Source organism: Rhinolophus sinicus, linkage group LG15 (genome assembly GCF_036562045.2).
Source record: "Rhinolophus sinicus isolate RSC01 linkage group LG15, ASM3656204v1, whole genome shotgun sequence".
Taxonomy (NCBI): domain Eukaryota; kingdom Metazoa; phylum Chordata; class Mammalia; order Chiroptera; family Rhinolophidae; genus Rhinolophus; species Rhinolophus sinicus.
Genome location: NC_133764.1, coordinates 29,566,765 through 29,807,875, shown reverse-complemented (window position 1 = coordinate 29,807,875; position 241,111 = coordinate 29,566,765). Strand labels below are relative to the sequence as shown.

Genomic DNA, 241,111 nt, shown 5'->3' with positions numbered 1-241,111 from the left:
AATGTACCCATTCACCCACCACCCTGCAGTTGGCCCCTCACTGCTGCCCTTCTCCCCCATACGTGGGTTGCCATTGCCCATGAACCCCAAATGCACTGTCAAGAATCACCTCTGAGTTCACTCTCCACCCTGATACCTTCAGTGACCCCTGTTGGCTCAGGTGAGTGGATTCCACTCTCAAAAATGCATGTAGATAAAAATCTGAATTTACAATGAGAGACTTTTAGAAGATGGTTACTCATTACCGCAGGACCACAGCACAGAATCTCTTTAAAAAGAATGTTTCTGGGAGCATTTTAATACAAGAGCTGGTGGACAACTCTGAGAGGCACAGGAGGCATTCTCTGACAGGTGTGGAACATGCCGCCCACAGGAGCCAGCCACGAAGGCGATGGAAATGGGGAATCAGGATGGGGAAGGGAGCTCATGGCACAAACTGAGGCAAACCTGCAAAACGTCATATTATGCTGGGAACAAGAGACATTTCACAATATTGTCCCATAATTCTATTTGGACAGCTCCTTCTAACCAGGTAGCTTTTTTTCTTTTTCTTTTTTTTCTGTTCTCCTCTTTCTATGTTTTTATTCTGGGGGAGAACCGGGACTGGTTGCTACAGCAACCAATTTATTTCTGCAAGTGCATTTTAACTTTCATCAGACATTTCGCTTTAACTGGGAGTTTTTCCTTCTGGGGTGGGTGGGGGTCTGACCTTGGCCAGTGCGCTCTACTAAGCCCACCCTTCCCCTTCTGCTGTCTAAGGGTTAACGCACATATTTACTCTGTAGGGGGAAAAGCAAACTTTAAAAACAAGGCTTTTGGAGGAAAGAGGAAAAATAAAATAAAATAAAATAATTACATTTCCAAGGCTGCTGTCATGAGATAAACTTGTGGATCCCAGGAGAAGTGTGCAGGGTCTTCTTTACTCCTTCCTCCCCCATATGGCTCAGGGAAGTTATTCATGATCTTTCCATTCAACACATATTTATTGATCATTTCTATATTCCAGGCCCTATGTGAGGTGCTGGAGAGTTAGAATTGAATAAAACAGATGGCCACTGTCCTGCTGGGGTTTGCAGAGAGTGGAAAAGACAGTCATTAAACTTGTCAACCCTCAAATCACTTTGTAAATGTGAAGCTAACAGCTGAGAAGAAAGGTACATACGGAAGAAGAAAGAGGCACTCTATCCAGAATGGGTGGTCTGGAAAGGACCTCTCTGAGAAGGTGACATTTCAGTTGAGCGAGACCAAGAGATTGAGATTGAGACCAAGTGTTGAGACCCATGAGTAGAAGGAAGAACTTTCTAGATAGACAGCTAGCCATTTGTGTGACAGCCCTGAGCTGGACAAGAGCTTGGAGTCTGAGGAAGGAAAGGTGGCCAGCATGGCCAGCTTCTCAGGGCTGAGGGAACCTGAGCTGACACAGAGCTGCAGGCAGGGGCCAGATCCCACAGGCAGGCCACGTTCAGGGGCTCCTAGTTGATCCTCAGTACTTAGAAAGCTAAGACCTGGTTTCCAGGGGAGTGAAACATTAACATTTGTACAGATTCCTCAGCTACCTGCGGAGGGGAGAATGAGGGAGATAAATTAGAGGGGGTTTTGCTCATCCAGAGCAGAGAGGATGGTGACCCGGCCAGTGGGAAGCAGCAAGACACAGCGGAGGAAGTGCACAGGTTCGTGTGTGCTGTGGAGGTGACACTGGCAGAACTCACGGGTGGGTTAGCTGTAGGGGTGGGGGTGTAAGGCGACAGGCAGGCTTGTGGCCTGAGCAATGGGCCAATGGTGATGCCATATGAAGGTGATGGAGCAGGTTTGGAAGGAGAAAATAGGTTTCGTGGTACCTGCACTCACCTCAGAATCCTCATCACTCAATCCCCTGAGTCAGTCTGTCTCCATTGGAGAGGAAGCTCCATGAGGGCAGGTCACCCCTACTCTGGCCACTGCTGTGTTCTGAGCGGTGAATCTAGTGCCTTGTACTTGCTGGCCCTCCAATGCCCATTGTATTTGTTTCCTAGGGCTGCTGCTACAAATTACCATGGACTGGGTGGCTTAAAACAACACACATTTATTTTTTCACATTCTGGAGCCTAGAAGTCTAAAATCAAGGTGTCAATGGGATTGGTTCCTTCTGGAAGCTCTGAGGGAGAATCTTTTCCATGCCTCTTCCCTTGCTTCTCGTGGCTGCTGGAAATCCTTGTCATTCCTAGACTTGTCGCTGCATCACTCCCTTCTCTGCCTCTGCCTTCACATGGCCTGCCCCTCTGTGGGTCTCCCCCCATCTCTTGTAAGGACACTTGTCATTGGACCGAAGGCCTATGCTAATTCTGGATGATCTCATCTCAGGATCCTTATCGTGATTACATCTGCAAGGACCTTTTTTCCAAATGAGATCCCCTTCACAGGTTTCAAGGGTTAGGACACGGACATATCTTTTGAAGGGCCACCATTCAACCCACTATGTCTGTCAACTGAGGAAATGAATGAGTGTATCATACTTACTCTTCATCATCACTTGTCAAAGAGAATGTGACCAGCCCAGGACCAGACACCGGTAACAGCCTGATTGAATATTGTTGGTTGACTGCAGAACCACGTGTAACTCAAACACTCTGGCAGAAGGCAAACGCTTTGCTTTTCAACCAGCCTTCTTGTCAGATTGTTTGTATTCACCATTAGTCTCTCTAAGTTGGGTATCTGGAAATGTGTCCAGAACACAGCATTTCAGGTGGCACTGACTCACAGTCCATATACCGGAGAGAACCTGAATTCTAGTTAAAGGCAGGCTTCACATTCCAGAGGTAAACATCAATCCAGCTTATGGTTGAAGCCACTCTTGTGCCTCTTCCTGCCAAGATGGAGACCGAGGCGTGAGCACCATGTCTGAGCAGGGGCTGCAGAGCCCAGCCTCCAGGCCCTCTCAGTCTCTATCTCCTTCTGGAAGCAGTTAATATTTCCAACATCTGAGCAGGAGGCAGGTTGTGATGGTTAATTCTATGTGCCAATTTAACTGGGCTAAGAGATGCTCAGAAGCTGGTAAAAGATTTTTTTCTGGGCGTGGCTATGCAGGTATTTCTGGAAGAGATTAACATTTGAGTAAAGAAGATGGTCCTCATCAATGTGGGTGGGCATCATCCAATCCGTTGAGGCTGGACTAGAAGGAAAAAGTGGAGGAAGGGCGAATTCTTTCTCTTCTTGAGATGGGATGTCCAAACTTCTCCAGCTCTCAGACGGCAGAGCTCCTGGTTCTCGCGCCTATAGAATCAGACTGAATTATGTAATACCGCCGGCTTTCCTGTCTCCATCTTGCAGATGGCATATCGTGGGACTTCTCAGCCTCCGTAATTTTGTGAGCCAATTCCCATAACATATTCACGTACCTCTATCTATTGGTTCTGTTTCTCTGGGGAATGCTGACCAATACACAGGCCAACAAGAAATGCTGCTCCAAATGTCTTGTTCAAGATCCCTGGGACCTCCCATCCTGTGCTTGGGGCAGACATCTCATTACACACACCATAATTCACACACGGCCTTCTTTCCACACTCCAACCGGCGCTGAAGGCCCCCTTCTATTGTGATGGCACCAACTATGGAAACTAAAGGGTGTCAGCTGCTAAAGAGTATGGGGGAGTTGTCCGTGTGCCCCCCTCTCCCAGCAGAGAGGTCCCAGAACAGAGGGCACCTTCTGCAGGGTACACGGGGCCTTCCAAGGTCTCAGAACAAGTCTGTTTTTTTAGGTTAACCACAGGCACCCACACTTACATTTAGGAACCCAACTTCTCCCTGCCCAAGACAAGTCCTCCGAAGGTTTTGTCTTCTGGAGACCCTGCCCCAGCCTAGTTCCTGCCCTCGCAGACCATCCTCCCTTCCATCTGCTGTGATCCAAGACAGGCAAGAACCAGGCCCCTCAGTCAGGCAAGTGACCTCACACGAGGGCCGGCTGGAAGACACGTGCTGACCCCAAAGTCCAGACACTCATGGAGCAGGGAGCAGCAGCTTCTCTTTCCAGGGTGCACAGCGGTAGTACTGCCGGAACTAGGACTGTCAGGAGTGCGGCCAGGACGCCATCCTTAGGTGGTGAGTTTCTTTGAAAATCAGACCTGAGAAGGGCCCCTTTCATGGGGGAGGCCCAGCACCGCTGACGGTATTGGCCAGCCTTCAAACACCCTATTTCCCCAAAGCTGAGTCCCTCTGGGAGACCGGTGCCCCACCCCCTGGGTCTCCCCGCCCTGGATGTGCCACTCTTTTCTTGTTACGTGGGCACCACACTAACTTGTTCGCTCCTCAGCCTCTAGGGCCTCTTTACTCTTCTCCCAGGGGCTCCCCTAAAAGCCACATTAGCCTGTGCTCCACTCGTAATAAAGTCCCAAGGCAGCTTAGTTTAAAGGCACAATTATGCATTATGGATGAAGGGCAGCCTGACGCCTGCTCTGGCTTCCATCAGCGGTCCAGCCAGGTCTATCCTCCCCCCGAGCCACAGGACAAGCCAAGGCAAGGAGCCTCTCAGTGCCAGCAGCCCTGGAAGGAAGCACCAGCCCTGGCGGCTCTGCTGGGATCACACTACAAATTGACGAATGTTAATGACTTGTATCCCCCATCTGCTAGCAGCAATCACTAAGGTGCCCCCAAAGGCTGCAAGTTTGGGGCTAGTTCTTTTCTTTCTTTTCCCTTTTGCCTTTTCTCAAACATTTATGAAGAGATTTTCCATTTATCCTGACACATCTTCTCCACTGTGGGTGTCAGCTGGGAGGGCTTAGACAACAAACCCCAGAAGGTATTTTCCCCAAAGCAGCATCTGGCTCCATTGGCAAGTGCAGCGGGTGGCTTGCTGGGAACTGGCCGAGGCAGATGGAGGAGGAGTCGCCGGCAGGCAGCCACACGGCCCCCTGGCCAGCTGGCCAGCTGGGTGATGGGCTCTGGGATGCCCCAGGGGGGCGGGGCATTCCAAGAGAGCAGGGTGCAACCACCATGTGACATCCCACAGCATCAAGGCTCTCCCATGAGCCAGGGCACAGCACCCACGTGAGGGTCCCCCACCTGCCTCTCATCCTTCAGGCCCTCTGGTCTGATGCCAAAGCTCTCTGGCTCGCCCAGGTAGTCCACCTGGGTAATGACAGTTCCCCAGGGCAGATTCCAGTTACCAGTGGGGCAGGGTGCTGACTCGGTCCTTGCATCCCCAAGCTGTCCCCTTCTAGGAGGCCTGCTGGAGGCAGAGCCAGAGCCCTCTCTGTTCTCCCTGATGGGCCTTTCCCACCCTCTGAATGAGAAGGTAGACAAATGGCAGGACAGCATGACCCGTGCTGGGGGCAAGGGTCGTTGGCTGGGTCGCAGGGCTACAGGTGACAAGAGAGCCTCAAGAACCTCCCAGATCACGCTAGCTTAGCAGCTGCTTTCCCTGCTCGCCCTGGGGACACAAACCAGCCCAGCTGATGCCAGGAGGCCCCAGCCCACCGTCCCTGTTAGTTAACACAAAGACTGAGCCAGGCTGTATGGGCTGTCTATGAATTCAGTTGAAAACCACTTTCCAAGAAAACTTGGGTCCAAAGGCATCATGGCCTTGTGCCCTGGTTATTTCCCAGACTGTAAATTAGAAATCATTTGGGAACTTCAAAAAATATCAATGCCTAGGCCCCGATCCAGAGTGGTCAGAATATCTGAGAGAGAGGCATATGTTTCTTAAATCCCCCTAGGCTATTTTCAAGGGTATCCAGGGTTGAAAACTATTGAGCTATGGGAAGAATGTACTCTCTGGAGACAGTCCTAGACTGGAATTCTAGCTCTTTTGTTCACTGTCTGTGACCTTGAAAAAGTTACTTGCCTTCTCTAAGCCTCAGTTTCATCATCTATAAAATGGGGATAACAACATCTTTCTTGTTGTCAAGTGCCCGGCCATGGGACTGTTCAATAAATCAGAGCTGCTCCTACTCACATTGTACCATGAACCCATCTTCTGGGACAAGAGCTTCTTGAAGCTGAGCCCACAAAGGAGCCCAACAGGCAGCGGGGCGGGGAGCTGGGGTCAGTTCTGTGACCTGCAGAGCTGCCTCAGGGCCTCTCCTCTGGGCACAGAGTCTGAGAGTGGGCAATTCAGTCACCCGGCAGGTGCCACATCCCAGGTGACAACACTCTGCAGATGCAGCATCAGTCAAAGTGTATTTTCCCTTGAATTTTGAAAGATCTAAAGCATTTAAAATATCTCCTCTAAGAAGTCAATTCATTTTCCATCCCCTGTTTATCTGGAAATGGTCTGTTATCAGATGCAGCCGAGTGCAGAGCCAGATGTGAGTGTCTGAGAATTCGCTCTGCCTGGTGCTGCCGAGGGCTGGGGGGTGGGGGTGGGGGGCAGGGAGATGGAGAAGGCCCTGAGGGGAACAGCAGCCGTGCCAGGGAGCAGACACGCCTGAGAAGATCCCAGTGATTTTGCAGACCACTTGAAGAGGACCCCAAAATTCTAGTTCACCATTCATCCGTGCAATAAATATCATTTCTTATTCATATCACGTGCTGCTTGCAGAGACATCTGCTGATGTCAGACCACCTTGCCTGGGTCAGCCGGGGCCACACACCTCACACAACATCTTCAGCTTTCATAACATTTCTATGAGGGTGGGCTCTACCACGCCATGCCACAGCTGAGGAGGGTTGAGTAGCTCGCTTTAGCTGTGTCCTCTACACCACCGGCTGTCATAAGCCCCGTTCTCCAGCCACGAGAAGATTTCAAAGAGAGTTTTGGCAATGGACAGCAATGCTTTTAATTAAGTATTTATCACCCAGAAGATCCACATTTACAGGTTCCCATGGGGATAAAAATGAACCAACAGAGAGGGTCCCACTGAGGAATATCCAATATTTCTGGTTTGGATAAGTTCTGGTGATGGTCTCTATTACAAAGGAAGCTTGCATCTGGTGGAGGCAGGGATTGTCAATAGATGAGCCTACTGAGTAATGAAGTTAATTGTTAGGGAGTATTAATGAGCAAGATAATTAAAGCTACCATTTATTTGTACATACTTCAATCAAAATTGGAAGCGTGGGTTCTGGCGTCTGACTGTTGAGGTTCAAAAGCCTGGTGCTTCTGAAGTGCTGAATAAACATCAGCTATTAGCATTATTGTGTCCATGCCCCGCCTGGACTTCTTTAATCTGCACAACAGCCCCATGAGGCAGGTGTTTGGTTCCCCATTTTACCAAGAGAGGTGCAGCCACTAGTCCAAGGCCACACAGCTGCAAATGGCAAAGCAGGACTAGAAACCTGAGTCAACCTGAACCCAACGACCTCCCCTTTCCTGTTTGTAAGAAAAGGCCTTGGACAGAAAAGCAGCAAAGACCCAGCAGCTCTTTCAATAGCAAAGTGAACGGGAATAGCTAACCGAGGAGGCAGATGCAAATATTCGATTAATATCCATGATTCAGAAACACATCTGCAGTATAAAGCAAATGCTCCAACCCAGCAGCAAACACGGCTCCAAGAGGCCCACGAGTAGCGGCCGCCTCCATCCTCCAGCAGGCAACGGAGAGCCCCGGGAGGCAGGAGATGAAAAGGAAGGTACAGTTCAGAAGTCAGAAGTAGCCAGATGTACCCTGAACCAAACCTTTCATTCCACAGCCTGGCACTTTGCAGCAAAGTTCTGCATGAAACGCTGCCTTTTCTTCCAGCTCCTGCACAAGGCTGTTATATTTTAGGAATTAAAAGCTCCGCTTTGGTAAAAGCACACACGATACAGGTTCCTTGTGGAATGCGCTGTCATTGACCATCTTCCCCACCCCCATTTTCAAATGTTCCTGCCGATTCCTTCTTGGCGTGTTCTTCTCAACCCTTTGAGAGTCAGCTGGGTTTTAGAGGCTGGCTGTGGACCAAGAAACCTCTGGACCTGTTTGTCCTGTTGAGTGTTTTGAAAAGAATGTTCTCAGAATAACCGGCTAACTATCAAGCGTGCTGGGCCGGAAGCTTTGGCCAAGCCAGGCCGTTAATATCAATACGCTCATCGTCAGGGCTGGTGCCAGAGCAAATTCTAGTGGGGGAGATGGCCCAGCATGGCACCGAGCACAGCCCCTAAAGGGATCAGTTTTGGAAACACACAGGTCTTGAATAAGCCCACACGGACTTCACTCCAGGACAGTTTTGTTCACTGTTTAACACTGATAGCAGGGCGCTGCACTCTCCTTCCAACAGTAAATGGAAAATGCCCAAGAGAGGGTAGCAGCCGGAGGCCAGAGCTGTCTCAAAGAAGCCACCTGGGCTCAGGGGCTGCCCTTCTCCTCCTCTCTGGCCAGTCCTGGGGGTAGGAGTCAGGAGGGACAGGTGGGTGTCTTCCTAAGGCTGACTGATGGCTTCCAGCACCTACCATCAGCCCAGCTCACCCTACCTGCCCAGGAAACAGGAGTCTGCTCCATCCCACCTGGGTTGCAGATGCAGCCCTTTCCTAACCTCTCCACCCCCACATGACTTTGATAGTCGTTTGAACCTGATTTCATCTGGAAAGAGGAGAGGGGGAGGAAGCAAATGTGGCTAGACTGGGAAGACCCCAAGCCACTGTACCCTCTGGGGAGTGGGGTGCCGTGTAGTCGCTGACAGAGCCTGGCTGTGTTCCAGGCAGAGCTGCGTTCCAAGCCCAACTCAGTCACTTACTCTGTTGGGCTGCACGTTCATCTTCCACAGAATGGGAGGGAGTAAAGGCCTCCACCTTTGCTGGTTGGTGCCATGATTAAGTGACATGCACACAGAATGACTGGCACTCAAACGGGTAAATGCTGTTCCCCTTCCCTCTGCACTTCCAGGGGAGGGCCTGGTGTGGGGATGGTGAGTATGCCACTGCTTTATTGTGGCAGGGCTGACAAAGAACACCGTATATCCAGCTCCAATCACCTCGAATGGGATGTAAGTGATAAGGAAATGAAATAGAATAAACTTGAACACATAAAGCCAAGAAGCGTTTTGATTTTCATGCTTCCTCAAAGGAGCGTACTGAAAAAATTGAAAAAAGTCATTCTTGCAGTGCATAATCCGATGGGGGGGTGGGGGGGAGGAAGGCTGTCAGTACCAAGTCTGGAGGCATTCTTCTTGGATTCTGAGCAGCTGGGATGGGTTGCAGATAAGGTTTCCACACTGAGCCAAGCCCCGGAACCTCCTAACACTCATCCTCAACCCTGTGCTGCAGAAACTCAGAATCACTCTTTATGTCTAGTCACCCGAGATCTCTCCCAAGCTCCCCAAATCCCCCCACTAAGCCGTCTGAAATCAGCCGAACCATCTGCTTTGGGCATGAAAATGATATATTACCAAAAGTTGCCACCCAAAGGTCATTCTTTCTGGAGGACAAAGGGGGGGAAACAAAGCTTTTAATAAAGGCTTTCAGAGCCGCCACAGAAAGCGACTATGTTCCCTAGCTGGCGAACGGCCTCTCCCTTCCATCTCCCTATGACTGCAAATGCAGCTTCCTGGCTGCTGTGACATGCACATTACACAGCACCAGCAGCCTAATACCGGATTCCTCTCCCACTGCCGCCGCCCAACCGCTTACCCTGGAGTTGGGATCATCTGAGGGTTCTGAGCTCATTAAAGCTCTGTCTTCACAGCCAACGTAAAGTGAAGAATCGTGGTAATTATCTAAATGATCCCAGGAGGGGGAGAGAAACCACTTTGTGTTGAAAAGACAGCTTTGGAGCACAGGTCCAAATATCTCCACCTTCTCAACTGTCCAGAGAGGTAATATGTATGATGATGTCCCCTCCCCCAACAGTAAAACTTATTGCCGAGTGGCTCCCTGGGGGGAAGATGCCAAGTGTCTCTCTGGCTCCAGAACAAGGCCAATCCAGAGCCTCCCCCAGAACAAGCAAAGGACACACCCCTCACTCAGACCTGGAAATGTCACCTGGGAGAAACTCCTGGGACCTCAGGCAGCAGTTAAATACTGCCATTTAGAGTTCTCTAATCTGGCTGAGCAGAAACTTCCAGATTTAAATTGTGCTTGCCCAGGCATTATGAATAGTCCCAGACAGTCTTGAGTTTGTTCCAACTCCCTTTGCCGGCGGGCCAGTCCTTATTGGGCTCCACAGTATACACCTTCACAAGCTCAGGACTAAGCATGGCTGCCAGTCGGGTGTCTACAGGAAGAAAGGCAAATTGCCAAGGCCCCATTGGAGTCCCCGTCCCCCAAATTAACGGGCAATAATAACAACACTGTCAAGTGTACTTGACAAGGACCAATAGGCAGTTTAGTGTTCTTGAAAAACCCTGGCTGTGAAGTCACCGGGATCTGAGCTGGGATCTTCTAGGTGTGAGGACTTGAGCAAGTTACTCACCTTCTCTGTGCTTGGAGTTTCCAGGTGTTGTAAGGGGGTAAGAGTGAGACTGAACAGAAGATGTAACATCCATCCCCGAGACGTGTGTGACTCACTGTCTCCATACAAGGTACAAAAGGGAGCATGTACCACTTCTTTCTCAATGGTTGCTAAGTGTACGCAGTGTGCAGGGCTACCTTATTGAACCCTCAAAACAACTCTGCAAGGGAGACTGGAGCGGTGTCTTCCTCCTAGGTAGTTCTGGCTTGTCCCAAATCACCCTGCTAGTTAGTTGTGGAGCCAGCAGGACACGGCAACTGTCTTGGCTCCTAGTCCAGTGCTCTCTCCTCTGAGAATGGAGGGTGGGAGCTGGTCTCACAGGACTCTGATGAACGAAGATTTCTGTTCTATCTCCACGGGATTAATGTGAGGACCCATTGCTTGGAGGAGGGCCCCGCCACACAGGTGCCATCTCCGAGTGACCACCAAGGTCACTTAGGATGTCAGTTTCACACCACATTTCATGGCACCCTAGATCCACAGAGGTGCTTTGGGGGTTGCAAGGATTGGTGTGGATGGGTGGGTACAGGTACTCTGGGTCCCCCATGCAACCAGAGTAATACCAGCTCTTACCTACAAGGCTAACTGGTGGGACACATGGTCTGTTTACGGTGGGCTTCTGTTTAAGATTTAATATGAAGCAAAGATTTGTTCCTTGAAGGAGGAGGGGGAGGAGGAGAAAGAGGAAGAGAAGCAGGGGGACGGGGAGATGAAAAGTAAAAGAAAGAAAGAAACAAAGCAAAGCTTGAGATCCACTTTTCTGGGCGCTTCTGAGAACAGAACCCAGAATTTATCCTTGTGGATATTAGGGATAGAGGTCGGCAGCCCTGTTCTGAGAGATCCAGCCTGATTTCTCACACCTACTGCATGCCTTCAGGCACACATTAGACACCTGCTGTGTGCAAAACGCTGGATCAGGTGGTGGGTGGAAGTTAACATAGAGGTGATGACTCTTGTCCTTTGAGCCTTTGAGGAAGCAGAACAGACACCTCAAAGGCAGGAAAAGGGGACCAACAAATGCTAATTAATGCAGCCAGTCTGGTCCTTGGGCTATATTGCCGGAATTTTCTCCCTTTTATTTATACGCTCTATTTCTCCCAACCAGACTGTAATTTTCTAGGGGGGCAAGGAACACCTCTCACTCAGCAAATATTTCTTAAGCATTTGTCATATATGTCAGGTACGGGAAAGATTCACAATCTCGTGGGTGAGAGAGTAATTCCAGCATGGGGTCACCGATTTTTTCTGGGTAGTGGGGGCCAGGGAAGGTGACACAGAGATGAAATTTAAGCTACATCTTGCAAGAATAGCAGCTCTCCATATTCCTTTCACTTGCCTGGGGGGTCCAGTGCCACACCCCACAGGAAACCAATCAGCAATGCCAACATGAGGTTAGGAGGGAGGAAGAACCGGCAGCTACACATCCAAGTGTTGGTCTCTGAGGGCCTCCTGGAGGGAACTTTGGAGCTGGCTTTCCATGGAGGAGGAGCCTGGGTTGGCTCTGAGGGGAAGGGAGTGTATCCAGGTTGAGATCATGCCAGCAGCAAAGGCAATTAAGTGAAGCCAGCAGAGCTTGAGTCTGAAGCTGGCCTTGAAGGGGAGGAGGTGAGGGAAAGCCAGTTAAGCTCGAGTAGAGTGAAAGGCAAAAAGAAATAAAGGTATTGGAGAGGGAGATGGGAGAAACAGCTAGGATGCTGGTACCGTCCGTTTGAATCTAGTACAAGCAGGGTGTTCCTGGCCTCACAGTAATATGCCATCAAAAATGTAATAATGGGGGTGGGCCCCCCCTTTCAACCACAGCCTCACCGCCTACCTATAAAACAGGATCCTAGGTCCTTCTCAAAAGACCTCTGGCTGACACCTCTCTTCTGCTTCCACCCCAAAGTCTGAGTTCTCCCAGGCCCTGCCTGCAGGTCCGGAGGCGCTGCCGGAGACAGGAGCCACCTAGGTGCGAGAGGAGAGTGACCCTGGCCTGTTTGGCCTGCGATGTCTCCCAGCGGTGACTCACATCTGGGGCTTCTGGAAATCTGACCTGAACTCTCCCACACTCGCTCCTATACGTTCGTCGCCAGGTAAAGGCACGGATATGTACCTGGGGGAAAGAAGGGACACCCCCCACAAACACACCACACATTAAAGAGTCCCCTGGGCCGTCTAAGGGGAGGCTGGGTGTCCTGGGTTGGGTAAGAGAGGTGGCTGGAAACGCGGTTTCTCTTCGGTCCTCCTGGGGCACCCGTGCCGCGGCTTCTTTCTCTCTAATAATGTGAATGAACCCTGGGAGAGGGAGAGAGAGAGCGCGAGCGCAAGGAGGGAGAGTAACGCGAGCGGGGGGGGGGAGAGGGGAAGAACGGGGAGCGCAAACCCGGGTGGGGGCCGCGGCGCGAGGGGCGGGGCCGAGAGGAGCCGGGTGCGGGCCGGGAGCGCGGCGGCGGCGGGCGGAGGCGCGGAGGGCGCGGGGCGGAGGCGCGGAGGCGCGGGCCGAGCGGGGAGGGCGGGCCGAGAGGGAGGAGCCCCCTGTCGCCGCCGCCAACCTGCCGGGCGGCCCGCGCAGCCCTCACTCGCCGCCGCGCCTCGGAGTTTGAGCCCCGGCGCGGCCAGAGCGCAGGCACGCCCGGGGCGCCGGGTTGGAGCGCGCAGCGCGGCGCCGCCCCCCGGCCCTCGGCCCCCCAGCCCGGGCGCCCCCGGAGCAGCGCGTGGAGGGAGGAGGGCGGGCGGGCGCGGCGGGCCGGGCCGGCGGGCGGCGGACTATGAGGCGCCCACCATGGTGCGATGCGACCGCGGGCTGCAGATGCTGCTGACCACGGCCGGAGCCTTCGCCGCCTTCTCGCTTATGGCCATCGCCATCGGAACCGACTACTGGCTCTACTCCAGCGCGCACATCTGCAACGGCACCAACCTGACCATGGACGACGGGCCCCCGCCCCGCCGCGCCCGCGGCGACCTCACCCACTCGGGGCTGTGGCGGGTATGCTGCATCGAAGGTACGGCTGGCCCCGGTAACCCCGCTACACACACACACACACACACACACACACACACACACACACACTGCCCCGGGCGCCGGCCGGGCAGGGGGTGGGCGCGGCACTGACTCCGCGCGAGACACAAAGGAGCCGGAGCGAACGGGCGGGTCCCCTCGCGGCCAGCTGTGTGTATCAGTTCGGGGTCCCTTCCGGCTGAGGACCCCCCAACACACCGATCCCACAAACTCTCCACTAGCACACGCACACCCCCTCGCACACAGACACAATGAAACACCCCGAAACTCACGCGCGCGCGCCCTGCCGGACACCGAACCGATCCCGAGGGGCCGCGCTGGCGCCCCCGGGGGAGGTGGAAGCTGACGAGGGGGCGGGAGGAGGCTGGGGTTGGGGGGAGCGATCGGGAGAGGAGGGGAGGGAGGAGGGGGAGGGGTTGCTTGGCAACCGGTGTCAGTGCGATTGCTATGGGAACTGGCCATCCTGGGGCGGGGCCGGCCGGGGGCGGGGAGCGCCGGGACCGCTCAGCGCTAGCTCCAGGCCCAGACCGAGGGGTGGGGGTGGGGGTGGGAGCTGGGCTCCTAGCGGGTCTGGGGGTGTCGGGTCGCCTGAGCCTGACGCCGCCGAGACCCTGCTCCATCCCCTACTCTTCCACGGGGCTACTTGTCTGCTCCTCTCCGCTCGGTGTGGAGAGGAGGGAAGCGACACCCAGTCGCCCTCCGACTGGGGCAGCGAGCCCTCCGTGGTGGCCCCTGGGCAAGGAGGCTGCGGGAGACTCCGCAGAGAACTAGAGTGTGCAGGGGCTACCGGCGGACCGGGAACAGCCTGGAAGGGGCGTGGCCGCCGGGTCGGGTCAGGAGGGGCGGGGCGCCGCGACCCCCAGGTGCGCTAAGAGGCCGGGTAGTAAGTAGGTGTTGTACGGTTGGGATGCCTTCAGGTGCCGGAATTGGGTGCCCCGAGACTGGGGGGACCGCTCCCTCGGGGGTAGGGTCCCAGACACCCTCAGTGGCGAAATGCGCCCGACTTCAGCGCCTCCCGGGTGCCTTCCCGCCCGGCTGCCGGACTTGAACTAACAGGTGGTTGTGGAGGGGCCGTCTGGTCCCAGCCAGGTTGTGAATGTGTCTGCCGCTGGGTCTTCGCTTTCAAATTGGAGACAGGTTGGGGGGAGTTGGCAGAGAGTTCCTTTCAAAAATCCTTGGACACAGTTTCTTTGTTTTTCTGTAACCTTTTCCCGTGTGTTAACTCCGCCCATCAGTTGTTGGGGAAGTTCTCCCACACACCTAGCCTTCCTTACCGTAGTTACAACCCCTGCACACAGTTCAGCGTGGTTGGATCTTGGTGGAGGTTGGCAGGGAGCTCTTAAAAAGATGGCTCTTTTCTGGCCGCATTTGGAGTAATCTAAAACGAGGCTTTGTAAAACTGGGTGGGCTTGGTGAGCTCCAACTTGCCCCCTTTCTCTCCCCTAGACCATGCCTGTTCTCATCTGGAATCCTGCCCACCTCTGCCCCCCACATCCTCTCCCAAACTAGGTTGCTTTGCCCGTTGCAGTTTGAAGCTTAATGCCAGGGCTAAGTGGAGTCTTCTAGGAGCAGTAATGTGCAATCAATAGTTTGGGAAACACAGCCGCACAAAGGCTTGGTGGGCCCACGATCACACCCTCCTCGTTTCTTTTGAAAAACATCATTTTTGTCGTACAATTGCTCAGATCATGAACACCTACTCCTTTCATCTGGAGAATGTACCCACGTCACTACCTGCTATGGCACCTGAGTTAGACACAGAGCAGGCTGCAGTGCCCCCTCACAGGCTCCATTGGGCACTGTCCATGTGGCACAGTAAGTCATATCACTGTCAACACCCAAATGTGCATGTAGACTCCAGACCTTCCAGTTTCCCAGGAAATTGGAACTAAGTCCTCCATGCCCGCAAGCCTGGCCTCTACAGAGTGGCTCTGATGCCTCCTTTATTAATTGCTCACCCTAATTAGGATTGACGTGCTCATCAAGAGAGCCCCAAGCTGATCGGGGCCGCTGGCTCTGCTGGCAGAAGGAGGGTGGAGAATTGCCATCTGGGGGACTTCACCAATGCCTCCGTCAGCCTCCAGAACTCAGGGGTTTGAGGGCCAATCCAGACCACCTCCCAGCACTGGCACATCCTTGGATCAACCAAGGGCTGGGAGAGCTGGTTCAGGATTCCTTGTCATGGCTTGAATCGTCATGACCATCCCTCAACCTGGGTGGAAACTGCCAGCTTATCTCATAAAAGCACATCACGGAGCCTGACAGCCATCTGACACCTATGATGCCACCACCTGCCAGCCAGTGTCCGGGCTGAGACTCGGACAACATATTAACCTCAGGCCACTACCTGAAGGCATGGAGAGGCCCTTTCACCTCAGTGTTGGCGTTTGTGTGTGAAATGCGTTATTTCCACCTGTTCTCTAGCAAAGTGCCCCAATGCATTAGAAAGAGAAAGAGAGAGAGAGAGAGAGAGAGAGAGAGAGAGAGAGAGGAAGAAAGAGAGAAGGAGATCAAACCTCAGAGCGGAAACTGAAGAAATACTGCAGGAGGCAGCTAACAAAGCACCAGTTGTGATGGCGGGTTTGCTGGCAACTCACAAACACCGGATTCAGTTTCCTGGTTGTTTCCCATAAATGATGTTGCCAGGCCAGGAGAGCCCAGCCCTCTGCGTATGTAAAGCATCCATGCAGTCTGGCAGGGCTGCATGCAGAGGGATAGCTGGAGGCTGCCCCGAGCCCCACCAGGGCTGACATCACCCCAGTCTCTTTTTGTGCCCCTCCAAAGCCGGGTCTTCCCCTTCTGCCCCTCTGTTGGACCAGTGTCAAAATACTCAAGTGCCCAGAGCCTTGTTCATGTTACCGCATGGCATGCTCACAATGCCCTGAGAGGGCGCTGCTTCACCCCCATCTTTAGGCAGGAAACAGGTTCAGAGACGGGTAAAGCACTTGCCCAGCAGCACCCAGGTAGGAGGCTGCAGGGCCAGATTTGAGCCTTTGTCTCACTACAGAGCTCTTCCCACCGTATCATCCTGCTCTTTCTCAAACAGCTTCTGGGTTGCCATTAAAAATAGAACCAAGTACTTGACTGCTGTGGAGCCCAGCTCTGAGGCTGGGCTGGCGGCAGCCTGGAGGCATTTAGGCATTTAGAAGCAAGAACTACAACTGATACTCAAATTGCATAACACGTGCTCCTTCTCTTCTCTTCTCTTCTCTTCCTTTCTCTCCTCTTCTCTCTATTTCTGTCTTTGTCTCTGTCTGTGTTTCTCTCGCTCTCAATCTGTCTTTCTGTGTCTTTCTCTCCTTCCACCATGTTCTGGATTAGCCTGCCCACACCACAATTAGCCATCTGCTCCCTCCCTCCCTGAGACCCCCACTCATTCTTTTCTTTGATGACACTCAGCCCAAGGCAAGGGACATAGGAAAGGAGTAATAAATCTTTGTAGATGTTTCAATCAAAGGTATCGCCAACCAACATTTGTTCAATCTCGAATGCATTTTGGAACTAGACAAGGTGTACAATGTAAGCAAGCATTGTGGAGCATGTATTGTATGCTAGGGCCAGAAGACCTTGTGACACCTCGGGAGGGGAAGAGGTGACTCTGGGCCCAGATGACAGAGCTCATGCCAGCGTGTCAAAACCCCCATGCACACTCACTGTTAGTGCCGGAGCATTCACTGGGGCTGCTGGAGGCCAGGGTCCACAAGGGACCCAGTCATGGTGCTGTCATCAGGAGAGCTCTGGCCCCAGAATAAACGGTCCTGGCAAAGTTCAGCGTCAGTAGCACCCTGCCCCTTGCATGCCCTCATGTCAGCCATAGATGAAGCTGCCCCCAGCATACTTGCAGCTCTGTCAGAACCTTAAATTTGATACCAGGGGTGGTCCCTGTGCCTGCTTTATGCCAGCTCTGTCCTGGGCGCTGGCAGTGGAAGGTGCAGAGAGATTCTGGACCCTGAGAGGGAGAGGGTCCTTTGCCCCAATCATGCCCACCTCCCTCACCTGGGCAACGTATTTCCCACCAGTGTACCAAGACTATTCACACCATGGCACACAGAGAAAAACAAACTATTATTTTTGCCCCCTGGGGTGAGGGGCAGGAGAGAACAGTCATTAATGACTTGCCAAGGCTCCAGCCCCCAGGCCCTGCCTGGTTGCTCAGGGGGGGGGGGGGGGCTCACTCTTCTAGCACCTGGAACCCTTTCATGGCAGATCAGCTGGGAAGCTCTGCCTTAAGCCACACTCCTGACATCAGACCATTAGGGAGCTTTTGATCCAAATAACATCCTTTCCGCACCAGCTCCAGGCCAGGCACCGGGCTGAGAACCTTTCCTGTCTGTGTTTGCTTTCATTTTCTCCTGCAATAACCCACATGCAGCCTGTCCAATCAGGCCCCGGTGGGTGACAGCAGCCAGAGCAAGCCTCCTTCCCACAGCGCTAGCAAGTCACCGCACCCGCAGGCCTTCCTTTGCCCTCTAGTGTTAATAACAATAACAGCCATCACTTATTGAAGACCTTCATGCAGGACTTACATTATTTCGCGTAATTGCCAGCAACACTTCAAGGTAAATATTAATTATCTGCCTTTTATAAGTGTAGAAAATGAGGCTTCGTGTGGCCATCGCTCCTCAGTGTCAGGATGCCTTCTGCTGTCCGGATTTTGGCGGAGAATGCATCGATGAGCCACGCTTGCCACCAGTCAGGGGCTGTCCTGTATTTGGACCACACAGATTTGGGAAGGGGCAGGAAAGAGTGTTGTCTTCGTTATCTCGGGCAGCATTTACAAAATGCAATAGACTCGGTGGCTTAAACAACAGACATTTATTTCTCACAATTCCAAGATTAAGGTACCGGCCAGTTTGGTTCCTGGTGAGAGCCTGCTTCCGGGCTTACAAACTGCCACCTTCCCTCTGTGTGCTCACATGGCAGAGAGCTAGCTCTCTGGTCTCTTGTTGTAAGGGCAGTAATCCCACCATGAAGAACCCACCCTCAGGACCTCATCTAAACTTTGTCATGTCCCAAAAGCCCCAGCTCCAAACACTGTTGGGGTTAGAGCTTCAACATATGGGTTTGGGGGGGACACAAACATTCATTCTGTGGCAGGGGTGGTCTCCTTTCCTGTTCCTGCTTCATAGCTGGTGCTCAGTCTGCAATCATTGAGGAAGGGGCCCTGGCAGTCCTTTCTTGTGTCTAACTTCCCTTAATGCCCTGCTCTGTCTCTTCACCCGCCTCTGTTCTTCACTCCTTTCACTCTTCTCGTAAGCAAAAATCAGGTCCTTTTAACTGGAACCCCCTGACTTAGTGGGAAGAAGCTGGAGATCCTGGTGGACCCCAGCCTGAGATCTGATTTAATGGCCCCACCACAGAGCTAGCTTTGGAGGCGCTTTCTATCTGAGGCTTCAGCAAGGCTCAGTAGGAAGCCAGCAGCTCTTTAAAAGACACCTCCTGTGTCAGTCCCTTCAGAAGGCCTACATTCTGGGAGTTTCCAGGACATAGTCATGGAAGCGTACAGTACTAGGGGCCTCTGGCCATCAGATCCGAGGTCTCAGAGGTGAGGGAGGCAAGAACAGCACAGCCAAACGAGCTATGGAAGAGCGCCTGGTGGTCCTCTGTTTGCTCATCTGAGTGGGGTCTGGCTGATCTGGAACATTCTTCTCACCTCTGACTTTCTGCCACACGAGCCCCCGAGAGCCATAACTTCTAGTTGAACCAGGTTCATCGTGGCCTTAATTGGGCTCCTAGGAGGAGGGGTGTGTTTCTCCAGCTGGACGAGCCTTTGAGATTACTTAGTTCAGCGGCTCTCAACCTTTTTTCTGCTAAGACACACACATAAGGGATATAAGTCACCTGCCTGCCGGACACACTTCTGTTCATTCCTTCATGCATACATGCATACATGCATGCTCACTGAGTACCTGCTCTGTGTCAGACCTGTGAGGCTCTGAGTCACAGTGGTGGACAGGACAGACATGGTCCCTGCTCCCCTGGCGCCGACATCTAATGGGGTAGCTGACACTTCCAGAAACTAATGAGTGTTACGATGAAAACAGAGCAGGGGGCTAAGCTGGGAGAGGCTAGGGAAGGATGCTGTCTGTCAAGGGGACAGGAAAGAGCTATCAGAGAAGGACTGGAGGAAGACCTTCCAGGAGGAGGAAAAGGAAAGCCAAGACCCCAAGGAGGAAAGAACCTGGTGAGGATGGAGGAGAGTGGGCACGGACGAGGAGCTCAGTGGGGTGCGTGGGGCTCCATCACTGTGGAGGGTGGGGGTCCTGGAGAGGCTTTAAGGTCAGAGTCAGGAACCTGCTTTATTTTATGTGGCGTCCTGTAAGCACCTTTTTGGGAGCTTTTGGGCAGAGGAGTAAAGTGATCTGATTTATGTTTTTAAAAGATCTGTGACTGTATGTAGAGAATGGAGATTCGGGAAAGCAGGGGAGGCCACCAGGAAACCAGTTTGGGCATTACAGCAAGTGACCAGACTGGGACCTGGGACCAAAGGGCAGCAGCAGAGATAGAAGGAATGAAGGGCAGGATGGGAGGAGGGAGTGACGACTCACGGATAACAGCCTGGATTTGGGGCTATGGCAGCTGGCAAGTTAGTTTCCAATCCTGTTCCTTCATGTCCACGTTGGGAACATGAAGGAACAGGATTGGAAAAGGAAATCAAGTGTGTACCTCTGGGGGTCCCCAGTTTTTGACACTACTACCCAACACCCCCACAGCCAAGCAGTGCCAGAAAGTACTATACGTGTAGAGCATAACTCAGGAGAATCGTAACCCCCAACAGTCCCAAGTGTGTGGGTTCATTGTCAACTGCCCCTCACAACAGGTATCTCAACCTCGGTACTATTTTGGGTCAGATCATTCTGTGTTTGGGGCTTTCCTGTGTGTTGTAGGGTGTTTGGCAGTATCTCTGGAGTGTACTCACTGGAAGCCAGTAGCATCCTCTCTCCTGCCCACCAAGTTGTAACAACCAAAAATATCTCCAGACGCTGTTAAATGTCCCCTGGGGTGGGGGGGAGCAAAATTGTCCCCCATGGAGAACCACTCTAAAGGAAGCATCATTTAGGTGGAGAAAAGGGCAGACCCGGTTCCTGGTAGCTGGTAGGAACACCACTCATTTGTCTTTCCTTCTAGAAAAGGCATGAGTCGCAAGTAAGGGGAGCATCTCTGTTCATGGGATGACCTGGCATCTGCTTTCGGTGACTGGAGGCGTAGATCGGGCCAGTTCCATTCCATCCTTAAGAGTAATGAATTGCAGGTGACCCAGCTCACCCTGCCTGGGACATCCTAGCATGTGTCCACCCTGGGGATGAGAACAGCTGATGTAACCCGATCCTCACACTCTGTAAGCAAAGGACACTAAAAGCAGGAGAGGCAGAATGATTTCCCCCAGGTCACATGGCTTGTTAGTAACCGAGCTGGAGCAGACAGAAGTGGGTGGGGGGCTGCCTGATTAGGGCTCTGTCAGCAACCCTTTCCCTGGAGCCAGCAGCACCTGGGTGAAGGTTGGGAAGAAGCAGCCACCACAGCCTGGGGTAAGCAGCAAGAAATGCGGAGAGACAGGGAACGTGTTCCCTGTGGGCCTTTCTTTGCCACAGTTCGTCAGCTCCATCGTAGTTAACCTGTGAACACACACTCACAGAGGCAGCCCTGTCCTGCAACAGGAACGTCCTCCTGTGAGTGTGTGCACGGGCCGGCTCTGCTGGAAACAGCTGCAAAAAGAGAACAGACTGGTTCTACCCTCCCGGGGATCGGCCAGGCAGGGCCTGCCTCGATCGACCCCAGGAGCCTTCCACCTTTCTTGCTGTTCACCCCCATAACATTCTGGGAAGTGCTGCGAGAGACCATCTTTTCTGAACTGCAAGTCAGGACTTGGCACCAGACCGAGCACATCGTTTTCTAAAATACCAATTTCTTCATATGAAAACTTTTCAAAGCTGCGAAAATTATATCATGTGATTTTACTCTGTTCAGTTCTTTTTCCTCCAACTGAAAAATAGAGAATGGAGGGAAGGGACCAGATAAATAACAAAATAGGTGAGGGACTGGGATGGAAGTTAAAATAAAATTAGGCAAATAAGATGATGGTTGAGTCTGGTTCGTGCACAAAAAGCCCGCTACAAAGGCTGGCTGAGTTGCCAGAGGTGGGTTTCCACAGATTTGTCTCTGAGCTTTCTGGGGCCTGAGACAGAGAGAAGAATATGACCAGATATAAGAGTCATAGTGCACATATAATAAAAGGAAATGAACACTCAAGAGAAGCCTAGCTCTTTCTAGTACAGAGGCCTGGAAGAAATGTGTTCCATGTCTCCTTATAGAAGGGACAGCCTATCACAGTAAAATTGACTGTTGAAAAGGCATCAAGGGGACCAGCCCGGTGGCTCAGGTGGTTGGAGCTCCATGCTCCTAACTCCGAAGGCTGCTGGTTCGATTCCCACATGGGCCAGTGGGCTCTCCACCACAAGGTTGCCAGTTCAACTCCCGCAAGGGATGGTGGGCTGTGCCCCCTGCAACTAAGACTGAAAGGACAACAACTTGACTTGGAAAAAAGTCCTGGCAGTACATACTGTTCCCCAATAAAGTCCTGTTCCCCTTCCCCAATAAAAAAAATAAAAATAAAAAAGGAAATGAGCTTATAAAAAAAAAAGAAAAGGCATCAAGGAGTAGAGGAAAGAAGCCAGGTTTCGGGGAGAGAAATCCCAGTTTTTCCAGGTAGCTGTGTAGCTTTGGGCAGGTTACTTAACCTCTCTGAGTTGTTCACGTGCCTGGAAAATGGGATAATGAGGCAGTGAATGTGAAAGTATCCAGCACACGGCTAGAGTAGGTGTTCCCCAAATGGAGCATTTGTTCAGAGAACGCTGGGGGAAATCGGGCCTGCCCCTGGCCTCTGTATTCCACCAGGCTCCTGGGTGTGGCCAAGGGACCAACCTCCAACACATGGGCGCCGTGAGGGAGGCCCAAAGGTTATCCATCACTGGGCGGCCATCCAGGCAGGAGCTAGATATCCTTGCCCCTTTGCATTTCCAGGGCTCCCTGATATCTCTGCTGCATCCAGATGACCCTCCAAGGGAAGCTCCAGGGTATTTGCAAAGCGGACAGTTCCTCCCCTCACAGACTGCAGGTTCTCTGCTGGCTCAAGGACTGTAGGCTGTGACTTCACACTTAGCTTTGCTTGGCCTTGGCATCAGGCCTTCTCCCCCTCCCCTCCCACTGCCCTGGAGCCAGGATGGGGGCAGGGAGCCACCCTGTTGGGATGCTGGAGCCAGAGATGTGCCTGGGTCTAAAGAGTTCTCTATTGTTTTTGCTCCCCCAAAGCACCACCCCCACTTCTACTCCCCCCCCCAAACTTCTATCCATCCTTCAAGCCACCTTCTTTACAAAGCCAACCCCAGCTTGCTCCTTCTTTGGGCTCCTCAAGCATTTATGTCCCCCCGGCCACAAGGGGCTCCACAGTACCTAGGCTTATAAGGGCTTTGGGTTTTAACTGGGGCTGCTCTTGCCCCTTCTCTACGTATCCTCCCCTCCCCCACCTCCAAGGAGAGCAGACCTCCAAGGCCCCTATTGTCACAGCGTCCAACCCTTCTGTGTTTCCTACCATGCCAAGCCCAGAGAGCCAGGGGTGCTTAGCAAATGCTGTTTATTGGTCCCTCCTCCTCCCCACCACTGCCCCGTCTCTGAGTGTGGAAAGGCCTAGGAAAGTTTCTTGACTCAAGCCCAGCTCCAGAACCTGAGAGAAAAAAGCAAGATCTGGGTTTGAGTACAGACTCTGCCAATTGTCAGCTGTGTGTCTTCAGACAAATCACCTAACCTCTCTGAGCTCCACTTACCCTCATTGTAAAATAGAGTCATCACCGAATCAACCCCTGGGATTGTTGTAAAGGTTATATAGGAGAAAACAATGCAAAATACCCTCAGAGTGCCTGGTACCTCGTAGATAGTCCAGGTATGATTGCCTTCTCCCCATTTCCATGTTTCCTGAAACTTGGAAGTTTTCCCAGAAGAATTAAGTGGCCCAACCTTTGCAGCTGAGCTTAAAGAAGCTCCAGGTCAGCTCGTTGACCTCCAGAGTGTGGAAATGGAGAAGCTGAGCTTCCCCAAGGATGTTCGGGCCAGTAGAGAACATGGCACTGTTTCCTCACCTCTCAGAGGCAGAACCGCACTGAATGGCTTCTGTGAACCATCAAATCAGAACGTGAGGGCTGTCAATTAGGAGTTGAAATAGAGTCTAGCACCCATGGCAGCCACCCATGCTGCCTGTCCCCTCATCCCATTCCCCGGCAGGCACTGAGGTTATAGCTGTGACGTCCAGTGTCCCAAGATGTGGGCTGTGATAAAGGCGGACGGGGCAGGGATATGGAGACGTCAGGTTGGGAGTCAGGAGGCCTGTGGACTGGTCCTAATTCTGCCACTAACCATCTGGACACTCTTCTGCTTGTCCCTTAACCTCCTTAGTTGGCTTGGCTGTCAAATTGGCAAAGGAGCAACCTGTCCTTCCCCCCATGCTTCTTTCATCCCTCCCTCCTTCCTCCATTCTCCCTCCATCCTTCCTTCCCTCCATTCTCCCTCTGTCCTCCATCTATCCCTATGTCCTCCCCCTCCCCGGACCCCGTTCTGTGAAAATCCAAAGAAACGATACTTGGGAAAGTGCTGTGAAAAGCACAGTGGCCGTGCTCCCACAGAGGCGCTACAGAGGGGACAGGATTTCAGGCTCATTTTCTTGGAAACACTGTTGGCTTGGCCTCTTTTCACCCTGACACCTCAGCAAGGACCCACACACTGGCGGGAGCCTCAGACGTCAGATGTGCTTGTTCCTGGCTAGTGTGTTCTCAGCTCTAGAGAATCAGCCCTGTTCCCGCTCCACCCGCTCGGTCATTAGTCGCTCATCCAGCAAACACCAAAGCCTACTTTGTGCCCCACACAATGAGGGCCACCGCCGAGGTAAGATAAAAACCCCTTTCCTGCAACCCCCCCCCTCAATTCCTTACAACCCTCCCCAGTTCCACCCGCTCCATCTCCAGAACTCACCACAGCTTTCCCTCCACTGCTCTCAACCTCACTCCCAGCCTCTGTCGCCTCCCCCCTGGATGTCCCAAGTATTGTCCTGATCCATCTTCCTGCTCTCTCTGCTGCCTCCCACCCCCCATGCTGGCCCTTCCATCATAGCTAGAAGCCTCTTATAAAAATATAAATCAGATCACGTCATTCCCCAGTTCGACACCCTCCAACGGGACCACATCCCACTTGTGATAAAGGCAAACTCATTCCCGGATCTATGAAGCCCCACAGATCTAGCCCCACACGCCTCTGACATCTCCCACCAGGAGCTTCACTGTCCATGAGAGCGTCAGGGAAGGTGATGTGCAAACCAAGTTCAAGTGATGGTGAATAGGACAGGTGCTGTGGGGGATGGGGGTCAAAGAGAGCAGCATTTGAATCCTGCTCTACCCTGTATTAGCCCTAGAAAACTCCAGACCCCAGTAATAGGTCATGGTCAAGGGATATAAAATGACTGGTGTCACCCAGGCCATATTCATGGGCCTGAGACTTGTGCAATTGGACTTGGTACAACAATTTACGCTCTGCTGTCACGTCTTGAAGTTCTTCATCACATGGGAACAAGAGGACCTGCATTTTCATTTTGCACTGCACCCCACAAATTATGTAGCCACTCCTGGGTGTCCTGTTCTACCCTGAGAAAAGACGTTGATTAGAGGATGAGTGGGACAGGGGAAGCTGGTTCTGCAGGGAAGCTGATACCCAGGGGTCCTGAGGTTGCACAGAAGTTGGCAGCTGGGGTGGGGTGGGGGGCAGAGGTGGGTGCTGGAACGAGACCTCACCCCTCTCTTGTTTTTTCCAAAGCCCACCACAAACACTGCACAGAGCCAAGGGCTGCCTGGAGAGCAGTGTTACTTAAAACTCCGTCATTGTTTAGCATTTATGGGGCGCCTGCTGAGTGCCTGCCTTCATGCTGGTGGGCACTGTGGGTACAGAAAGCCTTTGGGGAACTTCCTTTCTGGGTCCAGGGAACCCGCAGGAGAAAGACGGACAGCATAATACAGCTCAGGGTGTGGAGAGCATGAGAACACACCTGGGTGTCAGGGCCTCCTGCTGGGGACTAACAATGCCTGTCTCAGGGTCTTCGGGAGGATCAAATGGAAAATACACGCAGGGCCTCGCCCCAGACTTGAAATACACAGTGGCTATTTTGAGTGGCGTCTTGGAGCGGAAGTAGGACGTGGTGGTGGAGATGGTGCCAGAGGGCCCAGGTCCTGGAGTGAGCAGGGGTTTGAATCCAGGCTGTGCCGCCTACTAGCTGTGGGACCTTCAGCCAGTCATTTCACCTCCATTGAGCCTCAGTTGCTTTCTCTGCAAAATGGGGACGTTAGCAATACGTACTGTGCAGATTTGCTGGCAGGAGCCGAGATGAGATATGTCAGTGCTTAGCTTGGGGGTGGAATCAGGTGTTCAGTGCTTGGCGGTTATTCTCATTTGCTGACCCACAGGATGTGGGGCAATGGGAAGGGGTCCCACAGTGAGGATGAGTCGCAGAGGGAGGGGGTCCTTGGCCATCACCCAGCCCCCAGACCAAACCACAAGCAAGGAAAAGATGATGGATCCCCAAAGACTCCCTGAGGACATTTCAGGACACCCAGGCTCCCTTCCAGGGGCTGAACAGTCCGGCCAAGGCCGTGTCACCAGCTCATCTTTGCCACGCAGTGGGGGGAGGATGCCTCACTTTTGCTTCCGGCCATCGCTCCGAAAAGCCCGATAACAAGCACGCATTGACACCCGGGTTCCCCAGGGCGAGCTTGCTGTTCCCCGCTCCCATCTGAGCCCTCGCCCGAGACGTTTTCTCGCTTCAGCAGTTTGGCATGTCATACAAAGGGGCTCTGATCTTTCTTGATGTCCAGCTCCTCTTGCATGAAAATCGCTTTTGTTGTCTTTCTGCCCACGGATTCCTGCATGTGAGTCAAGGCCAGATGCCTGGTGGGTGGAGAGTCCCCCATTTGCCTAACCTTTTGGAGGGTCTCCCTTCTCCCACTATGGCGGCCATTTATAGTCCGTGGCCTTGAGGTTCAGTCTCTTGGGAAGTTGCCCTCTGGCCCCTTGCCTTCCCTCCACCTTCACTCTGGTCAAACTACTCTTCCCACTCAGTGACTGATTTTTTTATGTGTCCCAAGGGTCCTTGTTTGGGTCGCTGTCATTCCCACTACCCCCATCATCACCACACCCACCTGACAACCCCGTGAGCCCCTTCTGTGATCATCCTCTGAAACCCAATCGCTTGTTCTTTCCCATCCCCCATCCCTTCTTCCCTTTTCCTTATCTGTATTATATGTCTAATTGTTTCTATCCCTTCCGTTTCCAGTCTGCCATATTTTAAATCATAAGCCCTCTCCTACTTCCTGTTCAAAGCAGTCTTTTGAAAGTTCTTGAAGCATTGACTGGATAAAAATGTATTGTTTCAACTCTGTGATTCTCAGGAGGATTATTAAACATGGGAAGCATTCTATTAAGCAGTAAATGGAGTGTGTGAGAAAACCCACAGATGTGGAACTTCCGAAGAGCATCCGGTACAATACAGATAGGAACATGGCTATGGCTGCTCTGTGAGGCCAGAAAAAAAATATTGGAAAGAAATCCCAAAATGTGAAAATGTGATCATGGGAACTATGAGTTATTGATTTTCTCTCCCTCTATCTTTTTCAAATTTAAACCTGATGTTTAGATGTAAAAAGCACCGGGCAGGGCCTGTCTCCAGTCCTCAGATAGATAAATGGAGGTAGATGTTCATTCAGCATGGATGGTGTTTCTTCTCTTTATTCTTAAATGCATCCAGGAACACGCTTCCCGGCGTCACACCCAGTCACCTTTTGTCACTGTTTTATTACTGTCCACCCCTGACTTATAACCAAATTGATTCCTGGATGAAAGCCTTGCCAGCCGTGCACAGTTGAATCTTTATTTCCTGTAAGCACAGTTTACACTCTGGGTTTCCATTCCTAGAAATCCATTTCGTACAATAAAAGTGCCCAAACTGACCACAAAAGGAAGTGAAAAGAAAATAAAACCCAAATCTATGGTCTTACCAACTTTTATCACATATGTAAAACTAAGCACTTAACATAAAAGCTGTGTCATGAAAGGTTCCTCTGGGGGAATTTTTCTGCCGGAGCCAGACTGCCCAATATGAGCCCAATGAGGTTTGAGCAGAAGATGCTTTATTTTTCCTGGAAAATCTCTCTGTGGCAAGTTTAAGCATGCTTCGTTGCACCCCAAAATCCTCAAACACTTTAAAGTAAAGAGTTCTTCTGTCTCAAAATTTTTGCCTTGCCAATTCCATCTGTGTAAATTCTTTAGAAAAAAATCTTTGCATGGTGATACTGGAGGAAAAGCCATTTCCATCGTGACTTGTACCGCCACTGTGACAATCCCTTGCTCTTTGTGTCAATGAGTCAGTTGACCCTTGAATTTCAGGCGATGCCAAGGTCTCAGCTTCCAGGTCCTTAGTTGCCAGGTGATTTTCGCTGTTAGCAGCCCTCCTAGTTAAAAAAAAAAAAAAAGTGAGTTATTTATATTTTTGGATATTAAGCCCTTATCAGATATATCATCTGCAAATATCTTTTGATCACTTCGTAAGGTTATATAAATGTGTAAGCACTATGTTGTACACCTGAAACTAATATATTAATGCTGTATGTCAACTCTAATTAAAAAATAAATTTAAAAAGAACTAAAAGTGCAGGTGATGTACAGAGAAGCAGACAGTGAGGTCCCAAGTCCCTCAGTCCTGTGGCTAAGATGTCCAGTACTTGAATTAGAAAGCCGTTCCTTGATATTCGTCAAAATTGCTATGTCTCTGATGGTAACGTCTGTTCCTCCTTGTTCAGTCTTTCTTGGGGTTGAAAACAAAGCACTCATCTACTGCCCTTGAAAGCCCTTCGTTTTCTTGGAAGTGGTATTTGCGTCTTCTGTCAGCCTCCCCATCTCTGGAGGATCAGGGAGGAAATTTACCTGGTGGTTTTGTCTTTTGTTTTTAAACCGGGTTGCTTTCTCTAGACCGTTTCTGGTTTTCCATCAACAAGCCTGGTGGCATATCTGCTGGTACAAAGCACTCTGGGAGGTGCTGGGGTCCAGAGACCCACAGGAGACCTTCCCACTTATAAGAAGTGGGTCGTGGAGCTGCCCACGAGCAGGAAGGTGGCCAGGCCAGCCCTGCACAGCCCTTGTTCCCCTCCACCTTTACCTGCTTATCCACCCCACACCCTCCCACTCACTTCGTGTAGGATCCAAGTCATGAATATTAAACAAAAATGAGAGACTATCTAGTAAGCACTCGCTGTGTACCAAGCCCTAAGTATAGTATCTCAAGAACTTTCCATGTGTTATCCCATCTTATCCTCATAACAGCTATGATTTAATACTATTTAATTAATTATTTAATGAACTATTACTTAATCCGGTGTGTTATCTATAGAGAGAGTGAGCTAACACTTACCTGGCCTTTACTGCATGCGAAGAACTGTCCCAAGCATATTATAGACATTGGTTAAGTTCATACTTAGCCACCTTGTGAGGTAGGTACTGTCACTACTTCTGTTGTGTCGATGGGGAAACTGAGGTACAGAGAGGTTAAGTAACTTGCCCAAGGCCCCAGAGCTAACAAGTGGTGATGTCAGAATTCAAACCCAGGCAGTTAAGCTTCAGATTCCATCCTCTGCAACACTGAGCTATACCACTGAGCTGTGACAGCAGTAACTGTTACTTCTGAAAATCTCTTATGTGCAGGCACTTTTCATAGTTCGTTTCACCCTTACAACACAGCCCGGGTACCGTTCCCCTTGTAGGAGGTGAGGCGATGAGGCAAGCTTACCGCTCTGGAACACGAGCCAGCATTTGCACCCAGGTCTCTGGCTCCAAAGCCCATGCCCAGCTCTTTCTCCAGCCCTATGCTAAAAACTGTCCTCTGCGTGCTGCATGTCGGGAAAGAGAAGCAGCCTCAGTCTCCCCCAGGAGAATGTGGGGTGGCTTAGTGTCCTGTAGCTATTTCAAGTGACCCCCAGGAACCCAAGGGACCCAGTGCAGGCTGCTGATGCTGGTTGGGGGAGGGAGGTTAGATGTGAAGAGAGAACAAGACCCACCCCACAGGTGCAGCCCAATGGTTGCCAGACATTGGCAGTGGGCCAGGCTGGCACGGCAGTCTTCTCGGAGGAGGTGGGCACAGCGTCGTGACCAGAACAGCGCACGATGTGGGGCTCCAGGTCTGACTCATGCAGCCTGGAGAGAAAAGATTCCACTGTCAGACCGAGGGCGGCTCTTAAGATGGGGTGCTCTCAGCAGAAAAGGTGAAAATCATTCTGCTCAAGACAGCTCCTTTAAGGAGATATTAACGGTGCACGTCAAACCCCCGGAAGCCCCTGGAACCCATGTTTTGCAGGGGATGCCACCTGCCAGCACGCTTTCACACCCAGATTCCGATTGTTGGCACTCACGTGTTGACTCCTGGCTCACAAAAAGCAGATAGAATAACCGAGTCTGATCATACTGTATGCCTCCATTTATAGCAAGTTCAAACACAGGCAACACTAACGCAGGGCGATGGAAGTCAGTGACGTGGCTCTTTTTGTGGAGTACAGACCAGGAGGGGGCAAGAGGGAGCCTCCAGGGCTGTGACCATGTTCTGTATCTTGATCTGGGAGGTAGTTACACGGATGTAGACATGTGTTCATCGAGTTGCACTCTTAGGATTACTATCTGTATACTACCCTCCATAAAAATTTAAAACAGACAAACACATGTCTGGAGTAACAAAGACCCCTCAGGTGGCCTGCCACCTGCCCTCGTCTGACCCCACTGATCCCCACCTGCTGGCTGGTGTTTTCTTTATTTCTAGTCAACCCAGCAAATACTCATGGGAATGGATGCACCCAGCTAAGCTCTGAGGACTCAAGGATTCATTCGTTCATTCTGCAATTATTTTTGTGCCCAACCTCTGGGGAACGCTGCTTGACCTGCTAGAGGAAAAAGAGGTTCCTGTATCAGGGAGTTCCATGATTTGGCGTTGTTCAGAATGACAAGACCTCCCATTTGTGCATGTCTCATGATCTGTCATCTCTCATGGAACCCTCCTTCACAACCCCACAGCAGACCATTTTTTTCTCGGCTGGGCAACTGTGATTTTGAGAGCCTGCTTGGTACCCTGCCCTGGGAGACTCAGGCCACCAGCCCTCATCCTGCCCCATCTGCCCCCAGTAACCCACTGTTGTTTTAGTCTCTGTTCAAATCTAGCAAATACTGATTGAGAATTTGAAAAACCAGATCCCCGACGGAGTCCTGGGTACCCAAAGACTGATTCGTTCCTTCCCGAACATGTATTAAGTACCCGCTACTTACCAAGCAGCATTCCCAGTGGTGAGGGAAGTTTTCTTCACTGCAGTGAATAAAACAACAATTTGCGTAAGGATTATGTTGTCACAGGGAAGACAGACAATAAGCGAGGAAAACCCGAGTGTCAAGGTGAGGGTTGTGATGGTAAAGTAGCCGGGAGGGGCCTCCCTGTGGTCATGGGAGTCTTTCTAGATAACAGGTCATCTGAGCCAGTTTTGAAAGATAAACATGAGTTTGGTAGGAAAATAAGAAGGAGGAGAGGGATCTGGGCAGAATTACCAGCATGGGCAAAGGTACACAGCCTGCACCCAGGCGTTCCGCGGTCATCGAGTACTACCATGTCCCAGGTCCTTGGGGAGCCAAGGGACACAGAGTGTGTTCCGGATTGTGGAAGAAATTCAGAGGACGGAATGGAGGGAGTAAAGCTAGAGGCAGGGGCACCAATAAAGGAAAACACTGGGAGAGTCCAGACTAGGGTTGATGAGCCCTGAATTAGGATGATGGAACGGAGGGGAGAGGGTGGTTGTGAGATCCATCTTGGAGACAGACTGCATGTGGGGATGAGGGAGGAGAACCCAACATGGACGGGGTGACGGGGTAGATGGTGTGTTAACAAACAAGATAGGACACCTGGGAGGAGCAGAGGACTTTATGAACGGGACTGAGAAGTCCAGCTCCATGGTGAAAGCACAGGACGTGTATAGGGAACGGCAGGGCCCTTTATAGCAACTGATCTGCTGGGACCAGACCGAACAAGGCTGTCGTGTCTTAACTAATTTGTTCACTGTTTATCCCCATTTCATAGATGAGCAAACTGAGGCACAGTGAGTTACAGCAACTCTTCCAAGTGGCAGAGCTAGCACTGGGATTTGAACCCAAGCAGTCTGGCTCAGGATGCCATACTCCTAACCACCACACTGTGAGGCAACCCTAGAGAGGCCCCCACCTGCTGGATGCAGGGGAGAGCTGGGAACTTCTCTGGGGCAGTGGGAGGAGCCATCCAGGCTGGTACCTATTTCTCAGCTGGCATGGGGGAACTCTGTACCCTAGGACCCCACAGGTGTGACCAGGACGGACAAAACAGAGTTCACTGAGCCTCCTCAGCTGTGTTTCCTGGAAGGCCTGTGCATGCCAGCTGGCCTCCCCGCATTAGTCATGTCTCCAACCTGCAGTGCTCGCTGGGAGAGAACATAGCTGCCACTTACTGTCGAGAGACACTTAGCTGTCATCAGTGTAGAACTAAGCCCTGGAGGACCCAGAACACAGTGATGAGACTTGCTAAACATGAATGAGCCTAGAAAACAATATGCTAAGTGAAAGGAGCCAGACACAAAAGCGAGGGCTGCCATAACAAAGTACCGCACACTGGGTGGCTTGAACAGCAGAAAGTTATTGCCTCATGATGCTGGAGCCCAGAAGTCCAAGAACAAGGTGACAGCAGGGTTGGTTCCCTCGGAGGGCTGTGAGGGAGAATCGGCTCTGTGCCTCTCCCCAGCTTCTGGTGGTGTGCTGGTAGTGTTCACCGTTCCTCAGCCCGTAGGTCTCTGCCTTCATCTTCACATGGCATTCTCCCTGCAAGCGTGTGTCTGTGTCCAAATTTTCCCTTTGTATAAAGACATCAGTCATATTGGATTAGGGCCCACCCTAATGGCCTTCTTAACTATATCTGCAATGACCCTATGTCCAAATAAGGTCACATTCTGAGGTACTGGAGGTTAGGGCTTCAACATACGAATCTAGGGGGGAAAAAGACACACTTCAAACCGTAACAACCACATTTTGTATTATTCTGTTACAAAATATCCAACGTATTCATAGAAACAGAAAGCAGATTAGTGATTGCTAGGGGCTGGGGGGGGGCGGATCAGGGGATAGGAGTAACTCTGAATGGGTGTGGAGTGTCCATTGGGGTGATGAAAATGGTCTAGAACTAGGAAACGGGCTTGGAAATATTAGGTCAGACAACTAAGTGGTCAAGATGAGACATCCCAAAGTTTGTGTTCTTCCCCTTACAACTGAGTTCAAATAGACGTTTCTCCTTGGACAAGTTATTTAAATTCTCCAAGCCTCAGTTTTCTCATCCATAAAATGGAGTCAATATATCAACCCCATTCGCTACGCATGTGAGAATTCACGGAGATAATGTATGTAAGAGTCACTGGCACCTTCTAAGTGCTTAATACATGGTCATTATCATTATCAGTCAGGGTCCATCCAGGACAACAGAAGCTACTCTGTCTTCATAAAGGGAGTTGATGTCCCAGGTGATGAGAAGCCATACGGGGGAACCATGAGGCACCCAGATGTGAGTAACTACAGGAAGCCCTGCCACTCCTACAGTGGAGAGAAAACAAGAAGAGGTGGTTTTACCAGAGTCCAGAGGCCAGGCCATCCAGCAGGTGCTTGGATCATGGAGGAAGCTGGGACCACGGGGGGGGGGGTTCCAGAAGGAACTGGACTCCCAGAAGAGATGCAGCAGCTGCCACAAACACTATCCAAGGAAGAGGGGAAGAAATACCCGGACTTCTCCCTTCCTCCCGCCCTCTGATGTTCCATCAGAGCCTCCTATTGGCCAAACTTACCCAGAAACCAAGGACAAGGGAGCCTGGGAAATGTAGTCCCCTGGGATACAGAGGCATTCTCTGCTGCCTGTGGGTTGGTGAGCAGTGTCTACTGTTGGTTTGTGTGTGCTGGTTCACATATGATACTGGTGTGCTGAGATTGGAGACTCTCTTGGTGTGTGCATGCCACAGGTCTGCAGCAAGGAGGGAAGCAGAGTCGCAGTACATGCATGCCTGTGCCTCATGGCCACACATCCCCTTGTGTGCACAAAGCATGTGCAACTGCATACAGTGGGGCCACAAAGCCACCCACCTGATAGGACACGTCCTGACCATTTGAGTCCCCATGTGCCAGCACCTGGAATCATGCGAGGCCGTCACATGGCACCTGGAGCTGTGTCTGCCTGCAGCCCATCCCACCGTGTTGCCGTGGAGGGAGGAGCAGGATGGGCACACACATTCAGGCTAAGCTCTCTCTCCTCCATGGAGCCCTGGGACTCTGCCAGTCTCGTCATTTGACATCTTCCTCCTGTAAATGCCCCCCAGTAAGTACAAGGACAGAGGAGCCAGGGAGAAAGGAGGAGCCTGGAATCTGCTGCACCAGCTTTTCTTGGAATGGAGGAAGCAGCTTCTCTGTTTTCCTTAGAAATCCAGCTCCATCATTAGGCATTTGGCCGCATCTGCCTACTGATTTCACATGTCAGCCTGGCAGGACCTGCCTCCTGGCGCCTGCCCCCTCCTGGCACCTGTCTCCCATCGCCTCCATAGTTCATTTGTCCCTTGCATCTCAGCACTCAGAAAGCATCCAGCAGGGCCGGCCCGGTGGCTCAGGCAGTTAGAGCTCCATGCTCCTCACTCCGAAGGCTGCCGGTTCGATTCCCACATGGGCCAGTGGGCTCTCAACCACAAGGTTGCTGGTTCAACTCCTCAAGTCCCTTGAGTCCGGCAAGGGATGGTGGGCTCTGCTCCCTGCAACTAAAATTGAACACAACACCTTGAGTTCAGCTGCCACTGAGCTCTCGGATGGCTCAGTTGGTTGGAGCCCTTCCACAACTAAGACTGAAAGGACAACAACTTGACTTGGAAAAAAGTCCTGGAAGTACACACTGTTCCCCAATAAAGTCCTGTACCCCTTAAAAAGAAAAAAAAGAAAGAAAGAAAGAAAGCACCGAGCAGCTCATGGTCCACTGCTGTTCAGAGGATCCTGAGGAATACAGAACATCGGGCGAGGGGCGGGGGGGAAAGGGGAGAGGTTTCACCTCTCTCAGGCCTGAACATTCCAGAAATTCCTTGGTGGAGGCCAAATATAGGGTCCTTTTGGATGTAATCAAGTTAAGATGAAGTCATACCCCAACCGGATGGGTCTCGATCCAATAAACTGGGTCCTTAGAAGAACACATACCACGCGCGCGCACACACATGGGAGAAGGCCATGTGAAGACGGAGGCAGAGACCGGAGTGAGGCAACTAAGGAGCACCAAGGATTGCTGTCGACACGAGAAGCTGAGAGAAAGGCATGGAACAGGTTCTTCCCTAGATCTTTCAGAGAGAGCAGGGCCCAGCCAACACCAGCCAACACTTTGATTTTGGACTTCCAGCCTCCAGAACAGTGGAAGAATACATTTCTATTATTTTAAGCCGTCCTGGTTTGCAGCATTGTTACAGCAGCCCTAAGAAACTAGTACAAGGAAATGAATTCAACCTTACACATACCTACCGAATTAACCAGCCTCCTGAAATTGTGCCCATGTCATCTCTAAGAGTGGGTAACCTCAAATAAAAGAAATGTGGTTTTTGTCAGCAGCTGTGTGTCCTCTCGTTTAACCTTCCTATCAACCCTTGGATGTAGGCACTGTCATTATCCCCATTTCTACTTGAGGAAACTGAGTCTCAGAGAGGTGAAATCATTTCCCCACGACAGCGTGACTATTTTTATTTCTGATTTGGTCACTGGCTCATTTCAAAGCTGAACTCAGCTACTGAAGGCAAAATGGACTTGTTTGGATGAGAAATGTTGGTGTTCTATGCTTCTTAAGAAATTACCACACGCTTAGTGGCTTAAAACAACGCAGACTTATTATCTCACTGTTTCTGTGGCGTAGGAGCCTGGGCCAGCTCAGCCGGATCCTCTGCCCAGGTCTCCCAAGGTTGTGATCAAGGTGTCAGTGGGGCTGCATGCCTTCTGGAGCTTAGTGTTCTCTTCCAAGCTCAGTTGGTGGCTAAGTTCGTTTCCTTGTGGCTGTATGACAGGCCGCGTTCTCTTGCTAGCCATCAGCCAGGGGCCTCTCGGATCCTAGGGGTGCCCACAGTTCCTTGCCACACGGCCCCGCTGGCAGTTCACAACCTGACAATATACTTTCTTCCAGGCCAGCAGGAGCATCTCTCTGACTTCTCCCCCTCCCACCTGCCAGTGGAGTCTTACATAACTAACCTAATCATCATATTCACAGGTGCTGCCCACACTCCAGGGGAGCATACCCGGGGGTGGAGATTTGGGGAACCACCAAGTTCAGGTGAACTTGGTTTTGAGACTGAGATGAACTTACCTTGGAGTCCTGGCTCTCCGTGACTTGGGGTGTGGCCTTGGAGAATTTTCTTCTCTACCCTTTAAATCTGAGTCTTCTTATTTATGAAAGAGAGACAGTGATACCAGACTCAGGGCTGTTATGAGGATTAGATCAATTAAACCCTCAAGCACTGGCAGCTGCTAGGAGCTCAGTACCTTGCAGCTCCTTCCCTTCCTTTTGCATGTGTATCTCCTTCACAAAGGAAAGCACGGGATGGGTGGAAGGCACCTGGCCCTGAAGCCAGAAGGCCTGGCCAGGTTTCCTCCTGATCTCGGGGCAGGGCCTGCCTGCCCCGTACCCTTCTCCCAAATGCAGCTTTGCCTTGTGAAAGGTGACGATGAAACAAGATCCCCAAACAAACACTTTGGAAAGGACTTTCTCCCTGTAAAGTGTGAGGCATGGTTCTCCTCTTCCCAGGGTCCAGATCCCGTAGAAGGAGAGGCACCCTCCCCTCCTGGTCCTGAGCTACGTCATGGGGCCATGCAGGTCAGTAGCAGATATCTTTCCTCCTGTGTGATCACTCGTTGGTCCATTGGGCACCTTTAATGGGTTCTCTGTCGTAACCCTCAGGAGAGTCTCATGCAGACCAGGTTTTTCCCACCCAGACACGGCATGAACCGTCCTATGCAGCCTCCAATTATTAATCCTGTATAAGACCTGGCAACTCTCACCCACACATTAATGATACTTGGGCAAGTGAACAACCAGGAGGGCATCTTGCCAATCGATGGCCTTGTTTGTTTAGGGCGTCATCTGGCCCTGATGTTGAAGCAAACTCAAATCAGAGGTGTGAAGGCACGGGTCTGCAGACGGAGCCTTCTTTGCCACTTCGACGGAGAGTTCCAAGTTGAAATTCCACTCTCTGCTGTGCACTTCAGCCTTACCTACAACCACCCTGCTGGAATGCCATGGGACTTTCCCAGGGGAAGCTGCCTGCCGCCCAACCCTGTTCATCCTTCAAGACTCACCTCAGAGGAAGCATTCCCCATGAAGCCTTGACCTCATTCATTTATTCATTCATTCATTCACTCAGCTGAGCACTGATTCTCCCAGGCACAGGGCATATGTCAAATAATAAAGTCCTCCCAACTGCACAAAAGGAACCCAGCCCTGTCCTGAGTGGCTGGGGAGGGGGTCACACAGGAACTGCCTGTGTGAGCCCCTCTGAGGTATCCCAAAGCGATCCAAGCCTGATATAGAGACCCCCAGTCTGGTGGGGGTTTCCCGAGAAGGTAACAAAGTGGGAGAGGGCTGTGGTGTTTGAAATGCTTTCTCCAGACAAGATCAGCCCTGGGGCCCAGGAGCCTGTCCTGGGTTAGCCCAAAAGTGGACTTACTGTGATACGTGAGAAGCCAGAGCTCCCTTGCATAGGCCCTTCCTAGGCCCAGAGTCGAATTGTGTGCTTGTAGCTGTATATTCTTTTCCTTTAAAAGGGTCTAATTGCACAAACTTTAGGGCCCAGTGAAATCTGGACCTGTCCCTGGTTGGGCCATAGATGTAAGCATCACCCAAACAGGACTACTCAGGAAGATGGGGTCCCCGTCTGTGGGGGCACCAAGAGGCCCTTTATGAAAGAAGGTTTGGAGGCCCAGAATGTCAGTGCACACCTCTGGGGGTAGCCCACTTTCCTCCAGCAGGTCTCTCTAAATCAAGCTATAAGGGGACAGGGACAATGGACTCCTGGCACTGAAACAGGACTGGTCTCTAAGGATGGAATTGGGATCCTTCCTGCCTGAAGCCAGCCTGCTGGTCCTGTGCCCCTGGCCAGGTAGGGGCCCCCGAGCAAGGACTGTGAGTGTGTTTCATTTCTTTTCTCTATTCTCCAGCTCCCCAGACAATTAGAAAGCACACTGATCAGACTGACCTTTCAGATGCCAGCCAGCAGCCCTGATCCCTGCCAGCAAACACAGAGCCCTCCAACCTGGCTGCCTGAGTTTCTGGAGGGAAATCCCAGAGGGGACGCCCACCCCTGCATCCAGCATTTGCATGTGTCGGCACCCAGCCCTGCCCACCGCCCAGGCGCGGACTGGCTGCAAGGCATTTCATACCCACACATATGGAGCTCCGCAGGCCACCACCCGGCCGCACAACCTGAGGCTGCCTGGTTCATTCGTGTGGGCCCAAGGCCCACGGTGGAGACTCGACATTTGCTGAGAGGTTTTCCATCATTTATTAATGAGCGTTGGCAGCAGTCCCGTGAATCAGGGCTCGGCTGGAAACGTGGGTTCTGAGAGGCTGGGCAGGCAAGGCCACTGGCTTCCAGGGGCTTGTCATCTGCTGGAAGATGCTCTGTGCTGCTTCTGTCTGCGGGTCACTCCCCACAGTGTTTGTCTACTCAAAGCCAAGCTCATGCATTCGGGGGCAAAAGGCAGCTTCCAACCCCCACGGGGGCTGGGCTGGGCCTCTGACAAGAGCACACAACCGTCCATCCGCCTTCTTCCCCATCACCACCCCAGCTGGAGTCGCCATGTACCAGCTCACCCACATGCCTATCCACACACACACAGGTTGGCACACCCTGTCATTCAAGGACAAAAGCATTTCGATACTGGGCTAAAGTCACGACGTCCTCTCCTGTAAGGGCAGATACGCGTGAAGGCACATTAGGCGCTATTCCAAGGCCCTCTCCTGCTCTACCTATTCTCACCCTCGGAGGCGGATCCTGTGGTTATCCTGGTGTTTGGAGCCAGAAAACGAGGCACAGAGGAGTTGAGCAACTTGTCAAGTGCCAACAGCCCATAACAGACTCAGCCAACTACCAAACTGGCCCCTGAGTGGCCGTGTTTGAATTCAAACCCTGGCTCTGTCTACTTGCTGCTCTTTAATTCACTTCCTGAAGCCTCAGCTTCCTCCTCCATAAAATGGGGACATTGGTACCCAGCTTTTGGGTTATCAGAGGATTTGGCAATAAAGATGTTGGCAGCGTGGCATGGAGCCCCACACAAAGTCAGCTCTCAGTTCCCCTTCTTTACTTCTTGGAGGCTGACGGTGGGCAGAGGGTGAGTGAGCGATATTTCCAGGATGAGAGGGGGGGAGGGATGGGGATTTATGGCGTTGATACGAGGAAGGCTGGAACAATTAGCCCCCAATGGCCTTGTGAATGTAAGTGGAGAGAGCTGCCTTGCAAAGTACAATGGACTCTGTCTAACATCTTTATTTCTCTTTAACAAATTTCCCGCAGGGCCCATTTCAAATCAAGTTAATGCTGGGATCTAAAGGTATAAAGCCCATAACTCAGAGGCATTAGATGTAAAATATTCAGGCCTCCATGGGTGTGATGCTGGCTCCCGGCCACGGCTCACGCCGCTGGCCTGGGTCAGGGCACCTGGACAAGATTCATTTTCCGGCTGTTACTTGAACGGCTAGAAATGGGCATCCTGGGCTTCTGTCCGCAGACAGGGAGAGGTTCTGCCAAAGAACAAGGCTGTGCTATTCCTGTGTCTGGGACCAGATCTCAACTGGGAGGAAAAATGGCTTACTGAATAATGAAAGCTTTGCCGTGCGTGACTCGGCGGTGGCTTCTCATGGGGCCTGAGGAAGTGCAGGCTTTTCTGCCCCAGCTCAGAAAGGGGATATGTTGGAGGGCGGGCTGGAGAGCTTCGGCCTTGCAGGACCCATGCCTGTTTGCAGCATCTTCTCGTGTGGGCCAGCATTTCTTCCGAAACAGCAAGACAGTGGGACTGTATGACAGAGTATGTGGAATTGAAAATGGGATCTAGACAGACCCCTGGGTTTTTCCTTTTTCCCCTGATACTGTCACTTCAGCCTATTTACACAGTGGTGATTCTCACTTGGGTTTTAGAGTTAGTCGAAATGGAACTTGTCTGACAGAGGTCACACTGGATCCCCAACTATGGTTCTCAGAGTGCAGCCCATGCATTCAATTCTAGAACAGTCGTATTCATATTACAATTGGCCCAGGTTTCCTGGAGTGATTTATTGACTTAGGAGGGTTGATGACAAGCGCATGTGTCATCGGCATCTCTGTGAACAGAGAGGCATTGCGTGTCCTGCCGGTGTCTTTCAGCTTTGTTACTGGACGTTCTGGTTGCATTTCTGGGGTATTTCACCCACGGGGGGGAGAGAGCAATGGGAGTGCAGGGTGGATGTCCTTTTCACCTTTCCCCTGTGGACATGGAAACGGTGCCAGGACAGAGCAGTGTCCTCCACACCCCCAGTGTCACAAAAGCCCCTTTTGAAGAAAGAAGTTCAGTGCAATTCAACCAGCATGAATTGAGCAGAGACTGGGATAGGAGCTTGAGACTCAAAAATAAGTAAGTCTCAGAACCGGCCCTCTGGCTCAGAGGGAGACACAATTTAAATGGAATGCAGGGAGTTGCAACGATAGGGGTGTGCACTGAGCATTATGTGCACTCAAAAGGAAAGGGGGAGGCAGGTCCAGAAGCTTCTGGGAAGGGGCAGTGCCTGCCCTGATGACTTTTGGGGGTTGACAAAGTGAAAGCGGGGAGGAACACTCCAGACCAGAAGAAGAGCCAGAACCAGACATGGTTCAGAAGAGAATGGCATGAACAGGGAACCCTGCACAGCTGACTGTTGTTGGAGGACAGCCAGCCAGCCATGAGACTCGGGTCAACACGCACCAGCCCATGATGACTGGCATGCTGAACTTGGTCTCGCAAGAGGTGACCGTCGCTGACGGTGCTGTGGTCAGAGTCCCATGTCACAAGATCACCCAGGCAGGTGATTTTGACGGAGGCAGTGACAAGGCATCTTGAGGAGATAAAGTTGCAAGATTGGCTGATGGATGAAATCTAGGCAGGGTACAGAAGGGGGAAGAGACAAAACGCCTTCCTGTGAGGGTCACCCTGAGAGGTTTGGGGCAATAAGACAAAGAGAGGAGGTGGAGGGTCACCAACGGCAGGATGATCATTTGATGTGAGCCACACCAAGGGTGGTCCCTGCTGGACATCCAGGCGGAGGTGTCCACCGGGCAGCTGGATGTGGGGCCTGAAGTTGTAGAAGCTGTGGACTGGGGAGCAGAGCCTGCAGAGTGGTGAACACCACGAGTGCGGAGGTCACCAGGGGGAGTGTGAAGACAGGAAGTAAGGGCAGAGGAGAAACTCGGGACACTCTGAGACGAGATTGAGAAGGACAGTCAGAGAAGTTAGGAGAGCACAGGAGAGAAAGGCCACAGAAGCCAGAAAAGTAACCTTTGAGAAGAATTGCAAAGGTCCAGGATGTTGAGCTGTTTCCCTTGAAATGTCACGGTGTAGGGCCCCTCAGAACAGTTCTTGATAGTCACTAGGGGAAGCATCCATCTATGCTGAGAATTTGAGGCCTTCGGAGCCTGGGGGTCCCCCCGAGTGCGGTACCCAGGCTTTATTTAACGTGTGCATTCCTGAGCCTAAGATTGCGAACTGCTGGTCCAGAACCTGGCCTCAAGTTCCCATCCTTCAGGACCCCCCCATGCATCCACTCCCCTGAGTGTCCCCCAAACTCCCATGCAGGCAGCTCCTTTCCAGCAGCAGTGCATGGCTGAGCTCACCCAGGCCCAGCCCTGGGGCCTCGGCATGCTCCTGGGCTGACCCATGCAGGCCCACTCCCCGCCTCATGCTCTGTTTCCAGGTCCATTTCATCTGAGGGTGAGTCACACATTTTTCTCCCTCACCCTACCCAGCTCTGCCTTCCCAACTGAGCACACATTTCCAAGGAGACACACCCATCAGCTCGGTCCACTTGGGTGCCCAGTGTGGTACAGAAGCTGGTGAGAGGGAGGCCCTCCTAAAATAGTCCAGGGAGTGCACAGAACATTCCATCATATGGGTTGGGCCTCCGTCAGCCCTGGCATGGCCAGATGGTGCCTGTATGTGTTATACACAGTGTGTGATGGTGGTCGAGCCAAGTGTCTTAAAGTGCTTGGGCTCTGGAGAATGACTGCCTGGGTTCTAATCCCAGCTCTGCACTTATAATCTGGGCAGCCCTGTGCAAGTCACTTAACCTCTCAGAGCCTCCATTTTTTCATCTATAAAATGGGGTTGATGGGGCAGCTGGATAGCTCAGTTGGTTAGAGCGCGTGCTCTTAACAACAAGGTTGCCAGTTCGATTCCTGCATGGGATGGTGGGCTGCGCTCCCTGCAACTAGATTGAAAACAGCCCTGGACTTGGAGCTGAGCTGCGCCCTCCACAACTAGATTGAAGGATGACGACTTGACTTGGAGCTGATGGGTCCTGGAAAAACACACTGTTTCCCAATATTCCCCAATTAAAAAATGTCATAAAATAAAATTAAAAAATAATAAAATGGAGTTGATGACAACAGCAGCATCCACGTGAGAGGGTTGTAGTGAAGACTAAATGAGTCGACACTTAAAGCATTTAAAACCGTGAGGCCCTCAAGAAGTGTCAGCTGTTGGTACTAGTCGCTATTGCAGTAATAGTGGTGGTTAGCATGGGAGTATCTGCTTGACCCCACAGGGGCTCCCCTCTGCAGACTTGGGTCCTGTGTCCCTTGCACATCTCTGGAGACTGGCAATAAGCCAGGGCAACTACAAACTATTAGGACAGAAGAGATTTCAAGTTCGGGCTGTCCAACTGGGCTGCCTCCTGAGAACACTTGATTCTGATGAATGAGGGAGAAGGCCCACTCCCCCACCCCCCAGCCGGGCTGGGAAAGACGATGGGTGACAGATGAAGAAGCCCCCGGAGAGGAGATGAAATTAGTCATGTCCAAAGCTGAGTGCTTCCTAATCAGGTGATAAATGTGGCTCCCCACCACCTGCTTCCATCCAGCCTTACCCGGGATCCCCAGCCAGCAGAATCCTGCAGCATTCCAGGCCTCTTCTCTCTTTCTCTGTGTCTTTCGCCAGTATTTCTCTTGCTTAATGGTGAGGAATATGGCTTCCCATTAACTTTTATCCTCCCCATAAATGGCCCGCTTGACTCACAGTGACAACTGTTCTGCTCTGTTCCCGGGGGTTCCTCCGTCGTCATCGTCTTGCTCACAGGCAGCCTCTCACCGCTGTGTCCCACTCCACCAATACCCCATTCACGGGCCGTGCTGTGCCTGTGGAGGGAGGGAAGCTGGCTTTTACATTTTATTTACCTTTTTTTTTTTTTTTGAGTGAGCTGGGCCTTGGAAGTAAAGGGCCTGGAGACAGGAGACGGGCCTCAGGGCACATGCCTGAGCGTAGGGGACCTGAGAGTAGGGCCAGCTTCCTCTGTGTCATGAGAGCAGGGCTGATTATAATAACAGCTTACATGTTTTAAGCACTTACAATGTGCCAGGCACAGTGACATTTAAAGACTGCATTGACTTGTTGGATCCCCCAAACAGCCTTCTGAAGGTTTTCCCATTTATGAGCCCCATTTCACAGATGGGGAAAAATGAAGCACAGAGAGGTTAATTAGGACCCCAAGTCACACAGCTAGTAGGTGATGACAGAGCCAGGACTCAGATCCAAGCAGAATGATTCAGAACCTGCCACCTCTTTGGCATCCGGCCCCGGGATGATCAAGAGATATCATCTCGACTAGAAGTTCCTGCAGGAAGAAGCATCTAGACTGTGATCAGGGGAGAAAAGTACTGTGACTGGTTAGCAATGTCTTCCGTGGACTTGGGAAGGGAGGATTCAGCTCTCTATAGGATACTTATGCATCAGGAACCTCTATTGACAGCCTGGGCTGGATCGTTCTTTATTACGGGGCTGTCCTGTACATCGTAGGTTGTTTAATAGCATCCCTGGACTCCACCCACTACTTGTCAATAGCACTGACAACCTGCTTCGCCCCCCCCCCCCAAGTTCTGATGATGAAAACTGTCTCCAGACTTTGTCTCCTGGGAGGTAAATTTGCCCCTGGTTGAGAACCCTTGCACTGGAGCAGGTCATGGGGGAATGGACAAAAGAGCACTGAATACGGAGTCAAAAGACCAGGGTTCTATGCTTGGCTCTGTCACCAACCAACCTGTCACCATGGAAATGGCCCTTCTCCTCCCCAGGCAGCTGGTTCTTAATGTGTAAAGTAAAGAGAATGAAGTAGATGGCCCCAAGAGTCGCTTCTGGAAGTCTGTGATCCCACACTAAGATTCTCCTTCCCTCACCCAGACCCTTCAATTAAAATTCTCAGGTCATTGGAGCATAACTTCCCGGAGATCTGCAGGGGCAAACCATCGGGAAAGCCTGGAATCTGCAGAGCGCTGTTTCGCCCCCTTGGCGCTTCCTATTTGCTCCTCATTAAAAGAAAGAAACAAAGGGAAAAAAAAAACCCGAATCTCGGTACTGAGATTTCATCCAAGCAGTAGTTACCAAGCAGCTACAAGTAGAAAAAGCACAGAGACAATAACTGAACACCCATTTCCCTGCGTTAGGAGAGAAAACGAGCTATTGGTTGGGGAAATCTCCCCAGCTCCGTTCAATTATGAATCTCGGCAGGAAGCCTGGAAAATCCTGGCTGCACTGGAGTGAAGGGTTGGAGGAGGCGTAAGGCTGGCGCTGTGGGTTCTTGAAGAACTTGCTGAATGAGATGAGGGATGGCGGGTGGTGAGAGAGTGAGGCCAGGGTCCCACCTACCACCAAGGTCCAGGGTGGGTGGACAGGAGCTGGGCCATGAGGATGGGGTCCTCTGGGGCCCAAGAGCCATCTCTGAGGTCTTCACAGCAGGCGTTTCTTGAAATGGCAGGACTTATGTGGGAGGAGACTTGGTTCAAGGGCTTGGTGCATTGGCCACCAGCAGAAAATAAGGCTTTTTCTTATTGGAATGGAGGAGAAGTCATCATTTACAGGGAACCGTCTCCATGCTGAACACACATGGTCTCATTTCCTTATTCCTCATGGGAACTGTGTGAGATCCATTGATAGCTCCATTTTGTCCATTAGGAAACAAGAGATGCTGTACGATTAACTGACCAGCCCAGTGATTGTTTTCCCAGGTGACTGAGACCGCAAGAGGCTGAAATTTGTAGGTCACACCGTTTCCATGTGGCAGCACGGGAACTGGCGTTCAGCATCCCTGTCCCCCGATACAACGTCCCTCCTCTCCCCTGGAATGTGTGCCTGAGGAAGGAAGTAGGGCCCGAGCTTCAAAACTGAGAACTGGGTTGGAATCTCTTTCCCTTGATGGAGGTTCAGCTGGTTGGGGGTTAGGGTTCTCCTGGTTGTAGGCATAGAAACCAACTTCTGGCTTGATCCCAAAAGAGGACTTGATTGGATGTAGAGGGTCCCAAAGGGTTAAGGGAATTGAACAGCCAAACCGGAAGAAAGGGAGAACCAGGAGTTTTGTAGCCGGCATCACGAGCCACTGAGACGACCCCATTTGTGAACTTCCCAGCATCCCTTAGCCCCTGGATCTCCTCTGTTTCTGATCCAAAATCCAAACTCCTGAGTGAGCATCTGATTGGTCCCGCTCGGGCCAGATGTGTGCTAGGATCCCTGGCCAGGGACAGGGCCATGGTCTGTGTGAAGGACCCATACCCTTTCCCACGGGTACACCCCAGAAGTACATCAGAACCTCAGAATGGGCTTAGCACCAGGCACATGGCTCATCCCTTGTTCCCCATTTTCTGCCCCTTGGGGTCACTGCCCAGCTATCCAAGACAAGGTCCTTAGAGTCCAGGACCTAAAGAGATGCCTCCATTTACCAGACTCATGAATCTCCAGGTTTCAGGTTTATAGAGACAGTGTTGGGGGCAAAAACAGAGTTTTCCCTGAGAATCCCACTGCCTGGGGAAGGGTCTTGAACCAGGACCGGTTCTCGACAGACCCCAGTTCCCTATCAGATATTGAACCAGAGCCCAGCCCCACTGAAACAGGTGCCATCTTCCTTCTGCTGATGACAAGGGTGGCTTCCCCCCGAATCCTCCACTGGCCTCACTCCAGACTGTCCCATTTAGGGGAAACACCCTACTGGACCTAGTAGCTCCCCTAGACTGCAGAGATAGGAGGTGTCTTGGAGATAGATCCCCCTGCATGCTGCCTGATTAGACTAGAGCTGAGGGAGGAGACAATTTCCCTGGTTAGGTCAGAAACATTGCAAGTTGAGCCCCAACGCTCCTCAAGATGGCTCTCTCCTTGTGACTTACAGGGAGCTAGAGGTGAGGCAGGCTGAGCCTAAGGTTCCTGCCAGCCTCCCCACCCCGCGGCCCTGGCAGCGGCGGGAACTGAGCCTGCCATGGCCCTTCGGACAGCTGCAGGAAGCTGCCGACTCTGAGCCAAAGTTTAAATGTGTCCCTCCTCACAAGGAGCTCCAATGTGAAGGGAACAATGAAGGGAGAGCTTGTTAATCCTGGAGCAGTGCCGCCTGCAATCTCCCACGCAGCTGGGCTCCTCCAGGACTAAAATAAGATGCTCAAGGGCCCCCAGGGTGGGGCCTCAACCCTAACAGGTCAAATGACACCCAGCCAGGCTGGGAATAGATTCCCAGACGTGTAGAGCCGAGAGGGACGAGAGCTCCCTGCATTAGTCTAAGGGGACTTTAACAGTTTAAGGAAAGCTCACAGTGGCACTTGCACCTCGGAGCCAATGGCATTAAATCCAGTCCCCTTGCAGGGCAATCCAGGCCACCTCAGTGACGGCAGCCCCACCTGCTCTTTTTCAGCTTCAGTCCCCACCCCTCCCACTCCTCGTGCCTGCCGTCCTCCAGAAGCTCACTCCCTAACAGGAAAAGGCCTTTGGCCTTTTCCTCTGCCTGGGCTGCCATAAGTCAAATACAGTGGTACCTCTGTTTCCGAACATCTCCATTGACGAACATTTTGGTTTATGAACGCCGTAAACCCGGAAGTAAACGCTTCGGTTTTTGAACACGACTCAGAAGTCGAACATGTCACTCAGCTTCCACTGAGGGCAAGATCCAGAGGCCTAGCTGTCGGCTGTTTTCGAACGTTTCAGGACTCGTGGTTTACGTTTGAAAACCGAGGTACCACTGTACTACTTACTCCTCAGCTCTTTGTGAGCCCCAGCTCCTTCCAGGAGTTGTCCCAGATGATCCAGCCAGCACGTATCCCTAATTCTTTGAAACTCCATGAAGCTGCCACGTCCCTTGTAGCACATGCCACTGGCTGTCCTGTTCTAAGGTGATATGTGCACCCACCTCCCCAACTACGCTCTAAGTTCTCGCCAGCAGGACCTATGTCTTTGGATTCCCACAGGGCCTGGCATGCACAAACGAACGCTGAATTAAAAGGAAGAATGGGCAAAGGGCTGGAGGGATGACCCATGTCTATATCAAAACCCAAACCAACTCCACAGGGATGACGAGGCACCTCAATGACTCTACGCTATCGAAAGAAGAAAAGAGCACGTGTGGGACTTGTCTGGCACTGGTGTAAGTGTCATCATTGCCCGGAGACACTGCTCAGGCTCTGAGTCCCAAGCATTTGGCCATGGGGAGGACACGGAGAGCTCCTCCCCAAACCCCAGTCAGAAAACAGCTCAGTCTGAGGTATCTCTACGAAATAAGGAGTTAAAAACTGTATTCTCACCCTCACAACATTATCAGGACTTATCCTTCTCCAATGCTTTGACCAGCATGGATCCCCATGGGCCTCACTTCAGCTCTGAAAGGTCAGAACAGTATTTCCCCCATTTTCCAGGTAATGAGAAGCTCTCCTGACCTCTGCCCTGTAGCCTAGGCCAGGTTCCTCAGTGACGTGTGCCCTGCAGCTCTGGCCCCTCCTCAGACTTCTTTCCTCAGTCATAATTGAGTGGCTCTGTAACCAGAAAGCTCCAGAATGGCAGAGACCACATCTGTCTTGTTCTTTATTATTATTACTATTATTATGACTATTATTATGACTATTATTATTACTGTAACAGAAACGCACCAAAATGTATAATCTTAAACATAATAGAAGTGGATTTATTGCTTACATAACAGCCCAAAGTAGGTAGTCCCCTGAGTGGTGGCTTTCCTCCACAGTGGGATTCAGGGACCCAGGCCCTTTCCATCTTGTGGCTCCCCCATTCCCTGAGGCGGGTGGGGAGGCAGTGCAGTTGGAGGGGGCACACCCACTTTGAGAAGTATCCAAGAAGGGCGCACATCACTTCTGCTCCCACACCATTCGACAACTCGGCCACATGGCCACATTCTAACTACGAAGGAAGCTGAGAAATACAGTGCAGCCACGTGCCCAGCAAGAAGGGGACGTGAGTTTTTATTGAGCAGATACTCTGCTGCATCAGAGTCCCCAGCATTTAGCATATAGCAGGTGCTCAGTAAATGTAGACTGGGTGAAGGAACTGAAGGTCATAGTGGCTTAACAGGGTCTTACAGAGAGTCACTAACAATCCAGAAGCTAGGGCTCCCCCAGGAAAGCCCAGCTCAGCCCACGCTGCCTCTCCAAGCCTGGAGTTTCTTTACCCAACAGCCTGCCTTGAAGCAGCTGGAGAGGGGCCAGCTGTAGGAGGACACCAGAGGGTGCCAATTGGGAAAATCACAGCTATTAGGAGGATTCTTTGGAGACAGGCATGAAAGTGGAAGAATTCTGGGGGGAGGGGATTATGGAGAGCGGGGGTAGGGCAGGGCAAGGAGCTCAATGGGTGGGAGAAGCATGGAGCCCGGGTTTGTTGATGGTGGCTTGGCACACTGACCTGGGCACTTGACTGAGCATCTGCTCCTAACCCTGTGTTTGGCTGAATTGTGTCCCTTCCAATTCTTATTTTGAAGTCTTAATCCCCATGCCTCAGGCTGGGACCTCATTTGGAATACCGGTCTTTACAGAGTTAATCAAGCTAAAATGAGGTCGTTAGGGTGAACCCTAATCCAGGATGACTGGTGTCCTTATGAAAGGGGGAAATTCGGAGGTGGACACACACAGGGAGAACGCCAAGTGAAGATGAAGGCAGAGATTGAGATGATGCTTCTGTAAACCAAGGAATACCAGCGGTGGCCAGCAAACCACCAGAAGCTGGGGAGAGGCCTGGGACAGATTCTCCCTCAGAGCCCTCGGAAGGAACTAGTTCTGTCACACCTTGATCTTGGACTTCTGGCCTCCGGACTGTGAGACAAGGAATTTCTGTTACTTAAGCCAGCCAGCTCGTGGTACTTTGTTACAGCAGTTCTAGCAGCGAATGCACTCTGCCTTTCTGCACTGAAATGGTCTTGGCCAAGTCACTTCCATCCTGGCCTCCGGTCCCTCATCTACAGACACGTCTAAGGACAAGAATTGGGGTCTCCCCAAAGCAAGCACACTGCTTTCTTCTTTTCACACCTCCTGACTGCCCTCACCCCATGCAGCTCCCTTCAGGAGTGGCCGCTGCCCGCCCAGGGACTTCCAGCCCCAACTCACCGCCCTGGAGACTGTACAGTGAAGTCCCATCTCAGCCTACTAGGCGAGACGCCCAGGCCAGCCCAGCCTCTTCTGCCTCTATGCCCACGCCAGGCCATCTGAGGTTCCAGAGCACAAGGCTGGCCTCTCCGCGCGCCTCGGCCCCCACGTGTCCTGTGCTTCCACAGCCAGTCATAGCACCCCCTCCATACACAGCGGCACCTCTCAAAACTCCTGACCTTCCGCCACAGCCAGCTCTGTTCTCATGTCCAGTCCCCCAACCCCACCCCAGCTATTCACTGTCCTGACAAGTGTGGGGCCCTGAGTTGCCCTCCATCTATTTGAGCATCTCCACCTCCAGTGAAAGGTTGTCCTGCCTCAAACATCAGCCAATGAATGCCCTTAGCCCAAGAGTCTGAGAAAACTAGTTTTCCCACCAAGGAAGAGTGTTGGGCACCCACACTTCCCCATCATGCTCCAGCCAATCAGAACTCGTTGGAGCTCTAGAGCACACTGTGTCCTTCCGCCTCCAGAGTGGGGGAGGTCAGGGCATATAGTCTGAAGCCGGGCAGCCTGGGTTCGAATCCTGCCTAGAGCACCTGGTAGCAAATGTTAGTAATCCTATCTAGTTCATAGGGTTAGTATGAAGATGAAGTGAGTTAATAAGTGCCAAGTGCTTTGAAATAGTGCCTGGCATGTAATAGATGCTCAGTAAATCCTTGCTGTTATTCTCTTTGTGCGGATAACACTCTTTCCCCCACATCCTCACCCATCAGCCTGGCCAAAACCCTGCCACCCCTCACTTCTCCACCTCCTCCACGAAGTCCTGGGTCCTCTCTGGAAACATACAGCCCTCCTACTAGGCTGTTCCTGCCCTTCCCAGCGTTAGGGTTAGGGTAGGAGTGGGTTAGGGTAGACCAGGCTCACACATAAACAATTCTGGGAAAACACTGGAAGAGAAGCCATCCTAGCAGGTGATTAACACCAGGATGGGGAGCTCTTCCCACATGCCCCACTCTGGGACAAGGACTTGGGCCATTTGGCCCTTGGACCCCGGCAGTGGCCAGCATCTGATGACTCAATTCACAGTAGGAGACGGCCACTTCAAATTATTATAAAGTTCAAGTTGATAGTTATTTAGAAAAATAAATGTTGTTTGATTATTTTCCAACACATAAAATGATTCAGATGAAGCTGGTGGAATGTTTGGCCCCCATGTGGTTCTCACGCTCACCTCCTCCTCCGGTCTGGGCAGCCTCCCTCAGCAGCTCGGCCTCGTCTGGCCCTTCCCACTCCTTGCATTGACCCTGAAGGGCGGGGATGACAGAGATGTTCTGAAGGCACGTGTCTAAGCAACCTCTGCAGGGGCATCTGTCCCCACGTGTGGGCCCCACACCTGAGCCCCTGACTTTAGCTTTGAGCTCAGCCACAAGTTAAAGACAGGAGTTCATGATCTAAAACGCCTCAGACCCGTTCCTCTGCCGGCCAGCCCGTATTCCCACCTGAAATGATACTGCGAGTCATTCGGTTTATCTTCTTGTGTTGTCAGGTCCCGCCAGAACGGGAGCTTAGTACGATGCCTTACTCAGATCTGTAGCTCCAGCGCCTGGAACATACTTGGCACAGCAGTGTGTGCTCAGTACGGATACTGTTGAGGAATTGATGGTGCAGAAAAGCCCCACTCAGCACCGTCTTCTACAGGGCCCTTTTCCCGTGTATTCATGTTCTTCCTGTCCTTGAGCTGAAAGGGGCCTTGCCACGCCAGGCCTCCTTCCCCCTGCCTCCAGCAGCCCCGCCCATCCAGAGCTGCCTTTTCCAAGGCCTGGAGACGCTTTTGCCTCCCGCTTCGCTGCCAGGAAACTGTTCACTTGACCCCAGTGCTCTGGGTTGCTGTCTGGTTTCACTTCCTGGTCTATCTCGGAGGGGAAGAAGACCAGTGGCCTACACTGCATTAGAACCCCTTCCTGCATTCAGAAAGGATTCTTGGTGTGGGGACAGCAGTTTCCAGGCTCTCGGCCTCACGTGGGAAGGTGCTGGCTCGGGTAGTAGATGGCCATCAGCTGTAATCAGGTGGCCATCCCCTGTGGCTGGGAGGCCATCAGCTGTTACCGGTTAGCCATTAGCCAGTGCTGTGGCTATGCTAGGCGGGGTTGGTTTGTTGGCAGAGAAGTGGATGGCAGGTTGCAGATTGTGTGGCTCCTGCTTCCTGTGTCTCCAACCCAGCCGCCAACGAGAATATAGTGGTATGACTCCCCATCTATGGCTCCGTGGGTGTTCCTTTTTGGCCTCACCGTGTCCTGTGTTCTTGTGTGGGGAGCAGGAGCTGAGACCCCGCATGACACTTGGCATGGCAGCGTCAGTGTGGGGCTGGAAGAGCACTTGATGAGACATCAAGAAGCTGGATTCCAGGGGCCGCCTCTCTGCCACAGGCACACCAGGCGTCCCCTGAGCCTCTTCTTTAAAATGGGGCAATGAAGGCTTTACGGTGGAAGGGAGAAGGCCTACTCATGCAGAGCTGGGCCTCTGCAGTGGGGCTTGTGAAAGCAGGTCTTCTGCCATGTCTAAGTCTGTCTCCTCCATCTGTAAAGGAGCATTACGACGAAGATGAAATGGACGGATGCATCGAACATGCTCAGTAGCTTTCGTCTTAGCCTGAGCCAGGGCTTGCTCAGAGGTGCTGTATCTTGGGTGTCCATCCTAGGGAGAGGGCCTGGGGGAGGGCTGGGGAGAGTGAAACCAAGACAGAGGGAGAGCCAGTGCAGGGGCTTCCTTGAGGTGACTATCCCTGGCTCCATCCTGCTGGGACCCGCCTCCCCCGGAAGCAGGTAGAATGGACCTACGGGTGGAAAACAGAACATTTATCCACCAGTTCCCATTCTCTTGCCCAGAGGTTACCCTGAGGGCAGTGGGGGTGGGGTCCTAATCCCTGGAGCTTCCAGTTCCCCAATGTGCACATACAATGCAGTTCCCCTGGGCAACCTGCCTGGTGCTGTGGCAAAGAGCAAGAAACAATTGGTGCCACTGAATTGGGGCATTAGCAGGTGACACGTGCACGGAGCTGGTTGCTGCATCAACAAATGGCTGGAGTCACAGGTGGCAGAGAAGTAGGAGGTGGGGCAAAGGGTGTCCTAACACTCCCAACGGCTGTCCGTTGCTGCTGCTAGTAAGTAGTATGGGGAACGTCAGGTGAACTGGTGCTTATGAAAATGCTTCGCAAGCAGTAAGGGTTACATGGACGATCACCATTATCATTAAGTCGCCTTCTCACATTCTTTCCTCCAGGGTCCCCTTAATTACGACAGACCTCTGAGGTGGCCCATTATGGAGGCTTGTGTCAGATGTTAGCACCCATGAAAGAACTCATAGGGTGACCAGCTCATCCCGGTTTGTCTAGGGCTGTCCTGGTTTTAGCGTTTAAGTCCTATGTCCCCGTAGGCCGAGTCCTGGGGGTTGGTCATCCTAGCTGTACATAACGGCATGACCCCAGGGCATGACCTTCACCCACAAGAGGCTAAAATGCCGCCCACACATCTTCCAGCACCACAATTCACACCCTCTCACCTGCTTCCATGTCCAAGTGGATCTATGGTCATTTCAGGTGCACCACCCCATTTTCACTTAGAATCAAAGATTCTGTTTCTTGTCTTTTAATAAGCCTTATTGGTTCACTTTCAGACATCATAGAACACTCAGAAAATACAGGGAAGAAATGTAAAGAATAAAATTTTAATTCTCTCATAACCCTAGCACCCAGAAATAAAACACTGTACACATTTTAGGCTATTTCTTTCCAGATGTTTCCTATGCCTATAGGAATACCTTTAACAAAAGTGGTTCATGGTGTGTGTCGATGAATGGCTATGTTAACACATGCACACGCTCCTATACCTTTTATCTACAGAATAGTCCTAGAATCTTAGGACACAAGGGGCTCCCTCTGACCCAATTCCCAAGTTGTATAGATGCGAGAGTTGGGAACTAAGCTAGAGAAGGGTCTTCTAACCATCAGCCCTACGTCCTATACCCAGAGTAGGAACTGAAGACGTTTGACATTCATTTAGTAGGGGAAATTCTCAAATAACTGTGGGCTCTAGGAGCAGGGAGCAATCGCTTTCACTCTCCATGTGCCAGAGATGCCTTGTGCTCTTCTCCTCCACAGCCCCTGCCTCTTCAGACTGGGGATGAGAGAGAGGTTGATGGGAATAGGGTCAGTCTTCCAGCCTGTTAATAAGGTCTGTCCAGGGAAGGCGCCTGGCCCCAACTCTTGGCAGCTTGTAAGCCACCTCTGTCCTTACCTGCAAATCCTGGGCAGCTGGAAAAGTACCTGTGCATCTATCCTATTAGACACATCTCTCTTTTATGATTTGAAGGGTTGACACATGGTCGAAGGAATGTTTTATTCCCGGGGATAATAAATACCACCAGTGGATGAAGTTTTGTGGAGGCAGGTGTCCTCTCAGGAACTTAAAGCTGTTTGAAAATGGAATGCTTTGGGAGGTGGTGAGGTCCCCATTGCTGGCAGTCCCCAAATAGGTACTGGCTGGAAGATTCGGGCCCCTGGTGGGGGGAACCTGCACCAGACGACTGACAAAGTTGCTTTGGAAGACTACGCCTGAGAGATTGCGTGAGTTCCCTTGTACAACAGTCAGCAAGAATGTACTTTTGCAGATGCCCAGTAAACATGGCTTCTCAGACATCGTCCATGAGCTGACAGGGGAGCAGGAAGGCCTAGCATGCTTGTGACTGGGGGCCCTTCCACCTTGCTGCAAGGCTGGGCCCCACGATGAGGCAGGTTGCATTTCCTCTCACACAGCAACACTCCTGTGTTAGCTTCCTAGGGCCGCCGTAACAAATGATCACAAACCGGGTGGTTTAGAACAACAGCAGTTGATTGTCTCCCAGGGCTGGAAGCCAGAAGTCTAAAATCAAGGTGGCCGCAGGGCCACGCTCTCTCTGAGACGCTGGGTGGAATCCTTCCCTGCCTCTTCCTAGCTCTTGGCAGCTGCCAGCTCTCCTGGGCAGCCCTCGGCTGGTAGACACATCATTCCACTCTCTGCCCCTGTCTTCACATGGCCTTTTCCGTGTGTGTCTGTCCACATTTCCTTCTTCTTATAAGGACTCAGTCATTGGACCCTAGGTCAATGTGTCTTCATCTTAACTTGATTACATCTTTGAGACCCTATTTCCAAATAAAGTCACATTCTCAGGTACCAGGGGTTAGGACTCCAACATATCCCTTAGGGTGGACACAATTCAACCTCTAGCAGCATCCATTCTTTCAGTCTGTGCAGAAGAGCTCGGTGCAGAAGGAGAAAGGGGGAGAAGACAGGAAAAGAAAGGAGTCAGTGAGTGGCAGAGTGACTGCCGAGTGCATGCATTCAGTGTGCTTTAGAGCATAATTCCATGGGGTCGCATCCATGTGTATACAGACAGTCCCAAGAAGGGGGGGATGTTTATGTCTATGGAACAGTTGAATTGGTAAAGTGTAACTATGGATGGCTAAGCAGCCGCTAAAAGGAAGGTGTTACATAGTGATTTCTATTTACAATTTCTGTCAAATATAAAATAACACCCTCAGTGTGGAGTGGAGGTTCGCAAAATGGAGTGGAGGAGCATTTGGAATAAACGTGTCTATATGCAAGCTAGTAATGTTTCGAAACCTGAGTTTTACTTTCAGACTGAACATATAAATATATGGTTTCCTCATTTCTGCCAAAGCATATTTTTCTTTTAACATTATCAGCGTTGGGGCAGGTTTTATCCCCCTCGTCCCTACGCTGTTTATTTCCTTCTAGGATTTCCAGCAACATTTGGATAAGTATCAACTTAATGTATTTTTATTAAAAATAAACAGGTTTTTGTTGTTGTTTTTTTAAGTTAGAGCTACAGGTATTGACCTGGAGAGATGTTTGTACATAGTGGTAAATGAAAAAAGCAGGTAACAGAATAAAGAGTATTGTATAATTCCGTTTTAAAAATAGGGATATAGCCATCCTCAAAACCAGAGTGTCAGTCCCTTATAAAAGAAAACATGCAAGTACCATAGGACCCAACAGTTACACTCCTGGGCTTTTATCCCAGAAAATGAAAAATCAGGTTCACTCAAAAACCTGTACATGAATGTTTATAACAGCGTTATTAGAAATAGCTAGAACACACAGGTGTGATATGTGGTGTTCGTGCCGGGTCAAACATGAACAATTTAGTTTACCCATCCTCGTCAGTGGAATGGCGATAACCACAGGCCTTAACTGCTAAGGATCTAGGAGACTCTTACAAGATAATACCTAGTAGGTGCTTAGGTGGTTTTTAGCCCACGATGATGGCTCGGGCAGTGGGGGGAGGGGGAGGTTCACTGGTATTGGACCCAGAAATCACCCACCCTCTGCTCTGCAGGTCCTTACTCTACTGTGGGTAGATAAGTTGGTGGAGAACCACGAGTGTTTGTGATCAAGAGGAAAGAAATCCTGATCCCAGCCTGCAAGAGCAGGGACGCTGCCCCGGGTACGAGGAGTTTGGATGGCAGGGCAGGGCCTGACACCCTGTGTGCCTGGACCCCCCAACTGTGTCCAGTTCTGTGCTGGGCATTCCCAGACTGCAGGCGAGCAGAGGCTGTGAGAGTTGGATGGAAGATTCTGGAAGGGAGGACTGGCCTCTTTACCTGCAGTTACTAAACTGCCCAAGGTGTCGTGCCACCCACCCTGTGAAGGCTACTTCTCAGCGTGGGGAAGGGAAACCAGGCAGGAGATGCCTCGGCCTTTCTGGAAGTTTCTTTTGCTCCATGTTCTCTTCCTTCCATCACGCTGAGTGAGGGGATTGGAATCGGGCTGTCAGGATTGTACGTATTCGGTGTGTCCTTTAGAAGGGATTCGCCATAACTGTGAGAGAGAGAGGGAGAGACACAGACAGACACCGTGGGAGCAGATTTCATCCTGCCTTCCCTGACCCACGGCTGCCCTGATGCTGCCTCCAGCCCCTCTTCAGACCCAGCCCCCCCCCCCACACACACACACACACACACTCAGGTCCTTCAAAGTTCCAGCCTCACTGAACTTCCTGCCACTCCCCAAATCCACCAAGCTCTGACCCTAACCCTGTCTTTCATGGTCTCCTCCTCTGCCTAGAAGACCCCCTTCACCCGGTTCCCGGTGGCAAATTCTTCGTCATTTTTTTAAGACATGGCTCTGCAGTCCCCTTGGGTAGGGGCACTGCACATCCTGCATGCCCAGGGCAGTTCTGCCTGAGGCCCCTTGTCCCTGAATAGTTACTGATGGTGTGTCCTTTCACTCTTGCAGGTGAAAAATCAGACGGGACCATAAATGCCATAGTTACCTTTGGGGCACTTTCTCACTGTCCAGTCATTCCGTGTGTGTGTGTGCCCGTCCCCCACCAGACTGGGGATGCCTGAGCCTTTCTCTTCTCTCCGTGCCCTGGACCTGCACAGAGCCTGGCACACATGCAGTAACCAGCTCTGGAATGAATGGACGGGTGAACCCATGGAACAGTTACAATGTTCTTTTCCTCTTGTTCCCTCCAGGGATCTATAAAGGGCACTGCTTCCGGATCAATCATTTCCCCGAGGACAACGATTACGACCACGACAGCTCAGAGTATCTCCTGCGTGAGTGTCAAGCGTCTCTCACTTCCTTTGGCTGTGGAGGGGAAGCAGGTGGCGGGTGGGCAGCTGGCAGAAAGACTGGCTGGAGGGGGGACCTTTCTCTGCATGCCCATGTCACTCCCTTTCGGATTCAGAATTGTTAGTTCCGAGGATGGAGTTCCGTTCAATGCTGCCGTGACGTGCTGGGCATCGCAGTGTAGTTACTTGGCTGAGAGGCACATGCTTGGGGAGAATGAGGCCTGGGGAGTGCCGATAGAGGTGTGGGTGTCCCACGCCCCAGGGGTGCTGGGCGGGCTGAGCTTTGGAGGAGCTCTTGCTGCAGGTGGGCCTGGGGCCAGGAGGTTAAAGACATGGGCTTGTCCAGGCTGAGCATCCCCGGGGGACTGTGAACCCCCAAGCACACTGCCCTGCTCGCACAGGACCTGCCCACCACTCCCCACACACCCCCAGTATTCTACTCTCAAAAAACCAGATTACATCGCACCGTAAGACAGCCTGCTAGGGTGCCAGGCAGCTTGTGGGAGAAGGCGAGGAAGGTGGCAGGAGCAGCCTCTGCTATGTGGGCCCCAAGTGTTTTCAGCACCAACTGGTGGAGCCACCAGGTCTGCCCCTGCCCTGCCTGCAGCCTGTGGCTGGGCTGGCCCCAAACAGAGCCCGGAAATCTCAGCACCTTCTGAACCCAAAGGACAAACCCAGCCCCACGCCCTCAGTGCAGCTCTCATCCCTGCGCTTGTGTATACCTGCCTGGGATGAAGGAGCCTGGAAACGGAAAAAGCAGCACCACCTCGAAGTTATCTTCCCTTTCACGCGGCGCCACTCTTAGCAGCAGCCCCAGGGGCTCTGGCCTGGCTTCATTTATGGAGAATCAATACCAGTGTCCTGCGAGGGAGCGCATGCAATTCACTCTGCACCTGCTTATGGATCATTTTTTTTCCTAAGAGAAAGGATTTTGGTTCTGAGTCATCTTGTGAAACAGAACAGCGTGTGGTTCCCGTGGAGCCCTTGGCAGTGTCAGGCTGCTCTGGTGAAGCGCAGAACCTGAAATAATTTGGTCAGATCTGCCTCCCCTCCCTCCTCTCTCACCTGCTCCTCTTCCTCCTGCCTGAACTCTCTGCTTTCTGGCAGCCAACACTGAACCGAGCAAATGATAGTCCATTGACCGCCGCAAATAGTTGTGCAGGTTGCACACTGCACAACTTGGGGGATGCCCCTCGCATAGACGATGGTTAAATGACACCTTCAAGTTGTACAGTGTGTGACCTGCACAGCCATCGAGAGTGGCCCCTGGGGCTGAGCCCAGCTGGGATGACTCAACTGGAACTCCACGCTGACTCAGAACCTGCCCTTCTCTGCCACACCCAGGGCAATCAGGTGGTTCTGAGGGTTCTGTGGGCAGATTTGCCCCACTGACCAGCCTGGGACTATGAGGAAGGAGGCGCTGGAGAAACAAACCATGACCTCTGCATTTCCCACTTGAACTTGCCTGAAGTTATGGACATTGGTGCTGGTTCTTCCTCTTCACTCGTCTTCCCCTGTCCTCCTCGTGTCCCCAGAGCTCTAGGATCTCTCTCTGGACTGGCCTCATGACATATCAGCCCAGAGGTCAGAGGATGTGGCTTCCTGAGATCCCGGCAGGAAGCAGATGGCGTGCTCGGACGGGGTGAATGAAGGACGTTAGTGCAGGACTATTGACAAAAGTGAAGGTTAAGGGAAACTTGCAAGGAACGGTGAGCACACAGGGGTGAGCTACAGAAGGAGCCCATACACCCCTGGGCTCCTGGGCCTGGCCAGCTGAGGGAGGCAGCCATGGGAACCTGGAGGAGGGCAGCCATAAGGACAGAGCTGGCTGGAAGGACCTGTGGCCTTTACGAAGAAATGCAGCCACCTGAGGTACAGTCCACAGACAGCAAGCCAGGGGAAGAACTGCCTCACCTGCACTCACCTCCTAAAACCAGAGTCAGGGGAGCCCAATCGCTCATCCATCAATGGAATCAGCCTCCTGGGTCCAGAGCAGGATGGAAAGAGGTGGAACGAGGGGGTGGGGGGCAGACCAAGCACGTGCCGCTCACTTGCCATCCAGCCTCAGACTGCTGCTTTCCGCAGATCCCACCAGTGCTGCACTAGGGAGGGTGTGATGGCTCGGAGGACCCAGCAATGATTTTCCCAAATAAAAGGATGGTGACAACACAACAGCGATTAAAGCTTATTTGAGTAAGAAATGTTCTCCTCAAATGTACACTATGGGGAAACCAGCAGGATCATTAACAAGCCGGGAAACTCCCCAGGAAGAGAAGAGGTGACAGCTTCAAGGCCTGTGATCTCTGGCCACTGGTGGAATTGGGGTGGAGGGCAGAGACGACTCTCTCTGACAAGGAGGGGTTTTTTCCCTTGTTTTCCACTCAGGGACTGCAGAAATGGGGAGAACTCACCCTAAAACTGAGCTCCAGAGTACAGGTTCTGTGAGCTTGGGGCGAAAGGGAGTAGGCGACATTCTGAGACAGGTCAAGGTCTCGGTCACCGCAGCCATCCAGCCTGTGTTTCCCAGGATGCCCGGGTTCCCAGTATTCAGTCCTCTGGTCTATGTCCAGACTGTGGATCCCCAAAATATGTAGAAGCACAGGAGAGAGAGAGCTCTGGGGACTGATGTTTGCAGGGGACAAGGGTTCATGGGAATTATTCACTCATTTAACAGAAAGTTATTGTGGGCCTACTATGTTCCAGGCACTGTTTTAGGCATGTGGGATACAGCAGTGAACAAAACAGAGCTCTGCCCTGCTGGTGCTGACATTCTAGTGGAGACTGGTGCGTTGGAGGTCATAGAGGGTTCCCAGTGGACTGCCTGTGGGAGAGCTGGTTAGAGTAGCAGCTCAGCTGTCTGGGTGTGGGACACCAGCCCCAGCAGGTCCAAGACTGTGCTCTTCATATCCTGTCTGTGACAACTCAAGAACAAAGTCCACCCTCAAGCCGTGCAATATGAAGGCTCTCAGAGAAACTGGGCTTGCACTGAGTGAGGTCACTTTCACAGGGCTCCCTGATGGCCTCCGGGCTCTGGCGACACCACTGCTGATTTGCAAATCCACAAGCGGGTGTGGGGTTTGAGGGATCACCACCCCACACCCTGCCTGCTGTTTCTCTTCCACTGGCCCCACCGGCCACAGCAGCTCCTGAGCATCTTACCCTGGGCCTGGCGTACCTTTTCCAGTTTTCGAATTTCCAGTTAGCTGGATGCTTTCTGTGTTAAGCTGCAGAGTACTGGAGTCAGGGCTGCTGAGTGTGCTTGAGGGTGAGTTAGAAGGAGGTGTGCCAGGGCTTGTTCTGGCCACAGGACACGGGCTGGACATCGGCCCCACTCGTCCCTCAGATCCGTGCAAACCCAACCTGCTCCTCTGTGCACAGCGACCCCGGCTGACATCTGCACCTCCAGAGCTCCAGAGTGAGCCCATATGACAAAGAACAGGTACTCACATGACTAAACTGGGCAGAATGGATGGCTCTGAGCCAGGCCTGACCTCAGCGAACTTAGAGGCACCGGGCACCATTCTCTCTGCCCCTCTGAACCACCCGCAGAATGAGGGCATCCAGGGGACCCAGAACCTGGCTTTTCTGGCCTGCACAACTCAGAGGCATGTTTCAGAAGCCCACAGGAAACCTCCCCCCAGAGCCTGTGGCTTCAAGAAGCCAAAGGGAGGAGGAGGAGGTCGTGCGGAGAAGGGCTTCATTTAATGCCCCAAACAAACCCGTCTCTGTGAAGCACGGCACACACTGGTGGGCTTAGAGAACAGGAGACAAATGCTGTCTTCAGAGGCTGAAAGACCACAAACCGACTCAGCTGGCTCAGGAGGTTGGCGCCTGCCAGCGCTCCCCAACTCACTGTCCCCTGCCGGGGCCACCAAGGATCCACCTAGTGAGATTTCTGCTGGGCTGAGAGACCTGCAGGCACATGAGGAATCACTGTCCCCTGCCGGGGCCACCAAGGATCCACCTAGTGAGATTTCTGCTGGGCTGAGAGACCTGCAGGCACATGAGGAAGGCTGAGATCAGAGCTCCTCTTCACATCTCCCTGCCCTTCCTCCCAGCCAGATGCTAAGGAAAGGTGACCCACATCTGCAAGCCCCTACTGAGTGCTTTAGGAACCTGATTCCATCAAATTCTCACGACAACCCTCGTGGGCAGTGTAGTCTTTTCCTAGGCCACCATAATAAATTACCACAAACTGGTGGCTTAACACAACAGGAATTTATTTACCCTCTCACAGTGTGGAAGCTAGAAATCTTCAGTCAGGTGTTGGCAGGGTGTGCTCCCTGCAAGGCCTCCAGGGGAGACTCCTTCCTGCCTCTTCTAGCTTCTGTTGTCTCCTTGATGTGCGGCTGCATCCCTCCTTTTTCTGCCTCCATCTTCTCCCCTATGTGTCTTTTCTTCCACCTGTGTCTTCTCCTCTTCTTATAAGGGCGCTTGTCATTGGATTTAGGGTGAACCCTAATCTAGGACGCATTAGCTTGAGATGCTTAGCATCATCACATCTGCAAAGACCATTTTTCCAAATAAACTCACATGCGTAGGTACGAGCAGTTAGGACTTGGACATGTCTTTTGGGGCCCACAATTCAACCCCCTACAGGTAGGTGTTACTATTCTCCTCAGCTTATAAACGAGGGGACTGAGTGGTCAGAAGTGAGCTGTCCTGGTCACCCTGCAAGTCAGTGGCAGAACAAGGGTGCAAATCTAGCTCCATTGGTCACCGTGGTCCATGCATGCCCCACTCTGTCTAGCCACCTCCTCCTCTGTGACCTCAGGAGGTCCTGAGCTTCCATGTCCTCGTCTGTCAGCTGGGGGTGATGATGATGGTGACGATGATGGTGGAGATAACGGCTGTCACTTAGGGAAGTGTGTGCTATGGCCAAGCCCTGTGCTAGGCCCTTTACGTACAAAACCAACCATAGGACATAGGTACGGTTATGAACTGCATTCCACAAATGGGGAAACTCAGTTTCAGAGAGGTAACGTGACTTGACTAAGGCTACACAGCCAGTATGTCACAGAGCAGGGCCTGCACCCAGACCCACCCCGTGCCAAAGCCTGTGTCCTCAGCCACCCATTGGAGCTACCTCTCACAGACGCCACTTCCCAGCAGTCCAGAAGCTTTGTGGAAATGGTGCCTATGAACAGGCTCAGTGGGCTGTGAGCTGTCACCCGGATGAGAGGTGGTCCACTGTTTTCATGGCTGTTATTGTGGCCTCCCTGATGCCACTGAGGGGCCCTCGTCCCTTCTGCCTGGCAGAAGTGTGACCCACACCCAGGGAGAGCCTAAGCGAGACGTGGGCAGATGTGATCCCAGCCCACTTGGCATCCGGCAGGGGAGAACCAGCAGGCTTGGACCACCTCGCCCCAGCTGCCAACCCACCACCGTCTCCATGGCCTGAGGGGAATATGCAAAGTCAGGGGGCAACACCTTGAGTGTTGGGGCTCTTGGCCAATGCCATGGCCATGCCCAGGAGGGCAGTCAGTCTCACCATCCTGTCTGCTCTGTCTCCTGCCCGGCCCAGGCATCGTCCGCGCCTCTAGCGTCTTCCCCATCCTCAGCACCATCCTGCTTCTGCTCGGCGGGCTCTGCATCGGTGCCGGGAGGTTCTACAGCCGCAAGAACAACATCGTCCTCAGTGCTGGCATCCTCTTTGTGGCTGCAGGTGAGCCGCCTGCTCTGGCCCCTGCTGCACAGAGCGCACATCCTGTGGGGAGGCAGACCATACAATCCGTGCGTAATTAACTTCCAAAATCCAGGAGTGAGCGGGCTAGCGCAGGGCGTGGGAGCAACTGCTTACCAGGTATGAGGTCTCCTTCTGCGGGGACAAAAATGTTCCGGGAGTGGATAGAGGTGGTTGCACCACGTTGTGAATGTCCTAAATGCCGCTGAATTGTGCACTTTAAATGGTTAATTTTATGTTATGTGACTTCACCTCAATAAAAAAACAGTTAAGTCCAGGTGTGCAAAGTGCCACAAAGGGGTAGCACTGTTGCCTCACAAGCCTGGAACAGGGACGCCTGGCTGAGTCGGGGTTCAGGGAGGTACCCAGAGGGACGCATGGATGCCAAGACCTGAAGGAGCTGAACAGGGACAGACAGGGTTAGGGGTACAGGGCAGGCGAGGGTGCAGAAGGAGCAGAGAAGCCCAGTGTGCCTGGGGCAGGGTGCGTGAGAGGGCTCGGGAGAGAGCAGGGCAGACCCTCCTGCCCATCCTGACAACCCGACTCTCCTGGCTGAGACAGACAGCAACACCTCAGAGCCACCCCCGCTGTGACCTAGTGAAAACCCACAGAGCTATGGTGACAAACATACCCCATTTAACGGGTCCAAAATGGCTTACCACTGTCACTCCTCTGAGCCTCAATGGAGACAATGCAAAGCATGCCATGCCATTGCAAACGTGGAAGAAATCCAGGCCAGAAGTGGTCTCACAGCTGGTCAGTCACTGGCCGGTGCATGCAGTTCAGCGAGAACCCAGTTTTCTGGCCCTGAGTCTCCGGGAGCCTGTGGAGAGGGTGCCTGCCGGGGCAGAGCTTGGCTGGTGGCATCTTCAAGGCTCTGGCCATGCCTGTGGAGTTCAGATAAAGGTGTAACAGGGTCCCTGTCAGGAGAAACAGGAGCTGCCTGACTTCTATGGCCTCGTTCCAGCAAATAAATGTGAAAAATGTTACGAAGCTCAGCGATTCTTTCCTAAGTTGTTATCATAGCTCCTTGCATTGTCCTAACAGTGCTTTTGCTTTCAAAGTGTCTTTCTTCTTACACTAGACTGGGAAGGTGGAGCAGTGTTGGGGGTTGGCCTGAGCTCCAGCCCAGCCCTGTCCCCTCGCTGCTCCAGGTCTGCACGTCCTAAAATGGTCAGGTAATAGCTAGATGTTGGTAATGAGAATTCCAGCACTGGTGGTGGTCATGCCCCCTTTGCTGAGGACAGGGAGGGCCTTGAGTGGCCCTCAACCCACGTAGGTGCCCAGAGGTCATCCTCATCCCCTCTCGTCTTCTCCTCATGGTTTCTCTTAGAAGATGACTTCAGTTTACACTGAGGGTCAAAGCAAGTACAGGACCAGCTCAAAATCCTGTGGCCACGTTGGCAGAGCCCTGGGGGCTCCAGCTCCAGTTCCTGTGCTCTTTCCTCTACACCACTTATGCTTTTGTTTCCTTCAGGGCAATAAACATGTATGTGTATTTGGGATGTGTGTGTCTGTGTGTGTGTGTGTGTGTGTCTGAGGGGGTCATATATATGTATAAGGAGTGGTGTGTATGTGTGTATTGGGAGGGAGAACATGTGTTTAGGATCAAACCTACAACTGGTTTGCTCTGGGCAGGATCTCTGATCCGCTTAGCAGGAAATATTCCAACTTATCCACACTGGGATCGGTGTAGTAGGAACAATGGGCAAAGGACATGGCAGTGCATTGACAATACAACAAAACAGGGCCTAGAGCCCACTCACTGTGTTCCACGTGTTGTTGTAAACACTGCTCACATAACCCTCACACCACCCTGTGAAGTGTGCACCACGGGGATTCTCATTTTGCACAGGAGGATACTGAGGCATAGGGAGGGGAGTCATTTGCCCAACATTTCACAGTTGGTAGAACCAGGATTCAAACCCAGTCAGCTTGGCTCTGCTCAACCTCACTTATAATAAGAGAGAACCAAATAAACACAACCACGGGTGACTATGTGTCACCTCCCAGGCTGGCAAAGATCCAGAAATTGGATCCTGAATTATGAGCTGTTGAGATATGTTGTGCCCCCATGGAGGGTGCCTGGGCAGTGCCTGTTCATAGAGGAAACCAGGTAGGGTGTTAGAAAGGGGCTCTCTGTACTATTTCGCAGCTTTTCAATAAATCTGGAAGTATCCCAAACTAGAAGCTTATTTTTAAGTTTTTAAATGCACATACCGGGTAAAGCAGCAGTTTCCCTTCAAGGAATTCCCACAGGGGTACTCGTGCACGTGTGGAATGGTGTGGACACAAGGATATCCAAGGCTGCAAGCCACCTGATTGTTCCCAGCAGAGGCCTGGTTAGATGTCCGTGTGGTGGTTGCCACATGCATTAGAAAGACAGAGACAGCTCTTCAGGTCTTGGTATGGACCACCTCTCAAATGGACTGTTGAGTGAAAAGGCCAGGCGCCAAAGAGTATTGTGCAAAGAAAGAAACAGATGTGTGTGTGTGTGTGTGTGTGTGTGAGAGAGAGAGAGAGAGAGAGAGAGAGAGAGGATATAAGAAAGATATACAAGAGAGGATAACAACAGCCGCCTTCAGGAGGGAAATTGGGTAGCTAAGAGCCTGTGTTTTGTATACCTCATCTGAACTTTGTACTTTGCTACCCATTCAAAATTAATTACTTAGAAGACAAGTTAGCGACCAGACGATAGCAATACCCATCAAAACGGGGGAGTGGCCACCAGCCTGCCCTCCACCCGCCTGTCCCCTGTCCTGCCGTGGATCTAACCGCTGCCTCTCCCCCTCTTGCCCCCTCCTGCTTCCCTTTCAGGCCTCAGTAACATCATAGGCATCATCGTCTACATCTCCAGTAACACAGGCGACCCAAGCGACAAGCGCGATGAAGATAAGAAAAACCACTACAACTACGGCTGGTCTTTTTACTTCGGAGCCCTGTCCTTCATTGTGGCCGAGACCGTGGGCGTCCTGGCCGTGAACATTTACATTGAGAAAAATAAAGAGTTGAGATTTAAGACCAAACGAGAGTTCCTTAAGGCTCCCTCCTCGTCCCCCTACGCCAGGATGCCCAGCTACAGGTACCGGCGGCGGCGCTCGCGGTCCAGCTCGAGGTCCACCGAGGCCTCGCCCTCCAGGGACGTGTCACCGGTGGGCCTGAAGATCGCCGGGGCCATCCCCATGGGCGAGCTGTCCATGTACACTCTGTCCCGGGAGCCCCTCAAGGTGACCACCGCCGCCAGTTACAGCCCCGACCAGGAGGCCAGCTTCCTGCAGGTACATGACTTCTTCCAGCAGGACCTGAAGGAAGGCTTGCACGTCAGCATGCTGAACCGGCGGACGACCCCCGTGTGAGCGCCCCTTTCTAGCCCCGACCTCTCCCCCAGAACGGCTGTTTGGATCCCACACGAGGGCACTGAACCCTTAAGACGGACCCACCATGGACTGAAGCCAAACCCAACCCTCCCAGGTCTCCAGATGTGTCATGGGCTGGCTCAGAGCGACGTGCCAGGAGACTAGAACCAGAAGCGGAAGGCTGACTTGAGCCCCCCCAAAGGCTGTGCTGATGCCCCGGGTTCCAAAATCTCCCAGGAGGCCAAGCGCTCTCCTTAGGCTGTCCAGCCTTCACCAACCTGAGTATATAAAACCGAGCCATTATTTCCTGTTGGAAACAAATCTTGCCAGAAGAATGGGTTTCCAGGGCCTCCCCGCCCTGCCTGGGAAATGGCCACCAAGGTATTTGCCAGGCAAATGGAGGCCTTAGGATACTGGTCAGCCGCTTTTCAACCTGGGGTTGCCGTGTCTGGGAGCTGCAAACGTGAGAGCCGAAGCTTGCCCCTTCCTCCCTTCTGTCTGTCTGTCTGTCTCCCTCTCTGGCAGTGGCCTGTTGTCAAAATAACAGTAATCCTGAGGAGAAAGCCCTGCAGCCACCTGGTGCTGTGGCCTTTGTGCTGCCCTGGGGCTGGCTCCCCTGGCCCTGAGGAGGAATCCGCAGAGGGGGAGGCCTTCACTGGCCTGAGCATGAGGTAAAGGCTGGAGTTTATTGCTGGGTTTCCTAGCTGCTTCTGGAAGTTTCTGCCTCACACAGAAAGAGCAGAACACACTAACTGTACTTGAGAGTCCGGAAGATTCCATGGGTCAGAGTTCAGGTGGTCATGTGGCCTCTTGCTGTGTCCCGCCTGACTGGCCTGACTAGCAACTCTGTCTCTCCTGGGGGAGGTGGAGGGCAGATACCCTGTCCCGTGGGTGTTTAGCAACAGAAGCCTGAACTTCTGGGCAAGAAAGGGAGACCCAAGGGTCAACAGTGACCAAAAATATCAGAACAAACATCCATTTCCTAGGTGGTTATTAATCATGATTTATTGCAAATAAATGCCAGGAGCGCAAGTTACATTCATTTCCTCATTTTCAAAAGTAGCAGAACACCTCCCCCAACTCCTATTGTCGTAATTTATTCTGCCACCACCTGAAAGGGCTCAGTGAGGAAGTTTGGATGAAGGGCCAGACTACGCTTTTCCTCCTCCTCATGAAAGGGACGTCTCCGCGCTTTGGAACTGAGGACGCAGGTTCCCTGTTTGACAGTTTTTTTCCAAACATTTTTCCACTTCCCGAAGCCAGGAGAGAACATGGAAGCATGTCTGGGTTCAGAAGAAAAACTTTCTGGAACATGGAGCTTACCCTCTTTTATATAAAACACGTGCTTTCTAAAGACACATCCTTTCTTACTTTTTGAGACTTGGTCATACAACCTTGAGCAGTTGTCTGTGATCCCGGTAGCTGTGTACTTAGAAATGACAAGCAAATTCTTACCTCAGCCACCTGCTCACCTAGCGGACTCGGCCCCTAGGAGTTCACATCCTGATCATGGTCATTGCCTTCCTCCTTTTGCCCCCAGAGAGGAAATCTCCCCTGTCCCATCTCTATTGGACGCCCTTGTGTGCTGGTGAGCTGAGGCGTGGCGTCCCTGGCCCCTCTGTGCTTGCTCAGAACCCTTCCCTCCCATTGAGGTTGGCTTTGTGTGGTGGTTTGTCCAAGCATGTACAACAGTGAATGATGGAGAGCCAGGGCTCATGGCCTGCCCCTGCTGTGGACCAACCCTGTCCCCATGCCCTAATCCCAGGCCACCCGCACCCCCTCTACGCCATGACACCATCTTTCCAGGCTAGAAAGAAGGGGGTGAAATCGGGGGACCCATCACCCAGCAAGGCCCAGAGACTCTTCTGTCATTTCCAGCAAGGCAGCTTTGCTGTTTCTTCCACATAACTTTCTATCATCTCTGGAAGTTTCTGTCATCTCATGGAGAAAGCTGTGTTCCAATGAATCCTACCTCTTGCCCAGTCCCAGGCAGAGAATGCAGAGCCCACACTAGTTCCTAGAAAAAGTAGAAAGAAGCGACAGAGCAGGGAGAACAACCTCAGACCCCCTGGTCTTCACAGCCTTTCTCCACACCGCCGCCCCAGGCTCTGGGAGGGACCCTCGTCTGTGGTCTGTCCCCTCCTCATGGTATCTCAGCCAGGGCATGCTTGGAGAAGGGAACGGAGCTGGCCCCCTGCCAACTATCAGTCTGAGACCTTGCGCCCACAGAGGAGAGGTGGTGGCCTGTGCCCGCCTCCTCACCACCCTCCCATCCCACCATCCTCTCCAACCAGCCCCTGTGTGTTTCGCCAATTAAGCACCTGTGAATCCTGTACCTACGACTGGTTTTGGATTAGTTCTGTCTTTTTTTTTAATTAAATAAAAACATTTTTAAAATGTTCTCTTCTTGATGTGGGGGGCGGAAGGAGGGGGGTTGAGCGCCCCTCAAATCTTCAGGCACTTAAGGTAAACAGTGTCCCTGAGTCTCGGGACTGGGATTGGGAAGGAAGGTAGATTCTGTGTGGGTCAAGGCCGGTTTCTCTGGTTTTCACCTGGGTCCCCGGCCACCTCCCCAGTACCAGCAGCTGAGTTTAGACTTCTGAGTGGTGTTGTCGAGGGGCCTTTTCACAAAAGGGTCAGAAGACGGACAGGCCACCCTGGGTGTGGTGTAGGCATCAGGGCAGCTGAACAAGCCAAGCTGCAGGGTACAGCCTGCAGGGTGGAGGCCAGACAGACAGAGCCACAGCCTCAGAGGCCCTAAGCTGCTTGGTGGGGTTCCCAAGAAGTCCACTAACCAGCTCCTTTCCCCTCCAAGTTCTGAAATGATTCAGAAATAGAGGAGCCCAAGTTCCAGATACGAGCTATATTACTGAAAAAGCTGATGGGAGAATGTGGCCCTGACAGAGCCAAATGAGACAGAGCCACCCAATCCCAGGGAGACAGGTGGCCACCAGGAGGAGTAAGGTAAGGAACAGAGGGGGACCAGACTGACCCCTCTGGTCAGGGTAATAGGAACACCCAACACAAGCGCTGGAGGCCACAATGTCACCCGCCAGGTTCAGCCTTGCAGGCGAACCAACCCTGCTGGGTGCCAACCCTGCTGTACTGAAGGCATGAGGAGGATAGTCAGTGTCCCCTAGTTCTGAGCCTCTGGCCGCCCCTCCGCAAGCTCAGTAGCAGCTCGTTGTCTTCAATCTAGTTGTGGGGGGCGCAGTTCACTGGCCCATGTGGGAATCAAACTGGCAGCCCTGTTGTTCAGAGCTCGCGCTCTAACCAACTGGGCCATCTGGCCGCCTCGAGGCACCAAACTCTTGATCCTTACGAAGGCCTTTCCAACCCTGATCGGGACATTTGCCAATGTCTGGAGACATTTTTGCTTGTTCCAACTTGCAAGGCAGGTGCTACTGGCATCTAGCGGGTAAAGAACGAGGAGGCTGCTGAAGACCCTGGAATGCACAGGACCGCAGCCCCCTCCCCCGCCACCCACAAGAATGATCTGGTCCAAGACGTCAGGCTGAGAAACCGTGCACCAGCCTGATTTTATAGTGAGGGGGACTAAGGCACAGAAGGGTGAGGTCACTTGTGCAAAATCACACAGAGGTTTTTTGGTATTCGTATCTAGGTTGTGGATATATTAAGAAAACTCATCTGTTTATTCCCAGGGTTTCCTTTCCCTGCAACAAATTCCAATTTCTGCTGCTTTCTTCTTCACTTTTGAGTCAACAGTTTTGGAAACAGAAGTTGGGCGTTGAAGGACATGGGGAAATGGCCACCTGTCCCGGGTTGGGGGTGGGGGTGCCTTTGTTCCCTGGGCTTAGGAGCAAAATTCAACCAAACAGGCAGCCGAAGAACAAGCAAGCACAGGAACCTGGCCCAGCCTGACACGGCCCCAGCTCTCTGCGGCGTCTTCCTGCGCCCACACCCCAGCAGCTGCAGTGAGGTGGGCAGAAAGATGGGGATCGAATCCTCCGGTCACCGGCAGGCAGCCCTGGGCGAGTCACCCAGCCTCTCTCCGAGCCCCAGCCCTTCCTCGGTGGAACAAGGAAGGTAAGACTTCTCTCCCAGGGTTAGTGGAGGAACTGAACTTTAACTTAAACAAGGAACATTCATAAATACCCCAGCTCAGAGACTGGCATTAGAGTGAGCTTTCCGGAGTGCCTGTTGACTAACAACACTTACGCAGTTTCCCAAAATGGATTGTTCTAGAACAACCCCTGGAGGGGTGCTCTGAGAGCCAGTCCCTAGTGTGTTGAGCCCACAGCACTCTGGTTTGGGACAACCTGTCATCCAGCTGATCCAGGTACCGTGCAGGACTCTCCCTCCCCCAATGCATTTCTGCCCTCAGGGGTCCCCAGCTGTGGAATTCTGGTGCTCAAGGCAGCCACATGGCTGCTGCTCTCTTCGCAGGTCCCGCAACCCCTAAATCCCACTGGGGCATTCCTGATTCCACACAGGTGACGCGGGCTGCAAGAGCCCAGTCCTGACCACCCTCAGGCACCCTGGGAACCGGGCTGCACAAACAGAAGTCTTGTTCTGGGTCCCTAGAGTGGAGCTAGCAAAGGGGAGAGGCCTGGGGTGGGGGTAAGAAGAGGGGAGAGAGAGGGAAGAGGATGGGAGGTGGGAGGGGAGGCCCCCCTGTAGATAACCAGCCACGTGACTTCAGCAACCTGCACTGGTTCCTAATATAGCATCCCCGACTGTCCAGCCCTAGAGATGAGGGCGGGGGAGGGACTGGCCAGGGACCTTAGAATCCAGAGGGGCAGATGGGGCAGATATACCTGATACAGATGTTTTTAAACTTGCAGCTTCCAGCAAAACTACCAGGGCAACCTCGGGAACAGAAGTCTGATATCAAAGACGGTTAGGGACCCACCTCCATCCTGACCTTCGTCCCTTGGTATGTTTCCTTAGAGATACAGTAACCCCGGTGGGATCTCCAGAATTCACAAATTAAGTTATAAATAGCCAGATCACTCTTAAAACAATATACTTATGTGTTTTTTTAAAAAACATTATACTTATTTTGTTAATTCTAAAAACTGTTACATCTTACCTAAAAATACATGAAAAATACAGCACAGTTAAAGAAGAAAGCAATGTAAGCCATCATTCTGCTACCCACGCCGTAAGCACGATTAACGTTTCAGGGTACCCAAATGTGTGTGTGGATACGGCTTAATCCCCTGTCTCTGTCCCCTGTTTTTCATCGTGAGAATCTTTCCGCCTTTCAATATTCCTCAAAAACATAATCTTTAAAGGCTGCATAAAACAGAGATATCACTATTTATCTAACTGGTGTCCTATTGCTGGATGTGGCTTATTTGTTCCCTATAAAACAGAGATATCACTATTTATCTCACTGGTGTCCTACTGCCGGATGTGGCTTATTTGCTCCCTAGATCATAAATGGCATCTGAATGAGAACAAAGTCCTGTGATACTCAGGATGCGTTTGGTTAAGATCTGACAACTGCTCACTGTGATCTTCTGGTCCAGCTTTATCCTAGAGGCTGATGGAAAGATCCCCCTCCAAACACTGTCAGGATCTTATCTATGTTCACACCTGGGTGTCTGGGCTCTGGGGATAACAGTCGCCCCTCCCTCACTCCCTGCCAGGTGGCTAGGGCTGCTTCATTGCACCAGGCCTTACACTTAGCCATCCTCAGCCACACAAAACAGAATTCCTTCCAGTCACTGACTGTATCTGTTAGTAGGGCTGTGTAACAAATTACACCAAACCTTAGTGGCAATAAACGAGCATTAAATATGGTCACAGATTCTTACCTCTACCTGATAGAAAGACAGGCTCACGACGGCTTATCTCTGCTCCAGAGAGGAGCCTCGGCTGGAAGGCTCAATAGCTAGGAGCTGGCATCCTCTGAAGGCGCCTTTGCTCACGTGTCTGGCAGGAGATGCTGGTTATTGGCGAAGTTCTCAGCCTGACTGAGTACACGTGGCTTCTCTGGGTGGCCTGAAGTTCCTCACAGCATGGTGGCTGGGTCCAAGGGCAAGTGTCCCAGAGCAAGAGAGAAAGGTGGCAGTCTCGGAAGTCACATAGTGTCACTTCCACTGTACTTGATGTATTAGAACAGTCAAAAACCTGCTCGCGTTCAAGGGGAGAGGAAATAGGTTCCACCTGTTTGATGGGGAGTGATGAGGTTCTGGAAGAAGATGTGGGAGCAGAAATAGTGCTGTCGCCACTTTGGGAAGATATCATCTGTCCCCCTGGTGTCTCCAGGACCCTCACCTGGCTCTAGGCTTCTTCTCCACCCTCCAACCCTTCCATCCTCCATCTCCCTCTGGAACTCCACACATCTTAAAATCTCCTTACTGAGGTCTCCCTCCACGTGCTGGGATCAATGAAACTATCCTCTCTTCCAAGGACACTCCTTTCCCCAGTATCCTGGTGAAGACTGTCCATATTTCTGCTGGGTACCCTGCCCAGGTTCCCAATATAATGCTCCTGGCTGCCCAGTCCCACACTCAGTCCCAAGAGGTGTGGGGCTGGAAAGGGAGAAAGGGGATCTGAGGGACCTTAGGATCCAGAGGAAGACTGGGGCAGATACACCTGATACAGATATTTTTAAACTTGCAGCTTCCTACAAAACTGCTGGTGCAACCTCAGGAACAGAAGTCTGCAATCAGAGAGGGTCATGAACTCATGTCCTTGGATTTATAATTGCAGGACAGGGGAGGGTGGGGGTGCAGATACCGCAAAACCATCACTCCTCCACCCTCCTGGGGAAAAGCCTTCTCTGAGGGCCTGGGTAGACCATCAGAGAAGACCCTTTCTCATCACTGTCATTTCCCCAACCCCGTCCTGCCCACACCTTTATGTTCATCAGAAACTTCGCATCTAGCTCAAAGCTCTCTTCTGCTCCCCAAGTCCTACCACCATCAAACTGAGCCACATCAACGTCTGTGGGGCCAGCCATTCCAACTCCCTGGCCTCACAGCTCTGCCTTCTCACCTCCCTTGACCTTCACCTCCAACCTGGATCTTGTCATCACCCCTGACTGTCCCCCCTGTAATCTTCAGGGCTATGTCCTCCTCTCTGACCACAACTTCCAATGCTCCCATTTCCTTCACCACTACAGATGTTCTCCAACCTCATCAAACCCTTCAGGGCCTTGACCTCTCAATTTCCTCCTAATATATTGACACCTCCTCGTTGCCGGGCATCCTAACCAGCCCAGACATGGCAAGTCATCATTTAAACTCACCCTCGCCGATGCCCTCAGTTCCCTTGGGCGCTTTTCTTTCTATCTTTTCCCTCCTGAAAGGGCCTCAGCCCTCTTTCAATCTCACCTTCCATCTTCTCCATCCCTGCACGTGAGCTAAGCACTGATGCCAGAGAAAACCAAGCAAGTTAAAAATCAATGCTCGTGGTAGACAGAATAACAGCCCCTAAAATGTCCAAGTCCTAATCCCTGGAACCTGTGACTGTGTCACTTGACATGGCTAACGGGACTTCGCAGGTGTGATTAAATTAAGGATGTTGAGATGGGGAGGTTTTCATGGATTATCACCTTAACCACAAGGGTCTGTAGAAGGGAAAGAAGAGGGAGGCAGGAGAGTCAGAGATGAAGATGCGATGACGGAAGCAGAGGTCAGAGTGATGCGATTAACTGCTTTGAAAATGGAAGGCTCGTGGGTCCCCTGGACTGAGGCACCAGAGAGAATTGGAGGCAGCAAGGCTGATGCAACAGAGAGTCCCAGATGAACAGTGACGGGAGGCAGATGGAGTGGAGTAAAGAGGTTGGGACCAGTTGGGTGGTGCCTTGCTTTTTCGTATAGTATCTTAAGATCAAACACTCAAGGCCATTTCTTAGCCCAATTAAGCCTGAGCTCAAATTAGATCAGCATATTGCCAAAGAGGGTTTATTGGGCCCCCTCCCAGGCATAACCTGGTCCTAGCTCTGAATGAGGCCCACCTCTGGGAGGTGTTTTCTTTCCCTAGTTATGTCTCGTCCTTCTTGGGAAAAGATTAGTCACTTGGGACAAATGGAAACAGGTTCACCTGAGTGAGGAAAATACAGACAATTACCAAATTTCTTAGTGTGGCACATCTACTTTGAAGACTGCAGATAATGTCCTAGCTCAGGAGGCTGCCTGTGGTAGGCAGGCAGAACTTGATTGCAGAGGTGATGACGGTGCCCTCCTGGGGTGTCCCTCTGCACCTGGAGGTAAATTAGCCATTAATTCAAGCTGTCCCGGGGCTCCCTGTGGCCTTAAGCTACATAGAAATGTCCTTTGGATCATCCAGTGGAGTAAATTATCTAAGCTTCTATCCCCTTCTTCTTTCCATCCATGTGTCCATCATCCATCCGTCAGTCATTCAACAAACATTTATGGAGATCCCATCCTGGGCTCAGATCTAGGGGGCTTCTCTAAGGGGACCCAAAATGAGCACATAATACGGTCTCACCGTCTCTACGTTCCCATCAGAGAAAGCTGACCCATCTGCAGTCTATGGATAATGATGACAGCCGTCCTGTATTAGTCAGCTCAGGGTACCATAACAAAATACCACAGGCTGGGTGACCTTCACAACAGAAATGTATTTCTCACAGCTCTTCCTTCAGTCCTAGATCAGGGTGCCAGCGTGGGCGGGTTCTGGTGGGAGTCCTATTCTTGGCTTTCAGCTTCTCCCTGAGTCCTCACATGGGAGAGAAAAAGAGAGAGAGAGCAAGCCCCCTGGTGGCTCTTCTTAGAAGGACACTAACCCCATCACCAGGGCCCCACCCTCATGACCTCATCTAACCCTAATCACCCACCAAAGGCCCCGTCTCCAGATACCCTTACATTGGGGTTTGGGTTTCAACATATGAATGGGGGGAGCGGATAATTCAGTCCATAGCACCTACCACAGGCTAAACTGATAAATCCATTATCTCTAATCCTACAGCAGCTCCCCAGCCAGCTGCCATTGCCCTCATTTTATAGATGAGGAAAGGGCAGCTTAGAGAGGTTAATGGCTTGCTGGAAGCCATACAGCTAGAGATTGGCAGAGCGGGGACCTGACCCGGGGGCTGCCGGCTCCATCACTGGCAGGCTGACTCCCACTCCCTAAGAAGCCGTCTTTCCTGATGACCTGGAAAAGGCAGGACCTGTGTGGAGGACGTTGACATCCCCCAACCCTGGCTCCCCGCAAATGCTGGAGCCCCCTTCCTGGCCCAGCAAGGCCCTGGGAAGTGCCAAGTGAGAAGTCTGGCAGTGGGTTCCATGAGCAGAAATGGTCTGTTTGAAGGAGCTTTTAGTAAATGGGAGAGAGAAAGGAGACCTGCCTGCAGTCCCTGGCACTGCCAATGCCGTGGGAGATGTCCACACCAACTACTTCTGAAGGAAGAGGCATCAATCTTCAATGCTTTCCTGGCTGGGTTGGAAGACTCAGGACCCTGCATGTGGCACAAACCTGCCCTCCACTGAGGGAAGGTGCAGCCTGGCTGTCTGACGAACCTGCAATACGGGTGCAGCTGACACTGCGTGTACCCCGGGTGTCGGGCCCCCACCCGGAGGCCAGGATTTCAAAGCTCAAAGCCCTGCCCAGCTCATGGGTTTGTGGCCATGCATTAACCTCAGATACACCCCAAAAGAGGCAGCTGGTGAACTGAGGAAGAAGAGGCAGAACCCAGGAGGGGTGTAGGGGCCTGGAGCCCGGCCTGGGGGTCATGTGGGCAGACAGGCCCTCGGATGGTGGTCCCAAACTTTCACGTCCTCTGCTGCATCTGCTCACCCATTAGCCTCATAAGAGTCACCCATAAATCAATCTACTTCTGTTCTTTTTTACTTAAATGTATTTATTTTGTAAATGGAAACATAACTGGGAAATCTTTATTACCTGCAATTAATAGAGGTAAAACTAAAACAGTAAAACAAAAACAGAACTACAGTCAGGTACTGCTGGATTCCGTGTCCTCTCCACTCTTTGATTTGCAAGTGTCAGCAAGGTGGTAAAGACTTACTAACCCCGAACGGGGCTTTTCTTCTGGACCAAATAGGAGAGACGGGAGAAGGGAACCGGAAATAATGTTCTCAGGCTGGGCAGTGTCCAGCCATGCCAGGCCCAGGAACCACCTGAAATCTCCCTGCCATTTAGGAGATGGCATGGGCCTTGAGCTAAAGCTCTTGCCTGAGTAATGGGCTCCAGAGGCCCTGGCGGGGGCGGGGGGGATCCCCAAGATGTCCCTAGGCAGGATCCTGGGTCCCCCAGGCCTCCAGGACAAGGACCCACTCACCCTGCCCAATGTGATAACAGAAAGCTGTGCCACCTGTATCTCCCAGGGTGCCCTGCCCTCACCCAGCAGCGCCCTTTCTCCTTCAGCCCAGAGCAGGCAGATTCCTACACTGAGTATCCCTATTGCTTACCCCTCATTCCCTCCCACCTCAGGTGTCCTGAGCTGCCACTCATTGTAGGTCTCCAGTCACCATCCAGATCCTTCTCTCCTCGCCCCTCCCTGGGGTATTTCTGGCTCCATGAGAGGAAGAAAGCCCTGAAACCCGAGAAGAAGTCATCCTCGGTGACGGTGGCGTGCCTGTCCATGTGCATTAATAGAAGCCTCCCTCAGGCCCCTGTCACGTCTGGGCAGCTGCTCAGCCCCGTCCAGTGTCCCTCTGCCCCAAGGCCAGCCCACTCTGGCTCGGCCAGGCACACTAAACTTAGCTTCCACCTCCTGCACCATAACTGCTGCCACCACCCCAGCCTGGCTGCCACCTGCCCAAGGAGACGCTGCCGCCGGACTCTGTCCAGAGTACACGCTCCTCTGCGACCACCATGTCCCAGATCAAAGCCCTGAAGATCCGTGCCACCCTCTTCTGCATCCTGGTGGGCATCGTGCTGGCCACGGTGGCCGTAGTGACCGACCATTGGGCTGTGCTCAGCCCCCAGGTGGAGCACCACAACACCACCTGCGAGGCAGCCCACTTCGGCCTCTGGCGGATTTGCACCAAGACTATTGTCATGAGCGACAGCAAGGACAAGAGCTGCGGACCCATCACCCTGCCTGGGGGTAATGTACCCAGTCTCTGGCCCCTGTCCCTGCTTCCTGCCCTTTCCCATCCCCCTGGAAAAGTGGCCCGTGGGAAAGAGGGTAGGTTTTCCGGCCTCAGAACAGCCCTCTGCATCCGGGGAAGAGGACCTGAATTGCATGAGGTTGTGCTGGCCGCCAGAGTCGGGCTGTAAAATGAGGGCATTTGTCTCTCACTATTTCTGTCTTGCTGAGGCGTGGGGCTTTTTACCCAGAGCAGAGGGCTGCTCAGGTGGGACAAGAGGCTCAGGAAAGGAACCGTGGACCTGCCAGACTAGGGGCTTCTGGCCCCAGCAGCAGTCATTTTTCTGGGTGTGCCCAGCTCCACTCTCTCCGTGCAAGGACAGACTGGTGGCCCTATGTCCCCAGGGAAGGGACCTGTGGGGCTGGCTTGTTCCTTCCCCAGCCTCCAGCGTATAGACAGGATCAGCTGCAGAATTTACAGGGCCTGGTGCAAAATGAAAACGTAGGGCTTCTTGTAATTATTTTTAAGAATTTCAAGATGGTGACAGCAGAGCATGAAATCAAGTCTAGGTCCCTTCTGGGTGCAGGGCCTTGAGTGACTGACTGCACAGGTCACACGTTTGTGAAGCAGGTACCTGGCTATAGATGAGCCACCTGCCTTTTAGTCAGAACTGTCGGTCCTTCCCTGCATCCTCTCTTGGCTCAGACCCCTTCAGAGTTGGAACGCATTTTCTTCCTCTGTAATATAAGCGCATTCCTCGATGTCCTGCCATGTGACCAAACGCCACACAGAAGGTGAATTCCTTCTCAAGAATACCTGGGTTAGGTATTCTGTAAATTAGGTCTCTTCTGCAAATGTGGAACCCTCTGCACTCATAGCAAATAGAGCACATGCTGAGGGAAGAACGCTGCTTGGAGAATCAGAGTCCGGGGCTCTAGTCATACATTGACCATGACCCCCGCCCCAAATGACTATGGTGGGGTGGGGTGGGGTGACAGCCCGTCACAGCCTCTGCTTCCTCCTATGTTGCTTGGGTTCAGCAACATGAAATCCCTTCCAGTGCTTACAAATGCCACTCCAAGGTGGCAGTGCATTTGGGTGAGTGTGGTGTCCCACCTAGTTTTCAGAATATTTCCTTCTGTCATTCGACTGGGTGTTCCTTGAAACCTGCCCTTCTAAGAAATCAGTGCCAAGTCTGCACAAATCTTGCACTGTACGTGTGGGACAAAGGAACCCAAACCCTGTTCCTCCTTCTTCCCTCCTTCGTCTTCCTTCACCTCCTGCTGGCTCCAGGGAACTCCTGCCTTGCTTATTCCCACTGGATACTCGGAAGACTTGTAAATACCCAGCTGTCTTGGAAACATCGTGTCCCAGGGCTGAGGGCTTTAAATGGCATGAACATGCACTGGAAGGGTATCACATAGCTCAGATGCCCACGCCCCTCGGCCACTGCTGAGCACACCCGTAAACAGATGCATTATCCAGCCAACTCAACTGGGCAGGGCAGGGCAGGGCAGGGTGAGGCAGATTCTCCAGGGACCATGCATGGAAATGCACTGATATGGTCCTGTCCACCTGTCCTTGGAAGCACCTGCCTTTTAAAGTCTGGTGAGTGTACAGAGCAGATGAGCAGGGAGGTGAGCTAAGTCTATACAAGGAAGAGACAGATTGGTGGGAGGTGACTGAATCTGCCACAGGGGACCAACAGGCATGGCTTGGCCTTGCACCTGAGCTGAGTCTATCTCTATGCCTTCTCACTCTGATCCAGAGTGAATCATACGTCCCCTACTCGTGAGCACTGCCTTACTCCAAACAAGCTTCTGACATGCATCCCTGCCTTCTTCCCTTTCCCTTTTCTCTACAAGTGGACATCTTCTTTCTTCCCCGGCCACCCTCCCTGTGCTCTATGGGTTCACTGTTTCTGGATAGATGAAAAGAGATCACATGTTCTCTGATTTATTATTAACAACAACGATAATAATAACTGCAAACACAAACAGAGCAGTTATCTGGAAAACATTGTTTTCAGTGCTCTATAGATATGAATTACGAGAATATCAGAGAGAAAAAAATGACAAAGTAAGAACCTCCAAAAGTCCTCTCCTCCATTAGAACAATGAGAACACTGGCAAAAATGATCAGCATAAACTTTTTCAGAACTCTGGAAATTAACCAGTCTTGCAGCAATCCAGCAGTGCTTATTCAAGAGAAACGGGTAAACCTCAGTAAGAACAGTGAGCTTTGTGGTGTTTTAACTTGCTCTATTCTTATTTCCACCCCCACCGCCAACTCGGTCATAGCGTTGAAAACCCCCAGCCTGCAATCACAGTGAAAACCAGCAGCCTGGTAGGCAGCCACCAGAGGGGACTGGGTGATGTATTAGTTCCAGGCATTTTAGGAAACCTCTGTGAGCTGAGCGCTAAACTAACTGAGCAGAGATTGTAGTGGCCACACGTGATAAAGAATATAGAATTTACAAAATTAATTCAGAAAAGTCACTAAACAAACAACAGGAACAAATGGAAACAGGAACAAACCCTGGGGAAGGGTGGGAATCTGATTTCTAGAGTTTCTACACTCTGTTGTTTAAATTGTCCAGTTTTAAATTTAAATCTTAAAAAATTATAAAACATTCAAAGAACTGAAAAGGGATGGCCCATACATGGGGGGAACAAGCAGCCAATAGATCCTTAAGAAAGTCCAGATATTGGACTCACTAAACAGAGATTTTAAATCACCTGTTTTAGATACATTCAAAGGACTAAAAGAAACCATGTCTAAAGAACTAAAGTAAAAATAAGAATGATGCCTCATGAAATAGAGACTCTTTAGAAAGACAGAAATTACTTTTAAGTGACCTAATAGAAATTCTGGACTTGAGAAGTACACAATAACTGAAATGAAAATGTTCACTAAAGGGGTTCAATAAAAGACCTGAGCAGGCAGAAGAAAGAATCCATGAACTTGAAGGTAAGTCAATTAAGATGAGCGAGTCTGAGGAACAGACAGAAAACAAAGAGTGAAGAAAAGAGAACAGAGCCTGAGATACCTGCCGGGCAAAATGTACAACATGTGCGTAACGGCAGTCCTTTCCAGGGAAGGAGAGGAGAGAAAGAGGGGAGCAGGAAAGATAGATGAAAAATAATGGCCAAAATTTCCCCAAATTTGATGGAAAACATTAATCTACAAACCCGTGAAGCTTAAGAACTCCCAGTAGAATAAAATGAAACCTAGACACATCATACTCAAACTGTCGAGGCAGAGAATCTTGTAAGAGCAAGAAGTGACTCATCACATACAAGGGATTCTTAGTCAGAGTGATAGCTGCTCCTTCCCAGAAACCATGGAGGCCAGAAGGCAGTGGGATCGCATATATATATTCACTCATCTAATCCTCACCAAATTCCAGATGAGGTCCATACTATTATCATGATCCATCTTACAGAGAAAGAAAAGGAGGCACAGAAAAGTTGAGTAATGTGACCAAGCTCACACAGTTACGATGGCAGAGCAGCCAGGATTCAAACCCCTAAAATTCACCTTCTTAATCACACCATTGTACTACTTTACGGCCACCCAGTGAGGAGGCGCTCATTCTCCATGTGGCTCTCCTTCTACAGGTGGGGAAATTGAGGCTGAGTGGCCTTCCTAAGGCTAACCAATTAACAAGCAGAACCAAGTCTCAGGTCCAGAGCCTCTTTTCTCTCCAGTCCCCTCCCATACCCTTTACTGTACATACAAACACAGCTTCTAAAAGCTGCTGGCCCAGGAAAACACATAAGAGGCCAGCTTTTGACATGACATGGCCCAGTAGCAATAGAGGCGACTTTTCAAGGTCACATTCCACCAGCGAATGCTGGAGGCTCTGAGGACACAAATTGTCTGATTTGGTTTTTCACTGACCCAGAGTCTTAAAAGGACTATCATGTATACGATCAACATCTGAGGTCAATTCCAGTGCCTCCAGAGTGGAAATAGGGCTTCCCCAGCTGTCAGAAGAAGCTGTCTGTCTGAAAGCCCAAATGAATCTCCAGAGGGGTCAACACCTGCCCTTGGGCTGAGTAGAATGTTGCTTCTTTCAGGCTCTGCCTCTTTAGGGCAAGGCGGCAGCCTGTCCCAGTGCCCCATTTCCCTAGTGGCCTATCTTCTCTTCTGGTATTTAGTGCAGGGACTAGGGCCATATGAAAGAACATGATGCTACTGACCCCAAGAATTTCAGGGGCTCCCTTTCCCATCCACACAAGCCCATGCTGGAGACCCAGGCCATAACTAGAGTTCTCTCCCATTGAACAGCAATGCTGGGAAGCTTAGGGTCAAGTCTTGGGGATTTCTCCAACTCATTTATAAAAGTCTTCAATCACAGGGGTGGAGGGAGACAGAGCACAGAGAAACCACTGTTGGGAGCAAGGACTTTTACAAAAATGGTGAAGACAACCCTGGCATTGATGCAAGTAAGGAGTGAGTGAAATGTTTCTTCCAACTCCTAAAGCACTAGTTCCCTTGGTTTTATGCAAATCAACCAGGTATTTTTTAATATATTAAAGTCTGCATCAACCAGCACGTGGTGCATTCTCAGTAATAATCCAGAGGCATCCCCTAATTGTACAAGCTGTATCAACTATCAGAGAAAGAGCTGTATTCATTCAAGTTCAGCTTGGAGTCAAATGTGCCTTCTGTTGTAGTTCTTTGAAAACGGTAGTTAGATGTGGTTCTGCATCACTCCCTTCACCAGGATACTTGGTTAGCCAGAATATTCCGACCCCAGTTAAGCCCAATAGCTGAGTTCACCATATTTTTAAAGGAATAATCCACTTCAAGTTTTTAGACCACTGAGTCTTATGACAGCTCATGGCAGATATTTCTGAAATACAGTCAAATAGAAATACACATGTTAAAATCACCATGAGCCATTTGCAGAGACGAAGGGGGTTGGTCTTAGGGCTGGTGGGGGGAGTTCCTAATTATGGTCCCAGACCATCACCCTGTCATTGGTCTCTCTGCTGACTTAGTCCACAGCATTTGCTTCTTCGGCTCAGTCAAGGGGCTGGAGCCCATCGAGGCAGAGCTGCAAGTCTTGAGCTTCGTGCAAGTGTGATGGAGGACAGGCAGGGGCCGTGGAGGACATTGGAGAGGCATAGGCAAGAAGGCATATGCTCAGGATCCGCATAGGGTCTGCACTGAAGTGTCACTGCCCCTCTCCTCCAAACCGCCTACCTGTGACTAAGTGGCCCACACATGGCCCATTCCAGAGGTCCTTCCTTTTCAAGTTGCCCTTGATGCTCAATTTACCCAGACAGCACCCAAAGGGGCAGAGGCAGGTCTGCCGATCTCAACAGGACCCTGGGCAATTCTTGAATAACAGTGGCAGATGCCTGGCTTGATTAGTCCTGAATGGGCATCTTGTGGGTGCTGGACATATCCAGGCTGAGGTCTGGGGCTGACATGCCCCCACCCCGGCCAGGGCCCTCAAGGACCACAGAGGAGTCCATGGGTTCCAATGGGCAGCCACGGCTCCCTGAGTGGATGTTCCTCCTGGGTTCAGGGCAGAAGCACCAGCCTTCCTCCTGTGCTAAGTCCCAGAGAGGAGACCGGGTTGACCTGTCCGTCCTTAAGCCCTGAGTTCAGCCACATCAGAGAGAAGCTGAGACTTCCAGATGTCCTGAGTGGGAACCCCACCCACTGCATGCTCCCATCCCCCACATGTGAGAGCATTTGAGAGGGGAGGGGAGGGAGGGAAACATCGTACCTGGGCCACTGAGGGGAAAATCACCTCCCAGAACCCTCAGTCTGCCTTCCCAGACAGGCAGCCTCCCCCTGTGGTCTGAGCTAAGACAGTTTTGATGCAAGAACCTGGTGTCAGCAGTAGTTTGTCCAGAATGGAGTCTGGTGTTTATCTGGTAGGGTTGACAACCCAAACACGACCTGTGCAAGAGTACTGTGTTTCCCCTCAAATAGGACTGGGTCTTATATCAATTCTTGCTCCAAAAGACGCATTAGGGCATATTTTCAGGGGATGTTTTAGTTTTTCATGTACAACAATCTACATTTATTCAAATACAGCCATGCCATCTTCTTCTGGTACATAGTCATAATGTACTAAATGCGTCCGTCTGACTGACGATCTTAACTAGGGCTTATTTTTGGGGTAGGTCTTATTTTCGGGGAAACACAATAGCCTCAGCAACCCAGAACCGCCAAATAGCTCTGCCTCGGCCAGGCTCTTGACAGACCTTTATCTCAGGGCCCTCCACTCAAAGGCCTTTCACTTGCGGATTGCAAGTAGTCAGAGAGGCAGCTGACCGTGAAATACACTTGAATTCAGTCAATTCTTTTCAGAGGGTTTTCAATGACAACCAAAATTGGTCCTTAAAGAATGAAACAGAAATGTTCCTTTGTCCAGAGGGAGACACATGGTGACTTATGACATAGCATGAGCCATTTTTGAAGCAGTGACTCAAGAGAATCTATAGCTAATAATCTAACAAATGTAAGAGGGTTGCATTATGCTTTAAAATAGCACCAGAAGCTGTGAGAGAGAAAAGAGAAGCATCAATTCTGACATCACCACTGGTAGTCAGACACCCCAGGTAACTCAGTTCAAAAGGAAAGTGATTTAAATATAGAAACTCAAAGAGAAGGCAATTTACCTCTCTGAGCATTTACTGTTGCTAAGCCAGGCCTAGTCTCCAGGGGTCATTTCCTTCCTCAACCGTGGGGGCGGCAGTAACCCTGACCCTGGGGGAGGAGGGAAGAGTGGGAGGCCTCAGGCGTCAGTGGCAGTAATGATTTAGGACAGAGAGAAGGAAGTCTGCATCCCAAAGAGGGTTATGGCTTTAGCAGCACCTCCCGGGTGTTTTCAAAAGAAACGAGGCATCAATCTCCTTGTAAAAATGGATATATAGCCTGAAGATAAAGAAATGAATGCAAAAACCAGATGCCATCTAACCTAGGAGCACAGATGTTTTCTATTTGAAGGTCATGGATCCACAGGAAAAAGAAATCGGTGAAGGGCCTCCCACAAATAAAAAGCAACCTCATTTAGGGTTTGCTGATTTTTTGAAGAAATAAAATAATATAAAATAACCCATTCATCTACTTGCTAAATCAAAAGTATAGAATATGAACTGTATTCAATAAGCAAAAAGGCTATCCTTTGATTTTTACAGTATCCCTGCGTTATAAGAGAGATGAAAGGAGAAATATGGAAGCGAAATTATGCCTGAAATTATATTTAAAATTGGCATGAATTTCTTTGTTCTGGGACCTTCCTCTAGCCCTCATCAAATCCAGATTTTTGGTCCGCTGTGCACAGATCTTCTATGGCTTTTCTGACACTTATCAGGGGCCAAGCAGTTCTCCAGGGGAGGTCTTGTCTGGGCTGCCACGTTGGCCACAGGTGTCAAGAGTCTGATGAAATAATGCGATGGTCCCATTTGGCCCTCGAATGGATGGTCTACCCTTCACCCAAGTCCATCCAGATGGCCCACTCAGAGAAGCACTTCGTGGGGCATTGTCAGGAGCCTGGTGCCGGGCTTGCCAACTGGGCTGAGCATCAGAATCTCCTGGAAAGCGTTTGAAATACACTGCTTGGTTCCCAGGTCACACTCAGTGAATCAGGGTGGGCCTGAATGCTGATAAGAAACACAGCTCTAGGTTTTGGTGTGATCCAGCCTTTCTCAACCTCAGCACGACTGCTATTGGGGGACTGGAAAATTCCGTGTCCTAGGGAGCTGTGCACAGTGAGATGTTGAGCAGAGTCCTGGCCTTTACCCACTAGATGCCAACATCAGCCCTGCCCAGTTGTGACACCAAATTGTCTCCAGACATTGCCCGATGTTCCCTGGGGGGCAGAATCAGCCCTGGTGGGAACTACTGTTTGGCCCTTTGTCGCCCATGTATACTACTCTCCCTGAAAAATGGCTTGTGCCCTGGGCCTCAGTTTCCCCATCTGCCCCATGGGGTTAGCACCCACAGTGCTATCTGCTCCCTCAACTCATCAGCCTCAGCTCCCTGAAGATTTCCCAGCCTCTTATGCAACCCCCTTAACTTACTGACATTTTGGTGTCAGGGTCGGGGAACCATCTTTGTCTGGGCCCAGAATCAGGGTTTGGGGAGAAGAGGACCAGTCACCAAGTCCCTTCACGTGCCCCTCCCCCGCCCACCTCCCCCAGCGGGATCACACCCACCCTTTCTTGGTCCAGCCTCTGCCTCTGGCTACAGACCCTTTCTCTCAACTGTCTCTCTCCTTTACAGAGAAAAACTGTTCCTACTTCAGGCATTTTAACCCAGGCGAGAGCTCGGAGATCTTTGAAGTTACCACTCAGAAAGGTGAGCCCGTGGTGGGAAGCAGGGAGGGTGGGGAGAAGTGACTGTGGTCACACGCTGCTGAGCCAGAAAATCAGTTGGCAAAAAGCCCTGACTTCCCCGTTCTTGATGAAAAGAGCCTTGTCACCCTCTGCGCTCCAGAGACAGCACTGTTCCATCTCCAGGCGTGCTGAGCTTCCATTCATCAGGGCTGGCGAGACGCTGTAAAGAGCTGGTGCCTGGTAGGCTCCTGAATCGCAGACGGAATGCGTTTTCCAACAGCACCTAAGGGAAGCTGTTGTGACAGGAGCTGGGAAAATGGAACAAGTACTCCACATCCCAGTGACGGTTTTCAGGCTGGAGGCTCAGTCTGTGGGGAACTGTCGGTTTCCCTCCCTCGCTGATAAATCACTCCCTGAGAATCAGGAGAGCAGGGATATGGGGAGATCCATAAGGGTTCGGGGAGCATGAGAGCCCTGGGGCCTTTTGGGAACCATGGAGCTCAGATGCACCCCAGTTGCATGAGTATAGACCCATATGAGCACGTGTGCAGACAGCTGCACACACACACAGGCACACACACTCACACTGAGAGATCCTGACACTCCACTGCTACACTAACATCCTCACTGGTGAATCTTACACCTGCAGCATGCGTGTGTATGTTTGCACACGTGCCCACACACAAACACACCCCCAACACACACACACACAAAATCACTAGCGGTGCTCCAAAACAAGCCACACTTCCTTATGCTGTCTGACCCGGGACAGACCCTCAGCCCGAGTGCCCCTCTGCCTTGTCTCTCAGAGAAAGTTTCCTGCTCCAGAAAGTTCTCCAGCCATAAGCTTCCTGCTTCCTCCCAGGCCTCTGCCACTGGGGAGAAGGAACTTGCAGTTCAGGGCAGCCTGGGAGTTGGAATTAGGACTTGTCAACATCCTGGCCACACCCCTGACTGGCTATGCGACTTTGAGTGAGTGATTTAATCTCTCAGACCCTCAGTCTGCTCACCTGTGCAATGGGAATCGCGGTCCGTGGTATCGTCACTCACCTGGTTGACAGCACAACCAGCCGTGACCCGAGGCCCTGGGATGAGGCTGTGTTTGCCCTCTGTGTGCTGCAGAGTACAGCATCTCGGCCGCGGCCATCGCCATCTTCAGCCTTGCCTTTCTCATCATGGGAACCATCTGCGTCCTCCTGTCCTTCCGGAAGAAGCGGGATTACCTGCTGAGGCCGGCCTCCATGTTCTACGCCTTCGCAGGTAGAAGGGGGGCACCTGCCCATGTGGGGGGGACGATGTCACAGGGAGGGGGATGCTGCTACCCCATCCTCACGCCAACCTCAGGCTGTGGGTCTGGAGAAATTCCCAGGTTCCACCCAGGAGCAAACTTGCTCAGGGTTTTAGCAACTCTCGGTGGGTCAGGAAGGGGCACAGATCTTGGCAGTTGGTCCATTTCTCACCAAGACTTAATCCTCAAGGTCCTGAGAGCAATGCCGTTACTCACAAAATTTGTAATTAATTTTAAAAATACTAACAAAAGAAGGAAAGAAACGCAGTTCACCTGAGGACGAGCAAATTGTGCAGTGGGCAGGCAGAGGGGTCACTTTTGCAGGTTCCCATTTAGACCCGCAGCCTCGAGTCAGTGTCCACCCAAGGCTGGGTCTCCACCTTTCCCTGAGCAGAAGCCCCAGTAGACGCACACTTGGATGCAGCCCTGAGCGTCCGTCCCGGCTCTGCCCGCAGGTCTCTGCATCTTCGTCTCGGTGGAGGTTATGCGGCAGTCGGTGAAGCGCATGATTGACAGCGAGGACACCGTCTGGATCGAGTACTATTACTCCTGGTCCTTTGCCTGCGCATGCGCTGCTTTCGTCCTCCTCTTCCTGGGCGGCCTAGCCCTCCTGATCTTCTCTCTGCCTCGAATGCCCCAGAATCCCTGGGAGTCCTGCATGGACGCCGAGCCCGAGCACTAGTCCTCCTGAGGCCCCAGCGACTCTCAGGGCTTACCCCTCAGGAAGCCGAACCCAGCCCAGAACATTCTAGATAGGAGGCAGGCACCTGACATCGCTTCTGTTCCCACCTGCCCCACAACAGCTGCAGCTGCTTCCCCTCTCTGAGCTCTTCTCTGGGCTTTGACAGGCTCCTCTGCAAATGGAGCAAGTGGACATGATCCAGACCTGCCCATGGTGGGAAGGAGGCAGGGCCAGCTCCGCTGGAGCTCCGAGTTGTCCCCACTGGGCCAGTTGTCTTTGATAAGCTGGCTCCTGTTGTCCTCTCTTACCTTATAGGGATGCCCTGTGCTGGTTACCAGCTCTGGGTGTCCTCCTGTGTAAATAGCCAGCCCTTCTCTCCTCCTGGGTGACAAGTTGCACCCTGTCCCGTGAGCTGAGTGTTCCATCTTTGGCTCCTAGGAGGCCTGAGAAGCATTTTTAACTGGGTATTTTCTGACTGTGATTTGAAATAAAAGCTCTTCGAAAACTTGCCTTTTCCTTGTGCGAGCATAGAAATGACTTGGATTCCTGACCACAGCTCAGGGGCCCCACGACCCTGAAGGAGAAAGGAAAGTGTGAACCCTGGGTATGCTGAGGACTTCTGTGCAGATGACGGGGAGGGGGGCAGAGGGGGCCTATTTACCAGTGAGACGTAGAGGTTCTGAATTCCAACTTGTATCTCTGGGCCCTGAGATTTTCTCTGGGGGAAACCAGAGAATGTCTGACTAGGCAAGGGTGTTAAAAATAGGAGGGGTTATTTCCAGAGGCGGGCACGCTGGCATCTGAGTGCTAACGCAGCACTCAAGCAGCACAGCCACAAGTGTCTGATTTCTGATGCTGAGTTTTTGTTGCCAAGAACATCAGGAAGCAGAGCTTAGCAGTTAGACACATAGGGCCGCATGGAGTGCCATAATTTACAGTCTTCTGCCTTCCAAAACCCCATCGTACTCACCCAGCCCTCAGAGACGGCAAGTCAAACCTCGTTGGCAGAGGACTCATATACTCTTTTGCCTGGAACGTGCACCAGAAGTCATGCGCAGAGCTTATCCTTTTAGAGCGGGCATGGGGTGGTTGCAAACTACGGCTTGGGGGCCAAACCTGGCTCACCACCTGTTGTTGTACGGCTCACAGGCTAAGGATGCTTTTTACAATTTTAAATGTGTTTTTTTTTTAAATCAAAAGAAGAAGATTTCATGATGTGAAAATTTTATGAAATTCAAATTTCAGTGTCCATGAGTCACGTTTTATTGGAACCGTCAAAGATAAACAAAGCCACTGGTTAAAGTGGGAAGGACAGATTTTAATCTGTCCTGTAACATGCTGCTGCAATAGGGAGAGTCCGGTATGAACTGGACTCAACTGTGATTTGTACAGAGGTGAATGGGCATTTTAAAGGGAGAATGAGGGAGTGGGGAGGGAGGTAAGGGAGAGGTCAGTAGAGAAATGGAAGATTACAAAAAGCTGGAAGGGGGAGTTGGTCCATGTAAAACCCATCTGGGTTTGCTAACTGGCTCTGATCAACGTTAGGCCTCTACCCTCTCACAGAGGCTGGGAGATGGGCCATATCTTCAGGAGGCAGCCGTATCAGCACACTCTTTTGGCAGCCTCGAGTTTTCTCAGGCAATCATTTTAAGGGGGTTATGGTCATCTTGGGGATGCAGGCTTGAGCTGCAGAGACTGTTAGTGTTTGCTCAAGTCTTGATAGGCCGAGGTTGAATTGAGGAGAGGGCTCAAAGGAGCCAGGCTAGAGTCTGGTCAAGGAGAGACTCTGTCAGAACACAGCCACGCCCCTTCTCTGGCTAACTTCTTGCTAAGACAGCAGCATTAGGTAGTTGCAACAGGGACTGTCTGGCCTGCAAAGTCAGAAATATTTACTACCTGGCCCTTTATGGAAAACGTTTGCCAACCCCTGTTGTGGAATAACTGTGCACTCATCAGCCAGCTTGTTAACCCTTCGCTGTCCCCATCTGTAAAGCGAGGGGAAAGGGACTTGCTCATTCTGCTTAGAACAAATTAAAAGAAAGGTGCGTGAGTCTGGGGGCATCTGGGTGGTGGCCATGGGTGGGGATGGGGGTGCTTGTCAAGATTCTTCTCTGCTATCTCCGGGGTCTGGGCTGGGCTGGGAGGGGTGGCTGAGGAGCCTGGGGACAGACAGAGAGCACCGCCCAGCCTGCCTTTCAGCATCGGGCTCTGTTCCGCATTGTCACATCGTCTTTTTCTCCACAACAGAGGCAAAAGGAGGTGCAATGCCGTGTGGCCGTCTGGCAGCTACCCTCCAACCCTTTGGTCTGCCTAGCAGTTTCAGGCACATCTTTGTCTCTATCGAAAGATGAGGGACAGTGCCAATGTTTGGCACATGGTTCTGAAATCCAAAAGGGTCAAAAAGAGCAGGTGATATAAAATGTGATGAGGTCAAAGCCTGGGCACTGCGGCGGGGGGAGAGGGGGAGCAGGCAGCAGGTGAGACCTGGGAGAGGCTGCACAGCTCGATGAGGTCCCACAGCCAAAGGCAGGACACCATCCCAGCCATGCAAAGGGGAGCCTGGGAACAAACTTGCTCCAGGTAAGAGAATAGGAAAATGGAAGTCTGGGCCAGCCAGGTAGTTGTGGCCATGGTTTACAGCTAAGAAGAAAGACGAATGACCTCATTCCACAAACTCCATTTTGAGATCAGTAGTGTTGTTGTGTTGTTTTATTCCTATTATTACTTTTAGCAGAATTAGACTGGTACACGTTTTATATTTCTGCATGGATGCCTGTATTTTTATCACTGAAAAACGTTTCTGAATGGACTAATCATCCACTGAACAGAACACATTTGGCTTTCTAGAGTTTCAAATCTTTCGATAGAGACAAAGATGTGCCTGAAACTGCCAGGCAGACAAAAGGGTTGGAGGGTAGCTGCCAGACAGCCACATGGCATCGCACCTCCTTTTGCCTCTGTTGTGGAGAAAAAGACGATGTGACAATGTGAAACAGAGCCCGATGCTGGAAAAATGAACACGTCAAGCAAACTAATGAGAGAAAACATCTGTTTTTCCCCAGCCCAGGGACTGATCCTCGCCAGGAATGGGCAGTGGGTCAGTCTTGCTCGGGCTGGGTCTGGCTCGGGACTCAGGCATGGATTGGCTCTCACTGCAGACAGAGTTCAGCCAGGCCGTGTCTGAAAGCCTGCGGGGGGTGAGGTGGGGGGGCCAGCAAACTATAGTGCAATTTGCTCTGAAGCAGGAGTTAGCATCAGAAACCCACAGCTTCTAACTCCTCACCAAGTGGTGTGAATTCAACAATCATCAAACCCTGAGGTCCCATAACACTGACTTTTCCAGCTTTTTAAAACTCATCAGCTTCTATGAGGTAAGGAAGATACTGTTTCCCTGAAAATAAGACCTAGCCGGACCATCAGCTCTAATGCATCTTTTGGAGCAAAAACTAATATAAGACCCAGTCTTATTTTAATATAATATAAGACCAGGTCTATAATATAATATAATATAATATAATATAATATAATATAATATAATATAATATAATACCTGGTCTTATATAATATAACATAAGACCAGGTATTATATTAATTTTTGCTCCAAAAGACGCATTAGAGCTGATGGTCCGGTGTGGGGACAGAGTCCCAGAGAGCAGTTTCCAGGCTCTCGGCCTCACGTAAAAAGGTGCTGGCTTGGGTAGTAGATGGCCATCAGCTGTGACCAGTTGGCCATCAGCTGTTACCGGTTAGCCATTAGCCACTGATATAACTGCCGTGGCTGCCCTAGCAGGCGTGGATTGCAGTTAGCACGTGAGGTTGGTTGGCAGAGAAACAGGTGGCAGATTGTGGATCGTGTGGCCCCTGCTTCCTGTGTCTCCAACCCAGCCGTCAGCGAGACTATAGTGGTATGACTCCCCATCTATGGCTCCGTGAGTGTTCCTTTTTGGCCTCACCATGTCCTGCATTCTTGTGTGGAGAGCAGGACTCAAGTCCCTGCATGACATCCGGCTAGGTCTTATTTTCAGGGAAACATGGTAGCAGAGCCAGGACTAGCAACTCAGTCGTCAAGATTAATACTTAAGTGTGGTATTTTTAAAAAATTGTGGTAAAATATACATGGCATAAAATTTACCATCTTAACCACTTCCAAGTGGACAGCTCAATAACATTAGGTACACTCACATGACTGTGCAACCAATCTCCATAATTCTTTTCATCTTCCCAAACAGAAACTCTGTACCCAGTAAACAACTTCCCGTCCCCTCTACCCACCGCCCCTGGCAGCCACCATCCTATTTTCTGTCTCTATGAATTTGACTATTCTAGGGGCCTCATATAACTGGAATCATACTCATACAGTATTTGTCCTTTGGGGCCTGGCTTATTTCATTTAGCATAATGTTCTCAAGGTTCATCCATGTTGTAGCATGTGTCAGAAGTTCCTTCCTCTGAAAGGCTGAATAACATTTGCTATATGTATAGACCACATTTTGGTTATCCATTCCCCCATCTATGGACACCAAGGTTGCTTCCGCCTTTTGGCCATTGTGAATGATAGTGCTGTAAACACACATGCACAAGTATGTCTTCAGGACCATGCCTTCAATTCTTTTGGATATATACTGTGTGATATTTTTTAAAATCAAAATTGTTGCAAAATATCCATGGTAAACATAATATCAAAATTTAAATAGAGACAAGCTCTGTATCACCGATTTTTCCTTTTGCATCATGCTCCTATGGCCCTGCATGGCAGCAGGAGGGAGCCACGATGATCCCCATTGTACAGAAGAGAAAACTGAAGACTGCAGAAGGGCTAGCTTCCTGGGCCCTGATTAACTGGTGCCCGAGCAGGAATGAGAAGCAAGGTTGCAGGTTTCCCACCTGTCTCACCAGGGCTCTTTACTTGGCCTATACCCAGGTAACTGCGGGGACCAAGAGACATGTCACCCTGTCTTTGGCTAACACATAGTAGGGACTGCCCAAGTTTGGTTCTTATCCATCCCTCCTTGAGACTGAAAGTGTCAAGGCTCCCTGTGTACCTCTGTTTTCCCTGGCTGCCCCAGTAAAGAGGGGTTTTAACCACACCCTACTACAATATTTTCCCTGCCAGTGTGACTTGTCCCGTTTTGATCAAATATTTTATTTACAAATTTATTTTTAATTCACACCCTGTCCCCTTTCAGAAAAAATCTGAAGTGGAGACAAAGTATTAATAAATAGTTTTGTTTTGTTTTGAGGAGAGAAGTGTTCTTTATTCTAGATGCCAGCAGCTAGGGAAGATGGCAGATTAACGTCTAAAAAGCCACCAATAAATACGTTTTAATAGCCCAGCTATTAAGCCAATGACTGGTGTTCAGGTGGGGACACAGCTGCTCAGGGCCTCACTCAAGTGCAGCCACTGAGGCAACAGTTAAAGTTAATTCGCATGCAAGACATCGGATCCTGGGCGGTGAAGAAAGTTAAGGTCGCTGCCATTATAGAGAGCGATACTTTCTCTTCTTTTAACTTTGCTCCCGACAAGAATTTTGACCTGAATGTAAAAGTCCCAGCCTCTTGGAAATTTTGTTGATATGGGATTAGACTTGCCTCTGTCTTCACCCACAAAGCAGTCATGGTCACCCCAAGGAGAAATGGAGGATGGGGGATTTGTCTGTAACCACAACCTGAGAGTTCGGGGCTCTGAGCTTGAAGAGTTCAAAAACACATTTCCAAGTCCAACGGCCAGCCCCGTTCCTGCCCCAACCCCGCCAGGCTGGTAGAATTTGTGCTGCATTTCAAACAGGATCTTAGAGCAACCAAGCACGTGCTTCAAAGCACTAGTGAGGTTAATGAAAACAGGGACACCATTTTACCTGGAAACGTCCACGAGGCAGGGAAGTGACAATGTATAATCTGTCTAATGGGGAGGAAAATGAGAAAGGGGAACCGGCACAGCCAAGGCCGGCCCAGCCTCAGAGGCAGCCTGCAATGCCGTGACAAATGAGAAAGCAGGCGAGGCGAGAGGGCTGCCAGCAGTTATTAAGAAGAGCTGATGGGTGTGACTGAAGCTGAGGGGCTCACACGCCAGCTCCAAAAATCCAGGTATCGAACTCTTCGTCTAGAGACGAAGTCTAGAACATCAAAGAACCACAGTTGTGTAGGTTTCACAGAAGTGAAATTTACTTCTGAGGGAGGACACATCAAACCTGGTTGAAGGAAGCCTTTTCCCCTCCTAACCTTCCTCAAATAGTTAGACCATGTCTCAAGACCAAAAAGGGCAACCTGTGAACTGTGTTGAGACCCGGCTCCATCTTTAGCTGGAGAAGGCCCCTCTGGCCTCTGTGCACAGAATAGACTTCAGTTTATTCCAACTGGAATGGAAACCAACATGCACTAATACATGTAACATGCATCGTTTGGGTACCTAAGAGGCCTCCGAAGAGATCGAACATCTAAGGAGACCTTAAAACAAAGTTTTCCAGCCCTTTTCTCTGCATACATTTCAACTTCCTGTCTGTATTTCATGGATTGGGATTTTTGTTCTGTATTGGTCTGTGTAAAATTCAGGCCTGTGCATGTTTGCTTAGGTAAAGTGGTCCAAGCAAATATACTACTGTTTATGTTTAGGAATCACAATGTTTGTTCATATTGCCCAACCGAAACAAAATAAAGAAAATAAATTAGTTGGGGCAGCCAGTTAGCTCAGTTGGTTAGAGCATGGTGCTGATAATATCAAGATTGCCGGTTTGATCCCCGCATGTGCCACAGTGAGCTGTGCCCTCCTTAAAAAAAAAATAATAATAATAATAAATAAATACATACATACATACATACATAGTGTTAGATTTAGATAGCAGACACTATCTGCCTTTCATAAATTCCATCTTCAAACGCGTGTGTGTTTCAGAATTATTGTAATTGCTCTAATCAAATGATTTTACAAGAAGCTGTTATAAATGTATTTACTAAATAAGTTATAAAAATATGCATCACATATTTAGGCCTCACAGATTTAGATTCTAAATCTGTTGTTAGGGATAAAAAGGATTCTGTTGCTTAAAATCGTTGAAAACCATTGACAAGCATCTGATCATTAAATGGTCTTTAAGATTCCCTCTAGCTACAGTCAGTGAAGCGGATCTTGCAATCAAAACTTATAAGGGTTCAAGAAAGAAAGATCTCCTTACAATAAATTTATATTGCTTACCTTACAGGTAGCCAGAGAAGTTTTTTGAGGAAGGAAATGGAAGGCTAAAGATAAACAAATAGAGGTGCAGATGAGAGGTGCCTGAAGAGGCGGAGATTATGGGTCCAGAGAGCAGTTAGAAAAGGTTAGTTAGGGTAGTGAGTGTCCCTCCTTCCAGACCTACAACCTTCCCTTCACCTCTTGTCAACTGACAAGTGTCTTGAAATAATTCTCCATATCTGTCACCACTGATTTATTTTGTATTCACTTAAGGCATGCAGTCTGTCTTCTACCCACCCAGCCATCGAAACCACATTGCTCACACAAGGGATATGCTTTTCGTAAGCAAACACATGCTTATTGAGTATATTCCATTCCTACTGATGCTGTAATAAATCATACAAACTTATGGTAGTAGCTAAAAATAACACAGATGTATTCGCTTACAGTCCTGGGGGCCAGACGTCTGAAATAAGTCTCATGAAGCTAAAAATCAAGGTGTCAGCAGGGATGGTTCCTTCTGGAGGTTTCAGGTGAGAATGCATTCCCTTGCCTTTTCCACCTTCTGGAAACTGCCCACTTTCCTTGGTGTGTGGCAGCCTCACTCCAATGTCTGCTTCCATCCTCACGTCTCCTACTTCTCTGTGGTCCTTCTGCCTCCCTCTTATAAGGACGTCTGTGATTACACTGGGCCCATCCAGACAGTCCAGGATGATCTCCCCATCTCCAGATCCTTAATTTAATCACATCTGCGAGTCCCTTCCTCCACATAAGGTAACAGGCCCCAGGGATTAGGGTGTAGACATGCATTCACAGGTTCTGCAGATTCAGATGTGGACGACTCGGGCGAGCATCATTCTGTCTGCCCCACTGAGTATCAACACTGCATGACAGGCATTGAGCCAAGCTAGGACATAGCAAGGAATAAGGAATGGGCCCATCCTTAGGAACTTAGAGTTCAAGGGCGGTTGATTTAAAAATGAAGTCTAAGCGCTATCAGATCAGGGCGGATTCCTACATAGGAAACACACAGGGGCATGTGTTTTTAAATGAAGCAAGAGAAGAGCTTCGAAGAGCTTATCTGTGATCTGGTTCCCTGGCCCAGGTGTCTGCAGCCCAAGTGGCTTGTCCCCCTGCCTGGCCTGAGTCGCATTAATGAGACCGAGCCAGCTGTAGTCCCTACAGCAGAGCACACGGTTGCCTGTCTCCCAGATGAGATGATTTTCTGAGCCAAAGCACATCAGCTGACAGCCTTTAAGAAAAGACAGATTTCCGGAAGTGCTTTTCCAGAAGCTTCAAAACCACCCTCAATTACACTAGATCAAAAATTTTATTTTGAAACAGTTTATCTTCCACCCTGTTAGCAGAACCAGCCCACTCGGAATTATTTCAGTCCTACAAGGCGTAGAGGGTCACCTTGAGGAGGAGATTTGATTCATCAGATAAAGCCTATTCATTTACTCACCTTCTATTCCCTTACACATCTTCCATTAATTTCCTGTTAGTCACTTTTGTCCCAGGGTATGCAACTTACTTTAAGCCTAGTCGTGAAACTGAGGCTTGAACCCACAAAACTCTCTCTTAGATGAGTCCCTGCCTAGAGTACCCACTTCTGTTGAGTTTTGTAAAACTGCGTCCATGTCTGCATTCCTCACAGATGAAAGACCTAAGCAGCAGGCAGCTTTGAAGAGCAGGCACAATGACAAGCCACCCACTCTTGTGACTTCGGGCCCTTCCCTTTCAGCTCCCTGTGTCTTTAGTACACAAAGGAAACAAACCCTGAAGACTAATTAGAACATTTCCGAGTTTCCTTTGCAAGATCTCCTACATGTTCAAGCGTTCTGCTCACCCTGAGAGGGCTTGTCGTCAGATTGCGCTGCTATCCAATTATTGAGCCAACAACATCAAGCCACATTCTCCTCTGGTTTCCTTTGCTGGGTTGCCCAGAGCGCAAGCCTAGCGGCCAGCCAGCCACGCCCGCCTTCTGAGTCCTTTGCTGGCTCATCCCATCCTCTAACCAGGGCCACTTTCTTCTCAGGGATTATCAGGACAGTTTCCCCAAAACAATGGTTCAAATCAGTTTGCAGAGCCTCAGTTATAATGAGCTAGGAGTGGGATAATACCCTAGATTTTGCAAGCTGCAGTTTCTATTCAATTTAATTACCTCCCTCTGCGGATTTAAAATCAACCAGTTTCAAACAAAGGGAGATTTCATCACTTTCCCAGAATGCTGTATGGTAGGCATATGCCTACGGACCAGGATATGCTAAAGTAGGCAACATCCATCAAAACTGACATATCCATGGTGACGCTGTCAAACTGAGAGTTCTAACAGCGATACCTGGTAAGACACAAACTACTCATGAATGCTAATGCTTTGTCACTGCTCAGAGCGCCATGCGGAGTGGGTGGGGACGTCATTGCACAGGACAGCTCACTCCTTCACCCCAGCCCATCACTCCTGCCGATCTGGCCTCCCTGCACTGGCAAAGGATGTCAGTGGGGAGGAGAGGGTGTCTTTAAGTTCTTCTCTCAGTCGCACCCTGGGATCCAGTTCACCAAGTGTTCAAGGGCACGCTATGTAAAAGGCAGAGGGCCCAGTGCTGTAGGTTTAGAGGTCCCAGGATGACCCCTGCCTCCTAGAAGCTCACAAGTTCCTAACGACAATACAAAAACGGTGATAGCAGAGGTATACGGCTTAATCACAGGCAGAGGAAAAGGGAGTAGAGGAGGTGGAATTTAGAGTCTTGAATAATAAGTAGAGCTCCCCAAAGTAGACTGGGGGTTGCAGGTATGAGTGCTGAAGCGCGCGCTCCAAAGTGGAGGCAAGGAACAGAAGGAATGGCGAGTGGGCTTAGTCTGCCGTGTGCAGTGCTCAGGAACGAGACTTGGGGGCGCCTCCAAAGTCTAGCTAAGGGGTGTCCAAACTTTTTTCATAGTTTTTCACCAAGGGCCATATGCGGTAAAATACACAAATAGCCGGGCCACTCACTCGAGGTGAAGTACGTATTGTCTCACCTGGTTTATTTAACTAAACTAAATATATTTTTGGAATTTGCTGCGGGCCAATTAAAAATGGATTGCGGGCCGCCGTTGGCCCACGGACCGCAGTTTGGACACTCCTGATACGAGATGTAGGATGTGATGGGTACTCCCTGAAGGCTTCTCACCAAAGAGTGGCACGATCTGTGTCAGACAGGTAGCTGCAGAGCTGGAACTGAGGTGATTCAGATCACCACGGGGGCTTCACATCGGAAGCCACAGATTTCCATCCATTAGGTGTGTTAGGACAACACTATGTAAGTGAAGCAGCAGAGTCAATTTCAGACCAAGGGCTCTTCGGCCGCTTAGGACCAAACATGGGGGTACCTGGATGTTCTAGTTCAACCAGGCGAAATGCAAACCGTCCTCCATCCCAGCACTCCCTCCACTGAGCCGACTTCCCATCTTCAGGCTTGACCTGCACTCCATCCAGAACGTTCTCACCGTGCCATTCCAATGAAATGACACGTTCCCATTTGCTCCCTCATGAATCTCATCCGCAGCACGATGCTTCCAAGAGCACCGATACGGCACAGGAACGAACACCTGAGAGTCTTAGTCGCATTTGCCCGCTGACGGTGGTGCCTTGGCTTACTTCATCCAGAGCAGATGGCTGCTCAAGGAGCCCTCCACATCCATTGGATTTACATGTGAAGTGTTTTCTCTTTCCAAATTCCAGAGATGATTTATGTCGTATCCTATCAATTCAACTCAAAGAAAGCAAGAGGCCTAGCTTAAAAACTGACTCACTGCAATGAGTAAGAATTCTAAATTGTCCTTAGGAAAGCCTGACTGTCCTATCTACTTATATTTACAGACTTTGAACACTTGAATATTCAAGTTAGATTTATGGGGCCACGCTAATAGGATGTTAAAAATAAAATAGCCAGGGCACACAAAAGCATTTTGTGACCTGTTAGTGCTTCTTAAAAGTGCATTATGGTGGAAGCAAAGAATTATTTCCCCAGCAAAAACAAGATCCTGACACAGGGCAATTGTCTCCACAGCCAGCATTTCGGGGTGTGGTGAGGTGTGTGTGGGGGGGAGTTGAATTCATGCTTGTCACATACCACTATCAAGTGGATTGTTATATCCACATAATATATTGATGTAAACTACGTTTACAAGTTCTGAAATAGATGCTGGGCTGCATAAGCCCAGCAGTAACAAGTGACGTGTTAAGAGCAATTCATGACAATTTTTAAAAAATTCTTAAGATCTGTGTTGAATGACAGTTTGAGAAGGGCTGTTTCTCACGGACTACAGATGATTTTACACTTTCAGGTAACACTTTAAGCCTTTAAGCTTTGCAACTGCAGATGTTTGGAGATTTAAGTAAAGTCGCAAATTTCTGGAAATTTGCGTCACGATTTTTGAGTCACGATTTTACAAATTATCATTGAGTTCTGCTACGAGAGCTAGTTTTACCGATTAGGATTATGAATAAAATCAAAGTGCTGTGCTTAACTTCTGTGAGGCTTTTGACCTTAAAAAGAAGCAGAGAATTAGGGTTCACACGTAATAAACAGATCTCCAAATTATTAAAAAGGCATTTTATTATAAATACATTTTAGTTGTAGCAGTAAAATACATTTTGTGTTACCATGAATCTTTTAAAACAAAAGAACTTCACTGAGACAATGATCACAATGTAGGAACTGTAGACCCCCAAATTGAAAAAAACTTGTTCTAAGAAACCAAAGTGGCTAAAGCAATTCCAGAACTAAGTTAAAAAAGAAAATGATTTAAAAAAAAAAAAAATCCTAGAGAGTGGCTTTGGGTTATTTTACTCTTTAGGTACTAGAACCTCTCACCTGAGGTATCATTAACTTCAACGAAAAAAATTTTTGTTATAATTTTGCCATAAATTATGATGATTAGATTGGCTGCATGGCTGGTACTTCTAAGAGATGGAAACTGACCATCTCAGGTTTACGTAGCCTCCCTTTGGAAGACTTGCCAAAATAAGACCGAGTATGAATTCACTAAGTAATGGATCATATGAAGTTAGCTGAACAAGTTTAGATAAGAACTGTTTTTGAAGCATTAAAAAAAAAAAAAGCTGTTACTAATAACAGGACCCTTTAATAAAATCCAAAATAAAACCCACTACCTTTATAATTTAGAGGAGAGGTATTTCAATCACCATATTTACCTAGGATACAACTACTACATATAACCAGTACCTTCATGGGTTTCCAAGAATCAGGTCAGATGACTGGCACAGAAAGCGGATACAGTACAATGTCATATACATGGATTTATAGGAAGCAGACATGGTCTGGATACATGAAAATCCAGGACCCTTCTTCTGTATGGGAGGGGGGCTGACATTCTCAGGTGTGACTGACACGCTAGGACTTCACCCTGGACAAAGGAGCCCTCTGATCTACTGAAAGATAGAGAGAGGTCTTGGCATACAAGGCAGAGTGCAAAGCAAATGTAACTAAACCCAAGCTCCCTATGAGCTGGAACTGGGTAGAGTAACCTGTGCGAAACCTAGGCAATCCCCACTGAAGCTCCTCAAGCCTTTCCAGCGGGAAGTCCTGTGTTAAGAATTCCAAAGCTGTGCATTCTACGGAGCTTATCATGGGTGAGGACTTCACATCTAAGTTATTCTACAGTTACCTTAGAAGTATTTTGTCTCTTTCTAGTATCTCAGTAAATTCAAAGCCAAACTGAAAACCAGAGGCAGAGCCCAAAACCCCTCAAGCTACAGTCCAGGGGGGATACAAATGACAAGGACAGTAACACACAAATTTCAAAATGTCCAAAGACCTGTCAGGCTTATTATAAGACAGTTTCCTTCTCAAAAATAACTTGCTCGTATGTGCGCACCTATGGTTTAGGAATAACTCATGCTGTGTAGCCAGTAGCTTCCCCTAGACTGTTTTGCAAACATATATAGATTTTTTTTTAAGGTAGCAAAGTAATCAGAGACAATTATCAATTTTCTGCCATACACAACACTTCAGCCTCCCCTACCACCTGCTGATATGGCAGAGAATCCAAAATAATTCTGTTAACCTGAGAAACACATAATTTGAAAAGAAATCCTTTGCCCTCACTTCCCCTATCCCAAAAAAGAACCCATAAAAACTACAAATATATTATTTGGGGACGATCCATTGTTTTCAATGCTCCATGTCACTGCCATCTTAGGGCAGCGCCTTCTCTACTTACTGCCTCGATCAATGCAAAGTGCATCCTCGTGACATTCTGAGGGTGCCCGTCCTTCCACAATTCTCGTCTCCATGTGTACAGATTATCAAGATGGTCTCTAAGCACACCAAACACATGCACAGCTTCCAGACCAAAGCCCAGGCTGCAGTGTACACAAATCCAAACTCACCCCAGAAATGAAAGCGCTCCTGCATCCTCATGTGGAGGGTACCACAGACCTTAAAGGGGGCGGGCACTGGGAGGGAGGCGGCAGCCAATCAGCAGGGCTTGTCACTCCACAGAGCTTTCTCCATGAATGCTGCACGCATGGCATCAGAATTATAAAAATGTCTCAAGAGCATGGGTTTTTATACCGAGTAAATAAATGCTTGGTTGAAAAGAACTTCAGTCTCTCTAGACCAGTGGTTCTCGAAATGTGGTCGCGGGACCAGCGGCATCAGCATCACCTGGGGACATGTTGGAAACGCAAATGACCGGGCTCCAGCCCGGCATCAGAAACTCTGGGGGTGGAGTCCAGCAGTCTGTGTTCCAGTAAGACTTCCAGGTACCTCTGATGCTCGCCTAACCTGGAGACCACTGCTCTATCCTGCTCAAAGTTCTAAAATCTGAAAACCAGGACAGACCTGTGAATAGACACGACTGTGTGACTTTTACTGTGTTGAAACCTATGTAATTTGCCACCCCTTCCCCTTAACTTTCTCAAACATAAGAAAAAAAGTATTAATGAAAAAATTTATTTCTAAAAATCAAACATTTTTAAAAGTAATACTGATTTCCCCTCCTACACATAGTTCTAAGGCAGGCAGTCACACATGCTAGAATGCAAAATAAAATACAGGAGACCTCATAGAGGAGGTGCAGAAACAGCTAAAAAGACTCCCCAACAACATAATGAAAGTTCCATAATATTGTTTAATGAACTCATAGAATTATATAAAACTTACTATGCTTTATGCTTAATATTTGTATCAAAATAAAATCTCTCTGTTGAACAAATTGCAAATAAAGTCTGGTCTAATACTCTGATTACTGAAACTATAATATATGAATGTCTCTAGGTTTTCTTAACACTCCAGTTTTAGAAGCTTTAGACTACTTTTTAAACTGGGTTTAGGATTTAACCACAGTCCACATTACTAAATCTAGATTCTTCTATTAGGTACCTCCCTTCAAAAACACATTTAGAAACTCCTGTGACTGTTTCCTTAAAGTTTATTCCAAAGTAGATGTTTTCAATCATTTCAAAAATTTTAAACGTTACATTAAAAATTTGCTTTTAAACTGTTTAATCTGTTCGTCTAAATAACAATGCCATTTGCTGAATGTTTTATAAGAATGTTAAACGTTAGTCAAAGTCACTTCTTGTAACAATGGTCTTAAAGTTGCTAATTAAACATGTATGAAAGTAGTTAAGTGGGAATTTAGCAGCTTTACAGAAAAAAATCTCAGCAAGTAAATATCCAACCTCAAGTAGACAGAAAATGTGAGAAGCCTGCCATAAAGAGCTGTTTAAAGACTAACAGGCCACTTACTCTTTCACGTGATGGACATCACGAAAGTGGTCTTTTGAACAAGAAATGTTCGAACTGTAACATTCCCCATTATTTCTAACTGCTAGGTAGTTTGCGGATCAGATAACAAAAAGGGGAGAGAAAAATCAGATCCATTAAAACATTTACGAGCAATTTAGGAAGACGCATAGGATGGTGGTAGAAATTAAGGGTTTTCATATGCTAAAGGAATGGTTAGCAAGAAATAATGTTTAGTAAATCATAAAAGACAAATTACTACCTTTCTGGAGCGGGAAGAAAAACCAATAGTAGCCTAACATTTTAAGGCGGCAATTTGCATCTTTCAATACATTTAAAGTTTCAATCTTGTATTTTTTTATAGACTTTTTCTGGGATTCCCTTTTTAAAAACAACTCCAATATGAAACAATGCTATCTAAGTATAACAGGTGTCTCTTTTTTAAGGACTTTTCCAGTAAATCTTATTTTCTCAATAATAGTTGAAATCTAAAATTCATCTTGAAATTATTTTTCACAACCTGGCTCTTAGGCAAGGTGGCTCTCTCTAGACAAGGTACCTAGAGATACATTCTTATATGTTTATAGCTTTGCTCTTGAGATGTACATTCATGGAAAATACTAAATGTGTAAAATCAACTACACTAGAGCAAGATAATACTATATATTAATTACTTCAAAGTTAGAAAATTCAGTGAGCTTTCTCAGCAATTTCAATGCTTCCATAAACAAGGAAACTGTTTTTACAAATAGGTCTTGGAGATTGCTGTGTTTAATTAGCTAATGCTTATTCAGTGGGAATTCTGCTTATTTTACTTATTCTGCAATTCTGTGAACCGAAAAGACCAATTGATGTATATACCAAACCTGAACTTATTCTAGAATCTCTGATGAAAAAAAACCCACAAAGCAGTTTGTTATTTCATATATACAAAATGACCTAGATAGAAAGCATGTCTGAGGAAAGGAAAATTAAGGTCATGTTAGTTTAAATGGTCAATAATTAACTACTGATTAATCAAAAACAAAGTTCTGCTATAACAAGTTGGCAAGGCATATGCCAAAATGGCAACTAAAACCCCTTTGAAAAACACACCAGAAATTATCCATGTTACACTGAATGAGGCTGTTCAAATCTTAACAAAAATTCATTTTTCGATCAGGAAAAATACGTTAGCACGAATACTCTACCTTGCAAATTCTATCATCCAAAGGAATTTCTTTAAGGTCAAAAAAGAAAATCACTAAAAGAAATTAAAAAGTGAAATGACTAAAAAACCATTCTGGCAAAAAAAAAAGGAAACCAGAGTGACACAAAGAACAAAGAAGTAGAAAGACATCATGTGAATGATTAACCTCACTTAGAATAAATCTGTTCTAGAAGAAAAGGAAATTGGTAAGACTTGGTATCATACAATAGCTAACACCAAGGTTTCTTTAAAAAAAAAAAAAAAAGGAAAAAAGTTCCATCTGAATTCTAAGGTTGAACCTAGTGTAGAAGTTGTTTTATAAGTCTTATTTGTGGGTACTCGCTAATACTACCCAAATAATACCGAAACAGCATGAACTGTACTCAGAAGCCATGCCTCATTTCAATGGAAACTTACAATGATTTCTGCAGTAAGACTTGCTCAAAACTGGTTAAGATATTATGCATAAATGACAGATTTAAAGCACGGTTGGAAAGATGGCATTAAGTATTGCTGAGAAAGAGTAAGCTTGCTAGCGGTGGAAATACGCAATCAAAGCAGAATCTAAAAGAGTATCAGATGGAAACATTCGAATCCCTGACTGGCTGTAGAAGCAATAAGGAAATGAACACTCAGACACTTACAGCAGAGCAGGAGACTAATACGTAGCTATTACTTTTAGTTTGTTTAGAAATAACTGCTTAGAACAGGGATATCACAACAGCTTCCTTATCCAAAGCTTCCATCACTTATGTATCTATATAAGGTGGTGGGGTGTGCACAGGACCTCTTTAAGTATAAATATAAATAATTTAAAAACTGATACTTTTTAAAGATTCAAGTATGGAAAACAGAAAATTAGGCAATTACTTCATGACAAGGGGTTAACCCTGACATGACAGTTCTATCTTCATATTATCAACATGCTTTTGAACACATATCTGGCTTGTGTTATACAGTCCTGTATATTTGTGGGGGGTGGGGGAGACTCATCATTGACAAGAAAATTATTTTTCATAGACATCCTCACATTGGGGAGATCTAGTTTTCATTTGGGCTATGTCTTGAGTTTTGTCAGAGAGTCGGAAATACACAGCTATATGGCAAAATTCTTCTTTTCTTTGTGACTAAAGTGTGTTGCGTAAAATCTGACATAGCTAACTGTGGAGAGCTGACATCATACAGAGAAAACGTGATGCGGTAACTTGCTGGCTCCGTTTTCCAACTGTGATTTATACTAACCATTAGCACGTCTGTAGTCTGCAGGTTACACCTGCCACCTGCCACAGAGACCCGCAGCCTGACACGTGAAGCCACATACAAATGAACTGTGCTCTGAGCAGAGACAGAACTCAAACGAGGCACCCTTCATTTGTCCTGCAGCTTGATAACCTTTAACTAAAGGCACTCTCTTCTACGTTATCTGAGGATTACAGGGGTTGTGGCTGGCCAATGGCAACTAAACTCCAGTCATAGAAGAGATGTAAGTAGTTTTTCTTTACCCCTGCCACTTTTCCACCCCGTTTTAAAAGCCTACTGCAAACAGGCTGTACGCGTGTGAAGAGGATGGCCTTTTCAAAAGTCATCCTCCAAAACACTGTTCTTGAATGGGTCATCAGGACCCATTGGTTCACTCGCCATGTTTCCCAACCTCATCTTATTTAAAAAAAAAAAAAAAAAAAAAAAAGGTATATTGTAGTTTCAAGATATTTCTGAAGTATAAAAGCAGTACGACTAGATCAGGAAAACAATAAGGACATGCATCTCTTCAAAAGTGTTACAAGACCACAAGTTTTAAGAGGGTAAACGTTTTCCTTTGGATGTTACCAAAGTTCATTCAAAACAATTTTTAGACCGTAGAATATTTAAGATAGCTATTTAAAGTTTATATTTTTGTACAAGTTCAGTGGGGTTATTTTCGAAGAATCAAAAGACATGAAAAACAAGGGTAGTTTTTTGCCCCAGATTTTGATGAATTTTGATACATCTTTGACAAACATTGTATTTCTTCTTTAATGGTGTTCCTCAAACAAAACAGTTAGCAAAACATTTGAATTGCCATGTATAATGTCACATTGTAATGTAAACATCAAATAAGGTACCCAAATTTTTACTGGAGGGGGGAAAAAAAAAACCTTAAAGCGGCACAATTCTTGATACCACTGGAGTGGGGAGAGCCAGATTACAAACATTTACACATGCATAGTGAGGGAAAAAAGGATTTTACTAAATTCACGCATTTTTAAAATAGTTATTAAGTCTACTAAGCACCAACAATCCTAAAAATTTTTCAGCTTCATGATTTGTTTAAAAAAAAACCACACTATCAAATTAACATTAAAAACAAGCTTGAAGTGTAGCTTGTCCAAAAATAACTAAGTATGCCAATGTTTTTTCACTATATAAAAAACAGTGGCATACAAAATACACCTGCAAAGAATGCCTTTAACTCTATCCTACAGTGGATGGAGATTACAACAGCACATCACACAGTCTAAAACTATAAAAGTTTTAGAATGCAGCATCTTGTCACAAAAAAAAAAAAAAAAGCTGATAAAACTTAAAGTATTTAGAAGATGCTGCCCCTTTATTTTAAAAAAGTTTTAAATGAATTTAAGCAAAAATAACATACATTTGTACATCAACTGGCCATTTCTGGTACAGAAACCCAGCATATGGTAATATTATTGAATAAATGTAAATGCTACTTACAACTTTTTTTCTTTTTAAATACATTTTAGACAAACTTTTTTCTTTTTTTTTTATAGTTGCACAATTAACCTCTTAGCTGCTAGCTTGATGCAAACATATGTAACAATACACAAATTTAAAAATATTTTTTATTCTACATAAAAGCTGTCAAAATTCCGACTCACGTCAAAAATGCAAGATAATGGAATATACTTTTAAAAAATTAGTTGCAAGTCTAGCAGCAAAGCCATTAAGTGAGAACATATTTAATATTAAAACAAAGGGAACTGTGCATCTATAGATGAGGTCCAACTATCTTAATTCTATCGATACAAACAGAAATGAAAACATTCTCCCTGGAGGGAAAAAAAGTGATTATTTAAAATAGGAGTAAAAGCCATTGCTGCCCGAGGAGCTCCCCAGGCTAAGTTCCTGGAACAGGGACAGAGGGTCGCTGCTCTTCTTGGCTTGCTCGGGTGGGGGCCGGGGCTTGGGGGGGGCCCGCAGAGCGCTGGCGTAGGACATGGCGGGCTTGCTGCCCCCACAGCTCTGCGGGCTGCTGCTGGCGGCCGACTCCGCGATCTGCTTGTTGGGCAGGAGTGGGGGGAACTGGCCGAGATGCTGCAGCACCTTATAGTTGAAGGAACTGGACACCTCAAGGTTTTCGGACTTCAGTTGATCCTCAGAGGGTTTGACGGTCTTGGGTGGAGCTACAAGCAGAAAACACGGAGTTAAAGACAGGCCCACTAATACTGTGCATCTCCTCAACCCTGTGTCACAGCTGGGTCTCATCTCCGGGAACTCAGTGACAGGAGGGCCACAAGGGCGGATGACGTCTGCCACAGACGGTCAAGTCACAACACATCTAAGCAAATTCTCTGTCTCATTAACACTCAGAAAATAATTAACTATGTGAACTGGAATAGCTAACAGAAAAAATAAAGGTCAAGTCTGAAGGTTTGCTTCAAAAAACTCATTTGTACAATTGTACATTTTCATATTTATTGTATTAACTGCTCATAGTTTGAACATGGGAACAAACATGTTCTTTCTTAAATAAAAATAAGTCGTATTCGCAGACTTCTGGTCAAAATAGCTTTTATTATTAACCTAAGTAATAGTAGTGGATTCCACTTCTTAATAATGCTACCTTTCCTTGTAATGTATATTATAAATAAACATGGAATAAGATGGAGGAAAACAACTCTAAACTTTGCCTCATAATCTGCCTGACTTTCAAGGTCCTGTAAAATTTGACTCTACTCTTTCTAATTAATTTTAATGTCCACTAAATCATAACTTGTTTTCAAACGGTGTTTTTGTTTTCTATCTTTTAAAAATTTAACTAATGTTATATTGGATTATAATCATAATACATATTTATTGAGGATAACTTGAAAATTACACACACACACACACACAAAAAAAAACCAAAGAAGAAAATAAGTCATTCATATTCCAAAACATCAGAGATAAGCCTTAATTTGTATATTTTTTTCCTTAGGGCATTATATAATGCAGATATTTCATAACTTATTTAAGTAACCTCTTGTTTTTAGAAATTTGAATTATAGCCAATTTTTCACTTTTATACACTGTGATAAAGGTTATCACAGATAAATATTTTAAAATATTCATGACTATTTCCTTAGGATAAATCCCTAGAAATATAATGGCTGGGTCATATGGCATATACAAAATAAAAGCTTTTGATAATTATGGCCAAACTTCCCTGCAGGAAGATACTGCCAATTTATACTGAACCAACTATGTTGACCTTACTCGATCACAATACTGGTATTATCATTTTTTTAAATCTTAGCCTATGACATACAAAATCTTGTTGTAGCTCTAATTTGCATATCTTTGATTATGGGGTTTTATGGACGTTTTCCCCTATGTTTATTACCTATTTGTAGATTGGGAGGTTCAGGTAAAAATATTTCATTCTTCAGTCTTAGTATTTCATTGACTTGATATGCTAACTTCATGGTTGTCTTTTAAAACTTTAAAAATTCATAAAATTGTTCAAAATTTTTTAAACCACTTAATATCCTTCTAGAACATTCATCTCTTTTCTGTCTCTATGTTACCGATTTTGTGAATGAAATAATTGCTTTCAAGAGCATTAGTTTAACAAACAGTTTAGTATAAAAATGGCCAGTACTAACACAATACATAAAATAAACATCTTATTGGCTATTCAAGAACTCACTATTTTTATTACTAAGATTATTATTTAACCATGTTCTCATTTTCATGACACTATCATCAATTTAAAATGTTTTCATTTAAATAATACAAAACAATATTTTAGAGGCGGTTTAACCTAATGCCTACTTTCCTAACTGTGAATTTAATACCTCTATTAATGTATCATATATACTGCAGATAAGAGCAACTATTCTTTAAAACTATGAATTTTACTAATCTGACAACCAATGATCTTTTTCAAAATACATATCTCTGTTGAATCTTACATTTTCATCCATGTATTAAAAGAAAATGTCTGATAAGGCATGTCTTGTCACCAAGATAAGTGAATATATATTATTCACATCCGTGTTAGATAGGCGAAGCCCAGCTGCACCACCCTGGAACCACCACACGTAAGGCCCTGCGGTGCGGCTGGGTCACCCCTCAACTGCAGAGGACCTATTTTCATTATCTCCTTACTCAGCAGGCACTGATAAGAGCCTGAAGCGTGATCAGTGACAAAATGGGAAATCCAAAGTGCAAAAAGGGCAAAGACATGGTCTCCGCTCTCAGGCTTAACAACAGTGGAGAAAATATTTTCCTTCTGATTTACCACTGGCAATTGCTATGTTCCTCTAAAAATACACACACACACACACACACACACACACACACACACACACACAGAGATAGACAAGAAGTTATGCTTCAGGATATTAGTGATTTTTGAATTAATTTTTTAATACTTAACTGTTACTTCCAACTAAATAGCACTATAATTTATCTCTTAACAATGAAGAAATAATTTTATATTTGTGAAAAAGATACCAGAAATGACATGCACTTTGGGCATTTGTTCAGGAACTTTCTACCTCATTGATTCAGGTCAGATTTTTATTGATTTTGGCCAAAAGCTACCCTAAAATTTAGGTGGCAAAAAGAAGAGAAATGATGTCATCTTTTAAATAAATTATAATAAAACAACGAAAGTAAATTTTCATCACTGATTTGTAATTTAGATGTTTCTCAGGAAATTCAAACATGAGAATATAAGCGTATTTATGTTAGACTTTTATAATGACAGAGCAACTCCAGGTAAAATACAGCAGCTTATACCTGGCAGGTACTAAAGAATGTTTCAAGATTACAATGACAATGTCTCTTGCCAGGAAACAAAACCAAAATCTTTTTAATGCGTTTTATCCTACCATATTTACTGTTCTAAACATATGCTTGTATGTCACATACTCTAAAATCGGTCAGTTACAGAAACAATGGATTCACATTCTACAGGTGAGCAAAATTAATTTCAAATACAAAGGGGACTACCAGGGCAGAAATTCACCAAAGGTCACACAGACTTTTCACAAAGATCAATGTCTACAGCCTACAAAGAGAAGGCTATAGATTACAGAACTCAAATAGTACCATTCATTTCTTTACATTCAAAATACATCCATAAAAAAAGAGTGGACAAAGGAAAGATAAAAGTGCATTCAAGTTCAAGGTTAAAGAGGAAGACTTTAAACATGCCCCCATACAAGTTTAGAGCCTTGTCCATTCCAAGGCCTTGCCATGCTTGCTTTTTTTTTTTTTAACTCTTTAGCCTTGGATTTCTCAATTCATTAGAACACAGGGAATAAACAAGGGATATCTAAATCTCAAAATGTTAGACTTTACTGGTTTCTCTCATGGCCAAACTCTACTGTATAGTAAACAGTCAACAACTTTATTGACAGAAAACTTTGAAAACTGCTGTTGACCTAACCAATTCCCACCACCCCCAACTCTTAAGAAACAAACAAACAAAAACAGAAAACAAACTTTTCCCAAGCAAAGGTATTCTATCTAGTATTTAGAAATATGTGTTAAGTTCCATTACTTCTTTGATTCGTTGATGGGTTAAAATGATTGGTTCCCAAATATGGGTAGATCTACTTACATTATTCCAGACCATAAAATGGAATCAATACAGTCCCAATTAAGATGTATGCCTGAGGCACACCTACAAGCTATGACCGTTAAATATTGTTTAAAGATAATAATGCAAATGGGGAGTATGGGTGGGAGAAGAAAAACTATTAAATGTCCAGGAGCTGAGTAGTTAAAATTACAGTGTTAGCAACCTACCAACTCTGTCTTACCTATCAACTCTCTGGGCTGAGCTGTCCTGCTGGAGCCATTGCACGGAATGTTCTGGTAGGGGGTAGGTGAGGTGTTTATCCAGGACTCCGGGGATGAAAAGTTGAAAGAAGATTGGTTATTATGGTCCTGAAGCTCTTTACACTGAGCAAGGCTGTCTTGAGGAGTGCTCACTTCTTCAGAACAAGGCTGGACTGAGCTAGATGAGATTCTTCTTTGGTACAAGGGCCGACCAGGTCCTCTGGGCTCATACTACACAAAGAAAAAGGACATTTCATGAATCAGTGAAACGTACACCCCCTTCCCTTAGGTACACGGCAATCTCACTGTATCAAATAGAAATTCTCAAAATTATTCTCTTCTGTGACCATGAACACCCCCCGTCCCCAAAGCAGGCTGAACTCTGGACATGGTATCAGGAAATGTGGGTTTAAAACTCATTTTGGCACTTAGTAGCTGGTCCAATGACAACATACATTCAATTTCTGATTCTGTTTTCTTGTCTGTAAAATATAGAGCTGAGCTTCCTCTCTTCAGTTCTAAAATTCTATTGATGTTTTAGGTAACATTAGATTAAGAATAAGAATGAAAAGGGGGCTGGGTGAGACAGGGGAAGGGATTAAGAAGTACAAATTGGTAGTTACCAAAGTTATGGGGATATAAAGTACAGCACAGAGAATATAGACAATAATGTTGCAACAACTATGTATAGTGCCAGGTGGGTACTAATTGGGTATCACTGCATAAATTATATAAATGTCTAACCACTATGCATGCTGTACACCTGAAACTAATATACAATAATACTGAATGTCAACTGTAACTGGAAAAAAAATTTTTTTTTAAAGAATAAGAATGAAGAAACATATCTGCTCAAAATTAAATGGGAAAATTATAGTCACAATCAATCGAATCACAGCCGTCTTGAACAGTCATCCATTCTAGGCTTATCTCTTGGGCGTGAGCCTTCACAACCTCCCAATTTATTATTCCCTAGACGGAGCAGATGGCAAGATCCGCTTCCTCCTGCCCCACAGAAGTACTCCTGATTGAACTCACTGAGCGTAGTCCTTTGGACCGTCTTCAACTGACACAGAACATTCATTGCTTTTTTTTAAAAAAAAAAAAAAAACCTTTATATGTCTGAAACCCAATTAACTTATTCTGTATATTTTCTCCACCCTAAACCGCACAACCTGAATTCCTTTAACCCTCCCAACAAGATCTATTTGCCAGCCATTTCAAGATTTCTCACTGTTACTTAAGTACTCTCTAATTTTTTTCTTGCTGGACTGCGGTGACTAATACTTAGTCTCAGTTCTAAGTGGCAAGGCAGTATGGGGTGGTAGTTAGGTATGCGGCCTCAGTCGAGAGCCGCACTGACTACCTGGGTTAGACTTTATAGGCCGTCTTTTGCAAGCAATGTCACCCTGGGCAACCGACTTAACCTCTTGGGAACTTCATCTGTAAACGTGGCTTCATCATCCACAGTACCTACCTCTTAGGATTACTGTGAGAATTAAATGAGCTCAGCATGTATATCAGTTAGAGCTGTTCCTGGCACATAGGAAGGGCTTGTTGTTATATAATTGTTTTCATGCAACACATAAAAAGATTCCACGTTAGATCTTAAATGACAGATTGGAATTGCCTTCTTTGCCCCCAGTAATAATAGATTTGCTATTCAGTCTGCGATCGTTATGAGTCTGAGGAATCTTTTACTGTTGTTGTTAGCAAAAATCAGAAATCAGGCACTGGAGGTTAGATTACAAAGAAGAGAGAAATGAATTGGCATAGTCATAGCAGGATGTTTTTTGGGACTGTAAGCACAAGCAGATATTGTCAGACAAATTAAAGGGGGGAAATTGCAGTACAAGCACTGTGAGGGTAAGGTTGTCACAGACAGAATCACCAGAATATAAACCAGGGAAGGGAATGGGTCTGGACGGGCTGGCCTTGTGCAGAGAGGCAGGAAAGTGTGGGAAGAGAACAATGCTCTCGCTATTAAATGATGAGTGTCCATTTCCACATTTTTAGCTACTGGCTGACAAAGGGGAGAGAGAATACTCTTCCATCTAGTTAATCCTTTTCTCATGTATTTTTTATTATTCTTCTGTCACTAAGTATCTAAATTAATCTTTAATTTTACTCTGCTTTAAAGGCAATTTTTTTCAATGGTCAACGTCATTCTGAATTTGATTCTGAATATTATCCATGCTAACTGATTTAGTGTCAACTGTGAATTTAATCAGCACATTTGAGATTTCTTTGTCTAGGTCATTAGAGTACAGTGTTGAGAAGAATAACCAACCTTTCTCAACTGCTTTCTGTTCTCTATGGGTAGGCAATCCCTGAACCACTGATCACAACAGCTTGTACAGTGTGTCTTTCTTATCAGTGTTACGAAGATGATGAGCTCTTACAATCAAAATGAAGTGTTTCTTTTTATTACCATGTCCTGAGTGTTTAGCCCAGTCACAATCTGTAGGAGGTCCCTTTCTAATGTCTTTATGTGTGAATACTTAAATACAAAACTAATAATGTCTGTTATGGCCTCAGAAGGAACAGGTTATAATAATCAAATCCCCTGGTGATACAGAACACTAAATATGCTCATATAAATTCAGGTATTAGTCTTATAAGCGTCTTTTCATTAAATATTTAACAGATATACTCTGGTAGTATAAACAAACACTCTTGTAATGAATAGATATATGAACCACAAAGCTTAACTGAGAAAAACTAAAAAATCAGAAAGCAACAGAAAGCTGATATAAAAGGAGACAATATTCAATTAAACTTTTTAGAAAATGTGTACCATTTGTATCTTCCAAACTGAAAAAAAAAAAAAAAATCGAAAATAAAAATCAGAGCTGACAGGCACAGCAGTACTTGGGGAAGTATTGTGTAAAATATTTATAACAGCTCCTAAGCTGCTATAGACAGAGATTAATGTGTAGATGAAATATGAAATTCAATTCCAAATCACATTATGAGTATAATCGATCCTTTGTTAGAAAAAGAGCCAAAACTTGAAATTGTTTTTACGTTCTTCAAATTAGATAGATATATTGAAGGTTTTATACGTATATATAAAAGTCTGCTGGTATATCTATTTCACGTAACACAGATGACGGTAAATGCCTGAAAATATGATTTGCTACTTTGGAATCTTTCCTCAAAGGAAATTTGAGTATAGGCAGAGAAATCTTGATGACAACTGAATAAAATGATTTATGGACCAAATAGACTATATTTCAGCAGTTTTGTAGTTTTCAGCATACAGATCCTATACCCGTTTTGTTAAGATTTACACCTGAGTATTTTGTTTTACTTTAGCTATTGTAATGGTATTGGCTTTTACAATTGGGTTTCCAATTGCACATTGCTAGTTATAGAAAAAAGACTGATTTGTGTGTGTTGACCTTATATCCTGTAACCCTGCGAAACTCACATTAGTCATAGGATTTTTGCTGGTGTTTTCTGGGTAAATTCCTTGGGGGTTTCTCCACTGACAATCATGTCATCTGCGAATAGGGACAGTTTTACTGCTTCCTTTCCATTCCACATGCCTTTTATTTCTTTCTCTTGCTGTACTGCACTAGCTAAGACTTCTAGTACAATGCTGAATACGAGTGTTGAGAACACACAGCTCACCTTGTTCCTAAATCTTAGAAAGCATTTAGTGTCTACCATTACGTATGATGGTAGCTGCAGGATTTTATAGGTGCCCTTTAACAGGCTGAGGAATTTCCCTTCTATTTCTAATTTGCCAAGTTTTTATGAGTAGATGTATTTTGTCAAACGTGTGTGGGTTTTTTGTTGTTGTTGTTGATATAATCATGTGATTTTCCTCTTCAGATTATTAATATGGTGGATGACACTGATTTATTTTCAAACACTGAACCAGCCTTGCATTCTAGGAATAAGCCCGGACGTGGTCATAGTGTATTAATATTTTTCTATATTGCTGAATTCAATAAGCTAATGTTTTGTTGAGATGTTCTCAGATATCACTCTGTAGTTTTCTCTTTTTTGTACCGTCTTTGTCTAGTTTTGGTATCAGAGTAATGCTGGCCATATACGATAGGTTGAGAAGTGTTCCCTTCTCTTCCATTCTGTGGAAGAGACTGTATAAATTGGTGGTATTTCTTCTCTACATGTTTAGGAGGAACAAGAGGACACAGAAAAAAAGACAAGGTTTGGCCCCACTCTCTAGATACCACAGCTCCACCAAACAGAGATGGCTCCCCTCCCTCAGAGTTTTGGCTCTTGCAGGATTTCGTTGTAACCAAAGTCACCACAGTGGAATTTTAAATCCCGTATTACAAATACTTTTTTTTCCTTTGTGACCTTTTGTTTCTACAGTATAGCTGACAAAATTGTACGTGTTTTATTTTTGTTTGTTTTGTTTTTGTTTGTTTTTTAAGCTAAAATGCCAAGCTTGAGCCCTTGCCTGGAGGTTCTCTGGGGCCTCCCCCCCGTCACTACATCCCTGAGTCTGGAGCTGAGTGCAAACGCTTGTGGAGACATGTGGAAGCATGGGGAAGGCCACGGCGTGTTAGAGGAAGGTGCGTTCCAGGGCCAGTCTGGGCAGCATGTTCTCCCAGAGCAGAAGGCTGTGACGCCTGTCTTTCCGGGGTTCTTGTAACCCAGTCAATGAGTTCGACACTCTAATCGGCCACCGGGGCCACTGTCTTCTGACACAGCCTGGCCAGGAACCCTGCCATCTGCGGAAGGGAGTTCACACCTTCTGCTATTTTCATGTAAGTATATCTAATTTCCTTAATAAACTCTAGTTTCAAATATTCTGTCATTTGGAAGATTTCACACACTCGAAAAATGCTGCCAATGATGTCTTCCAGTGAACAGCCGAGATGCCACAGGTGAGCGAGAATCTCGCAGGCTTCGTCAATATTGGCCTTCACACAGGGCTGGGCGTGGGGCTCGTCACAGACCTTGAATACATTCTCACTGTTAATAAAGCCGAATCCCGAGAAAACAGACTGCACGTTGTTCAGTGCCTGCCTTGTGTCTCCCTGGGAGGTGAAGACAATGGCTTCCAGACCATCGTCAGCGTATTGCACCTTCTTCTCGATCACGCTCATTAACCTTGTAAGGATCTGGGCGTTGGTCAGCTTGATGTAACGAAGGGCTGGGCACAGGGACTGAAGGGGCTCTGACTTTATCCAAAGCATTACAAGCAAGAGCAAAGCGCGTTGTTTTGGAGAAGGTTTCCATGATTCTCCTCAAGGCTTGCTGGGCTCCATCAGTCATGCTGTCTGCTTCATCTTGTTCAATTATAAATTCTCATACAATACGAAGGTTACTTTTTCATTAACAAAATTATCTTTTGGAGATGCTTACAATTCTCTGTTAATCTAAAAATATGTTTTGGGCCTGAATCGGTTTAGGCCTGGATTTGTGTGATCCAAAGAGAGGCAATGTAACCTTGACTGAAATTAAAATGTAAAGGGCATGCAAAGATTCTGGGGCAGAAATTAGACCTTGCTTGTGTATTCCCAGCACCTAATGCACCTGATAAAACTCTTCAATAAATATTTGACAAAAGACTTAAAATGCTGAATGTTGATTAAATGCCATATTGTCTATTTAATTTTCCCAAGATTTGAAGAAGAAATTCTTGACTCTAGAACATTCCTGGGCTACACTAATTTACTTTAATTTACTTTCCCATAAAGTTATCATCTTATGTTTACAGCACTGTGCTCTAGTTTCCCATAGAGATACAAAGTTACCTAGAAAGAAAGAAATTAGAAAGTAGGGAGGAGAGGCGTACTACTGTAAGATTAAAAACCATCAATATTTTTAAAAATAATAAATAATAAAAACAATTAATATTAGCAAGGCAGGAAATGTGTGATGAATAAACTGTAGTTTGCAACAGTAATGTCTATGGGTTCATGGGATGTAATCTACTAAAAAGTACTTGATAAATTATAACAATATTTTTTTAAAGGCATGATTCCCAGTTAAGGGTGGAGATTGGCCCAAGACTCCACTAAAACAACAATAAATGAATACAAAAGATCTACAGCAATCAAGATCAGATGACTAGCCATCAACAAAGGACACATTTCTGGAATATATGGAGACTCCGTGGATGAATGGTGTCTGTAGAAGAAGAATGGGAGTTACAACTCCCAACCAAGAAGAGAATTAATCCGCTCTGCAGAATTCCACAAAGGCTGAGGCCTCAGAAACACCAACTACAATGGAAAGTGAAGGGAAGATGAAGGAATGTAACTGGGGGGATTAACTGAAAGTCAGTACAGGGAACAGCTGGTCTCACTCTACACTTCTCCCCAACAACCAAAGGGACTCCAGCATGAAAAAGTCCCCCGGGGAAAGGCCTGCCACGCAGTAAGTCCTGAGACATACATAAAACTACCAAGTTGCTTTTTAGTAACGCAGATCATCAAGCGTTACCAGACGTTAAGGGGAGTTCTCCAGCATAAAAGATAAGGAAAGAAGGGAGCTCCAGGAAAACTAAGTGATGGCGATGTTTTAAAATATTTTTAAAATATTGTTTTAGTTCTTACTAAAATCTAAAACAAAACAAAAACAAGATGTTATGAAAAATCAGAGAATAAAGAACTCTTGGAAATTTAACATTTGAGGGCTCAAAATGTAAACTGCAACAGAAGGGCTTGTAGATGAAATCAAGGAAAACTTTCATAAAGTAAGAAAAAATACAAAGATATTAAAACATGAGGGCCGGCCCGGTGGCTCAGGAGGTTAGAGTTCCATGCTCCTAACTCCGAAGGCTGCCGGTTTGATTCCCACATGGGCCAGTGGCCGCTCAACCACAAGGATGCCAGTTCAATTCCTCGACTCCCACAAGGGATGGTAGGCAGCGCCCCCTGCAACTAAAATTGAACACGGCACCTTGAGCTGAGCTGCCGCTGAGCTCCCGGATGGCTCAGTTGGTTGGAGTGCACCCTCTCAACCACAAGGTTGCCGGTTCGACTCCTGCAAGGGATGATGGGCTGCGCCCCCTGCAACTAGCAACGGCAACTGGACCTGGAGCTGAGCTGCGCCCTCCACAACTAAGACTGAAAGGACAACAACTTGAAGCTGAACGGCACCCTCCACAACTAAGATTGAAGAAAACAACTTGACTTGGGAAAAAAAAAAAGTCCTGGAAGTACACACTGTTCCCCAATAAAGTCCTGTTCCCCTTTCCCAATAAAATCTTTAAAAAAAACATGAGAGAAAAAAATGAGATTTGGAGAATCCAGGAGGTGTACTATCTTACTGACAAAAGATTCAGAAAGTGAGCTACAGAAAAGAGACGGTAGGAAATTATCAAAGAAATAATATCAGACAATTTCAAAAAGCTGAACGAACGGTTATGCATCTTTCTCTAGAGCAGCACTGTCCACAAGACCTTCCCATGTCCGTGGAGATGTCCTGTACCTGGACTGTGCAACAAGGTGGCCCCTTGCCACACATGGCTGTCAAGTAACTGAAATGTGGCTAGTGAAACAAGGAACAGATTGTTTTATTATATTTCATTGCAAATCACACCTAATACATCAAGAATTCCTCTAGCTTTTACCTACAAATAGATCTTGAACTTGTTTACTTCTCGTCATTTCCATTGTTACGTCATCGTCCAAGCCACCACTGATTCTTGCCTAGATAATTACGATACCATCCACTATTTCTTTAACATGATTTTAAAATAGTTATAAAATAAAATGCATTATCTTAACAGAATTTTAGAAACAACTTTAATGTCACATTAGATTCATAAGATTCGATCATACTAACAGAAACAAATGTTTATCTTAATTTCCAAAATCATAGTACATTTATTTCTGGGTTTTATTATTGTCTTTCTTGAAAGAAAGGTATATGGAAATGATTGTGACTTTGTAGCAAAGTTCATTACAATCAATTTAGATCTAAATAAAGAAAACTACCACTTGAAGTATCTCACATGCAAGCGTGCTTAAATTTGCAAACAGTATTGTCCTACTAAGCAGTATTATTTCCTGACATCCAAACATGAAGTACCAGAGGAGATACTAGAATGAATGCAATATTACTTCTAGGAGAGAAATGTCAGATTCACTGCTGTGACATTCTGAGCTACTCTGAATCTATCTGGCTCTTGTTTACTCTTCTTGAATATGAAACAGTCAAGTTATCAATTATAGACCACAACACCTTTTACAATGAGAAAATTTCAGTTTGGGGAGAAAATAAAATAGTTCATAGACGTTTACCTTCAACTCATAACTATTCGCATTTCTCTGAAGAATCATAATTACCATAGTTAAATAAATATCCCAGCTTTAAAAAACAAGGTAATGCCAGAGGATTTTTGTTTTATTTTTAAAGAACATTTAGAAGTGAAGTACTACATTAATGTTAATTTTCTGGTATCTGAGGTCTCTAAATTAATCATCTAGGAAGTCAAACATTTAGCAGATACAACTGGTTAACTTAAGAATCAAGAGTTCTACAATGAACCATCTCCCTCTCTTCTCCACCACAATCTCCCCACCCCCAAGAAAGGAAAACTTGATACAACTGAAGATTTAATTCTTTGGTGCCAAGAACATAATTTGGCTTTCACCCCACATCTATTTCATGACATTGCAATCATTTCTTGTTCTCCAGGAATGAACCTTACTCATGGCATAATGCTCTGCAGAAAAGAGTGACGTTCCAGAAGCAACATAGAACAGGAAGTCAGCTCCACTTTAATTACTAACTGCTTAAGCTGCAAGTCGTTTAATTTAGTGCCTCGACTTCCTTTAAAAAGGAGGAGTCAGAATAAAGGCTCTCCAAGGCCTCAAGTTAGTCCAAAGTTCTAAGTTTTATTTTCAAGTCTTCAATAAATCAGTCTTAGTCAAAGAAAATATAATCTCACTTTTTGTTATTAAAATATCCAAACATAATCTATCACCAGCTTTAACAATCATCACCAATTTGATGTATTTGTTAAAATAATTCAAGTGTTATGATATATACAAGTCTACGTAAGTTATTTAAATTAAAAAACCCACAGAGTATGCTAATTGACTACAATAGTATGTATTATGGGCAATGAGTTTATATTTTCAGATTTTTTTTCTACAGAGGGAATTTCTATGAAGTACACTGAAAGACAAGGACCGCAAAACAAATTTTAGAAGATCCTTTCCTGCAAAAGAAGAATATTTCTGACAGAGAATACCCTTTATATTTCCATGTACACTTCAGTCTTGTGGGCCCCTAGGTTGTTTAAACATATAACTCTACTTTTCCTCCCTTCTTTTCTTATTTCTTGACCATTGTTTTGTTTCCTGTTGCTTTTGCCCAGCTCTTAGTTTTTTTCATGAAGAGACTTTTCTGTCTACATCCATCTCCTGCCAATCAGACTGTTTCTTTACTTTTTTTGGATGGCAACTGTATCAACGACTGACATTAAGTCTAATTTTAGAGTCCTCGGGTCTTAAATAATTTCATTATTTATTACTTTAAGGCTCACTCTACTCTGTGAGAGATCTTTACATCTGGGTCAAGTATCAACTCCATATATATTTGTGTGCTTATAAATATTCTTCATGTTAATCTGTGAAATAGTTATATAGCTAAACATATGATCATTATTTTCTAAATCTACTGCTAGTATCTGTAACAAAATATAATGCTAAAATTTCAAAAGTCATTTAAAAAGGAAAAACTAAATGATTAAATTATGCATAAACTTTCTACCGTTAAAGACGGTTGTCAGTTTAAGTAAAAATTTATAATTTGCTAGCACTGTCTCATAAGGGATATCTCTACTGTATGGGGTTAGCGAGTTATTTCACATGTATATATATAAATAACTGGGGGAAAGGTTAGTAACTTTATTAATTAGAGCTCTATTTAGAATTATACTATTAAAGCTAATCACTAAGGAAGAGCTCTGGTGAAAATTCCAAGTCTCATTAACTATGGTGCCAGAAACGTTAATTAAAATAGAACATCTCATTTAAATGATTAGCTTTGATAATTTAAGCATGAATAGAGGTCTAATTTATTAATTTGTTGATCACTGTCTCTGTTATACGCATTAGATGTTTTATTAGATACCATACATTAGCGATCTCTCTGAGAAGACACTTCTGAGAAGATAGCAACATTACCACCTGGTTATGTAACACCATCCACTTCTAAAGTCAGGATAGGCAGAATATATCAATCAGCCAAGAATATAATCTTCAAGTTACATTTGTACAATACTTTGCCCCATAGAAGGGAATTGGGATGGGGGTGATTAGACAATAATATTGAAATCATAACAAACAACTAACTTCAAAACTACAATTGTCTGAGGGAAAAAATAAAAATGAATAGATGGGTCAAAAGTTCAAAGATCAACACACAAGACAAGAAATATTTCAAAGACAAATATTTCAAATATATACCCAGGCACACGTGTCATCTCTACGATGGCGTAAGTAAATGCTGATTTACTGAAAGCTTATCAAAATGAGTGACTTATAAGCATTCCATTTTCATTACAAGGCCATTACAACAATACCACCACTGCAACACAAAACCCTGCAGCTTCATAAATGAATTCTGAGACTTTTACACAGTGATGGTTTTAAAATAATTTTCCATTACTCAGAAGCACCTTTAATCAAACTATTTCATGGCAAAGCACATCTTAAATGGCAAAAGCTTTGCTCTGCACCAGTATCAGCATCGCCAGTTCTATGTTAAATGAACATTTTTAACGTGGTAAAATTATGCCCACTTAAAGAAGAATGAGGATTTGTCTGTCCCTCAAGATAAAATGGCTGGAAAGTATAATGGGATAAAAAGGTCCCGTTCATAAACAAAACAAGGAAAAATCAACCTAAGAGTAAATTTAACCAGAAATGAAGACACTCCAGAATTTTACAGAGAAATATTCAGAAAATAAAAAAGGGAGGTGGGGAAGCAGGGAGGGGAAAAAAATAAAATATTGAAGACTGTACTAATTCCTAAATGAGAGGTTTAAAATATTTGTAAAGACAAAATTTCCCCCAATTTAAGCTATGCATTTAAAGAAACCCAAAGAAGGTTATTGTTTGGGGGGGATTGCGAGGGGGGCGGGTATGTGCGGGTAGAGTTCAAAAAGGTATTCTAAACTTCTGGTGAAAAGACCATAGACTAACCCTCTTCTGCCCCCAACACACATACAGAAACTGGAAGAAAAAATAGTAATAAGGGAGACTTTACAGTATCAAATTAGAATACTACAAAGCCTCAAAAGTTAAAACAGTGTAATTCTGGTACAGAAACATATAGATGAAAAAATAAATAAAGTCCAGAAACAGATCTCAGTATATACTAAAAAACTGTATCTTACTCAGAAGTTAGATTATAAAGTTATCACACAAAGTGAAAAAATCACATGCAGATAAAAATTACCTTGAAAACTCCTGAATCATGCCAAAATTACTAGAAACTGAACCCCTAGAAGCTCAAAAGTCAAGAATTAACTTTTATTGTTTCTCTTTGCATTTCTCTCCCCACCTCCACAGCAGTTAGTTGAAATGCAAGGATGATACAGTGCTATTATAAAGAATTTAGTATTTGATAAAAAGCTATTATTCTATTTAGTGAGAACAAATAACGTTAAAGTACGAAGACAACTGAAATGGTCTATAACCTGGCCTAGGTAAGGATGGCACCTTTGCCCGTATCCCATCTTTACAGCGGTCAAGAACTGGAAGTGGGAGAGGGTGCAGGCACTACCACCAGCCTACAGGGCCCCCGCCTCATCCAGGCAGCCGAGGGCCAGCACTTCGGCTACATTTGAGGTTGGTAAGGAAAACCCATGGAGTCAAGCCTGAAGCACCTAAATGAGAATACTCTTAAAAATGTTAAGTACCAAAAATGTTACAGAATAGGATCAAGATTCCATTTAGGGTGCCTCGACACAGTGGCGACACAGTGGAAAGAAAGGTTTGATGGGGTGATACAACTGAACACAACAATTAGGGGAAAAATTGTTTCAAGTTCTCCAGCAAGTAATCTCCCCCACAGGTTAATATATGATGAATGCTATGAAAAGCTAAAAGTTACAGTAACTATCTTTGTATAGTGAAATTAGAAATAATTTCTCTAACTTTTATGTTTTCCATGCTAACCATGTATGTACTTCATTTGTCAAAAGAAAATCTAAATATTTTAAAAAAGAAAAAGCGTAATAGGAAAAACCATCTCTGTTCAAGTTAACTGTTAAGCTAACAGCTAGATGTTTTCATCCCACGTAATATTAATTACAAGGTTTCTAGCAATAAAAGAATTCACAGTAGGACGGGAAATAAGACATTTTTCTGCATTGTTAATGTTAAAGAAACTATTTTAAAAGGCTGGAAATAAACAGCAAGCACATAAACCATTCATTCTATGAGATGATTCATGCAAAAGCATTTTGTACAACATAACACACAAAAGTCATCCTAATGCACTGAAAACGTCAAGACCTGCAATGTGGTAAAAATAATATTTGCCTTGGCAAAGTATTTTTTCAGTGTTGCAAGTTAGTCATCATTTGTGAATCTCATGCATCAAAATAAAGGTGACCAAATGATTCTGCAAAAATAATTCCACTGTAAGAACTCACTGATAATTGAGGGTACTTACTCATACACTCACAGCTAAACAGTAATATCAAATGTTAAGAGCTCAAGGATACAAAGAACTTATTTCCAAAACTTTGGAACATTTAAATAGAGCAATGATTAAAGTACATTATTCAGTATTTTTCATAAAATACAAAACTTGGTAAGACCTTATAAAAAACTTTGGCACATTGTTTCCCACACATATTATACATTAACTTGGCAGGTTAAGTTAAAACATCCCAAGTGTTATCAGTAAAAATGGTGGAGTAAGGAACTCCAAAGTCCATCCCTCCAAAAGAGCAATGAAAAAACTGGCAAAATTGTCACAAACAGCTTTCCTGGAATGAGGGAAACCAAAGCTTGCAACCGTGTTTCCCTGAAAATAAGACCTAGCCGGACAATCTGCTCTAACGCGTCTTATGGAGCAAAAATTGATTTAAGATCCAGTCTTATATTATGTTAGATAAGACCCGGTCATATTATAGTAAAATAAAACCGGGTCTTGTATTAATTTTTGCTCCAAAAGACGTGTTAGAGTTGATTGTCCGGTTAGGTCTTATTTTCGGGGAAACGGGGAATCACCAGGAGAGCACTTAGATAAGAAAAACCAGAGAATTTCAGTAAGAACAGTGAGCTTTGTGGTATTTTAGCTTACCCTAGTCCCATTCCCTTGTTCTCCAATTCAGTGATGGCCTTGAAATATGATGCTGCGTTTCTGGCACCAGTACCAGAGGGAGCAGAATAGGCCTCATTCTCAAAGAATTGTAATTATTTGCTTTGACCTGTCTGGTGACTTAAAAAACAAACAAACAAACAAAACGCAAGACCCCAAAAAAGTACTTGCCTTATTTCTGTCTAACTCAAGCTAATGGGGCCATATCAAAAACATCTATAGACAAATATTTTAATTGCTGCTGCCTGAGTTAATGGATCGGCTAGATGAAACAACAGACTAACCGAAAGCTGTGGAGGAAAGGCTGGGGAATGAGATGCTTTAGGGAAGAAGGGCCTCGAACAACTCGGACATTCCCAGGAATCTAGAAGAACATACACGTTCTGTGCACATGCTCAGGAAAGACCCACAAATCTCTCACCTCCAGCTAATCCAGAGGCTCTGAGGAAGCAGGAACTTGGGGCTAAAGCAGAGATGTCAACTGGCGGGATGAGCATGGAAGGTGTGTCCAAACACACAGACAGATACCACTGCAAAACTTGGGTGGTTTTTGGTTCTAAACATTGAAGGAAATCTCTGTGCAATGATTAGTTGATCATGAAGCTAACAGAACAAAGACTTCAGAGGCCACACATGACAAATACAGACTTCAAAAAACTAGTCTGGAATTTTAAAATTAATTTAAAATTATTTTTTAAAATTAGTTCAGAAAAGTCACAAATGATAACAAAATCAATAATGGATATAAAAAGCTATCAGAACATCCAAAGGCAATTGAAAATGTGAACAACAATATAAACCAAACAGACCTCACGTATCTATAGAATACTCCACCCAACAAGAGCAAAATACACACTCTTCTCCAGTGCACCTGAAACATTCTCCAGGATAGACCCTATGTGGACCACAAAACAAGTCTCAATAAATTTAAAAAGATTAACATTTTACAAATATGTTCTCCAACCACAATGGAATGAAATTAGCAATCGACAGCAGAAGGAAATTTGGAAAACTCACCCTAGATATACTTGTTTTTCTCTAATTTTGCCAAATATGTACCCTAAATATTATACTAGAGGTTCTGGCCAGGGCATTTAGGCAAGAAAAAGAAGTAAAAGGCACACAGGTTGGAAAGAAAAGAAAAAAACTATATTTGCAGATGACATTATCTTTTATATTAAAAAATTAAGTATACACACACACACACACAAATCTATTAGAGTTAATAAAGAGTACAGCAAGTTTTTATAGTCTACACCAAATGGTACCATTTTGGAAGCTTTACAACCTGAAATTACTAAGATTTTCGTATCAGTGAAGGTCCATAAAGATGCTCTTTGAAAATACCTAAGTAGTTTAAGATAAAATTTCAATTTACCTTAAAATGCTTAGTTTAGCAGTCAATTCTATGTTAAACAATGCAAATTCTGGGATTCAGAGTATCATTTGGTATCAACTGCCTCAGTCTAAGAAACCACCAAGATGCGTAGTGACTCGAGAAAGAGCACAGCACCTGGAACTGACCACTGGCTGAGAAAGCCAGCCCCTACGGAAAGCTCTAATTAACAAATGAAACCTAAGCAAAAAGATGACTCACTAACAACCATTTCCCCAGATTAGACAGGTCTAAGCTAGGGCCTCCTCAAGTCAGTCAGATGTTAAATGTTCCACAACAGCAATAAAAAACACGAAGGGGCTTCATGTTTCAACAATAATGACCATTCTACAAAGTCTGTAATACCACAATAAGAGGAGGCAAATTAGAATAAGTTCCAACATTATCTCTAACAGACTATGAAATTAAGTAAGATCTGTTCACTATTATCAAATCAATAAATATTGCAATTTTTCACAATTAACTAATCCCAAAAGAAAAGAAAGGCATTTACCTCTTCTAAGCTAGGGAGCGAAGAAGAAGATACTGTTCGAGATGACAATGGGTGAAATGGCTCTTGACCAATAGCATGTTGGTGATTCTGTATTTGTACAAAAGGGTTCTGCGGTGGCCTGTGAGGCAATGGAGGTAGGCCATAGGGAAAACCCGGCCCCATTAGGTGATTCTGTTGTAAGTTAGCAAAAGTCCACGCTCCATCAGGTGCCAGGTATTTCAGGGGAGGAGGGGCAAGGTGTTCCGATGGCAACGAGAAAGGCGAGCTGAATATCTGGGGTGGCAGGCGCTGTGGAAATGCTGGGTTGTTGGCTACTTCAACGTCTCTACTGTTGTCATTAAAGTTAGAAAAATGGCTACTGTGGTCTGTACTGGATGGGGGAGATGGGACTGCTGGTGGGCTCCTAGTCTGAATTTGTCTATATTGCAAAAGTCTTGATTGAGGTGGTGGCATTTCAGCTAGTTCCCGTGTTTCACTTTGATCACGATTAGACAGTTCTCTGAGTAAGTCTTGAAACCTACAAAAAGACGACAAAACAGGAGGAGGAGAAAACAAAAGAAAGGCTCCATCACGTTAAGGAGAGCGTAGTCAACTACAAGTGCAATTTCTACAAAGTCATAATATATATCATTTGAACCAACATTAATTAATCTCAAATGTAAGGATTGACACTCAACAGATGCTGAGTTGAAGACACTGACTATGCCCAGGTACCTGATTTCTTTCTTTTCCCTTTGTATTAAAAACGACTGTCCTTGTCTCTATGTGTCTCTGATAACCGGCAGTGATAAAGTCACCATAATGGCAGACCTTATTCAGAAGGGATCAGGAAACGCTTCAATGCATTCACATGACACTAGCCATCAAAGCAAGTTTACAGTCAAGACTGAACACTCATAAATATCTGTAGTTAAAAGAAGGTAAAAATCTGTGCCATTAGGAAAAAAATTAATAATAAATTTATAATTTTTAAGCACTAATTTACTTCTGTCCTTATTCATTCTTTATAAGTATTACTGCAGAGTATGAAAACAAAACAAAAAAAAACCCACTACTGAGCAGGATGATATGTTTCTCTTTTAGAAGAGACCATAGAGCCAAGGGCCATGTTAATTTCAGTCCACAGCCGACTGCCCAGGCCTGAATTTGCACAAAGCTAGCTTCGAAATCAATTCTCTGTATTTTAGGGTCAATCCATAGAACTGTGTAGTACGTGCCCAGAAGGCATGCATCCAATTAATTTCTTTGGGACAATATTCCAACCTGAGGCTAAAAGGACAGCATTCGAGAAAGAAAAAAGGGGGCGGGTCATGTTTCAGAGGCTAAGTTTAGTCTGCTGAAATACCTCGAGTCTGCTGTTTCTGCTTCATCCTCGGCACTGCTGGGAAGCTTCCAGTCTGCTCTCACTGGCGGCTGAGGAAGATGCTGGAGGTGAGGATGAGGATGGTGATGGTGTGGGTATGGAATGCTGCCCTGGCTGAGATAGGCATGATGTTCGTTCCACTGCTGTAACCGCACTTGCTGCTGCCTTAATGTCTCCAAAGCTACACTCCCATGCATACGATCTGCAAAAACGTTTGTGAAAAGTTCACGTTTTCATGCATTTGGGATTTCCAGTCAGTTTTTTCACAAGTGTTTACAACCAGGTTTTCTCCACAAAGAAATGGCTACTATTTAGGTTTGGGAGAAAGCAAATGTTTTCTAAATCTGCCAGTGACCAGAGTTCTGGTAATGATGATGACGACTCTTCCTCACCTACATAATGAGGTAACCTGGCATCAACGGGGTGCTTAATATTACACAGCATTTGGAACTAGATCCTAGCTATTCCACTAAGTGACTGACTTCTGCTGGCATTAAAGAATGAATCAATCCTGACCCACATTAATATTGCATACTACATGTCATTTTAAGTAAATAATATCTGAATTTGTCACATTCAGCAATGACCGAAGAACTTACCTAAAGTCTCCCCTATAGGCAATCCTGGAGGGTTCTCGTCAGTGAAGTTATTCAGATGTGAAGGAAGAATGGGGCCAGGCTGTGCAATGGCTCGCAGGGGACTGTGGCCTTCTTGCAGCATGGGAGGTGGCTGCTGCTCAGGAATCACAGCCTCTGCAGGAGGGGACTGTGGTCGATGAGAAACTGCATTATTAAAAAAAGCACTGCTGGGTCCTCCCTGATAGGCAGGAGAAAGTCGAGGAGGTGGCTGCTGAGTCAGCTGATTCAACGGATTCTGCTGCTGCACTACCTGATTTGGTTGGGGGGGCATTTGATTGGGTTGTTCAGGCAAATTATTCTGCTGCTGATTTAACAAGGCGTGCTGCTGCGGAATTGGAAATGGTGGTCTTGGTAGCTGCGGAAGGGGATGAAAATGACGACTAGGGATTGCATACTGAGCATGGGGAGCAGGAGGAGGAAGATTTATGTGTCTTGGGTTGAGATTATCTTTGCGATGAAATTTGGTATTGGGATAAACAACACCAGGACGTGATTCAGGACTTCTGCTCTGTGGATTTGATTCCAAATCAATCTAGAAAAAAATAAGAAGTCTTTTTTAACTATAGAAGGTCTGAGTCCTGTGGCTCTCCATCTTTTCCCACCCCTAGCGCATGTTAAGGATATGATACATTCTTATCAGTAATAGCAGGAGTGCTGGGTGCCCAATTAATCACTTTCTGACAATCGAAAGAGGGAATAAATATTTTTTCAATTAGGAAAGGCAAAACAGATAAACAGCATATTAAGTCTCAGTCATAAGAACAAATACTGCCATTTTATTAGCATATGCACTTTAATTCCTTTAAAAACATTATTTTTAATTTCACACTTTCTTCTTTGGAAAGATAATCATTTCTTTCTTTCTAATACAAAATCATTAAAATGTATTCTTTCCTTCTTATTTTTTTATATATCTCTTTCCTCAAACATATCTATATTAATAAAAATAACATCTCAATTTAAATACTAACTTGACATGAACAAATAATGTATGTATCACCTTTGTATAACCAGTTTGGTTGTCAACTTTTGCCATTAGATTTTGACATTTATTCCTTCAACAAACATTTACTGAGGGTTTACCAAGGGCACTGTGCCTGGTGCTGGAGATTAAAAAGCAGTAAGACCGAGAATGTATCCTCAAGAGCCTAGAGCAGGGGTTGGCAAACTATGGACCCAGGCCACTTCTGTCTCAACAGATTTTTATAAGCAAAGTTTTATTGGAACATAGCCATACTCATTCATTCACATATTGTCTGTGGCTGTTTTCTCATGGCAATGGCAGAGTTGAGTAGCTGCAACAGTAAGCATATGACATACAAAGTCTGAAGATTTACTATCTGGCCTTTTGCAGAAAAAGTCTGCTAAACCCTGGCTTAGACTCTAGTAGAGGAAACCATGTAAACAAATTAAAATTAGAGGTGCTGTAAGAGGAAATGATATGAGATCCTAGTGCCTGGGAAAATTTCAAGTGGCTTCACAAAAGCTATGGCGTTTGAGTAGAATCTTGCACAAAGACCTGGAATTTTTCAGGGAGGGAAGGACATTCTAGGTAAAACAGCTTATATACAAAGGTGGAGAAGAGAGAAAAAGTATGGCAGATTTGAGGAGCATGAAATTTTTGAGTGTACAGAGCTGTAACTTCATTTGTTTATATATTAGTTTTTCCCTTCTTGACATCAGATGAAACTGCAAGAGCCCAATTATACAAGACATTGAATGATTCTAACTGAGCATAAACATTTCTTTAATCCTTAAACTGTGGCAAGTTACCAAAGGTTTGTAAGCTAGGGATGCTGTCATCCTTCTGAAATGCAGACTGGATCGTAAGCAGTGACAATGTGAAAAATGAAATATAAAATGGAAAAAAGAAAATTTTATTTTCCATCTCTGTCAAAACACTCAATGAGCTGCTTTGGTGTATCAACCGCCTTACAAGTTTTAACACTGAAACAGTCACTGAAGGTGGCAGAGTACCTGCCTCAGCAAAGGCTCTCGTTAGACGTGGAATGGACCACTCCCAGGAACACAGAACAAGTAGCACGTTCCTGAATTAAAGCGGGGGTTGTAATGTGCCAATCATGCCTCAAGTGCATTCTTACCTCTAATCATTAACTCAAATGGACACAATAAGTTTGGCCAATACGGTCCTTAAGATTACTAGGTGTATATAAATTGTTTAGAAAATGAAATGAGAAGAATGACAACTCTGTCCCAGTCTTCCTAAGCAGTTGCAATGCCAACTCTTCAAATGTCTCAGAACCTGATTAAAGTTCTTTAGAAACAAATATTTTGCCCCATAAATCTTTCTCTTTTTAATGACTGAAGCTACATTCAGCTGGAATATACTTTTTCCAAAAACACTGTTGATATGCATGCTCTGACTTCATGAGGGAGACCGTGATTAGATGTCAAGGTTGCTTGTGGATAAGCTGTTATTTTAATTGCCTCCTTCACTTCTGACTTTGACATGGACAGGAAGCTAGGCCAGTGCCACAGAAATTTAGATCAAGACATGATACTTTATGATACCACAATGGGCTAAGTAGGATACAGGGATGTAAGGTCTGAAGGAGTCTGAGTCTACTGTTATCAGAACTAGATTATCCTCTATCACTTTGCTCATAATACTGAGTTACTGACTCAAGGAGAGCTAGGAAGTTTCTTACGCCCTAGGCCCCAGGACAAAGCATCAGGGTGGGTAAGAAAATGAAACTTGTCTATCAGGTTGCCTGGTCTCCTGACAGGGAAGGATCTCATGGAAATCTTAAAACAAGGACAGGAGAGACACTCAGCTCTCCTGGCTTTAGTTGCTCTGATAGCACCTAAGAATCTTAGGCTTGGTTTTGTCCTAAGCTGCCTTTGACTACAACTGCTGCAACCCCACCCTAAAGGGCCGTTTGTTCTCTCCCTGCACCCCTTCCCAAACACACAAGACTTCTACGTGCACTGCAGCTCCCTTCTTACTGTCAGGAAGTTCCCTGGCTGCCTCATTCGCACTGCAGCTCCTCCAGTGGGCACTGAGTCCTTCTGGTTGTTGAAACTGTGAGTCAGAGCTGCTTGTGGGACACAAGTTACTGAATATAGAGAGCAGCTCCTTAAAGGAAGCCTGAGGAAGCACAGATTTGCAAGTCATTATCATGGACCACATACTTAAAATCATGGAAACGGACTAGTTTATAGTAAGAAAACATAGTATGCAAAGAGAGGTGTGAGACAGTGACAGAACTCTGGGAAACCCCAACTTAAGGACTAAGAATAGATGGGACGAAGGTGCACAGGAAAAGAGATAGAAGGTCATGTCAGAGAGAGTTGTGAAAATGTGTGTCACAGAAACCGAAAGAAACAAGCCGGTCCAAGATGAAAGAAATAGAAAACAGTACCAAATACCAAAGATAAGTCAAATAAGACTACAACTGAAGTGTGTTTATAACATTGGGTCACTTGGAGCACAATAGTTTCACTGAAATTTTGAGGCCCAATACTAGTTATTTTGAGACCCAATACTGGTAACGGACAAATAAAAGATGAGGTGGGAAGAAGAAAACAGGTAGAAGATATGATGGTCAGAGAAAGTGTCTTTTAAAACAACGGTCTATCAATCAATTTACATATAGACTGAAGAAGCAGAACCAGTAGCTAGAAAGAATCTAAAGATAAATGAGAAGAAGGGACAAGGTCTCTGAGGTGACCAGAAAGGGAGAGATTAGTTTTAATGGGAACTCCTCCTTTGAGACTGGTGACAAGAAAGGAAGGATGTTCAGAATATAGAAAAGTGGTAAGTCTAAGGTTTTAAGTTAACAGGGTGAACACCTGATGATGGAAGTCTAAGGCAAGGTGATCTCCAGATCATAAAGATAATATAAGGTGGAAGACAATCGAGTAGGAAAAGAGCTGCTGAGAAAATCAGGCAACAGGAGATAAGAACATGTAAAAGAAATGTGGGAGAGCACCTCAGGTTCCCTGAGATTAGAAAACATGATTTTCCAGAGGTACTAATTCAACCAATAATTCGATTTTCCCTAACTTGTTCACAAGCAGAGAAACAGAGCAAGTAGATGAATGAAAGGATAAAGAGTTAAGGATTTACACAGTGGGTGTGATGAGGTAATAGGTAAAGGACATGAGGAAGTTAACTCTTCCTTCCTCTGAGGAAGTTAACTCTTCTTCTTCGCTATAATAGCTCTTCCCATTCTGAGATAATTGTCAATGACACATTTATAGCTGTGTCTTCATTTACTACTTTATCATGGAAAGTCTCTAAATTCAAGTCTATCATTGAATAGCAACAATTTGAGAAAAATATATTGATAAATGAATAATGTAGCCAAAGAAAAGGTAGGAGAGTCAGCAACATGACCCACAGAATGTTGTGAAACAATAAACATAAAAAGGCAAATACTTTTCTTTAAAACACCAATATTTCAAGATGATAAATCAGACTAAATCCATTAGAATAATGCAGTCACTAAATGTAAGCAGCATACCTGTTTTGATTCTGTAGGCTTTTTCTCTGGTGTTCGAATCTTATTAATTTCAGGTCCAGGATTATTTGTATCACTTTTACCTAAGAAAATATTTAAAAATTCTTATAAATTATCTCCAGTGGATGTTAATTTCCAATGAGTACCCAATATTAGACAAAGAAGTAGAATATTTTAAACATTTTTTGCCCATTATTATCAATTTATATTACTGCTTGAGTTTTGTTCTTAAATTTTCAGTGGCAGTTTCTCTGCAAGAAAGAAAATTTATAAACAAAGCAGACCTCACTGACAAGGCAAAAGCTTAATAAAGGGATAATCTTAAAACATCAAATATCTCCAAAAATAATTTCCCAATCTCCAGGAATTTACAGCCTCCTTTTCTTAAACTAGACATGGAAAAGAACTTGGTATTCTTGCCTATTTATAAAGGCTCAAAATTTTGGTCATTTATAAAAATAATTAAGCAGATTCCAAATAATGTACTAAAAGAATCTTAACTGAATAAAGATACGGTGAAAGAAATGCAGTTATACATAAATAGTGTGGAAGCAAAATTGAGGTTAAAAATATCACAATTATAATAGACTTAAACAATGCTATTTCATACACGTGAAAAACTATTACTATATAAGAATTAACTGCTGGATAATTTAAATTCCTTGAAAGAATCCTTAATTTGGGTTCTTGTTCAAAAAACACTCCTTTAGGAATGCCATTGAAAGTGTGAAATGAATCATTGTGCCACAATAACCTTACTACTAAACTTCAAGAAATGAAAACTACATGCCTGAGATAAAAAACGCACCGGATGAAATTAGCATCAGATGAGACAATGCAGAAGAAAACCTGAATGAACTTGAAGGCAGAACAATAAAAACTATGCAGAATGAAATACAAAAATAAAAAGGAATTTTTTTAAAAAATAAAAAGAGCACCTATGAACAGTGGAGAAACTTTAAGTAGACTAATATATGGGTAGTTGAAATTCTTGAAGGGAGGAAAAGGTAAGACAGAAAAAAATATCTGAAGAAATAAAAGGTCAAAAATTTCCAAACTTGATGAAAACTGTAAACCACAGATCCAAGAAGCTCAACAAACCCCAAACACAAAAAGCATGAATAAAACTACACCAAAGAATATTTTAATCAAATTACTAAAACCAGTATAAAAGAAACTCTTAAAAGCAGTCAGGGAAATAAGTGACACGTTTCATACAGAAAAACAAAGATAAGGGTGATATCAGAGTTCTCACTGAAGACAATGCAAGCAAGAAAACAGAGCAACATCATTAAAGTACTGAAAGATAAAAATTGTCAACAAAGAATTTTATACCCTGCAAAAATATCTTTCAAAAAATAAGGTAAAATTAAAAGATTTACAGAAATATAAATGCTGAAAGAATTCATCACCAGCAGACCTGCACTACAAGGAATTTAATAGAAGTCCTTCAAGGAGAAGAAAAATTATATCAGATGTAAATATGAACATAAAGAAATAAAGACTACCAGAAATGCTACCTACATGGATAATACAAACAATTATTTTCCATATTATTTAAAACTTAAAACAATGCTTGATGTTTAAACAAAAATAACAATAAGTTTTGGAACTTGTAACATATGTAAAAGTAAAATGCATTATAATAATATCATAAAGGCCAGGAAACAAAAAATTGAAATACTGTAAGGTTCTTTAACTGTATATGAAGTGGTAAGTATAAATGGGAAAGTAAACTGTGATAAGTTAAAGATATGTACTATAAACCCTAAAGCAAAATACTGAAATAACAAAGTTATAGCTAATAAGCCAAAACGGAGATAAAAATGGAATAATAAAAAATACTCAACTAATCCAAAAGAAAGCAGAATAAAAAGGGGAACAAAATCAGATTAGACAAATTAAAAACAGATATAGCAAGATGATAAAATCAAGCCTAACTATATCAATAATCACATTAAATATAAATGGTCTAAACAACTCAATTAAAAGAGATTGTCATATCGGATTAAAACAAAATCAAGAGCCAACCATAGTCTATCTAAAAGAAACACATTTTAAATATAAAGACACAAATAGATTAAAAGGAAAAGATCAAAAAAGATATACTGTGCTAACACTAGTCAAAACAAAAGCTAAATGGCTTTACTGATGTTAAGAAAAAATAGATCTCAGAGCAATATTATTACCAGGGATAAAGAAGGTCATTCCATAATGATAAATGAGTTAATTAATCAACAGCACACTATTGTGGTACTTAAATGTTTAAGTACCTAATAAGAGAATTTCAAAATTCATCAAGCACAACTTAAAGGAAAATAGGCAAATACCAATTGTATTTGCAGATTTCAATATTCCTCTCTCAATATATATGTATTTTTAAGTAGACAGAATATCAGCAAGGATATAGTATACTTGAACAATCCTATCAACTGATTTGACCTAATTAACTTTTACAGAGCACTCCATTCTCCTCAAATACATATGGAAAATTTACAAAGATAGACCATATCCTGGGACATAAGACCATAAAAAAAATCTCAGTAAATTCAAAAGGATTTAAGTCACACAAAATATGTTTTCTTACTACAATGGAATTAAAGTAGAAATCAATAACAGAAAAATTCTTAGAAAACCCCCAATAATTGAAAACTAAAACTCACCTTTCTACATATTCCAAGAATCTAATTTCAAGAGAAATTAGAAAGTGTACTGAACTGAATGAAATGAAAATAATACAATGTTGGAATTTGTGGAATGCACTACTGAGGAGGAAAATTATAATACTAAATACCTATATTAATCTAAGTTTTCCCCTTAAAAAAATATGTACAAGAGTTGTATACTGAAACTTTTTAAAAAGCTGAAAGAAATTAAAGAACTTGAGAGAGACAGAGACAGAGAGACAGAGAGAGAGAGATGCCTTGTTCATAAATCAGAAGACTCAATATTGTTAAGATGTCAATTCTCCTTAAATTGACCTATAGATTCAACACAATCCCAATCAAAATCCCAGTAGACTTTTTTGTAGAAACTCACAAGTTGATTCCAAAATGTATGTGGAAATGCTCAGGACCTGGCATACACAATTTTGAAAAAGAAGAACAAAGTTGGAAGATTTAATACTACCTGATTTCAAGACTTTCATAAAGCTATAGTAATCATAGTTGGCAAAAACATAAACATATGTATCAACAGAACAGAACAGACTTCAAATATGTGCTCAACTGATTTTCAATACAGGCACCAAGTTATTTTAATAAAGGAAGGACAGTGTTTTCAACAAATGGTGCCAAAACAACTGAACATATGTATGCAAAAACAAAACAACAAAAAATCCATCAATTCTTAGCTCACATCACACACAAAAATTAATTCAAAATGGACATAATGTAAAAACTAAACCTATGAAACTTCCAGGAAAAAATAGATGATCTTTGTGATCATGGGTTAGGCAAAAAAATTTTTAGACACAACTCCGAAACATGACCCATAGAATAAAAAAATAGATAAACTAGACTTCATCAAAAATAGAAGCTTCTACTCTTTGAAAGACACTGTTAAGAAAATGAAAAGGCAAGCCATATCCCGGGAAAAAATATTTTTAAAACACATATTTAATTAAAGATTTGTATACAGAATATATATAAAGAATTCTTATGATGTAGTAAGACAAACCAATAAAAAGCGGGCAAAAGATAAAAATAGATGCTTCATCAAAGATACACAGATAGCAAATAAGCCCAATGAAAAGATACTCAATGTCATTTGTCATTGGGAACATGCAAATTAATACCACAATCAGATACTACTGTGTTTCCCAAAAAATAAGACCTAGCCAGACGATCAGCTCTGATGCGTCTTTTGGAGCAAAAATTAATATAAGACTGTGTCTTATATTATGTTACATTATATGAGACCCGGTCTTATATTATAGTAAAATAAGACCAGGTATGACATGACATGACATGACATGACATGACATGACACAACTAACATAACGTAACTAACATAACACTGGGTCTCATATTAATTTTTACTCCAAAAGATGTATTAGAGCTGATTGTCCAGCTAGGTCTTATTTTCGGGAAAACACGGTATCAGATACCCGCTAGCAGGGGTGAAATTAAAAATATTGACAATACCATGAGAATGTGGAGCAACTGGAAATCGCATACATTACTAGTAGAAATTTAAAATGCTTTGGCCACTTTGGAAAATAGTATGGCAGTTTCTTATAAAGTTATCTATGTACAATGTGTTCAGCAATCTCACTCCTGGGTATTTACCCAAGAGAAATGAAAATGTATGTTCACACATATGTTCATAGCAGCTTAGAAGCCCAAATTGGAGATAACTAAGGTGTCCATCAATTGATGGACAGATAAAAACATTGTGGTGCATCCATATAATGGAATACTAATCAATACTAAAAAGGAACAAACAACTGACACAGATAACATGAATGAATCTCAAAAGCATTAAGCTAAGTGAACAAAGCCTAACATAAAAATCTATATACTCTATCATTCCATTTATATGACATACTGGGATAAAGACAAAAGTACAGGGACAAAAGCCAGATTAGTGGTTGCCTGACTAGGGGTTGGAGGAGACAAACTGCAAAGGGATATGAGGGAACTTTTTCAAGTAATGTAAATACCCTGTGTCCTGATTTTGGTGGTGATTAACAACTCTGTGTATTTGTCAAAAGACATCAAAGTGTACATTTTAAAAGGGTGAATTTTACTGTATGGAAATTATATCTCAATAAACCTGACTTTAAAAAAATATAGTGGGTAATTTTTCCTTATTTGTAATTGTAGTAGACAAGAGACTATGACATTTACCCATTTACCTAAGACACAGCTACTTTAAATCTATTGCCACAGTAGCATTAATGTTTAGTATACCACAAATACTTTGGGTCAACAAAAATGTTTAACGAAAGAGGGTTTTCTGTCTCAATTATAAATGACTACAATTTTTTAAAATGTTAAATATTAAAATTGAATCTTTTTTCAGGAAATTGGTAATACCAATCATAAGTAGTAGGTTACATGCACATTTTGTATCTATGTACATGTTTGTATCTTCTGGAGAGAGGATCCATAGTTTTTATGTCAGATTTTTTTCTCAAAGAGGTCTATAATCTCTAAGGTTAATAATCATACAGTTAAAGGAACTTTATATGTTGTACAACTTGGCATATCATCCACTTAGGAACATGAGAACAGCAAACCAACTCACCATTTCGATTTTGCTCATGTTGATCCTTCTCCTGATGCTGGTTTTGTGGTTGCCCTATGCTGACAGGTGGATGATGCCCGAGACCATACGGTATAGGAGACCCCCGTCCGTGTGTCTGTAAGAGGTTCATGTTGTAGGCCATCGCTGCTTGGTGTGTAATGATTCGAGGATCAACGGCAAACCTACCCTGGTATCCTGTCCATGGTACCTAGGTTATTACAAGAAACAAAATAATTTCATTAAGTACCTTTTGGAAGGCAAACTGCCATAGTGCTGTTGATTAGGAAACAGCAAACACACAGGGAGATGTTAATTTTATCAAAATGAGTAACTACAAAGTCAATGCTAATAGTAGTAATTGGTAGAATTATTACTACATCTTAACTGGCCAAAACATGGCTCCCTACATCTTTAGTGTGTAAGGGAAAATTGACCATTTTTCAGGTTAGGAAGAAACTGAGGGCTTAAAATTAGTAATTATTTCTTGAGGCATTAAATCATTTTATAGTTTTGAATCATTTCCCCTCAATATGAACGTATACATGTAACAGATTACCATGAAAATTATCTTTTAAAATCGTAAGTGCATAGTTATATAGTTTAGACTGACTAAGAGAACGGGGGCGGGGGGGAATTTAAGAAAGAATTTAGTCTAAGGAGTCTCAATTCAAAAAATAGGTATTCCAACTTTTATTACAAATCATTTAACGTTCATTATGATAGGCAAAATTCAAACATGTCATTAGTTTAATTAATGCTTTTGATTAATTCAATTCTTCCCTTAAATCACAGAAAGAGAAAATTTATTTAGGTGTGTCTAAATATATGGTCCCTGTATATTAACATAAAAGGAATATATACAATGACATCTGAGCTACTGTCCCTATTATTTTAACATAACTGCTAAACGCCGACTTTTAGAAATCTTATATAATAAAAGCCTCTTTGACCTAGTAAAATGAAATACAAATCCTAAGGGACTTACTATTTAAAGCAGATGATGTATAACGTTGCCAGGCTGTCTGGGAAGAAATAACTCAGCTAAAATTGAAAGTCTATGGGGAGTGGGCATGAACTACATATTTCTTACTGACTGTTACTCTCATTGGCTGCCTGATTGTGAACTATCGTGACCAATATGGCTGAGAAATGTTTGCAGCTTGGCATTTGTCCATTTTTGAGGTGTGGGCAGGGGTGCCAAAGATCCTCGGCAATGATCACCTCTGCCTGGAATTACAGTACTTGACTTAAATGAAAAAAAAGGCTTTCTAGGCTAAAATTCTTCAATTTGGAAATATTAGTATATCAGCAATTAACAAAGTTACCAAAATATTCAAATATCTTAAAGGAAATAAAAATGGGTTTTACACAAGACAGAAGCCCTCGAAAAATTAGTCTTAGAAAGGATTTAATAATGTTTTTAAGTACCAGTCAGCTTTCATAAGGCGTGGAATTTCTCAGATAAATTTAGATGCAAGGGAGTTATTAGACTAATCCAAGCCTCTTTGCCTCCTCCAAAGAACTGTATTTCTTAGGAAGGGTTAGTGAATTATACAAGAATAAAAAGCAAACAATAAAAGACAAACATCTTGTTTACAAAACAAGAGACCAACTTACTACTTCTGTTAACTTTTAGCTCAAATTTCTTCAGGAAAAATATTGTAAAAGAATACAAAGGCTTCTCAAGCAAAATATCTAATTTACGGATTTCTTCATAACCACTGACAATCTAGTAACAAATTCTAAGCAACAATTCACATTTCTTTGGTCATTGCAAAATTTGAAGGTTAAAGAAAAGAACTGCTTTACAAGAAGCTTACAATCATTGAAAAGTTTAAAAAAAAAAAAAAAAGAAGTTGGTAGAACACTATTTGGGATAGGCACTAATTTAGTGAATGAAGCCTATTTTATGTTATTCAATAGAAAGTATCTCAAATGTCCACTTACAGGTAAAGGCACCGACATAACTACATTCCCTCCATAGACAGCAGGTACATAAAGAATACTTGTCCCAGTGTGAGGATCTATTCTCTGAACAGGGCTTGGAGATTTCCCCAAATTTGGGTGAGGTCCAAGAGGGGGTGGAGGAGTATATGCTCTAATAGGATTGCCAATAAGTACGGAAGGATTGGGCTGAACTGAAAAATAAATAGAGAAAGGATGCACTCAATAGCTGTACATATTCACCTAGACAAAAATAATTTAAATCATCCAATAGCAAACTACATTCCCCAGGTTTGCCAGAAGATATCTTATAAACAAAGAATTATCAGGGTGGAAGAGTAAAGCATATTAAAAAAAATCATAACCATTTAAAAATGTTCCCTAAAATTAGCTTAAGGTACGCAAAGTATTCCTTTTAGAAACTAGTGTAATTTTAAATTCAGAGACTAGAGATGTGTCTTTCGAGAGAGAAAACCACACAAACACATACACTCTCAGTAAACATTCTTCCAAAACTAGGAAAATAAATACAATTCTTCAGAATAAAGTTTTGCAATTGCAACAAAGCCACCTATACTATAATATGAAGGATAAATAATTATTATTTTTAAAGCATAATTCTGCAACATTTTAAATAACTAAAATAAACTTTTATCTTGAAATTTGTATGACTCAGTATTTGTAGAATATAAGTATGTTCCAAAAAGTTTATGTTGCATAGAAGGCTTAAATGTTTTTACTCAAAGTTCCTGGATATGTACCTGGTACCTACAAAATAACCCCTTTTCAGAAATGACATGAATGGGAGAGTTGAGTGAGCTCCAAAGTGTCCGTGTGTGTGGGTACGCGTCCCTCTCCCCACCCTCCTCTTTCTAATGATGAAATTTGGGGTAAATCTCTTACATCATAAAAGCAAGTTTTCAAAAGGCTAATTTTTCCACTTACCAATTCCATCATTCTGGAAATGATCATTCTGGGTATGATGAAGGCTTTTCCCCTTTATAGAAAAAAACAAATGTATAATAAACACACTTAATATTAGAAAACAATAACCACTTTTCCTAACCCTATGCAAATCAAATGTATACAGCAACAATTAAAATTTAAAGACTGTGAGTTTTTAGTTAATAACCATTAGACTGCTTTGAACCAACTTTCTTTTTAAATATTAAAGTCATGGCGCTAGAACTCAAGTGTTCTCAGTTTCAAATTAAGGACATCTAAAATTATTTTTAAAATATTTTTTATAAAAATATACATGTATGTAATCAATATGACTGAAACCTAAGTTCTACTCCTTGCAGCTTCTCTATAAATTTTCTGTGAATTAAATGACAAAAGGTAAAAGTTGTTTTTCAAGAGAAAAGTGTCAGTCTTCAATTCTTGAGGATGAGAACCTTTAAAACAATAACATGAATGTAAATATGGTTTGGGATTTATGATATTTTGAATATGATTCACATCATCTTAAAGGGTAAAATTTACTGAAAGGGCAGAAAAAGACACACTGTCATAATTTGCTTAAGAGAATGTACAAATTTCTAGAAAGCAATTTAGCAATACATATTAAAAGCATCAAAAAAGTACATACACTTTAACCCAGTGACTGCACTTTCAGGAATGTATCCAAATGGAAGACTGGATTTGGGCACAGATGTTCATCTCAGCATTGTTTATACATGTGATAAATTGTTAACAACCTCAATGTCCATCAATGGAGGATTTTTTAAATAAACAATGGCAGATTCATATAATGGTATACTAGTCTACCACTAAAAAATGATGACTTTTGGGCAGAGACAGTATTTGAAAGAGACAATGGTTCTGAATTTTCGGACTTTAAAAAATGTCTTTCTCTTTCCATTGACTAAATGTAACACACAAAGCCATTCTACAACACAAGTAGCACGTTATACAATTTACCCTTTACACACGTACAAATTTGTTATTTGTATATTATATCTGAAAACTAAGGGGGAAGATAATGTCTATAGCAGGAAGAAAACTTCATTTGTGACTAGAGCAAAAGTATAGTGATGTTTCAGTTATTTCCCTGTCAGCGACATTAAATGTTCAGATCAGCACTAAACTTTGAAGGCCATTTGGTTAGTGATAGGCAGGCAAGGGCTAAACTCTAACTCTTAAAAAGTCAGAAAAAAAATAGTCAAAAGAGAATCATAGTTGGTCTATTAACCAGAAGAGAACGTTCACAGTGATTGGCACTAGCCGTAAAAAACAAACTTCTGAGAAACAGAGAAGTGATAGGAAAAGAAGGCAGAAAAAAGGAGAAAAAGTCGAAATGAGAAAATGGCTGGGAGAAGCAGGTGGGAAGACCAGAAGCATAAGCAATTAGAGATGAGAGCACGAGCAGCCAGGGGCACATACACTGACAGAAGAAAGGTGAGCCAATGACAGAGTCCGAAGATAAGACGGTTCCAAGAGAAGAACCAACCTTTTAGATTTCTTAGCCTCTAAGGACCCATCAACCAGGGGCAATTGTGTAGTATGTGAAGAAAACAGTCATTTAGGAAGTGTGGTAGGCAGAACAGCCCCTCAAAGAGATCCACACCCTAATCCATGGAACCCCCGAATATGTCATGTGATGTAGCAAAAGGGACTCTGCAGATATAATTAAAGTTACAGACTTAAAATAAGGAAATTATCCTGGATTATCTGGGTGGACTCAATCTAATCATGAGCCCTAAAGGCAGAGGAGTTTCTCCAGCTGGAGTCAGAGAGATGCAGCACAAGAGGAAGTAAGAGATGTGGGAGAAGGGGAAGTCATAGAGATTCCAAGGGAGAGAAGGAGTCAATGCACTACTGATGTCTCTGAGATGTACAGGCCACATGGGAGAACTGGAGAGAAGCCAGCAGAAGCTGAGAATGGCTCCCAGCTGACATCCAGCAGGAAAACAGGGACTGCAGTCCGACAACCACAAGGAACTGGATTCTGCTAACAACCTGCATGACCTTAGAGGGAGAATCTTCCCAGAGCCTCCAGATAAGAGCCCGGTTGGCCAACACCTTGATCCTGGTTTAGTGAGACCTGGAGCTGAGAAATCAACGAAGGACATCTGACCCAAAGAAAAGTGAGACAATAAATTTGTGTTGTTTAAAGTCACAAAACTTGTGCTAATTTGTTACAGCAGCAATAGGAAACCAGTACAAAGAATAACCATATTCTAAGGTAATCCTGTGTTCTAAAGCTCGAAGCATGCCAGACACATACATCAGCACTCTGGGTGCTGTGGGATAGACTAGATTAAAAAGGAACCTAGAATCTATCATGTCAAGCTACAAGCGCTATTTAGCAGTCCGTCCAGCTCGATACAGGAACAACTCCTCTAGCATATTTGGATTGCATGCAACTACAGAACATAAGAGTACTTGGTCTATACAAAATATACAGTGTTTAGTAGCTTGTAACGAAAATAATAATGTAGAAGCAAGCTAGCGCTAACTATGTATATAAAAGTCATTTCTTCATGAGAATTCTAAACTTTGGCTAATAAATCTCAGGAAGTATGTGTACCTTTGGTAGAATGCTAATTAATTCCAGGATTTTTATAAGCAAATGCAGTTCATATCTATTTTCTGAGGATTATCTTTTCACTCCACCATTTATTCATTCAAATACTTATTTTTTAATTCATTCTTTCATTGTTTTCCATTTATACTTTCAACAAATGTTTTTGAGGGACCACCATTATGTCCACCCTTGGCTAGGCAGGGAGTCTACTGACACATTCTCTGATGTCTGGACAGAGAGACACAATATAAACAGCTAGTGATAGACAGATGCTGAAAAACAACTCACAAACTGAAATCTATAAAATAATGCTCTAGTCTTTCCAGAGGATCCATTTCTGAATATTATCTATCCTCTGAATAGTTTTTATAGTGTGTATAAAGGAATCTACCCCATTTTAGCAAAGCTTCCAAACATGGCGCCTGCAAGCGCCCTAGGAGTAAGCACCGTGAAGACAGGCATATAGTTTCCTACATGTTACTTCTGCAGGCGCCCATGAGATGGACAGTGCTATAATCGATGCCTGGGGAGAATGAGGCTACGAAGAGTTAGCAAGACTCTTCTTGAAGAACCTGCTCCTGCATGTCCTCGAATTTTGTACCTTTACTAAGCTTATCACAGAACTGACATCTTAGTGAGAACAAAGTAATTTGCTGAACAGCCAGAGGTACGTTTTGTTGCCAACGGCAGCCCTGAGGAAGCAGGTCCTGAAGCATTTTCAACGATCACCCAGCCTTCTGATTTTATCCACATGAAATCTTATTGGGATTTTAAATCTTAATCTAACATTAACAATACTAATTTTTAACATTTCTTATGCACAGAATTGTGTTGGAAGTTAAACATTAAGGAAACTGGGAGAAACTGTATGGTTTAGTATCACATTTTCAGAAATATCATCTTTTTCTATCAGTGATGTAAATTCCCTTTAAACAAAAGACTCCAGCACATAAAATAAAATAGCTGAGATTTGTTTTAAAATTCTCCAGTGTGTATATGTGGTGGTGGGGGAGTGGGGGAAGTGGGCTGCAGACAAAAGTAAGATTAAGTAGATAATTACTGAAGCTGGATGATAGGAAATTCATTATACTATTCTCTCTACTTATGTAAATATTTAAAATTTTCTACAATAGAGAGTTAAATAAAAAGAGTCCAGTACTTATTCGAATTTCAAAACAATTTTATGGAAATTAAAAAAAATACTGGATAGAGGAAAAAGATAAGGAGACAAAAATAACCTTTGGCTCACAATACCTCAGAATTTAAAATTATTATTATTATACATGGTATAAATAATAATTTAAAATAACCAAGGGGATAGATAATTTGGTGAGCCACTGTGTTAGTGACATAGAAATAACGGGTGATATCTATTGGATCAGTGGAGAAGATTCTCTAAAGAGTTTTTAAAAATTGGGGAGATGGCTCCTTTGGCTTTTAATTACACAATCTTCTCACTGAAAGAAGAAAGCCGCACTACTGGATGCATATCCTAACCATTATTCACTTATCAGATACTTACTGAGCACCCACTACGCGCCAAGAGGGCTAGGTACTAGGGGCAATAAGAAGAACACAAAATAGGATTTTTGTCTTCAGGGAGTTGATGGAAAAGTAAGTGGATTCAACATATATTTTCTTCACCTTTAAAACAAAACCAAAGAGCTAACTGCAGGATCTTGCTGAGGGTCAGGAGACATTTGGTATCACGGTTTGAATCCAGCTGCCTCTATAGTACATTAATTGATACTTACGTTGCTCAATTAAATAAGTGAGAAGAATGTATTCTAGTTACTCTATTGTACTTAAGAATGGGCAAAGGCTAACATGATTTTGCAACATTTTAAATAAAAATAATATTTAAAAATTTCTACCTGGGGTCCCTAGTCCTCACATACCCTGAGCTACTTGCTATTCCCTGTAGAGCCTTTTGTGTAAGCTCTTTCTTAGCTTCACTCATTTATCTCAAAAGCACTTCTACCATGTTTCCCCAAAAATAAGACCTAGCCGGACAATCAGCTCTACTGCGTCTTTTGGAGCAAAAATTAATAGAAGACCCGGTCTCATAAGACCGGGTATAATATAATAACCAGTCTTATTTTACTATAATATAAGACCGGGTCTTCTATTAATTTTTGCTCCAAAAGATACATTAGAGCTGATGGTCCAGCTAGGTCTTATTTTCAGGGAAACAGGGTAAGCACCTATAATGAGCCAGATGTTGTCCTAGGCACAGAGAGGAGAGAGCAATAACTAACACAGGCAAATAGCTCTGCCCTAATGGGGCTTATATTCTAGTTTTTGACATGTCTCACCAATCTCCCACTATCCCCACCCACTCAGTAGACTCTTAAACAAGATCCCCCTGGTGGAAACTGCCTTGAGCCCAGCTCCTTCCTCTGACCATCACCCCCTCCAACATCTGCCACGAAGGATTGGAGGCTAAATGCTTATCTCTGCTTCTCTTCTCTGGCACCTACCATAACAGCTGGAAAGCTGGAATGTAGAAGGAACTTAACTGTTTGATAAATAACTATTATTCATTAATAGTTTAAGCTTTAGAAATCTACAAGATACATTTAAGCAAAGTGCTTAACCCCCTAATAAGCCCAAGTCACTAAAGCATTATTGCACATTAGGCTCATTTTTTATCACACTAAGAATACATAATAGTACATTAACATAGAAAGTACCTGTAGTTCTATTCTCAGCTTAATACACCTATTCAGCTAAAAGATTTTCAAGATATTAAGCCATTAATTATTGTTTACACATTAGGTTTTATATTTTTTAAATGAAACCCAAAACTGACACACTCTATTAACTCATGTCAGTAAGTTTAATACCATGCTGATGACTGTAAATACACTAAAACACTGGAACAAATACTAAACATGTCATTCTCATAACTCTTTTCTAGATGGTAAGTGCAAGCTTTTTTTTTTTTCAGGCGCTCTAGCAAATAAACCAGCTGTCTCTGTCCAAAATAACTAGGGTTCAAAAGTAAAAATGGCTTTGACTCTCCCACCTCCACGCCCTCTGACTGAACTTCTGCTTCTACAACAAATATAGGGCAAAATCAACTCAAGTAATCTTTAAGAAGTCAGCCAAATTGTCTCACGGTGTCAAACTTAGCTTCACTCCTTCCACCTGAAATGAACTGGCCGTCAACAGAGGATTAGAGCTGTTTTCTTTACACAAATGTTGTTTTTATAATATGATTCCTTGTAAATCACATGCTTTTAGTAAGTGTGATGGTCTTCGAAACTGCTTCATTTTATATACATCTTGCTAGCATAAGTAGAGAAGACTGGGAGGTTACGTTATGCAAAGGACGCCAGAAGAAATCAGGTGCTTGAAAGCATTAAGAGGCTGACGACAGCATTAAGCACGGCCCAGCACCACACTGCATCTCCACTTACATGTCCACGCTAGACAAGCTCCTTACACAAACTGCCTGCCACCAAATGCAACCTTCAAATGCAATATTTAAAAGTGACTTGTAGCCCCACAAACCTTTGACACTTCTGTCCCTTTAACCTCTTCAGTTTCAGGAATGGGCTTTACCTTGGGGGGTGACTGCTGCAGCTTGTTGGCATTTCCTGAATGCTGCAGTCTTAGAGCCCGCGGGATAAATTCGGGTGCCAGTGGATTCAATACGTATGTCTTCTTTAGTTCTAAAGCCTCTAGCTGAGCTTTGATCTGTTCAAAAGTGATTCCATGTAGGCTATTATTTTCATGACACAGGGCAATAAACCGCTCCCAAAATTTCCTACAGAAAAGATTTAGAAGATCAGTTCACAGTTTCAGTGGATGAGGTCACAGAAATGAAGATAAGCAACTAAAGATCATTTCAAATTCCCTCCCCCTCCCACAACTCCTCAGGTCCAATATTCACCTGACTATGATTCAGATATAATCTTCCCACTAAATCACAAGACTTCAGGAGTTTGATTCTGAAATTAGAGTCATGTCTAGTACTGCAGAACATACAAAGCATGCTCTAAATCATTTTAGCTGACCAATCGCAAGTCGCACGGTCCATGTCCAACCACCCACACTAATTGAGAATGACGGGTTTTGCTACCCACATACAGTAAGTAGGGGTTTCGAACCCGATGACAGCTCATTTGTACCTCTGGGCATGCTCATACCTACAGATGGGTGTGTATATCTACATTAGATACACATCACACACACATACACACATACACACACAAATTATACTAATTTGAATTATGGAACTAAAGTAGCGTGGTGCTGGATGACTAAGAAAAGCCAACTCAGGACATAAATCTGAGCCACAAAGCAGATAATCTCCTCATGAAAATTAAGAAATAACTAGCTACTCCTATATTTTTCTCCTACATAACAAATTCTTGTCACAAGCACAAGTTATAACATTAATTGACTAAGCCAAGAATTAAATTAATTATGGAAAATACAGGAAGTTGGAATGATCATTTTAATGTTGATTATTCATTTCCTAATCAAATTAATAAATACTAAAAGAGAAAAATACATTCAAAACTTGCTGCAACTATATACTGTTGTCCCTTAAGTTCTGAAAATAGATCTCCAAATAGTAATACATATTACAAAAGACAACATATAAAAAGTTTAAAATTTGTAAATGACTATTATAAATATGCATACCTATCTTTAATATGAGGTTCAAATAATGTTTTATTATGCTATAAAAGATATGTGATATGGATTCTTCCCAAGTTGGTATCCTTGTGTCCAGGGGGACAGCAGGTAATCAAGATGGCTTCAAGAAGCATAAATGAAAAGGTTTATATTATGAAAGTTAGTATATGAATGGGAATTGGGTTATTAATATATCCATAAAACTTTGCAGTTGAATTTCAAACTATGTTTCTCTCACATGTGGTTTCTACCACCTTTTCTAATTTTTTAAAGATTAGTTTAAAAAATGGGTCCAGAAAAATTTCAGGCCTATATGCCAAAAACAGTAAAAGTAAAAATACTACAAAATATTATTATGTATTCCTGACAATTAGATATAAAGGCGAACAAGACAGTCATTCAGTTCTAGGAAGTGTGTGTTGCTAAGAAATGTACACTAAAAGCTGCCCTTTATTTTTATTCTTAAGGACCCTTTTGAAGGAATCAAGTTTTTTTCTCAGTCTGATAGCTAAGAAAGGATTATCTTTAATATAGCACTCAGGATCTAAAATCCAAAACTTTCCCACCCTTTTAATTAAAAAGCCACAATATTCAATTGTATGAATATTTATCAACACAATTCTACATTTTGTATTCAGAAGGAAGTTTATTTGGTCTAACTGATAAACTATCGGTTTCACAGAGTGGCATTTAGTATTTGTGTTAAACTTCAAGACACAGCAAAACAACAAAGAGAAAATAGATTGGCTTTTACTCAGTTTTTATTATAAATTTCTCCTAACATATTTTCATTTCCAGCTTACAGAGAAAAAATGCTAGAACTTGCTCTGTTTTCAAGCTACCCTTTTAAACTCCATACTCAGTTCCTATACTGCCCTCACTGACCCCAACCACACTGAACAAGAATTGAAGTAACATCAAATTAAGCAGAACCTTGAAACAACTTCACACTTAACAAGAAGCTAGTGGCTTGGTGACAGTCTGTCTACAAGATCCCAGGATCTCAAAGAAGCAGGCTTTGAGCTAAAGGACACCATTTCCAAAGTAACAACACTAAACACTTACTAATCAAGTTAAACTACTTCTGAAAGTAACCTGAAATTTCCATTTTAAATCTCACTTGTCTTTTAATTACTGCACTGGTATATAACAAAATGGTCAAGAGAATGGATTCTAGAACTAGACTGCTTGGGTTTCAGTTGCGGCTCTGTCATTCATTCAAGTAGCTGTACAACTTCAGGGAAATTACTTAACCTCTCTTTGTACCTCAGTTTCCTGTGTAAAATAGGACACCAAAAGTATTATTATTATACTTTATTATTGAAAAGACTTATTTCTCACTTTTAAACTTTCAGAGAAATGTATTTTTTCCTTTAAAAACTGTTAGTTTTAAAGCTTAAAATTTTCCTTTTTCTCTCTTTTTGAAAGCTTTTTCAAAGACTATTCACTCTGCCCTTGAACTCCTTAATACTTGAATGAAATACTATGCATGGCATTATGAGGCATTTCTGAACTCGTAACTGGAAGATCACTTGAGAATTTCAACTACACTCAAAATGAAGGTAAGAATTCACTACCATCCTTATTTAAAGGCTTCACCAATTCTCAGCCCCCTTCCTAAAACATTAACATATTAACAATTTTTTCTAGTAATGCTGGTTAGAGAACACAAGTGTAGCTTTACATTGTAATATAAGTATTTCAAAGGACAGAACCTTACTTTTAATCAGTGCACAAACACAAAATTTGCTTTTAAAACTTTAAAAAATTTGCTGATAAAACATTGAAAAAGCACTTGATGTCCTTAGGTCAGAGATACAGAGAGAGAGAACAGAGGAGGAAATGTATACATACGCATACACACACATCTCTACACAAATGTGAAAGAAGTTTATATTTCACTGAGTAAATGGAATTTGCTTACAAAGAAATTCAGTGAAAAGGCAGACCTTCTCCAAACACAATGGTTTGGAGAAATGTATTCTCCCCTCTTCGCCTTTCCCCATTCAGTTGAGATTTATCCAATATTCATCACTTCCTGGAAAAGGCAGGGTAACCCAGTGAGAAGAGTTTGGATTTGGGATTTTGAAGTCAATCTGACATCTGTTTCAGTGAACTACTTAATAGCTATGAGACCTTGGGCAGTAATTTCAACTCTCTGAATCAGGCCCATTTAAAATGCAAATAAAATACCCATATTGCAGGGTTGTTGGGATGACTGAACGAGGCAAAGTGTGCAAAACACTTAACCTAGCACCTGGCACAGAGAATGATGTCACTACTAAACAGTGGCTACTATATTACAGTTGTTGGTTTGGTGAGTAGGGGAGGGAGAATTCACTACATTCATTTCAGGTTAATAGAAAAATTATATTTAAAAATGTTTTACAACAAAGAATATTATATAACTGGTTGCCTTCTAAATGGTATAATATACCCAGTAATTATTCCTTGAAATTTTGATAAATATTTGAAAATAACATATTTTTGGGGTACATACTGAAGGGGGGGTCCTGATTAACTCCAACTACAAAATATTCCCTCCATTATTATAATACCTAAGAATCACATTATGTCCTCCAGGTTTACTTGTACTATAGATTAAATTAATTTCTAATGAATTTAGAAAAATTAAAGCATAAATATCTGTATGCTTCAACTATCAGCTTTTGGGTTAGAACCATGATTAAACTGTCCAAATATATAGATAACCAATATTCCCATTTAGCCATGGGTCACATGACTTTTTCCTTCCTATACAATGTATTTATCACTCTGAAAATATTTTGCTTAGCTTATAAATTAATTTGAAGTCCTTGACATACTCCAGCTCAGTAGTAAGAAATAATCAACCAGTAGAGCTGGCTTCAAGTTAAAAATTAGCCCTGGATAATTCTGACAGCATGGTCTCACGAAGAATCAGCCACCTGTAAGCTCTGAGAAAGTAATGGTTTATGTCAGAGAGGAGTGAAAAATGCTGACCTCCTGCAATTCACAGTATAACTAACATGACTTTACAGAAAAGGGTAAGGATTTTTAAAAAACATTCATGTTGGTAAATGCTTGGAGTTATTTATGAGGAGAGTCCGAAACTAATGTGGCTCAAGATTATTGTTATACCTATTTATCCCAACAGTTTCAAGTTGTTTGTTAATACATTTTGTCTTATTTTATACACCTGTTTTAATGTATTAAACAGTAATCAAACTGTATGTGTTCTCACATTGATCAAATGATAAAAACAAAAATGGTAAAATATCACAGCACTATTCTAACCAAATATAATGAACAGTAAAGAAACTAAAATAAAATTATCAGGAGGGAGGCCAAATTAATACACTTAGTTTTATTCATTTGTAACTTGAAATTAATGTATTCTCTTTCCCAATTTTTTGTCATTAGTGGCTAAAAATGAATGGAAATCTATTTATAAAATATGAAATTAAAGGTATTTCACAACAGAATTGTTTAGCTATACACAAATAAGTCATAAATCTTTCAAGTTTGGGTTTTTTTAAAGATTATTTTTCATAATATAACTTACAAATTAAAACTCTACTTGATTATTTACACTGAGAAGACTTGAGAGAAAATGAGTGGAGGAAATTCATCAAAAACAACAATGAAGGAAGTAAAATGAAGTATCCTATAAAGGATATTAACTTCTTTTGGAGTCTTAAACTCTAACACATGCATCTTATTCTTAACGGTCCCAAGTCACTTCCCTTTCCACTGAATACTTTTTTCCTGCTGAAACAGGAAAACAGACAATCAAATGCTGCCATATCTGTACTGCAACAGAAAACTGGTTTAAAGAAGGCCACTTTCTAACAGCGTTGTGTGCTTTAATTCTAACACATTAAAACAGCATATTTGGGACGGTCTACATCTCTTGCTACTATTCTGAACTCACGTGGACAGGTACTAGAACACTTATAACATTTTAAGTAATCCCTAGTGTATTTCTTTTTCATTAAAGAATATTATAAATTTCTGTTCAACTGGGTTTTCATTAATGTTAACATAGTTTTTCAATACTGCAAAGGCCAAATCTTACATATTAGCTTCATACAGTTAAAATCCCTATTAACTAGTTTAAATCAAAAGTATATAGAGAAAATTTTTGTTTATGTTGATGTTTTAACATTTTAGTAGGAATAGTTCCTATGATTACAATCTAAGGAACACTAACAATGCTATCCGGAGACAAGTAACAACCACTTCTGTTAAGATTCTTCGGATTAACCAGATACAAAGAATTATTTACACTGAGAAGCCTTGAGAGAAAATGAGTGGAGGAAATTCATCAAAAACAATAATGAAGGAAGTAAAATGAAGTATCAATATAAAATGTAGTTTCTATCAAAGATAGACACAAACACAAAACCATCTCAGGATCCTTGCATTGGTTGTTCCCTCTTCCTGGAGCACTTTTACCCCAGATATCTGTATAGCTCACTCCCTCACCTCAATGTCACCTTTTTGGTGAGGGCTACTCTGACCACACTATGTACAATCACCAACCGGCCAACCCCACCCCATCACTCCTAATTCCCCTTAATGTTCTAGTTATTTTCCATTGAACTAACCATGTAAAATACTACACAGTAATCTTGTTTTGTTTTTTGTCAGTCTCCTTCTCTTCCCCAATAAAATGCAAGCCCCACAAAGGCAGGGATTTCTGCCTTTTTTGCTCACTGATGTATCTATCCTCAGTGGCTAGAAGAGTGCTTAGAACATAGTGGGCACTCAGGAAATATCTGCTGAATGATGACTGAATGAATGAATACACAATTATGTATATACCGTGTTTCCCCGAAAATAAGACCTGGTCTTATATTAATGTTTGCTCCAAAAGACGCACTAGGGCTTATGTTCAGGACATGTCCTCCTGAAAAATCATGCTAGGGCTTATTTTCCAGTTAGGTCTTATTTTCGGGGAAACACGGTATAATAGACTCAAAGCAATCTATTTTTGTGTTCCTACTGCAGATCAAGTAAAACTACACCTGATTTTAACTAGTCAAGAGGTCATATAAATAAATGTATACATAGGGATGCAAATTTACTCTCCGTTTCCCCCTTTAATGTCTCAATCAGTAACAGATAATTACCTGCATCTTCCAATAGAGCACAGAGCAATGGGATCGCCCACCACGGCAACCAGGGATTGTGCTCTTGTGATGGCAGTATTGAGAAGTTTGTAGTTAGATAAAAAACCATAATCTAAGTCCTCTGTGGAATCTTCCAGCAGTTGCTCTTTCTTTTTAATTGGTGTCTGTTTATGTTTACAAGTATGCCTTGTACGTACTGTGCTAAGAAACAAAACTCTGAATTGCTTTCCTATTAAAAAAATAAAAAATAAAACACTTAAGATTGTTATTCTCAACCACTGATATGATAAAAAGCATTTCTTATTTTTTTAACGTTATTGCTAAATATCAGGTATTGGCAGGAATGTGGAGAAACTGGAACTCATGCACTGCAGGTGGGAATATAAAATGGTATATAAAAACTATGAAAAACAGGATGGCAGTTCCTCAAAAAATTAAACATAGAATTAACATATGATCCTACAATTCCACTTCTGGGAATACACCCAAAAGAACTGAAAGCAGGGACTCAAACAGATATTTGTATACCTGTGCCATAGCAGCATTATTCACAACAGCCAAAAGGTGAAAGCAACCCAAGTGTCCATCAAAAAGATGAATAAAACGTGGTATATACATATAATAAAATATTATTCAGCCTTATAAAAGAAATTCTGACAAATGTTACAACCTGGGTAAATCTTGAACATTGTGCTAAATGAAATAAGCCAGTCACAAAAGGACAGATACTGTATTACTGCACTTATATGGTGTACCTAAAGTGGTCAAACTCATACACAGAAAGTACAACAGCGGTTGCCAGGGGCTGGGGAAGGTGGAAAGGGGAGTTATAGTTTAATGGGTACAGAGTTTCAATTTTACAAAATGAAAAGAGCTCTGGAGATGGATGGTGGTGATGGCTATGCAACAATGTGAATGTATTTAATGCCACTGAACTGTGGCATTTTATGTGTTTATGAACACATAAAAAAATGGTTAAATGGTAAATTTATTAAATTAAAAAAATATATTATTGCTGGACCCAACCTTAGTGATTACCTATACATTCAATACAAGGACCGTCCTTGCAGCCGGGTCATCTAGCCTCTCACTGACCAAGGCGGGCACAGCTGATTGTGCAAGAAAACCTGTACATCAATTTTTAATGCTCTTTCTTACAGTAACACATCTATTCCCACATTCTATGGCAGGTCTCCAAATATTTGAATGCAGTGGTAATGTGAGCCTTTAGTTTTTCTCTTCTGTAGGCCAAATAATCCTACCTCTTTCAACCATTCCTGACTCCCATATGGCAGTTTCGAAACCATTAACTCTCCTCAATCTCCTTTGGGTGCTTCCTAGTTTACTAGTAATATTCCTTCTACAATGCACACCCAAATTCTGCGTGATCTGGACAACACATGGTCTAGTGGAGCCATTTGTTCCCCATGATTTAGAAATTGTTTACTCTTACTATTGTTATTCCCATGAAACCTAAGATCGTATTGGCTTTTGCTAGCATTCACGTTGTAGTGTTGCTTCATATATTTAAAAGCACCAATTTTATAGCAACTAATTACATGAAGACAATTTAAAAGATTTGCTGGTAACTATTCACTTAGGAAAGGCTATAGATGAAAAACAAGTTGTGCCTTTAAAAATGCATTTAAACAGAACTTGCTTGACAAGATTTTTTAAAACCTTTATGAACAAGTTAGTCCTCAGATGGAGTACAACAGTAGGTGCTATATGCTCCGGTGATTGTAACGACAGCACACAGATAATGTATGTGGCACTTACACAATTACAGTCATTAAAAATTCATTTGTTTACATTTCTTTTTATATTTGGATATAAAAATTCAATGAACATGTAAATGAGTTTGACCTTTAATTGCCAAATTTGGCATTAAAGGGCTTGGTATGCAATAAATACATTATTTATCCAGAAAAGAGAATTTGAGAATTAAAAATCAAATGTGCACCCACATTAAGACTTAAGCATCTGAATAACTTAGTTCGTTTCAATTAATACTCACCTTGAACATTTAGCACTCTTTCTACATTAACATCAGATAATCTCTTTTTCCGAAGTTCAGCACGTATCCTAAACACTTGATCAGCATACGGGGTCACCACACCGATACTGCCATCATCTAACTTCCCCCACGCTACTGGCCACTTCCTTCTTAACTCTTCCACACGTTCCACCACTTCAAATACCTTTAAACAAACACACATAAACATATTAAAGTTATACAAGTGTTGAGTGAAAAGAACATGGTAACTGAAATAGATGTATAAAGGATTCACTTTTAGTAAGTGTCATAAAAATTACCTCTAAATAGGAATTTATGAACACAGTAAGAATAAAAACTTTTTCTTTATGTTCCAAACAGCAAAATTCTACCATAATACACCCAGTGAAAACATGAAAATCAGAGACAATGTGATTGGTGATCGGCCCCCACCCTTTACCCAGCCCTCATTCTTAAATGGGGACAGGTTCAAGTTCCTGTGTGGGACAAAGGGCAGCGACAGGGTCATAAAACTGGCAACCCCATCTAGGAAACAGGGAAGCAAGTCCAACATTCCCAATATTTCTCAGTCCACTCTCTCCAGATCGAGCCAATGAAACTAACCAACCAACTAGAAGATTCCTAGAGTTAGTGTCACTATTAAGTCTAAGCAGTACAAGGTCTAGCGCTGCCCCTCCCCCACTGACATAACTAAGCAGAGCAGCCAACAGCTGGTACTGGCACCACCAAACCACTGCTGGGAACAGGACAGATTTGAACTGGAGAGACAGGCTGTCAGAAGTCACTGCCTCCCAGAGGTACAAATTCACCAAAGCCATTTCATTAACCTTGCACTAAAGTGACGCCATTTTTTACCCAACTGAATGTTTAGATACCATTTACTGGGCTTTCGGTGTAGTTTAATCTATTTTAATTCAATAACTGGATCAAATAGTGTCAATGCTTAGCACGGTGGGAAATACAATGATTAATAAAACATGTTCCTTGCCTGCTAAAAGATTACTGTATATTTAGAAAACAAATTCCTAATAAAAATATATATAAGGGAAGCTCAAAAAAGGGTCAGGCAAGAGCCTAGAGAGGAAGGAGAAATTTTTTTTAATGTTTTAAATATCTTATTTATTTACTAGTTGTTAATAATATCTACTTAAATTTACAGTAAACATACTTAATAAAATTTGAGTTTTCATTCCTTTCAAGAACTTGAGGATTACTGGCTAGGATGCAGAGCCCACTGCCACATACAAATTCAATGAATGACAGAGGCACAGACTATAGTCGCCCTATTGTTATGACTATATAACAGCAAGTGTATCAAATACACAGGCTGTGCAAGGATTCTGAAGAGCAAAGAGAACTGAAGGCGTGGCGCTCTTCACTATGAGGAACCAGAAAGGCAGGTCTGAATCTACTGTAATAAGGAGTAAGACAAAGCTGTCTGGAACTATTTGGTTAGATATGGGGGGTAGGTGAAAGCTGGGGAGACACCTCTGTTGCTCCCCCACACAAAGAGGTCCTACTACTAAGCAACACATAACGATCTCTCTATGTCATCCCTCTGTTCACTCCCTTATATTCTAGGCAGCATAAAAACTGTAGTCAAAATACATAGACTTGGAATGGTGGTACAAAGAGCCTGGGGAAAACTCTCTCCCAGACAGATATCTAATAAGCTGGTCAAAATTAGCAGGCAATCACTCAAAGTATTTGGAGGTTGATCAAAGACCTTGTAAGAAATCGAGAAGCATTTACTGTATTCAACAAAATCTAAAGAAATTCAGTGAGAAGAGTGGGACGCTGGGACATTCAAACTAGGGACTGCACTATCCCCCCACCGCTCTGTTTTAGGACTGTTTCAGCAGCTGAGGGGCAGTTAGTTCCCATCTCCCCCAGCTCCCTGGGGTGCAAGAACTATTCCAGGAGGTTTGGGCAGCTGGTGAATATCAGTGCTCCCATTTCCCATGGCTCTGTGCTGAAGAAGGCCTATACTGAGCAGTGAGCAGCAGTTGGCTGGTGCCTACTTCCCTATCCGCGTCTCCTGTTATGTCGGGAGCATCTGAGTGGGACCACGCGGGAAGGGAGCAGTCTCCCTCTCACGCACAGGAAGTTCTGCAGGGGAGCTGATGCAGTGAGCTCAGCAGCAGAGTGACAATTGGCATCTCCCCCAGCTTCCTAGGACAGAAGACCTATTCTGGGTAGGTTCAGCAGCCAGTGAATACCGGCAGATCCCAACGTCCCCAGCTCTGGGTTGCAGAAGATTTACACTCGGTGGTGGGAGCAGCTGGATGGTAGCACCTGGAGGGCAGCACAGATTCCACACACACGTAACCCACACGGAGCTCTTGCTCCAAAGGGGTGATGTGAGTGTACAGCCAGTGAACAGCAAGTTCCACAGCCTCCCACGGCAACCGCACCCTAAGTTCTGTCCAGGAGAAGGTCAGGGTAAGCCTCACCACCTGGAGACACTATTCTGCCTCTGTCAAGGGGCCCGTTCCAACTGGATCACAATGTGGAGCAATCGGTGCCTCAGGGAGATGGAAAGGAAAATAACTGTAACAAAAATTCACTGGAGGGCCTCCACAGTAGATCTGAAACTAGCAGGGGAACAAATCAGCCCACATGAAGATAGAGATTATGCAACCTGAAGAAGAAAGAGCAAAACAAGAGCCTAAGAGAAATGTGAAACACCATTAAGCTCACCAACATACACATAATGGGAGAGCCAGAAGAAAAAACAGAAAGGAGCGAAAAATATTCAAACAAATAATGGCTAAAATTTTTCAAAATCTGATGAAAAACATTAATCTACACAACGAGCTCAGTGAAGTTCAAGTAAGATAACTGCAAGGAGATCCACACCCACACACATTATAGTGAACATGCTGGGAGTCAAAGACAAAAACAAAATCTTGAAAACAGCAAGATAAAAACAACATATCCCTTATGAAGGAACTCCAGTAAGATTAACAGATGACGTCTCAACAGAAACACTGAGGGCAATAAAGTAGAAGGAAAGCATATTTCAACATACTGAAAGAAATAACTCAACCAATAATCTAATATCCAGCAAAACTACCTTTTAAAAAATGAAGGCAAAATAAAAACATTCCCAGACAAGCAAAAACTAAAAGAATTCCTTACTAGCAGACACGCCCTAAGAGAAATACTAAATAAAGGAAGTTCTTTAGGTTGTAGGCAAGTGACACAAGACAGTAATTCAAACCCTCACAAACAATGCACAGGGCTAAAGGCAATTATGTGGTAAATTATAAAAGGCAGCGTAACAGTATATGTTGTCTCCTTTCTCCTCTCAACTGATTTAAATAGCATTGCATAAAAAAATACATAATTCTATTGTTAGGTTACAACATATAGACATGTAATATATTTGACAATAAGAGCACAAAGGAGGTGAGTGAAAACTGACACCAGATGGTAGCTCGAATCCACAGAAAGAAGTGAAGAGAAACAATAGGAAATAAAAAGGTTAATACAGCAAACTCTATAAACATGTACTTGCCCCGCCCTCGTTCTTCTCTCAGAATCCTTAAAAGGCGTAAAATTATATAACTATAATTAAGTACTATTGAGTTGTAATTTACAGGTATAATATGAAAAACAATAATAGCACAAAAGGGAAAAAGAGAATAGAGAAATGTAGGAGTAAAGTTTCCATATGTCATTAGATATGTTTACATCTGAAGTTGATTCTAGTAAGTTAAGATGTATACTGTAAACCCTAAAGAAACTACTCAGAAAACAACTCAAAAAATATAGTTAATAATTTAAGAAATTGAAACGTGATACTAGAAAAATGCACTTAATGCAAACAGTGGTAGAAAAGGAGAAACAAAGTAAAAAAACACAAGACACATAACAAAAAGCAAAGGCAGAGTAAATCCAACCATTATCAATAACAGCATTAAATGTGACTGAATTAAAACATTCAAACAAAAGGCAGTTATTTTCAGACTAAATTTAAAACAAAAACCAAAAACATGATGCAATGGCATGGTCTAAAGTAGATATACTTTAGATTCAAAGGTACATGCAAGATGAAAGTAATAGGATGAAAAATACACCATGTGAACAGTAACCATAAATTAGCTGAGTGGCTATACTAATTATCAGACAAATGGCTTCAAAACCAAAAAAATGTTACCAGAGATAAAGAGGGACATTTTATAATAACAAGGTCAATCCACCAGTACGATATAACAATTATAAATACATACGACAATTAACTAGAGTCCCAGTATACACAAGGCAAAAACCATGTTTTTTTCTCTATACCACAGATTCCATCAAACCTGATGGATTCATTTTTTATATCTGTACAATTTTGTTTACCTCTCACTATCTTATAGTTATTTGTTTCCATAGTTCTTCTCTTCAGACTGAATTTCTCAAGGTTAAGAATCATGTCTTGGTGTTTAGTATTTAAATTCTGCTTTTCTTTCCAACTTGGCATTATATTGAGACCATTTCATTTTTGTGGGATACAAGTTCAGTCAGAATCAAGAAAAACAACAGATGATCTTTCTCACTGTCTTTCATTCTATCATTTTAAGCACGTGAAAGAAGACACAAGTTCAAGCAATACACAAACACCTTACATAAAATTGAAAACCATTTTCCCTGAAGGAAGGACAATTATACAGAGCAAAACTGCTATCAGTATTCTGCTCCAGGTTCTTTAATTTTGCTTTTAATTTCATCCTCTATTTTAAGTTCCTTGTGTGATGGTAAGTCTGTAAGACTATATGATTTTCATTACAATGAAATCTAACCCAGTCTCAAATCTCATAATGTCCTCTGACATTTTCATCGGAACTTTTATAAAAGAAGAAATCTCATTTTCCCCCTATTAATGTAACTGGCGCCACTTGCTCTAGAACACAAATTAGACATAAGTTTCACCTATAAATGATCTACCCTCAAGAAAAGTCCAGGACTTCTAAAAACATTTCACTGTCCAAACATGCCTATTGAAAACTTGGAAAATCTTGCCTATAAACCCAGACCTCCTACTCCTGCCCAAACAATACTGATACCCCCTTTATCAGCTCCAGTGAGCAAGCATCAGCTTTTGCCCCTGTGGGAAGAGCACCTGGCGCAATACTCGCCTGTCGCCCAGATTTTGACTGCAGTAACTCATGGGGCTGAAGAGAGCGACTGACCAACCAAGCTATTGCAGTGAAGTTCAAGGTGACTTCAAATTTCTCTCAAGTTACATGTCTGATATTTAAAGGTCACACAAATCTTATCTCTGTGGTTTTTTAAATATGAAAAATATTTCTTTCCCCCCAACCCCCAAATTTTTGAGTAAAATTGACAATCCAGGAAGATGCACCTTATTTGTCCTACAGCTTGTAGGTTTCCTGGGAAACACGCCTTGTCACCATGAAGAAACAAGTAGCCCAGGCTGCAAAGCTCAGCCTCTGGCAAACATCAACTCTGCCTCAAGATCAAAGTTAGGGCTCAGCTCCGACCCCTGGTGTCACAGCAGGACCACCAAGCCTTCTGGATTTAAGGCTTGCCTCTCCCTGTCAGCACTCTCACCCGTACCATGGCTGGTTTCCTAGTTTCCAGGCCAGTGGTTTCCAACCTGAGTGTAACAGTCATAAAGGAGAACCTAAAGTATTTGTCAGTATTTCAAACATTTAAAGAAAAGTTTACCTTTTAAAATTAAATGGCACAGACTAACTAAAATGTCAAAGTTTCTTTGCTTTTGGCTAGGATTTTATCAAGTGGGTACTATTGATTTTCTTGTACTGACTTCTAACTACAAGCCTCTGATCAATTTTTAAAAGGAAAGATGATTTACTTACATAATAAAAGCCATCTCTTCGAAAACAAAACGAGTAAAGCATGGGACTCAAGAACAAAGGAAGATGGACATCGCAGATCTAGAACCATTCCCCTAGTGCATTCCCCATGCACACACCATCCCCCCTTGTTTCCTGAAGTCCAAAGCTCCTCTCGCTGTGATGGCCAGAACTTAAACAAAGGTTCTCTGGCTGGCCCTTCAAGACTTCACCAGGTTTCTGTCTGCTGCCGGGCCTGACACCTCATTTGAGTATGCACTATAAAATGTAATCATCGTCTGTTAGATGGCAGACAGAAATAATCGGTATGAAAATGATATTGGCTTTTCTTTTTAATGGAACCATATATTTTGTCTTTTATCATAAAACAAAATGTAAAATCAAAGTCTTGGTATCCCACAGGAAATTCATCTTAACAAATCAATGTTATATGAGAAAGAATAAACTTTCCATCCTATTTTCATGTAAATGAAGTCAACACACAATATGCCAACTCAAACTTGTACATAAATGCTCAATAAGGTCAGACTGTGTGACTGTGAAACGTTAACAATTTGTAAAAGAACTAAGGTACCTCTGCATTATTATAAAAAGCTGTGCTATTTTTTTCTTGCACATCTTCCCCTCGTGCTGTAAAGAAAGTTAGTGGGTAGAAATCTTTGTGTGCTGGTTGCTTTCCACTGGCCATCAGTTTGCCCTCGTAGAAGAGCTCAGAGGTGTAACTGTAGAAAAAGATCAAAATAAATAAATAAAGAGTAATTTGGCATTAAAATTAAATTCACCCATAAGAAAAAAGAATATCAGTCAATCCTAAAACTGTTGCTTTCTGTCCATGATTAATTTTAAGCCAAACATCTAATACCAAGGAGGCCAAGATTTTCTCCAAACTTAACTACAGCATTAGCAACCGAGTAGGCGCCTGGTAGACCATTGCTAAAGACATGGATTTAAGTGAGGTACGAAGCCAGAATACAGAAAGAAAAGGCAGAAATGAAGACAATTCAGTACGAGATGAGAATCTTGCTCTACGACGAAATAAGCTGGCAAGTGTATTTTCTTGATTAATACACACTTTTATTTGTGTGGATCATGTACAAACACAGGGACATACAGGCATTGAAACAATACACATAAGGGAAGGACACTGAAGTCTCCAACTGTAAAATGAATACTCGTTACTGATGGAGGTGCTCGTGAGCACTGGGTCCATCGGTGACTCCAGCTAATGACTGGCAACAATAAAAAAGGAAATCCTATTTTGAGGTATCAGTAAAAGCCATAGTTAAATCTATCGTTTAATATCTATCCTATTGCTTTCAGAGAAACCTACAGATGGTTTCCACATGACTGACATAATCAACATTATTAAATTATACTACACTTTAAAAAATTGTAAGTTTTTGGTGGGAGTAGCGACTGGAAAGGAGCACAAAGGGCTTTTAAGAATGCTGGTAATATTCTGTTTCTCGGTCTGGATGCCAGTGACATGGGTGTGTGTGGGTTATGACTATTCATTGAGCTGTCACTCATGGTATTTTTCACTTTTATGGATACACACTATACTTAATAGAAACCTTTACAAAATGTATTACTAAGTTTCATGGTTTTCCTTCCTTCTCTCTTCCTCCCTTCCTTCCTTCCTTTCTTTTAAAACAGACTCCTTTCTATAACATAGCAAGACACAACAAGCAAACCACTGTGCGGTGTGTCAATATATTTGTATATTACATCACAAAGCTTTACATATATATTGCATATTCAGTCACAGAAAAATATGCCATAGCTAGTGGAACCTAAAGTTTTAGTTTCCAGAATTGCCCTATTTTGTGAAAAATCACAGCTCCGGCTTTTGAAGTGTTCTTTTACAGACATAAAATTAAACATAATTTGCGACCCTAGACACGCTATATAACTCTGCTGGAAATAATCTGTCCCTGGTAACAGTGCTATTGAGTTCCTTCCCACCAGACCACAGGAAGTGTGATACAGAGAGGGTAGTTCACACCTACTTGATGATAGCTTCATGGGAGCGGTAGTTCTCACATAGGAGGATCCTACATGGAAACTCGGCAGGATAATGCTCATAGAGTCGATCAAGTAATGAAACATGAAGGTTTCTCTCCCTGGCAAACTCGCTGTAAACAAAAGGACTGAGCTGTAACAGACAAACATACAGAGAAAATTTAACTAAATATACAAATAGTATTTTTTTAATGTACTTATTTAAAAATTCGCTATGCTAAAACTTCTGATGTACTAAATCTCAACATACTGAACACCGAAATAAGCAAATCAAAAATATTTTTTATGAACAATTTTACTACTATAAAGAACTAGGCTAAAATTTCTAACTTCTCATTTCAAAATCCCACAATGACCTAGAGTTTTTACACATAGGTTGATAAAGGGCTCTTCCAAATAAATAACTATTACTTCAGTAATTTCAGAAATGCAACCCGTTGTATCATTGGGAGAGTCAATCAGTTATTTCACTAAAATTGATCAACTATTTAAAATAGTGAGCTGGTAGGACATTTAGTTTATGAATAAAATGTTTTTAATAATTAGCAAAATAACCTCCTTTATCTCATAAGGCATAAGGAGCCATTCTTGGTTATATCTTTGACTGCTAAAAAATAAAATTAAACTACTCTTGACAAAGAAACAAAACCAGAATTTGTTCCTCTACATTCAACTCTTTCCTGGATGTCTTGACAGCTACAGTATTATATAGGTTCAAGCTTAATCAACTGTAGCAGAAGAGATATGTAAAACAAATATTTTAATAGAAAAATTATTATATTTCTCTTTCATATATAGGTATACAAATGCATCAGATATGTTCTTTGAGACTTTGACCATTATATTTAATTAAGGATGTTGTTTCTTATGATAGTGAAAAATTAACCTTTCAGGAAAACAAATATTGGAACAGGAATTTGGGAATTGTAGGAAAGATCATTTAAATTTGCTTTACAAAGGAAAGTAAGAATCAAATACACTATAGAGAACTAAACTTCAAACATTAATAAACATGAAAATTATAGACTTGTTCATTCCACTCTCTATCCAAAGAAGGAAAAAAAGTGGTGAGATAGTAATTTTCCTTCAGAAATACCAGTATTTTTCATTACTAGTACAGAAATATTTAAACTACTTAAATTGTAATACATGGCACTTCATAGGATGTTTTAGAAAACAGAATATTAAACATCAAAATATAATTCACAATTCCTTTCGGTGCGATGACTCAGAAGGTACTCACCTGCATGTGGTCACCAGCCAAGACAATCCGAGTGTTTTTAGTTGCTAATGCTAGAGGCATAATGGTTTCACACTCCATGGCCTGGGCAGCTTCATCTAATAGAATGTGCGTAAAAAACCCTACAAAGTACAGTATAAACACAGTAAAGCACATTACAGCAGCAATAAAGGCAGGGTTTTCTTTTTTCTTTTCTGCTAAGGAAAGAGCTTAGTGGGCTAATTTAGGAGTTGAGAGTACTTTTAATGCCAATCCTCAATTTGGAAAATTGTCAATGTAAATCATTATTTAAAAAGTAGAGGTTAAAAGGAATAACTACTTTACTCAATTATAGATACATAAATGGCATCTGGTGCTAAAGGCTCCAAGACTAACAGTTCAATTGGTATATTTAAAAATACGTATTTTAAAGGTACATGATAGTGGCTTTTCACCAAAAAGAAGGGCTGGCAACTAAATACTGATAGGCCCACAGTCCTTGCACTATTTATTTGGTAAAACACCAAAAATAAAACAGTGGTACTTTATAAATAACTTTAACCTAAACATGGACATTAGACATTAAAATAAAGAAAATCATACCCAAAATCTAATATAAAGGAGAAAGTTCTGATCTAACTTTGAAATCAAAGGTTATCTAGTAGTAGCGAATTCACTAATTTGATCATTTAGGTTTATTGTGTTGTGGGTGTGTGAGATTTTTTTTTTAGTCTAAGACCCTACCCTGGCTGAAAAAACACCACCAGTCTACAAAAAAAAAAAAAGGGGAGGGGGGGAGGCTACTAACAGATATCAAAAATGTACCTTAAAAAGTGACTACTAACATGTCAAAATGCACATTATCGAATGTCCCCCAGAGGACATTCTGTCTCCTACAGTAGGAGACATCCCATGTCCTGGATGCTGCTGCCACTCACACTGGTGCAAAAGAATCTGTACAGAAAGGAGGTCAAGTCCCTTTGCCCCCAAAAGGGGGGAAAAAGGCAAAACTCTCCTTGCTTTCTCAATGTGGAGAAGGAAATAGCTGTCCCTTGCTGCCAACTTACTGAAGGTGGGGGGCCCTCTTTTTACTAACAATAGCAAAGAACAGCAATGGAGTTTCTCAACACAATGATGAGTTATAAAACTCTGAATTAACCAGCCTACTGTGAGGTGGCGCAAGAACCTAATCTCTATTTCTATCGTTATTTCCATGAATATCCACAAGTTCCAGACAATCAGTTTATACTACCCTCTGGTGCAACTTGTTTTCAGGTTGGAACTTTCTAAATCTAACTGGCTGGCAATAACCCTCATCATCACCCATTCAAACGAGTGGCCATGGTTGACAATACAAGTATTAATAACTGTTGTCTGTTTACCGACAGGGGCCCAAGCATGAAATGGACACATGTATTTTTCTCCGTTTCGGAGAATTTGTGGTTGTTGTGCTATAAGACTAATTAAGGATGATTATATAAACATAAGATTAAATTGGGGGAAAAACTGAGACTAGCGGAAAAAATCTACTGTCTTCATTAGATAGTTTTAATTAAATAGAGCTAATCTATTTAATTAGAATCAAGAACTGGATAAATCATGAAATTGTTACAGCTACTGCTTAAGCTAGTAAAAGGTACCTTGAATTAATCACACTGATTTAGCCTGAGCCTTGGTTTTCTTATCTGTAAAATAACCCTATGTAGCGTTGGTATGAGAATTAAATGAAATAAAGCATAAGCAATGCCCAGAACAAAGCACACAGTCGACTTCTAATACGTATTCTTGATAATCTTGCTCTTCAAAGCCATTCTTCACTCTTTCTCAAGAAACTATAATGTTTAGGAGGCTTGGGTATTTAATATATGTAGCAAATATGCAGAGTATAATCATAAAGTAATGAGACTGATTGTTAAATAAACATACCAAAATTTACATTTCAAATAAGTGTGGTTCCATTCAAAGAAGTCAGTTGGGAGGAAATATAACTCATTCCAATGATGCAGTCACTGTTCAAAACATTTTTGAAACTCTGCTTTTGTAACTGCCCTCACCAGCCAGCTATGAGCTGCATGCACAAGAAAATAAGTCTCATTACTGAGAGGCACATCTCTCTCTCTCCCTCTTTCTTTTTTATCCCTTATGGTATTTACTGCTCAGTTTGATCACCTACCTATTTACCAGTCTGAGAAAGACTTACATGTCTCAGAAAGCTTTTCTAAAATTAAATAAATCTACTCTCAAAAAAAAAAAAGAAAGCTTGGCCACCATTCATTCATTTAAGATAAAGAGAGGATTATCAAGGGCCTCCAGGTGTCTCTATCCTGGGCCAGGTGCCAGGAATACAAGGTGAAGAGAACAGTCTCTACCTTCCAGGATGTTCAAAAGAATTTGTCACTGGCTATGAAAGCAATTTCAAAAGGAGAGAGCAAAAAAGTGTTGAGCAACGTTAACAATTATGACAGTAATAAATGAATATTCTTCCAAAGCAACTACCTTCAAGTGATACCACTTTTTGATGGTTAAGTTCTGCCATATTTATCAGAATTTTTTGTCACCTTGTATCCATATATAATATTAGCTTGATTTTACACAGTTCCCGTAGTTAAATGTAATACTCTTAATAGTATGTAAAAAAAACAAACTGTCATAATTGTTGTCTCTACACTGTATGATACAAAAGCATTTTACAACAAAAACTTGAAAAAATCGTAAAAAACACTAACACTGTCCAAATTTGAATTTTTCACATGATCAATAGTAAATAAATACCATCTGATCAATTAGAGAACAAATAGAATACCAATCACTAAAATGTCTAAACTAAGGGTTGACAATTTTTCTTTGTTTTGGGTAAAGGGCCAAGCAATATATACTTGAGGTTTTGTTGGCCATACACTCTCCGTTGCAAATACTCGACTAAGCTGTTGTAGCATAAAAAGCATCCACAGGTAATAAATAGGTGCATAAACAGGGATGGATGTGTTCCATCAAATAAACTTTTATTTATTTACCAAAGCTGACAGCAGGCCAGATTTGGCCCACAGGCAGTAGTTTGCCAACCCCTGGTCTAAACTGAATGCAGAAGCCCTAAGCATTCAGAGACCCCCCTCCCTCTCTGTGTCTTGAGTCAGCATACCAGGTTCAAGGTCCAACTGACAGAGGTACTGGGAAGTATTCAATGTAACAACCACCACTCGGTGTTTAAGAACATCTTCTTTCTGTGGCATCTGAAAGGTGGAATGTGCGCTTGAGATCAAACAGTACTGATGCACAACTGGGTGAACAGTCTTTACCCAGCGATTTCTGAAATATACCCTATAAAAGAAGATAACATTTCCTATTTATATTTATTAATATCTTACCAGTATCTGATTATCAAAATATTGACATTATTATTTTAGGTTACAATATCTGGAAATTAACAAATAAATATGATAACTGTTAACATTCTACTGGATTAGAATTTAATGTACAACTGTGACTTCCCCCTACCAAAAAAAGATTCAAACAAAAAGCATATGCACTACCATAAAATAAATATCTATTAATTTTTGGTTCAGATTGATCTTACAATAGAACGGCACACAAACTTGGGAATACCGGGATGGGAGAATGGCACACAGTTTCATAAGCATTACAGTTTAAGTTCAAAGCACTCCCAATTGGGTAATTACTTTTTTTCCAAAAATTCTTACAAAAATATACTTAATTTCTATTTTAATTATTTATGCTAATAGTGAACTGCATGCTTACAACAGAAATTAAAAAGTTATTTGCAGTTCACTTTAGAATATATCCTTATACCTATATTTAAATAGACCTCTATCTAAGGATCTAGAAATTTAAAAATAAATACAAACTTCGGACAATTCGAAAATCTTAAGGAATAGGATCTCTTTCATTAATTGCAAAAGAAAAATATTAGCAGGCCTCATGCAATAGATTACTAAGATGGTACAGAAACAACCTATCCATCTATCTACTCTCCCACCCACCCGCCCACCTCTAACCCAACCATCTCTAACTCACCCATATAACAAAGATCTATTGGGTGTCTACTATGCTCCAGCACAGAGGCAAATCACATGGCTTGAAAACTTTCATAACAGCTTTAAATTTACTCTGATTTTAATGGAAAGCCAGCAGAGAGTTCTCACAGGACAGTCATGATATGACTTATGTTTTTAAAGGACCACTTTGTTTCTCTAGACAGAAGAGGAGGAGGGGAGGGGTATTTGACGGTGGTATGCTGGTAAATGTTGAACAACCAGCTCTGGGGTAGGGGTAGGGGACTGGGGTGTTGGCTGATTTCTGTGGTATAAAATCTACTACCATGGCCAATTTCAAGCTACCAACATGATGTCACTGAACATGAACTTGGGAAGATACACACGACTGGATCTCACAAGCTAGCTGCAACACACCACTGACTGGAACAGAGGCAGGAGCAGGAAACGGAAGCAGGGAGTCCAGTTAGGAGGTTGTTGTAAGGATCTGGACCAGAAAAAAATGATAGTTTGGACTGGGGTGGTAAGAGTGGAGATGTGAAAATGGTCAGATTCACTACACACTTTGAGAGTAACGCGGACAGGATTTACTGATGAACTTGATGTAACATTTAAGAGAAAGATGATTCCATGTCTTTGAAACTAAATGAATGCCAGTACTGTTTACAGAGGTGGTGAAAAGGAGAAGCAGGTCTGGGATGAGAATTGAGAATTCAGTGTGGGACATATTCCGTAATAGACATCCAAGTGGAAACGTCCAGTAAGCAGGGGGGTATATAAGCTAGGAGTTTAGGAGAACGCCTGCGACAAGAAATATACAATTGAGCCTAGATGAGATCACCTGGAGAATAAATGTAGATAAAAAGGAAACTATTAATAGTTGGAAGAATGACTGATGGACCATGCCAACATTTAGAGGCCGGGAAAAGGAGAGGAATACAGCAAAGGAGACAGGGAAGGAGCAGTCAATGAAATAGGAAAAAGTCAGGACAGTGTGGGGATCCAATCAAAGGAAATGAACTTCCATGGCACTAAATCATTTGGACAATTTCTAGGCCCATCAAGTTACCTGATATCCTAGCAGCAAGTTCTGTGGTTGTTCCCTCCTTGAAACACTCTTTCCTCAGCTTCCATGACTCCACCTTCCCCTGCTTTCCTTCTACCTCTCTAGGTTAGGGTTCCTCAAGGCTGAGGCTTAGGCTTTGCTCTCTCCTCTTCTAAGCTCTGCTCTTTCCCTTAACAACCTCATCCAGGCCTGTGGCTTCAATTGCCACCACTACCCTAATGATCCACACATTTTTCTCTCTCCACCAAGACCTACCCCCTCTGAGTTCCAGAATGCATATCTAACTCTTTATCTCCTCTAAGATATTTCAAAGGCAGCTCAAGTGTAAAATGCACAAAAACTAATCTCATGATCTTCTAAAATGTGTTGTAATCCTCCATGAAACACTTAAAACTGGCTGTTTTTTAAGCAGCAAAAAAACCCAAAAAACAAAAAATCCCATATTTAATAAATGTCCCTAAAGATCAACTATAATACAGGAAAGTAAAGAAATGTATTTTAAAACATTGCTATGACAGCAAGGGCTGTAAACTTCTAAAAGAAGAAAACATTTTAAACATGTTTTAGGTGTTAATAAAAAATAATCAAATCAGCAAAGCAGAATTTACTTTTAAATATATGAAAAATCTCATTCTACAAACTATCTGAAAAAATCATTTACAAATTATGATTCCATTAATATTAACTAAAGTATGTGTATTTGAGCATAAAAATTACAAGAAATTAAACTCCAAAATATTAGTAGTATTTATCTCAGGCTGAGATTATAATTTTATTTCCTTCTTTGTTCTTTTCTGTATTTTCCCTATTTTTTGAATAAACATTTCATTGTAAAATTGAAAAAGTGACTTAAATTATTCATTAAATCTAACTCCAAGCACTGCTTCTTCTTCAAAGAAAAAATTTAAATTGAAGTTCTAAATCTCACTACTAACTTTTTAGTAATCATCTTGGAAAGCTATCTGAAGTTGAAGCTAGTAAGAATACAAAGTTTGATCATTAGGTCTTTGTTTCCTTAAAAGTATAATATTCTAGTGCTGACTTCAAAAAAATTTAAATATTTTCTCAGTACTTTTTGTGCAACACTTAATGTAGACACACTATTTATAAGATTATTTAAAACACATTAGGAACATTTTCCAAAATTGGAGAATTGACAGTGACAAGTGACACTTTTAAGCTCATAATATAAAATGTAAGTGACACCAACTAAGTAATTTACATATTTCTAGAAACAAACCATCCACATATGAAGTATATGATAGGAGACTGTCTGGTAATGTAATATTGTAATTCATTGAAATTGTATTGATGTATTGAATTCACATGCAATAACCCCCCAAAAATATTATTACTTATGATGCTACAGAATCTGAGACCTGATCCCCAAAACAATGTTTCTTTAAAGATCTACATAAAACAACAAATACCTTCTATTTGCCTAGAAAGCAGGAAATGCACACTTTCTCCATAGATAATCTCTATCTACTAAGTGACAATTTTGCCAGAACCAGATACTGATCTTCAGATCCACACATAGAAAGAAACTGTTTTCCTCTCTATTCCATTTTTAAATCTTCTAATTCTAAGGAAGAAGTAAAACCTGAAACTAAATGTAACCTAAAATGATTTCTACAACCTCCATCCCCAAATATTTTAAGCTTGACTCCTGGCAACTAACAGAATTGTATACATTTTAACCGTAAGTATGCATATTTAAACGTATTTACTATATTAACTACGTAATGTTTATGACCATTTTCACATGTTATCCCGTTTACCAGGGCCCTCTCTAAATGTACTGTGAAGAAGACAAACTTCATCAGTCTTACTCCATAGAGACACCACATCTTCAAGGTCATAAGTAGATACTTAGTGCCCTCTTGTGTTCTTCCCTCTGCATCCTGGGACAATTCAGATAAAGCTGATCTTCCCAGAGTGCACAGCCATTCTAATCTTCTCTATTCCATCTCCCATACCTCTCAAGTTTATTGTCCACTAGGAAAATTATAAATTAATTTGAGTTAATGTAATAATCGATGGTGCTAATAAATCCTAACATTTCAATGCATTAATCCTTGTAGGAAACACATTCACAAGTTAATACCTTTCCCAGAGAGAAAAATTATTGTGAAAATGTAGAGCCACATAAAAAAAAGAAATACTTGAAGAAGTCAAGCCTTTTCTTATTTCAGTCCATTTACTAAATGAAGTAACATAAAATTTGTATTTAAATATGTTTAAATATTTTTCCATCTTGACAGAACCACTCGAGATTTGTGGAGAGGTGAGACTTTTCTGCTAGATGGCAAGTTTCTGTATTTGGGCCGCTACAACTATACATATACTCTGCTTGAACATAACTTCTTATTCTACATATTTAAATATACTATAATATTGAATTATAACCCCCCAAACATAATTTTACACGGGAAACCCAAGTATAATGCCAATCAAACGATAGATTTTAATGTTTATCAACAACTCTACTGCCTCAAATGTCCAATGACCTATGCTAGGTTGACCAAGATTGGAGGGGCCTTTACTCCATTGTTTCCAAGCCTACTACACCACGATTACTGAGAATGCCATGGTTCCTACATAACACACACATACACAAACATAAACACACATACACACGCTCTACCAACAGTAAATAAAACAAACATCTCCATTCAAGTAAGAACACTCATAGCAAAATGCTACCAACTACTCAACTTTTCACTTATGAGCTAAAAAAGATTAGAATCCAAAGCAAATTAGTTACTGATAAATTTATCCGTTGGTAAATACCACATTTTCATTTATAGTGATTGTATACATGTGATTTTTCTTATTAAACACTACTGGGTTCTTAGAAAATAATTATTTTTGGTCTAATTTTCCAGGCTGAAAACAAAGTATGGCATAAAAACCTGTGTTAAGAGGCCATACCAGTTTTTGCTCTGTTGTGTGTTTTTTTAACGCAAATTTAAAATCATTCAAATGGCTTTGGTTATGGTTATTAAACAATTAAATAGCAAATTCTCATTTTTCCATGTCTAGGCTCAACTAGAAATAAAGAGTTAGTGAATTATGATTCAAAAGTGTGGTTAGAAATTAATTTATAAACAATAATTGTATTCAAACAACATAGGGCATGACATATTAGTTTGTAAAATGGCAAAACTAAACATTAATTCGTATAACAATGAAAGCAAATGGTATAATAAATAACCACTTAATGATTCTTTATTGTTTTCTGAAGAAAAGGATTTTATTCCCCTACAATCCTGTATAAGTACATTTCATACCCATGTACACTGAAAGGACCTTGCCATATCAACCTAAAATTTTCTTTGACACTTTGTCTTTCAAATGATAGCAAAAAGTTGTAAATACCAGTCAATTACATTTGTTGCAGAAATCACTTCAATATTTCATGCTTCTCTAATGTGTAGCTTTTATGAAATTACCTGCATGATCACAGTCAAAATCTTATTTCCATAAAGAACTATCACTGCATGACTAATTTGCCATGCAAAATATGCTAGAATTTTAATTAAATTTTATGTAATCATATTTATATTACTTCATCATAAGTAGCTTTTAGAGGTACACATCAAAATCGGCTCAGACTATAACAACATTTCTACATACAAAACTTAAAAAAGGATGTCTTTCTCTTTACTTAATGTTTAAGAAGTAAATGGTCAAAGATTTTTCAATTTTTCCTTAATTTAAATGGTTTCTTCAAAAGGTATACCCTCCAAATGCCAATGCAGAGTCAAGGATTTTGGTATTCTCAAAGTTACTAAAATCTTTACAGACACCTTTTCTTAAGAATAATAAAGTATGATACAGATACATAATAAGCCTTAAAAAATACCTGAGAGGTCTTGCCTGGGGATTGCCTGCTTCTACATATGGATGTAAATAATCCTTTATGTAGAGATCAGCAGCACTATTAGAATGGGTGCAAATGAGAATCCTGCTGAAATAAATGGTGCAAATAAAAAGAATGATAAAACACAAAACTATTCAAGCAGTATAATACCAAAAAAAAAGCAGTGGCCATCTTAACATTATACATTTCCCTCAACCTACTCAGTAGCCTCTAACATATTAATCATTGATGCTTTAAGGAAATTATATTACTCTTTATGCTACACAGGAAATAAGTTCCCCCAAATTATTACTACATCTATCATATACAATTATTTTTTAAAAAATCCAACTCTTTGGCTGTAATATATATCACAATTCCTTAGTGGACTTGCAGTTTTGCTGGCTATTTAAAAGCTATCGTTCTCTGTGTTGCCAATTTTTAAAAACAGTTGTGTTTTAAGAGAATTCAAACTTTAGTGCTGTCGGGTTTGAGTGTGGGTCTTTTTCTCTCTTTTGCATTTTTTTAAATTGCTGCAAGATGGATGAAAATTGTCTTGCTAGCCTAGCCCTCACTTTGTATTCACAACAATGACAAAGGTCATGCCCTACTAATGAGATCGGAGCACACACACCCCCACCTCACCTCGTCTCCTGCTGCTGGAGCATGTGCTTTACGGCCTGAGCGAGAGTGAATGTTTTGCCTGTGCCATAGGGTCCAATGATGAGAACAGGAGGCAGCTGTATTGAAAGTGGAGTTGTAATAGCCAGAACAGCCTCTTTCTGTTTTGCATTTAGTCGAGGATCCAACTGTTCGTCCCACTGTCTATAGAAAATAAAAATTTATTTTAAACAAATGCATATTATGAATAAACAGAACATGACATACAAGTATCCTGAATTTCACTGAACCATTAAAAATTCTGAAATCGCATAGCGTACATAAAAACAAATGCTTATTCTAAAACTACCTTTTAGAAAATTACCCAACAGTCGGTGTAAGAAGTTTTGCTATGTTGATCAAAACTCACTTTACTTGCCCTATTTTAAGTGCAAAAAGATTTTGATAACTAACCTAAGACATCACACACTTCCAGTCCGGTTTCTGCCAAGTCTATACATAGTTAATGACAACATCCCTAAAATGTAATTTCTCTCTGTTACGTAAAAACACCAGAAAATTCTTTTCTGTAATAATGAAGTAGTAGTTTGTTTGGATAATGTCTAAAATACAAAAGGGAAACTGATTTTCAATTTCAAATCCATTGAAAAATCTCTTAGTAAAGTTTAAAATAAGGAGAAAAGAAAAAAACTTAAGTATATCCCTACTTAAGAGACATCAAACTTTTACGAAGTTTATAATTCAGAAAATAGCAGTTTTCTTTTAAAAGCCCACACAATATGAACTGTTTCCTAATATTTCCGCACACACAAATAATATACATATGTCATGTACTTCGGGGTACAGAACACCTGTCACAGCAGCACAAATGGCTGCTGTAATGAGATCCAGCCTCCTAGTCTCCTGTCTATGTCTTGGCTGAGTTTCGAAGATTTAAATGGACAGCAGATGCTGAAAGGGATCAAACCAAGTGGAGCATCAACAGCATTCTTTCTCACAACTACAATTAAAATACTAAATATCGCAACAACTATGGTAAAAATGATAAGGATGTGAACCAAAATAGGAAGGGTGTGTAAAGAGACTCAGAAAATTTGCAAAGTGCCTACAAAATAACCCTGAAGTAGGAGGATGTGGTGTAGTGAAATTCCCTCTCTGTGAGGCTATACTCTACTTAAATTAGAAGCTAGTTATTTATGGAAAATGTTCTTAACACAGTTTTTATATATATATATATATATATATATATATATATATATATATATATATATATATGACTAATGCTATATTATAATAGATAATTTCAAACAAAGAAACTTCTCCTAAAAAAAATGTAAAACCTTAGAAAGGCCATATAAACATGCCATTACTTATTTTTCTGAAATTAAAAAATATTTAGATAAAAAGCAAAAGGACTCTGAGCAGTGGCACTAGATTTCCTGGAAGCCATTCACTAAAGCTCAAGCATTTTACTCCAAAGTGTGAAGCATTAACCAGTTTATTTACTCATAATTCTGCCAATCCCTAGCAATGTCTCATCTTTTATAAAAGAGGCAATTGCTTTAGATAATTGCCAAATACAGATCTAATCTATGTAGCGGATACTGTGGAATGGTTACCCCCAAACCATCCACACACCCTTTCTCCCTTTCTTCTATTGGGCCTAGGCAGCTATAACACTGCATTTCCCGGCCTCTTCTGCTGGAGACCCAACACTAGTCCATGAGACGTAGAAGGAAGTTCTTCAGAAGGGCTCCTATACCCAACAAAACCAAACCAAAGCCTCACTAGAAGAAAGCCCTTTTCGCTCCTTTGCCTTCCTGCTTCACCTGGCTGGAATGAGCTTGTGGTAAATAAAACTGCAGTAGACATCTTATAATGAGGCAACAAGCATCAAGAAGAAAACCAGCATGCAGAGAGGAGAGGGAAACCATGACCTTGATGGCACTGCTAAATCCTGGACCAGCCCTGGACCACCGACCTCTGGACCTCTATCTCTACATGTTGAAGCCACAGTTAGTTCAGTGAAGTGTCACTTGCATCAATACCTGACCACTATGATTCTGATTCTGATACCTGACCTCATGGTTCCTTTATCTGTACGTGGACATACTGATACTTGCATCAGATGATTATTTTAAAGATCAAATGAGATAATGCATAAACACTTTTTAGAAAAATAATTGAGCAATAATTGCTCAATTAATAGTAGCTTCTATTACTATAATATTTTCTGAAGATTTCAGAAAAAGGAGCTATTACTTGACCGGCGCACTTTCAAAACACAAGGACAACTTTTTAAAACAACATCTTTCAAATTCGGGGACTTTAATGAACTTATGAGTGGATATTAGATTATATACATAAGTATAAATCTAAGAGATTAATGACAGATTTACAGGTATAATTCTAAAATATGTCAATATCTCTTTACTTATATAGCCCATTCTACTTATTGTTTCAGTGTAAATAAATGCTTCAAAGCAGATCAAAAATTTTATCAATGTTGGTCATCTCTAGAGTTTCCGGGCATGAATGATGAATATTTATACAAAGCCAATGAGTAAAACAAATTGTCTTTATTTATTGTACCACCTGCTAAATGAAGGGAAGAAGATTTACAATATACATGCTGATAAGTGTAATCTCTTACTTTCACAATTTAAACAATATAAAGCTATCTTCAAGTTTATTCTGAATAAAGTGTTATTTTATATCCTGAACCAAATTAATTCAAAGTTCATTTTTCCCCTGGTTTAATGCATTGTTATTATTAATTTATACACTACATGCCCAAGAATAATTTCTGAACTTCATTTATCTATATTTCACCTTATTCCAGAAAAGATTTTAAATGGCTAATGATTTCTCAGTATGTTCCCAGACATTTCAATTACTATTTATGATTATAGTGCTATGGAATCCCTTCCTGCTTAGAAGTTTTCTGCTACTTGACATTTTCTTAGTTAACTTTTACAGTTATCACTTGCAGTCAAGGATATTTGAATATATTGTTATGTACTATATAATTTTCAGAAGTGAGCATATCAAGTAAATGCCTAAAAATTTACTGCAGTATGGCCTCATATATGAAACCCTAATTTCTTCTTTAAACTGAGAATTTTTATTAATTTAAATGTCATATATTAATAATGTGCAAGGCTCTGCTGGAGATTCAAAGATAATAAGATGCAGTCTCTTCCTTTAAAAAGCTCAGTGGGTACTCAACTTCTTGGGGGGATAACCTCACAAATTATATAAATGATTAATCACTATGCTGTATACCTGAAACTAATATTGTATGTCAATTGTAATTGAAATTTTTTTAAATATTTTAAAAGCTCAGAACCTAATGAGAACAACAGAAATGTTCTGACAAAAACTAATTTGAGCGAAATTATACTTGAAAACACAAAACTGATTGAACCTAGCACATAGTAGGCACCCAATAAATATTTGTTAAAATAATGAAATGGAAGGATAAGGTTTATCTACTTGAAGGAGAGAGCACTTGAGCTAGATGAAATCTTAAAAGATGACAGATCTTCAATAAACTAATGTTGGGAAAAGATCATTTCAGGGAGAGAACAGCTCTTACAGATGAGAAGACCGGTCTGGGGGAGGGCAAATGCGGAGTTTAATGGGTATAAAGTTTCAGTTTTGCAAGATGAAAAAGTTCTGCAGATTGATTATACAACATTGTGAATATACTTAAAGCTACTAACTATACACTTAAAAATAGTTAAGTTGGCAAGTTTTATGTTATGTAGACTTTACCACAACTTTTTAAAATTTTCAAGAGCTTTTAAAAAGATAAGGAAGCAAATAAGTGTAGGGAAAATTAAGCAAACTTCAAGGTAATTCAATAGATTATCTAGAGCATGGGGATTTAGAGGGAGAAAGGGGGTGTGAAGTAAAAAAAACTAAAAGAAACCTGAAAAGATACTGTTGGAAAGCACTGCCAATGAGACTACATAGGAGTCTGTTATTAGGCTGCTCAGATTTTACCTACACATCAAGGAGAAGCCTTCAGAGGTGCATAAGCAGTGAAATGAAATGATTATTGTAGCAAAGTAACTCTCAAAGAAATGTGTGGGTTGGGCCAGAGAACAGAGACACAACACAGCCAGCAGGATGGAAGACCGACTAGAAGGTGACTGAACTAGGCCAGCTCTAACTTAAGCATGGGCTGTAAGAATGGAAAGAAAGGGGAGGATGCAGAGAAGCTAAATCAAATGAGAACTGAGATGATGTCACTGGATTTTTACAATTAGATCACTGATTGCTTTCAGGAGACTGAGGAAGTGGAAAACAGAGATTACAGAACGAATAAATAAGAATACTGGAAATAGGTAGACTATCCCGGCTCAAGAGTTTTGGCAGTAAAAAGAAGAATGGGGATAGAATAATAAGGATAAGTGAAAACAAGGGAGCAATGATTCAGTTTTTGTGTTGTGAGGCGTATTTTGTTTGGTTCTGTTTTTAGGACCAGAGAAAATAGAATGTGAAGGGGAGAGATAACTGCCACCTCTAGGCCTGGCCCATAAATGTCCCACATGATGCTCTGTGCTCATTCTTCCCGTGTGCCAGCTGGATGCCAACACCCAGGGTAACCTTGGAACCCTTACTGAAGATACTTATTGAAGATTCCAGAGCCGCCATCAGAGATGGAACAGGACCAGGCTACCACGACTGAATTGACACAATGATAAATAAACTTCTATAGCGTAGAGCAATGGAGATTTAAAAAAACAAAAAAAGTATGGGGTGAGCTGAGCACTGCCAGGGGCCAAGAGCATAAAACCCAATGAAAAGAAAGGTGTAGTCATGTAGGCATCACTGCTGTTATTCTAGAAACAAAATAGAAGTATCATATTTAATTACACGTAAAGACGTGCCAAATAGAATTTAAGCCGAAAAATATGTACACAACCATTAACTTGAGAGTAGTTTCTAAAGTACCATCATCTACGACACTTTCTTCATTTTGCTAAATTAAAAAAGTGCCTTCTATATTAAAAAGTTATTTTAAATGAACTATTTGAAACACTTTAGAAAGGCCCTAATTTTCCCATTCAACTTCTACTCAGAAATGCTCCTCAATTGCTTGGCATCCTATCAAATTAAGGGTGCTGAGAAAAGCTGAACTCATGTAGACTCTAAGGAAAAGTGAAGAAAATAGATAAAACTTTAAATGTTTCATTCTAAGGGTTCTTTTACTCTCCTTCCTCAATTAATTTCTCAAGAATGTAGGAAAACTTTCTTACAGAAGTATGCTTGAGTTATTTGATACAGATATTTAATTTAACATTCACATTTTCCGTTAATGAGATATCGCCTTTTTGTACCTGTTGGGGCTCCAAGGTATGGTTGGAGTCATAGTGATGTCTGGAAATAAAACCCCATTGTCCTTGATCCTGTCTAGCGCATAATGCATTTCACAGAGGGGTAATCGATTTAATTGAAACTGAAGTTCAACCTGAAACACAGAATTTAAAAAAAAATTTTTTTAAAGCATTACAGTAAACATCAACATTTGCAGCTCACTGGAATACTTTTTGTAGACTATTTTTTAGAGATTCTTTTGTATTACAATTATATTCTAATAACAATTACGGTGGCTAATATTTATTTATTTAGTACCAGGCACTGTGATGAGCACTTTCCATGGATTATCTCACTTAATAGGACCAATGACGTATATACTATTATTAACCTCATTTTACATCAAGAGAAACTAAGGCACTTATAAATTAATCTCTAGATAAAGGCTATGATTCCACCATTCCTATGAAAAAGACATTTGATAAAATCAGAACATCTGTAAAATATCATCTCTCAAGTGACAAAAACCAGCCCTAAGACACTGTTGTCGATTTACAATGAAAGAATACTATTCACCGTTATAATGTTTGAAAAGAAAAAAATTAGCTTTCCAGTGAAATATGGCAGACTGAACACACAGTTCACCTCTGAATCCATAAAGACAAAGAGAACAGGAGCAGATACAACTTCAGATGAGAATTGTTACCAGGATATAACTTGGTTTCTTTTCATCTGTTCTTCCATTGTTGACTTAAAACTCTGATCAGAAAGCTTGACCTTGTACAAAACTAGAACATTTTAGATGTTACTTAAAGAGAATTCATTTTATCTGAGAGTTAACCAGAGGTTCGATTCTCCACCCACCAATGTAACACTTCAAAGAACTGCACTTTTGGTGATGGCAGAAGGAAGAAAACCAAACCAGTAGGGCATCAGCCGACAAAGAGACTGTTGCCACACTTCAAAACATACCTGTGTGTCATAATCAGGCCGAAGATTAAGTTCTTCACAGCATTCCCTGGATATCCTTAAAAATATATATTCTTTTGTTTTTTCTTCAATAGTAGCTTCATAAACCTTCTCTTTGGTTCCCTGGGTCTGTACTAAGTTCTCCTTAGGGACTGGTAATAAATAAACAGCATTGACTTTGGTCATCACCAGCCGTCCAGCCAAAGTATCTTCAGAAAGTGTTTCAGTAAGCTTAAAGCGACCAAAAAGTTGTCCATTCTGAGCATACTTTGCACCTCCAGAAACCCCAGTGAGCATGAAGCTTGCTAGAATCTGCAATTGCACTTTAAGGTTGAACCTAAATCAGAAGCAGAAAACGAGTTTGAATATTTTACATCAAAAACTTAACTGAAAGAGTAAAACACATCAAATATGAACATACGAAAAATTAAAACTTCATTATCAATTTCACGCCACTGAGCTACAAACTACATACTATCTGTTGTCTGCCTTTTAATCTAAACTGGAGACAACAAAACTTTTTTTAAAAGTGAATAAACTCCCACCCAATAACAAGACACACACTTAATTGTGTTGAAGAATGCACACCTTTTTGTTTAAAATCTGAGCATTTAAAATGAAGCTAAGCATGATATTTTAATAAAATGAAACATTATGTATAATTAATATGAAAGTCTGTTTGAACACACCATTGGGACAATTAAGACTTTAAAATCACCTAGAAGCAGAAGGAAATGTATTGAAACTACAATGGACTTTTATTAAACTGATGCTCTCCAGGTAGATTTATTACCAGAAGACTCTAACCATAAATTTCTCTTTCAATACTGTTAATAAAAAACATCCAAAAAATTTTTGTTCATGGCTACATCAAGGCATACCTCACACAGGAATTACGGAAAGAGAAGTTAAAGTCTGTCTTATTGAACAACGGGTTGGAGTACAAGTGAGCATGAGAGAGAAGGTGTGAGAAAGAAGTGCAGAGAATCAAGATTAATTTACACAGCCAAGTAATATGAATTGAAGGAAACGTTTAAACTAATGGACAGCTCTTCTTTGCCATTCTGAGATGGTACTGTAAGAGGGAAGGCAAAGTGGTAGGAATGAGAACACTTTGTACGTTTTCTTAGAAGATTTAAAATTTTTTATTGTAAAATTAAATTGTTTTAAAATCTACATATCCATTTATGGAAAAGACTAGTTTTTAACAGTACTACTGAATTGTTTTTTTTCAGATCTTCGTTTGTATATACGATGTCAAGGTTGTCTTATAAATTCTTAAGGAAAAAGAAAAAAACCCTTTTTTAGAACATTACAAATTTCTTTAATGGAAACATTTGTATTGCTTACAGTATTAGGAAACTAACTCTAATTAAAACACTATATTAAAATTTTGAATGTCCACTTATATACTTTAAAGTTACAAAATTATAAGGAGAAACATTTTTACAAAAATAAGAAAATATTTACAGAAAATAACACATCTGAATACTTTTCCCCTTAATATTATATCATGACCATCTTCACTGTATTAAAAATTCTTCAAGAACATAATCTCAATAGTTATACAATATTTGCTTATATGGCTGTATTGTAATTTACCTAACTTATTCTTCACTACTCTTTGAAAGATATTTGTGTACAGGCATCTTTATCTTCACCTATGATTATTTCTTCAGGATGATTCCTCATAAGTAGACTTACTACATCAAAAAGTTCAACCTTTCTGAAGACCTTTAATACAAACTGCCAAGTAGCCTCCAAAACATTATACCAAGTTAGTTTGCCACCAGTGCTCACTTCATGTTGCAGATATTTTTAAGCCCCTCTTACATTGGCTTTAGAAGCCTTTGCAAGGTACTCTCAGAGTGAACTTTTATCCACTTAATTTCTTGATCAGAATCTGACCTCCACAATTTTGTAGGGTTTATTCTTTTCATTCAAATTTCTATTTTTGAAATAATAACCTATGAGCTTATTGGTCTTTAGTTATAAGTTCTAAAGTAATGTATATGGAATAATTTATAAACGTTAATAAAATACTAAACAAATATAAGTTAATTTATAATTTTTTCTGAATTTCTGGTATGGTACTCCAAAACGACCTCTAAGATCATGATAAGCTTTTAAGCTCTGTTTCATCCCAATATTTATGATTTATCATAGTGGTCTTTCCTAAGGAAAAGGAAACTATGATAAAGCAAATGAAATACATGCACACTAATATATTGTATCTGACTCTGGAAATCTTATATGTATTTAACTTGAATAAAATACTTTCCAAAAGTTAGATCATGTTTAATCTATAGAGTAATACAAGGTATCTTTTAAGTTTTCACTTTTCCTTTCAGTGTCAATAATGTTAAGGATAAGGTACCAAACAAGGCAGCTTAGAGAAGAAAAACATGTTAGTTAGGCTGTATGAAAAGAGAGAACTACTTATTAATAAAACGTGGTCATGCCTCGTAACTGGTTCAGTTTTTAAGACTCATTCCATTTTCTCTAAAAAGTAGAATGCTACTACCAAATATAACAACTATTTCGTTAACATCTTCCTTCATTCAAAAGCGTTCATTTCTAAGATTACTTTTCCTATAATGATTCAAATAAGGTTTTGATTTAAACATTTGGTCTTAACCTGTGGTATATGGATAAAATGTAAAATATGTTAAAGCATTTATAAACTGCTATAAAGTTATTTTATTATCAGTTTTCCTTACAATTTCAATCGTTTCATTCTTAAAATTGCTATCCAAAATATGTGATCTCTTTCAGTTTTTGTATATTTATTAAACAAATATCCACTGAGCGCTTGCTCTGACTACCACAAGCAGAAACCTGAGGAAGGGCAGGGATCACTTGTTTGTACTCCCAGCACCTGGCCGTCTTGTGGAAACCACTTATATACTAAACACTAGGGCTACCAAGACAAGCGAAACACAGTGTTAGCCTTAAGAAGCTCATGTTCAGCTACTGAATTACAACCATTTTACTACCTGTCTTCAGATAGGAACTCCTCCACTTTAAATATGAAAAATACCATCCAAAGGGGGGATTAACAGAAAAAAGAAAAGTGTTTCTAATGGAACTTACTTGCTGACTTCTTTATACTGGGCTATTTCCTCAATATAAAGAAGGTCATGCAACCGTGACTGATAGTTGGTCTTGGTCAATGATTTGTCTAAAACGGACTGGGTAAATAGCTGGTCAGCAGAGAGAGGAATTTGGTATCTGATAAGAAGGCTCTTCTCCAAATCAGTAGTTTCATTAGGTTCAAAATCTATAATAGTCTTAGAAGAAGAATCCCAACGCTTAGCTGTGGTTACTAGCTGCTGTTTTGCATGCATCAGGTATTCAAGATCTAGATGGGGGAAAAAACACATTTATAAAGGAACAAAACATTAAAATTCTTAAATAAAACATTACACCTTTTGGTAAGAGAATTTTAAATGCTAAAGCTAAAATTCTTAAAAACAGAACAATACAAAAATCCATATGACAAAGTATTTTCCCCATATCAGATATATTTTTTGTCTAGCATAACAAAATAACATACATAGGAATTCATGTTAAAAAACATCTTTTTTACATCAGGCTAAGATATACCAGGGATAGTTATCAACACTTAAAAAATACAGATTAATATTTAGAACTTAGCTCTTCAGTCAAGAGAAATCTGACCTGCAGGAAGAAGGTATGGTGATAAATTCCTCCTAAGACAAAATCTATCAGGTGACAAACACATCCTCCTCCTCCTACCAATACCTGCCCCATTAGAGAAAGAAAAGACCAGAAAACTATAAAGGTTAAATGTTTTCTTATGTGGTGAAGCACAGTGAAACTCTGAAAGTCAACTTATGACAAACCAAACTCTTTTAGAAAATATTCATGGAAAACACTGCTAATTCCACAATAATATGTAATACGATGTACCATTCAAATGCCATGTTAGAAAAATCCAGCTTAGCCTTAATTAAGTTATACTGTGAGTAGGGCGCAACTTCAAAATGAATGACTGTTCAAAGTGTGACATCTCTGGGGGGAAAATGTAGCAAATACCAGCACAGGGCGAAATACATCACAATGTAAGTTCTGAGCACCGGGTAGGTTCACTCTATCTGCAATGCATATTACTTTTCTATTGGGGGAACATACATACACCTATAAATATGAAACTTAATCAAAAGAAAAATAAGTTGCTTCACTGACTAATCAGGCCAAGGTCTACTTTTAATATAACATAACTGGAAAGATGATTTCACAACTCATTAAAATTTAAGGAAGAAATAATAAAAAGTTTACACAGAGGTCAGTTAGCCTCCAAAATACAAAGACAAATTATCTTCTACTATCTTTGAAATGCGAGCTTAATGCATAATTGCCATGCTTTGCTTAGAGATTTTACTACATTTAAATGTTATGTATAAATTATAAACATAGTCATCCACCAAGAGAAATTTCTCAATCATAGAAAATGGCTTATCCTAGTATCTTAATAAAGATTAAAATATAAAGGCGCTAATTTAAATGTAAAAATGTAATAAAAAGGGGGGGAAAAAAGTAAATGCCCTAATCTCTAACCTTTGCTCCTTGGCAACATAAATACAACTATAATCATCAAGCTATAAAGATGGTCTTCTCATTAAAAATTTGCCTTTTTAAAATACTCTGGATGGGACAATGATGGTCGGTTTTTGCAACAGCCTAACAAGTACAGTTGACCCTTGAACAACAAGTGCTTGAACTGTGCAGGTCTACTGATACATGGAGTTTTTTCAATAAACACTGTAAATGTATTTTCCTTATGGGTTTCCTAGTAACATTTTCTTTTCTCTAGCTTACTTTAGTGTAAGAATAAAGTATATAATACAGTGTTTCCTCAAAAATAAGACCTAGCCGGACAATCAGCTCTAATGCATCTTTTGGAGCAAAAATTAATATAAGACCCGGTCTTATTTTTGGGGAAACACAGCAGTTATTCCTGATATTTAAGTAACTGGGATAATAATGGACCTAAAACAGTACAGCTTTCCTTTAAAAAAGCTTTTTGTATCACCTATTTAATATGCAAAGCAGATTACACAGAAAGTCATTCTACTCTGGGCTAGACGTGTTCAGGCTTTTTGAGAAACAGTAATTTTTTCTTATTTTATCTATGTAGTGCCATGATTCCCACTCTGATTTTAGGAAATGCTTTAAATTAGTGTTTTTAAGCAGATAACACAACAATTTCAAAACAATTCCCAAGCAATGGTAAATTTTATTCCATTTATTTTTTAAATGACTATAAACATTGTACAGGGGAAAGAAGAGCTGGGGGAACAGAAAGAAGAATCTCGAAAAAAATCCACGTGTGCCAACATCAAAAAGTCTACCAATTACTGACCTCCATCATTAACTCAGATGTCAAAAAATGAACTATGGCCAGTGACTATTGAGGATATGTTTTGCAAAAACCACCCCTGCTTTCCCCACTTCATCTGAACTTGAGACAAACTCCTGCCTCCAATCCTCTCGTTTGTAAGAAACAGCTTATTAAACCAGTTTTATTACCCAGCTAACTTATAGTGTTTAAAGGTCATTGGGTTTTAAGAGTTCCTCTTTAAATAGAGGAGGGAGACGAGGTTCCCCCACGGCACTGGACGTGACTATTACTAGGGCTCGTTTCACCCCCAGCAGCAGCACAAGCATATCTGCTAACATCTATCCCAGACATGTACTACTTAGGGCAGCCTGAGTCAGTTCATCCTTGGTAAGGGCTTTTCATCACCTAGATTAGGCTAAAATGAGAAACACTGGGAAAGATACAAAGTGAACAGGTTAGGGTCAATATTCATAAAAGCATGTAGGGAGAGTTTAACAGGTGACTTATCAACCAACTCCTGTAAAAATAAATCTGAAAGCAAACCTGACAGAAATTATACACCTATGGAATTTGTGACCCTGAGATGTGGTAGGTAGAGGCTATAAACATATTTTAAGAGAAATTCCTAAGAAAAAAGTAAAAGAAAAATTAGGTACAATTAAAATATACCTAATTTTTTTAAGATAACATAAGGGGAGAGCTGCTGTCAAAAATTGAATTCGAGGTTGGAATAACTAGTCTGATATAAGATATGCTTCCCGACTCTCCTTGCCCTCTGATTACTGAGAATAGCAGTGCTCTCATTTCAGCCACATAGTTACTATTCTAATAAAGCATCCAAAGGGTTGGTTCGTTTTGTCTTGAAGTATATCGTACGGCAGACTTGAAAATTATCCTTAATGGGACCTGGAGAATAATTAAGAAGAAAGTAAGGAGGAAAAAAAAAAAATCCAGTGTTCTATGCACCCAGCACAAGGGTTGACACAAAAGAGGCATGCAATAAATACATGTTAAACATGGAATTTATTAAAAACAGCCATGTTTATCTAGGGCTTAAAAAGAATGAGATGAAATCATTCCTGATTTCAAAAGCAGATACCACACTCTTATCCTTAGAAAACCTTTTGGTCTGTGGCTTTACAAATCTTGAATGCCCAAATTAACAATAAAATAAAATCCACAAGTTATCCCAAACTACCATTTCAGCAATCCATTTTGACATCATTCTTTTCACCAAAACTGCTACCGTGTTTCCCAGAAAAATAAGACCTACCCCGAAAATAAGCCCCAGTTGAGATCCCAGCCAGACGGACGCCTTTAGTACCATGTTTCCCCGAAAATAAGACCTAGCCGGACCATCAGCTAGGTAAAATAAGACCAGGTCTTATATTAATTTTTGCTCCAAAAGATACATGAGAGCTGATGGTCCGGCTAGGTCTTATTTTCGGGGAAACAGGGTACGTTATGATGATGTTCCAGAAGCTGACATGACTATAACTGAATAAATGTAGATTGTTGTACATGAAAAAAGTAAGACATCCCCTGAAAATAAGCCCTAATGGAGCAAAAATTAATATAAGACCCGGTCTTATTTTCGGGGAAACACAGTACATGGGAGTAAGATGAATATCTCTCTTAGCTTTGCTATGTTGTCTGTCCCTAGTTTCCATCTCTTAGCAAGGCTAATAAAAAGATAAAACAGGAAAGTAATAGTATAGGAGCTTCTTAGTATTTACATGCTTCTACTCAGTTACGTTTATCTTTTACAGACAAATACACTATTTTTTAAAATTATTTTTCTATTACTTTTCTGATCATATATTAAATATTATGTATTTAATATACATGTAAATTATGTATGTAATATACATACCATGTTTCCCTGAAAATAAGACCTAGCCGGACAATCAGCTCTAATGCGTCTTTTGGAGCAAAAATTAATGTAAGACCCGGTCTTATTTTACTATAATATAAGACTGGGTCTAATATAATATAACATAACATAACACTGGGTCTTATATTAATTTTTGCTCCAAAAGATGCATCAAAGCTGATTGTCCGGCTAGGTCTTATTTTCGGGGAAACACAGTAAAACATGTCCTTAATTTACAAACTACTTGGGCAGTTGGATATCACTTCTAAGTAATACTAAATTTTAATGTTAATATTAACATTCGCTGTAGACTCAAAGTACAGAAATGTGTACTACGAAGTTTTCAAATTTAAGTATAAGAATTAATTTTCAACATGTAGCTTTCAGATATTCAGAGCAGAATTCCAAATCAATTTTGCCAAGAAAAACATTCCATTATTCAAAGTGTATAATGCAGTTTGTTTTCTAAGCACAGAGGAAATTCACCAACTTCCTTCTTTTGTAGATGTCTTTTGCCACACACTTTTGAGAGGCACATCTTTAATTTAAAAAAAAAAAAAAAAAAATTAGTGCATACAGTATCCTGTACTGAACCTGAACCTCACCAACAAGGAAAAAACACTGAAAAAATCAAAGTTAAAGCTATACATATTTCCCAAAGAGTTTGCAGGATTGCATATAATGACTAGTGGAAAGAAAATTCACGCATGACCTGCAAACAGTAAAGGTGTGTATGCTTTAGATATCATGAAAATAATGGGGGGCGGGGGGGCAAACAAACCTGGGGGTTTTTTCCTAATTCAAATTTGAATGACTAAAGTAGGATTTTTAGTTCAATAATGAACAATAAATTAGAAAAAAAAATGTCTGTTACGGAACTTGACTTTAAGTTTCAAGAAGTAATGCACTAAATGTAACTAAGTTCCACGATCAAATCAGTCTGACAGATACTGAGCCTTTACTGCAGTGCCCTGTGAATCTCTAAGAAGGAAATAAAGCATGCACCATTTCCAAATGTACTTGGACATGGAACTCTTCACCTATTATTAATATATCACCTATTAATTTCTGTGGAACACAGTTTTGGATACATTGAACTAATAGATGACCTACCATGGTCCAAATTTATAACTTTATGGAAGAGAAATATATGTCCCCAACATTAATTTAAGGATAAAAACTTACTTAAACAACCAACAGCCAATCAAGTGTAAGAAGTGATAAAGATATTTCCTATTCAAATTCTAGTTTCACACCATCATTATATTCCTGTGTGTGTAGAAACCAAATTGTATTATGATATAATTTATACTACTATCAAAGTTGTATGGAAACATGAAAAGCCCAGACCTAATTCAATTCCCAAAGTCAACTGAATTTGCCTAATTTGTACCTGAAATGACACTGTTCTCCTAATTCTAGGCCAAGGAAGACCAGATAATGAATTGGCTGGGCGGGAGGTGAAAGTAGCCAGACTGTCACATTGTCACCACTTAACAAAGAAGTTCTCTGGCTTTCAATGTCTCTGAATGTTATCCACACAAGTATTCCAGGAAAAGATACAAATGAGACTGAAATTTTATACTATTTGCTTTATTGTTTCAGAATGTTTTATAAAATTGTGATTTCACATAAACAAATCTTTTCTCCTCAATTTTTTGCTGAAAAGCACTCTGCTATAATAACCAAAAATACTCACTAGCACTAAGATAGAAGCAGGAAACAAATGTTATACTGTTTATACACTGCTTTCATTTCTCCAAACTTCTGTTGGGACTCTGTACCCAGTCATATTGAAACAAATATAGGCACACAAGAAAAAATTTAAGAACTTAACAAAAACATCCAGATATTCGAAGACATCAATTTTAAGAGTAGAGAAAATAGCAGCCAAAGATAGAATGAAAAATTATCGCAACAGGTGAGTCAATTTAAATGACAAAATAATCAACCAAATATTATCTAGCTTGCCTAAACCTAGATTTAAGTTTTCCTTTCTACAATGTTCAAAATTTCACATCATAAAATATGTTTTTGTACATTTTATGTTGTTCTCTTGTACTATTTATTTTTCCTCTGTCCTCGAAAAGCAGATTTCACTATGTGATAGTGTTTTAACGTTTCCAAATTAGTTCAAGAAAATGCTTAATTTTTTCAATTGTTTTCTATAACATAACTACATAGAAGTAAAACCTTGTTTTTAAAAAAATAGGCAAAGATACCAAACTACAAAGAGGTCACTTAAAAAAAAGAATATAGTATTATAAAAAAAGGGGAAGGGTATATATAGTATTGGTTCCTAAAGGGAAGATATCCTTGACTGTATTAATTCCCTCTACCATATCTGAATGAAATATAAAACTTATTATATTTTCAAACGGATACATTAGAAACATCAAAGATGAGCCTCTATTTCTTCCAGTTACCGCACTCAAATCATCAGTGTTTGGACAACTCCTCTTCTATCGCCCGTATTGCATTACACACGGTCTGTAGGTGTGGCGGCCTTCTTGATCTGGTTCTTCATTCTGCTTTTCAGTCCCTCTGCTAACACAACGAGTCTTGGTCCTCACTAAAAAAACAAAAAAATCCTCCTTCTCTCTTCCCTACTTTCTTCATTCTGTTTATCAGCCAGAAATTATGGCTAATGATAAAAATAATAAGTTCTATTTACTGAATGCCTACTAAGTGCCAGACACTGTGCAAGGCTTGTTTCTAGTTCTCACAATAATTCAGTAAGATAGATATTAGCCCCATTTTACAAATGTTCCCACACGAAGCTCAGAGATGTTAAGTACTCTGCCCAGGGTCACCCAGGCAATAAGGAGAAAATCAGGATTCGAATCCAATTCTATTTCACTCTGAAATGTGTCCACTGCTCTTTTTCTCCACTGGAAAAGTAGAACACATCTGACTGAGGCAAAAGTTGCCAAAATACTCTCAATGTCTCATGCCCAGGACGGTGCCCTGAAATCCTAATCACCACCTCCTCTCATTAGCATCTATTTTAATAACAGCATTTTTCTCTTACTTTTTATTGCAGACATTTAACACTTTATATTATTAAGTAGGCTTTTATTAACAGATAAAACAGTTTTTATTAACAGATAACAGTACAGATTCTTGATGACACTTATAAACTATTTCTATGGGAAATGAATCATGAGTTACAAACCACCAATCTTTTAAACAAACTTAAAAGCAAACTTTTAAAATATAACCCACATGAAAAAATAAGTAATAAATAAATAAATAAAAATGCAGCCCACATGTAACCCAAGAGCATCTTTTCAGAGTTCTATTTGAGAGGGGGAAACGCATGTGGGTCTCTTTATGTTTTAAATCTTCTTTTGATTGAAAAAGAGTGCTTCCTAGTAGTTCTCAAGTTCTAGTTTCTAAAAGTAACTTAAGGAGAACTATCTTTGGGTGGTGAACACACAATGGGATTTATAGATGATGTAATACAGAATTGTACACCTGAAATCTATGTAATTTCACTAACAATTGTCACCCCAATAAATTTAAAACAAATAAAATAAAAGTAACTTAATAGTGTAGGGATAGGCAAAGCACAGCAGCCAAGACAAATTCAGCCTACCGTTGTTTTTGAAAATAAAGTTTCATTGGAACACAATCATGCCCATTCATTTACATATTGTCTATGGCTGCTGTCTCACTACAAGGCAACAGTGACCATATGTCCTGTAACACACAAAGTATTTACTATCTGCCCTTTACAGAAAAAATTTGCCAACTAACTTCTTTACTAGTAAATGTAAACCAAATATTTTTATTTTGTCAATTATCATATCTATTTGGCTATGGGAGCTAACATTTTGATTCCAAAGGGAACTAAGACAACAAAAAGAATACAACAATAAAAACAAGTAAAAGAAATAAAGTAAGTGAGAAATAAGCATAAAATGAAGTTTGGGTAATAATATTAGCACATACACAAGAAAGCAATGCCTAATTGTACAACTTGGGCACAAATATTGCTTTAACCTTACTAGCAGCTAAAGTAAAGAGACAGAATACTTCCACCTGTTCACTATGTCCAAAAAATTCAATCCTAGCATGTGCTAGAATGAAAAAAAAAGTTTATGTCCTTATAAACAGGACAGTGTGGTACACGGTAAAAAACATCCTTCCAATATGGTGAGTTATAGTCAATACAAAAGCAAATTTCATATACTCTGCTATGTGAAGTATTTGTTAAATAAATGTTTACTGTTTGTTAAATAAAATAAAGCATCTATAAATCTAACCAGAGCCAAAGAAATATAGGCTAACGTGACCTTTCCTTCTCCTTTTGGATTTTGGCATAAAATGTAGGTACCAGCAGTAATACGACAATGTACAAAGAAATTCATCTTCTACAGGTGTTTACATGTGGAAACCAGGGACTTCTTCCCAAGGACACAGAACAATCCTCTTAAAGGCATCTTGGTCTCCTTTACACTAGTAAATGTACAAAACTAACTTATGAAAGTTTATATTTAGGATTTTTGGTTCAGAGATAATGTACTAATATCAGCAAAGTTAACTTTGGACATGGAAATAGACATGGAAATAAACATCGCAGGTGAATTCACGATTACCATTAAAATTATATTCTACCCAAATTAATATTAAAAAGTTTTACTGTGCTAAAATGATCTTCCTTTAAAAATAAAGTTGGTAGACCAAAACAGACCTGATGATCTACTCATACAAGTTTGGGAACCTCAAAGTGAGCTTTGCCTGACAACTGTATAAAGAGAACAGGGCATAATGTGAACCATTCTAATCCCATTACACAGTAAATCAGTCAATTAATTTGGGATTTTTTCCTTATTATTGCCTCCCTATCCGTGGAATATTTAGGGGCCAATACATATCTTTTAATGTCGTTATGATAGTGCCTTTTAATACATCGTATCAGGGGAAAAAAGTCTAAATATTACCTTCTGTAGAAGCTGCATCAATCATTACTCTTTGCATGAGTACTGGTTCCAATCCAAAGTCGAAAACTATGGTTTGGCGAAAAGTTCCAAATATTTCTGTGTTAAATGCTATCCCGACTTTATACACGTAATGATCTAATCCATTTTGGGCCATCTTTCCTCCTATCCATTCTTGACAGTTTTCTGGGACTTCTTGTGATACCTGGGTAGTACTATCTCCGGCAGATATTGCAATGATACTAAAATGAGGACGATGAGCATCATAAAGCAATGCTACGCGATACAGCATTCTTGCAGGCTACAAGGAAGTTAAAATAATTCATTGAGTACACGGGGATGAAAAATCCAATTGTAATTGGGCTCTTCAACGAAAATATTTCCATAAAGGACTTTTACTTTCCCATGCTTCTAAGATACTATGTCAAAAATACAAATTGTGCTTATAAGCCATTTAAGAAAAGAAAAAAATCAGAGTGGTTTAAAAAGTTAGTTGTTAAAATGATATATTTATGATGTCAATTATACCTCAATAAAGCTGAAATTTTAAAAATTATATATTTATGCTGCATCACTAGCTTTCCTGCTCTTTCTGTGATACGCACATCTTTCCTTGTGGCAAAGGCTATCACCCTACATACCACTGACCTCTAACTTTCCAACTTTCCTTGGCCTAAAAAAGTTTTATCTAGCCTCAAGTAGGAAGTCTTCATAGGAGGGCAGTTACCCCTGAAGGCAGTGGATTGGGTTCAAGGCCGAAGCTAAATGTTCCCAGATTTTTCATCCCAAGATGCAGATGGTACAGTGGAAGGAACACCACCAAAAAAAAGTACATAAAACTTTTCCACTGCACATATTCACAGAAATTTTTACTTTGCTTCATTCTTAAACTTTGAATATTTATAATTCAACGTAGGAAGCACTGCAGAAAATGTCTCATATTAAAAACCCATTATTACAGGATTTGTGATTTCATCAAATCAAATATAAAAACAAGTTGTCATTGTTTAAGTATCTTAGAACTGCCAGATTAAACAATTCAATTTTTAAATAGTGAATTATGAGCCATGAACCCCATCCTATGTTCCAAGTTTGGAAGACAATATATCAAAGACGTCTTTACCAAATAAACAAATAAGCAAGCATCTAAAATAAACATCTACTCAAAATCTAAAAAGACAATTGTACCTTTAATGATTAAACTACAGAAATACATTTTAGCACAACATAGAACCTGCATTAAAATGTACTTAGATTAAAACGTTTTCAATGCTCTTTTAGCACAGATTTAAAGGTCCAAAAAAGCTTTAAGAAAATTGAAAAAAAATTTACATGATTGAGCTAGCACAACATTCATACCTTACACGTGAGAGCAAAGGTCCACGTCTGGTGAGACTTTTTGGTGTTGACAGTAACCGACAGATCTGGATTATGCTCTACTTTTACTCCTTCTATACATTCACTAAGCTGAAAATAGAGAGCAATTAACATTCTGTTTTGATTCCTACAAGCACACACAAAACTTCTGGCATGGTAAATAAATGTCAACAGTAAAGATGTTACTAGAACTGTTTACAAATGTATTTTATACATTAGTTTTCAGTTATTTGTATAAGAACAAAATATAATAAAGCTAAAACAAGAGACACAAGAAAATTAACAACAAAAAATGGCAGTAAAAACTCAAAATGAAGATAAATTAATATACCTGCAAATCTCCAAACAAATGGCTTAGTTCTCTGCTCTTTATTTTAGTAAATGGGTCTACTTTTGCAATGAAAAACTCAATTAAGAATCAAGTTCTTCATATAGATAACGAAATAAACCAAAACATAGCACAAAATAAAGTCAAAATTCAAACAAGGTCATTGTTTAAAACAAACAAACAAAAAAATGCAGTTTATTTTCCTCACCACTTTCTCAGGAGATAATGAATTCATCCACTTTTCTATCAAGGTTTCCATGTAACTGCCTGAGAGCTGTTTATTCTCATTTTGCTGTTTCAATTTTATCAACCGTGAAGCATATCTTTTCTGCCATTCTGCTAGTTCTTCCTGGGAATGTGCTGAAGTACACTGGGCACCATACCTACAGATTCCTTGCTCTAAAAATCTAAGTAGAATAGGAAAGACTGTTTTATCATATATTTTGTTGGACCACTTAAAAGATAAACTTCCAGCATTTGCCCTGACTCTTCCATAACAAAAACAAAACTCAGTCTCCTGAAAGGCCATATTTATCATACTGTCTTGCACAGAGGAGGAAGAAGAGGTTTAGAGAACATTTACAACAGTTAATCAAAACAGCAACTCTCCAAATTCACTAACCTCCTTCTTTGGAATAAACGGGTATTAAAGCAGAACATAATCATAACCCCACACACACACAAAAATCACCATTGAAAAGGTAGCCTCCTTCGTGGTATCACAACTCTATTAGACAATTTCTCTTAGACCAGAATTTTTTTAAAGCAACACTGACATCAAGTGGATTTGTTTGTCAAACACAGGTATGTCCTACTTCCCAAAATGATATGACCTAAAGAAAATTTTCCACATACCAGGAATTTCATTCTGAAAAAAAATTTAATATATCATTATCATTTTAAGATTTGCACTTTTCACCTTCAAATGTAATGCCTTTACTCTTTTCTATATTACTATTACCTACATTTCATTAAAACTATTGGACTATATTTATTTGAAGTTTTAAATAAAGAATAAAAGTTTTATACTATAATCACAATTCAATAGTCAGATTAAGTCCTTCAATACGTAAATTCATAAATCATAAATGTTCATTTTAAAGGTTACAGAGTTAATGGTTTTTCAGTGTTTCTGACTCAGAAAATTCAATTCAGTGGTCTAAAACAAATAAAAATGTAAGATTTTGATCATTAATTTTTTGTTTTAAATACTCCGCAAAATTATGGAGCCAATCAGTTTCTAAACAATTGAAACATAAAAAATCAATAGAAGATCTGAGAAAAAAAGAAAATTAAATTATAAATAGCAAAATGGAAACAAGAAGATGTTATATTATAGACAATTTGTCAACTGGAAAAATATGGATAGTAAGAAATACGAAATGAACCACAGCACAATTTAAACTATCAAATGGCTCACCCTGTTTGAAAAGATGAGTGTATATAAAGATTTTCTTGATGCTACACAAAGCACTTGAACTTAAATTATACTATTAAGTGTTCTTATGCTTCATAAGACATTTAAAATCATGTATTTATTTCTCTTAGGTATGTCTTAATGAGCCAAATATTTCTTTGTCTTTCTATTGCTTTGTTTTAAATTATTTCTCTAGAAGTTGAAGGTATAACATTCTCATTTAGACTACAAATTTTCTTACATTTCCTTTGCATAATAAGATTGTGGTCTAGATGTCACAAGGATTTTCAAAATTCACTACTTAGTTTCTTTATTTCTACTATAAAATCAAATCTGATGTCTTAACTATTTAATCATCAAAACTACATATCAAATTTCCCTCATTATCAAAAGAAATCTAGAGTAATGACATTTTATATCTAAAATCCTATTAGTTACTAGCTCTTATAAAAAGAACTGAAGAGTTCTCTTTTCTAAATGTGACTATAATAATTCTTTCCTCCTTAATTCATAATTACTAAATTTTGAAAGGTTAACCCTTCAAATATAAATTACTTGTAAATTCTACATAAGGATTACATGAAGATAACAGATTTTTTTTAAAGTTATTAAAATATTTTAGCATTTCTTCATCTATTTTACCCTCTACTTCAGTTTATACAAAATCATTTCAATTTCAATCACAATAATTTAGGTAAATTTCACATAAGCAGAGACCAGCAATTAAATTCAGTCATAATAATCCAACTGGTATTATCAGAGACTTATAAACAAAGTCTTAACAATCTCCATTTAGATCATTGTTGTTTATAATTAAAAGAAGGCTCATCACAGCTTTGACTTTTATTATTTAATGATAATGACCACCATGGCTTCTGTTTCAATTTGAAAATATACCATTTTACTCAATCATTATACTTCTTTCACATAGTATTATCTTCTTGTAAAAAGTGAAAGAAAATTAACTATTCTTTGAAAAAAGGCATGTCATTGGCTTAAAAAAAAAAATTACGTTACCTTTTACACAAAGTATATTCCTCGCTGCTTGTGATTCCCCTAGGTGGTGGGCGGAAATGCCAACCATTACAAGATCCTAGAGAGTAATCAGGACATAGTCTTATCATTTGAGGCTTGCTGATAATTCTAATATTTTAATGTGTAAGAAATTCTATAAACCCTCCACATACATCATCCCAGATTATGTAAAAAGGACATGACACACTTGCCTCTATCAAAAAAGTAATCTACCAATCAAATGAGTTGAATCAGTTAACCCTAGGAAACTCAGAAATCACTGAAGAAGCAATTACCCAGCAGCTCACTCAAATCTATGACTGACTCTATCCTAGCAACTGGTGGGCATATTTCCAGTGCAGTGCCTTCCGTAACAGCTAAAGGGGGGATGCTGGCATGCTTGTCATTTCTTAAGTATGAGATGTGTCTCTACTAGGAATTACTACAGGAAAGAGAAAATCATGTATCCTGGAAGGAAATTTTGTAGAACAAATTCCAATAATGCATATTCAGTGAGAAGAAGTTCCACATTACCACCCATGTTCTGTAAGGTTTGTCTGACACATGTCACTGTATAAAGTAATCCTTTTATATCATTAAAATAAAGTTCAAAAAATTGAGTTCTGAGATAGGAGCTGAAAAAAAAAACCATTTGTTTACTTCTGAATACAATGCACTTTGACTTGTTTACAAAAAAGGTTCCATACAAACCAGGGAAAATAAAATAAGGCTTAAGAGTGAAAAGGCTAGAGCTACAAAGGCTGAGCAGCTAGAAGTTTTCAAGGACCTTATTTTCTATTTCCTCACAAGTCACTGTGCCCCCACCAAAAAAAGATATTTAGCCAGGTTGAATTTACAACTGTGTTTTATCCCTTACTAGCTGTGTGACCGGGAAAATGACTGAACCGTAATAAATGTTTCATCGCCCATCAAAAAGATGGTGAAGGGCTCTAACAAGTCAGTACATATTTTTGTGAAAGCCACTACCACAGTACACAGTATCTAGCAAGCACTCAATGAATGTTGATCTCTCTTCCCTTTCCTCTGGCAAGAGAAGAGGAGATCGTGGATTGTAATAGTGGCAGAAATAACTCAGTTTACAGATCAGAACTTCCAAAAAGTAATAACTGTACTAGGCTGGGATACAGAGAGGAGAAGGCCCTCTCTTTAAGGACTGCTAAGAATGAGTTTTAAATTTAGAACTACCTGGAGGCAAGAAAATGAAATAGATGACCTCTGGAGTTACCTCCATTACTCCATTATTCTATGAAAAGGGGCCAGTGAATAAATTGCCTTCATCTACACCTATTTCTTAAAATTAAAATTTTATATCCTCACCTCCACCACCACTTACATGTACTGTAACTCAGTAAATGTCCTCCCAATAATCAATACAACAGCGATGCCCAGAATCACAACTACCAGAAGTGACGGAGTTTGGGACTTACCCTCTTCGAAGTCTTCCAGGTGACATCCAGAGAGGACATGACTAGTTGCTGTCTGCAATTTTTCAAATGAAAGATATTTTTATAATAAGAAATATCCAGTGGATGTTGAATTAAATTTGGACATTTTCAACATTTTTTAAAAGGTTGAGTTTGAATATTTAGAAATTTTTAACAAACATTAATATTTCAAATGATCGTTTTGCTCTATATTAAACTATATTTAAATATGGAAAAGTACCTGTGTGGCCCTCATTAAGAAAACTGATAGAGATTTCCAACATAAAAACTACCTGTTAGCAAAGGAGAAGGCCGTTTGTAGAAAATGTTTAAAGGCAAATGTATTTAATCACTGCCATGTAGGGTAAGAGGTAACAGTTGGTGCAAACATCAGATTAACCAAAAAGCTTGGGAGGAAAGACTAGGGAATGAAATGCTTAAGGAAATAAGCTCACACATATTCCTTGGAACCTAAATACCACACACATGCCCTGGGCACATGCTCAGAAAAGACCTGAGAAGACCCTAAGCTCTCACTTCTGGCTGACCTTTAGGCAGCATTATTGATAATAGCCTTCAAGTGGAAACAACACAAATATCCATCAACTGAAAAACACTAAAAAACATTGTATATCCATACAATGGAATATTATTCAGCCATAAAAAGGAATGATGTACTGATACATGCCACAACATGGACAAACCTTGAAAACATTACACTGTGTGAAAGAAGCCAGGCCCCAAGGCCACATATTGTATGATTTACAGGAAATTTATAGGAAGTGACAGACTAGGAAAATCAGTAAAGACAGAAAGCAGATAAGTAGTTGCCAGGGGCTGGGGGTACGAGGGACTAGGGAGTGACTGCTTATGGGCATCGGGTTTCTTTTTGAGATGACGGAATGTTCTGAATTTATATAATGCTGATGGTTGCACAGCATTGTACTAAATATACTAAAAGCCATGGTATGTACACTTTAAAATGCTTAAAATGGTGAATTTTATGTCATATGAATTTTACCTCAATAAAAAGTAAAAAACAACAACAACAACAACAAAACTACCTGCTAGCAAAAGAAAAGACATCTAAGTCTCCAGTCCTGAACCCAATGGAGTAGCACTTTCCATCCATTTATTCATTTCACTCTCCTCTTCTTACCACCTAGAGAATGACCAACTAGCAGGGTGCCGTTATCAAGTGCAGTGCCACCACTTGGGGGCCTGGGAGCATATCTTACCAAGGAGGTCCCCCTCACTCTGGGATGAGCCCTTCTCCCACAATGGAGACCATGGCTGGAGACCCCTCACTCTCACTTCCAAGTTTTCTTGACTTCCTTGGTACGTATCTTACCCTGTGCATAAATCCCCAATCCGTCCCTCTGGCTCTAATTTCACTCTAAGCTCCATATCCCCAAATCTACTGAGTGCTAGCCATAGCACTTTTTATTAACTATTCTACAGCATTTTACATGCTGCATCACTGTCAAGCATGTACACATGTGCCTGCAACTGCCTCTCACATTCCTGCCCCTCACAGAGGATCTGGCATCTGATGGGTACTCAGTAAATGTCAGATTGATGGGTGGATGGACGGCTGATCATCCAAGTATTTCACACATAATATGTCCAAAACAAAATTCATCAGCTTTACCCCAAATTTCATCCTCCTTCAATGCTCATCTCAAGTTAATGAATTCATCTTCCCAAAGAGAGCCAGACTGAAATTCTTGAACCATCTTGAACTCTCTCTCTTCTTTCTTGCTTTGAGTATTGTCCCAATCCTGCCCAACCAGGTCTAGAAGAGCTCTCAGATTCTCTACACCCACTGCCACGGTCCTAGGTAAGGCCCTCATTACTGCTTGTCTCATCTACCCCTGAACCAACGGACGGCCAATCTTACCTCGTACCAAGTCACCTCCGGGTATTTATTCAGCTGCCCCCATCCTTTAACCTCAGTTCCCGCACTCCTGCCTCCCTGGTTTCCCCACAGAGTGTTCATCTCTCCTTCTCTGCCTGTATTTCCACTACAGCACTTACTAACCACAGGCTGCCCTGTGAGTACATTAGCTATATGCATCTCGGACTGACCCACCAGAATGTTTTTCATGAATATTTCAGCTTTCCAAATCCCACAGAACCTTGAACGGCACAGGTACACAGTAAATGCCGAACCGAATCGAAGGAAGAAACAGTATCCCAAGGCGAAATTTGGAGTGTGTTGTACCATAGAAAAAATGTCATAAATGCTAACTGGGTATAACAACAATACCACTATAATTTATATGCTGTTGATTAAATTGGACCTTTCAGGATGGGATGGAACTAAACTGCTATAATAACTCATTCTACTGGAAAATATCTTCTGATTCTCAAACCACTTACTAATAAATTTTTTAAAACAACCCGATCTTTTTGTAAAATGAGGACTAAATATAAGAATACATAAGCTAACAAATCAGTTGTAATTGTTCACATTACAAGGATGCTATGCTCACAAAAAGATACATTAAAATCTCTCTCTAAATTGTACAAGCAAGCACTAAGTGCCAGAGACCCACACTAGCTCTTAAAATATGATTCCATCTACACAAAATGTATAAATACAAAAGCTAAATCTTGACTTCAAGTATGAATTTAAAACATCCCCTCTAAAAAATTTATCAGACTATATGATTAAAAATTATAATAAAATGAGTATAGAAGGAAATCACCTCAACGTAATAAAGGTTATACTATATGACAGACCCTCATCGAATATCATACTTAATGGTGAAAAATTGAATGCTTTTCCTCTAAGATCAGGAACAAGACAAGGATGCCCCTCTCACCGCTGTTATTCAACATTGTATTGGAAGTCCTCACCAGACCAATCAGGCAAGAGAAAGAAATAAAAGGCACCCAAACTGGAAACGAGGAGGTTAAACTGTCACTTTTTGCAGATGACATGATTCTTTATATAGAAAACCCTAAAGACTCCATTAAAAAACTATAAGAAACAATAAACAAATACAATAAAGTTGTAGGATACAAAATCCATTGCGTTCCTATATACTAACAATGAAATTTCAGAAAAAGAAATGAAAAAAACAATTCCTTTTGCAATTGCAACAAAAAGAATAAAATACCTACGATGTGAAGGATCTGTACACTAAAACCTACAAGATATTATTAAAAGAAACTGAAGACACAAAGAAATGGAAAGAAAATTTTATCAAAATAAATATATCAAATATGCAAAAAAAAATGGGAATAAAATGTTTTGGTCATAATATGAAGGCTAAAGCATTTATAATGATTAGAAGGGAAAAATACACGGTGTGTTTCACAAGTCAGCATCTACGATGATCTGCAAATGGGCAGAATAAGCCTGTACAGACACTACAGCTCTCGGTCTGGTAAACAACACATCCTCATCAAAAGAGCTGGTAAAAATGAGAAGCTTGGCCTGGGCTGAGTACTTGGTCACTGTGGCTTTTAGCTTCCAATGTACTATGTTTGTTTTCTGGGGGTTTTTTTTAAACATCCTTTCTATATGCTCAGACCCCGACACAGAATGGCAATTTTAATTAGCTTATGATCTTCAGTCTTTACTGACATCTTCAGGGAAAGCAGCCAGATTTCATATTGCTAGAATTCCTATAAATTCACAATCAAATCCACTGATTTGGCATTTTAAATTTTACTAGAGAATTGTTTTCGTTTTATTAGCCAGCCTTTAGTTCCATGTCTTTATCCTCATCCACTAGCATTTACAAGTTAAACATGAGCTCAGCCCCTTTTAAATAACAAGTTGTTGCTATTTGTAAATATGTTGTGTGCAATAAATGAGAGTACCATTGTTCGTTAGCTTTTTCTAGATGGATTTTTTAAAATATCAGTTCATTAACCAAAAAGCCTACTACTTTAGTTACATAGAAAATAAATTATAAACAAAACTAAATCGCTTCTTCCAAAAGCACATATCATTTTTGGAAATGATATTTGTGGCCTTACATGCAAAAAAATTATAAATATTAAAAATAAAATTTTATACAGTATACACATTATACATATATGGTTATCAGATGTAGAGCCGGTAATTCAATCAAGGCAATAAAAAGAGAAGAACAATGCCCAAAATCTTAAAGCGAAAGGTCATCTTATTTTACATTGTCATTTTAAAAGTATGAAACATTTATAAAATTGACTTCTTTTACTCTTTAGAATTAGAAAGACTACATATATACAAGAAAGGAAATGGTTTTGAAGTTAATTAGAGCTTACTGATTCTTGATTAATTCATAATAAGATAACAGAAGACAAAGAAAATGACCTTTTTTAAAAAACCTATAGAACTGCAGCAAAACAAAGAGTATCTTTATCTAGCTTATGCAATTTATGATGACTGTCTTCTTTGCTTACTTATTTGTTGGTATGAACTGAGATATATTATTAGATTTGAAATGGGAAGGTAATCTACAAGAGGTCATGGTTTACATCCCGGGTCTCTGCTCATCCTCTCCGCCTGTCTGGAGCACCCTCCGTCTCACTCTCCATGACACCAGCACCTTCTCAACCCTCACCTCTTTGTTTAACTGTCTCATCCCCTGACCACCCTAATCTCAGTGAGTTTTCCATCACAGAAAGCTTATTCTTTTCCCTGACACCACCTACCTCAATGTGAATTACACCTATAGTTGTTTAATTTATTGTCTATCTCTTCCTGAGACCTTAACCTCCCAGAGGACAAAGACCATGGGTGTCTTGGTCAGTGCTATAGCCCCAGGATCAAGCATTGCACCTAGCACATAGTAGGTGCCAATTTTTAAATAAATAAGCCAATCAACCAATCACTTTACATGGGCTTCCATTTAGGATAAAAGCTGACCAAAATGGATATTTTTAAAATAAGACCTCTAAATAAAAATACTTTTATATGCCTGTTTGAGGAATAGAAATTTGAGACTTACAAAGCTATGGGTCTTTTTCACACCATTGCTGTCCCTGACTTTCCGTGGGTCCCTCAAGTGCTTTCCCAGAGCACATATTTATTCACCATTTACCTGGATACGCATTATTTCCATCACCTAAACCCATTCCCTAAAAATAGTCTTTAAATCACAGATTTTTATTAGTTGCTTAGAAAAGCTTTGAAGGGGGCCGGCCCGGTGGCTCAGGAGGTTAGAGCTCCGTGCTCCTGACTCCGAAGGCTGCCAGTTCGATTCCCACATGGGCCAGTGGGCTCTCAACCACAAGGTTTCCAGTTCGATTCCTGGAGTCCCGCAAGGGATGGTGACTAAGATTGAACAAGGCACCTTGAGCTGAGCTACCGCTCAGCTCCTGGATGGCTCAGTTGGGTTGGAGTACGTTCTCTCAGCCACAAGGTTGCTAGTTTGACTCCCACAAGGGATGGTGGGCTGCGCCCTCCTGCAAATTGCAACGGCAACCTGACCTGGAGCTGAGCTGCGCCCTTCACAACTAAGACTGAAAAGATAACAACTTGAAGCTGAACGGCACCCTCCACAACTAAGATTGAAAGGACAACAACTTGACTTGGAAAAATGTCCTGGAAGTACACACTGTTTCCCAATAAAGAACTGTTCCCCTTCCCACCCCACCCCCCCAAAAAAAAAAAAAAAAAAAAAAAAAAAAAAACACAGGATGGCAAGCCTGAGTGGGATTATTCTAAAAAAAAAAAAAGGCTTGAAGAGTATCTGATTTTTAATGACAGTATTTTCTGACAGCCAGATATAGTCAAATGCTAAAATTTCCCAATCATCTTTACACTTGTTGGCCAGAGACAGCTAATAAAAATTAGAGATAGAACAGAAGACCTGGGATGCAGAGATGACATAAGAAGCAAAGTTCCTAGGATGGGACCAAGCTAGGTTACAGGAGATTTTCCAAATTTTAATACCGAACTTACTAGTTAAACTCTTTCCAAAGAGACCCACTGAAATAGTCTTACCTCTGTTTCTGTGAGAAGTGTTTTTAATCTTGTCAAATCTTTTGTTACCATCCCATTCTGAAAGGGTAAATGAAAAAAGGAAAAACCAATTAGTATATTAATTCTGTACTATGGGGACCTCAGCTGTTTCTAAGGTTTATCTGTAAAGAAAACAATGCTACCCTCATCTCCCATCCCCACCACCATTAATGGTGACAATGAAATTAACTATCTATAAGGAAAGTTTAAAAATTTAACAGGACAAAATATACAGTGTAATTTGCAAAATGGTGAACTCAGTTATCCATGATTCAGATTCACATAAAATGACGACACCACTTTAGATGGCTCATTAATAAAGCTGTTACAAGAAAATATGCAAAATATTCACTCTTCTGAAATTCAAATTTCACTTGAGATATAAAAGCAAATTACTTCCTCATAATTTAAAAACCCAACAGGCAAAACTGTATAATATGCTTAACTTACATAAAAAAGTTCCTTAAAGATAGAATTAATAATAGTATCCTATCATCTACTTAGAACTAAAGAGTTATATAATTTTGCTACATTAATAATACATTTTAGCTTTTATATTCATTTGTCGATTTGGTGAAATAAAAAAAATTGTTAAAACAATTAAATAATCACTGCACAATAATTCCTTAGAAAATAATTATCCTCTGAGATGAGTCATTACATTACACTCAAGTACCAAGTAGTTCCTAAATTCTTTTTTTTACCAAATATATTTGCATTAAAAACACAACTTTGCTTCAGATTTTCACAATTTATATAAATCCAAAAGAATAAATGAGGCATAGGGAATTCATGCTTTATAGCAAAGTATACATGTAACTTTCTTGCTTTCACTATTTTTCATTACGATTCCTGAAAAATACCATCAAATTTTATGTTACCAACTAGTGAAACATGAGTTATAATATCTCTTTTCTTCCACTGTCTATAGATTGTCAAATTTAAAGTTCCAAAAAGTCATTTTTCAATTACCTCAAACTAAAACTCTGGAAAAGTAAATGCTACATTAAAAAAAAAAAAAAAAAAAAAAAGGCCTATCCTGAAGTCCGAATAGAAGAGCTCCACCAGAGTGGTCATGAATATCAACTTACATACACACCATCTTCAGAAACAAAAGTAATTAGTACTTAGTTTAGACAAATTTAAACATTTGATAAAATAAATGCCTAAATTTAAGAACCCTATAAGGTCATATATCCACAGGAGCATTTAAAAACCCTCCAAAATTTCCAGGTTCTGTTAAATTACATCTTTAAAGAAAATCATTTAGGTATCTTATATTTTCAAAGTTTTAAAAAGTACTTGCAATTATTATACATATTATCACAAACTACAAGAATCCAAAGATTAAACATCAGTTTGTTGAAGAGAAATGAGTATTTCAAGATACTCACGAACTTTCATTTCTGATAGGAGGAAGTAAGAGGAAAAATGCACACTAATTATTTTTTGCCCGCAATATTCCTAAGGAGTTAAATGAATGAATCTGTTTTTGGACATTCAAAATTAAAGCTCATCAACATACCAGGGACTCTCCTGTCAGTGACTTGGCAAGAATGTTGGCTACAGGTTGGAGCTTTCCTTTCAGCTGCATGCAACAAAGCACCGCCTGGAAGGCACCATCTCCCTTGGTGAGACCTTCTCCCAGCACTGTCAGAAAAGAACACCCATCATTAATCACATGACATTCAATACGCACTTTTCTTGATTAGAAATTAGCATACTATCACAAGCATGACTTACGTGCTAAAAGAAAAACTTCAAGTACTAGAGAAAAGCAGTGGTGTTTCAGTTCAGTCCAAGACACGCATAAAGACAAGAAAAAAAACGGGACAATCCATGTATCTAACCCACTACAGCCTAGAGCCAGTAGGATCACACCAAAATCACAGGAAGAATTAATCTTAAAGCTCTCAAACCTATGATTTCTGGGTACATGAGGGCTTTTAAACTGCAGAAATAACTTGATGAATGAAGTTTTCACATTCTTGACAATGACACAAGAGATGCAGTGCTATTCAAATGCATAAGAATAGGCAATGAAAATCTCAACATTTGATATTCCTAAGCAATTAAGAATTAGCCTTTATCAAAACCGGAAAGATTAACTAGAACCCAATTGTCAAATGGCCATTAAAAATGCTACTCAATTGTTTGCAAGTGTCTACAGACTTAATTTTATACAATCCCAGGAGCACATATTTCTAACAATGCAGAATACACTCATTTTTATGCCATGTCATTTGAGATAATTTCTCATAGCAACTGTTAATGGTTCAACTAGTAAAATAATCAGTATCCTTCTCTTTACTGCTAAGACCAAGATTCTATTTTTAGTTTGTACACACTTTATCTTCCTTCGCAAGAAAATAATTTCCGGAAAGAAAATATTTTAGAAATTGCATTTTTTCTACGTATTTCCAAGAAAATGTTTCTTTTAAGTATCAGTATAATATACTGCATATTTAAAGTCCACTGGGTCTGTTCATTTTTATTTTGGTTGTACTGAACATACCCTTTTGTTATATGGGTCAATGTTTTTACTACACAAATAAGATTATTGTATCAACACTAATAAAATTGTACATAAAAGTTTACCATAAGCTCACCACTGAATTAAACTTTTAATTTATTCATGTTCTCTTCCAATGTTTATCAATATTTACATAATTTTTACATGACTGTTAACTGACATAAGTTTGTATTCTGCTTTATTTCACCTCGGCACATTCAATATTTCCATATTATTAGACTGCTTATATTTATCATACTATTGCCTATAAAATGTTCCATCAAATAGATATATCAATTTATTTAACTGTTCCCTTCCTCCAGGACAATTCCAATTTTAAACTATTAAAAATAGCACTGCAATAAACATCTTTAAGTCTATATTCTTTACTGAATCAGATAACTAAACTGAAAGTTACATTCTCTCCGTATGTAAGGTTTTATGGGCCAAACTGTTCTCTCACTCCATCCAGGTTACAGATCGCTCATCCACTCAACCGTCACGGGATAATCCCAAAAAGTGAATAACTCCAACAGAGTATCTTTAAGAATGTCTTGAGCATTTTATAAAATTCCACAGTAAACTCACATCTCCCTCATACCTACTATTCCTAAAACTATTCACATATGACCTTTGGCAAGTCACTTTATCTCTCTGGCCCTCATTATGGTCATCTGTAAATTAGAAAAATGTATAAATCTGTTATAAGGATCAAATGATATTAATATAATGCAAATAAAATGCTTTGAAGAAAAACAACAGTTCTACTAAGGTCTGGACTCCTTACATTTGCTAAGCCTATTTTCTCCCTTGTAAAATGGAGGTGACAGTAGCTCCTAATAAGGTTGCGGTAAAGATTGTGTTAATTACATAAAGTATCTAGCACAGACTCCTCATAAGAGTCCCCTGTTTGTTACCGTCCCCTTCTAAAAATTATAAAGCAGTATTGAGACCTGCAAAGGAACTTAGTTCCTTTTCAGTAATAGGGATATCAAGGCACCATAGCTATTAAGAGCTAAAGAATGTTTTACGGGAACAACAACAACAAAAAAACCTAAGACTATTTCAACCTCAGGTGATTATGTCATGTTTAAAGAGTATTAAATCACATATTTTACAAACATCACAGACCTTTAGTTTATACAAGATATTTGCTGAAAATTATTTTGCAAAAGTTCTCCCACTATACTAATGTTTGAATGTCCCAATATTTGTCAAAATTATGTTTACCTTTTCTCTTTTACAAGCAGTACTGATGTAATTTCTTCCAACTGTTACCTTTAAATGCAATTCAGTTATGTCTTGTAGGATCCCACATGAAGAACCATGGCAAAGGAATAATCAACAATTATAGATAAAAAACCTTTCTTGCTACTATATCATCACAAAATTAATTTGCAATGCTGCCACTCTAGTCCCTTATTATCTTTAAAATCTTGAAAAAAGTTTTAAGAAAACAAAGTATGGCCTAGTGTATTATTAAACTTGCCCCAGTTATAATAATAGAACTCACCAAAAGAGATAACATTAAAAATATAATCTAATCTTGAGTGATTATAAAAAAGCTACAATTCCCTGCAAATAAATTCTCTTCCCACCAACTATCAGCGAAATTCTACTGTGAACACACAACTGTTTCCAAACTGAATTGCTCCTCCGTGTCCACTGGGAGTTAGAAAGGAGGAAATCTGAACAGCTTTAGCTGTGTTGCTGTATTCAAGTCTCTATCCCTAATCATTCTTAAGCTTCTGTAATATTTTCTAACACTTGAAATATGTCTTACTTGGAATGGTTTGGACGAGAAACTGAGTAATATTAAAGGAGTATTCATTCAACTGTTCCAACAAAAATAGCCTGTCACTGTTTGATAGCCTCTGGCTACCAGGGGGGAGGATTAACAATTAAAATGTAATTCCCCTTGCTTGTAAAGAATTATTTCCAGTGAGAAAGGCAACTTAAAACAAGCTTAAAGTACAGTAAATGTTGAGTATTGTTCTATATTTTTTCAGTAACATGATCACAGTATTTCTAAATTCTTTTATAGAAGAGCTTAGCCTAATCAACGTCTTTTCCCAAATTTTTCAAAAAAAAAAAATTTAATTACCAGAAAAACTAAATCCTCTAGTCATTAATAGAGTGAAATCTTTCACTGATTGGAGATTACGAGTATGCTTATGAATACATAAAATAAATTTATAATTTATAAATTTTCTTTCTAAATATCAGCCATTTAATTTTTGGTGATAAATTTATTTTCTAAAAAAATTTTGGGGGGGAGTGGAGGGGGGATTAGTATATAAAGGGACTCCAAACATAACTCTAAATCCAATTATTAACAGGAGAATACAATGTTCATTTGTTACAAGTATCAAAAAAGTGTAACATAAACCAGAGTTAAAACACTGTGGCAAATCTCTCACCAGTGTCCAATTTGCCAAATTAGGTTTATTTTCCCAACATTCTTCTCCTCTGCCTCTTCAACCCTTTTTCCTTGCCCTCTATTTTCCAGTTGTAATAAATAAACACTTTTTGACATGTGGGCTGCAGCTTTTGTAGAATTTTATGCCCTTCCCACCAAGGTCTTTTGTAGATACAATGTTTCCTTTATAAAATGTTTTTGGAAAATGAAAAGCTTTAATAGTTTTCAATGTTATCTATCACTTAGTCCTGAATGTGTGTGGGTGGGTGTGTTGTTTTTTCCCCCAAATCCCTGCTACCTTGCTCCTTTCAATATTTGGTCCTTAATCTGGTCACAAGAACTGTTGTGATCTCTTTTACAGCCTCCTTGGGTGTGCAATGAGCTTTAAAGTTAAGCTCTGATTGCATATTTCTGGAAGTACTCTTTCCTTCAACTACAGTTCATTGTAAAGAGGCTTGGACTCCTTCTTTCTGGGTATTTTCATACTACAGAAACATAGGTCACTTCTCCTGGTTTATTTTCAGTGCTCCAGTTTAAATTTTAGAGCTAATTCATTTACTGTCCCTCAATTTCCTCATTACTATACAAATATAAAATAATTATACACAGTAAAAAGATGACAATGCAATTAAGCCTAAAAACAAACCTGAAACCTGGTTCCCAGAATATCAGAAAAGGTTATTCCATCATCTACCTACTTGAATAAACTTTTTACTTAAGGCACTGCTACAATAATATTTTCAAAAGTAGCCTGTTCTACACTGTGTGTGCATTAGAGAGAAAGAGAGACAGAGACAGAGAAAATTTGCTGCTTGCAGAGCCTTCAACTTCCTCTATAAAGAATCCCAACTTCTGAAATGCATTTGCTATGTAGTTACAGCCAAATGAACCTGTTAACTGTTCAAGACTGGATTAAGAAGTTTTTTCTATTTCACACAAAATCAATTTGATTATATATGTTTTTATCTTAAAACTCTTCCACTGCCATCATTTCCATTTCAGAAGTCAACATCTCGCCAGCTCTGTTGTAAGCACTCAAAGGAAATCCTGGCTGTGGAAAAGGTGAGACCTTTCAAACCCTCTGCTAGGCACTACCATGACTAATTTGCTTACTTTTATTTCCCCGATAATTTGCTTACTGAGAAAAACTGACATTTTGCTAATCTTCTGTTTTCTTTGTCCTAAGGGAGAGAGATGTGTTTTCACATGTTCACAATTATCTTAATTTCAGTTCCCCTTTTGGTACAGAATTACTGAGATTTTATAAGGCAAGGTACCATTCATTTTTAACCCTGTTCTATAAAATTTAATTTCAGTTGATAAAAAAATTAATGCTAACAAATGTTTATTCCATGAGTCAAAAACATGAAATAAATATTTACAAACATCACTCATGACTACAGCTGACACCCTGCATAAATTAGAGAATGTCTAGAACAGAGACTCATACAACCATAATGAGATTCTCGCAACTGAATTCATATAAACTCAAAGACTTAAACATTTATTCATACAAAAAAGAGAGCTTACATCTTTAGAGGATAACAGTCCTCAAACTTAATATAACACTCACTTCCCTGATTTACATTCTGTCCCCAAATTAGTATTCTATAATTTAACTTTTTATTCCTATCAAATTAAATGTAAGAACTTTACTTAAAACAGTTAATAGGCCTTATGAGGAAACAGAGTGCAAGTCAAGATCCCATTCCACAAATCCTTATGTTCCTGTTAGAGAACAAAGTGTGGCATGGCCATACCATGGAACAATATTCAGCCATATAGAGGAATGAACTATTGAGACACAACTTGGATGGGTCTCAAATATACGGTGAGGGGGAAAAGCCATCTAAAAAGGTCACAGACAGTATTATTCCATTATGCACTATTTTCAAAATGACAAAGCTATGGAGATGGACAACAGATTAATGGTGGCCACGGATCAGAGATGGCGGAGAAGGGGGGTGGTGAGTGTGACTGTATCAGGTCGCAGTAGCACAAGGGAGAGCTTCATGGAGATGGAACAATTCCCTATCTTTACTGTGTTGGTGGTTACACAAACCTACACGTGACAAAATGACACAGAGTTATACATAATCATTGTAGCATGCTCGATTTCCAGGTTTTGCTATTGTACTACGAATAGTTATGGAAGACGCAATCAGTGGAGGAAAAGTACATGGGACCTCTCTGTACTATCTTTGAAACTTCCTGTGAATCTATAATTATTTCAAAATGAAAAGACTTTTTAAATTCCTGTTGGAGAAATAAAGCTTGTATACATGAAATTAAAAAAGAAATACTTAATGCAACTGGATCAAAAGAACAAAGAATTAAGAAGTTATTAGAATACATCCCTATTTTAAAAGTTTGGTGACTAGAAAAAACAGTAAACAGTGGATGGACTAGGAGCTTAAAGACTCAAATTCTTGTCCCCATTCCACTAATGATCATCTAAGTGATCGTGAGCCTCCATTTTTTTCAGTTCTAGAATATTCTTGTGCCTCTTCCCCCAACTTCAGTATGCCAAATAGAACAATGTCTGCAAAACCCTAAAGAATACACAGGCAGTAATTCAGGACAAAGAGAAGGAACATGGCCTTTCAAATCAGAAAAACCTCACTTCGAAACCACAGTTGCGCTCTGGACTGGCTCTGTGCTCTTAAGCAAATTACTTAATTTCACAAAGTCTGTTTCCTCGTCTGTAAAATTGGAATGGTATTACAATGTGATTAAATAAAATAACATACTTCAGAGGGCATGGCCCAGAGATAATTCTGAATAAATATTGTTGCCCCTCTTCACTATATATTTTTCACACACACAAAAAATTTCCATACAGTCTATTTAATCAAAACTCTTCCAAGAAGAAAGGTGGGTAAAGATGCCCCTTTTTCCACCTGGGAGAGTGTAGAAGGTTCAATCAATCACATATCAATTTGCCTTTTTTTTAATATAGTCAGCCTCTATTCAACAGGGGTTGCAGGTTACTTCACAGGGCAAGTATCATTATAATAAATGTCAACAGATGTCCCACATTCCTTTGTAATGATGATTCCCTAAATTAATGACACTCTTAGGTAGGGTTTAAAAATCTTGCAGCCTTATGAAAAATATTTATTGATATTTATGATGATTAAGTTTGTCCTACATACTACATATAGCATAAGACTCTTAGTTGCTAAAGTTTTCTTTTGATTTCACTTTCTCCATTTACCTCATTTTATTAATGTAAAAAATGTAGGTTTCCTATATAATGAATGTTTGAAAGGCAGGAAAAGAATCACTATTTCAGGAAAGTTTTCCTGTATGCCAAATACAACTTATGTTCGGATAAAGGAAACAGACTGGGCCGCCTCACAATCCAGTGGTCACCAAGTCTGGCAACCTTCATTCTCCAGAATACAACATCAAACTGGGAACTCAACTCCACGAACTTAAAGCCTATGTAGTTTATTTTCAAGATGCCTTTGAGTCCTCAACTCAGAGCCTGTTTACTCTTACTGAAGTAGAATTGCAAGTTTAAAATTTTATGACTCTGATTAGTTCCTGCTTTGAACAAATCAGTCACACAAAAAAAACCATTGTGAGGACAACCAGGTAAATCTGATTATGGCCTGGGTTTCAGATAATATTGAGGAACTATTATCCATTTCATTAGGTTAATGATAATATTGTGGTTATGCAGGTATGGCCTTATTTCTTAGAGATGCATCCTAACGTAAACGTCATGATGGCTGTAATTATTTTTTTTAATATTTCAGAAAAAAAATTAAGGAAGTAACTATGGTAAAATATTACAATTTAAGTTTTGAGACTATGAATGTTTAGTATACTGTTTTCTCTACTTTTCTGTAGGTATTAAATTTTTCATAATAAAACTTTTCTTTTAATTTTTAAAAGCTTCTATGACAAAGACTGCCCGATCTCCTAACCCTTCCAGAGAAAGTGAAATCAGGTCAGAAGCAGCAAGTAGAGAAGGGAGGGTACTTGCAATGAGGCATACTGAGAGTTGAAAGGAATGCGAACTGATAACTTGAGAGTAAAGGAACAGACATCAAGACAATACTGCATATAAAATGCAAACATAAGGTCTGGGGCCATTAAGATAGAAGTTACTCCACAGCTATCTGGCATTACAAAGCAGTATAATAATTAACAGAGGTTGAGATTTTCATCTTGCTTTTTATTACTAACTGACCGCCTATCCATGGTATTTTACCTCACATATAAAAATAATGTTACCAAAAGCTGAAAAGAAAAGAAATTACATGCAATAGCAGAAACTGAAACCCAATCCATAATCAGGTAACTCTACAATTAACACTATATATGTACAGACTTGGCCAATGTTCCCAAATCTCTATTTCAAATGAACAACTTTATATACACTGCTTTCACATTTAAATAAACATCTTCCATGTTCTTACTTATCACTGAAATGGTAACAAGGAATGGATAGAATTTAATTAATGAACTCCTCCCTTATTGGAAGCTGATTTTTCCCTTTTACATACAGCACTGCAATGAACACCATTCTGCATACAATTCTTTCTTTCTTTCGGATTCTTTACTTGGGATAGCATCCCAGAAATAAGATTACTGGGTCAAAGAGTGTGAACATATTACCAAGCTGCCTTCTGCTTCCTACTCCACCAAGAGTGTAGTCATTTCATTACAACTTTATCTCAGACATTGGTTCAACCTTTTTCCCAACACTACTGAGGTACAACTGGTATACAAAAAAACTTCATATAATATATGCAATTTGGTGAGTTTGGACATATGTATACACTCCAGGTATACATATATTACTATCATCACAATCTAGGTAATAAATATACCCATGACCTCCAAAAGTTTCCTGGTTAAACTTCTATTTTGGTAATTCAGTAACTGTAGAAATAGTATCTACCTTTAAAATGCTAAGTAAAACAATTAACTGAAAAATGTAACATTTTTTCGTATGCTCTTTCACCAACAGCAGTTACTCTTCTGTGACTTTCCACATGTCATTTAACCTTCAGGACTTTGCATAACTCCAAAATGAGAAGACTGTATCAACCTCACCAGAACTCAAGGAAGTGAAAATTAAAGAAAGTGGGGCCATTTCTCACATATGAGATTGGCAAAATGTCAAGACTGGTAGGTTCCAGTGTTAGTGAGATTACAAGGAACAGGCATTCTTATATATTGCTGGTAGGTATGTACATCTGAAACTAATCTGACAGTGTCTGTTAAAATTATATATTACAAAATTATATAACCCAGATATCCAATTTTTAAAACTCCTTAACCCAGACATGCAACTTTTAAGACTATCCTACAGAAACAAAGGCAACAGTGAGAAAGAATACATGTGTATTACAGAATAGATTATAACAAACTAGAAAAACAGAACCACCTCAATGTTCATTAATAAGGAAATTTCTGAATAAATCATGGCACATCTACACTATGGAATAGTAAGCAGGAATTTGAGCAGGTTTATTAACTTAGAAAGAGTCCATGATCTATGGTATGTAAGAAAGCAAGTTGCTTTGTGATGATCATATAATTTTTTTTTAATTCTTAAAGGAAAAATCGTACTATGTATTATAAGTATTTGTGTTTACTGCTATAGTGAAAGGTACAGAAGATACAGCAAACTAATAACAATGTTTTCTTCAGAAGGGGAAGAAAGAGAAATGATTCCCTCCCTCATATTCCTCGATGTTATCTGACTTATTATTTGGCTTCTTGGTAATTTTTAATGTCCACAGACAGTAAAGATTTTGTTAAAGGAAGATTGTACTAGATATCTCTCAAATTCTGATTAATTCCTAAAGTATAAAATTCTAGGAAGTGAGGCTCACAGAGAGGTCACTGAATCTTTAATGAATGGTTAAATTATGTCCAATATGCCATAGGAGTGTGCAGGAGAGTTTTGCAAGGTTTACAACAAAAAAGTTAATACATACGTTTAAAAGTTTTGAAATAAGGGAGTAAATAGGAAAAAACAATTAACTTCTGTTAAATACTTCAGCCCACCCCACCAAATTCTGGATAAATGAAACATTACATTATTCAAATCACTGAACTGTGCAAACAATTCCACCAAGAGTGTGTGAGAAGGTACACTGAACCCTCTCCCACTCACTCCTAAATTCACTCTAGTGAATTTGCAGCAGTCACATAGAAAAGGATTCCTATTCCAGGAGTACCCAAAAAGCAAGAATCTTTTTATTCAATTTCCTGCCCAAAGAAAACAGGAAAAAGCATTAAAGACCATTCTAGTCAGTCTCTTCTTTCTAAGGGAAATCTTCTAATGAAGGGGAAAAACATTTTAGGAGGCATAGGCCCAGCAGTCCAATTTATCCAAGCTTAACATTTTAATGTGTGTTATAGCCCTTAAAGTTTCACTCATATTGACTGAAAATACACAAACTTTGAAAGGACACTATCAGTGTTCCTACGGGAGTGACAGCATGTCAACACTCATGACTAGGAACAGTGTCCACATACACACCCATCATACTGTGACTAGGAACAACGTTCACATGAACACATATCATATCGTGACTCGGAACAATGTCCGCATGCACACCCATCGCATCATGACTAGGAACGTCACATGTACATCCACCATATCATGACAAGGAACAATGTTCCCATGTGCAGCCATCATATCGTGATAAGGAACAACGCCACACGCATGCCCATATCACAAGAAACAATGTCCACATGTACACCCATCATATCATGACAAGGAACAATGTCCACTTGTACACCTATCACATCACGACTAGGAACATCCACATGCACACCCACCATATCGTGACAAGGACCAATGTCCATATATACACCCATCGTATTGTGACTAGGAACAATGTCCGCGCACACCTATAGTATCGTGACTAGGAACAACGTCCACGTGTACACCCATCATATCATGACCAGAACAACATTCACATGTACCCGCATCGTATCGTGACTAGGAACAACGTTTGTATGTACACCCATCGTAGCAGGAAAGGCGTCAACCACATTAGTCACTATTCACCACAGAAAGGCAGAGGTTTCTTTAATATTATAGTCACTTTTGAAATTAGCATATGGAAAAATGAAATCTTAAACAACATGCAATAATTCAAAATCTTCAATTAGAAGAGTCCCATTTTTACACATACCATGTCTACAGTCTTCATCAGCTTGCCCATAGTTTTTCTGCAAAATAAGAGATACAAGATAAAATTAGTGAAAGGCTACTTAAAACAGAGATTTTTATCAAAAAGCTAGATTTTGTTTCAAAGTTTAATCATTAATGTTGCAAATACTCAGAGCAAAGCTAACTCATGTGCTCTCTGAGGATTACACAATACTCTACAAATAAACACAATACACTTCCCTAGTCCATTTATTCACCCTCTTACTTCTCACCTTCTCTAACCTCAAGTCACCAGAACCTCCTGAGCCCCCATTCTCATTCTCAGCTAATGACTTACTGACAAAACCAAACCTATGAGAAAAGAATTTCCACAGACTGTTACCACATCTACCCACTTCTCAGCATGCTCTCTGCTTTCCACCTGTCTGTTACCAAACCATCCATGTTTCTTTCTAGAGCCATCCTACCACTGTGCAGATCTGCTCTCTGGCCTCCTGAGAATATCACTCCAGCAAGGCTCCTCTATTTCTTCTACATCGTTAAGTGTTTGCTTTCTATTGGTTCAGTCCTATAAACAAACATACTGCTATTTATTCCATCTAAAAAAATCATTCTCTTGACTTCACTTCTCCCACCAGCTACCATTTCATTTTTTTGTGCCTCTTTGGGGCAAAACTCCTCAAGAATTGCCTATACTCATGTATTTAAATTCCTTTGCTCTGATTCTTTCTTAAACTCGCTTTAATCAGACATTCACCCACCACTCCACACAACAGCAATACAGCAATGACACTGCAGAACATTCCCTCATTTGAATACACTTTCTTCACTTGGCTACCAGGACACCTACTCTCTTGGCTTTCCTTTACTCAAGGGCTGCTCTTCAGGCCGCTTTGCTGATTCCTCTTCTCCCCACCTCCTAACACTGTAGCGCAAGACTAAGTCATTGGTCCTTTCCTCTTCTCTGTCTGCACTCATGACAGAGGTGATGTGACCCAGGCTCAAGCCTTCACAGATCAACTGGCCAAGACTCATCAATGACTCTCTTTAGCCGAGACTTCCCCCCCCAACTCCATACCTGCATATCTGACTGCTGACTCAACACCTGTGGCTGGATATCTAACTGACATCGCAAACTCAGTGTGTCCAAAATGAACTCTTCCCCCACAGAGCCTGCTGCCTATCTACAGCCATCTCCATTCCTCCAATTGCTTAGACAAAAAAAGAAAAATCTAAGCAGTGTGTGACTGCTCCGTGTGTCTCCCTCCCAGCATTAAATACATTAGGAAATCTTATTAGCTCTACCTTCAAATTACCAGAACCAAACCACTTCTCACCATCTCCACTGCTACCATTTTGGTCCGAGCCACTGTCATCGCTTACCCTTTCTATTTTATTCTCAACACAAAAGCCATAGAATTCTTGTTAAATCAGATCATGACACTCCTCTGCTCAAAGTCCCACAAAAGTTTCACTTCCTACTTCCACTCCTTCCAGTGACCAGGAGGGCCTGATGGGATCCAGCCCTGTGACCATGTCCCCTCCATGCACCTAATCCAGCACACTGGCCGCCTAGTGTCCCTCGAACGTGGCAGGCATGCTTCTGCTCAGGGTCTCGGCACTGACTATTCCCTCTGCCGGGAATACTCTTCCTCCAGATTTCAACACGGCTCACTCACTTACCTCCTTCATATCACCCTGTCAATGAGGCCTACCTTGACCACCCAATTTAAAACTGCAACCCTCTCCCTAACCTTACTAGCCCCAATCTCCCTCGCCCTGTTCTACTTTTTTCCACCCAGACTGTTACCTTCTAACAATCTAAGGTGTTTACTTATTTACAATGTCACTTGTTTATTGCCTGTCCCCCTACTAGAAAAAGTACCACGGAGAAGGGATCTTTTTCTTTTCCACCAATGTATACCAAGCACCTAGAGCAGTATCTAATACACAGTATGCACCAAACAAATATTTATTGAATAAATAATCCAAAATGCTGTGTAATAGTACAATTTCCAAGGCTTAAAAAAACAGTTGCTTGCCGGCAAAGATATTCGACAATCACTAGCCACTTCACTCATCTCCTCAGCCCAGAATTAGGTGATTTGTAGAGGGAATGACCAGCAATAGTCCCCACTCAATGAAAAAGACCGTTTTACACGGTGTGTCATTGGCTTATTAACTTACCAGTTGCAAAAATGAGGCAATTCTGTAGAGAAGGCTCTCAATTTTGATGCTTTCTATCTCCAGTGGACATGGCCCTGCGAAATCGGCCATGGAGTACTGGCCAAGAGAAAGAAGGGCCTCGGTGCAGTGCTTGAGGGCCATTTCATAGTCCTGCCTCTTGAGTGATTCACACGCTTGTTCACATGACTTCTCAGCTCTTCTGTCTTCCATGACTCAGGGACAAAAATCCTAAAGACAGGGAGAAAGAACAAGTAAGAGAAGGTTTTAAAAACTTATTAATTATAAATCCTAGCCCCATTCCCATCTCAGCTGGCTTAATTATCTGAAGTTACCTCAACCAGCCTTTTGATCAAGGTCACAGCTGAGCAGCAGCTATTGATGCTACAAAATCCATACTTCCCTTTATATTTTATGCAGTCTTTAGTAAGAGCCAAGCAAAATGCCAACCATAAGTCAGGATCATACCAACAAAACATCCAATTTATAAATGAGACAAATTTATAAATGAAATACAACTGAATATTGCAAAGTGCAACAAACCATAAAATCTTTTTTTTAAGCAGAAGGTGCAGAAATGTTTCATATCCAAACTTCCCAATTTCAGTCTTATAATTCCGTGATTACAGAAAATCAAAATCTATGTATTACATAGGATTTTTCCCACCAATATAAAAAACTGGCTAAAATGCAAGTTTGAACTCCATATTAATTCAATTCAGCAAACATTTCCTGAGGCCAGGCCCTGTGTTACTAGCAGCACTGAATGAATTCAAAGATGGGGCATGCCATCATGGCTTTTAAGAAACTCTGATTCTAGCAAGAGAGGCAAAGCACAAATGAACAATTACAAGCACAACATTCCATCTGCCAAAAGGCATAAGCTGGCCTCAAAAGGTGAACAAAAGTTCACCACACAGATGACAGGGAGAGCATATGTGAGCTTTTCAGAAAGAGGAGTTCAAGTGAAATCACCAAGAGGAGCAAGTACAGGACTGACTTACACTCCAGCTGTGTCAGAGGAGGAGGAGGGAAAGAGGAGGGGAGGGAAGAAAAGGAGGGGCTATGAGTGACCTCAAATGCCACAAGAAGTGAGGGGAGGGATTTATCCCACGAGCAATGGACACGACGGAAAGTTAAATAAAGAAGGCACCTATCATGTATAAGTCCTGAGAAGAACTGGTGAGAGGCAGCCATTGTCATTAATAAAAGACAACTAAAATAGTCCCAGTAAGAGATATTGAGAATTGAAGTACGGCCTCTCCCTACTTAGATCAGTCATATAGAAGGAAGTAGAAAACCTGGGCAGAGACCTAAAACCCTTTGACCTGACAAGCATAATACTGCTTCAGGGGACCACCCTTGCTGACCTCTTGTCACAAGCTCTGCCGAGCACAGGGATTGTGCCTCCTTCCTGCTCCCACCTGCACCTCCCCTGCGCTTCCTACCTTCTACCTTACCAACCAGCCACAAGGTATTTATTCGTCCCTCCTGCCTCTCTCCAGCCTACACATACTCTGCTGCCTTGGCCTGTCCAGCTTGGAAGACAACCTGGCTCTGCCCTCCCCGGGCTGTCCTGCGGCCTGTGCACTGCCTACATACTGCAGTGAAAGGTGAGGGGAGAAAGTTGTTGGTACGCAGCCAGAAGACAGTAGCAGAAGGTGAAGCATGATGACGGACATCAGAAGATGTTTAGGCCCCTCCAACCTTTGAGATTCTTGGTGTATCAAAAAATGTAGAAATACCTACGGAATGGGACGAGGAAGAGTTCAAAAAGGACTTCATATTTGTTAGCATTTGTTAAATATGCTGGTATATATGTGGATATATAATGTGGAGAATATAATATTCTCTACTCTCCTCAGTCTGAAACTTTTAATTTAAAAAATACCAAAGCATGGTTTTTCAAATTACAAGATATTTTTTTATATGTTTACATTTAACTTTTAACATAAAAAATGAAATCTGTGTTATTAACAAGATAATCCAACAAATATTTAGAGTAGTGTATTCTCAGTTTTTCCATGGCCTCCCTTTCAACTTCCTCAGCTGTCCTTAGGTGGACTATAATTCCCAGTTTGATTTACGGGAATTTAAATATTTCAGTTGTAGTTGGTATTTATGCCCCATATAAACATGTATAAATTTGGGTGAAATCAATTATCAAACAAAAATAAAAAATGATTGTACATTACCACACTGGCTTTGGACATAAGAATGGCATTACAATAGCATCATTAATTATATAGGTCAGAATTGATGCTAGTGACATTTTGGGCTAAATAATTCTTTGTTGTGGGGGGGTCTGTCCTGTGCATTGTAAGATCTTTAGCAGCATCCCTGTCTTCTACTCACTAGATACCGGTAGCACATCTCCCAACTTGTGACAACTAAAAATGTCCCCAGACATTAATGTCCCCTGGGGGGTAAAATTGCTACTGATACAGACAAGCATATAGTATTTGCTTGCCAGTAACAATAGTGGATAAATCAATGAATACCAAAGGCCCTAGAATTAGCAAATCTTACCTATAAACCTCCCAGCCCACATCTAGAAAATATTACAAAAAGAAGTAAAAAGAAAAGAAACACTAATACTGCTAAATTCTTCCTAGGCAGACAATGCAGCACAATGATTCAGAACAGAGGCTCAGAGCCAGAAGACTTGCATTCAAAACTCACCAGCTCTGTCATTCACCAGCTGCCACTCACCAGATTCATGGCCTGGGACAGGTGACTTAATCTCAAGTATCTCAACTGGCTCACCTCTAAAATGGCAAGAAGACAACCAATACCTATCTCCTATGGTTATTGTAAGGCTTAAGTGAAATAATAGGTATAAAGTGCTTGAATGAATGCCTGGCACACTGTAAGTGCTCAATAAGAATTAGCTATTGTTATTTCCCTAAAATTTCAAATTTTCAATTTATATAAAGTGGAAATCATTTTACTGATTTCAACATACAATATTATATTTATAGAAAATAAAATATCACTATATAACTACTTCAACCTATTTTCTCCATCTCAATAAACTGATAATGATTATGCAAGAATAGTCATTGGAGAAAAGTGCATTTGTATATCACTGATAAAGACAAGCTCACCCCTAAAACTGGCTAGAGGGGAGATCACAGATTACTGTCAACATTAGTCACCAAATGTATCAGCCAGGGAGATCTCCATAACATTAACATACAAGTGGAGATTAGAACTATCAGTGACAGGAGCTTTGGGGGGAAATGACTTAACTTAGAAAGAGTAAGTCCCTGATACGCTAGGCTCAGATGCCTACCACAGACGGCAAGGTTTCTATCTCAATTACCTTTGGTAATCAGGCCCTGATCGTTAGTTTCCAGCTAAGGCCTACCTGAACCTCACCAGGCATACTTTGCTGTAGTGTGGATCTCAGTACAATGATCTCTGTTCAGCTGTTTTCTCTGGTTTTCAGAAAGCAGCGTGACCTTGCTACACATACCACAATCGGCCTACAGAGCCTCCCCCAGGGGGACAGAGAGGCCCAGAGAACGGAGCTGAGTCACATGAATCACACCAGTGTAAGAAGCACTACATCTGCCCATTGTTAAGTCCACCCCTATGTACCTTGATTCTTTCTCTTCCTGTTAAAAATTATCCAATTTTCACTAAAAGAATATAAAACACTGTAACTTTCTGCAAACTCCTACGTCTGTGAGTAACACAGACTTGGAAGAGATAACTTCACAGGCAAGAAAGCTGGAATCAGAAACCAAGATACTATTCCAAATCCATTAACTCCTATGATCTGTTGCTGACCTGTGGAAGAGACTAATATCACATTGGTTGTTTGGCCACCCAGTATCCATTCCTTTTCCTGGTAATAAAAGCCCACAATTACCCTGTGAGAATTCACCTCTCCCCCACTCTCAGTCCACGTGGTTCCTGAAGAGCTGACTCCACCAGAGATCCAAGGGAGACACGTGACCAGAACTGGCCAATCCGGGCCTCACAGCCCTAAATACAGGGATTGGCTCAGGATAAGACATGTGATCCCTTAAGAGCCAATGAGAAATCATGAGACTTTTGTTTAGATGCCTGGGAAAGACACAGGTGCTCTTTTGTGCTGAATCTACAATCTTAGAGGCTACAGGGGTTGCATATGCTGTGGCCATTTTTGTAACATATAGTGCCTGTAACTGAAGTCTATAAGGAAAAGGCAGAGTTGACTCATGGGGAAAAAACTGAGTCCTGAAGACATCATTTGAGCCCTGAATCCAGCTAGCTGTGCCTGGACTTTGCAGTTAGGTGAGCCAAGAAATTTCTTTCTAGCTTAACCCAGTTTTAGGCTGATATTTCAGGCAACTGGAACTTATTAATGTATGTATGTATGTATATTGATTAGTATTTCACATTATGTAAAAACCAAATGAGCTGATAATTGTTTTATAAAACTGTATATACACGATTATTAGTAATACTGGTCACAGTTATTGATTACTAATAACAGTAAGTGTGAAGAGAAAAAATAGGCATAGGAAAGAAATGGCTTAGTGTGATATTTGGTTATTCTGTTTCTTGAAAATGTAATTCTAAGACATATAAACTTTATCATAAAGCTATTTCAGCAACAATAATAAGAAGAACCATTTGCTAAATGCTTACTGTGTGCCAGATGCTGCTGAAAAGACTATATTCATGCAATCTAATTTAATCCTTATTAATAACCTTAAAGGGTGCATTTTATTATTATTATTATCATTCCCACTTACAGATAAAGCACAGAGAAGGTAAGTTACTTACCCACAGTTACACTGTAAACTAGAGAAGCAGGATTTAAATCTAAACAGTCTTGACACAGCCATGACACTGATTCTGAACCCACAATCAAGGTTCCGATGATGTTCCGATGGAAGAGAAACTCAACTCAGGCACTCCCAAAAGCATCAAATGTGAATACAAAATATCACCATTTTAACTCTGGAACACTCTTAAAAACTAATTTCCTACATAATTCTGCATTATAAAAGTATCCATATATTAGCCACATTAGTGATAATCTAGTATTAGTGATAATCATTTTTAAAAAGTGTGAAAACCCTCACAAACCTAAGCCAATCATCTCCTTTAATTAAGCAAAAGTCATTATGTGCCCCCAAGACTAGAGAGTATACTAATTAGTACCACCTTTCCATAAAAGGATAACTTTTTGCACCTTCCACAAAAGTCAACTTTACGAGAACATTCCTATCACTAAGTTACTTTACACCCCTTTTAGAGAATAGAAATTTGTTTCAAAATCTATCCATCGCAGTGCAGTCCAAAAATGAAAACTGATAAATTGGACTTTATCAAAATCAAACATTTTGCTCTTTGAAGGACACTGTTAAAAGATTAAAAGACAAACTAAATACTGAGAGAAAATTATTTGCAAATCACGTATCTGAAAAAGGATTTGTATCTGAATGTATAGCAAACTCTCAGAACCCAACCATAAGAAAGCAACCCAGTTAAAAGCTGGGGAAAAGATTTAAACAGACACTCCACAAAGAGGATATAATCATGTCAAATAAGCATATAAAAATATGTTCAATGGCATTAGTCAACAGAGAAATGCAAATTAAAACCATGACTATATACTACTACACACCTATTAAAATGGCTAAACTTAAATTATTGATAATATCAGTGATGTGGAATATATGAACTCTCACACATTGCTACTGGGAATATAAAATTGCACAGCCACTCTGGAAAAAAGGTTGACAGTTTCCTATAAAGTTAAAAATATACTCACTATATGACCTAGTAATCACCTCTTCCCACAGTTACCCTAGAGAAATGAAAACTTATGTTCACACAAAAATCTGTACACAAATGTTTTTAACAACTCTATTCATAACTACTAAAAACTGGAAACAACCCAAATGTCCTTCGATGAGTGACAGTGGAACACTACTGAGCAATAAAAAGGAACTTTCAATATATGCAATAACTTAGATGAATGTCCAAGACAAAGTAAAAGAACCTGGTCTCAAAAGCTCACATATTGTATAATTCCACTTATATGATAATCTCAAAAAGACAAAACTATAGGGACGGAGAGAAGGTCAGTGGTTGCAGGGGTTATGGGATGGGGATGGGTAACCATAAAGGATAACATGCAGGAATTTTTGAGGTGATGATACTATTCTGTCTCCTGATTGTGGTGATGGGTACATAAACTATACATGTGTTAAATGAACAGAACTGTACACCAAAATTTAAAAAGTCAGCTTTACTGTATAATTTTAAAAGTATTTGTAAAAAATTATTTTTAAAGTGTGAACCTCAAAGTCACAATGGACATGCTCTTTAAAAACTGAAAAGAAAGATAAGTTTGTTGTTAATAAATGGAAAACCTATACATTTCCTCCCACACATGTAGGTTTTAGAGGCAAGAATGGAACCTCAGAAAGAATGTCTCCAAATAGAAAAATCATTGAGTTCACTTGGCACAAAATTTAGGATACGTTTGAAGAGTTCCACTGTAGATAACTGGTCCAGGATCAAAAGTAAATACTGGAATAAAAATGAAATCAGTAGTGTACCACAGAGGTGGTAGGCAGACTGGCCTGAACTAAGACAGTTTCAATAATAGATGATAAGAAAATGATTTGTAAGTATCATTCTCCTCCCACTGTGGATTTCTTTCTATAACAGTATGAGAGTAACCACCAGGCAACCTTGAAATCAAGTCATGTAATGTACTTTCATTTTTTTTTAAATCAGTTATCTTCCTTAAATTTTCTTGTTAATGCAGTCATGGTCCTCTTTTTTTTCAAAAGACCTAAATCTTACTTGATTAGAGACAGACTTCAAAGAAAATAAACTCTGATCAAATAGCGGGAGCCAACAGTAGTAACTAAAATTTCAATCTAACTTGAAGATGATTTCTGTATCTGTCTTATACACTTGTCTCCACTAGACAAAAAAAATTATCTACCTCATAATTAACTTGGGTAGAATGAATCTGTTAAGGTTTCAGAGACTGGTGAGTTCTGCTAAACATTACCACTATCCACTTGGACAAAAATTACTAAAATCCATAATCAGTTCTTGATTAGACCTCAAGTTATCTTTAATTATTAAACTATATAAACAATAAAACCATAGGAAAACTTAAAAGACAAACATAATAAAATATATGTTTCCTAACATATCTAAAAAACAAAAATTTAACAAAAATAACTCTTATGTATGTATTAGAAATTCACATTTTTTAAAAAGTCAGTAATTTGCCTTTATACTGCCTCACACATTATTACTCTCCCTGTGGAAACTCCATTATTATTCTGAAAACAAGACTATACTAGAAAGTAGTAAATATATTATGACAAAAAAAAAAAAGAAAAGCCAGAATGATACATCGTTAAAAAACCCACATGACCTAGCACAGCGGAGTAAGGAAAGCGTATCAGAACTTGCCCCTTTTCCCCACTGGGCAGCATGGCCTCAGTGAGACACTACAACTAGTAAAAGTATGTCATGCTTCCTCAGGGAGGAAAAACATTAAGAATCATTACTCTAGAGAAGGCACAGCGGTTCCAAAATGCCTGTAAAATAACTTCCAAGCTCATTTCTAGAGAGCCAGGCTACCCACAGTCTGGCTACAACCTAACTTTCCCACCACTCCCCACGCAAGCCCCAAGCACAGTCCAGATTCCGAATCTCTGACAATGCCCTTCCCTCATCCGAATGTCCTTTCCCTCCTCTCTCTGGACCTAAATCCTACACAGCTTTAAATGAATATTTCAGGGCCTAATTTCCTAAAATGCTCTTCTACCCAAACCAGCATTACTTCTTTTTGTTTTTTAATCTTTTTTTTTGCGGGGGGGGGGGGGATATTGGGGAACAGTGTGTTTTTCCAGGACCCATCAGCTCCAAGTCAAGCTGCTGTTTTTACTCTAGTTGTGGAGGGTGCATCTCACTGGCCCATGTGGGAACTGAACTGACGACATTGGTGTTCTGAGCACTGTGCTCTAACCAACTGAGCCAACAGGCCGCCCCCAGCATTACTTCTTACAGAATGATTTGGCCTCCTAATCATCTATTATCCTGCATTAAATATATCATGTCAGATGCCTTAACCCCTAGCACAACTATCTTATAAATAGGAGTCATATTTTATTTTACATCATTTATAGCCCCATGGCAACCATTCAATTCACTAAAACCATTCAACAAATGTTTTAATTGAATTTCCCAAAGAGATGACCTAAAATAACCTAAATGCCAAGCATTCCAAGATGTCCTATACCAAATTCAATTCTCATTAGCACGACAAGTCATAAAGTGGAATGTTGTATTATCTTTAAATTTATCTGCTTTTATACAAAACTGGAATCTGTGGTTATATGGGATACATAGGCAAAATATTCTGCAAAGTAATAAAGTTTATTTATTGTACTGTGCTTAGTATTCAGCCAGACTTGCATTTTTCTCTAAAACTCTTATACAATCACCGAGTATGCAAGAAGCATTAGAAGAGAAGCTAAGCCTACTGAGAAGAAAACTAGAAACTAAGATGATCAATCATATTCTATTTTGAAAAATCTCTTTCATAAAGGGGTAAACTCTCCCAAATTCCAGAATGAATAAAATTCAATACAGCAAAGTAAATGTTTTAAACACATAAAAGAAATATCCTGATGGACCTTCTACCATCTGTTTCAGTGACTAAAATGATAAAAACAAGAACTAAATTTTTAAAACATATCAACAGCTAAATCTGAAAATTCTTTTTATACCTATTACTTTGATTTTACCTGACCCATTGCCTTCTTAGTTTCAATAATTCCTAATTATTTCTTAAAGAGTTTTAGCCTCCTCCCAAATCGTAATATGCTTACTAATCAAAGATACAAAAAAACAGAAACCCATATTTACAAAACAGGCAAATTATATTAAAAGACTGACTTCTAGAAAAGATTGCCGTTTGCCAAGAAAACTTTATTATAAAACATATTCTGTTCTTTGTCTTTATTACTTTTTCCTTCCATATTATCTGTTTAGATGTGTATACACATCATAATCTAAAACGGTTGACCTTTTTAAATAAAACATAACTATAAAAGAGCCAACTGAATAATTAAAACAAAAGGATACTACCACCACCACCATCATCATCATCCCTCTTAAAGGCTGTCTTCAATTTACCAACAGTCAGTGCTCTAAAACTGTATTTTCAAATCAGATGTTTGAAAACTCAGAAGAGTTTCCTACAGAAATAGTGTTAAGAATAGGAGTTATTGGAAAGATGTAAAGTTAACAAAAGCAGGTTACAAAATAGTATTTATAGTGTAATCTCACTTTGTAAATAACGACAAGCAAATTATAAAATAATATAATCTATAATCCCACTTTTATAAAATGCGTATCTGCATGTACAGAGTATTTTACGTAAAAAGCCAAGAGAGATATGAAACAAAATATTAAAAGTGATTATCTCCTTCTCCAAAACCCATAACTCCAATCTAATCATGAGGAAAACATCAGACAAACCAAACTGAAGGACATTCTATGAAATACCTGACCAGGACTCTTCAAAATTGTCATAAAAACAAGGAAAATCAGAAAAACTGTCATAACCCAGAGGATAGGACAACTACATTCAATATGGTTCCTAGGTAGATCTCTGAACAGAAAAAGGGTTTTAGTGGAAACACTGGGAAATCCAAACGAAATCTGAAAATTACTTAATACTAACGTTCCAATGATAGTTTCTTGGATTTGACAAATGTACCATAGAAATGTAAAATGTTAACAACGGGGGAAAACTAGGTGAAGAGTACATGAGAACTCTAACCTACATTTACAACTTTTCTGTAAATCTGAAATTAATCCAAAATTAAAAGTAAAAATTAGTATCTCTTGAGTGGTCAATTACAGATTTTTTTATTCATCTGCATTTTCTAATTTTTCAACAAGCAACACAGTTCGTCATCATGAAAAACAAGAAGGAGAGGGGGGAACTATTCTAGATTAAAAGAAACTAAAGGGACATAATGACCTAGAGAAACGAAACATATTTAGGAGCTAAATGGGGATTTATATATTGACTTGATATTTGATAGCATAACCGTTAGCATTATTGAATTATTTTCTAAAGTATAAGAATGCTATTATGTTTATGAAGAAAAATGTCCTCATTCTTAGGAGATACATGATGGATGAAGTGCCATCCAAGATGTTTGTCTGCCACTTCTTACTTTCAGTTGGCTCAGAAAAAACAACAACAAAAAAACACACCTCTATTTAGAAAAAGAGACAAGGCAGATTATGGCAAAATGCTAACAACTGAGTATTGATTATACTGTTCTTTCGACTTTGCTGTAGTCCTAAAGATTTTCATAATGTAAATTAAACAAATGGCTTTAACTTAAAAAAGTGATTCAAAACCCAAATTAATCCAGTTTTATTTTTTTCTTAAATAGAAAATATATTCTGTGTACTGCTTAATTTATCTTTTCCAAGTTGAAAAAAAATTATCAAAAAGGGGTGATTTATTTCACATAGTTAAGAAATTATAGTTAACATTCAGGAATATTATTTAGGTTCCCTACAAATTGATATTGAATATAGTCTTCTTAATTAGCTAGGCAGTTTATACTGATCTTGGGCTCGTCAATTTCTAATGTATCTAGTTTTTTTAAATATGTTTATTTGAACACAATTATTTTATTCCTTAAAGAAGCTGGCAAGATTACATAACCCAGAAGACACAGGTGGAGACTGTAAAGAAGTGTAAGAAAGAGGGTCACTGGCAGATCTCTTCATTCCATGTACCCGCAGCACAGACAACTCAGCTCGAAGCCTACGAGCCAAGATAGACACACCTGCCCAAAATGCCTCTCTTCAGTTGAGAAGACAGTGGAAATGCTGAGGCAGAGGAGGACACTCCTTGCTGTCTACCGCTAACTGAATTAGAGACCTTAGTATCATTTCCAGTCCTGAAATTCTATGATTCTACGTAAGACACCTTTAAAACAGGTATATGTTATCCCTTCACACCCATTAGGATGGTTACTATAAAAATAAATAAAGAACAAGTGTTGGCAAGGATGTCGAGAAACTGGAACCTTGTGCACTGCTGGTGGGGCATAAAATGGTGCCACTGCTATGGAAAACAGTACGGTGATTCCCCCAAATTTAAACAAAACATTACCATATGATCCAACAATTCCACTTCTGGGTATTTCCCAAAAGAACAGAAAGCAGGGATTCAAACAGATATTTGTACAGCCACATTCACTGCAGCATTATTCACAAAAGCCAAAGGTGGAAACAACTCAAGTGTCTATCAGCAGATGAATGGATTTTTAACATGTGCTATTTACATACAATGGTATATTACTTAGCCTTAAAAAGGAAGGAAATGCTGACACAGGATGCTACCACATAAAATGGACCTTGAAGACACTATGCTAATTGAAATAAGCCAGGCATAAAAGGACATACATTGTGTGATAGCACTTATCTGAGGTCCCTAAAGTAGTCAGATTCATAGAGACAGAAAGTAGAACGGTGGCTGCCAGGGGCTGAGGGAGCAGGCAACGGAGAGTGTGTGTTTAAAGGGCACAGAGTTCCAGTTTGGGGGGGATGAAAAAATTCTGGAGATGGAGGATGGTGACAGTACTGCAACAACGCGAATGTACTGTCACTGAATTGTATGCTAAAATGGTTTAGATAATAAATTTTATGTTTTGTATATGTTACCACATTTATTAAAAAGCATCTAAACCATAATACCCTCTTTATAAGTAAGCAGTAAGGCCTATTTTGTAATCCAGATGCAAACTTAAGGAATGCCCACTGCCCATTTCCCAACGTGGCCTGCCCACGAAGGACGACTGAGCTGAGAGAGCAGAGCCAGGGCCTGAGGCGGGAAAGAGCTCCCAACATTAGTCCCACTAAATAAACTCAGAAAAGCCAAAGCACAGTGTAAGGTTCAGAGTGGCTGGCAGAGGCAGCCGAGGGAAGAAAGAGCAGGCGAGGGCAGGAGGAAAGCAGTCCCTCAGGACGTGGACAGCTGAGACTGGAAAGGGATAACACAACTATGAGAAAAGGGAAGAACAGAGAGTAGGGGAGATCAGAGGACATTCCCCTCCAGATAAGGAAAAGGGGGAGTGGGAGAAGAGGAAAAAGGGACTTATAAGCAAGAAGAGATCCTGCGCAAGTGCCAGAAGAAAAATGGCTGCCTTCACCTGAGGTGGCCATTTGTAGCTAAAAAAATCAAGAAAGTTGGGGAAGCCTATAAAAAGTTAAGAGAAAAAATACTGTTCTATGAAATGCTAATACACCTTTTCCACAGAGAAATACTGCTGGTTGTTTTTTGTTGTTGTTGTTGTTGTTTTGTCTTTTACCAGAAGAGCACGTTTATTTGTTTAGGAATAATTTCCATCTGGACCTAACTTTTTTATTTGTATCAAACACTAGTATGAGTTAAAGATGTTCTATGGCACAGGGGTTAAGAGTATGGGCTTGAAGCCACATCTGCCCAAATTTGAATCCTGGCATTGCGACTTGAGACAATCTGCATAAAAATTTCTCATCTCCAAACCTGCAAACTGGAGGTAATAACAATAACTCCCTCACAGGACTGTTGCAAGAATTAAATAGGTTAAAATATGAAATCACTTAGAACAGTTCCTGGCCCACACTAATCACTATAAAAGTATTAGCTATTATAACTATCAATCACTATAAAAGTATTATCATCTAGATCTAGAACATGAGCTCCACGAGAGCTGAGATTTTGTCTGTTTTGTTCACTGCTGAAGTCCCAGGGGGCTGACAAATATTTGTTGAATAATAAAAATTTGTTTATAAACCTCATGCCAGCAACACAGAAGCCCAAAGTACAACTGCTGACAACTAAAATCTGCATAATACTTGAGCCTCCAAGTTTAGAGTTCATAGAGGGATTTTACATACCTGATCTCAAGTGATTCTGTGAAGCTGATAGTATCTCCATCTCACAGACAAACTAACATTCAGAAGACTTAAGTGATTTGCCCAAAAAAGAAGTCTGAGGCAGCACTGGAATTCTAGAGTAAATCCTACTTCTGTTCACTGCAGACCCCACCCAGAAAGCTTGGAAATACCCCACTAAACTGTTCAAGTCTCCTTACCTGCAAATACACAAAGTTTCAGGTCACCAAAACACCTTCTCCCTCTTGCTTCAATATAATTGATGGGGAGGAAGAAAACAGATGGAACAACATTAATAACTGTGAAAGTTGGACAATGGATACAGTGGAGTTGATTATACTTTTCTTTCCATTTCTGTATATCTGGAAGTTTCCATAATGTAAAAAAAAATGAAAAACTAAAGTCCTCGCTCCCTAACATAAACTCTACCACTTCCAACTTTCTGTTGCACACACCTAGGTGTGAGAAAAACACCACCACTGAGGACCTCCAGCACTTTTCAGCTGGAGGCGGGGGTTAAAGAGAGCTGGGCTGAGAATCAGGAAGTTTCAGTCTTCGCCCTGCTTTAACTGACTGAGACCTCACCCAGTCCTCTCACCCTTCGGGCCAGAACTTCCTCATCAGTTCCTTTAAGGATTAAAATTCTTATTTCAGCTTTATACTGGTTCCTTAAACTCAACACACAAAACCAAATTCATCTTGTCTCTATTTTAAACCTCTAAAACCTGTTCTTCCTCCTGACTTCCCGATTCCTGATGGCCCATCCTGCCAGCCACCCAACCATAAAAACCTCATCATCTCTGACTTGAGACACAGAACTGACTGTTTGTTCCCTTCCCCTCCTACCTAATCAGTCACCACATCTCTCTGTTCAACCTCCAAAATATCTCTTGAATCCATCACCTCCTTCCCATTCCCAAGGCCACCAATTCAGTTCAGGCCCTCACCATTCCTCACTCGAACTATTACCATGAACCCAACTCAAGTCCCTTGTCTAGTTTCTCCTCACTGCCCATCCATCATACTCCTCCTCGGTATGACCCTCCACACTCAGTCCTGACCTCTTGGCAGCCTCACCTTCCACTATGTTCCTTTATGTATTCCAGGGTCCAGGTAATCTAGATACACAGTTTCCTGGCACCCGCCTCGTTTCCAACACCACCGAGCCTTTGCTCAAGCTGCCCTCCCCCACCACCACCACCACCATCCCTCTTCTTTCCATTGCTTCTCATCGTCACAGTGGTGCAATATAAATGCCACCTCTTCAGCTGAAGAATTCCTCCATCTCCCCAAGGGGGCAGTGCCATTCCCTCCACCTAAGGCCTAAGCACTGTGTCCCAATCCATTTTATAGTACCTATCAAATTCCTATTAGTCCTTTCATCATTAGTCGATTCTCCCTACTAGATGGTGCCTTCCTTGTCCATAGAAATGATGCTTTATTCATCTTTGTATGTCTCAGAACAGAGCTTCTCAAGAAGAGTGCCAAGGCACCTGGTAGGCCCTGAATGAGTCAAAGATGCTCTAGACAGTGATCCCCTCAGCCCTCCCAGCAGGCACAAAGGGACTTCAGCAGCCAGAGTCCCCAGTCGGTCAAACCTCAAGCAGTCTCAAGCAGCCTCCTCCTTCAACCAGGTAGCAGCCATGGTAACTGGAAAAGCAGTCAGAGGACACAAAGGCATATGGGACGCAGTGGACGCCCAAGTATTTGCTGAATTGAATCTTGGAATAACCCACTTGTTCCCCCTTTACCCACTATCCCCAAGATCATGTACCACCTAAACCAGACTCTCTTTGAGTATTTTCACTGAACGTGTTCTAGTTATCTTTTTCATAGTCACCTGTGTAGTAGCTGGTTACACCTGCCTTATCATCCAAAGCCCACATCAATAGTTTATTGCTTAAAATATCCAAGGATATGAACAAACAATTTAACATAAAGAGGCTCAAAGAGCAAAATTCAACATCATAGAACAAAGACATGCAAGTACCACTTTACACTATTAAATAAGAAAAAACTTTTAAGGAAAAAATGTATTTCTGTCCAGTCACGTTGAAACAGAAACACCATGTATCTGTTAGTACACACTGGTAAAATATTCTTGAAAAACAGCACGACGACATATACTCGTATCAAAAGCCATAAAAACATTCATACCATTTAACACAATGATATACTCAAAAATTTACCCTAGAGATATAATTATCAGAAAAAAATACAATATCTACAATAATGCAGATTAAAGTATTAACTGAAAATCAGCCAGCAACATAAATATGTAACATAAAAAGACGTAGGTGAATTATAGGAGCATGACTTGATGAAATATTTTGCCTTTCGAAAGGTAATCATATAAATTAAAATTGTGACACCTTTAACATGGAAATGTTTCATGATCTAATAAACAGGAAAACATTCAAATTATATGCACCATAATTTAAAATGAGCAAAACATATTTTAAAGGATGCCAAAAAGAAAATCAACTATTTTAGTGTAATAACACAAATTTTAACTATTTATTTAATATCAATTCTTAAATTATCTCGTAATTTAAGAAAGAAAGTTCCACCATACTGAGGAAACAGAGTGGTTCCAGGATACAAGCTTGATATAGTCTCAAGAAGAGGTCCCCACCTCCTTCTATGGCTCCCTTGGGCCTTAACTGAAAACTCTCATGCACTTCTTATCATGATGAACTATGACAACCCCAGACCCCAGCTTTCAAGGACCAAAAAAACCACCTCAATTGGTCTTCTGATCATCCCCATGAACCTGTGAGGGATGAATCATGCAAAAGAATCATATACTCAAGAAACAAAGATCCCTATAAACAGGTATTATTTTAGCAATCAGCACGTAGCCAAGCCCAAATTCAATTATAAACCGTAAAAAAGTATATTGTTATATTAAAGGCTCTGGGCTTCTCAAGGCCGACTTGCTGACTCAGCGGCGAACAGAATCACAGTTACAAAGCAGTCCAGACTCAGGGCAAATCAACAAACTAGGGGCAAGGAGACTTGGGTATACTTAAAAGAGGGGAAAAGGTTATTTTAACTACAAGGAACAGAAAACTAAAAACTCCATCTTAAAACAGATGGGTAAAAAAACGACAAAAAAAAAACAGATGGGTAAAAAGTAGCTGGCAACGTCTTGTAAATCTTACCCAGCTAAAGTCCAAAAGGCAAGATGGCAAGTCATTTTATTAACAGATGAAGCTTTCTGGGGCTGGTGATGTCTAACAAGAGACTAGTATTGAAAACATATCAAAAAATAATTTTACCACTGATGTCCCACAAGGACAAAACAGTTTTCTAACTGTTTTTCTGAGGTATTACCACTTTCTAAGTTTAATAATGAAATACCATGATACTATAATGGACCAAGCAGATTACTGTGAAATAGTAAATATTCAAGACTAAATTGTTTTTCTTTACTTAGGGCATTTCAGCAAAATTAAATTATTTGAAGGACCAATACAACCATTAGAAAAAGTTTAAACTTTTGTGTCTATTGATGTGTTCTCTGTATCTAGAGCCTCAAATATGCAAATATATATAGTTGTTTATGACAATACATACATAGCAGATAACAGAAAAAAAACAATTCGATACTTAACCAAGTTCATCAAAGCACAGGGTGATTGCCACTCAAGAATGTTGACATAAAAACTGAAGGACCTCTTAAGTTCCAATCTTATGCAGATAGGTTGAGCCCCTGTGCAGTTACTCATTCAGAACAGAAGTGGAAGATTAACCTACCCTCACTTCTCTTCAAACAAACCCTGACAAAGCAGCAGGCAGTCTCTTCAGAGTATGTTCAGCATCATCCAGTCTGTTCCAGACCAGAAGTAGCCATTTCAGTCAGGACCCTCATCTTCCAGTTACCACTGCTCCACCCTGCCCCACCTCATCCTTTCTGATCAGTCGCTCTTGCTGAGATTAAGTCTTTCTGGTCTCTTTCTCAAGCATTACCAAGTTCTTGTTTTCTAAGTAAGGCTCTGCTAAACCATACTCACTCACCTGCAGTTCACTGCACTGGGTATCACCCAAATAGCCCATCAGAGCTCTTTATAATTTCTGAAAGAGAGAGAAGGAAGCTTTTAAATACATAGTAAAAAATACCAAGGTTGATGTATCAGTTCTGAAGCATTTGTATCCAGTATTCACAGCTTCTGGTCTTTTGGTCTGTAGTATTTCAACAAAATATAGCATAACCAGCAAGGACCAAGAGTACTTAGATAAGAGTCCAGAAATAAAAGTTTGGTTTAATGTTGCTACTTAGTTGTGTGACCTTGGGCAAGTCACTTGACTTCGCCAGGCCTAAAATGCCTCATATGAAAAATAAAGACAAACTAGACAGAAGTAGCAGAGTACATTACAATAGAAAGAGCACAGGCTTTCCAAAACACCAGCACCACTACTTACTGTCTTGTGATGTTATGTCACTTTACATTTAGTCTAAGTTTCTTCCTTTGCAAAACGTAAATTACAAAAACTATCTTGGGGGCCGGCCCGGTGGCTCAGGCGGTTAGAGCTCCACACTCCTACTCTGAAGACTGCTGGTTCGATTCCCACATGGGCCAGTGGGCTCTCAACCACAAGGTTGCCAGTTCGATTCCTCGAGTCCCACAAGGGATGGTCGGCAGCGCCCCCTGCAACTAAGATTGAACACGGCACCTTGAGCTGAGCTGCCGCTGAGCTCCCAGATGGCTCAGTTAATTGGAGTAAGTCCTCTCAACCATAAGGTTGCCGGTTTGACTCCCGCAAGGGATGGTGGGCTGCGCCCCCTGCAACTAGCAATAGCCACTGGACCTGGAGCTGAGCTGCGCCCTCCACAGCTAAGATTGAAAGGACAACAACTTGACTTGGAAAAAAGGCCGGGAAGTACACACTGTTCCCCAATAAAGTCCTGTTCCCCTTCCCCAATAAAATCTTAAATATCTTGGAGTTGTTATGAGGATTAAAGGAGAGATAATGAGTTATAAAAAGCCTATATAATAAGGATACTGTGCAGCATATCACATAATTCCACAGATGGTAATTATCACCATTACCCCCCCAGCCCTAAGGTTCACAAATATTTATTTCCTTAAAATATCAACAAATCAAAACTTGACTGATCTGACAATGCAATTAACTGCTTGAGTGTTTCACTAACAATTCAATTACAGTTATCTCAACCTGATGGTAGTTTAAGATTATCAATATTACTTAACATCACAGGAAATAAGAGTGGAACAGTCCCTACACAATATCTAAACTGGTTCGGTGGCCATGCCTTCCCTGACTTCTCCCTCTGCTTTCACAGCTACCACTCTACCTCAGCAACAGAGAGGTCTTCCGAAAGCCAAGTGACACCAACCGTTTTCTATGCTTAGCTCAGGGGAACAGGACTAAAGATGGAGGAAGGAGAACAGAGGCTTGTTTTTTCCATCTTTTTTTACTTTATACACTTAAGTACTGCTCAGATTTGTTTACCATAGCATGCATCAGTTTTGCATGAAAATAAATTAATACAAATAAAATTTTTTAAATGACATTATTAATAGTTACACATATTGCCTACTGACAGGAAGCTTGACTTCCAGGAATATTTTCACCAAAAGAATTTCCACAGAAGAAAGCAAAAAGGAAAATTCAGATGTGTAGAGGACACCTTAAATATGGTACAGGAATGACAAAAATCACACACATTCACACTTTAGAACAGTTCAGTCAAAACCATATGTATATAATCCGTAAAGAACCTAATGATGAATCAGTTTTTGGTGTTTTGTTTGTTTTTATTCAAAAGCAAGATGAATATACAAACTCTGGTGTTATCAGGCAACTTTCTGCTCTTGGAGAAATTGACCCAGTACAATTTATATGAGTTAACAACTTGGTCTATTTGGTAGTATGCTGAAAAACTTCCAATTTGTTTTAGGCAACTGATAGCTTTTAAAAAAAACTATTATACATATAAATTAAAAGTATTCATGTTATAGCCATCTCTAATATTATTTTTCAAAAGGAATATTAACTTTATTAAATTCAGGACTACTTAAAAGTATTATCCCAGCCACCCTTAAAGTGACAGACCACTGTTTTAGGCTGCTTCTAGCCAATGCTACAGAAATAATCCTGACTACACCCATCAATTTAAATGAACTGTAAACTAGTGTGGCCACAGTCTCCACACCTATCATAGTTCTCTCCTAGAAAACATTTCAAAATACTCCTTAGAAATCAAATTATATTTGCATGTACACTTGTCCAAGTGTATGAAAATAAACAACCAAAATAATTTGCTTATAATTTTTTAAGTAGCTTCTCCCCCTCTCTTGTGTATCAACAAGTTGATAAACTTGGCCCACAATTTTCTATGCATTTAAAACAACAGGCAAAGGATCTTATTTCTTCTGCCAGGCCTGGATCGGGATCTTAAATATAGTCTGACAGACAATTATAGACTGATTTTGCATTTAATATTAATACCAAGCCTACTTCTGAAAGAGAACGAAAATGCATGTATACGATCTGGTCTACTTATTTGTAGTTCCCTTTGTAATATTCTTAGCCTTTCATGAATAATGCTACATATTTTTAAACCTCACAAGGCCCTTTGCAAGTAGGAATGATTTCTCCCATTGTTTGGCTCACTCCCCTCTCCAGGAAAACACTGGACACTCCAAAATGTATATAGACTTTAAAACTATGTAGATTAAATATTTATGGTATCAGAAAAAGAAACTTCTTGCTAACAATTGCAAAAGTCAAATTACCAGCTGACAGAGAGGTACTTCCGACTCCCCAAAACTACAGCCTTACCTAAAAATAGTGTCCTAGCTTCCCAGCCAAAAGGACAGACTAAAAAAGCTACGCCTGTATTCAGCTCAAAGACACAGACTTCTACTTCACCGCAACCTTCAATACTATGGTATTTCCCATTTTAGAAGTCTTTGTGTAACAACTTGTTTGGTGGCCAACCACTAACTTCACTTTGAAGTGAATACTAATACTTCACATGGGCAACATGTGTGAAAATTGTGGAAATGACACAATTCAGGCCAAACACTAGCCACACAAGATTACCTACTTGTAAATATTCAATTTTAGACTACAAATGAACATCTCCGTAAGCCAAAAAGCACATCACTGGTTCCTTCCCACAAAGTAATCTGTAAATTTAAAACAAACAAACAAAAAAACAAATAAATAAAAATAAAAGGTTCCGATTGGGAGGTCTAAGGCAGGAATATGCCTCCATCTGTAAGCTGAAAATAAATAAATTTAAAAATCTGTATTTGCTCTGCCAAGAATAAAAATAAATGTGATACACACAAGCACTGCTGAGTTTCAGACACAAGGAAAGGTGGTGTGTGCACCTACAAAAAAATCTGGGTTTATGTCCACTTTCCTCTCCCAAGTCCTTTTTTAAAAGGCAAAATGTCAATTGTATGCCTCAATCTGGAAAAAAAATAAAGCACAGCTTATTCTTCTTAAACAGATGCTGTGATAATATGAAAAGTTATGAGAGGATTTCAAAATCCAAATGCTACCCAGCTGTGTTAGGGAAAAAAAAACCTGCAGTAACTAATCAATCTATCGTAACTTAATTTTCTCAATAAACCATAGTAAAATATTTTTAAAGTTGAGAAAATTGCATGTGAAAAATGTAAAATTAGCAAACTTCTCTCCTTCTCCCCAGTACCAAATACCAAATGTTCATTAACATTATATCAATAATGTCCTTCAAATCCAAAGCATCACCAGTTAGATTAAATAAAGCAACACTTTGAATGCACACACCACGTGTGACCAGAAAATAATGACAAACCAGTCTTATCCCTTATAAGCTCAACAAAACTCAACACCAATGGTTTTATTTCAAAGTAACTATGAGACAAGTACTATTCCACTTTTCAGAAAATAAAAGGAGTGACTTATTTGCCTAAAATAATTCTTTACAATGTAAAGGGTGTACTTTGCAAGATTCCCACAAACTGTGCACATACAAAATCCACATACACAGTCAGTAACACTCAACATAGGGTAAGTGACGGACACCAAAACACAGATAAAATTAAGACATCCAATTAAAACTACACAAGGAAATTTAAATAGGCAAATTACAACTACCCCTGGTGAAGATACTGATCAAGGATAGCTGCAAATAATATTTGGCTCTGGATAAGCTCCACTATGGTTGAGTATGTTGCAGACACTGAAAAGTTTGGTACATTTGACACATTTTTCCTTTCTAAGCCTAGCCCGCCTATACACCCACTTGATTGAATGAGTTATTTGGAAAATAAAGACGGCCCCATCAAATTACTTAAGTTTCAGCCTTACCCTTATGAGTTAATTAAAATAAAAAAGGAAAACAGGTAAATCATTTTAAACTGCAGTCTCACCTTACACATCTCACCAGCACTGTAGTTCTTTAGTGATCAATTACTTCATCCAAATCCTGAGACAAATAGAAAAGTAAAGTCTATACAACACCAGTTAAGATTCATGATCAGTAGCAAACACTTTATCAGCCTGAAGTGAAAGGGCACCTAAATTTCAAATGGAAAAAGTTACCAAAATGGTACAGTATGCAGCTTTGTAAATGAGTCTGTTTGTTTTAACTTCAAAATAAAAATATTTCCTTTCCGTATGACAAAATAGATTATAAAATGCTCTTAAAATCCACAACATAAAAAAGTTATCTCTTCAGCACCTTACTTTCAAAAAAGAAGAAAAAAATGAAGAAGTGAGGGAGAAGACACCTCATTCATTTGAGTTTAAGAGAGGGCAAAATTAAGAACAAACTAGCCAGGACAACTCCCCACCCCCTCCCCAGGAATCCACTGTCTCTGGAGTTATACATATTCTATTAATGATTTCCCTGAAAAGTATAAGTTATGCGGGAAAAGGCAGAACATTTTTGAGTTTCAAACAAAACCTGAGGATCCCACTTCAAAAGGAATCCTAAGACCCCGGCTTCCAGTCCTGTCTGAAGGACCCTCACTCAGCAAATGGGGGGTGGGGGGGGTTAGAAAGCTCAAATAATTTAAGGGGAGAGGAACCAAAGCCCCTAGGTAAAACTGCAGTCCCTGAGCCCTACAAAAGGGGAGTCCTAAAGGAATCGCCAGGAAAGGATAGTGTTTTTATGTTTGTTGATGTGTTTGTGGCCCAAAGAGAATTTCCGAGGAGGGGGCAGAGAAAGAAGGTAAAAAGTGAAGCTCAGGCAACAGCCCTCGGCGGCGGAGGGAGGGGGCGCACCCCTGACCCACTTTTTCCGACGCCCACCCTCGGGCCCCCGCCCCACGCGGGTGGAAGTCCGAGCTCTGAGGGGTAATCGAGCGGGGCGTGGGAGGCCCGCACGCTCCCCACCCCCAGCCGCGACCCGGAGAAGGGGAGCGTGCAGAGAGGCTCGACTCCCCCTCGCGGAGTCCTGGGGGCCGGAGAAACCTCCCGCCGGCTCGCGGCCCGGGTCTGCAAGGCCCGGTCCACCGCCTGGGCCGAGGGCGCTTCGGCCCCCAGCGGAGGGGAAGGGGACCGAGGAGGGGAAGAAGCTGTAAACAGCCCCAGCGTCCGGGCCTCGCCTCGAAGAGCCCCGCTTCCCAGGCCCCGCCGAAGGCCGCCGGGACCCCCAGCCCGCCCCGGGCCCGACCCTCCCGGGGCCCGGGGAACCAGAAGAGAGTCCAGTCCCCTCCCCGGAGGGCTCCGGCAGTTCTCGGAGCGGTCCCAGCAGCAGAGAAGGGGGAAGTCAGGACTTACCTGTCATTACTTTCTACGCCATCTTGGATCCACTTGTCAACGTCCCCACAAAGCATTATGGGTAAGAAAGAGCCTTTAAAGTGACTCCCCCCCTCGGCCCCCGACTCCCGCCTCTGCCGCCGGCGCCGCCCCTCCGGCCGCACCTCCCGACCGGAAAGTTGCCCCCGGTGGCGAGCCGGCCCGGGCGCCCTCGGGCCGGCCCCCCTCCCCTCCTCCGGGCCGTTTGCATTTGAAAGTCACCCCCATTTTTTCAATGTGGCTTTGGTGTTTCTCTTTGCTGCAGCCCCTAGCCTCCCTTCCCCCCACCCCTCGCCTCCACGCGGGTTCCCTCTGCCCAGCCGCCCTCCTGCCCTGCCAGACACCCCACGTCTGCATTTAATCAGCCCGAGGTTTCCCTGTTGCTGGCAGCAAAGAGCTGCTCATTGATTTATTTGTGCGCATTGTGTGTCTGTTATTGCTCCCGATCCTCGGTGCGAGGCGGCGGTCTCCTGTGACCCGCTTCCCGCCCCGGGCAGTCGGGAGTCGGCTTCAGGGCCCGGGAGCCCGGCAGCCCTGCAAACCACCCGGCGCTCTGACTCCCGCATCCGCGGACCGAAGGTGCCTCTGTCCTGACAAACCGCTCCGGAGCCGTCGGGCTCCGGGTTCTGGGCTACACGGTATCCCCGAGTCAACTAGCGTCGACGCGCACTTGGCGGGGGGTGGGGGTGGGGATAGAGTAATACGCTAAATGCAACTTTTACCCTGTTTACTTTCACTCCTGCTGTCTCCTCCCCTCGGCTGGTAACGTGATCCGCGACCCTATAATTGGGGACCCCTCCCCTAGGAATGTGGCTTTGGGCTCTACCGAATCCACACTTTTAGTGCCCGAGCGGCGTGCGGACTGTGACTTCCCGGGGCAGGTAACTCGGGATGCAGACTGTGGCCTCCGCCAAGGCTTTCAGGAGGGTCCCGGAGAGGGTCCGGGGCTGGTAGGAGCGTGTGCCCGCCCGGGTCCACCTGCCGGGTCCCAGCGGGGCGATAAGCCCAGGCGGCCCGGCGAAGGAAGGACTGTTGGCGCCACTCCCGCCCAGGGGTTGTGGGGGAACGCAGAGTCGCCTGGCTGCGCCCCGAGGCGCTGGAAGTAAGTGGCGCCGAGACGCCGGCGGAGGACCCGGGCAAGCGACCCGGTACGGTAGC

General features: G+C 42.3%; 3 protein-coding genes, 2 long non-coding RNA genes and 1 pseudogene across 13 annotated transcripts; 2 read left to right on the top strand and 4 right to left on the bottom strand.

Annotated features, from left to right (window-relative positions):
- Positions 1 to 11,487: 11,487 nt before the first annotated feature.
- Positions 11,488 to 13,711, bottom strand: LOC141568869 (uncharacterized). Its single transcript, XR_012492104.1, has 5 exons — positions 13,608 to 13,711; positions 13,098 to 13,217; positions 12,370 to 12,611; positions 12,151 to 12,281; positions 11,488 to 11,927 (listed from the first exon to the last, which is right to left on the bottom strand). It is a non-coding gene; the product is annotated as an uncharacterized LOC141568869 (long non-coding RNA).
- CACNG4 (calcium voltage-gated channel auxiliary subunit gamma 4) lies at positions 12,787 to 68,138 on the top strand. The gene is made up of 4 exons (XM_074319803.1): positions 12,787 to 13,318; positions 56,602 to 56,685; positions 62,225 to 62,365; positions 65,201 to 68,138. The coding sequence occupies exons 1-4, from the start codon at positions 13,099 to 13,101 to the stop codon at positions 65,737 to 65,739; spliced, it is 984 nt and encodes a 327-aa protein (XP_074175904.1). The 5' UTR covers positions 12,787 to 13,098; the 3' UTR covers positions 65,740 to 68,138.
- LOC109447997 (uncharacterized) lies at positions 27,145 to 34,437 on the bottom strand. 2 transcript variants are annotated; one of them, XR_012492212.1, is made up of 4 exons: positions 33,088 to 34,437; positions 30,724 to 32,320; positions 29,472 to 29,607; positions 27,145 to 27,872 (listed from the first exon to the last, which is right to left on the bottom strand). It is a non-coding gene; the product is annotated as an uncharacterized LOC109447997 (long non-coding RNA). The 2 variants fall into 2 exon arrangements; XR_012492214.1 differs by having other exon boundaries at positions 30,724 to 32,289.
- Positions 68,139 to 76,330: 8,192 nt separating the features above from the next.
- Positions 76,331 to 87,510, top strand: CACNG1 (calcium voltage-gated channel auxiliary subunit gamma 1). Its single transcript, XM_019732832.2, has 4 exons — positions 76,331 to 76,747; positions 84,984 to 85,058; positions 86,159 to 86,296; positions 86,780 to 87,510. Exons 1-4 carry the CDS (start codon positions 76,513 to 76,515, stop codon positions 87,004 to 87,006), a joined length of 675 nt encoding a protein of 224 aa, XP_019588391.1. The 5' UTR covers positions 76,331 to 76,512; the 3' UTR covers positions 87,007 to 87,510.
- An 18,429-nt stretch (positions 87,511 to 105,939) lies between these two features.
- On the bottom strand, positions 105,940 to 239,984 carry HELZ (helicase with zinc finger). Of its 8 annotated transcripts, XM_019733020.2 has the most exons (34): positions 239,936 to 239,983; positions 238,582 to 238,637; positions 234,206 to 234,262; positions 230,386 to 230,433; positions 217,241 to 217,468; positions 215,076 to 215,112; positions 204,501 to 204,625; positions 202,958 to 203,014; positions 197,014 to 197,065; positions 195,569 to 195,644; positions 193,343 to 193,541; positions 192,789 to 192,896; positions 191,433 to 191,730; positions 182,342 to 182,609; positions 179,252 to 179,585; positions 178,303 to 178,433; positions 172,979 to 173,158; positions 172,337 to 172,441; positions 166,532 to 166,710; positions 163,417 to 163,535; positions 162,161 to 162,306; positions 160,726 to 160,873; positions 154,324 to 154,507; positions 152,307 to 152,535; positions 146,110 to 146,314; positions 139,959 to 140,010; positions 139,017 to 139,207; positions 137,070 to 137,277; positions 131,823 to 131,902; positions 127,297 to 127,867; positions 126,680 to 126,899; positions 125,335 to 125,851; positions 110,149 to 110,398; positions 105,940 to 106,518 (listed from the first exon to the last, which is right to left on the bottom strand). In XM_019733020.2, the coding sequence occupies exons 5-34, from the start codon at positions 217,448 to 217,450 to the stop codon at positions 106,184 to 106,186; spliced, it is 5,814 nt and encodes a 1,937-aa protein (XP_019588579.1). In that variant the 5' UTR covers positions 217,451 to 217,468; positions 230,386 to 230,433; positions 234,206 to 234,262; positions 238,582 to 238,637; positions 239,936 to 239,983; the 3' UTR covers positions 105,940 to 106,183. The 8 variants fall into 8 exon arrangements, with proteins under 8 accessions (XP_019588579.1, XP_019588578.1, XP_019588583.1 ...); XM_019733019.2 differs by lacking the exon at positions 230,386 to 230,433 and having other exon boundaries at positions 239,936 to 239,984; XM_019733024.2 differs by lacking the exon at positions 230,386 to 230,433 and having other exon boundaries at positions 172,337 to 172,438; positions 239,936 to 239,984.
- On the bottom strand, positions 113,034 to 123,942 carry LOC141568950 (replication factor C subunit 2 pseudogene; annotated as a pseudogene).
- Positions 239,985 to 241,111: the final 1,127 nt, after the last annotated feature.

What these genes read in the sequence shown, in the direction of transcription:
- CACNG4 (XM_074319803.1), top strand. Translation starts at nt 13,099, where the DNA reads ATGGTGCGATGCGACCGCGGGCTGCAGATGCTGCTGACCACGGCCGGA. An exon ending in CAGCTCAGAGTATCTCCTGC is followed by an intron (nt 56,686 to 62,224) that starts GTGAGTGTCAAG and finishes TGCCCGGCCCAG; the next exon opens with GCATCGTCCGCGCCTCTAGC. An exon ending in CATCCTCTTTGTGGCTGCAG is followed by an intron (nt 62,366 to 65,200) that starts GTGAGCCGCCTG and finishes CTTCCCTTTCAG; the next exon opens with GCCTCAGTAACATCATAGGC.
- CACNG1 (XM_019732832.2), top strand. Translation starts at nt 76,513, where the DNA reads ATGTCCCAGATCAAAGCCCTGAAGATCCGTGCCACCCTCTTCTGCATC. An exon ending in ACCCATCACCCTGCCTGGGG is followed by an intron (nt 76,748 to 84,983) that starts GTAATGTACCCA and finishes TCTCCTTTACAG; the next exon opens with AGAAAAACTGTTCCTACTTC. An exon ending in TGAAGTTACCACTCAGAAAG is followed by an intron (nt 85,059 to 86,158) that starts GTGAGCCCGTGG and finishes TGTGTGCTGCAG; the next exon opens with AGTACAGCATCTCGGCCGCG.
- HELZ (XM_019733019.2), bottom strand. Translation starts at nt 217,450, where the DNA reads ATGGAAGACAGAAGAGCTGAGAAGTCATGTGAACAAGCGTGTGAATCA. An exon ending in ACATGAGCAAAATCGAAATG is followed by an intron (nt 131,903 to 137,069) that starts GTGAGTTGGTTT and finishes ATATTTTCTTAG; the next exon opens with GTAAAAGTGATACAAATAAT. An exon ending in TCAGCCCAGAGAGTTGATAG is followed by an intron (nt 106,519 to 110,148) that starts GTAAGACAGAGT and finishes TTCTGCTTGTAG; the next exon opens with CTCCACCCAAGACCGTCAAA.